Source organism: Patiria miniata, unplaced genomic scaffold, assembly GCF_015706575.1.
Source record: "Patiria miniata isolate m_02_andy unplaced genomic scaffold, ASM1570657v1 HiC_scaffold_10, whole genome shotgun sequence".
Taxonomy (NCBI): domain Eukaryota; kingdom Metazoa; phylum Echinodermata; class Asteroidea; order Valvatida; family Asterinidae; genus Patiria; species Patiria miniata.
In genome coordinates this window covers 693,307-959,085 of record NW_024037048.1, presented here as the reverse complement: position 1 = coordinate 959,085, position 265,779 = coordinate 693,307, and the positions used below count along the sequence as shown (strand labels likewise).

General features: G+C 40.6%; 1 protein-coding gene and 1 pseudogene across 1 annotated transcript; both read left to right on the top strand.

Moving 5' to 3' along the window:
- Positions 1 to 10,238: 10,238 nt before the first annotated feature.
- LOC119740000 lies at positions 10,239 to 11,120 on the top strand (annotated as a pseudogene).
- Positions 11,121 to 55,989: 44,869 nt separating this feature from the next.
- Positions 55,990 to 258,884, top strand: LOC119734777 (SMC5-SMC6 complex localization factor protein 2-like). Its single transcript, XM_038208330.1, has 18 exons — positions 55,990 to 56,075; positions 83,024 to 83,164; positions 106,411 to 106,465; positions 116,245 to 116,340; positions 140,371 to 140,598; positions 142,057 to 142,131; positions 148,223 to 148,298; positions 164,049 to 164,144; positions 171,079 to 171,222; positions 182,930 to 183,002; positions 186,054 to 186,176; positions 192,228 to 192,308; positions 208,786 to 208,864; positions 216,010 to 216,128; positions 221,625 to 221,703; positions 238,079 to 238,219; positions 238,636 to 238,788; positions 258,616 to 258,884. Exons 2-18 carry the CDS (start codon positions 83,046 to 83,048, stop codon positions 258,631 to 258,633), a joined length of 1,755 nt encoding a protein of 584 aa, XP_038064258.1. The 5' UTR covers positions 55,990 to 56,075; positions 83,024 to 83,045; the 3' UTR covers positions 258,634 to 258,884.
- The last annotated feature ends 6,895 nt before the right edge of the window (positions 258,885 to 265,779 follow it).

Genomic DNA, 265,779 nt, shown 5'->3' with positions numbered 1-265,779 from the left:
TAGTCGCGAGAGAGAGTTCTTGTCATAACGACTTGCGTCTTGATCGGCGACCTCTGAAACCGGGCGCTTGTTGTGATGGACGGTACGGGTGTAGACCAGATCAGGGGAACGATTGGGCTAGCTGACCAGTCGACGAAGTGCCATAGCAGAGGGGCGTGGCACCGGCGGGAACGGCACCAAGACACTGGCCCAAGCCAAGGAGAGCCAAGTAAGCGGTCAATCTGGCCGTGGTGGTGGTAGGGACCGTGCCCCGTGCAGACGGCAACGGGCAAGGCACGGCCAAGTCAGCGGCCTCAGCAAGCCAGACGGTCGGGCGGCATGGCATCGCCAGAGAGCGAGTCCCTTGACCACACCTCAGCAAACTGCAGTTCAGAATCTCCAGAACGGCGAAAATTCCAGAGCTTTTAAGTCTGGCAGGAAATTCCAATGTCCATTCCACTGGTAAGGAATGAGGGTTGGACTCCAGCGCGAAGTCCCAGTGCGGGAACAAAAGTTTGTTGCAACAAAAGGGGACTATGCAGGACGATCCCGGGCCATTGGCCTAATTTACATGAAGTTAATTTGCTTAAACCTTAAACAATTTACGAATTCTTAGCAACTGTGAATTATGTTTTTTCTCTTACCTTTTTCTCAAGGGCTTTTTTTCATGTGGGGAACTTCATGAGGTCAAGGTCAAAATTCCTCAGTGGACAACTAAGTTCAAGAATCGAATCCTGTGTAGATTGGACTCGTGAATGACGAATCGATTCCTGTGTGGAGCGAGTCGGCTAGAATAAACTAACCAATTCCTGTGTGGACTGTCGGTGCAGTATACACTTACCTACCTGAGCTGAGTCAAGCGAAGCAGTGACATCTGACTTACCTGCTGACGAGGTGATCTGAACCCGTAGCAGCTGGGCTGACCTGATCCAATCAACTTCCAAGTGGACGTGGGATTGGTGAGACCACAGAGCAAAGAACTGTTGGAACCAGATCTTCTGTACTTGAACAATTACACGCGGCCACAGCTAAGTAGTCAATGCATTGACACGGACCTTTTGAACACCTGGTGTGCTACTTCTGAGGTACAGGTCACAATACAACCCAAGCAGTCAACTTACCAGTATTTGAAGGTTTCACAAATCAGTCGCGTGAGCTCAAGATTAAGTGTAATTTTTTTTTTTTTTGTAAATATTTTTTATTAAGTAGATAGTTATTAAATTAATTGGGGTAATTGTTGGCTTAGAATAAATCAAATAGTAAAGGGAATATACAACATTTGCAAACATCGAAAAATAAAACTAACAAGTTTTTACGAAATACCTTACTAGGATGTTGGTAAATGACAGTCTAAAGCATCCTGTAAAATAATGGCACCTGGTGTGAAGTCATTTTCAAGAAAATGGCATTTTTGTATCTGTTTCCAGCGGTGGTCGGCCGACCACCGTTGGAAAAACCCAACTATTGTGCAACTACTGCTCAAAATTTACAATTTTTTATTCAGTTCAAATTTTGTTTGCTATTGGTTATATATTCCTGAACGGGTGCAGGCCAGCTAGACTTGTTCCCTTACCTTACCATTTTCCGGCATCTGGAAATTGATCCATTTTATCTTTAGTGGAGTCAGGGAACCAGACTACTTGAACGTTTTTTTGTTTTTCTTGGTTTTTCCAGCATTTTCGAAGAAAAAACTTCAAATATGTCAGTGTAACAAAATTTGATCTATTATACTAACCCCTCAAATTGTTCATTTCTGAAAATTACAGCAAAAGCCAATGATGTACATTCCCTTTAAGTATTATTTTGATTATACAAATTTTGCCGTCCTGCGTTTCATTTTCTGTGCTGCTGGTTTGTCAATTACATCCTCTGCTGTCCTCAATGGGAAAAACGAACTCATGGTGTGACAATTTCTATTGTTTCAGCCAGTGTGACCTTTGACCTTTCGACACATGTGAAATAGGCTTCTTGTGACTACAAAAAGCAACCACGCACCAAATTTGTAATCAAAACTGTTATATTATTTACAAACCATTAAAACACTCTTTGTATCAACATTATGATTTATAAATCATGAAAAACATAAAAGTCATTGTTTACAAATCTCAGAAACTGGCAAGGTGTGCAAATTCATGGTTTGCAAACCATGAAAACTACACACTTGCTCACTTCAATGGTTAATAAATAATGAACAGCGATCAACGATGTGCAAGTTCATTATTATTATTATTATTATTAATCATTTCTGGTAATGAAACCAAGGATTCCTCAAAAGCGCCATAGGCACTGTAGCTCGCAAGCCTGATGAAACCTGTGGAGAGAAGACAATGAGAAGAAGTTACAGTTTTAGAGGTGGGAGGAAAAGCCCAGAAGAATATTCTGGGGAAAACCCACGGAATCAGGCAGGGACTGAAAACCCAATCCACATATTGGCCCAGGCGGGATTCGAACCCGGGTCACAGCGGTGGAAGGCGAGGAAAGTACCGCTACGCCAACCTGACTCCCCATGGTTTATATACAATGAAAACTGCACACTTTTACACAGTCTATGGTTTATTAATAATGGAAACTAAACACTTGTACCCTTCCATGATTTATAAATAATGAACAACGAAAACGAAGTCCAATTTCATGGTTTATAAACAATGAAAACTACATGACTTGACACTTTTCCATGGTTTATAAATAATGGCAATGATCAACGACATGCAATTCAAATTACAAACTTGCACACTTTTCTATGGTATATAAATAATGAAAAACGATCAACGACGCGTATTTTCATGGTTTAGAACCCATGAAAACTACACTTTCCTATGGTTTACAAATAATGAAAAACGATCAACGACGGGCAATTTCGTGGTTTATAAACAATGAAAACAACAGGATTTTACACTTTTCTATGGTTTACAAATAATGAAAACGAAAATAATTATTTGACAAATGGTGCCAAATTTTAAGCATGACATTTACCTTGGTTAAGCTCAATTATATGTAAACTGTAGTATGACTTACAAATCATTACGACACAATTTTACACATTTCTATGGTTTATAAATAATGAAAAACGATCAATGACGTTATATCACAACTCGCTTATTTAAAATAGTGCCACCATGTGGCTTACTAAGAACAGTCGAGGGGAACACATTGCCCGATCACAACATAAAACACTATAGATTGCAGCGTATATAGGAAGGTCACTGCCAGATTTTGCAATTTCTGCTCGATGTTCCGACTTTTAATACCAGTTTTTTATCCTGCTCCATAACATTAACCCTAAGGCCCCCTTTACACAACCTGCGGCAACCAAAGCCGAATGGAGGCACAACGGTCGCCACAGTCATCGTTGGTATTGGTCGGCCAAAGGAGGCACAAGGGAGGCAGAAGCATTGCCCAGATTGAATTTGCATTAGGTTTTTTATGATCATACCATTAACCGTTCGGAAGGAATCTTGCTTTAAATAATACATTTTGCGGGTAACACCATGTGGAAAGAAATCTCGCCTTGTTTGAGGCTGCCATTTTGAATTCAGAGAAAGTAGACTTGTGCATGGCTGTCGCTAGACAGTTTCCTGGCAAGCATCAGACAGACCAATCACAGGGCACTTTGATTGGTCACCTGGATTGGTGACCAATCAAAGTGCCCTGTGATTTGCTATCGATCTCGGACTCTACTATCGCCCGACCATGTCCAAATGTTTAAAAAGGCGATTGCTAGAGTCCTAGTTACTCAGACTACGTGAACGTGCAAGGCGCGATGAATCGCACAGCACCAACCCTAAACCAGGTAGGCTAGTAAAATCTCATTTTAATTTGATCAAAACTAAACAGGGGCCCTACACTACACGATCGCCCCTTTTTTGACATTTGGGTAGCCCAGGTTTGACGACGTCTTCATTGCATTATGACTGACGTCCAAGGTATAAATTCTACCATCATAGCGAAAAAAATTATAACACATTTTTTTCATATGTTTACCTGACGGAGGACGATGAATTTTCGCTTACATATTTCTTGTGTCCAGAATTGTGCATGCGCTGGGTTTAGAAAAGGAAAATATTTCTGCGGGCGGCGTGTTTACCGAAAATAAACCGCAAGTTCTACGCTTTTGTTGAAAACATTTTCAGTACGAACTCACCGCGTACGTAAAGACACGCGCGTGCTGTTTGTTGCCGTGGCGACAGCGTGCTATGTGCTAGGTGTGCATGGATATGCACGCGCGTAATCTTCACACGGGGAGTTCGTTCTGAAAATGTTTTCAACGAAAGCAAGGAATTGAGGTTTATTTTTGGTAATCACGCAACCTGTACCTGTGGACATATTTGCCTTTTCTAAACCCAGCGCATGCACAATTCTGGACACAAGGAATATGTAAGCAAAAATTTCCTCCATCAAGTAAAAATATGAAAGAAATGGTTTATATTTTTTTTCGCTATGGCAGCAAACGTTCATACCCTGGACTCCGTTACGTACACAACGGAGTCCAAACTGGGCTAACATTTGGGATGTTGGTCTGTACGGGTACGACAGACCAACACGCTACCAACATTAGGCTGTGGGCCAAAGCCTGTAACGTGCAGTTTCGTCTTAAAATTTTAGTGGCAACAATAATTTCTCGGTTATTAGTAGTTTGGATCATATTAGTTGATGTTTTACAATGTGCACATCGCATCGTTTGCACAAATAAGAAATAAAGGGACTGTTTCCCCAACATAACTGTACCACATGAGGGCCATCGCGATGCATCGCTGCCATTGTGTACCAGCCTCGCCTCCATGGGCTCGTGCACGTTCCTCCATCAACCCCTGGACGTAGGGAATATGTAAACGGCTGCACTGACTGGCTAAAACAGAGCGTACTGCAAGCGTACTTCGAAGTCTGCACGCCTCATATCCATTCATGCATTAGGCCTATCTCCTACACGTCAAGTAATGGTTTTTTTTTTTTTCAAGATTGCGCGACGCCTTTTTGATTTAGATTCCGCAAGCCCAGTTTTACGCCCCCAAAAACATGTATTCTGGGTAAAGAAATGAACAAAATAGTGTGTCACTCATTTATTTGAAACTGAATGACTTTTGATTGATTTGTGTTGTAAAGGGACGACAGATGATCGTAAATTTAATATAAATCCTTCTAAAGCCATGTCGAAATCTCATCATGCTCATGTTTGAAAGGATCGATTCTACCAAAAAACCTTTAAGCACTGTGTTGCGCGTTAAATAATGACTTATATTATTCATGTCGACTTCCTATTTGTCTGTTGTGTCAAATTTGAAAACATAGAAGTTATGGCAAAAATACTATTTTTGACCAAAAATGGGCAAAATAATTAGGAAAAAATGTCGTCATAACGTTAATTTGCAATTTGGGCCAATGTGAACAGCCAGATTCAGATTCAGCATTATCGAATTAGTAAACTTGACCTTATTGCAAGCTGACACCAAAAAGTTAAGATGAACTTCAACTTCGCTTCTTTTAAGAAGAGTAATTTCGTGTAAATACTTCATATAGGTGTCCACGCTCAAAAAATCGAATTTTTTTATACTTTGTGGGATGAAAGGACTTTGGGAGCAAGTAACCAAAATATACTTTTTAATCCAATATTTTGCCCGTGTCATCCTTACCCTTACAAGAAAAAAAATAGAAACACTTCTGAAAAATCTCCTTTATATTATTTTTAGGCCCTATAATACAGCATGTTTTTACAACTAGCAAAATTGCATTTTTTACCCCATTTTTATCCCTCCAAAATGGCACTTGCCAGGGCTCTCAGAATAATTTCCCTTCGGCTATGGTTAGTTCAGACATTGGTCTTTTCATATCTGGTGAGAAAATTTTGGGTTATTGTATAGCCTTTGTGCAGTAGCGTTCCAAAAAACGGAAAAGATCTGTCGATTTAGAGAGCAACTAACTCTTATGTGTTTATATTGAAATACATGTACTTTAAAACAACGATCACTCCAGCGAAAGCTCCGAGAGAACACAGCATCAATTTGATTGCATGAATTTCACTCTGACTTGACTTGGCTATATACATGTAGTTAGGGTGTGAAGTATTTTTTTAGTGGAAGGGTCCTCCAAATTTGTATTGCCTGATCAACATGAAGTTTTGTGGCACCAAATACACTTCTGTAGTGTGCTTATTATTACCATGGCAACCGTTGTAAAGACATCGGTGCTCATAAACTAAAGTCAAAAATACTTCCATTTTCAAAGCCTATCGCGGAAGTATTATCCTATGACTGAAATTCATGGCTATATAATTAACAACAATACATGCTCAGTACGTAACGTGGCCGCCATTGGTGCGAGAAGCGCATGTAATTTTCACCTCTCAATCTGTACCATTTTGTTTGTTTTGATGTATATGTTTCTTATAGTTATTACATGAATCAATTGCAGAGCATTCAATAACATCACCACAATTGTGTGTATTTACTTTAGTTTTGCCAATTCGGGTTAAAACCCACACATTTTTGGAATAAAATCAGTAATTATAAGTCCCTATGGCAGTGACAATGGATGCATACAATTAATTGCTTGACTGGGATGAATATTTACACAGAAATACAGAAATTATGTTCAAAATGTTATCTAGACAAGAGTTTGGAAAAATATATAAAAAACACCTCTAGTGGTAACAGCAATAGAACCAAGAATGTCATATCATAGAGTAATGGTCAACCAATATTTTCCTGCCAAATCGGTTGTAGGAAAATCGGTCAAAGTACATGCAAATCAACATGGGATCACAGTGTGCTGTACCCCCCCCCCCCTTTCAGAAAAAAACCCAAATACCCGCCAGAAAGGGATAAAATCTGTAAGCACTTGTGGTTCAATGGGGAAGTTTGTTTTTTTTTAATTAACACATTAACAAAACATTCCCTGCTTGCATGCAAAAAAAAACCCTGTAATTTATAAGCACCAATACATCTAGATTGCTTGCCATGTAACAATGGATGCACCACAGAAGTGTGGCCATGTTGACTGCTGATGACAGTTTGGAAGAGACTCAAAATGTTATGCTGATTACGAAATTACGATTTTGGAGGGCATAGCAGCACCCATAACGGTACTATATTCGACTTTATATGTGCTTGATCTAACCATATTTACACATTCAATTCAATCAATCAATATAGAGGCCATTTTGAGTTTTCACTACAGTGATAGTTGTTTTAAAGTAAATGTATTTTAATATAAAAATATGAGTTATTTGCTCTCATAATCGCCATATCATTTCTCTGTGTTGAAAATAATAAAATAAATGCAATTGTGTTAAAAAAAATTCAACATTATGTACATGGACATGTACCGTGTACATGTATCCATATTACACCCCCCCCCCCCCCGCGCTTTCCAGATATTCCAAACCACTCCCACGTTGACAAAAAAATAGTGAAACCTACATAGTGTATGTAAATATGTGGAATTTCCGCAAGGCAATATGTAACCTTAACAATAATACATATTCTGTACAATTCTTTGGGAGGGGAGGGGTAGTTGCTCATAATGAGCACTGGAGTAGGAAGAGGGATGGCAGGGGGTGGGCTGTGAGACGGGTACGCCTGTTGGTGTAGATTATGAAAGCTTCACTTGCAAATTGACATCTATTTACAATATTAATTTAGGCAAATACATGCAGAAATCAAAATCTGAATTTGGTGGCAAGGGAAGGGGGGGGGGGGCCTAGCTGGGAGGGGAGGACTGGACATCATTGGAATGATGGTGCACTTCAATCAGAGAACAATTGATATGGCAATTATTCATTTCGGCTTGCAAACACATGAGTTTTGCCCATGTGACAATGATTGTACCGACAATGCCAAGTTATTGGTGGGTGGTCACACCCCACCCTCAACCCCAAGCAATGCTCCCGGGGTGGGGGAAGGGGAGGCTGTGAAAAGGAACTCTATGTTATTTATAAAGTGTTCACTTGCATATTTACATTTGTTTCGTTATGCAACATACAAGTTCAAAATTCGGTGGCACAGGGAGAGTGAGCGGGGCCTAGCCAGGTGTGTGTGTGTGTGGGGGGGGGGAGTACATGACCTAGTATTCATCCAATGGTCTAAAAATGATACACAGTCTAATTCTGTTTGTAAAAATGTGCTAGATTCATGAACAATACCAATTATACAAGTTATTGTATATTGAAAATACACTTAAACGTTTTTGTGAAATTTACCATTTTTGGAGCGCTACTGCACATAGGCTAAACCCAAAATTTTCTCACCAGATATGAAAAGACCAATGTCTGAACTAACCATAGCCTAAGGGAAATTATTCTGAGTGCCCTGGCAAGTGCCATTTTGAAGGGATAAAAATGGGGTAAAAAATGCAATTTTGCGAGTTGTAAAAACATGCTGTATTATAGGGTCTAAAAATAACATAAAGGAGATTTTTCAGAAGTGTTTCTATTTTTTTCTTGTAAGGATAAGGATGATACTTTGTCGTGATATAGTTACTTTTGTGAAATTACTTTGCAGTTTGGCTGGATGACCTTTGAAAATAACGTGAAAAATGAATTTGTGCAGCCTCAAAATTGCCCCAAAATGGCCAAAACACATAATGGCCCGTAACCATGGCAACGGGCAAAATAAAAGTTAAAAAAGTCTATTTTGGTTACTTGCTCCCTAAGTCCTTTCATCCCACTTATATGAAGTATTTACACAAAATTACTCTGAAGTTCTAGACCTGAATTTGGGCCATGGCATGCATGGCCTACATCCCAAATGTCAAACTAGAGATCTATGTCTGTTTACAACTTACCATAGGGATTTTCCACAATATGATTTTTTTGTTATCAATAACACGTCCCTGACTATGCATGTACAATGTTTCAATCGAATCGGACCTACGGTTCTTTAGATATATTTTTAAAATATGCACCTTTAAGACTACGTCACAAGACCCATGATCACCTGCCGCCAGAGTGCACTCAAATAGTGCATGACGTCAATGGTTTTAGAAAAGCCCACCCTTGCCACAGACTGACATCGTTGAACTGTTGAAAGCAAGTTCACATCTTTTTCCAATTTAAATTATAAAGCACTTCCGGTTGGGACCGGAAGGAAGGGTCACGTGATTTTGCCTGTAATATCAAAAATGAAGACGCTCCATTATTCTGTCCATTCCCGTCAAAAACTGAATCAGATCCCTCACAGTTGATTTTATATTAATTTACAAAGATAAAATCTAGAAATCTTTGATTGCTTGTAATCTGATACTTGATGACGTCATCATGACGCCATTCACAGAAAGCTTGAGAGTTATGTTAACTGTGTTATTAGAAGCAGAAATTTGGTTTATATCTTTTGCGGTTGATTTTTCTGCATTTTTTTTTATGTTTAAAGGTCTTTTTATTGTAACTTCCAATCTGGTGACGTCATCATTTTTTCTCCCCCTCAATTTTTTTCTAAGCATAAAGCTATACATCAATAACAAGTCAGGTGTGTTTACAAACACTATCGCCCCGCAACCGTGTCTGTTCCCATGACATAACACCACTCTTTTAACATCACTTTACATGTACCTTGGTCACATGGAACGTTCATTGACAGCATTAGTGTTTTCTGTAGGTTTTATATGAATTAATCCCTATGATCTCAGAATAAATACATGATTTCTATTGTTTTAACCACTGTGACCTTGACCCTTGACCCTTCGAACCCCAAAAGGTCAAGGGTCAAGGTCACAGTGGCTAAAACAAAAGAAATTTTGTCAGCGTGATAACTTGAGATATACTTTACATATGAACTTCAAATTTGGTTTGTGGATTGTCCTTGGCAATCCTAAGAAGCCTATTGCATTTGGGGCCAAAAGGTCAAGGGTCAAGGTCACAGTGACTAAAACAAAAGAAATTTTGTCAGCGTGATAACTTGAGATATACTTTCCATATGAACTTCAAATTTGGTTTGTGGATCGTTCTTGGTAATCCAAATAGGCCTATCGCATATGGGGTCGAAAGGTTAAGGGTCAAGGTCACAGTGGCTAAAACAATAGAAATCTTGTATTTATTCTGAGATCGTAGGGATTGGGGATTAATTCATATAAAACCTACAGAAGACACTGATGCTGTCAATGAAAGTTCCATGTGACCAAGGTACATGTAAGTTGATGTTAAAAGAGTGGTGTTATTTCATGGGAACAGTCACAATTGTGGGGCATTTGTGTTTGTAAACACACCTGACTTGTTTTTATATGACTCCCTTTAGTGTTTCTCTTCATTCTGCCACAGATAAACCTAACCCAAAAATGCCTCTAAACCTGACCTTGTGGCATGGGCGATTCAGATGTCAAAGATTGGATACAGTCACACAAAGCAGGAGCTCGTAGTAGGTGTAAAGAAAGTTCTCAACAAAGATGGAAGGCCCAATCCTTTCAAGAATAAAACCCCGGGCAGAGATTGGATGAAGGGGTTTATGAAGCGCCATCCCAAAATATCGATTAGAGTGCCCAAAGGTCTTGGAAGGGAACGAGCATCTGTCACCGTTGAAAAAAAATATGATGGGGTTTGATGATCTGGAGGCATACTTTCAACAAGGTGAAGTTGAAGATGGCCTTGCAGTCTTTGCAGATCCATCCCGGATTTTCAATGCCGACGAATCGGGCTTCCAATTAGCTGGAGGAAAGATATAAAGGTCTTAGCTCCTCGCGGAGCTCGTGATGTGTATTTGCAGTCTTCATCCGACAAGTGCCGCCGGAGTATTTCTCCCACCCATGCTTATCTTCCAGGGCGTCAGGTTCCATTACAACCCTACTGAAGGCGGACCTGAAGGGGCGGTTTTTGGTCTAAGTGCAAATGGGTGGATCGACTCTGAAGTCTTTTACGAGTGGATAGCCAACCATTTCCTTACGTTCCTGAGGAAACACAGCATCAAGCTCCCTGTAGTCCTGTTCGTCCATGGGCACAGCACACACATCAACTTGGAGACGGCCACATGTTGCAGAAAAAAACAAAAGGATCTTGTACTGCCTGCCCCCACATACTACACACATCCTGCAGCCTCTTGATGTGGCATGTTTTCCAATCTTTGAAGAAGAGGTGGGGGACTGATGTGCGACATTACCAGATCACAAATCCGGGAGCTCAAGTCACCAAGAGAACTTTTGCACCAGTGTTTTCTTTTGGTTGAGCTGGGAAGCGGCAACCCCCCTTAAAGGGATACTAGGTCCTGGAACAGCCCAATTGGGCTACAAAGCGAGCTCTGAACAAGATTATGTTGATCGGAAAGAACATTTAAAACAAGGATAGAAACTTCCACACAACTATCCATTTAAAACTGGGTGTTATTCCTGTACTTTGCGTGTGAAAACAAATTTCGGGGTCCACTTTTGCGACCCCATAAATTCGAGCCGTTTGGATGCTAGTTGTGATTTCATTCGTACGCGTAAAGTGTTCGCCTTTTGCGGACGTTGAAGAAACCAATTTTTTTTTGCATTGGTGATTGGTCACCGCTGTTCCCGAGACACACAACGTGTATATCATACACTGTATGAGAACAACACGAAAAACGTATTCGTACTCCGTTGTGTCCGATGTAAACAACCAGGGTTTTTTTGTCTTTTCTCGGGAACGGTAAGACATTAGGTTGGTTTCCTTTCAACCACATGTTTGAAAAAGGATAAGTAAACAATCCAAAACATGAAATTTCGGGGATTTCAGGACCTAGTGCCCCTTTAATGCAGTCAATGGGTTTCGCAAGTGTGGACTCTACCCCCTCGATCGCCATGCCATTGACAGAAACAACCTTGCCCCCAGCACAAGTGTATGCCCCGCAGGTAGAAGTGCAAGGAGGTGAGAAGGGACACCAGCAACAACAACTCCCTGCAGTCATCCCAGAGGAGCAACGCATGCCAAACAGACATCAACAACCTCAAGCTGCACATCTACAAGCACTTCTTGCACTGGAGTCATGCATCAGCCCAGACAAAAAGAAACTGTTGGAGTCAAGAAAACAAGAGGGCTATGACCTAAAAGATGATGATTTGTTTCACACCTGGGCCACACTGAAAGAAAAATCTTCAAAACCTCAGCCCACTGCCGATACTGCCAACACCCCCGGCCCATCGGGCGCAGCCAAACCCCCCCCCCCCCCCGGCCCATCGGGTGCAGCCAACACCCCCGGCCCATCGGGCGCAGCCACCCCCCCCCCCCCCCCCCCCGGCCCATCGGGTGCAGCCAACACCCCCGGCCCATCGGGTGCAGCCAACACCCCCGGCCCATCGGGCGCAGCCAACACCCCCGGCCCATCGGGTGCAGCCAACACCCCGGCCCATCTGGTGCGGCCAACATCCCAGGCCCATCGGGTGCAGCCAACACCCCCGGCCCATCTGGTGCGGCCAACATCCCAGGCCCATCGGGCGCAGCCAACACCCCCGGCCCATCTGGTGTGGCCAACATCCCAGGCCCATCTGGACAAGCACCAAAAAAGGAAAAAAATCCAACCGGACCCCTGCAAGATTATCATCAGTATTTGCCAACCATTTGCACTACCCAGTAGCAATCCGTTCCCCCAAGACCAAGGTCACCAGGCAGACTGAAAAACTCCCTAAAGCGTTCTCTGGAGATAGATTTGTGGCATACCGGTATCTTAGAGAGGAAGACAGAAAGACAAAAGAAGAAGACGAGCAACGGGAGAAGAAAAAGGAAGAACGTGAACTTAAAAAGTTTGAAGGTCGGGGGAGCCGGGAAGGAGGTAGGAAACAGAAGAAAGCTGGATCAAAGCAAGGAAGCATGCCGAAGAGATCGATGATCACGAAGACTCAGATTCTGATGAATCTGATTTTGACATGATCAACAAGGATACTTGTAAGTTGTAGCACATGTCATGAGCCATACGACAACAAGCCAGAAAACTGGATGGGCTGCAAAGAGTGCAGGCGCTGGTTTCACAGTACACAGAGGTGCACCGGAATCGTCGGCACAGAAGTTATGTCTGAGAAGGAGATAGCAGAGTTGGACTGGTGGTGTGACTTTTGTGTTTGAAATACAAACGATGCACTAATAGGTCCATTCCAAACGTACGACACAAAGTTTTCAAACCAATTCTAGATCAGCAATTGTAATCGGCACGGCTCGGGCTTAGAACACCTGTCACTAATCACCACGCTAAACAATTCAATTCAATTTGGTACAGCAGTAACACAAACGTTTCTAACAAGCCTTTCACCACCTCTTGCCAACTATATAAATTTCTTACAAACTATTGAAGTTGAATCAATCACAATTAATTTCATGATGATCACACCATAAAGAAAATAATATTCTTCATTGTTCCTTGACGAATTAAAATGATCTTGCCCACCGTATCATACCTCTTGTGAATAATGATCAATCACCCGTTTTGAAAATGGAATATCTTGCCTTGAGAATTATAATTCAAGCCCTTTAAAATGTTATTATTAGATGTGTTTTATGGAAAGTCTAAAAAAAACAGGTGTTGTCATTGTTATTGCATCGGCCTCCTTTTATTTTTAGCACGAAACAGTACATGACATTAATGGAACAACCCAACCTCTCTAAAACTGACTACCCCTATTAAATAAATGGAACAACCTTGGGCATTCATGAACATCGCAATTCACAGTTCATTCACAGTTTGTGTGGCAAAGCAATGGTTGTATTGTGTAAATTAGACACAATCAATGCAATTATTAACGTTGGTCGAAATCTCCCGACAACCCGGTCGAAAACAACCACATGCAGGTAGAATTCTCCCACACGGAAGCCACTCATTTAAGAGGTCAGAGGTCTTACTTCTTGATTATCATTACTGACCTGGTAAGTTCTGAAATAAAGGTAAGTTAGTGCTTATGTTATCTATCTGGAGTTTGAGTTTCTTCCCCCTATTTTAAAATGAAACAGACCAAATCCCCCCCCCCCCCTTACCCTATAAGGCACTTTTGGTTTCGACTGGAAGGAAGGGTCATGTGAATTGGCTCACGCAAAATTTAATGAAGATCCTGGATTATTCAATCAATTCCCGAAAAAAATCAAGTTCAGTTCTCCTACAGTTGATTTTATATTGATTTTCTAGATTAAATCTAGAAATCTTTAACGTGACGTCACGTGACCCAATGATGACGTAATCTATAACTGCTATAACTATCTTATGCTGACTTTGAATGATGTACGACAAAGATGAATGGAAAAAGTGGAGGCCGGAAAAACAAAGGCTTTTCCACAACTTTGCAGAAAAGCCTAAAAAGGACTCTACAATCATGTCTATATTCACAGGCATCGTACACGGAAAAAAAACACACCACCGTCGGATTTGTTTATATCAATTTGAAAAGGACGAGTTATAACACAAAAGACCGGACAATCTCTATTCTGAACAAGAAACGTGATAAGTACCGCGATGGCGTAGTTTACAAGCCACGTTCACGGGTCTAAGCGATCGCCAGACCATGTCCGAATCTTAAAAAGGCGAGGAGTAATTGCAAAATACCCCGCCACTCGGAAATACACCCTTAAATTCTGTGGCTACGAGGTTGGAATCACCAGAGTTGCTGACTCGAGTCATGTGACTTGGACTCGAGTCAGACTCGAGTCGCTATAATTGTGACTTGTGACTTGACTTGTAAATACCAGCTTTGACTTGTGACTTGACTTGGACTTGCAAACAATGACTTGTGACTTGACTTGGGATTGCAAAATATGACTTGTTACCAACCCAAGTCAGACGCTACTCGAGCAACCCAATACACTTTAATTAAGCTATTTTCATTCCAGAAAATAGACCTCAGTGACTGAATCCAGTAAAATGAATAGTTCCCACTAGTTTCAAAAGTTTTCAATAAGACTGTCACAACAAACTACAGTTTTCAATGACCAACAAGCCATTTGCGAGTAACCTATACAGTAGTAAGGGAGGCGGGGGTACGGGACCAAAATCGAAAAAATCTGCGGCGAGCCTGGACACGCCGCTCTCGATTTTGGAAAAATAGGGGAATCCCCCGATTTCTAAAAAAAAATAAAAAAATAAAAAAATCCTGACGCCGAGAGAGAGAGAGAGAGAAAAAAAAAATATCTCTGACGCCGGGAGAAAAAAAAAAAAAAAAAAAAAAAAAAAAATCCTGACGCTGAGAGAGAGAGAGAAAAAAAAAATATATCTCTGACGCCGGGAGAAAAAAAAAAAAAAAAAAAAAAAAAAAAATCCTGACGCCGAGAGAGAGAGAGAAAAAAAAAAATATCTCTGACGCCGGGAGAAAAAAAAAAAAAATCCTGACGCCGAGAGAGAGAGAGAAAAAAAAAAAAAATCCTGACGCCGGGAAAAAAAAAAAAAAAAAAAAAAAATATCTGACGCCGGGAGAGAGAGAGAAAAAAAAAAAAATCCTGACGCCGGGAGAGAAAAAAAAAAAAAAAAAATCCTGACGCCGGGAGAGAGAGAGAGAGAAAAAAAAAATAAAAAAAATCTGTCGTCGCTAAAATGAGGTGATGTCACCACCACGTGACCTTGAAAATATGTGAGTCACCACAACGTGACCTTGAAACGTGTTGAGGCACGATAAAAATTTGGTGTAAACAACGCGACCTTGAAAAATGTGTGAGTCACCACCATGTGACCTTGGGAATTTTACTACAGTCAAGCTCTCATGGATTATGAAATAATTGATCGCCCTCTAAAAAAAAATGAAAAAAAAAAAAAAATATTATATTTTCTATAATAAAATGGAGAGTAATATGTTTAGACCGACCGTCAAAGGATATTCTAAATGGAACAAAGCCACGCTGCGTGATTACGTACAGCGGTATAATATACCGCACAATGAAAATGTTTCTCTTACTCGTAAAGTATACATCGAGGGGATAAAACATTATGAAAGTAAATTTAAAAACTTGAGGAAAAAGAAACTTTATGAGCTCAAACAGATTGTAGACGAACAAAATCTAGAATACGTACCGACGGGTTATAAAGGACGAGTTTTGAAAAAAGATTTAATCTCGGCGATTAAAACATACAGACAGCCCGAATACTTTACAGAGTCAGCTTTTAGAGAAACGAGAAGGTTTAGAAATTACTACAGAAACTGGGAATTAAACCCCAGACTTTATAACCACGATTTGATCAAGTTTTTTGATTCGCACAAGGAACAGATAGTCAATAAAATCAAGTCTGAATTGAGAGAGCTGAGAGGTTTAAAAATGGAGCTCACAATCAAAATAAAATACGAAAAAACCAAACCGGATGGTACGAGCGATACGATCGAAGCTATTCATTATAGCAAGCCAAAAGCCGTTTTAAATCAAAGTCAAATAAAACAGGCTTTAAAAGAAGAGATCGAAGAGCTATTCAAAAAGGATGAAAGGTATACGAATCAAGGATCGGGTTGGGTTTTAAAAAAGATAATGGCGTTATACATCAACATCAACAGATATAATCCAGCGAGAGGTAGTTCTTACATAAACCTACCCGAACATCTTAAAATTAAGCAGGCGATGATAAACATCAAAAACAAAGACGACGAGTGTTTGAGATGGTGTTTGAGAGCTGCTCTTGGGTTGTATACGGATAAAGTAAAAAATCAAATAAAAAACAATCCTAAATATAAAATCAACGAAAGCAGACCGTCGATTTACACCAAAGACGACGGACTCAGTTTTAAAGGCGTTGACTTTCCGACACCGGTCGATCAGATACCCAAGATAGAAAGACAAAATAATTTATCGATAAACGTATACGGTTATGAGGGTGAGATATATCCATTATACGTGTCTAAAAACTACGGGGCAAAAGAGATCGATCTGCTTTTGATTTCTAAAGGTGACAAGCATCACTATTGTTGGATAAAATATTTTACGAGGTTGATGTACGACGTTACAAAACATAAATGTAAGAAATATTTTTGTAGAAGATGTCTATGCCATTTTACCAATCAAAACAAATTGGACAGACATATCGCCGATTGTAAGGGTATAGATGCGCATCCATCAAAGATTGTATTTCCTCTGGGTAAACCAAAATACATAGACGGACAACCGGGCGAAAGAGACGTACCGATATTAGAATTTAAAAACTATAGACACAAACAAAAAGCACCATTTGTCATTTATGCTGACTTTGAATCCATATTACAAACAACACCCACACAGACACTAACATCTAAACCTACTCACTCAGACAAAGAGACAAACACAAAAAAGATTAACGTTCACAAAGCTAGCGGTTATTCGCTAGTTGTCGTCCGATGCGACGGTAAAAATGTGTATCAAGAGACTTATAGAGGCAAAGACGCTTCAACTAGATTTATAACGACGTTGTTACAATTACAAAGCGATATTAATTGCATATTTGAAAAACCCCAAACCATGAAATTTAACGAGCGAGCTAAAGACCATCACGATAAAACAAACGCGTGTTGGATTTGTGAAAAACCAATTTATCCCAATTACTCGAGCAACTGTCAGTGCCAGAAACCCAGAGAACCCAAGACGATAAAACAAAAGAAAGAATATCAGTACAAAAATAGTAAGGGATTTATCGAGTCTAAATGTCTCGACTGCCAAAAGAGCATTAATAAATTTAGAAAGGTGAGAGATCACTGTCACGTCACTGGTAAATATAGGGGTGCTGCACACGCTTATTGTAACCTCAAACTACAAATTAAACCCGGTTGTACACCGATACCAGTCTTTTTTCACAATTTACAAAATTACGACGCGCATTTAATCATGCAGGGAATGACAGAATACGATAGCCAAACAGAAATACAAGTGATCGCTAAAAATTCAGAAAAGTATATTTCGTTTTCGATAGGAAATCTACGATTTCTAGACTCGTTAAGTTTTATGGCATCGTCGTTGGATAAATTAGTGAAAGCTTGTCCAAAAGAGTCGTTTCAGCTACTCAAAAAGCATTTTAAACATCCTGACTCGCTATTACAAAAAGGAGTTTATCCCTACGAATATATGAACTCGTTTGATAAGTTTCAAGAGACCAGCCTACCACCCATCGGCAAGTTTTACAGCAGACTAAAAGACGAACATATATCGCAACAAGACTACGACAGAGCTGAACGCGTGTGGAACGAGTTTAATATACAAAATCTAGGAGAATATCACGACTTGTACGTGACGACCGATACGTTATTACTTGCAGGCGTATTTGAAAACTTTAGAAGAACGTGTATTACAAACTACGGGCTAGATCCAGCCAATTATTTTACCGCACCCGGATTGTCGTGGGATGCTCTATTAAAACACTCGGAAGTTAAACTCGAACTATTGCAAGACGTAGACAAACATTTATTTTTTGAAAAAGCAAAACGAGGAGGTATATCGAGCGTGGGTGGAATGAGACATCACAAAGCCAATAATCAATATCTCGATGACTACGATTCAAACAAACCCTCGAGTTATATCGCTTATCTGGATGCCAACAATCTGTACGGTTGGGCTATGAGTCAATATCTACCGTACAGCGATTTTAAATGGACACCCTCGAAACCGTTTACCGAAGAAAGAATATTAACGCTTAAGAAAACGTCTTACACCGGCTACTTTTTTGAAGTAGACCTCGATTACCCGCACGATCTACACGCAAAGCACAACGATTATCCCCTAGCGCCAGAAAACATCGTCATACCCCAAGCTTGGATGTCTGATTATCAAAATGACTTATTGGATACCGAACCTAGTAGCGACGTACAAAAATTAACGTGTACGCTTAATCCAAAACAAAAATACGTGTTGCACTACGTTACGTTGCAGTCATACCTCAATCTAGGTTTGAAATTAAAAAAGGTGCATCGCGTGTTAAAATTTAAACAAGCGCCTTGGATGAAATCTTACATCGATAAAAACACGCAACTCCGAACCAAAGCAACCTCTGATTTTGAGAAAGACTTTTTTAAACTGATGAATAACAGCGTGTTTGGTAAGACGATGGAAAACGTCAGAAACAGGATTGACGGTTACCTACTGAGAGACAATAACGAGAGCGATCAAGAAAAATACAAAAAAATAATTCAAAAACCGAGCTATAAAACAACAACGCCGTTTTCAGAATGTAACCTGTCGTTTGTCGAAACGTACAAGACTAAAACCTTGTTAAACAAACCCATTTACTGCGGAGTGAGCATCTTAGATCTCTCTAAGACGCTGATGTACGATTTTTATTACAACCGATTGAAAGACAAGTACGGAGATCAAATCAGGTTGATGTATACGGATACGGACAGTCTGTTGATTGTCGTTTACACGGATGACATATACAAAGACATGCAATCTCACGGGCAACACTACGACTTTTCAAATTACAATCTGGATCACGAGTTGTACGATCCAACCAATAAGAAAGTGATCGGTAAATTTAAAGACGAGTTTGGAGGTAAGGTCATTCAAGAAGCCGTTTGCATAAGACCTAAGATGTACTCGATTTTAGCGGATGACAACAACATCACTCTTAAAAAAGCCAAGGGGGTCACAAAATCGGTCACTGACAAAAAATTAAAACACCGGCACTACTACGACTGCATCTTTAAAAATAAATCTAAAACAGAAACGATGACTCACATTCGGTCGGAAAATCACATCCTTTACACCATATCTCAAAATAAACTATCGTTGAGTCCGTTGGATACCAAGAGGTACATTTTATCGGATGGAATACACACGCTCGCTTATGGTCACCGTAATCTAGATATTAATTAGGCGGTAATTGCGTGTCCTCGGGTACGACTTGAAGCTCTTGTCTCACAAAACTCCTTTTTGGACCGTTTTGAAGGTAATAAAGAGTAGGACCCGTCGTGACTTTTTTACCGTTAATCATTTTAAATTGACTCGTTCTTTTTTCCACGTTATAAATGTCTACGCTCCAAATGGGGTCCGTGGCTCTTCTCGAGGTTCCACCCTCTTGCTCACCCGGGTAATATAAATATCTAACCAAAGCGTCTTGCGGTAATTGTTGCTCTTTTGTTTTAACGGGGTTAGCCGGCGATTGCCGGACCTGTTCTAGTTTAACCGCCTCTGACGGTGCTTTAGCTATTAATCTCGTCGTTTCGTCATTTATTGCCTTGATCACGCTGGGTAATCGCTCGACCCATTGCGTGTTTCTACTCTCGGGATTTAACATTTCTTGAGCGTACTGATGACCAAACAGTCTCTCGGCTAGCGTTCGATTAAATCTTTCTACGATACCCTGCGATCGGTGGTTTCCTGGTTCGCCTACGATAATCTCGACGTTTTTTGAGGTCATCCATTTTTTAAATGCGCCTTTAAATTCGGTACCGGCATCTACTCTCAACGTTTTAGGGTAACTCAAAGGCGATCTCGCGTAAATCTTGACGATAGCATCTTGGGTGGAATCTGCCGTTTTAGAAACCAAAGGTTCTGCTTCGTGGTATCGACTCGCTACGTCGACAACCGTCAAAGCGTATTTATAAGTCTTGCGTTTTACTTTATCCCAGGGTAGGTATAGCACATCCATTTGGTGAAAGTCGTTTGGTGTTTCAAACTCTTGCGATGTACTCGTAGGCCTGGGTACATACGCAGGACCCGGCAGATAAATTTGCCAGATCGCTTGTTTTTTAAGCCAATCTCTGATTACCTTTTTATCGAATTTTGTTTTATCGTGTAAATGGTCGACGGCGCTTTCACCTCTCCAATAACCGCTCGGGCTATAATACAGTTTTTGAAGTTTATCCATCATTTACTATAATAATAATTTTAAAAGGCTTTATACATTAAATAGATGGCGTCAGCTGTTGCTATGATGGTTGGAGGTGCGATCATAAACGCCTTAGCTTTTACAGGTTCAAACTTTTTATTTTCAAGTCTAAGGGATGATGGCAGCAAAGAGCGTAAGAGACACGATTTAGCGACAGAACAACTCTCGGCCGCCAAATATCAGTGGCAACGAGAACGAACAAAACGACTCGATTTTCTCAACGAACGTATCAGAAAACAAAATGCCTCTAAAGAAACATTTTCCAACGTAGACCAAGCGTTGCGTTACTACAACGAAATGACCGGAGAAAACGTCGAGTTACCCCGCGAACCCAAACTCGAAGATTTTTACGAGCCTAGCGACCAACAAATAGAAAAAGAACTGGCGTTTATCGCGGGAGGAACGCTATTGGTGGGCTTCTTGGCTTACAGATATCTTTAAATTTAAAACTCGTATAAATAAAATGAATGCGTATGGAAAAAAGCTCAATCCCAGCAGGCTATTAAAAATACCCAGATCTATCAAGGGTGAGAGAAAAGAGGTGGTCATTACCCACAATCCCAGTAGTATATCGGCGGGGCAAACGCTGAGAGTTAAGTTTCCTCAATTGGGCGTAGACGACGTGATCGTACCCGGCACTTGTAAATTAGCTTTTAGTTTAGAACTCGACGGTGGAAGCGACGACAATAGAACCATTTTTAGCAATTTGGCCAGAAATTTAGTCAGTGAAATCAGCGTCAGGCTTCAAGGTCACGAAATTATAAGTTATCGTAACGCCGACGTGTATCACAACTTTAAAGACAATTGGATCAACAGCTCGGCAACTCGAAACATGGCGTACTCGGGCATAGAAAAAGAAAACGTGTCTAAACTAAGAATTGGGGCTGGAGATGCTAACGCGGGCGCCAACAGCGGTAAAGATCAGGCTATCGCGGATGCCTATGGTAACAGATATTGTATTCCCCTAGACATTGACATACTGACTTCGCATCACCCTTTTTACCCCAGCGGTTTAAAACAACCTCTGACGTACGAGATAAAGTTTAACGATCACGAAAAAGTAGTCAACAGTTCAGATACGGCGGCGATGTATTCTATCTCAGACTTGTCTCTCGAATACGAAGTGGTGACCAACAGAGACCTAGCTATCACCATCAGGAATAAACACAAGGGGTTAATGCAATATCTGTTTGATAAAATCCACTCGCTAGAAGTTAGATCCGTCAACAAATCGGACACGCTTTGGAACGTCAGCGTCAATCAACCCATCAGGAGTCTCAAGGGTATTTTGTTTTTGTTTAAAGATCCCGCGGTCAAAAATCCGCAGCGATTTTACAATCCAAAACTAACCAAAACATCGGTGACCGTAGAAGGTAAACCCAATCAACTCTACAGTCAAGGCATGTTTCAGTATCAACACTGGAACGAAATTAGCAAGTTCTTTGGAGACAGCGATACCGAAAGCGGGCGCGGAGTAGCTAAAGACTTAAATTTGACGGGTTTTGACCTCGGAGACTACCTAAAAGACAAGTACGGTCTGTGGCTCGATTTTAGAAGTAACGACGACAACTCCGCTCACGGATCCGGTAGGAAACTCGGAGACGGAGGAGGCATCAACATTCAATTTAACAGAGAAGCCGAAAGTCAAGGTGACCTCACGATGTACGTATTTTTGGTCATGGATGCTCAATTGAACTTGGAAGACGGGAATTTTAAATCTCTGTTAAGTTAAAATGACACAACCGCATTGCGCTTTAATCGTCGGCAAAACAAATTCGGGTAAAACCAAATGGATTTTGGATCTGTTAGAGTCAGACTATAAAAATACATTTGAAGCGATAGTCATCATTTGCCCTACCATATTTAAAAACAAAACGTACATCGAAAGAAAGTGGATTCAAGCAGATCCCGAGGTATACCTCTGCGATCCGGATTTGTACAAGATGACGCTCAACGAAGCGATCGATTTTTACAGTAAAATATTCGAAGGTGTTGCCACGCTGTTTATCGTGGACGATTGCTCTTCGGATCAAGAGATTAAATATCGTAAAAAGACGTGCGCGCTAAGCAAGATGGCGTTTAGCGGAAGACACATAAATCACAGCTGTTGGTTACTGACCCAAAAGTACAACAGCGTTTTAAAAGATTATAGAGAAAACACGGCTTGGTTGGCGTTATTTTACTGCAAAGATAAAACATCGTTTGATCAAGCGTTAGACGAAAATGACGTCGTACCCATTGAAGAACGAGATTATATAAAACGACGTTTAAGAGATGTGAAATATAGTAAATTGGTCGTATACACCGAACCTCCAGTTAGTTACGAGCTACTTGAGTAGGTCAATAACATAGCTCATCAACAAATAGGACCTAGCTCATCAACAAATATGACCTAGCTGCTTAACTAAAATAACCTAGCTGCTTAACTAAAATAACCTAGCTGAGTAATAACCTATTTAACAAACTACACAGGTATTACAATTTGTTAATCAACAAACGTCAACAAAATACATTTTGCTGTTAGTAAATGATAGCAGTATTTGAGTATTTGCAGTTTTTGGCTATTATCGTCATATCGATTAATTTATCGTTTTACACCTACGAGTACCTTCGCTTGTGTAACAAAGTTGCAACAGCTACAACAAAATTAAATTCCTTTCTAATTAAATGGAGGACCTAAAACTGACTTTAACGAACGAACAAGATCACAACGCAGAACATAAAGATCGTTTGTGCGGTGTCGTAGCAGCCGGAAACTCTAGAAAGTACTTGGGAAAGGAATACACCGTTAAATATATCGAAGCTCTTGACAGCAAAGAACTCGACAAATTATATCATCTGTACGAAACTAAATTTGGAAATGAAATTGTTAAAACCGTTGGTAAATACACTTTGAGTTTATTTTCGAGAGTGTTAGCCGTTGTTACACCCGTACAAGTTTTAGGCTATAACGTCACTATAGATTCTGAAGAAGAACTCACCAACGACTTGAGTTCCGATCCTATTATAAGCGCGAGTATGGCTGGTATGTTGAGCGACGTTTGTTACAAGTACGGAACTTTAATATCACCCCTAGTTGCTACGATTATCACAACAAAACATTTGAAATTTAATAAACCTAATATAATAAATGGAAGATCAACAAGCAGCGACAGCACCGATCACAGCTCAACCAGCAGAGACAGAGACGCCCCAACCGATAAAAACAACGTCGTCACCGACGGTAACGAGAGTGACCAAGACTAAAAATCCTAAACGAATACAGCAGGGTAAAGCTTTAGCCGAGCACAATAGACAGATGAAATTAAAATTAGCAAAAATGAACGTAACATCGGACGAAGCTACGAGCTCACCAGACTACAACTCTTGGGTGATGTGGGGGGCTATAGCGTCTATAATAGGAGTGGGGTTGCTGTTACTAAAAAGTAAGGCAACTGCGCCGGCCGTACAGCCAGTGCCGGCAGTCACGCAACCCACTACACCCAGCGCCCCCAAAACGCTAGACATGGAATAGATCAGACCTTTTAGGTCTGTAGCTAAACCAGCAATTTAAAAACTGTTATATTAAAAACGATGAGTAACTTTGACACCAACGGAATAGCTAATACGATTTATCACGGAGCCGTCATATCGGGTCTTTCGATGGGATACGCCATGGTAGGAAATAAACTACTCAAAATGAAAGCGCCGGATTTAAGCAAACTAAGCGTAGAAGATGCGGGTAAATTGACGGGTATTATAAGTGGAGCTCTGGCCACGCAAAATTGGTTGGTGGCCCAGGGTATACTACCGGGCAGTATAATGAAAACGGCATAATTTAAATAGGTTTATTAAATAAATGGATGAGGGAGGATTTGACTTTGACCCTGTTGATGATTACGATTACGATGACGATGATGATGTAGCAGAGACCAATGTAGATGACGACTTTGATACTACTACACCACCGGTAGACACAGAAAGCGTCCTCGGCACGGGAACAATAAGCAGATTATCTATAAAAGTAATAAAAGAAGATGTTGATTCATTTTACAAACAAAATAATATAGACCCCGCGTTTATCGACCCCAACGATTTTGAAATTGGTAAAGACAGAAATCTATACGTTAAAACATATAAAGGTCGAGAACCATTATCTTATAGACGAGGTGGTCAAAGAATATATTACAAATTAAGTACCTTACAAAATAAATATGGTACCGCATTTATTCGCGACACCCTCAAAATCGCTGACTATAAACCAACACTACTTGTCAAACTAAAAGATAAACTCGAAAAGGTACAACCCGAGAGTATCCCCATGACAGAACTACCCAGAGCCACCGATGAGGTAACCGAGATTATAGACGATTTACAACGCGACACCGGCGCTCAAACAGAAGGATTAAATTACAGAGAACTCCAGGGTTTAGACAAAAGTCTTCAGACGTTGAGAGGTAACCTAGAACTTAATTTAGCGCGTCTCACAGAACTAGACCAAGAGATATTTGATGCCGAACATGAATTAGGTGATCATAGGATCAGCGAAGAAGAACGACGAGAGTTAAACGATAAATTGAGCGACTTAGACGTCGAAAGATCCGCCAGATTAGAAACCGCAAAAACCAACGAACGAGGGCTCAAAAGTCAGATCGCTAGAATCAAAGAAACGATTAATAAAATATTAGGCAACGACACGACTCTGGCAGAAAAGATTAGAACTCTGTTTAGAGAACAAGGTGTGACCGTAGTGAGTATTTTAGCCGCTTTGAGTTTAGCCATCAGCACGATAGTGAGTAGCATCGTCGCTAGCGTGAGAGGTGCTGGTGCCCCACCCGCACCATCGCCAACACCAACACCAACACCAACACCACCAAAAGGCGGTATCAAAGAGTGGATTTCAAAACAACTCGCTAATTTTGCATCTGCTCTTCAAAAACTCGGAGTGAGCGCATTGGGTGCTCTGCCGGGTATCATAGGCAGCGTACTGAGTTGGATATTTAACGCGCTGAGTAAGTCCGTATCGTGGTTGGCCGAACACGTGTGGGCTTTGTTTTTGGGTGTGGGGGCCTTGGTGTTTGCGTACCTGCAAAAACGATGGTAGTAATAGTTGTAATCAAGTTTAAACAAAAAAATAAGCCTTACCAACTTTGTGCTGGTAAGGCTTTTTTTTTGTGTTGTGAGATTAGAGTGTGACTTATCGCGTTGCCTCGTAAGCTAAAATACCCATGCCAACGATAGCTAATATTCCTACCGTCAACGATAATTTTTCGTCTTGGTGAGTTTGTAGTTTCGTGGGTTGGGTTAAAACTGTTGGTGTTGGTGTTAGTGTTGGTGCAGGTGTTGGTGCTGGTGTGAGTGTTGGTGTTGGTGTTGGTGTTAGTGTTGGTGTTGGTGCTGGTGTTAGTGTTGGTGATACAACATCGGTCATAGGCTCTAGGGGTGTTGGTGGCGCGACGTCATCGGTGTCATCAAAAGAGTCGTCCGGTTGAGGTTGTGAGTTTAAATCTGGTACCAAACCAGTGTTCATACTCTGGGTAGCGATTTGAAGATTGTTGTTATAGCCGTCGTGCGTTCCAACCCTCAAGTTCATATCCGATGGAATTAAATATAACCCCGGTTTCACGACAAAATTTAAAGGCGTTCTGGCATACTGCAAAGAGTCTTGAAATTGATCGATACTCGTTTCCATGTCGTCTACTGCATTGATGATATCTTCAACGATGACGTTAAATTGTCTCTGAGCGTCTAATCCGGTGCCCGGTGATAATACGCTCGTTTTTGTTTGAGCCTGCGCACCGAGTAAAGCATATACATAAGATCTGATCGATTCGTTGATCTTTATGATTCCCGCGGGGGTAAACGAACTCTTGGTGGGTATAAAATCTAACCAAGCCATTTTGACGATGTCGTCTTGTTCGAGATAACCCTTCCAATGCTTAAAAAAAGCATCGTGTTTTTTTGGATCGTCTAAACCCCAATTTTTATCACCCGTGGGGTTGATAAAATCGTCGAGTGTGGTCGTGTTTTTATGATAGTCTAACGGCAAGAGTAAAAACGATTTTGTTTTTTCGTTCCAAAGAAAAAGCCGACCTAAGCCATAAGTCTTTTGATCTCTCGTCTGTTTAAAAGACTTATTTTGATCGATGGCAAACGTCCGACAGATGTTGGTAAATGCTCCACGATCATAGGTGTTGCTGAGAGCGTCAAACGAGTCTTCTCCCGGTATTGCTACGGCCATGTCGTTTAATATCCTTCTCACCGTAAAGTATAGATGAAAATTAAATAAGGCTTTAACGTAACGGTTGTTCGAGTTTAAAATATCGATTCCAACACCACAGCCCGTTGTAGCGCAATAGATCGCAAAGTTTAACTGATTTTGATAAAAAGACATGGGGTCTATTTTCCAACGAAGTACAGCATCGTTGGTATTGAGGCGAGATATTTTATAGTCCGAGATTAAGTCGGGAAACGGGGTTAAAAACGTGTTAGACGCGTTGACCGTAATCTCGAGTTCGCCAGTGAGATACGGACTGTCTAGTACATGCGCTGGGGTGGTAGCTTGTCGTTTAGCTACATTTTGATTTACTTGTCTCGTTACCTGATCGGCTATCGATTGTATCTGCTTTTTTAACGACTTAAAATCACTCATTATTTTAGTTTCAGTTTTAATATAAAAAGACTTTAAAATAAATGCATTCGTTTCACTTGTTTCAAAATGAGCAGACGTTTAAATTAGAAGACGTCGTAGATAATTTAAACGGTCAAAAATCTATACGCGTAAAAAGGGTGTTGTTTAACGCCGGATATTTTAATATTTCCAGCGCCACGGAGATTGATTGGTTTACGCAAATAGATGGGAGACCCGCATTTACCACAGATAAACCTCCCCCCATACCCGCGGAGTTTCTTTCAGATGTACACATAAGAACGCCGGATAGAGATTTTATAGAGCGATTGTTACCCGATATACCATACCACTTTTTAATTAACGATGAAAATGTTTTACAAAAAACTATAAACGATCTTATAAAAGCGTACGAAGACGATAGACTAGAATCCGTTTTAGAATCAAACAAAAGAAAAAGAGCTATTATAGCTGAACGGCGAGGGTTGATTTTAGCCGCCATGTCTTCAGAAATACCAAAAACTGAATTAGAACTTAATACGCTTCAATCTTTAGTAAGATTATTATATGTTAGAGAAAGAAAAATCTTTGAAGGTGAGGAATTGGCTTCAAAGTTTATTGAAGGAGAAATGGGTGCGAGCGAGTTGAGCGAGTTGAGAGATAGTAGGGAAACAGGGGTAATTATAAGGGGAAGTCTTATCGTGACGGGTGAGGATTTAGATTTTATTCCTCCGAGTCATTTAGAGCCGTTGCCACTCGGAGTCACCGGTTCGGTCATCATAGCACCGGGGTGGTACGACGTCGATTGGTTCGATTTCATTTTAAATTCTATACCCGGGGTAAGTTTTCGAATATTTAGAGAATCTAAAAAGGTGACGTTGGTGATAACCGACGTCAATCTCAAATTGCGCTTGAACAGAGAAGTATCTCGATTACTCAATTTACCCAAAGGAAGACTGGTACCCAAAGTGGTGTATACGGGGTCTTACGACGTTAATCCGTTTAAATTTTTGTTTATTCACTGCCCGCAATTAAGTACGAGTGAAAACTTTTTTAATGGTCGTCCTTCTGACATCTTAAAAATCGTACCCGTGGCTACGCGCAAACCCGATATTGATAGAGCCGAGGGATTCAAAAATCTTAAAAACGGTATAATCGACAAACTGACATTTTCTATCAGCGGTGAAAAAGGACAGGTATTCAACAACAAGGGTGAGGGTATCATTATCGAGTTGGAGATCTTTTAATTTTAAAATCTTTTTATATTAAAAACATGAGTGTAGATGGTAAGGCGTTATACCCCGATATTTCTGGAGATGTACTCCGATTAAATAGTAACGAAGAAACAAAAGTGTACAGACTTAAAAAGATTGAAGAGATTCGATCTTTAATCTTGAAAGAGAGAGACCACCGAGAGCGCACTTATAAAAAAATAAAGAGAGTGATCGACACTATTAATTACGTAGAGATAGGATTAGAAGGATTGGGGGTTGTAGCGGGGGCTGTCAGTATTCCCGCTCTCTTGGGTGTTATATCAGCCCCCGTTGGATTGGTGCTAGAAGGAACGTTTATAGGCGCTTTTGGTGTAGATATTCTGCTTAGAATCGCGTCTAGGCGATTATCCGCCAAGCTAAAAAAGCACGACCAGATTAAGATATTAGCAGACTCCAAACTTAACACGATTGAAGAATACGTGTCTCAAGCCATCAACGACGGAGATATATCGCACGAAGAGTTCTTATTGATTACGAGAGAGCTCGCCAAATTTAACGAGCTTAAGCAGAAAATTAGAACAAAGACCAGCACAAAGCTTCAAAAGATTAAAAACGATACAGACTTTGAAAAAGAAGTTAAAAAACGGGTAGACGAACGGCTGGCAAAAGAAAAAAAATCTCTTATCGAAAAACTTACAAGTTCAAATTCTCGGTAAATAAACATTATGAAAGCGAACCACCGAGTTATACCTCTATTTCACCTCTTAGGGCTACGCCCTCGGCCCCGCCTTTATTGTAGTGGTCATCGTATATTTTTAGTGCTTTATTAAATTGATTTTGAGTCACTTTAAATAAATCTCTAACTCGTTCTTTGTCTAATCCAACGACGTGATGATAACACGCCGCTATTAATGACCGTTTGACGCAACCATTTCCCCTCAATGTTTTGTAATTAACGAGCTCGTTATATTTATTGATTGTTTCTTGGACATCTTCTGAGTCTTGCTCTGGACAAACAGACAAAATAAGTTTCTCCACAGTTTTTCTTTTGTTTCTCTTTAAAGTTGACCAATTGATACGATCTTCTTGCACATTTTCTGCCGAAAAATCAAAATAACGTGAAACTATTTCACCGCACGTTTCACAAATTAAAAAACCATTCTCGATGATTATATGATGATCGCACTTATCCCCAAGTTGTGACGTCCCAAAGTATTCCATCTATTTAATAAAAACCGATATTATTTTTTATTCATTTTTCAAATACTCGTCGGTCTAAACATATTACTCTCCATTTTTATATTAAAAAACAGCTCCTCACCTTTTACAGGGTAAGGAGCTAATTTTTTTTGTCTCGAGTTTCAAGGTCACGTTGTGGTGACTCACACACGTTTCAAGGTCACGTTGTGGTGACTCACATATTTTTCAAGGTCGCGTTGTTTACGCCAAATTTCTATCGTGCCTCAACACGTTTCAAGGTCACGTTGTGGTGACTCACATATTTTTCAAGATCACCTCATTTTAGCGACGACAGATTTTTATTTTTTATTTATTTTTTTTTTTCTCTCTCCCGGCGTCAGATTTTTTTTTTTTTTTTTTTCTCTCTCTCCCGGCGTCAGGATTTTTTTTTTTCTCTCTCTCTCTCCCGGCGTCAGGATTTTTTTTTTTTTTTTTTTTCTCCCGGCGTCAGAGATATTTTTTTTTTTCTCTCTCTCTCTCTCGGCGTTAGGATTTTTTTTTTTTTTTTTTTTTTCTCCCGGCGTCAGAGATATTTTTTTTTTTTTTTTTTGGAAATCGGGGGATTCCCCTATTTTTCCAAAATCGAGAGCGGCGTGTCCAGGCTCGCCGCAGATTTTTTCGATTTTGGTCCCGTACCCCCGCCTCCCTTACTACTTATACCCTTTGGGATTTACATTTGAAAAACGTCTGGTACAATGACTTGCTCAGAATGCTTGGCACATTTTAACTTTGAATTCTCCAGACCAAAGACACTGTTGCTAATCACAAGATTCGGGGCAAGCTCTTGCATAGTTACGTAAGAGACGCTCAGCACCAATACATCGTTCACAATGGGTGAGAATGGCACAAAGACACCAGACCATGCCGGAGCTGGGGGTTGCTAGCATAAGGCTTGCCCCGAATCACGTGATATAGTAACAGTCTCTTTGGTCGGGAGAATGCTAGGTTAAAACGTGCAAAGCATTGTATTAAGTCAGCGTTCCAGATTTTATTCAAATTTAACTCGCAAATGGCTTATTGTCTCTTGCTTAATGTATTGGTTGAACAAACTTTGAAAGGAACCTTTCATGAAAAGAAAGCAGGCCTTTGTCAATTGCATGTAAAATACCGGATAGCCTAACCCATTGGTAGGCGTTTAGTATACATGAAAATTGAACAATAAAGTGTTAGTATACTACATGTAATCGAGTGAGGAAGTCTTTTTTTTTTCACGGTCATCTCAACATTTATTTCTACAATGTAAAGTAAATTTATTAAAGTATACAAAGGTATACTTTTGTATGTGATAAACTACAAGAATAGTAATTGCAACACATTGAAAAAGGGGAATTAAGGAGGCATGTTCAAAATAACTCGTAAGTTGACGCCAGGTTCCTTTAGCTTATTACAGCTGGACAAAATAATGTGCAACTTGACGTGTTCTTGGACAAAGATACTTGTGACTTGACTTGTTTTTAGACCAAATGACTTGTGACTTGACTTGTGACTGGACCTAACGACTTGTGACTTGACTTGTGACTGGACCTAATGACTTGTGACTTGACTTAGACTTGCAAACAATGACTTGTGACTTGACTTGGACTTTACTTGCAAAAAATGACTTGCTGCCACCTCTGGGAATCACTGGAAAAGAAACAATTCAAGTCAATTGCCAGCTACGCGGATACTGAGTTGGGGTCTCCTTGAGAACGAAGCAACACAAAAAAATGGGAGTTGCTGAAAAATTTTCAAGTCCAAACCAACTACCCTGTTGCCGGCTACGTGGATACAAAGTTGGAGTGCAGTGGAGCATGACGCAGTAGGATGGGTTGCCCTATTATCGGGGTACTGATCACATTTCTCATTCGGAATAGAGATTGCCCACTAACCTTCCCGAATTATCCTGTCTTTTGTGTCGTATAACTCTTCCTTTTCAAATTGATATAAAAAAATCCGACGGTGGTGTGGACTCCCTATTATCGGGGTATGCGGGAAGTGGTTTTTATAATGATCTCAACTTTTTAATATTCATAGTTAATGTTTGACCAAAACATCCCCTGAATGAAGTCTGATATTTTCCCTGTAACAGTCAAGTTGATTAGACTATATGTCTGCAGGATGATTTCTTAAGACCCTGCCCTTCCCCTGAAAGGAGAACACAAATCACTGAGGCAAGTCTACTGATTGGCGATTGGGGGCGCCATTCACTTTACACGATGTGCCGTTTTATTTTTGTTAACACGCTGTGCTTATTTTGATCCCGTAAAAGTTTTTATGATTTCGCGGTGAAAATATCGTCCTTCGACTTCATTTTACATTTGCAGCTGAAGAATGGGAACCAGACAATGGAACTTTCATGGATAGAGCACCATTAAAGATTTATGTTAAAATATAGACGGTACCTTTTTAGCAGACACAGTGAGGGAAAATTTGCAAGTTTTGGAAAACTTTAATATTTATTAAAAATCGTTTAAAAAGTCCCAAAAGACACAACCTTTTTTAATCATCCTTTTTAAACAACTCTGCAAAAAGTACTTAATGACTAGTGAACTGGATAAAAAGAACCACTTGAAGGAGTTTTGGCAACGCAAAAAGAGAAATTTCCCATGCCGCTATCAATAGGCATGCCGCAATATAAATATGGAGTCCGACTATACATACATGTAGCACTGAGAGGGTTTATTGTGGGCAATCAACCGTGACTCCGTAGCCGGCTACGAGGTGCATAGATCGAGTGGCGGGGTATAGGGCTTGTTCAATGACGGCCATTTCTGTAGAACATGTAGGAGAAGTGCAACTGCGTATCTTAAGTAATCAAGCACGCGTTCCGCAGTGTTGAAAATGTTCCAAGCACGCGCACTTGTTGCTCGAAATGTGTTCGAAATACGACTCAGCTGATGCACGTTATGCAGGTTGACGCTGTAAATGGTATCAGGTCAACTCAGACCCAAACCAAGTCGGACCCATGCCAACTCGGACCCACGCCGACTCGGACCCTCGGAGATTATATTTATAGGTCATCTTAATGTTACAGTGCTTATATAGTGAAGATATTCTGTAATTATATTGGGCAGAATGGGGCTTTTAGTTTTGTTGTATTCTTTCAACGCTTATCATTTTGAACGTCAGGAAACTAAACGTGCTTAGCTTTTTGAAACTGTGACTTGTGAAGCTAAAACCAAGAGATATCAGTAGCGTATAGTATACGTAGGTTGGGCATATTGTATGTCATTTGAACAACTTGATAAACATGCTTTTTCAAAATCTTGATTTTCTTTTCCAAACGAAATTCAAAGGATTATAATTTTCAGTAAGAAAATAATTGCTTATTCACTCAAACGAGTAGTTTTAAGTGGCACGCACTATATTCAGAACAAAGTTAGGAGCATCATGCTAAGGTTGAAATCAATTAATAGACTACTTGTCATCATGGTCTGATTTTTTTCATGCGATGACTCAATAGAAAGCTCATAACTATAATGCTAAATATCAATTTAATTTGAAAATATTTTTTCAAGGTGCCACACCCAAAAAGCACGTATACACTAACTTTAAATCCCTTTAATGGTTCCCATTAAAGCCTGGTTCCCTCCTATAATTCTGTAAATAGGTCTATGCAGTTACTTTCATGTACAATTGAATGGGACCATTCTTTCCAACACACTCAGGAGGTACTTATATTCCTCTGCTGCTGTTTTGAATATCATTTATTTTGCAAATCTTTGCATTGTGAATAGTGTTATTATAGTGTATAATTCTGGAGTTTACATAAATTGAGCTATCTTGCTTTATTTGTATTTAAATGTCACATCGGACAATAAGGGAAATAAGCCTTTGGATTTATTGGCTATTCGGCTGTCAGGCTTTTTTCTTCAAATCATTATTTTTACATGTGCAGTTACGGTCACATGAGATTGTAATGGTGCTATTCCTCACTCACATGAAGAAATATTTATCTATGTGCAATGTTTTCCTTTTTCATCTGCATTTTGTGTGTGTTCCAAATAAAAACCAAATTAAATCACTCCCAATGAAGAATTTTGTTTCGGCAACCGGCCGTAACAGCCTTTGTTGAGTGGTCGGGCACAACCCGACCACTCTTTGGATTTGTTGCGATTAATCTTTCTTTCTTTCTTTCTTTCTTTTTTTTCCGGACAATACTTCTCCGCGGGTTTTCTCTTAAACGGTATATGGTATGAACTTGTAACTTTCAATATATATCGACCCTCATCCAAAGTGGTGCATATTACTCTGAAGTCATGATTACGTCATCGGGTGTCAAATTACAAGTGATTTTATCTGAAAAAGTGACCAATTACTTTCACCTATAACTCTTGAACTAAACAATCAATGATGTTTGTATTCTGTAATCAGATAGACCATTAATCGCTTAACAGTTTTTGTAGTGTACGTGAACTCGCTTGACCTTTACTTCCGGGTCTACCGGAAGGTCAAAGTTAGGTGAATTCAAAATGAAGACGTTAGCCTGACATCAAAACAAAGCAGCATTTCTTCCGAACGGTTCACGGTATGATCACAAAACCTTGTGTGAACTTGTACCATGTTACGAAGATGTTGTACATTTTGTTACGTCATCATGACGTAATCAGGTATCAAATTACAAGCGATTTAAGGGCAAACTTTGACAAAATAGTTTGCGTTATATCTTTTGAACTAAATAGAGTATCGTGTTCGTTTTTTCGTGAGGTTGTAGACTATGCCGTGAGAAACATTTCATGTTCCCGAACGCAAAACCGCTTGACCTTTACTTCCGGTGTTACCGGAAGTGCAATAAAAACTGAATATAACTCAAAAGCGGAAGCATTTCACTACAGACATATATATTATGAAAGTGTATAGTGAGGAATGCAAGACGCAAAAAACAGTGTGATGACGTCATCATCCGAAAGGGCGCCCCCTATCGGCACATAAAATATAGTTTCCCTTCTGTAATTGTAAAACTATCCGTCCAAATTTTACCAAATCGCCCCTTGACATTCTCTGATTAATCACAGATAAGGTGGCAAGGTTTCAAATTCATGACGTCACCAGACCGGAAGTTACTTTAAGGAGAATTCGAAAATGATCAAAGTTTAAATTTATTTCTATCATTTGATCCCTGTCATATCTTCGAAGTCCAAATAATGATATCCATTACAATGTTCACCTTTGGATCTCTAATGCTGTGACGTCATCAAACCGGAAGTTAGGTGTTATAAATACGTCGTCAAACCGGAAGTTAGGTGATATTAATACAAACAATTATATTTCCCATATTTTCATACGTTATTTAATTTTAAAATGACAAATTATCCTCTCCGAACTTTATCAGTATTCACTAACCATTTTTGACTGATGACGTCATCAAACTAGAAATAACTTTTTGTGCACATAGAATGTTTACTGAAGTTTATCACACCGTTAAAGATACCTTTTTGAAACATTGATTGTACTTGAGGGGATTTAATTTCGTGATCCTTTTTTCTACATATATTCCTAACTTAACTGGGCAGTATATAATGAGAAGGCTGTCCGCCCGACCACTCTGCGTTTGTAACTCAACAAACGCGAAACTCTAGTTGTATTTGGTTTGTTAGGTATTAGATATATATGCACACAATTTTGAAAAATGTGTGACGTCATCTAAAATGAGATTTTTTAAAATACATAAGGAAAGGTCCAATTGTCATGAAACTTGGTGGGTAGGTAGATAATGGTAGTAGTATGCAAAGTCCAAAGTGACGTCACGATGAAGTCGTCGTTCGATTTTTTTTTATGATTTTTTTTAATATTTATAATTTTATTCTGCTTCCAAAATTGCACACTTTCTTTCATCGGATTGACTTTAAACTTTGTTCAAACCAAGACCACAATGACAAAATGTGCATTGAGAAGGGTTTTCAAGATGGCGTCATTGCAGGGCATGTGACGTCATGTGATAAAATTATATTTTAGGAATTATTCTAAGCATTTTTAACAACCTTTAACTGTATCAAAAGCACTCTAAAAAGTGACTACAAAAGGACCAACATGACATAAACATGAGTAAAATGAGAAAATGCCCTATGTTCTGTTTTCAAACAGACACATACCTCTAGTTTGAACCTGATTGTCCTATGATACCGGTATGTTAGCTATATTTTGATACTCCGTTTGCTACCAAAGACTGTAAATCATCAAACACTGACAATGGTTCATGAAAAATGGTACAGCGTGAAAAGTTGCAAATCTAATCTTGGTTCACACCAAGACCACAATGACAAAATGCGCACAGAGAAGGGTTCTCAAGATGACGTCTTCACAGGGTATGTGACGTCATGTGATAAAACTATATTTTTGGAATTATTCTAAGCATTTTGAACAACCTTTAACTGCATGAAGCACTCTAAAAAGTGACTGCAAAAGGACCAACAAAACATAAACATTTGTAAACTGCAAAAAAGCCCTGTGTTCTGTTTGCAAACAGACAGTCAGCTCTAGTTTTTTTTCTTTTTCAGTCATTTTTGCCCCATAGCATTTGTACACGTGTTTTTGTTACCGGCACTTTTGTCACTAAAATTAATCCGACTGTCTTTATACCTCGCACACTCTTAGACCAGCATTTGAAGTTCTGTGCCAAACATTGACATCATCGTAACGTCATCATGAGTCACGTGACGTCATATTATATGCGACTTTTCTGTTGTGACCATTTTCTAGCAGAATTCGGCTAGATCTGATAGACTGGGCTATATGGGCTATATCTCCAGGACTATAGGTCCGATTGGGTTGAAAGTAGGTATGTACCTAAACCGGAATGTGTTATAGATGAAAATTTAAGTGACGTCACGATGACGTCATTACGCGACATGTGACGTCACAATATAGGTGCATATTTTGAAAGCCTTTATCGCCATGACTGCAGGTCCGATTGGGTTGAAACTTGGTATGTACTGAAACCGGGATGAGTTATAGATGAAAAATTTAACTGACGTCACGATGACGTCATCACGTGACATGTGAAGTCATATTAAAAATTGCATATTTTAAAGGCCAATATCTACAGAACTACAGGTCTGACTGGGTTGAAACTTGTTATGTACCTAAACCGGGGTGTGTTAAAGATGAACATTAAATTGACATCATGATGACATCATCACGTGACATGTGACGTCATATTAAAATTGCATATTTTGAAGGCCAATATCTACAGAACTATAGGTCTGATTGGGTTGAAACTTGGTATGCACCTAAACCGGGATGTGTTATAGATGAAATTTTAAGTGATGTCATGATGACGTCATCACATGACATGTGACGTCATATTTAATGTGCATATTTCCAATATGGGCTATATCTCCAGAACTATAGGTCCGATTGGGTTTAAAGTAGGTATGTACCTAAACCGGAATGTGTTATAGATGAAAATTTAAGTGACGTCACGATGACGTCATTACGCGACATGTGACATCACAATATAGGTGCATATTTCGAAGGCCATTATCGCCATGACTGCAGGTCCAATTGGGTTGAAACTTGGTATGTACTTGAACCGGAATGTGTTATAGATGAAAAATTTAACTGACGTCACGATGACGTCATCACGTGACATGTGACGTCATATCAAAAATTGCATATTTTAAAGGCCAATATCTACAGAACTACAGGTCTGATTGGGTTGAAACTTGGTATGTACCTAAACCGGGGTGTGTTAAAGATGAACATTAAATTGACATCATGATGACATCATCACGTGACATGTGACGTCATATTAAAATTGCATATTTTGAAGGCCAATATCTACAGAACTATAGGTCTGATTGGGTTGAAACTTGGTATGCACCTAAACCGGGATGTGTTATAGATGAAATTTTAAGTGATGTCATGATGACGTCATCACATGACATGTGACGTCATATTTAATGTGCATATTTCCAATATGGGCTATATCTCCAGAACTATAGGTCCGATTGGGTTTAAAGTAGGTATGTACCTAAACCGGAATGTGTTATAGATGAAAATTTAAGTGACGTCACGATGACGTCATTACGCGACATGTGACATCACAATATAGGTGCATATTTCGAAGGCCATTATCGCCATGACTGCAGGTCCAATTGGGTTGAAACTTGGTATGTACTTGAACCGGAATGTGTTATAGATGAAAAATTTAACTGACGTCACGATGACGTCATCACGTGACATGTGACGTCATATCAAAAATTGCATATTTTAAAGGCCAATATCTACAGAACTACAGGTCTGATTGGGTTGAAACTTGGTATGTACCTAAACCGGGGTGTGTGAAAGATGAACATTAAATTGACGTCATGATGACATCATCACGTGACATGTGACGTCATATTAGAAATTGCATATTTTGAAGGCCAATATCTACAGAACTATAGGTCTGATTGGGTTGAAACTTGGTATGCACCTAAACCGGGATGTGTTGTGGATTAAATTTTAAGTGATGTCATGATGACGTCATCACATGACATGTGACCGCATATTAAAAGTGCATAATTTGACGACCAATATCTACAGAACTACAGGTCTGATTATGTTGAATGTTGGTGTGTACCTAGACCATGATCAGATGATGTGTTATAGATGAAATTGATGTAATGTCATCATGACGTAATCATGTGACATGTTACGTCATAATTCAAAGCCCTATGAGAATGTAATCACCTATTATATGCCACCATTTATTATAAACAGAAGTACACGTCCTTCCTTGATGGAACTTATACTTGAAACTTTACATGTCACATGTCACAAAAAGTTACTGAAACAGCCCTATGTTTGTGAACAGCCCTATGTTTGTCCACAAACATACTTGACATAAATCTAGTGGTTTTTTTGGCTGTTTCGGCAACCGGCCGAAACAGCCTTTGTTTTCGTTAAGATTTTTTTTTTTTTTAACTTTATTTATTTTTTTTATTTTTCAGTCATTCTGCCCATAGCATTTGTGCACGTTTTTTTGTCCCCGGCACTTTGGGCACTAAAATCAATCCGATTGCCTTTATACTTGGCACACACTTGGGACAGCACCTGAAGTTGTGTGCCGAACATTGACGTCATCGTGACGTAATCATGAGTCACGTGACATCACATTATTTGCAATTTTTCTGTTGTGACCATTTTCTAGCAGAATTCGGCTAGATTTGACAGATTGGGCTACATCTCCAGAACTACAGGTCCAATTGGGTTAAAAGTTGGTATATACTAATGCAAATTAACTTGACGTCATTATGACGTCATCACGAGTCACGTGACGTAACATTGTTTAGAAAACCTGGCATAACTGCGTTTCCAAGTTGCACGTTGTAGGTATGGACCAAGCTGTCTACAAAAACCTGGCATAACTGCGTTTCCCCATTGCACCTTGTGGGTATGGACCAAGCTGTTTAGAAAAACCTAGCATAACTGCGTTTCCCCATTGCACGTTGTGGGTACGGACCAAGCTGTTTAGAAAAACCTAGCATAACTGCGTTTTCCCATTGCACGTTGTGGGTATGGACCAAGCTGTTAAGAAAAACCTAGCATAACTGCGTTTCCCCATTGCACGTTGTGGGTATGGACCAAGCTGTTAAGAAAAACCTGGCATTACTGCGTTTCCCCATTGCACGTTGTGGGTATGGACCAAGCCAACCTCGTCCCCAGGGTGTCGAGCAGTACGCGCCCACCACTACCTGCTCTCTCACCCTGGTATTGGATCATTTGCATGTGCAAGATTTTTGCACACGTATGCAAATGAGGAACAGTCTGGTGCCTGGATATTCGTTACACATTAGCGTTTGTTTTTGTATGCGGTGTCTGGGGTAAAAACAGAGTCAATTCGTAGCAGCGCGAGCACGGCGTGAGTTACGAAAACACGATTTTGAAATCAAACTGTTACGATCTTATCGAGACAACATGCAGTATCATATTTCATATTAATATGAGCAAATTAGAAAGGAAATTAGTATTTTCGAGAAGGCATGGACGAATGATCGCGAAAACACGTACTGCACGTTGTGAATAATAGCACCAAGTACACGATAAAAATCCATTACTAGCCAATTGCGGTATCCAATCAGGATACAGGAAGAAAGTTTCCTATCCAGGGTTTACTATTGGAAACCGTGTTGGAAATAAAGTAAGCACTGGGGACGAGGTTGGGACCAAGCTGTTAAGAAAAACCTGGCATTACTGCGTTTCCCCATTGCACGTTGTGGGTATGGACCAAGCTGTTTAGAAAAACCTAGCATAACTGCGTTTCCCCATTGCACGTTGTGGGTATGGACCAAGCTGTTTAGAAAAACCTAGCATAACTGCGTTTCCCCATTGCACGTTGTGGGTATGGACCAAGCTGTTAAGAAAAACCTAGCATAACTGCGTTTCCCCATTGCACGTTGTGGGTATGGACCAAGCTGTTAAGAAAAACCTGGCATTACTGCGTTTCCCCATTGCACGTTGTGGGTATGGACCAAGCTGTTTAGAAAAAAACAGGCATACATGTAACTGCGTTTCCCCATTGTACGTTATAGGTATGGACCAAGCTGTCTGGAAAAACCTGGCATAACTGCGTTTTCCCTATTAGAAATTGCATATTTTGAAGGCCAATATCTACAGAACTATAGGTCTGATTGGGTTGAAACTTGGTAAGCACCTCAACCGGGATGTGTTATAGATGAAATTTTAAAGGGAAAATACAACATTTGCAAACATCAAAAAATAAAACTACCAAATCATTTTGAAATACCTTGCTGGACTGTTAGTGAATGACAGTGTAAAGCATCCTGTAAAATCATGGCACATGGTATACTGTCATTTTCAAGAAAAGTGGTATTTTTGTATCAATTTCCAACGCTGATCGGTCGATCAGCGTTGGAAAAAAACTGGCTTTCTTTCAAATACTGGCCCCAGTTGACCATCGCACTTGTTTGCAATCGATTACACACCTATGAACGGGTACAAGCCAGCTAGACTGGTTCCCTGACCTTACAATTCCCCACTATATGTAAACTGCTCTGTTTCTTCTTAAATGGAGTCAGGGAACCAGACTACAGGAAAATGATTGTTTTTCTTGGTTTTTATAGCATTTTCGAACCCAAAACCTCAAAAAAGTCAGTGTAACTATATTTGCTATATATTTCCAAACCCCCAATTCCATCCATTTCTGAAAATTACAGCAAAAGCAAATGATGTATATTCCCTTTAAGTGATGTCATGATGACGTCATCATGTGACATGTGACGTCATATTAAATGTGCATATTTTCAAGGCCAATATCTAAAAAATAACAGCGTTGCTGTTGAAACAACTCAGCCAGAGTCAGGTTATCATCCGGGAACCATTAACATTTAACTCACCACGGTGACCTTGACCTTTGACCTTTTGACCCCAAAACCAATCCCAACTTGCCTACTCCCAAGGGCAACCCTCTACCAAAGTTAGACATAAAAATCTTATTTCTAACTCAAGTTATCATCCGGAAACCATTTACCTTGAACTCACCATGCTGACCTTGACCTTTGACCTTGTGACCCCAAAACCAATCCTAACTTGCCTACTCCCAAGAGTAACCCTCTACAAAAGTTAGACCCCAAAATCTCATTTCTAACTCAAGTTATCATCCGGAAACCGTTTATCTTTAACTCACCATGGTGACCTTGACCCTTGACCTTTTGACCCCAAAACCAATTCCAACTTGCCTAACACCAAGGGCAACCTTCTACCAAAGTTAGACACCAAAATATCATTTCTAACTCAAGTTATCATCCGGAAACCATTTACCTTTAACTCACCACGGTGACCTTGACCTTTGACCTTTTGACCTCAAACCAATCCCAACTTGCCTACTCCCAAGTGTAACCCTCTACCAAAGTTAGACACCAAAATCTCATTTCTAACTCAAGTTATCATCCGGAAACCATTTACCTTTAACTCACCATGGTGACCTTGACCTTTGACCTTTTGACCCCAAAACCAATCCCAACTTGCCTACTCCCAAGGGCAACCCTCTACTAAAGTTAGACACCAAAATATCATTTCTAACTCAAGTTATCATCCGGAAACCATTTACCTTTAACTCACCACGGTGACCTTGACCTTTGACCTTTTGACCTCAAAACCAATCCCAACTTGCCTACTCCCAAGGGTAACCCTCTACCAAAGTTAGACACCAAAATCTCATTTCTAACTCAAGTTATCATCCGGAAACCATTTACCTTTAACTCACCATGGTGACCTTGACCTTTGACCTTTTGACCCCAAAACCAATCCCAACTTGCCTACTCCCAAGGGCAACCCTCTACCAAAGTTAGACACCAAAATATCATTTCTAACTCAAGTTATCATCCGGAAACCATTTACCTTTAACTCACCATGGTGACCTTGACCTTTGACCTTTTGACCCCAAAACCAATCCCAACTTGCCTACTCCCAAGGGCAACCCCCTACCGAAGTCACAACCCCAAACGACATTTTTAACTCAAGTTATCATCCGGAAACCATTTACCTTTAACTCACCACGGTGACCTTGACCTTTGACCTTTTGACCTCAAAACCAATCCCAACTTGCCTACTCCCAATGGTAACCCTCTACCAAAGTTAGACACCAAAATCTCATTTCTAACTCAAGTTATCATCCGGAAACCATTTACCTTTAACTCACCATGGTGACCTTGACCTTTGACCTTTTGACCCCAAAACCAATCCCAACGTGCCTACTCCCAAGGGCAACCCTCTACCAAAGTTAGACACCAAAATATCACTTCTAACTCAAGTTATCATCCGGAAACCATTTACCTTTAACTCACCACGGTGACCTTGACCTTTGACCTTTTGACCTCAAAACCAATCCCAACTTGCCTACTGCCAAGGGCAACCCCCTACCGAAGTCACAACCCCAAACGACATTTTTAACTCAAGTTATCATCCGGAAACCAAGCTACCCGGACGGACGGACGGACAGACATACATACATACATACGGACGTTCCAGCCAGACGGAATATAGCATTGTGTTCCCATTATCCCTTTTTCTAAAGATTCCCTTCTGGGGTAATCTTTTTCTATTGTGAAAAAAGTGGGGTGATGTGTCCTGAAAGAAACATCACCCCACAAGGGTGGTATGGTCAGAACGGACAGACGGACGCCCTAGGCGATGACAATACCCCTCGAGCCTCTCGGCTGAGGGGTAAAAACTACAGGTCTGATAGGGTTGAAACTTGGTATGTACTTAACTCTTTTGCTATGGAATTTAATTTACCTATTTTGTCCCAACTGGATGTAATTAATTGCTGGAAATTCCGCCGAGTGTCGATGTGGGCGCCGCCATCTTTAAATGTATCTCCGTAAACAAACTGCTCACAATAAGCTGAAGCGCACTCCGGCCAGACGGAGAGCCGCTGGCAGCAGCTCAAACTAGGGTCAGAGGTTATACGATATAAATTATGTAGATATGGCCCACGTCATGGGGATACCCCGTTTATTCACAGCGACATCAACGAGCCGCTGCCAGCGGCTTGACGTACAACCTGTACAATTTGTGTGTGCCGCTGTCAACGGCTCGCCATAGCGAAAGAGTTAAACTGGAATGTGTTATAGATGAAAATTGATGTGACGTCATGATGACGTCATCATGGGTTACGTGACGTCTCGTTAAAGATTAATAGATTTAATCTTTAAAAATCAATATTAAATCAATCGTGAGAGACCTGAACATGATTTTTGCGGAAATTGATAGGATTATTGAGGGTTTTTACTTTTTATATATGTACAAAATCACGTGACCCATTCTTCCAGTTGAAACTGGAAGTGCCTTGTAATTTAAAATTGATGAAAGATGTGAACTTGCTTTCAACGATGTATGCTCTGGCTTAGTTGTTCTTTACCATAATATTATAGTTATTGGTGAAATTTTATGTGACGTCATCATGATGTCATCACGTGACATGGGAAGTCATAATTTAAAGCCTTGAGAATGTAATCACATATTATATGCCACCATTTATTATAAACAGAACTACACATTCTTCTTTGATGGAACTTGAAACTTAAAACTTTACATGTCACATGTCAAAACAAGTTACCGAAACAGCCCTGTGTTTGTCCACAAACATAAATCTAGTTTTCTTCTTTTTGAGTGGTCGGGCACAACCCGACCACTCTTTGGATCTGTTGCAATTAATCTTTCTTTCTTTGAGTGGTCGGGCACAACCCGACCACTCTTTGGATCTGTTACGATTAATCTTTGAGTGGTCAGGCACAACCCGACCACTCTTTGGATCTGTTATGATTAATCTTTCTTTCTTTCTTTCCTTCTTTCTTTTTTTTCCGGACAATACTTCTCCGCAGGTTTTCTCCTAAACCGTATATGGTATGAACTTGTAACCTTCAATATATATCGACCCTCATCCGATGTGGTGCATATTACTCTGACGGCATGATGATGTCATCTGGTGTCAAATTACAAGCGATTTTAGGTGAAAAAGGGTCAATTTACTTTCACTTATAACTCTTGAACAGCATATTCAGTGATGTTTATATTTTGTAATCTAATAGACCATGAATTGATTAACATTTCTTTTCGTGTACGTGAACTCACTTGACCCTTTTTTCCAGGTCAATCGGAAGGTTAAACTTAGGTGAATTCAAAATGAAGACTTTAGCCTAAAATCAAAACAAAGCAAAACTTCTTCCATACGGTTTACGGTATGATCATAAAACCTAGTGTAAACTTGTACCACGTTACGAAGATAATATATTTTGTTACGTCATCATTACGTCACCCTTGTGCTATTTTTTAGAACACGCGTAAAAACATGTTTTTAAAACTTGCAAAATTGTCATTTTTACCCTATTTTTGTCCCTCAAAAAGTCAACTTGCCAGGATTCTCAGAATATTTTCCTTCTGGATTTGATCAGAGCCAACACTGGTCTTTCATTATCTGGTGAGAGAAGTTTTTGGGAATCGTCCCTCGCTAGTTTTCCTCTCATACCTTAAATGCAGACAATTACTCTTTCGTGCCATTCTTTCGTTAGCTCGGAGCAGAATTTTATTAGCCTATGCAAAGACAAAGAAAAACATTAAAAATAAATGTATTTTTAGATATTAAGCGTATGTTGCATAAAACTCCAAACTCCATACTGAAGTCTACCGATACGGTTTCTATTTTTGAGCTGCCATATTTTTTTTATGTGCTGCTCCAGACATGCGCTTCAAAAACTAGACCATGTCTTCCGTGTTTTATGTAGGCCTATGTCTGCCGAGTCAGCAACAAAGTTCATATAGTCTAAGAGTAAACAGCGATCAAACTCTTTTTTTTATTGCTTTAAAAAAATTCCTTTAAGGCATTTTTCAGCAAAGATGTGTTAAAGTTTCAGTCTGTCGTCCTGTGTAGAGAATATATATATATGGGCCTGTTAGGCGCAAGGAAGCTAATTCAAACACAATAACCATCCCTGCTCTGACAGGTAGCCATTTACTCCTGGGTGGACAGAAGCAATGAGTGACAAAGTGCCTTACCCAAGGGCACACGCACCATGACCCCAGGCGGGACTCGAACCCACAACCTGCAGAATTACCCGCAGACCACGAATTCAATACTCCAAGCCACGAGGACGGCCACAGCATTCAACAGATATCAAACTAACCACCGGTTATGTGTTATTTTGCAGCGTGTTTTTATTACTATAATGTAGTTCTATTTGCCCTAAATAAATGTTCTTTTGTTCAGCCTTCGGCCGACATTGCATCTTTTGGAAAAAAAACCCAAAGAAAACAGCCCCCAAAATGGCATGCCATTCACATATTGAACTATGAAGAAATTCAGACATGACGGCTTTTGCTCGCACGATACCACGATCAGTGGTGTATGGCCCCACAAAGGAGTTGTCAATCCCCCTCCCCCCGTGTGCTTATCGCGGACAGATCAACTACAAGACAAGCTTCCATAGTGTTCTCATACTTGACCTTGTGTCTTAACTGAGCTGTCTAGGAACAATATTAAAAAAAAATTAACTGGTAAACGCTTGCTGAACTCCTAACATTCCGTTAACGACGTAAATGGAAAGTTTACAATTTGTTTTCCTGAAAATCGAATCGTAGCGAGGATTGTATAACAATTTGTGATATCAACAACATTTGTTGATCAAACAAAATATTACAAATTTTCATTCTAGTTCATTTTTTTTTCGTTTTGGGAATCGTCCCTCAATAGTTTTCCTCTCATACCTTAAATGCAGACAATGAATCTTTTGTGCCATTCTTTCGTTAGCTCAGAGCAGAATTTTATTAGCCCATGCAAAGACAAAGAAAAACATTAAAAAAATATATATATTTTTAGTTGTTAAGCGTATGTTGCATAAAACTCCAAACTCCATACTGAAGTCTACCGATACGGTTTCTATTTTTGAGCTGCCGTATTTTTTCTGTGCAGCTCCAGACATGCGCTTCAAAAACTAGACCATGTCTTCCGTGTTTTATGTAGGCCTATATATCTGCCGAGTCAGGAACACACTTCATGTAGTTTAAGAGTAAACAGCGATCACTGTCCACTTTTTCATTGCTTTTCATAACTTGGTTGACTGTCTGGCTGTTGAAACCAATAATTGATCAATGTAAATTATTATTCAAGAATACAAAGCAGGAAGACAATTCCTTTTACGCATTTTCAGCAAAGATGTATTAAAATTTCAGTCTGTTTCAGTTTATGCAGTTGTGTTCAATAGCAAGAGCCAGCGAACGGAACCATTTGTGATATGTGCTCAACAACTCATTCCTCAGACTTCCATTTTTGTTTTCGTTGGGTGATAAAATGGTTAGCAGTGGGTGATCGGGCCGATCTCGATCACCCTTTATTTCTGTAAGATATATTTTGTGTTCATGGTGCATTGGGCGATCAAGCACAACCTGATCACCGTTTTGAAATTAATGTTCGACTTTTTGGCTGATGGGGTGGATTCTCCACCGCATTTTCGTTTTGTGCTGGATCTTCTTTCTGTGTTTATGTTTCTGGACAATATTTTTCTGCAGCTTTTCTGTCAAACGGAACAACGCATAAAGTTCAAACTTGGTTTTAACATTAACCTTGATCCCAAGATGTACATACATGTGAGACGTCATGATGACATCCTCTTGTATCAAATTATAAGTGGTTTTAGTTAAAACAAAAGTGAGAGCCGATTGTTGAGTGGTCGGGCACAACCCGACCACTGTCTGGATTTGTTCTCATAAATCTTCTTTCATTCCTTTTTTTCCGGACAATACTTCTCCGCGGGTTTTCTCCTAAACGGTATATGGTATGAACTTGTAACTTTCAATATATATCGACCCTCATCCGAAGTGGTGCATATTACTCTGACGTCATGATTACGTCCTCAGGTGTCAAATTACAAGTGATTTTATCTGAAAAAGTTACCAATTACTTTCACCTATAACTCTTGAACTCAATAATCAATGATGGTGGTATTCTGTAATCAGATAGACAATTAACTGCTAAACATTTTTTGTCGTGTACGTAAACTCGCTTGACCTTTACTTCCGGGTCTACCGGAAGGTCAAAGTTAGGAGAATTCAAAATGAAGACGTTAGCCTGAAATCAAAACAAAGCACAATTTCTTCCGAACGGTTTACGGTATGATCACAAAACCTTGTGTGAACCAATGTACCATGTTTCGAAGATGTTGTAAATTTTGTTACGTCATCATGACGTCATCAGATATAAAATTACAAGCGATTTAAAGGCAAATTTGGACAAAAAGTTTGCGTTATATCTTTTGAACTAAATAGAGTATCGTGTTCGTTTTTTCGTGAGGTTGTAGACTATGCCGTGAGAAACATTTCTTGTTCCCAGACACAAAACCGCTTGACCTTTACTTCCGGTGTTACCGGTGTTACTGGAAGTGCAATGAAAATTAAATATAACGCAAAAGCGGAAGCATTTTACTAGCAGACATGTATATTATGCAAGTGTTTAGTGAGAAATGCAAGTCACAAAAAAACAGTGTGATGACGTCATAATCCAAAAGGGCGCCCCCTAGCAGCACCAAAAATTGTGTTTGTTTTCTTTAATCTGAAGAGCATCAGTTCCAATTTTACCAAATCGCCCCTTGATATTCTTTGATTAACCACAGACAACTTTAAACTTGGACCCAACTTATCGCCTTTTTAACATTCAGACATGGTCTGGCGATATGTCCGAATGTTAAAAAGGCGATAAGTTGGGTCCAAGTTACTCGGACTAGCTTGGACCCCACTATCGCCAGACCTTGCATGTTTTCCGAATGTTAAAAAGGCGATAAGTTGGGTCCAAGTTACTCGGACTAGGGTCCGAGTTGGTTTGGGACCGAGTTGGATCGAAACCCTGAAAATGTTGATGCACGTGGATGGTCTGCAGGAAATGACGTCATTTGAACGAGACCTATTTAGCCCAGGTTGGACGAAGTCTTCATTGCATTACGACTAATGTCCAGGACGAGAATTCTCTACATAAGACCACCCAAAATTTGGACCAGATTTTTGTTACGTTTTACCTCGTTACAGAAGCTTATTTCACGCCTACATTTTCTATGTGTCCTTACCTATTGGGCTGCTGGGTTCAGGAATTCCATATGTGATGCTGACCGACATTAATCAGGAAAATAAACTCTAAAGCAGCGTTAAATTTGTACGTGTTTGTAGTCTCTTTTCATAAGTTTATTCCCAGAGTCGTACGTCATGTACAATGTACGTGCGTACGAAAGCGCGCACGCACGCTAGCGCCCTCATTTGTTTAGTTTTGGTTGGAACCGTGACGTCACTCCAGCCAACCGATGTCACAAAAACGCTCAACCAATGACCAAAGCCGAAATGTGTTTCTGGTAACTGGCGCGAAAACACGCTCGGTCATTGGATTAGCGATCGCGCCTTCAAGTAAGTGTGCGTGCGTATGAGGGTGGTTACTAAGCAAATCGCGCGTGCGCACTGCATATTCATGCTGCATAGTCTGGCACCCGGACCAGACGTGATATGAGCGTCGAGACTAATTGTCCGGTCTAGGGAACCAGACTACACGCTGCACAGACGTACATCATGTATGACTAGAATAGACTCGGCGGTGAGAAACTGATGAAAAGAGTCTGTCACGCCCCAACTATCGCATTGGTCCCAACTATAGTTGGGCCTGTCCCAACTATAGTTGGGCCTGTCCCAACTGTAGTTCCACAGTTGGGCTGGCCCAACTATAGTTGGGCCTGTCCCAACTATAGTTGGGACGGTCCCAACTGTAAGTTCCATTGTTGGGCTGGCCCATCTATAGTTGGGCTACTCCGATCTTTTTATTTTGCGGTGTCCCAACTATAGTTTACATTGATGTACAACCATAACACGTTCCCTACAGCTCTGATACACGTCTGACTTTACTGGGGACCACTGAAATTAGCTATTGATGGGGCGAATCTATAGTTGGGCCACCCCAATCTTTTTATTTTGCGGTCCCAACTATAGTGTACATTGTTGTACGAATATAAAACATGCCCTTCAACTCTAATACACATCTGACTTTACTGGGGACCAATGAAATGATCTATGGGTGGAGACCATCTGTAGTTGGGCCACCGCAATATTTGGCGGTCCCAACTATAGTTTACATTGATGTACGACTATAAAACATTCTCTATACAGCTCTGCTTACATGTCCGACTTGGGACCTTTGACATTAGCTATGGGTGGGGCCCATCTATAGTTGGCCGGCCATGGCAATCTTTGAATTTTGCAAAATGTTGCTGGATAATAAAACCAAGCAGCTGGACAACTCATCCAACTAGGCAGTACCACGTGACCGGCCAGCCTTGCGGCATGCATGCACGACGAATACACGGTGCCAGCGCCGCGGAACATTTAATCCAACAAGATCTATCAAGCATGAAGCATCCGGCGCAACTCCAGTCCTAACTATAGTTGGGCCGACCCAACTGCCGCACTATAGTTGGGACAGTCCCAACTATAGTTGGGACCGATGCGATAGTTGGGGCGTGACAAGTCTACATGGTCTACAAACACGTACAAGTTTAACGTTGCTTTCGAGTTTATTTTCCAGATTAAGGTCGGTCAGCATCGGATATGGAATTTCTGAACCCAGCGGCCCAATAGATAAGGACACATAGAATACTACGACGTAAAAATTGGCTTCTCCAACAAGGTAAAAATATTGAAAATATCGGTCATAATTTTTTCGCCCGGTTTTCAGACTTCATACCCTGGACTCCCTCCGTTACGTAGGGAGGAAAGGGAGTCCACCTGGGCTAGAGACCTATTCTGCAATTGTGCCAAGTTACTTCCGTGTAGGCCTACTAGGACTAGAAATTTTCCAGTCTTTTGCTCACCAAGACCACAACCACTCGGCCGTTCTGAACTTCTGACTTCTGGCGACGCTCCTCAACCAGCACTGCAGTGGACCGTACCAATGGGATCTTTCATCTTTAAATAATGATAGTGGATATTTTGCCGTAGGTAATGACGGCAAACTAACGTTTACTAAAGTAAAGGTTTGCCGGCGGCAATCCATATCAACAGAGGGCGCTGTACTCTTTAAGATGGGGCTGAATTATAAGATGTATTAAATTCCCACCACAAGTTGTGTAGCACGTTTGGTGTAAAGGTTAAGCAAAAGTCCCGGGACATACCGTTATTTCGTTTTTACCGTTTTTCATTTCCTCAAAACAAAATCAGTAAACAAACCATTTACCGTTTTGTCGTTTTACAGTTTTGTAAAACGGTCAAACGGTGTTAAGATAAATACGGTTTCTCTGTTTTATAAGTTTAAAGGGAATGTACATCATTTGCTTTTGCTGTAATTTTCAGAAATGGATGGAATTGGGGGGTTGGAAATATAAAGCAAATATAGTTGCACTGACTTTTTGGAGGTTTTGGGTTCGAAAATGCTATAAAAACCAAGAAAAACGATCATTTTCCTGTAGCCTGGTTCCCTGACTCCATATAAGAAGAAACAGAGCAGTTTACATACATTGGCGAGTTGTAAGGTCAGGGAACCAGTCTAGCTGGCTCGTACCCGTTCATAGGTTTGTAATCGATTGCAAACAAGTGCAATGGTCAATTGGGGCCAGTATTTGAAAAAAAGCCAGTTGTTTCCAACGCTGATCGGCCGATCAGCGTTGGAAATTGATACAAAAATACCACTTTTCTTGAAAATGACAGTATACCAGGTGCCATAATTTTACAGGATGCTTCAGGCTGTCATTTACCAACATCCTATTAAGGTATTTCGCAAAAACTTGGTAGTTTTTTTTTTCGATGTTTGCAAATGTTGTATATTCCCTTTAATAAAATTCATTACAGCATAACGATCAATGATTTTTGTTTTACAGTTTTACACAAATAACTTTGAAAAACAGCAAAACGGTCAGTATCGAATACAAACTGTTTTTTTTTTTATTTCAGTGTCATAGTGAGCAGTCCGTGGTGCATTTTGTGGTGCTGGGCAAGGGGGATGGAGGGGGACCATGCTTTACATGAAAAAGTGTTACCTCGGCATAATGCGTGGTGTGATTCCTAAGCGTGACCCTGACCCCCTTCTCACGCGATTCAGTTGGTGGGGCTTAAGAGTTGCAAGCAAAAATGGCACGGGAAAACTTCAAGGGAGGACATTACTTTTTACAATGGATACAGGATGGTAATACGTTTGAAGAAGTTGCAGATATTTGAAGGAAATTGGAGTTCGGCGCGGCTCTTCACTTAGCCACTTCGAAAACTATGTCGTGAGAACGAAATGTGAGGAGGGTAATTTGTGTCCCAGGCAATGACTCGATCCCATAAGGACGCATTAACATTCCTAGGTGCATTGCTTAATTGCCGAACCTAAATCAAAAAAAAATGGTCGACAGGACTATTGACCGTTTTTCATCGTCATGTTCTTGTAAAACAACACTCTGAAATGAAGCAACTAACCGTTTATCGCTTTCAACAATCAAGAAAAACAATAAAAAGGTAATTGCTTTTTGTGACCTAATACCGTTTGACCGTTTTACAAAACTGTAAAACGAAAAAACGGTAAACCGGTGCGTTTACTGTTTTTGTTTTTGAGGAAATGCAAAACGGTAAAACGAAATAACGGTATGTCCCGGGATTGCTCTAGTATAGTGAGCGGGATGACTCGGGTTCGATCCCGATCCCCGCCACATTTTAAAGTTTTTTTTTCCCATCCCCAAATAAATAAGAATATTCTTCTTTTATTATTTTAACATGTCTCAAACTTTTTATTGCAGAGTATTATATTTTCTTTTTCAGATTTGTGGCTCTGGAGGATTTTTTTTTTAAAGGGAAGTAAAGTCCGAAATAAGATTTGAGGCTTTGCATGGTGGGGTATCGGTATCGTTTCGGTTTGCGGTAACACCATGTGGTAATAACTACTGCTTATTATCAACTTTGCTAAGTAGTTTTTTGTTCTGTTAGAACAGTCCTGCTGTAAGTTCTAAACGAACTTGTCTTTGGTCTCAACGTTTCGACTAGCCTGCTCTAGTCATTGTCAGGAGACTGAAGATAGTTGGAGATGCTACTCCTTAAAGCTATAGTCCATCATTTGCAGCCATCCGAAAAGTAACTGGCGTAATTACTGTTGAAAAACATACTTGGTCGAAAGATGGTAAGGGAACTAAACTCCCTGTGAAATTATTCTTTCTGGGAAGCTGTCATTTTGAAGTAATCAACGAAAGAAGGCATTTCCAACGGTGATTCTTAAGAAGCACCGTAGGAAAATTTAAATTAGTAGTTCGTTTTGTTATTCAGCGCAGCGCGCACAAGTATTGGAACGACGCACACGCGCGCGCGGTTGTTATAATTCGTCGGATCAGTGCGCGACGCCGCGTTTAGCTGCAATTCAAAACAATTCAAAACATGATTCAGTAACTTTTGATTTGAAATTGAGATCTTAGAATGCTGCTTTTCTCGGAATGTACAGCTGAAGCTTAGCTGTAACTTCATCAGGTTAGTTGCTCAGTATCCTTCATTAGATTTTGAACACTTTTGTTGCTTCAAAACGAACAAAATGCACTAATTACAAATGCGGATGGACTATAGCTTTAAGTAGGATTTGTTAGGATTGGGAGTGCTTGCTGGGCATGCCCTGCTCGCTCGGGTGTGTCAGTTGGTTGTGAGCCATGGGCATTGTGTTGAGGGATGCCCGCTCGACTGCGTCAGTTAATTGGCTGTGAGCCGATTTCTTGTGGGACAGTGTCATGTTTGTGGATCTCAATAGCTTCTCTGATACGACGGGTGTACCAGTGTTTCTCTGGGGCTATGATTTCCGCTTGTTCCCAATCAACAACATGATCCAGGTCAGCAGAGTGTTTGACAATTGCCGATTTGTCAAGTTCCCCTCTGCGGCCGTGAGCTATGTGTTCTTTAAGCCTGGTAGTGAGATCTCTGCCGGTCTCGCCAATGTACACGGCTTTGCCACATGAGCAAGGAATTCGGTAAACTCCTGCTTCACTTCTCGGGTTGTGCTTGTCTTTAGCAAAGTTGATAATAAGCAGGACAAGTTCTTTTCAGAACTAATATCTCCTTATTACCGGCACATGGTGTTACCGCAAACCGAAACGATAAAGTCCGAAATTATAAAATGGTCTGAATCCCATCTTGTGAATACGAGGTTACAACGATAATATTGGCATGGAGCCAGATAAAAACAGTAACTGCGCATGTTCAGTGCATATCAGGCAAACTAACGTTTACTAAAGGTTTGCCGTCTCCGGCAAAATATCCACTGCCTTAAATAATACAGTGTACTAGTACCAGGGTGACCGTAAGGTCGTGACTTAATTCTGCTAAATGCGCTTCAAAAATCTGTCAGAATTATCAAAAATCTGCCAAATTCCCCAGAACTACTCGAAATACACTAAACACTATCAACACATGCAGATTTGTAGTATTGCCTTAATTAATGTTCAAATTACATTATAAACAATCTATAGCCACATAAAGACAATATGAAATTCCGTAAATTTTAGGCAAAAACCCGGTTGCCTCTGCCTCTTGACTACAAAATCCGGTTCCCAGTGAACCTCGACACCAAGACCAGCCAACCTGTACCATTATGCAAGGATTTGTTTGAAAAAATTGCAGCTTTTGTAAACAAATGTACCATTTCTTTTTGCAAATTTGCTGTTTTTCGGTCAAATAACCATTTTTTTTTCAGAATTCTGACAGAAATCTGCCAAAAAAAATCCATTCTGTCAAATATACTGTCAATCTCGTTTTTCAACATAAAATCTGTCAAAGTTAGCCGAAAATCGGCTAAAACGGTCAGTTTGACTAGTACAGCATAGTACCACCCACCAACCGTACCGTAAGGTACGGAAGCGTATTTAGGACATGACCAAAATAAAATTTCTGGGCTACTATTTCGCCCGGGCGGATTACTATTTCGCCCGGGCGGATTACTATTTCGCCTGGGCGAAAAGTAATCCGCGTAGGCGAAAGAGTAATTAAGGGCGGATCCAGAACACTTTTTTTGGGGGGGGGGGGCAAAAAAATGTTTCGTCCCCCAAAAAGACTCTAGATGCTCTGTGGTGCGATCTGAGGCAATTTCTGACCATTTTACCAATGTTTTTAAGATGGTGGTGACATTGCCTGCCTTTATTGCGACGTCACATAAAAAAAATTGGTTTCGTGTTTTTTTTTCGGGGGGGGGGGGGGCATGGGCCCCTCTGCCCCCCCCCCCCATCCGCCCTTCATAGTATGGTGGTGTTCCCTAACGTGGCGCACTTCGACGTTTACCCGACTTTCCTCGATCGTGTATTGCCAAACCGCTTTGGTAACAAACCTCAAATTCATGCAGTGAAATACTGGTACTTTGACCTTATGAATGCTCGCTATTAAACCTCTGTGAACAATTTCGGTTTCATGAAATTAAAGCTATAGTCCATCATTTGTAATTAGTGCATTTTGTTCGTTTGAAGCAACAAAAGTGTTCAAAATCTAATGAAGGATACTGAACAACCTACTTGATGTAGTTTTAGCTCAGCTTCAGCTTCATATTCCGAGAAAAACAGCATTCTAGGATCTCAATTTAAATCAAAGGTTGCTAAATCATGTTTCGAATTGTTTTGAATTGCAGCTTTACGCGATGTCGCGCACTGATCCGACGAATTATAGCAACCACGCGCGCCTGTGCGTCGTTCCCATGCTTGTGCGCGCTGCGCCGAATAACAAAACGAACAACTAATTTAAATTTTCCTACGGTGCTTCTTAAGAAGCACCGTTGGAAATGCCTTCTTTCGTTGATTTCTTCAAAATGACAGCTTGCTAGAAAGGATAATTTCACAGGGAGTTAAGTCCCCTTACTATCTTTCAACCAAGTATGTTTTTCAACAATAATTACGCCAGTTACTTTTTTGGATAGCTGCAAATGATGGACTCGGGCTTTAAATCCGAAATTTAAAAACGGTGGCTTCCGGAAATTGGGCACAGATTGGAGGAGTGTTCCCTAACGCACGTTGCGCACTTGAATAAATCTCGGAAAATTCCAAATTGACATTTAAGAATTCCTGTCAAGTTGATAGATTCTGACAAACCATTATTATCTCTACTTACATACCCAACCAGAAGATTGTCAGATTTTTTTTCTTTCTTATTTTTCGGGGCATTTTCAAAGGGTTCACTTTGCATTTCAAAATAAAATCGGAAAATCACGCCAAAATGAATTTTTCTTCTAACTTTGTAACGCCGGGGTAGATAAACTCGCGATTTATGAACGGGAGTGTTAAGAACTTGATGCTGTTTCCCTTTCTTTTCTTGGAACCATCAAACCTTTTGTGCTCAATTGTTGATTAAACTCAACCTAGCGCTAGCTCCCGGTCTATTTCCCTTTCTGTGAAATTTCAGTGAAAACTTTTTCTCTAGCTAGGAGCTACAGGCGAAAAATCAAAGTGCGCCACGTTGGGGGCCGCGCCACGTATAATCCGCCCGGGGGTGGGCAGAATTTTTGTGTGTGTGATCATGTCCTAAATACGCTCCCGTATACTGAATCCGAGGCTGAATACGCAGCCGAAATCAGGCCGAAACCGCGGCTAGCTTGAACCCGGTATACTACATCCTTCATGTCCTTGCTGTATGCTATATCAACCATGTCAACACGGTGCACGTGCACACAATTTAGATAGTGATCCTTCTTCAATTTTGTAAGTTTTAATAAACACTGATAAACATGCCTCAACAACTGTCATGACTGTGGTCAAAGAGTACTCTTTGAACTAACTACTACTGGTCAATACAGAATTAAACTTAAAGCGTTCTCAATCGAGTCGACAGCCAACCGTGACACTGACAGACGGCCGAGCGAAGCCGAGGGCGAAGTGCGAAGACTCTTGACCGACTTGAGTCTTGTGTTGTGATCCCAGCTCCAGCCTCCAGGTGAGCAAATTCGCGGTAATCCTCACTTAGGACCCCGTTCCTATATAGGAAGGGAAATACTCACCAAAACAGTTGACTATATGACACTGAGCAATTGGTAATGACACCTTCTTGAACTTGAAGTTGAATATCAGCAGGTTTAATTTTGTGGAAAGAGGGCAGTACTTTGATTTATGAGGGAAATTCAGGGGTAAAAGACGACGATGACAACCAGAAAACAGACTCAAAAACCAAGATCATGGATGGCAAATGTGAAAGCTCGGTGCAATGAAAGCTCGTTGCTGATTGGCTGATAAAAAATAAATATCTTATTTATTTTTTTAAGCAGCCAATCAGCATCGGGCTTTCATTATGTTAGTCCGAGTAACTTGGACCCAACTTATCTCCTTTTTCATGTTTTTTAACATTTGGACATGGTCTGGCTACTATCGCCAGACCATGTCCAAATGTTAAAAAAGGAGATAAGTTGGGTCCAAGTTACTCGGACTATCATTATGTAGGGCTTTCACTGTGTTGTGAGAACTACAACATGCACGTCTGACTGTCAAAAAAGGGTAGGAAAGTCACATTTTCTTTGAAAGTGCTTTCAAAATTACAACTAACATGAGTTTATATTGTTTAGGACAAAAAAAATAAGTCTCCAGTTTCTGGTGGTGTGGCGACACGGCTTTTTTTTTTTTTTTTTACCTGATTTTTTTCGAAGTGGCTATCGTTACGGCAGTCGTTGTTTAGCGCCCTCTACGATACTTTTTTGATACGCACGCAGGTATATAATTATTTGTTTCCACACGTTCTAGCGAGCAGTGCGACGGCTCAGTCGATAGAGGGTAGGATTTTGCACAGCGAGGTTGCGGGTTCGAATCTCAGTTTTGCACTCGAATTTTTTTCTTTTTCTAACCTGAGGCTTTGGAGGATTTTTTTTTGTTTAAATGGAAATAAAGTCCGAATTTCATAACGTTCAAATTCACTTTTTTCCTTCTAATTTTATATTTTCTTGTCATGTTTTTATAAAAGTTGCAGTCTACCGTAACGATAGAAAATGGGAAATGCGTAACGGCTGCCGTAACAATAGCCACTGTGGATTTTTTTTGCCTCAAATGTCGGCTGATGACTGCAAATGGTGCCCGACTAAACTTAGTGCAAATATATGGGAGTCCAGAGAGGCCACATAAAGCTTATTCTCAATCATAACCCCACCTAAAAACGTGTTAAAATTGTGCAGCAGCAGGATTCCAGTCAAACCAGTGAGTTTGGCGGTTTGAGACATCATCTTTCATTGAGAAAAAAACGTTTTCATTTTGCCAACGCGCATGGCTACGGCGACGCGGGCGCATACCAGAAACCAGAGACTTTTTTTTTTGGCCTTAGCCTGCAAAAGTCACTTCGGTACTGGACAGACATCTGCGAAAGTCAGTTTTGAACAGAACTCGTAAAAAATAGAGGTGTCCTAAAAGTAAGGATTACCAAATTCGCAAAATTCTGGTATAAATTTCACATCGGGCCCTATATTGTTGATGTACCGGCCTAACGTGGCGCGGCCCCCAATGTGGCGCCTACCTAGAGCAAAAGTTTTAACTGAAATTTCACAGAAAGTGAAGTTCAAAACAGTCCTGTTCATAAATCGCGAGTTTATTTAGGCCTAGGCCTACCCTAGTCCGAGTAACTTGGACCCAACTTATCGCCTTTTTTAACATTTGGACATGGTCTGGCGATAGTGGGGTCCAAGCTAATCCTTAGGCTATATGCCGAGCAACACAATTCTGTCATTGACCTAAAAACCCAACATTGCCCAACAAAAACATCAGTTCACCCTCGAAACGGCCTCCAAATTACTAGATACGCCACCTGAGGTACAAGTAGACATCGATAATTAAGATGGTTGTACTGAAGTGTACTCACGATCCGGATGAAAAGTGAAATTTCCCGTTCAATTCCGAGAGCTCCAACTATGGCATCGATCCCAACCATAGTTAGGACCGTCCGGACGTGTCCCAACTGTAGTGCGACAGTTGGGTCGGCCCAACTGTAGTTAAGACGCTCGCCGTGTGGCGCTAGCATTGAACGGATGAATCAGATGTCATGGATGAATCGGCCAACATATCAACAGAGCTCAGAGCTGTTAGGAATGTTTATATATTGTTGATGTAGGCCTACCCTAACGTGGCGCACTTTGATTTTTCTCCTGTAGCACCTAGCTAGAGCAAAAGTTTTAACTAAAATTTCACAGAAAGTAAAATTTCATCAAGTTCTAAACACTCCCGTTCATAAATCGCGAGTTTATTTACTCATTACAAAGTTAAAAGAAAAAATTTATTTTGGCGTGATTTTCCAATTTTATTTTCAAGTGCAAAGTGAACCCTTTGAAAATGCCCCGAAAAATAAGAAAATAATTTTCTGACAATGGGTACATGTTATAATTATTTATCATAATTTATCAGGTTTACAGAAATTCTTAAATATTAATTTGGAATTGTCCGAGATTTATTTAAGTGCGCCACGTTAGGGAACAATCTGCCAATTTGTGCCTAATTTCCGGACGCCACCGTTTTTGAATTTCGGATTAAATTTTATGAATCTGTAATTGTTCACAGGGGTTAAATAGCAAGCATTAATAAGGTAAAATACCAGTATTTTCAGGGTTCGACCTTAGTGGTGGTCCGCTGGCCAAATGCCAGTTGAATTGCCGGCGGACCAGCTGAAACACCTTGCCAAGTGGTCCGGCTGGCCAGCTGAAAAAATCTGTGTCAAAAAAATGCTTGTTGTATTTATTTGGTTTCTTACTTACATTCGCTATTTTTTTTTCAAAAGAAACCTCCGTTATTTTTACAAATTCGCTTCGCGATATGACTACTTTGCAACTCGATGTCACGGTGACTATAATCATGTGCGTAAACCCAGCTCAATGCAGCGATGACTGGTTCCCGCCGCGCCAATTTAGAAGACATGATGAAAATGTGGTAACTAGTCTGTGCACGGCTATGCGATCGATAGCGCTAGCAGGGCTAGGCTATGCATTGTGCAGGCACGTGCTCTGTCAACTGGTCGGATTCGACATTGTAAAAATGCCAAGAAAACACCGATAGAGAAAGAACATTTTTGCAAGTTAATTCACAGAATTGATCTAGCTTGTCTGTATATGTATTTTCCGTGTTCAAGAGTTCATTTTGAGATCGCTCTACTTGTATTTGACGTGATACAATGCATCGTGTTTCCCGAAATTTTTGACCATAAAAACAAGGTCTGTTGGCTGCGCCACACATGCACAGTGCATCACACACTACGGAGTTTTGGCCAGCTTCCCGTATTGACTAGCGTTGTGCATAGGCTATGGTGCGAACAACCTGAATTTTCCATTATTCTTTACGAATTATCGAATGTAAATATATTGACAATAAGGCCAAAAAAAGAATAGTTCTGCTTCCGGCTACCCGACCGACCCTATTTTTAGGCTGCGACCCTAAAAATTGTATCGGCAATTCCCCCCCCCCCCAAAAAAATATTGAATAAATAAAAATAAAATCTTGTTGTCTTTTCTGTCTTAACAAAATACATGTGTACCTCTCAACAACCCTTTTGCATAAAAAAAAATGCTTGTATTTATTTGTTTTCTTACTTACATTCGCTTTTTTTTCAAAAGAAACATCCGTTATTTTTACAAATTCACTTCGCGATAATTATAACTACTTCGCAATTCGATGTCACGGTGATTCCTCCATGCTATAATCACGTGGCGACGACTGGTTCCTGCCGCGCGCGCCGCGCAGGGGCCAATTTAGAAGACATGATGAAAATGCGGTAACCAGTCCATAGCGCACTAGCAGTGCAAGCCACTGTCAATTGGTCGGACTCGACATCGTAAAAATGCCAAAAAAACACCGATGGAGAAAGAACATTTTTGCAAGTTAATTTACAGAATTGATCTAGCTTGTCTGTGTATGTATTTTCTGTGTTCAAGAGTTAATTTTGAGATCGCACTACTTGTATTTGGAGTGATACATGCCATGTGTTTCCCAAAATTTTTTGACCGTAAAAACGGGTCTGTCGGCCCATGGTGGGCCGCTCGCCACACACGCATGCATCACACACCTCGGAGTTTTGACCTGCTCCCCGCGTCTTGACTAGCGTTGTGCATATGGTGCGAATGACCTGAATTTTCCATTATTTTTTTAAATTATCGAATGTAAATATATTGACAATAATTAAAGGTAGGTTTTATTCAGTTTTTGTTGCCATTTTGTGTATAGCTTTCGTAGTGCAATGGAAATAGTTCAGGCTAAAACTTCGCATTATTAAAATTGAATACCCCATTCAATCTGCATAAAAAAAATTGGCAAAAAAAAAAGAATTTCCGACTGACCGACCCTATTTTTGAAAGGCATGTAATCGGAAGCAGAAGTATTTGTTTGGGCCTAATTAATGTAGGTTTTATTCACTTTTTGTGGCCATCATTTTGTGTATAGCTTTCGTAGTGCAATGAAAATAAATCAGGCTAAAACTTCGCATACTGAGGCCTAATTGAATACCCCATTCAATCTGCATAAAAAAAATTGGCCAAAAAAACCCCCCAAAATCCGACTGAGCGACCCTATTTTTAAAAGGCATGTAATCTGAGGCAGAACTATATATTTTTTTTTGCGGCCTCAGATCATGGAGGAAGAAAATAGACCTCTATTGCTCAGGTGACATGATGACATGGGTGTTGACTATGAGTCTAATTTTTTATGTGAAACTGATTAACTGGTGGGTACACGCTGTATAAGACGGACCAGTCAAAAACCTGGCGGACCAGTCAAAATTCTAGCCAACTGGTCCGGCTGGCCAGTCAAAAAAAACCCCCTGATTTTACTGCATGAATTTGAGGTTTGTCAAGAAAGAGGTTTGGCAACACTACACGAGGAAAAACGGGTAAGCTTCGAAGTGCGCCACGTTAGGGGATATGATTATAGTTGTACCACAGCAAGTGGCCCAACTAAAGATGGCCCCCTCCCATAGCTAATTTCAATGGTCCCAAGTAAAGTCAAACGTTTATTAGAGCTGTAGGGAATGTTTTATAGTCTTACAGCAGCGTAAACTATAGTTCGGACCGCAAAATAAAAAGATTGGAGTGGCCCAACTATAGATGGGCCCCATAGCTTATTTCAATCGTCCCAAGTTAAGTAAAAGTCAGACGTGTATTGAGCTGTTTGGAATGTTCTATATAGAGTTGTACGACAGCAACGTAAACTATAGTTTGGACCGCAAAATAGAAACATTTTAGTGGCCCAACTATAGATGGGCCCCGCCCATAGCTAATTTCAATGGTTGGGGCCAGCCCAACTGCAGAACTACAGTTGGGACCGTCCAAACTATAGTTGGGACGATCCCAACTATAGTTGGGTCCAGTACCATAGTTGGGGCGTAACAGCGACATTCTCAATAAATAGGTATGTCACAGAGATAAAGGGCAGGGTTTTGATTTTTTGAGGGGAATTTGGGGTAAAATGACGATGACAGCGTGGCGACAACATGTAACCCAACAAAAAAAGATGGCGAAACACCGCGTGATGTACCGTGAGCATGCACGGCGTGCTGAAACGCAAGGCACAAACCGCACAGGAAAACCGTGATATCTACACCAAGAAACTGTTCAAAATTGCAAAACGGGTGTTGAGAAAAGTCTGCTTTTGATTGTGAAGGTGATTTTTGAGCAATAAAAAACATTTTGGACTCTAATTTGATCAAAACAAAACAGGGGCCCTGCACTACACGATCGCCCACTTGTGTGGCCTCGGTATTGCTGCGCTGTACTTTCGGCCACACGTCTGGTTTTCCAACCTACTGAGGAGTTTAGTCCAAACACTGGCGCACCCTTTTTTTGGCATTTGTTTCACATACCACTGTATATGCCTGTATTCTATGATTTCGCATCTGTTGCCCTCCGGGTAGATTATGTAATCTTTTTTCAAATTTTTTGAGAAATTTAAATATCTTTCTGGAGTCCATATGCGCCAGTTTCGGACTAAACTCCTCAGTAGGTTGAGAAACCAGACGTGTGGCCTAATATACAGCGCAGAAATACGGAGGCCACACAAGTGGGGCTAGCCCTACTGAGTGGTAGTGTTACGCCCTAACTATAGCATCGGTCCCAACTATAGTTGGGGCCGTCCCAACTATAGGGCTGCAGTTGGGTTGGCCCAACTGTAGTTAGAACGCCCGCCGTAAGGTGTTCACGCACGCCGCTCAGCTAAGAGTAAGACGTGCTAAACTGTGTCGGTGGCGCCTGGCAACCGTTACCATGTATTCTTTATCATATGCCACAGGGCTGGCCACGTGGTAATATACCAGTAGCTACCATTCATACCTGCATGTACATGTACATGTCATTTGTAAAAGTCATCATGACCGTATAGTTTCCTGGTATTCTTATGTTGCCATGGATGAATCGGCCAACAACTGAACAACAGAGCTGAAAGGAATGTGTTATAGTCCTACAGCAACAACTATTCAGAATAACCCTATGAGAGGCGCTGTCCGCACCCGGCATCGATCTTGGCCAAGCGGCGTATTGAAAACATCAAACACAAACAATTGTATACACTGTGTATCAATTTGACACAAAACAGGTGCGGATCATTGAACAATGTATATATAAAACTTTTTGGAATGTGATCAACTTATCAGCTACTATAAAAGGCGTTTCTAATTCTTTATGAATTAAATAAACTAACAAACATCGTAGATTTTTTGTAAATAAAATTGGAGGGTAGACTGCGCAAAATACAAGGTCCCATTTTTGAAATTTGAGTTCCGTTTAGGCCTAAATGTTTGGGAAAATTTCTAAACGGATTTTTTTTTTTTTTTAGTTTACACATTTAAACATGTAAACATCACATCCTAAATAAACTATAGTTGGGACCACAAAATAAAAAGATTGGAGTGGCCCAACTATAGAAAAAGTACAGAAGAAAAATAGAAGCAACAATTCTCATCAGTGAATGCCGTGATCTTTTTCGCGTGAACAGATTTGCTGATTAATTAGGCAAGACCTGCTTCTTGACCTTGTACATTTTGACCAATCAGTGGGCGCTTTCTATATTGAGTCTTCGGTCATTCACTCGTTACGTGTCACATAAACAATGGATTAAGAAAAAATGTGTCACGCGCTATGTATCTTGTTTTGCGATATGGGGCCGGTTGTTGTTGTGTTACAAAGTGCTGCATTCAAATTGACCAATCAAACCATTTAGTCCTGATTTGGGGATACTGTCACTCCCGTCTGGCTAAAGCAATTTAAGTGAGTCCCGTTTGGAGACCCCAAACCACTTGTAAAAGACAAAAAGAATTCAATCACAAAAAATGATATAAATTTCAAGAAAAATATGAAAAAATGTATTAATAGAAAATAATAATTAATTCAAATATATTTACAAGTACATGTATATACAGTAAATCTAGTCAACCTGGCGAATTGTCACATTTGTAAATAAACAAGCTAGAATACTTTGTAGGCCTCTGTTGAAAGCTGATAGGCCCAACGTATTAAATATTCAAACAAATCAACCAATCAATGAAATGTACCAAGGAAAAGGAATGATCAAGAATTAACCGGAAATACAAAATATATGCGTATATCGATTAAACTCAGAATTAACCACAAAGTGTACTTCGGTAATCACTCAAATCGACCAGTAATTAATCAATTAAACCTACAACTTAATGGTATATTGTTAGCTTAATTCAAGTAAATGGATCACTAATTAACTATAAACAATAAACAAATAAATAATAACATATTCCGGAATAATATGTGCACTTTCTAACTAAATGGGCCCACCGTGTTTTTGTCGCACCAGACTATTCTGGGTTCAGTCGAGAGTCTGGCGATCCCCTTGCGTCGGCTCTCTATAGCTATCTCGATCGTCACAAAGTCGGACGATCTCTGCTCCAATGAGCATCAGCCAGCCACGTCCGGCGAACTTCCCGGCTGATGAGCGTCACTCGTCAGTCGGCCTGGACGTCTCTGCGGTGCGCTCGGCACCCGACTATGTGGACTTTATGGACCTGTCTGTCTCATATGTCGTTGGCGTCACATCAGCTCCGGCTAAAGTGCCGTCTACAAATAATTAAATGTTACACAATGCAAATAATAACAATTTATCTCCAATTATCATAAACATGTGTATCAAAAGACAAACGCTATATCAAAGCTATCACTCTCATTCGTGGAGCAAATCCTCATAAAATGAATCTAGCATCACAAAGTGCCTCAGAATAAATCACATCTTCTCCTTATCTTCATTTGAAGAATTAAGGAGCAAACATTAAATTACAATTACACTGCTAATCTCTAGCAAAACGAATATCTTATCGTGATGAGCACAAAGCAACTTAGTCACCAGACTATTCTTTTGTTCAAGCCAGGTTTCCGACAATACATTTCAAAATAAATGCAAAATTTGTCATAAAAATCCAAATACACCAAATTAATGAAATTAACCATACTTACAGTCAGATAGGGTCTTGGTCCCTTGGACTTCTGGCCCTTCACGACCGATCCCGGTCTCAAATCAGCGAAAATGTCGCTGAAAAATGCATCGCAATTGCGGATCAACCTCTCGGGTTATTTTCTTTCACAGGGATTTTTCTCTCTTTCCTCACATGACTACGGCACTTGTTTACATTACAAATACTTACTAAGACACACACGCAAAAAAAACAAAAGTTTCTACGGCTTTATTCATCAACTTGTAAATATTCATATACATGGTTCGCTGAATCTTTCAGCGTACAGGCTATATACAATTGTATGCGCACGTAGGTATTGTTCTCTACGTACGCCCTTATACACAAACACTGAAAGTGAAAACGCAAGAAAAACCAATAGCCATACTTACCTGACCTTGCGCGACAGAAAAGGAAAGGAAAGTAAAAGTAAGAAAAGGAATTACTTGAAAATAAGGGGAAAAAGATGGAATTTGGCATCAACTGTGACAGATACTACTGGTACAGCTCCACTGAATAGGCATACTTTGATGACTGGTACACGGTATGCATTTTGTGCAAACCCTCACAAGGACAAAAGCCCCCCCCCCCCCCCCCCCCCAAAAAAATAAAAATAATGAGAAAGACACCTACAGTTGATTGCCCAGTTCCGCAACTTTGAAAAGTTGATTCGAGTTTTAAGACAGACGGAATTGCCAGAGACATCAAACTTGCTACTGTTGTAAAGGTTGTTTATAAAATACTTCTTACACCATTGAGGAATGAATAGTCTTTTCCTTCCTCCATGCTTACAGTTTTATTTCCAGGACGTGCCTTTTTGTACGGAAAATAATTGCCTACTATGACCGTGCTTACTGATTGCACACTGGCGCAACTGCATGTGTGCAAAACTGTGATGTCATTGTTTGTCGGCCTGCCGTGCGATCGTCATGGGGGATGATGTCCCGGTAATATCACTTTTGTTGGAAATTATTCATTATTCCACCACACAAAATAAGGTTTGTACTCTGAGTATTTTTATCTAAGGCCACCAGAGTAACTACAGGTTTTCGACGGCCCATTACTAATTGCTCATTCATAAAAACCTAATACAGTTTACCCATTTCTATTGTCAAGAGCCTGTCATGTGGCCGGTCTTAAATGGATGATAAAGACATGGCTGGCTGGTCTTAAACACGTTTACAGTGTCACATGAAATTTGGACGCCCATAAAATCCGGTGCTTTTTAATGTTTCATCACTATGGTACACCAGCCCAGCTGCATTTTGTGTGGTGTCGTGCGTACTGCGCAGTAATTTTTTATTCAAAGAGTGAAATAGCCTACAAACTATGTGAACTCACTCAAGAATGTTTTAGTCTAGAGGGGGTAGTGTTTTGATTTAGGAGCAAAATTACGGGGTACATGTGCATGTAAAACACAGATGATAAAAGCACGTCATGATAAATTGGCTTCAGCAATGTGCAATGTGACTTTGCTGGACTGCATAGTGTGATGATGCACACGGTTAGGTTAGGACAAGAATATCAGATAAAAAGTCACATTTGTTACCAAAGTTCTGTTGAACATTATCTCTGATTATTGAGTGGTCTGGCACAACCCGACCACTCTTTGGATCTGTTACGATTAATTGGCTTTTTCGCAATTTTGCGAAAAAGCCTTTGTTTTTGTTCTCATTTTTTTTTTTTTTTTTTTGGCTTCTTCTTTTTGTCGCCTAAACCCCATAGACTTTGTGCGCCATTTTTCTCAACGCCACTTTTGGCATTAATCTTTGTCATACATCATTCAAAGTTAGCATAAGCATAGTCCCTATAGCAAAGATGTGTCCCGAAGATTGACGTCATGGTGACGTCATCGACTAATTTATTATAGATTTTTGAATATTTAATTTTTCCCATAGACTTTGTACACAGAAATTTAAAAAAAATTGTCGATTTGCAAAGGGCATTTTTGACTCTTTGCCAGTAGTTCGTTTACACCAATCTTTGTCCAAGCAAAGACCCTAATTTAAACAACATTGTGTAATGATGACGTCATGATGACGTCATCAGGTGTGTATTTATAGGCAATTAAATTGTGACACTTTTAATATTCAAAAATGCATAAGAAATCAACCGTACGCGTCCGCAGCATTCTGTTGCTGGCAAGTGGTAGAATAGGTTGAGGTCTTTATTTCATTCAGTGTGCGTGAAATCACGTGACCCTTGCTTCCGGTCGAAAAAGGCCAAAACCGGAAGTGGCTTATCATTTGAAAGTGGTAATAGATATAAACTTGCTTTTAACGGTGTTAGTCTCTTGGCCAATAGTATTCTTCAAATCATCTACCGATGACGTCATGCAATCTTCGAGCGCCCTCTAGCGACAGGTTGAAAATTAGCAAAAATGTATTTTGAATAGATGTCTGTGGCGAAGATTGTCGTAATTGCCTAAATATTGGTGTATATGATGACCTTGACCCACTTAAGACGTGTGCGAAGTTTTAGGCAAATGACGTCATCAGACCGGAAGTTACAATAAAAAGACCTTTTTTCATTTAAAAATTCCTGAAAAATCAACCATGGCAGTTTTTATATTTGTTTTTACTTTAATTGTCAATTGAAGAGTTGGTCTAAAACATTTCAAAGTTTCGAGGCAATAAGCAAACTCGAACATACCCTGCGCACGCTTAAAACTTCACGTTGACAATACCTCTGCTTCAAAACATGCACAGGACAGGACGTCCACAATGTACATGTACATGCACGTACGTTGTACATAGGCACATACATCGTATGTCAGTCAGCCTGCAGCGCACGTGTTGCTAAGGTCAAATCCTGTCCACAGTGACCGTTTTAGCCGATTTTCGGCTAACTTTGACGGATTTTATGTTCATGCATGCGCATAGACAGGGACGTATTATAGCACTCTTGGCATTAATCTTTTTCAGATATCATTGAAAGTTTGCATAAGCATAGTCCCTATAGCCAAGACGTGTCCCGAAGAGTGACGTCATGGTGACGCCATCAAGTGATTTATTATGGATTAATGAATAATTAATTTTTCTCATAGACTTTGTACACAGCTTTCTCCACAAGTCTTTCCCTATACAACACTGATATATCTTACTGAGTAGTTCTGAACTTCGGCTGAGAATTACTATGAGAAGGAAAAAGAAATCGTATTTTTTTACGCCTTTCATTTATTTTATGTTCATGCATGCGCATAGACAGGGACGTATTATAGCACTCTTGGCATTAATCTTTTTCAGATATCATTGAAAGTTTGCATAAGCATAGTACCTATAGCCAAGACGTGTCCCGAAGAGTGACGTCATGGTGACGCCATCAAGTGATTTATTATGGATTTATGAATAATTAATTTTTCTCATAGACTTTGTACACAGCTTTCTCCACAAGTCTTTCCCTATACAACACTGATATATCTTACTGAGTAGTTCTGAACTTCGGCTGAGAATTACTATGAGAAGGAAAAAGAAATCATAATTTTTTACGCCTTTCATTTGATTAAAAATATTCACAAGAGTTAGAATAGCAAGTAATATTTTATAAAAATGTTTCAGTTTAGAGGAAAATCACGCATTTAAAGGTGCAGTTTTTCTGCTGTGGGATTTTTAACCTATTGACTTCGTACACGTTTTCAAGCCACCATTTTCATATTTTGGCGATCTGGAATCGTCATCAAAGTTACAGCCAAGAAAGACCCTCATACAAAAATTATGCCAAGACTATGACATCATGATGACGTCATCATCAAGTGATTTATTATGTATTCATGAATAATTAATTTTTCTCATAGACTTTGTACACAGCTTTCTAAACAAGTCTTTTCCTATACAACACTGATATATGTTACTGAGTAGTTCTGAACTTCGGCCGAGAATTACTATGAGAAGGAAAAAGAAATCGTATTTTTTTACGTTTGCCAGTTGATTGAAAATATTCCCAAGAGTCAGAATATCAAGTAATATTTTATTAAAATGTTTCAGTTTAAAGGCAAATCACGCATTTAAAGGTGCAGTTTTTCTGCTGTGGGATTTTTAACCCATTGACTTTGTACACGTTTTCAAGACACCTTTTTTATAACTTGGCGATCTGGAATCGTCATCAAAGTTACAGCCAAAGAAGACCCTCATACAAAAATTATGCCAAGACTATGACGTCACGATGACGTCATCACCTAATTTTTTTATTGATTTTTGAAAATTTACGTACATATAGTGAAGTCTTATATCTACAGAAATGTAAGTCCGATTGGGTCGAAACTTGGTATGTGGCTATACCAGGATGTGTTATAGATTAAAAATGAGGTGACGTCATGATGACGTCATCCTGAGATTTTATATGAATATTAATTTTTTTGGACCTTTTAGCCATATCTCCCGAACGCAACATGCAACATGCAAAATTCTTTTTTGCATTTGGTCTGTTATGTAATAGCTATTCGCACAAAACTTGCAAAAAGGTGTGACGTCATCATGACGTCATTAAAATGCGATTTTTCAAAACTCATATAAGGAAAGGTCCAATTGTCGTGGAACTTGGTGGGTAGGTAGTTAATCATACTATTATGCAAAGTTCGAAGTGACGTCACGATGACGTCATCAAAAATTTAAAATTAATTGTCGATTTTCAAAGTGCGTTTTCGACTCTTTGCCAGTAATTTATTTAGATCACTCTTTGTCCAAGCAAAGACCTTGTGCACACGCACATACCACGTAATGCCGAGGCCAAATCCTGTCCAGAGTGACCGTTTTTTTGCCGATTTTCGTCTAACTTTGACAGATTTTATGTTCATGAATATTCAGGGCATATTATTGATTAAAAAAAATCATAATGCGGAAAAGCCCTATGTTCTGTTGCAAACAGACATAGACCTCTAGTTTTTATTTCTTTTTGTCGCCAAAATCCCATAGACTTTGTACACGTTTTTTCTCAGTGCCACTTTTGGCATTAATCTTTGTCATACATCATTCTAAGTTTGCATAAGCATAGTCCCTACAGCAAAGATGTGTTCCGAAGATTGACGTCATGGTGACGTCATAGACTAATTTATTATAGATTTTTGAATATTTAATTTTTCTCATAGACTTTGTACACAGAAATTTAAAAAAAAATGTCGATTTTCAAAGGGCATTTTTGACTCTTTGCCAGTAATTCATTTGCACCAATCTTTGTCCAAGCAAAGACCCTAATTCAAACAACATTGTGTAATGATGACGTCATGATGACATCATCCGGTGTGTATTTATAGGCAATTAAATTGTGACACTTTAAATATTTAAAAATGCATAAGAAATCAACCGTACGCGTCCGCAGCAGTCTGTTGCCGGCAAATGGTAGAGTAGGTTGAGGTCTATATTTCATTTAGTGTGCGTGAAATCACGTGACCCTTGCTTCCGGTCGAAAAAGGCCAAAACCGGAAGTGGCTTATTATTTGAAAATGGTAATAGATATGAACTTGCTTTCAACGGTGTTAGTCTCTTGGCTAAAAGTTTTCTTCAAATCATCTATCAATGACGTCATGCAATCTTCGAGCGCCCTCTAGCGACAGGTTGAAAATTAGCAAAAATGTATTTTGAATAGATGTCTGTGGCGAAGTTTGTCGGAATCGCCTAAATATTAGTGTATATGATGACCTTGACCCACTTAAGACGTGTGCAAAGTTTTAGGCGAATGACGTCATCAGACCGGAAGTTATAATAAAAAGAACCTTTTTCATTTGAAAATTCCTGAAAAATCAACCATGGCAGTTTTTATGTTAATTTTTACTTTCATTGTCGATTTCAGGGTAGGTCTAAAACATTTCAAAGCTTTGAGGCAATAAGCGAACTCGGACATGCCCTGCGCACGCTTAAAACTTCAGGTTGACAATATCTCTGCTCTAAAACATGCACAGAACGTCTATATGTACATACACATACGTTATGCACATACATCGTATGTCAGTCAGCCTGCAGAGCACGTGTTGCCGAGGTCAAATCCTGTCCACATCACAGTACAGTGACCGTTTTAGCCGATTTTCGGCTAACTTTGACAGATTTTATGTTCTTGCATGCGCGTAGTCAGGGACGTATAATAAAAAATCATCATGCCGAAAAGCCCTATGTTACGTATTTAAAGGTGCAGTTTTTCTGCAGTGGGATTCTCCACAAGTCTTTTCCTATACAACAATGATATCTTACTGAGTAGTTCTGAACTTCAGCCGAGAATTACTATGAGCAGGAAAGAGAAATCGTATTTTTTTCGCGCTGTCATTCGATTGAACATATTCCTTAGGGTCAGAATATCAAGTAATATTTCATAAAAATGTTTCAGTTCAAAGGCAAATTACAAATTTAAAGGTGCAATTTTTCTGCAGTGGGATTTTTTTTAGCCCGTTCACTTTGTACACGTGTTAGCCCATTGACTTTGTACACGTTTTCAAGCCACCATTTCTATAACTTCGCGATCTGGTATCGTCATCAATGTTACAGCCAAGGAAGACCCTCATACAAAAATTATGTAAAGGCTATGACGTCATGATGACGTCATCACCTAATTTTTTTATTGATTTTTGAAAATGTACGTGCATATTATGAAGTCCTATATCTACAGAACTGTCAGTCTGATTGGGTTGAAACTTGGTATGTGGCTAGACCGGGATGTGTTGTAGGTAAAAAAAAATTAGGTGACGCCATGATGACGTCATCCGGAGATTTTATATGAATATTTGAAGTTTTTGACCTTTTAGCCATATCTCATGAACGTAACATGCAAAATTCAAAATTCTTTGTGTATTTGGTCTGTTAGGTAAAAGGTATTTGCACAAAATTTTGAAAAAAATATCTGACATCATTATGACGTCATAAAAATGCGATTTTTCAAAATACATATAAGGAAAGGTCTGACTGTCATGAAACTTAGTGGGTAGGTAAATAATGGTACTAGTATACAAAGTTTCAAGTGACGTCACGATGACGTCATCGTTTGGTTTTTATAATTATTAGATATTTATCATTTTATTCTGCTTCCACAATTTGCACACTTTCTTTCATCGGATTGACATTAAACTTGGTTCAAACCAAAATCACAATGACAAAATGTGCATTGAGAAGGGTCTTAAGTATGACGTCATTGCAGGGCAAGTGACATCATTTGATAAAATTATACTTTAGGAATTATTCTAAGCGTTTTGAACAACCTTTAACTGCATGAAGCACTCTGAAAAGAGACTGCAAAAGGACAAACGAAACAAATATTTGTAATATGCGAAAAAGCCCTGTGTTCTGTTTGCAAACAGACATACAGCTCTAGTCTTTCTTTCTTTCTTTCTTTCTTTCTTTCTTTCTTTTTTTTTTCCGGACAATACTTCTCCGCGGGTTTTCTCTTAAACGGTATATGGTATGAACTTGTAACTTTCAATATATATTGACCTTCATCCGAAGTGGTGCATATTACTCTGACGTCATGATTACGTCATCAGGTGTCAAATTACAAGTGATTTTATCTGAAAAAGTGACCAATTACTTTCACCTATAACTCTCGAACTAAACATTCAATGATGTTTGTATTCTGTAATCAGGTAGACCATTATTTGCGTAACAGTTTTTGTCGTGTACGTGAACTCGCTTGACCTTTACTTCCGGGTCTACCGGAAGGTCAAAGTTAGGTGAATTCCAAATGAAGACGTTAGCCTGACCTCAAAACAAAGCAACATTTCTTCCGAACGGTTCACGGTATGATCACAAAACCTTGTGTGAACTTGTACCATGTTACGAAGATGTTATAAATTTTGTTATGTCTTCATGACGTCATCAGGTATCAAATTACAAGCGATTTAAGGGCAAATTTTGACAAAATAGTTTGCGTTATATCTTTTGAACTAAATAGAGTATCGTGTTCGTTTTTTCGTGAGGTTGTAGACTATGCCGTGAGAAACATTTCGTGTTCCCGGACGCAAAACTGCTTGACCTTTACTTCCGGTGTTACCGGAAGTGCAATAAAAACTGAATATAACTCAAAAGCGGAAGCATTTTACTACAGACATGTATATTATGAAAGTGTTTAGTGAGGAATGCAAGACGCTAAAAACAGTGTGATGACGTCAACATTCGAAAGGGCGCCCCCTATTGGCACATAAAATAGAGGTTTCCTTCTTTAATTGTAAAACCATCCGTCAAAATTTTACCAATTGGCCCCTTGATATTCTCTGATTAACCACAGATAACTTGGCAAGGTTTCAAATTGATGACGTCATTAGACCGGAAGTTACTTTAAGGAGAATTTGAAAAGGATCATAGTTTTAATTTAATTCTATCATTTGATCCCTGTCATATCTTCGAAGTCCAAATAATAATATCCATTACAATGTTCACCTTTGGATCTCTAATGCTGTGACGTCATCAAACCGTAAGTTAGGTGTTATCAAAACGTCATCAAACCGGAAGTAAGGTGTTATTCATACAAACAATTATATATCCCATATTTGTATACGTTATGTTAACTTTACAATGAAATATTATCCTCTCCGAACTTTATCAGAATTCACTAACCGTTTTTGACTAATGACGTCATCAAACCAGAAATAACTTTTTTGTGCACATAGAATGTTTACTGAAATTTATCACACCGTTAACCCTAACCCCCTAGGCCCTTGTTGCTTACAACCATCCTCAATCCTCCAAAATCCTCCAAAATTTTTCAACTCCGCCTAAATTTTTCAAAATTGTCAGACAGTCCTGCCTCAAAATGCATTCATCCTCAATCCTCCAAAATCCTCCTCATCCCAAAACTTTGCACTCGTTTTTAAATGAAGAATAACCAACGCCAAATCCTTCAAAATCATCAGACAGTCCTGCCTCAAAATGCATTCATCCTCAATCCTCCTAAATCCTCTTGTGCTTCATTCACCATTCATCCTCAATCCTCGAAAATCCTCATGTGCTTCAATCACCATTCATCCTCAATCCTCCAGAATCCTCATTTGATTCAATCACCATTCATCCTCAATCCTCTAGAATCCTCCAAAACCGCCAGGAGGATTTTGGAGGAGTGAGGTGGGTTAGGGTTAAAGATACCTTTTTGAAACATTGATTGTACTTGAAGGGATTTAATTTCGTGATCCTTTTTTCTACATAAACATTTATTCCTGGGTAGTGTATAATGAAAAGGCTGTCCGCCCGACCACTCTGCGTTTGTAACTCAACAAACGCGAAACTCTAGTTAAAACTAGGTTTGTACTAGCTTTAGTTAAAGAAGATTACTTGAGGTTGCGAAATTAGTTTTGGAGCGATTAAAACCTTTAAAGAACTTAAAGTAAAGGTGTCCTAAACTACACAAATGGCGGGACTTTAAACTTGACAAAATATGAACCTTCAGCCAGCTCTTCAGTTCATACTTAAGTTTAATGCATATTTTTTTCTTAGGATAGGAATGTTTTATTATTGGGTAGTGATGTTGAAACTGTGAAAGGCAGGCAATAGATTTGATTTTGAAGAGGACTTTGTAAAAACAATTTAGACCAAAGACAAATTTGCATTCACTCAGATTATGCAAGTCAGCGATAAATGTAGGCCCAGGCATGTTTTGAAATTTAAACCTTTTTTCCAATCAACGATAAATGTAGGCCCAGGCATGTTTTGAAATTTAAACCTTTTTTCCAATCAACGAAAAAAAACCTCCTTTAACCCATTATACTGCCACAAACGATGATTGACAGGGAAATCTTATTTTTTACTTATGATGTGAAGCAGTGGACGCGAAGATAATGGGAAAACTAGACATACATCATGACTGTACAGTGTACCTGCAAGAAGGCACTACTTCCAATACATCTCCGCAGACTGAGCAATAATTATGCAATAAATGCAGGACACAAATTATTAAACTCTGACATATTTTTTTTTTCAGGACAGACTGTCAGAAACGATTGATAGGGAATTTTATTTTTACTTTTGTGAAGTACATGTAGTGGACGTGAAGATCAGGGAAAAAGTAGACATACTTACATGTAACTCAAAAATAAAATTGATTTAATATAAAGAAAAATGGTACAAAAACAAAACAACCCCAACCTTGGTCTTTATTTGTGTCTTAATTTAAAGGGGAAAAAAACAGCTCAGTAACTTTCAAAAGCTACATTTTGTCGCCTGTTTTATGTGCTAGGTTCAGCAAAGGTTCTCACAGGAGCTTGCTTGAAGTAGTGGACGTGAAGATAAGGGAAAAAGTAGACATACTTAACTCAAAAATAAAATTGATTTAATATAAAGAAAAATGGTACAAAAACAAAACAACCCCAACCTTGGTCTTTATTTGTGTCTTAATTTAAAGGGGAAAAAAAACACCTCAGTAACTTTCAAAAGCTACATTTTGTCGCCTTTTTTATGTGCTAGGTTCAGCAAAGGTTCTCACAGGAGCTTGCTGTGTACAAGACATTGTAGAGAGACTCTTTCTTCTGTCAAAATAGACCAGTCTCAGCTGTGGATTTTGCTGCCAGGTTTGCTCTTATTCCTATTACATGGATATTTTCACAAAGGCAGAGTCTCATTCTGAGGGGGGGGGGGGGGAGGCTGCATGGGGGAGGGGGCACGGGCCTGGGACGGGTTTGCAAAACATATTTTTTAGTTGAGGTGGTGTTTTTTTAAGGTTTTGGATTTGTTTGTTTTTTGAACACAGATTCCCTAAATGCAATGGAAGGAATTCACAAAGTAGTGTGTCACCAGGCAAACCAATGTTAAAAAGCAAGAGTAACTTTCCACTATGATTTGTTTGTTCCTTTGTCTTTTTATTGCTGTCTCAAAAGTGTCAGCAAATGTTCAAGCTGCTGCAAATGTTCACATGGAAGGAGCTTGACCTATAACAAAGACTGGCACTAATATTTCATGCAGGTAGTTGTTTCTTGTATCAAAAAGTTGGTTGCAAGTAGGGAGGGTGCTGCTGTTTAGGGAAATATTCAAAAAATATAGACATAAGTTTAGCGTACCTTTTAGGTCTTTGGTTGCCAAACAGAGGTCAACATGTTCTTCATATCACATGAACTTATTTTTTTACAAGTGCATAATAGTTCTAGTTATACACATACCTGATTATGATAACTTATGCCAATAGACAACAATGGGCATTATTTCTGCAGAAAATTATAAATAAGATAAAATAGAAATAAGATGCCCAAGAAAGACTGTGTGACAAAACTTTTTAAAAATTAAAAACAGAAGAGCCTTAAAGGGAATGTACAACATTTGATCTTGCTGCAATTTTCTGTAGTAAGTTGATTTTGAGGGATTAAAATGTTACACCAAATATTGTTAAACTGACTTGTTTTACGTTTTGGGCTTGATGAAGATGCTAGAAAAACCAAGAAAAACATCATGTTCTAGTCTGGTTCCCTGACCCCGCTTAGGATGAAACAGAGCAGTTTGTCGACTTTGAGGAATTGTAAGTAGTGTGTAGTCAATTGCAAAGAAAATGCGGAAAAACTAATAATGAACAATCAAGAGCACTTTTGGAAAAAAAAAAGTTTTCCCCAACACTGGTCTGCCTACCAGCTTTGGAAAAAAATCAGTTTTCTTAAAAATGGCGGTACACCAGGAGCCACAATTAAAGGGTGCTGTAGAATGTCATCCCTAATAATCCAGTAAGATATTCCGGGATAATTTGATCATTTTGTTTTTATGTTTGCAAATGTTGTATCTTCCCTTTAAAGGGGCTATAAATATACAACATTTACTTTTGTTGTAATTTTCACAAACAGATGGATTATGGGGTTTAGTATTTTGTGTCAAATAATGTTACACTGACTTAACTTTAGGTGTAAAAACTACTGGCATGAGTATTACATGAATATAAATCCAAAGTTGTTAAAGAAACTTATTTTGGTGCAGCTGATGTTATAATAGGAACATTTACCTATGATGCTGCCCCCCCCCAAAAAAAATGCTGTTCTTGTAGTCTGGTTCCCTGACCCCTGTTCAGATGAAACAGAGCACTTTATAGACATAGGGGAATTGTAAGGTAAAGGAGCCAGTGTAGCTGTCTTGCACTTGTTCTCAGATGTGTAAATGATTGCGGACAAAATGTGGACTAACTAAATATGGTAAATTTGATATATATGGTAAATTTGATATATGATACACACCATTTTGTTTCGACCCGAACGGACAATTTGTGTAAAAGTCGTCGTTGCGGGCAGCAAACAAAACACAGTAAATTGTGACGTAATAAACAGGACTCCCGATGCAGAGTAGCATAAACGAGTCCTGTTTATTACGTCACGATTTACTGTGTTTTGTTTGCTGCCCGCAACGACGACTTTTACAAAAATTGCACGTTCGGGTCCAAACAGGACCTAAAAAATAGCTCTCAAAAGTACCCTTTGTACTCATTTCATGACAGAAACAATAGTCGTTTTTATTTCATCACACCTTAGGCTACATATACCCAAAAAATGACGGAAATATCTTCGAGCATTCCACAACCTCTTTAATCTATAGTGTACAGTACATATGTTTGTCGGTGCATCTCTCTTCATCAGTTTGGTTGATGTCAAAAGTGCAGCAGTTGGTGAAAAGGTCATAAAGGCTGTTAAATAAAGGGTGATGGTCAAAGAATCAGTTCACAAAATGATTTCCTTAATTAAAGTGTCAAAGTTAAGTACTTTTAAAGAATTCTTCCAGAAAAAAAATTGTCGCTGTTTCACTCAGTCAATCCATTGAGTCGCATAAGATTAGAAATGATCTTCATGGATCTTGAAAAAAATGCATGTGTAGTTGGTGACAAGTTGCGGCAAATCATGTTTTAAGTTCAACTATAGGCCTACACATGCGGCACTCGATCGTAATTCACTCCATAAACATGATCAACCAGACTTTGAAGATAAACAAGCATTTAGTTAAAGGGAAAATACAACATTTGCAAACATCAAAAAATAAAACTCCCGAATCATTTTGAAATACCTTGCTGGACTGTTAGTGAATGACAGTGTAAAGCATCCTGTAAAATCATGGCACCTGGTACACTGTCATTTTCAAGAAAAGTGGTATTTTTGTATCAATTTCCAACGCTGATCGGCCGACCAGCGTTGGAAAAAAACTGGCTTTTTTTCAAATACTGGCCCCAATTGACCATCACACTTGTTTGCAATCGATTACACACCTATGAACGGGTACAAGCCAGCTAGACTGGTTCCATGACCTTACAATTCCCCCAATGTATGTAAACTGCTCTGTTTCTTCTTAAATGGAGTCAGGGAACCAGACTACAGGAAAATGATGGTTTTTCTTGGTTTGTAAAGCATTTTTGAACCCAAAACCTCAAAAAAGTCAGTGTAACTATATTTGCTATATATGTCCAACCCCCCAATTCCATCCATTTCTGAAAATTACAGCAAAAGCAAATGATGTATATTCCCTTTAACTATGCTTACACTGATGTCTGACTGGAAAAGTAGCCCACTCAAGCATGCCAAATAAAAACCGAGATGGCTATGTACAGGAATTCTCCGACCCCTGTCCTGAAAATCAAACCAATAACGTAAAGCAGTGGATGCGCGCACACAGCTGATGTCGGAAAAACAAACCTTGCCATTAAGAGTGTGCTATTTGCAAAACCGGCATTTTTTTGGCGAGACTTGGCAAACTACCAACCTCTGAAAAAAGCTCGGTAGCATTTTTATTTCAAGAACTGCCCCAAACTATTAAGTCTCTGAAGAAACTGGACAAATTACGGATATTTCTGGATGAGTACTTTTCCATCAAAATAAGTTTTTGTGTTGCTGGACGCCATAAACCATTTCCGTTTGCGGAACCGGAAAATCAACTGTACCCTGTATAGATCCACATGTTCATGACATTCCATAAGACCCCTTCAATTATTCCAAACAACTGGTAATTTTGAAAACAGAACAAAATATTCAGATAAACTTACCGCTCACAATTTATGTGTCTGCCCAGTTGTACCATCCATTTCAGTGCTGATCGATGGAGCGTGTGTGTGACGTCACTATCAAAGAAAAGCAAGTCGCGCTTTACATGCTTAATCAATTACTGTTTCGTGTTCTAATGATATTAGTCTGAAAATTGTGGACTCTCAATACTGTGTATGAGAGTCCTAAAACTTAAGGTATAAAAAACACGCTATACAAGAAAATAGACTGGTACCTGACAAGGGCGGATCCAGAACACAATTTTTTTTTGGGGGGGGGGGGGCCAACAAAAATTTTGGTCCCCCCAAAAAGTGGGTCAAAAAAATTACGGTGTGGGATACGGGGTTCGCTTAAGGGCCCCGAAAATTTTTTGGATTCTAGATGCTCTGTGGTGCGATCTGAGGCAATTTCTGACCACTTTAACAATGTTTTTTTGAGGAAAAGATGGTGGTGTACTCATTGCCTGCCTTTATTGCGATGTCACATAAAAAAAAAATAAAAAAAATTGGTTTCGTTTTTGGGGGGGGGGGGGCGCCATGGCCCCCTTTGCCCCCCCCCCCCTGGATCCGCCCTTGGCACCTGAAACAACCAGTCCAACAACTCTTCATACTGCATCAATCAACTATCAGATCACTGTGCCAAAAGAAATATCTAGGATGTCGGGTACTAGGTCAATATTTCTACACATTTCTTCATAGTCAGGCACCAGACTAATGACAAAGAATGAAGAAGTCAGTCTTGTCAAACAGTTGGTCCATGGATGGACATGTAGAAGGCTAGTCTTTAGCCTCATTTTGAAATCACTTGACTTCCCTCTCTTGTGCAAGCCACTGCCAAATATTGAAGACAAATCTCCTTTAAATTTAAATTGAGTCTTCAAACTTCGTTGTTGAAATACTGAGGACCTTTTCTTTTTGCCCATTGACAATTTTGGAGAAATTTGCTGGCTCAAGAGTGAGTCAAGTTGGCCTGATCTTCTTATCCATCGTTTTGAGCAAATAAGACCCCACTAGAGCTAATTTCACTTTGTTGTTTGACATTTAAGGGGATTTCGACCCACCAATACTTGTAACTTAGTCGGAGTAACTTGGAACCCAACTTATCGCCTTTTTTAACATTTGGACATGGTCGGGCAATAGTAGAGTCCTAGGATCTAATATTACATCACATTTTACCAATAATCTTTTTTTTTTCACCATTTGCACTCGTACCCCCAATCACAATCCTCAGATTTCACCCCCAAAACAGTCCTCAAACTGCCTGATGCGCCCCTGTAGGCTTCAGTGGGAATTGAAAATACAAATTGAAGGTGGTTAGGTTCACATACCTTAGGAAAGAAAAGAGAAGTTTCACCTCCAATTCATTCGGGAAACATCCTCGTTGCACGCGCTGTCTGCAATTTTGAATATAGGAAAAATTGCCTTGTGCATGGGTCCTGGCTAGACTGTTTCCCGGGCCCCCTAAAAATATTGGAGTTAGAAGGACAATGGGAACAGGAAACCAGACTAGCTCGCAGCTAGCATCAGAAAGACCAATCACAGGGCACTTCCATTGGTCACGTGGATTGGTCACCTTAATGGGCCAAACACATGTCGTCTTCATTGAGCGTCTCCACTGCGACCAATCAAAGTGCCCTGTGATTGGTCTGTATGATGCTAGCCAGGAAACTGTGTAGCCAAAAGCCATTCACAAGTCAATTTTCCTGAATCAAAATTGCAGCCTCAGACACGGCGGGTGTGACGAGGATGTTTCCCAAATTGACGGTGAAATTTCTTTTCTTCCCAAAGGTACATGTATGTGAACCTAACCACCACCATTTGTATTTTCAATTCCCACTGGAGCCTACAGGGGCACATCAGGCCATTTTGAGGGTTGTTTCATCAGGCCATTTTGAGGGTTGTTTTGGGGGTGAAATCTGAGGATTTTGATTGGGGGTATGAGTGCAATTGGTAAACGTGATGTACTTTATGATCCTTGGACTCCACTATCGCCCGACCATGCCCAAATGTTAAAAAAAGGCAATTCGTAGAGTTCTAGTTACTCGGACTTAACATGGCCCAACAAAAACTCCAGATTCACCCATAAACGGCCTCCAAATTACTAGATACCCCACCTGAGGTTCAACTAGAGATCGATGATTAAGATCGAGGTACTTAAGTTTACTTACGATCCAGATGAAAGTGAAATTTCCCTTTCAATTCCGAGAGCTCCCCTCGCAATCGTGGACACGTTAAACTTCCGACTAGTTTGAACGATGCAATGTGGTCGTGCCCAGCGTTCATTCAATGGTCCCGAGCTCAATTCCGTTACCGAGCACAATGCATAGATTATGATAATGAGTAGTCCAAGTACCTAGGACTCTACAAATCACCTTTTTAAAAACATTTGGACATGGTCAGGCGATAGTAGAGTCCTAGGATCTAGTAATAGCACATCGCTTTTACCAACAATGTTTTTTTTTACCATTTTCACTCGTACCCCCTATCAAAATCATCAGATTTAACCCCCAAAACAGTCTTCAAACTGCCTTATGCGCGCCCCTGTAGGCTTCAGTGGGAATTTGGGCTATTCACTAAGCAGTGCGCCACCAAGAGTTTGCCAAGGAGAGTTCATCTTTCCCAGTGTATTGTGGGAGATGGTTGACAAATTTGCAGTGCAGGACATTTGAAATTTGTTCGTTTTTCCGATCAGTAGTTTCGTAAGCACATGATTCCAGGATCTGTTTACCCCTTTCTTTTATTTTTATCAATATGGTGTTTTTTTGTAAGGCAGCAGAACGCTATTCCCCAATCTATAACAAATTAGCTCAAGTTGTCTGTTTGAGCTAAATAAATAGGAGCTCTTTTGTGTTTCAAATCCTGTGTGTTGTGTGTCCCCTTTTCTTGCGTTTTGCTCGACTTGGAGGACAAGAGCTCGAGGCTCCTGCTACAGTAATATTATCACTGAAAGTATTATCACTGAACTGATTTTGGAAGTGTATATATTTGTGCAAATATTGGGTGCAAGTAGCAGACTGATTTAGCAAACACAACAGACGGACAGCAAAAGAAACTGTGTTCAATAAACACATGCTGGGGGGGGGTATATTTATATCCCCCCCCCACTTTTTTTTTTACCAGGGAGTGGTGGATTTTTAGGTAATTTCCGAACTTCCTATTACAAGCAAAATGTATTTAATAGCACTGAACAAAAGAAAACAAGTACAAAAGCTTTAAATGCGCCGTAATGATGTAAGATTGAAGGGCCCAAGTATTCATAAGTTGTACATCAGTATCAAGCCGTCAATCTGTCCAAGCGACAACCATAATCGTGTGCTTCACATGACACTGGGTACTTGTCCAGTTAACGTTAAAATCGTATTTCTATACATTTGTATGGGTCTTTAGTTTTGGCAAATTTCTTTGAAATAAAACATCCTGAATGCGCAAAAGGCACTCAATGATTTCTAAGTACTCAAAAGGTTCAAAATGACAACAGAACATGGCTTTGTTTACATGCCACGTTCACACGTCTACCCCAAAACAGTCCTGGAACTGCGTGATCCGCCGCTGTAGGCTTCAGTGGGAATTGAAAATACAAATGGTGTTGGTTAGGTTCACATACATTTGGGAAGAATTCATAATGTTTGAGTAGCACTGGTGGCACTTGCACTTTGCTCTGTGGCTGCTTGGTCTGTGATCTATTGTGATCGCGCGCTCAGCCCCTGATTGAGTTGCCTTATTATAATGAAAATTTATTAATTTTGTGGTGCATATTTTGATAACTTCGATTGTACAAATAAAAATATGCGACGCTGAAAATCTTGTTTCCAGACATCCAAACTGAACAATTTAGTTTGGTTTGGTCCAGTCCGGTTCCGTAAATGCAATGTTTGCCGAATTTTAATTTGGTTCAGTGGTTCAGCTGCAGCACTAATTTACCGTAATTTTCAGTTTTAAGCCGCAGCTTATACCTTGATTTTGCCCATGAAGATGTGTACTGCGGCTTATAGACTTTTTTGGTCGTTAAAACGTCGCCAGATCTGCAAACATGTCCCTTACGTATTGAGAAGAACTCCCCGTGCATGCCATTTTACCGGAATGAAAGAGTCCTCATTTGCGTAGCGTCACGCCATTGGATCTTGACCCAAACATGCACTGCAAATTTTAATTTGCAGATTTTGCATGCTGCGGCTTACCATCGCGTCAGTACAACAAGGTCGTAAAATGACATAAATGCAAAACGCGAGTTTTAGAATGTCAAAAGGTTTTATCTCGCTCAAGATAACTCGGATGTACATGCAAAGTCAATGGACGTTGAGATACAACCTTGTTGCACGGAGCTTATTCACGCGAGATACGACTTTGTTGCAGAATCGAGATACGACCTTGTTACACTGACGCGACGTTATACTCCGCGCGGCCTATATTCTGAAAATTATGGTAGTCTTTTCATGTTTTACTACAAAATAGCAGAGGTCAATGTGCAACTTTACTTTTGACTGACCCAAATTTAGTTTGGTGTGTCATGTGTGTGAAGACGAGACATTGTATCAAGTGTGATTGTGTTGTTTTTATGTTTTTACGTTTTCCAGAAACTTTACCCTGTACAACAACATGATGGATGGCAGTTTAGCTGCTCTAAGCGATATGGCATCTCAAGATGAAGATGACGATAGTGATGACAACTTCTTGTATGTTCAACCTGCAGCTTTAAAAGAAACATCTCTTCCAAGGTAAGAACATACAAACATGGGCGCTCTTGTATTGTATTACGCTCGAGAACAGACAACAACAGGAGCACAAAGGGGCCTTTGATCCTCGGACGACGGTGCCTATTGTTAAAATCGGTCCTCGATCGTACGGTTTTGTGCTTATTCTATGGGAAAGTGTTATATTAGAGGGACAAAGGGAAACACAATAGGTTGTCCTCAGGCGTATAGTAAAACATGTGTGTGTGTGTGTTATGATTTGGTTAGGTTTACTCTTGTCAGCACGATAACTTGAGAAATGCTTCACTAAGGAACTTGAAATTTGGTTTGTGGATTGTTCTTGATAGTTTTAAGAACCCTGTTGATTTTGGGGCCGACAGGTCAAAGGTCAAGGTCACTATATTGCTAAAACAATAGAAATCTTGTCAGCGTGGTAACTTGAGAAATACTTTACTAAGGAAATTTAAATTTGGTTTATGGGTTGTTCTTTGTAGTCTTAAGAAGCCTATTGCTTTTGGGACGGAGAGGTCAAAGGTCAAGGTCATCATTTTTAAAACTAGAAATATTTTCAGCACGAATGCTTGAGAAATGCATTACAGAGGAACTTCAAATTTGGTTTGTGGGTTGCTCTTGATAGTCTTATCAAGAAGCCTATTGATTTTGGGGCAGACAGGTCAAAGTTCAAGGTCACTATTGCTAAAACAATAGAAATCTTCCATTTGTTAGGGACACTGACTTGATAACAACAAAAAACTGCCAGCATGCCAGGGGGATTGCGCAAGTCTCACTTGCAGTATTTTATGTAACTAGTTAGCAAGGTTCATATTAAGGTTTCGTGAATCACAATTTATTTGTCAACTACATAGTAGACTGCTAGACATTTTAGTATCCTACTAAGGCCTAGTTGGCTGCTAAGTTAGTAAGGTTTCATGAATATGGCTCCAGATTGAGAATACGGTCTTTAGTACTTCTTCCTTTTCCTCTGGCAATTGGATAACAGATTACATGTATGTGTTTCTAAGTACCAAAGGAGTCTGGAGTTGACCATACAATGTACATTCCATAAGTTTGCAGAAAGTAGAGGTCAAGGCAATTGGTCTATAGGACAGGGGATTGGTGGACTCTTTCCCTGGTTTAAGAAGAGTGGGATGAAAATGGCTTCTTTCCATTGTTTGGGGCTTTGAGATGTTTGCCAGATTCTGTTAAAGATGATCAGCAAGTAATCATGGGGAGGTGTTTAATTACAGCATTATTAATGCCGTCCTTCCCAGCGGTGGTACACTTGGAGGTGTCGTTTGCATGGTTTAATTCTACCATATTAAATGGCTTGTTAATGACACTGCCTTTGTTATCATTGATGGAGAATTCTTTTTCAGTATCTTTTTTTTATGGAAATAAAAGAGGGTCAGTAATTGTTTGTACTGTTAACTTTAGTAAAGCTGTTGGCAAGAGCTTCAACCTTATCTGTGTTGTTCTGATTTAGGACGGGGATGCTATTTGTGTTCCGGGTCTTTTCAATTCTTGTTCCAGATGATTTTTGTGTTAGTTTTAGGTAGTGCTGCAGCCGAACCGCTGAACCGAATTGAAAAAAAGCCAAACTTGGCCTTCCTTATTTGTTGATGGCGCTAGGAATGCTATTTAGCTTGCAACGAAAGGGCAATATTAGCGCACGGATGATTGAATTTACTGTGTTGATAAGTCACCGCTTTCATCTTCGGGACATCGGGATTCACCAAGGTTTGATTGGACACTCGACATATTACCCCGCCCATACTTACCGTATCTGTATGCGCATATGAGGTCGTGCACTGGAAATCTAGCATAAAATAAAGAAAAACGTAAGCTTTCGCAGATGATTGGACCAAGGCGTTCGTCTGGATCCAACTGATTTGCATAGTGGCCGCATAAGGTTGCTGTTCGCACTGTATTTTTCATGCACTGCATAGTGAGAATATGCCGCCAATCATTTCCTGCGTACAGACGAATCATGAAGAACGCCTTGACCAAGGCTAGGCTACAAGAGAAAGATGACAACAGGGACTTGTGTCGGATTGGCTTTTTATTTATTTTAACAAAAAATAAAGTTCCGTTGTGTTTTTTCAAGCAGCTGTTTTAGGGCATTTTAGGGCAGGCTTCAATAGTGACTGTTTGCGAGGTCAGTGAAGTTCGCGAACTAATTTTGATCCCAAGTTACGAGTAAACATCGAGCTCTGCAGGTTCATTTGTATCGCATGACAATGCGCCTTTGTTATGCTAAAGCTATGCTAATATGCTACAGCTGCTGAGCTCGCGAAGTGCGCGAACCTATCGTACGCGGAGTTCGCGTAACCAGCTACAGGTCAGTGCTTCGGTAATATTCAGGCTTTGTTGCGTCGGCAGTATTTGTTATTAAACCAGGAGCAAGGCGCTGTGTTCTCGAATATTTTCCTGATATTTTTTTTTGATAGGTGGCAAATTTCCGACACATCGTTTGTTAAATGTTGACAAGTGGAAATCAACTTCGTAGTCTTTTCAATTTTTCCTTTGTAATGTAGAATTAGTGAAGAAATGTACATCAGGTCTAATATGTTTATCAATAATCATGATAATACAACTTCAAGCTCAGAGTTTCACCTCGAAAATAAATAGGCCTACTTCCGTCTTTTTTGAAATACATTTTTTTTAGCAATACAAAACAAATTCACTTTAGAAGGAGGTATCAATATAAATTTTATTTTAATGCACCCAAACCAAATATTGGAGCTTAACAATAATTCACTTTTATGCGTAATGACCGCAAAAGCAATTAAAACATCAACCATTACTTTAGAGGGATATCAAAAAGCGTCCAATTAGGATGGAATAAATCATTTCCCGTTTCTTCAAAACATACATCCACCATGCAGTTTAGAAACTGTATCATGAATATTTACGAAGCCGACACACGTCATTAGATATCCTTGACAATAATGTTATTATGGTTATGCCTTGCACTAGTCAACCTATATATGGGATGTTTGGGCGGGTCTTATTGCCTATCAGTTAACTCCAGTTTAGCGGGAATGTTTGTGCAGCTCATCGCATTGGTGGTGACATTTCGTCATCATGACGATCTACCTGTCTGTCTTGTGCTAGGCAAGTTCCCATGCTCTTGTTTTGGCAAGAAGCCAAACCAGCCATACCCTTTTCGCGCTAGGCATCTTTTGGAGTTGCCGGCGGCTGTTGACTGTGCAGGCTGTTGGGCTCACGAACCACATGCTCAGCTGTGCTGCCGTCGTGATCCCTGCTTCAATATGTTGCAATATGGATTCTACTTGCCATGAAATTGTGAAGTATTTGTTATTAATGTGTATTATTGTGATTCATCTTTTTTTCTTTCCTTCACTGTGTTCGGGTGATTTGATGACACTGAAATAACCAAGTGTTCTTCCGTTCGACATTTTCAAATTGTGGGGGGGGGGGGGGGGATGGATTTCGCCTGCTCATTAATTAGTTTTGTTAAAATGGCTAATTATGCATTTTGTTTATGTCGTAAATCAGCCAACTTTCATCAATGCTGCAGTCCATGTCTAGAACAGACTGAGAATGTGCAGTTGGAGAAGTTAAAATCAGAGAATGCTGGTGTTTAAAGGCACAGTGCTTCGCGAGACCCATGGAGACCCATTCAGCTCTACTCTGTTGCGTATTTCCACTCCTTTGACTATTATTCACCTAAGCATTTTATATGAAAAAAAATTCAACAGTAATAGATCGGCCTGTATTTGCCTTTGGATAGGGAAATTGTAATTTAACTAAACCTAAAAACCGGTGCTCATTTTTTTTATTCTTGTATTAATTTTTTCCGGAAATTGTTTATTTATTATTATGTCATGCTGTCTGGGTCATTTTGGAAACTACGAGACTGCTTTAAATGTTTACGGCTTGTATGCTACACTTTTTCTACAGAAGGATAATTGGGGATCTATGATTTGCATTCTGATGGACCTGATTGGCGTATTTAACACTATTAAACACCTGTCGTTAAAAAATGCAAACAATTTAATCTTGAATACACTGATTACAAAATACATGATGGTGAAATTGCCCACACAATATCACAAAACGAGGCATTTAACATTTAAACTTGGACAGTTTAGAACTGCAATGTGTAGTGCTGGGGACGGTTTTGAATATAAATTATAAATACATGCATATTACAATTTTCTTCTCATCAAATATCTCCATTAGGGTCTGTGCATTTCTAATATGCTTAATTGTTCCTGTACACTTATTAGGAAATAAAGCTTAAATTAGTGTGTATTAAGGACTCCATTTCATTATGAGAACGAGTAGACTCCTATTAATATTATGTTTGTTTTAGGACCTAAACGTTTGGCTATACATGTATATCGTCATAGTTTGCCAAGATAATTTTGAATATCAGCTGGCTTAATTTTGTGAGAATAGGGCATGTTATTTATGAAGGGAAATAAAATATAAGGGGTGTCCTAAAGTATAATTATTACAATATACACGATTGCCTTATATTGTATGATAATTGATATGATACATGAACATTGAAGCCAGCAAAAAAATAACTCATCACTCTCTGAGTCTCTCCGCAATTTCATCAAGCACAGCCTGCCCGGTTGGCCCATATTTGTTCCACCTTTTTTCAGACTGTACCTGCGCGCCGTCTGGTTGGATCAGCTTCTGGATGGAAGTTCCAGTGATCTGGACTGCATGGCTTCCCTGCACTCAATATTTTGAACCAGCGATCTCGTATTATTAGCATAATACGAGATTTTAAGTTCCAGCATAATTTATATCATCGTCAAAAACTAATCACAGTATTATATTGAACTGAAGAGAATCTTTTTTTCTACGTCGCCTTCAGCATTCGGTGTGAATGCTTAATCATTTTTTAATTCATGTTTTTACATTTAGTTTTTCCCTGCAATCGTGTTTCCTTCAACTAAATTTTCAACAGGCTAGTGCTTGCGCTATATTTCACTGAAAAATATTAGGAACTAGGAAGTTGTCCCAATATCCGTTAATGTTTTTGATTAACTTCTGCATTGAAAAAAAAACATCAATATTTCACATGCCACTTATCAAAACCTTTCGCCGCTCACGCTCGCGAACATTAATCTCTCAATATTTGGGCACGCATGTGCGCTGACTTCGCGTTATTATAATAAGATGTCCAAGTGCTGTGAATTATTTAGTACGAACATTAACATAACTAAGGCGCAGGTTTCGAGACTAAGTCATTAACTTGAACACGGATGGATGAGTATCTCCGCGAAGTTCGCGAACTGCTTTGCTCTTAGCATTGGACAGATATTCCCAAACCGCGAACAGTTCGCGAAGTCTTTATTGAAGGTATCCCTTACTTTATCTTCTTTCGAATGACAGATCCTATGCCACTGGAAGTTCTTGGATAGGCCTAAACTCTTATGTATTGTTGTAAGTACTGAACATAAGGCGAAACCTTTTTTTTCTTCAAATTAACACGGAAGCTACAACAGCGCCCTCTATTGCCGCACCTCCTCAAATTGTTGTACCAAGGAGCACCAAGGAATGGGGAAATTGCACCAAGGCAAATGATAAAGGGCACCAAGGCAAATTATGGAAGACACCAATGTATAATGAGGACACAAAAATGCAAAATAATACCCACCTTGTCTGTACAATTCACGCTTGAAAAAAAACACACACACACACACACACAAAACGCGTCGCCGCATCAATTCCATAACTTCGGTCGAACCTAGACCGATTATTATTATTTTTTTTTGGCCTTATAGTACTTGTTAAATTTCAGGACTAGTATAATTGGATGTCAAAAGTCCAGAAAATAGAAACAAACTGTGGTATAGTATTGAAAAGATCTCTCAGCTCCCCCCTAGGCCCCCCCCCCCAAATTTTTGTCTAGCCCCCCCCAAAAAGTTTCCCCCTAAAGAAATAGTCGTGAGAAGAGTGCATTTGTAGTTAATATAGTGTGCCTGAATGTAAGATTTTATTGGCGCTCCCCATTGAAAATATGGCACAAGCCCCCCCCCCCCCCCCCCCCCCCCCCCACTTATTGATTTTCGAAGGCCCAAGTGTCCTAGGCCCAAGTGTCTGGAGAAAATACCCCCCTCCCCACACTTATTGATTTTCGAAGGCCCAAGTGTCTGGAGAAAATAACCGATCTACATTTTAGCACTCCTCCCTGAAAAAAATTCTGGATCCGCCCTGCTAGCCCTCCCCCCCAAAAATATTGGCTCTAGAAACGCGCCTGGTCTCCCTCTTTTGGGGACTATTAACAATCCATACTTTTTATCTACGGGTGGCTGATTGTTCAAGGGTACATGATTGTCATGGAAACACTCAGACATTTTCATATACCAGTATACCTTTTCTTTCTTAGCAATGATCTGAGTGAATGCTGCCCTAACTATCTCCCTGGCATGAGGGACCACACCCATCCTGGCAAAATTCCAACACCAAAATATGTGAAACTGCGTTGCTGACATTGATTCTGGAGGTGTGCCAATCCAATATAAAATGCTGTCCTTTTAGGGATACTGTTCCCATCCTGACACATTCTAACAAAACATGCTGTTGGGGTTTAATGGAGTGAGTTATGTTTAATAGGGTTTAAGCGTCTATCTGATGATCATAAGTTGCGAGTGTGACAGGTGACACTTTGCTCTCATAATTCGCGGATAGAAATCCTTATAACAGAGCCATGAAATCCCATTTCTGTAGTTGTGCTGCTATATTAGCAATAAATGGCCCCTCCATAAAACCAATTTTAGCAAACCGCCGGTTCCATAGGCTGAATTAGCCTAATCTGCTCGCCATGATTCAGCTCCTGAATACAACATAGACCTTTTAACTCCATATAATCCATCCAGGCGATTGAGATCTTCTGATGCTTCTTTGCTGGTTGTCCCTCACACTCACAAATCTTGGGGTGATCGATCATTTTCTTACGCGGGTCCTCATCTTTGGAACAAACTACCCCTCGCCATTCGCAATATCTCATCGCTTTCTGAATTTAAAGTTGCTCTAAAGACCTATTTGTTTCAGACCACTCAGAATATTCTTGTTTAGTTAAATTTAATTGTTTTGTTATTTCTGATTTGATGTAATTTTTGTTTGCGCCATGAGCGTCATTTATGGCGGATAATGGCGCGGTATAAATTTCCGTTATTATTATTATTATTATATTCCCTATCTGTGTTGACATTATGCCCAAGGCATGGTTATGACAGACACGACCCGCCGCTACGTATTAATCGTGTACAAACTCAATGTGAATTGCACAAACCAACAGAGGGCGCCCTTTCATTTATGTTTATAAATACGTGACGTATTTTCAAAATTTGCATAGTGAAATTTATGAATGAATAACTCCTAGCAGAGACAGTCTTACATCCGGGAATTCCACTCAATGAATATGTACAAGTTCCCAACTATATCGTGGAAAAATGATAAAAATTTGCCTTTAAATAAAAGAGTTACAAGTTACGTAATTTGGTTATCAATAATAAAACACATAGAATACAATATTTCCTCATTTTTCACCGAAACTACCAAAATAGCTGGATACTCAACAAGCCTGCGCTGCTGCATGACCTTTTAACCCTCACCTATCGACCCATACACAGAAAAATGTTTGGCGAAGCTTTCATACTGAACATTTATTTCAACGTTGTTATGACACTACAAACATTTAATCGTAATGTTAACATTTAAGCATACAAAATATAATACGCAGTAATTTTACACAACACCATTATTAACATAATGAAAATATATACATAATCCACATAACACGGGGATAGGGTGAAGCGATCGCTTTTGTTCCCTGACCCGTTGGACACTTACAGACTGATGGACAATTAAATACGAACTAAGGACAATGACAGACAAACAGACAAACAGGAGTATCATTAAGCTATTGGTGTATGTTTACAAAGTATTAACAGACTACGAATAATATGTTAGAAGTTGTGTTTTAAATTTTTTGATAAATGTAGATAGAGTTAAAGACGTTTTAAGAGGGATACTTAGACTATTCCAAAAACTCGTGCCACGTTGAACTATTCCATTTTTGAACACTGTCGTTCTATTGAAGCCAACATGAAGATTTTTCTTCGCGATACTCCTGGTTTTATAACAATGAACATTTGAAGTTAAAGTAAAACATGAGCTGAAACACAAAGGGAGCAAATTATTCATATATTTGTACATGAATTTACCAAGATTGAGACAATAAAGATCATTGAATTGCAATAATTTAAGATTGGCAAATAATGGTGTGGTATGATCTTGATAACCAGCATTGGAAATTATTCGAACAGCTCGTTTTTGTAAGATAAGAAGTTTATCACACGCTGACGACCCACCCCAGATGATATTGGAATAGTTTAAGTATGGCAGAACAAGTGAATTATACAGAGTTATTAAGATATTTTGGGGTAAGAAAAATCTCAGACGATTCATTATGCCAATAGTTTTAGATATTTTGCTGACCATGTCATCAACATGGTTATTCCATGTTAGATTTTCATCAATAATAACACCTAGGAATTTAGTCTTGTTTACTTTTTCAAGGCTAATGCCATTTATGACTAAAGGAATCATTTGAGTGTATTTCTTCTGTCTCAGGCAAAATACAATATAATGTGATTTAAGAACATTAATACACAGTTTGTTTGCTAGCAGCCAAGTGCTTATCTTTACAAGTTCACCATTAAGAATATTAACAGCTGTATCCACACTATTATGACTGTACATTAGACTTGTGTCGTCTGCAAATAAAGAAAATGACATAATGTCAGATGTGTTACATATGTCGTTTATATAAATAAGAAATAAAAGAGGACCTAAGACAGAACCTTGTGGTGCTCCGCAAGAAACTGATTGCTCTTTAGACATTATTGAATTAAATGATACAAATTGTTTTTCTGTTAGACAGATAACTTTTAAACCAGTCTAAGGCTATTCCTCGTACACCGTAATGATCCAGCTTAGAAAGTAAAATATCATGGTTAACAGTATCAAACGCCTTTGAAAGGTCCAAGAATATTCCAATAGAAAATGATTTGTCATCTATGGCCTTTTGGAATTTATTCACAACATATGAGATTGCTAACTCAGTAGATCGGTTTTCTCTAAAGCCAAACCGTGACTCATACAGAATGTTATATTTATTAATAAATGTAATTAATCTAGCATATACTATCTTCTCAAAAACCTTTGAGAACATAGGCTATACCGAGATAGGTCTAAAATTGCCAATATCATGTTTATTACCCCCTTTGTGAATCGGTATAACCTTTCCTACTTTTAACGCATCAGGGAAAATACCAGATGATAATTCATTTTATCACTGAAAGATAAAATACATTATTCTCCACAAACGCACAGTTGAGTCCTACACTTTCTTTTATCAGCTGATGGTTGCTATGGTGTAGGAAAAGTAAACAAAAGTAAACATATCGATTGGCCTAATTGCAGTTAGCCGCCCCTTGATGGCATGAAGCCAAAAACGATGTTCTTGGCATAATGATTGATGCTTTTTCTATTAAAGTTGATACAAATGTAATAAGTTCACGTGCGCGCATTGACGCGCTAAGTGCATATGGGGCAAGAAAGGCCAATTCGGCTTAGCTTTTTGAGACCGCTACATCAAAAATAAATTTCTCCCGGAATATTTCGTTTTTCGCTTGTATTTCCATGGGTGTTTCGTTCATAATTGAACATCGTTTGGTGAACGGTCTCCGGGATGGTACAGGAGATATGTTATACAACTGGCTGCAGTGGTCTTTTGAGTTTTTTGCATCTTTTCGTCATTTCGATTTTGTTTGCTTCGCCCGGCCTACACTGAGTGGCCCCTGCACGCCAGGTGACTGTAGTCTGCTGAATCTTCATTAAATTTCGTCTGGGTTTCTCCAGCTGACTTGAACTTCATCAGTTATTTGTTCAACCTCTTGGTGAGGTTTTGAGATCGTGATTAGTCCATCAGTGAAGCTTGTGTGCTTGAGTCATGCTCTGTCATCAGTCTAGGAACACTGAAGTACGCAACGTTATGACCGGCGGAGTACTGGCGGCGAATCCCCCGACTAGATTTCAGTCCGCCTGGTACCGGTTGAGGTTCACGGCATGCTTGGCCGCGGAAACGCGTGCGTGCAGTATGAAACCTTGTCTGTCTGCAGGCCTTCAGTTCTCCCCTGAGGAACGCTGTTCTTGACATCCAGATCCCAGGATTTTTCCTGCGTTATATACAGTCTTGGACATCATGCGCAAACATGCTATCATGGATGGATTCGAGGTGAGATATTTCCAATTATAGCCCTGGTTTCGTGCCAGTTTTTGTCAGTGTTGCTGTGTAGTTGCGTGTGAATTTTTTTGGGCATACCGTAGGCGAGAATGAATCGATCGTGCTGGATTGATCTTTGAGTTGGGCCTAGATAATAGAATGTTACAATTATGATGGACCGACTATTGTTAGGAAGTTGGAAGACAACAAATAAATATCCAAAAAGGTTACATGGTCATGATGGTTGAATACAATGTCACTCATGTTGGACAAATTTGGGCAGACCTGGTATAAACAATTTAATCATTCGGGATAATGGGGGAGATACTCAGATAAATTTGGATGGAGCCTCGTATGTTTTGCCTGCAGTGACTTTGTTCCATTTTCCTATAGTTTGTAACCTATGGGAACCAAGCAAGTAATTTTCTGGGCAAATGCTGGAAAATTAATCGGAGCACTACTTATTCTTTTTTCATCCGTTTCTACAGAAATAAATAACAATAATAAGGCCTACAACTTGACAATTTTTCTCCCTTCATGGGTGCAAATCAAATAAATTTATTAATTATAAATAGGGCCTAAATAAATAAATAAACACATGTTAAAAAAAAATATGCAATGGATAGCATTTGTGCACGTGCTTTCACTTACCGTTAGTACTGACTGCCGTGCCGGTGTAGCATGAATTTAGGTTTTATGAAATACGGACTCATTGGTGGTATTGCGCATGCTCATGCATAGATAATTAGGAGAGGGGCCGGTCACGTGAGAGGGTTTAACCAATAAAAGGGAAAAAGAGTCAGATTTTCATACGAGTCCGATTTTCATATCACATTGGTCGTCGTACGCATGCCTAGCTGAGTAAGCCGACCACGATGCGCGCGCTGCATGCATGCTACAACCAGCGCTGCAGTCAGTGTGGACCACCTGGGTTGAGGTGACGGCCGGAGGGACTCACTGAAGAATACACAGCGGGGAGCTCTTGGAAGTTCGCCGACTTTGTCATCGATGTCTTTAAACTCTTTATTAATCACCTTACGTTTCTTTTATTTCATAAACTCAGGTGCTGTATATAATAGACATTGAATTTGCAATTCCTATTTTTTACTGACAAATCGACCATTTGCAAATCGGCTGCACAGAAAGCATTATAGAAGACAATGGGGTGTTTAGAAACAAAAGCACTTTAATACTTCCGGGTTGGCGTTATAAATGAAAACACTTACTTCCGGGTGTTTTTTTTTTGGAGGGGGGGGGGGGCTTTTATGGGTACCCGGGTACCCGACCTTGACCGGGAAAGGGTACCCGGTTCCATTCAAAACCGTAAACAGACAGGCCTATTGGGTCATTCCGTGTCAAATCAACATGCTTTTGGACCCGACCCTCACAGATTGAAACGATATTTGGTGTGATGATTGGCCTATATGAGAAACCCCCAGAACTGATTTTTTTTGTAAATTGACTCGTTAGTTTTTGAGATACGGGTCAACGAACTTTTGACTAATTAGCATGACCTCCGAACTTTAAATACTTGTATCTCAAAAACTATAGCGCCTACAAAGCCAAGTTGTACATCATATTAAAGTTCTTTGAATGGCCTCCATTTCATAAAATAAAACCAAAATCGTAGCATGAAGTGCAGAGAAAATGCGTAACAAAATGACCTTTGACCTCGAATTACGAAAAACAATATGCTTCAAATTTTGTAATTATTTTTCAAATGTTAGTTTATGATGTCAGCAACAATCTTAAAAAAAAATTGGGATGGGCGCTCTTAAAGTTTTTAGGTTATGATTTTTTGAAGAAAGCCTGTCCATGAAAAAGTATGCATAATATTAAATGTACATGTATGTACATGTACATGTATACTTGTACTGTGTACATGTACATGTGCACATTTTACCTGTGCATCATTGGGCAAGTTCGCGCAAGGACTATAATTAACTATTGGTCGACTAACGCTTGCCCAAACTCTGTCTAGTCGACGATGGTTAACTACGCTAGTTGACTATTTGGAACCAACCTACTGGGGTTGGTTGCTTCGCTGGTAACCATAGCCGCGCGCGTTCATAACGTACAGCAGGGAGCCAGGATCCAGACGTTTTGCAATGACATTTTAACCAGCGTTCGACTAGAGATGTTCGCACTTTGCTATTAGTGCGCAGGCGTAAGGTACGTCACAAATCAACCACTAGTCGACTAATGGTCCTTGCCCGAACTTGGCCATGTTTGCCCTTTTCAACCATATAGTCTCAACTCATATATTAAGGGCAGAACAAAATTTACTTATAAAAAATATGTTATACCGGTCTACGTTACTTTCATTTTTTGCTCAACCAAAGTCTGTGTTGCAGTGTTCATCTCCTCGGCGGAGATCTTGTATACGCGTCCTGTTTCAGTGAACGGTTCCACTGCTGTTATAGTACATCCTTGCCATGAATTACAAGTGTGTCTGGTCGATAGGGGAACTTGAAAGATGGAGATGACCCATGGGGATGAAGGAAACTCAGTTCCACTTCTTGGGATGCTGGAAGGATCTCCTGAACACATGCTAGCCACCAGTAACAGTCATACATCACTGTAACTTACCCCTTGATATCTGCAAAATCAATACATGCAGTTTGTCCATGGACTTGGAGACAAACTGGTTCCTCCCTTGAGTCTGAGGAGGAGGAAAAATCATGCACCTTAATTTTAAAAGCGAAGTCAATACTGACTGAGAAGTAGCAAATTCAAACAGCTGCCATGGGGTCATAATCTGCTGATCCAAAGGTCGCTGGAGACTAGCTCTTGCTGCAAGACTTCGCTTTTGCAACAACAGAGCAATACAAGAATGAAGCGGATATTCTCAGGCAAAGATTCCAAATTGCACGTACCATTCCAGGAACACAAAAGCTGCACTGTTTTTGTCCGATGTCTAAAGACAAAATTAAGGTGCATGATTTTTCCTCCTCCTCAGACTCAAGGGAGGAACCAGTTTGTCTCCAAGTCCATGGACAAACTGCATGTATTGATTGTGCAGATATCAAGGGGTAAGTTACAGTGATGTATGACTGTTACTGGTGGCTAGCATGTGTTCAGGAGATCCTTCCAGCATCCCAAGAAGTGGAACTGAGTTTCCTTCATCCCCATGGGCCATCTCCATCTTTCAAGTTCCCCTATCGACCAGACAAACTTGTAATTCATGGCAAGGATGTACTATAACAGCAGTGGAACCGTTCACTGAAACAGGACGCGTATACAAGATCTCCGCTGAGGAGATGAACACTGCAACACAGACTTTGGTTGAGCAAAAAATGAAAGTAACGTAGACCGGTATAACATATTTTGTATAAGTAATTTTGTTCTGCCCTTAATATATATGAGTTGAGACTATATGGTTGTAAAGGGCAAACATGATGCACAGGTAAAATGTACACATGTACATGTACACAGTACAAGTATGTGTGTACATGTACATGTACTCGGTACATTTAATATTATGCATACTTTTTCATGGACAGGCTTTCTTCGAAAAATCATAACTTAAAAACTTTAAGAGTGCCCATCCCATTTTTTTTTAAGATTGTTGCTGACATCATAAACTAACATTTGAAAAAAAATTACAAAATTTGAAGCATATTGTTTTTCGTAATTCGAGGTCAAAGGTCATTTTGTTACGCATTTTCTCTGCACTTCATGCTACGATTTTGGTTTTATTTTATGAAATGGAGGCCATTCAAAGAACTTTAATATGATGTACAACTTGGCTTTGTAGGCGCTATAGTTTTTGAGATACAAGTATTTAAAGTTCGGAGGTCATGCTAATTAGTCAAAAGTTCGTTGACCCGTATCTCAAAAACTAACGAGTCAATTTACAAAAAAATTCAGTTCTGGGGGTTTCTCATATAGGCCAATCATCACACCAAATATCGTTTCAATCTGTGAGGGTCGGGTCCAAAAGCATGTTGATTTGACACGGAATGACCCTATTGCATTCTATTGATTGTTTGGGCAAGCATGCCCAAGTTTCTGGGACGGGTGTGTAAAGGATATTTCCCATTTCAACTGATTCTTTAAAACCAATGGTCAAGAGTTTTCTCTTAATTATTGCAATAATGTTATCCATTGATTTTTTTTTATTGAATCAAATACTGGAACTTACTTAATGTTTGCAACTGTGCGACGTTGCGTCCGAAACCATCGGACTTCGTCAGGCAACTGGTGACCCGGTGGACTGGTCACGTGTGAGACGGCTTGGAATCCCTTGAATGGCCCGGTCCCATGCATGTGAAAGGTTGAAGCGTAGCCCCCCTCTTTTGTTGAGTGTTGGTTGTTCGACCCTTTCCCTCAATTTGTTATCTGTATGTTTACTTTGCCTTTTAGAATTTCCAAGCAATGAATGGTTTGGGCAAGCATGCCCAAGTTGTTGGGGCAAGCGTGCCAAGGACATTTAAAAATGTCATTCAGTCCTTTAGTACAGTGGTCGCAGTTTGAACTTGTCATTATGCAGTGATGGCGTACATTATTTCTCAATGTATTATCTGTATGTTTATTTTGCATTTTACAACGGTACATGTTACCAAGCAGTGGGTTGATTGGGCAAGAAAGCCCAAGTTTTGGGGTAAGTGTGCTTAGGATGTTTCACATTTGAACTGATTCTTTGAAACCAATGGCCAGAGGCTGCGATTCTTGCCATAATGGTGACAGTTATTCTTAGGTATCCATGTGTTCTATTGATTATTTGGGCAAGCATGCCCAAGTTTCTGTGGCAGGTGTGCCAAGGACATTTCCAATAGTCACTGATTCTTTAAAACCAATGGTCAGGGTTTGCACTTAATCATTGCAACAATGGTATCCATTGTTCTTCAAAATGTATACATGTAGCTGCATCTTTTATTTTACAACCATGTTTACAAGCAAGGGTTTGTTTGAGCAAGCATGCCAAAGTGTTTGTGGCAAGTGTGCCCAGGATATTCGCAAGTTGCACTCATTCTACAAAACAGTTTGCACTACATGTATTTGCAATAAATGGCCAGGGTTCATTTTCCTGAAAGTTTTATGTGCATGCTAATACTTTGCATGCTACAAAGGCATTTCCAAGCAATGGGTGGTCTGTTTTTACCCCTCAGCCGAGAGGCTTGAGGGGTATTGTCATCGCCTACGGCGTCCGTCCGTCCATCCGTCCGTCCGGGCAGCTTAGTTTCCGGATGATAACTTGAGTTAGAAATGTTGTTTGGGATTGTAACTTCGGTAGGGGGTTGCCCTTGGAAGTAGGCAAGTTGGAATTGGTTTTGAGGTCAAAAGGTCAAAGGTCAAGGTCACCGTGGTGAGTTAAAGGTAAATGGTTTCTGGATGATAACTTGAGTTAAAAATGAGATTTTGGTGTCTAACTTTGGTAGGGGGTTGCCCTTGGGAGTAGGCAAGTTGGGATTGGTTTTGTGGTCAAAAGGTCAAAGGTCAAGGTCACTGTGGTGAGCTAAAGGTAATTGGTTTCCGGATGATAACTTGAGTTAGAATTGAGATTTTGGTGTCTAACTTAGGTAGGGGAATGCCCTTGGGTACAGGCAAGTTGGGATTTGTTTTGGGTCAAAAGGTCAAAGGTCAAGGTCACCGTGTTGAGTTAAAGGTAAATGGTTTCCGGGTGATAACTTGAGTTAGAAATGAGATTTTGGTGTCTAACTTTGGTAGGGGGTTGCCCTTGAGAGTAGGCAAGTTGGGATTGGTTTTGGGGTCAAAAGGTCAAGGTCACTGGTGAGTTAATGGTTTCTGCATGATAATTTCAGTTAGACATGATATTTGAGTTTGGAATGTCAGTTTTCCCTTTTCGACAAACTTCGGCTGAGGGGTTTCAACAGCAACGCTGTTATTTTTTATCTTGTTGCGGTAATAATGGCAACTCATTTTCACTACAAATTCAGGTAATTGCATTCCGTTGCAATACACTCCTTCACTGTTCGTGTTTAATTCACTGTTCGTGTTTAATTCACTCGTCGGGGTAGGGCTCTATGCGTGCTGCCTCAGTCGTCCCAGTGGGGCGCGCGTTGCGCGTTTGGCAGTAAGGTCCTGGGAGCGACCCGCAGTGCCTCAATTCAAACTAAATAAACAAGTTGGGTAATTAGTTCTGAAGTAAGACTTGGAATTTGGACGTTAAACATTTAACAGGTTGTGTTTAGTCTTTGTAAAAAAGTACGCCAAGCACCCATTGGTACTGATGGGGCATGCCGACCGTATCAACGAGCGGTGGACCAAATCGGGGTGCTTTTCCAATTTATTAAGTAATTTTTGCATAATTTCAAGTCACGTGACAAAACTAAAAAACACTTTGGCTAGCATCCACTTGTTCTGGTGGGGCTAGTGAATGGTTGGCAAGCGTGCCAAGGTTTTGGGCCCAGTGATGCCAAGCATGGCAAGGAGGGGCAAGCGTGCCCCGTTTTATGGCAAGCGTGCCAAAATGTTTAGGCAAATAACTTTAAAGGGAATATACATCATTTGCTTTTGCTTTAATTTTCAGAAATGGATGGAATTGGGGGTTGGAAATATATAGCAAATATAGTTACACTGACTTTTTTGAGGTTTTGGGTTCGAAAATGCTATAAAAACCAAGAAAAACAATCATTTTTCTTTAGTCTGGTTCCCTGACTCCATTTAAGAAGAAACAGAGCAGTTTACATATATTGGGGAATTGTAAGGTCAGGGAACCAGTCTAGCTGGCTTGTACCCGTTCATAGGTGTGTAATCGATTGCAAACAAGTGCGATGGTCAACTGGGGCCAGTAGTTGAAAAAAAGATCGGCCGATCAGCGATGGAAATTGATACAAAAATACCACTTTTCTTGAAAATGACAGTATACCAGGTGCCATGATTTTACAGGATGCTTTACACTGTCATTCACTAACAGTCCAGCAAGGTATTTCAAAATGATTTGGTAGTTTTATTTTTTGATGTTTGCAAATGTTGTATTTTCCCTTTAAGTAAATCAAAAGATCATTTTAATTGTTCCGTTATAGTCTTTCAAGGTATTCACTGCCATTTAATCAAGTTAAACATTGACCAAGGAGAAATAAAATTGCGGCTCAAAAACTATGCCAAAAAGTCAAGTCATTGTTTCGATGCATGGTTTTGTATGTTGTCTGAGAATAAGGACTTATTGAAGATGTCAGCTAATGGTTTAGCAAGGGTGTACCGTGCCTGGTTAATAACAAACGGGCTTAACCCATCAATCCAGGAGCCTTGTTACAGGAGATTTTACTGAGAGAATTCACAATTTCCTCTTGTGTAACTGGAGTCATGAAAAAAAGAGTGCGAACACTTATTGGCAAGGAAAGATTCACATGTAGTATTACAAGTTGTCAGCTTACTTGCGAGTTTAGTACCAATACTAACAAAGTACTCATTGTATGCATCAGCAATTTCCTTGTTGTTATCTACTGTCACACCGTCTTCTTTGACAACAAAGGTAGGGTTGGATTTCTTCTTTGTCTTATTTATTAAAGAATTAATTATTTTCCACGTTCCTTTTGCATTGCTCTTTTCCTGGTCAAATTTCTTATAAAGATAGTTTCGCTTTGAAATTCGATTCATAGTATTCAATTTATTTTTATACACAGTATAAATAATTTTGTTTTGTGAATTAGGATGTCTGAGATATTTTTTTATATAGATAGTTTTTTCCTCCTTATTGATTTATAAATACCATCAGTTAGCCATGGAGACTTACAAGTATCATACCGTCGCTTCACCTCATGCAAGGGAAAATGCTTATCATTAAGTTTGTGAACAAGTTCAAGGAAGATATCATATATATTATGCAGATTATTCTGTAATGTTATAAAGCTCCAGTCAATTTGATCAAGATCGTAAACAAAATTTTGAATATTATTTCTACTAAAATCACGCCTACTATATTGTCGTTCATTCTGTTGGTTCTCTCTTAATTTATCAATAACTAAAAATATTGGCAAATGATTGCTTATGTCTGTAACTAAAATACCAGACTGATGATTAAGAAAATCATTCGTTAAGATATTGTCAATGACAGTCGAAGTATTAGCAGTTACCCTTGTGGGTTTATTTATAGTAGAATAAAACGATTGGGAATGTATATTATCCATAAAATCACGTACAGTATTGTCTGTGTCATACTGCATAATATCAATATTAAAGTCGCCCATAATATAACACTTTTTATTGTCATTGTTTACACATGTCAATATTTCATTGATGTGTTCCATAAAAGCATTAAATGAGGCACTTGGTGATTTGTACACAACTCCAATAACCACGTTGCTATTGTGGTCGTTAACAAGCTCAATAAAACATGATTCTATATCCAAATTGTTCACTGATATATCATTGCGAATCTTATACACTATATCGTCTCTAATGTAAAGTGCCACCCCACCACCTCTTTTGCTTGGTCTGTAGAATCCTTCTAGAGAAAAATTCTGAATTTGGACTAGTGGATGTTGGATGTCTTTTAACCATGTTTCAGATATTCCAATCACTGGAAATGTGTTTTCTAAAACATTTACACGGTTAAAAATACTAGTAATATTTTTAGGTAGGCTGCGTGCATTAATGTGTAGTAATTTCAGGTTTGAACATTTATTTTTGTTACATGCAATTTACAAATTGTTCTTGATCATAGTAATCACAATTAATAGTAGGAGCTTGAAAGTTTATATCAGGATCTATGCTAGTTGTCACAACAGTATCGTAGTTAATTTCATATGATCAGGTACATACAGCAATGCTTTACTCCTGCACACACGGACAACACACAGAGATGTAAACAATGATAACATGAACACGTAATAAAAGCGTGAGGCTATAAATTACACAGAAAGGTCATAAAATACTTCTCCCTTTAGACAGATTCGAGAAAGCCGCTGTGTCGCCTTCAGTCTTGGATTGTGTACGCTTATAGAGCGCAAGTCTTGTTACGAGTACGATCCAGGTGATTAGTAACTGGCATTCGGAAGTTGTATAAAGCTCTACATTGTATGTTGCATTTAAATGCTAATGTGAGTCGGAAACGCTTACGTGTTACTGTTAGGGAATCTCTATTCATGATGACAAAGGCATATTCTTCAAGTATAACCATGGTTACTGAACACCGGTAGTAAACAACATAGTATCAATCGGTTGAAATGAAATACAAAATACAGAACAAATTTTAAGGTGTAAAATAAAACATGAAGTATGAGTTAATGTGCATGAGTGTTTCGTCTACTTCCCCGTGTAGGTCTTGAATTCCCCGGTGTGCAGCTTGTATCTGATTAATGGCGGAATAGGGATGTAGGCGAATTGTACGCGCTCATCTCGTCGGATGGTCGGTAGATTGTCTTCCTGCAGCTTCCTACGGAAATCCTGGACCCTGGTTGAGACATCATCTGATATGTAGATTGTTGAACCCTGGTACTTGTTGCCTCTCAGGAGCTTCGCTGCATTTTTTAGGATGAACTGCCTGTCCCCGTAGCGGAGTAGCTTACAATGGATTGGTCTTGGTCTTCGAAGGCTTGTTGTGGCCGGAGTTGTGGCTTGATTGGCCGGTCTATGTGCTGGGGTTCGATGGGCCCGTTCAATCTCCACATCTTCGGCACCTTCCAACTTCATATGATTTGTGAGGAATTCAGACACAAATTCCTCACTAGTCTTGTCTCCCTCAGCCCCCTCCGGAACACCGTGGATGATGATGTTGTTACGCCGGCTCCTGTTCTGTAGATCTTCAATCTGGTTGGTAAGTTTATCAATGTTTTGGTAGTTGCCACCACATCTGTTGTTGATCAGCGCTACCAGATCCTTGTTTTCCTTGTTAGCGAATTCCACTGCCGTTTTCAGTTCGGAGATGGTCTTTTTGTGATCATCTACCTTTGACGTTATCTATTGGAACTTGAATCAAGAGTTTACAACCTAGATGCCATGATCTTGTCCAGCTTTTGGTGGACATCTTGTTGACAGTGGCAGCCATCTTGCTTGGTCTCAGGAGTGGATGTTTCATTGGGAGGGGACGTTGTTGTTGAAGCTGGCCACTTCGTGAAAAAAAGTGTCCAAAATGTTGCCTCTGCTGACATTCCCACGGTCCAGTGACGACGTCATCGATGTCCACTTCGTGTCCTACTTACCTGTTGGACCTATAAATGCATATTTCCTTAACTATGTAAATTAACCGCTAAAGTAAAGATTTGCTATAGTGTGCCACAGCGCCCTCCTGCGCCAGCGCCCACAATAGTCAGAGCCCCCGCCATTATCGTCCTCTTTTCTTTAGCGCTCGTGTCGGTAGGACGTGTTTTTCAATGCTCACAGTAGCATGCACGTTTTTACTGGATTTAATCGCTATTTGTTATTAATTTTCTCAAGATTTGCAGTACATTTGTTTCTCGGAAGCACTAGGTGTTTTTCTGGTTACATTTGTTTGTTTTTTAGACGAGTTTTATAAACGTTTTTATTTCGTTTTATGACCTCGTGTTTTTGCGTGTATACATTGTACATTAAAGGATACGTATTTTTTTATCCTTACAGTTTGAAGAAAATCCTACTATAGTTCTGAGACTGTTCTGGTTTTTGGGGTCTTTGATAAAATGCCTCCCAAAAATTTCGTGACTTGTGATAAATGTCACAAGATTTTGCCGAATAGCCTAGACGACTCCAACGAATTATGTCCTAAGTGTAGGCCATGTTCTAGAGCTCTTAGGTGTTCCATTTGCGAGCCATGGGGCTCCGAAATGTGGACGAAGATTGACACCTGGCTAGCGAAATCTACAGACTCGGCAAGAAGTGAAGCTTCGACCACTTCTGGAAAGAAAAAGAAGTCATCGAAGCGGGTAAGTACGGAGCCACCGCGGTCCGTTCGTGGTATTGGTTTTACCGATCCTACCGGACGCGCGACGGGGCTTTCGCGGACTGGAGCCGGGCCGATGGCCGAGGGTTCCAGTGCCGCAAGTCTTTCCCGGGGACAGGTTTCGGGCACGGAAGTGTCGCAGGCCAGTCCCCATAAGGGAAGGAAAAGGACCGGTGGTGGGCGCGATGCGCCGAAAACCACCGGCCCTGACTCGGTTCAAACCGGGGCCAGACGGAAGTCTGCGAGCTCCTGGGCCAATGAGTCGGCAAACCGAGAAAAACATCGGTCTACGTCGGCAATCCCGGCGACCGACAGCGGGATTTCCCCGGGAGCAGATTGCTCCGAAGGGGATTCCCCGGATTGTCCTCAGCCACCGGTTGAGGGCGCAAAACCGAAGAAACAAAAAACGATCGGCCCATTGCGTTTACGTTCGGCCCCGTCCGTTGGTCTGGGGAACCGAGCGGAACCGGGCCCTATCGGTTTGACGGCCGCCGCGTTTAACCTGGCACCCGGTCCTGAAAATCGTGCACCAGTGGCGCCCGGTCAAACCCGGAGCGTGCCGGTGGCACCCGGGGTTCTTTCGGACGTTCCTTCGGGAATTTATGATTTAATGGCTCGTCACCGTGGATCGGAACATCGATCACGGCCCAAGAATAAACGGCGCCGGGCCCATAAATCCCGCCGCCGCCGTTATTCTAGCTCTTCAACGAGCGACAGTGCCAGTACGTCGCCGACTTCTGGCCAGTCATCGGACCACCCACGTCATCGCAAACGCGGGCGGAGAGACAATACATCGGATTTATTGCTGAAAGGTTTTCAGGCTTTGTCGGCTCAGTTGGCGGCGTTGGCGCCACAACAACTCCCAATTTCCCCTCAAGCTGAGGCCGAAGATCGGGAATTTGACCAGGAATCAGGCGGCGCTATTTCTGTTCACCCGTCTGATTCATTGCAGGAGTTGGACTCGGACGTCAGCCGCGCTACGCGCAGAGACGCCAAGAGACCTTCACCTACTCATTCTACAGCTGTAGATACACACGAGGCAACACCTAAGGGTAACCTCGAGTCCCAGCCGGGTCCATCTTCGATGGATCGGCCGTCCGACGTGGATTCTACCGGGAGTCATCCTTATGAGACTACCGATAATAGATTTCGTGAAGTGATGTGGGATATGGTTCGTATATTAAAGGTTCCCATTCCTGAACAGTCAGAATCTTCACAAGGTACACGGCCTAGTTTTAAGAAACGCACAGGTGTACCAGAGCGGGATTCCCCGAAGTCAACCTTTCCGGAATTCCCGGTGGACAGGGTTTTTTCTAACCGTCTTAAAACAATAGCTGGTCAGAAAAAATGGCAACCCTTTGCCAAGGCAGCATGTCATCCCTTTCGGGTTCCAAAGCAGGATACCGAAGAATTTTTAACAGTTCCGGTTATCCCAGGCAAATTCCACCGTCATGCATCATTGCGGAATGCCACTCTGCGCCGTAATAATGATAATAGTTATCGGCATTTAAGAACGCTCTTATAAGTAAATTAAATCACAGTGCTTACAGTATTATTATAACCCCTGATCATTGGGCCAATTAAACATTCCAAATACCATCTCAGCTCCCTGGGGAGTATACAGCTCGATGTTGCCTGTTAGTCGCAAGCAAGCTAGTTCAATCACAGTAACCATCTCTGCCCTCACAGGTACCCATTTACTCCTGGGTGGGGAGAAGCAATGAGTGACAAAGCGCCTTGCTCAAGGGCACACGCACCATGACCCCGGCTGGACTTGAACCCACAACCTGCAGCTTTACCCACAGACCACGAATCCAGTGCCTTTAACCACAATCCACAGCACTCCACATGTAAACCTTAAACCGTATGTTTGAGTGATTTGAAGCATAAATAGCTTTTGGGACACAGCAACATTCAGTTGCAGAGTAAAGTTTACAATGTTCCCGTACTGTCTGTTTTTAAATTTTTTTTAAATTTATTTTACCTGAAAAATAAACTTAAATTGCTAATACAAAGCTTTCATTTTCGCATGAGGCATGGACTGAAAAGATTGGCCCATGTTTGGTTGTGGTGGTATGTTTGAACCCTGATGGAGAGCATGGGTGCTTTTGTTGTAAGACAAGACACCAGTAGCCTCTAAATTTGATTTTTCTTTTTGTATTTTTTTGCCAGCAGGTTTAAAGAAGATCCCTCTGAAATGCGAATTGCACCTAAGACTGATGATTTGGTGAGTTCATTTATCCCTTTCAACACATGCTACTTTGGGTTTATTACACCATGGGTCTGTTAAATGTTACAACTGTGAGACATTCAGACGGAATTTCCAAAAGTAAATGTTTCCCTTCTTCTTTTGCTTGTCCATATCTTCCCTCTTATATACTTGTTAGTTTGAAAACTAACTTGAGGCAATATTTAACAAGCTATCAATGGTTAATCTTTAAGATGTAATGTTTGTCACAAGGACAGACACTTTTCTTTCTCTAACCATAACTCAAAGCAAGATGACAAAATTCAGTAATATTTTGTTTCAGTACAATTAAGTACACTTAATGTTAATATTTAGAACACTTTCAAAGACACTTTATTCTTGCTTAAATTATGGGGAGGAAGATGCCATGAAAGTAACGTATGTCACTGAGACAGACAAGACGGTATCTTTTTAACAACTGAGTAAGGGCCCTGTAAACCCCAACTTAATTTTTTTCTAGACTGTTCAACCATATATATAACTTGAAATGAAGAAGTATTGATATCTTGTCTGAAATAACATTTGTTTCACGGACAGACGTTAATAATCATGTTGGTCACATGGATGAACATTTTGTTACCTAAATAATAGTAAAAACCATAATAATAATAACTAGAGTTTGAAGCAACAAACACACGGTGTTGGGCTAGAGGTTTATGTCTGGTTAATTAACAGAACAACAGCCTTGGTCAATGCTCTCGTCGTTATTCGTCCTGTACGCGGTAATCAATCAGCAGCATCCTAGGCCTCGCGCGCTTTGCAGTGCATGTAAAAATACAGTGCGAACAGCAACCTCATGCGACAACTATTTTTATGCGAATCAGTTGGGGACAATCGAAAGCCTTGGTTCAGTCATCGGCGAAAGCTTATGTTTTTCTTTAGAATATAGATAAGTGTAGGCGGGGCTAATGTGGAGTGTCCAATCACACCTTGGCAAATCCTGAAGACATCAAATTGTTTGCTGCTATTCGCCTTTTGCGGATGTGACAGAAACCACATTTTTTTTGTGCATTGGTGCCATGTGCAGAGACACACAACGTGCGTGTATGCATTATGTATGGTGCCACGTTTTACCGCTATGCAACTTTCCATGCAACGATCGACCAATAAGAAAACGACATTTAAGGTCAGTTTAGGCTATTAGCATAATGAGCACCACCCCCAAAACCTCACATGGACAACTGAACCAAGGCTCTCGATCGTCCTCAACTGATTTGCATAAATATAGTGGCCGCATGAGGTCGCTGTTCACGCTGTATTTTTTACATGCACTGCAAAGCGCTCGAGGATATGCCGCCGATTGATTACCGAGTCTGTCCACACCAACGGTTACAACTTATAACTTTGTGGGTGTGACATGGGAGGTGGATTTCAAAGCAGGTTTTTTGCTATTTTTTTTTTTAAAGCATTCCTATATTATCTGTGATTGCACTGATGAATAATTAGGCTGATTCACAGGATATGTAGGAAATTACTCGGCCATCTTTAAGATGAAATGAAGGATAATGTTCATAACATGGACGGACACTCTTGATTCATACTATATGTTTTTGTTATAGTAAATCTAGCAAATGTCCATTTATATTACATATTCAATGAGGAATTAGTATCATTCGACATGAAAGCAACCTGTGCAGTATTTATAAAATTATGATGCGACTTAGTACATGTTAATAACATGGACAGAAATTTGTGACACAATTTCTGTCCCTGTTATGAACATGAAGTCTTGAAGATGTGCCACCCTGTAGTTAAAAAAACCTAGAGGTTTAACCTGAGATTGGCCAGTTAGTGGGGCTGTTAAGGTCAAATATATGATACAATTGTGCACTTTGTGACTAAAGCATGAAACTTTGCATGTTGGTTCTTCATGCCATGGAGAACATTTTCAGATGTGGAGACATTTCATGTTTGACCTCTGGTGACCTTTGAGAGGTCAATGAACTTTACATACATTATTTGTACTAATTGTTCTTGAAAACACCACTTTCCTATGACCCCAGTCTATGTCATAGGTCTTCAGGCAATGGAAATAATGATCAGGTGTAAAAAAAAAAATCATACTTGACCTCCAGTGACCTTTCAGAGGTCAATAACCTATATATAAAGTATTTATAGTAATTTATAAGATTAATACTTTAAACCCCAACTTTTTCAAGATCCAATTCTAAAAGTGAGGTGTTCATGCTATGAAAAGCATTTTCATATGAAGGGCATTTCATATCTGACCTCTGGTGACCTTTAAGAGGTCAATGAACTTTGTATGCTCTATTTTAAGATATTTATAAGATTTACTATTCAAAACCCCACTTTTTTTATGACCCAAGTCTAAAAGTTGGCTGTTCATTACATGAACAGAATTTTCAGATGTGTGAACATTCATATTTGACCCCTGGTGACCTTTATGAGGTCGATAAACTTTGCATACCCTATTTGCCGCTATTTATCATATTTAATATTCCAAATGCCACCTTTTCATGACTTAAGTCTAAATAGTTCAAAACAAGTGTACTTTAAGTATTATTCTACAGCATGTCATGAATTCAGACCCCAAGGACAAGTTTGTATGACCTCTGATCTCCATTTCCTTTTTTTGAAAGGTACCGTAGACAGGGGCACAAGAGAATACAAGAGGTACATTGGACAAGAATCACACTCTTACAGTGACCATTGGGCTTGGTAAAAAGGTTAAAAATGTGGTGACCCAAGTCCATCTAGATACCACAGAGAGTAATAAGTACAGAAGAGTGACTGTTGTCAGACATTTGTACATATTACATAGTAAAGAAAGTCCAACAGTCTTCTATCCCAGTCGCAACATGTTGCGTCTGCCAATTAAAAAAGAGATATGGAGGTCAATTCATTACATGACTGTATAATAATAGGTGCAATACCTTTGTTTTGCAATATTGAGGCTTGGGTCACGAAAAAGGGCGTTTTGACAATTAAATATAAAAAAATAACGAAAAATAAGGTATAAAGTTCATTGACCTATTAAAGGGTACCAAAGGTCAGATTATGATGCCCCCATATCTGAAAATGCTTTTCATGTCACAAAGAGCCAACTTTTAGACTTGGGTCCTGAAATAGTTGGGTTTTGAATAATAAATCTTATAAATTTATATCTATAAATAGGGCATACAGAGTTCATTGACCTCTTAAAGGTCACCAGAGGTCAGATATGAGATGTCCTTCATATGAAAATGCTTTTCATAGCATGAACACCTAACTTTTAGAATTGGGTCTTGAAAAAGTTGGGGTTTAAAGTGCCAATCTTATAAATTACTATAAAAACTGTATATATAGGTCATTGACCTCTGAAAGGTCACCGGAGGTCAAGTATGATTTTTTTTCACATCTGACCATTATTTCCATTGCCTGAAGACCTATGACATAGACTGAGGTCATAGGAAAGTGGTGTTTTCAAGAACAATTAGTATAAATAATGTATGTAAAGTTCATTGACCTCTCAAGGGTCACCAGAGGTCAAATATTAAATGTCTCCACATCTGAAAATGTTCTTCATGGCATGAAGAACCAACATGCGAAGTTTCATGCTTTAGTCACAAAGTGCACAATTGTACATGTATATCACTCAACAGCCCCACTAAGTGGCAATCTCTCAATGGGAAGATTTACATTAGGACAAAAATCATGATAATTCATGTATTTTATTTACTGCTTCCCACCACTAAAAAATTAAATGTCTGTCCATGTTATGAACGTTAAATCTTGAAGATAATCCTAGCTGTAATTTCTCGAATCCTGAGAAATTTATCAAACTTGTTGGTGGGCAATGTTCTTACCAAGATATTGGATGAAGAAAGACGGAAAACTTAACATATTACTTTATGCATCAACTCTTGTCCATGGTTCCCTCTAAATGTCACACTTTTGTAACCGTTAGTGTGGACAGACCGCGTTACGTACAGGACGAATAATGGACGAGAGCATTGACCAAGGCTAACAGAACAATGGTTTTTCGCGTTGATGATTGTTGATTATGGATTGATGTTGATTGTGGATTGATGTTGATGTTATTGTTCATTGTTGATTTGTTGAAGTTGATTTGTTGATGTTGATTGTTGATGTTGATTATTGATGTTGATTGTTGATAATGATTATTGATGTTGATTGTTGATGATAATTGTTGATGTTGATGCTGATTGTTGATTGTTGATTGGTTAATGTTGATTGTTGATGTTGAGTATTGATTGTTGATGTTGATGTTGATTGTTGCTTGTTGGTGTTGATTTTGATGTTGATTGTTAATTGTTGATGTTGATCGGTGATGTTGATTTTGATTGTTGATTGTTGATGTCGATGTTAATGTTGATTGTAGATGTGAATGTTGAGGGTTAAAAAATAACGTGTGTAGTAATTATACAGAGGATAGTTAAAAAGGGTCAGGTGAGGATCTGCACGCATATACTGCTGTAATGTAAACTCGTCAACTACATTCGTTACACAAACCCATTAAATAGCTCATATCTCTAAAAGTAAGGGTCGCATACCATTGGAGCAATACAAAATATTGCTGGCCATACCTTCTTTACACCAATGCGCATGTTTTTAGAAAAAAAACCCACCCAATTGGGCATTTTTGCCAGCCCAGTTTTTGAGTTTCATATGACGTCAACAAAATAAAAAATGAGCTTCCGTCAACAAGTTGTCATATAAACGTGTACAAAACACTAGTAAACTCTTAAAATACATTGGTCCATCAAACAGCCATTACATGTGGCTCAATAGTTGACATAAAACAGTCGTAAAACCAGACACTCGGGGAAACCCCTTTTGTATGCAATCATCCCAATTTGCTGTACACACGCCATACGATACAATGTACGTGGCATTCAATGAACGTTTCAAGGCGTAGGCGTTGTCAACTTCAAATTTCAAGGGGGCTGCAAGACATCTCCAAGTTTACCAATTGAAAGGAAACCTGGGGAAGTTTTAGACCTATTATGAAAGTGCCATTTAAAGCACAAAACTTGATTGTATCTCTCACGGTTGATTTTTTAGCAATTTTTTAAGGTTTAAAGGTCTTTTTATTGTAACTTCCGGTCCGATGACGTAATCAAACTTTTAGGTCTTGTCTACATAAAGGTCTGCAAAATTAAATGTTGCACATTTCCTTTCAGGTCACCATATATTATATTAATTTAATAATAATAATAATAATAATAACTGGATTTATAGAGCGCCAAATTGCCAAAGGATACAAGGCGCTGAAACAAAGAAAGAAGAACTACAGAAAGAACAACAGAAAAACAACAAGGGCGTACGACCAGCTATGGTGTGGGGAAAAAATGGGTTTTGAGAGCCTTCTTGAAGGTTGGCACAGTATCAGAGTTTCTGATAGGGATGGGTAGACTATTCCACAATCGGGGAGCAGCAATAGAGAAGGCCCGATCACCTGCGAGTTTATTTGTCCTCTGGACAACAAGAGATTTCCCATGAGAAGAGCGAAGAGAGTGAGACCCGGTTCGAATTGAGAGAAGAGAAGAGAGGTAATCAGGGGCAGAGGAGTTGAGAGATTTGTAAGTGTGGACCATAGTACGGAATTGAATGCGTTGTGCAACTGGAAGCCAGTGTAACTGGTTAAGAAGGGGAGATATATGTGTGTAAATGGGCATCTGGAAAATGAGCCTAGCACATCTGTTTTGAAGCCGTTGAAGACGAGAAAGATCTTTCTTTGAGATACCGTTAAGTAAGCAGCAGCCGTAGTCTAATTTCGAGAGAAATAAGGCGCGGACTGCATTATGGCAGGCATTAAAATTTTGAAGCGATTACCGCACATTTCGCCACAGACATTAACTGAAAATGCGTTTTGAACATTTTTTAATCTGCTGCTAGAGGGCGCTTGAACACTTCATGGCGTCACTGATCATTTATTTGGAAAGGTCAACCCACCTACAGACTAACATTGTTGAAAGGCACTTCCGGTTTTGACCAGAAGGAAGGGTCACATGATTTGACGAGCACAAGACACAATGAAGATCATGTGTCATCATGTCGAGTCACGCAAAATCTAAGTTCCGGTCTCTCACGGTGGATTTTATATTGAATTTTAAAGGTTAAATTTATTATTTTTTGAAGTGACGTCACGTGACCCATGATGACATCATAATGACGTAATCACAAAAAAACACATCTTCGCAGGGTTGTGCATTCATGTATTGACAATTGAAGTTTATATCACTTTTCATGTTGACAAACAGTTCTGGAAAAGAATGTGTCTTGGAGAAAAATAATAATAGTAATTTCATAGAACTAGAGGTTGTAGGAACAACCACACGGTGTAGGGCCATTGATTACCACATACTTTGCCACACCCGTCAACTCAAAATGTATGTTTACATGTAAATCCATGTTTTTGACTTAGTCAACATGCCTTTAGAGGGCGCTCTAACATTTTATGACATCACCTGTAATATTCTTTTAAAGTGTAGCCTAGGCAGACACTCACATTGTTGAAAGCAGGTTCATATCTTTTGCCAATTTCAAATTAGAGGGCACTTCCGTTTTCGAAAGGAAGGAAGGGCCACGTGATTTTGCACTTAATACCAAAAATGAAAATCCTGCAATATTGTATCGATTGCCATAAAAAAATTAATTCAAATCTGTGTTACGGTTGATTTTATAACGATTTTCAACTTTCTTTGTTTGTAATATGATAATTAATGACGTCACTGTGATGTCATTACCAGAAAGCTCAAGAGCTAAATGTATGTTAACTATGCTATCTATAGCCAAATCTTGATAATATCTCTCACGGTTGATTTTTTAGCATTTTTTTTTTTAAAGTTTAAAGGTCTTTTCAGTGTAACTTCCGGTCTGTTGTGCACAGGTTTTGTCTGCCTTAAGGTCATTATATAGCAAATTTTGCTAAACACATCAACTGAAAATGCGTTTTGGACATTTTTTTAACCTGCCGCTAGCGGGGTCTCGAACATCTCATGACGACACCGATTTTGTTGTTGTTGAAAGGTCAACCTAGCCAAAGACTAACATTGTTGAAAGCAGGTTCATATCTATTGCCAATTTCAAATTAGAGGGCACTTCCGTTTCGAATGGGAAGGAAGGGTCACGTGATTTGCACTTAATACCAAAAATGAAAACCCTGCAATATTGTATTGACTGCCATCAAAACCAAAATCGAATCTGTAGCAGTTGATTTTATATTGATTTTCAAAGATTAAATTTAGGAATCTTTATTTGCTTTTAATATGATACTCAATGACATCATCTTGTTGTCTTTACCAAAAAGCTCAAGAGTTACGTTAACTGTGCTATATACAGCCAAATCTTGATAATATCTCTCATGGTTGATTTTTTTGGGCAATTTTTTAAGGTTTAAAGGTCTTTTCATCTTATCTTCAGTCTGATGATTTTATTAATTTTTTTTTGTCTGCAGGTCTTGTCTGCATGAAAGTCATCATGTCCATTATTTTATGAAGCAGGTACCGTGAATTTCGCCACAGACATCAACTGAAAATGCGTTTTTTAATTTTTTTAACCTGCCCCTAGAGGGCAGTTGAACACTTTTTGGCATCACCAATCATTTTTTTTTGAAAGGTCAACCTAGCCATACACCAGAACCATTGAAAGCAAGTTCATATCTTTGTGCACTTTCAAAGTATAAGGCATTTTTGGTTTCAACCGGAAGGAAGGGTCACGTGATTTGCACGCACGAGATGAAATGAAGATCAGGTAATATTATATCGATTCCCGCAAAATTCAAGTGACATTGTGTTACCCATGATGACGTCATAATGACATAATTATTAAAAAGCACATTTTCAGTTGTTTGTGCATTGATGTATTGACATCTGAAGTTCATATATGTTTTCATGTTGACAAACAGATCTGGAAAAGAATTTGTCTTGAAGAACAATAATAATAGTAAAATTCTTACAATAACAAAAGGTTATTGGGCTCATGGGTGTTGGGCTCATGGACCAACACCTAAATATTACTGAATTTGGTAATATACAAATTAACTTTGAGAGACTGGAACTTGAATTTTACGGGAATTGATTTGATAATACATGATCTTCAATTTATCTCGTGCGTGTCAAATTACATGACCCTTCCTTTCAACAATGTTAGTCTCTCCCCTGGTTGACCTTTCCAAAAATATTACCGGTGAAGTCATGAAATGTTCGAGCGCCCTCTGGCTGAAAGTTAAAAAGTGTCAAAAACGCATTTTCAGTTTATGAGTGTGGCAAAATTTGTGATAATCACTTCAAAATTAATATATATGATGACCTTAAAGGGAATGAACAACATTTGCTTCTGCTGCAATTTTCAGCAATAAACAGATTTGGAGATTAGTATGTTATAGCAATATTGTTAAACTGAGTAAACGTGTGTATAGCAAATGGGGATATAATTGCATACAAAGGGAATCCCCCACCTAGGATTTCTATGGTAAGGGCGTATGTTCGTCCGTGCTTACCATGGACCCCTTGTGGGGTACCCGTCCTTTGTTTGAGGTACCTCGCAAATAAAATCTTTAGAAAAAAGGGTACCCGCAACGAAATCTTTAGAAATAGGGACAATCTGACAACAATGGAGGTACCCCGGAAGTCCATCTGGCTGGGATGTCCGTCCGTCCGGGCAGCTTAGTTTCCTGATGATAACTTGAGTTAGAAATGTTGTTTGGGATTGTTACATGTACTTCGGTAGGGTGTTGCCTTTAGAAGTAGGCAGGTTGGGCTTGGTTTTGAGGTAAAAAGGTCAAAGGTCAAGGTCACCGTGGTGAGTTAAAGGTAAATGGTTTCCGGATGATAACTTGGGTTAGAAATGAAATATTGGAGTCGGCAAGTTGAATCCTGCAAAATCCTCCCATTGGCCTCATGGAAAAAATAGTATCCATCCTCAGTCCTGCAAATTCCTTAATTATTTCTTGAATATGGTCCATGGAGGGGTGACCGCTGCCTGAATCCTGCAAAATCCTGCAGCAGTGGCTGTCAATATGTTGAGGCTTGGCCAGTGACATCCTGGAGCAGTACAGAGGATTTCAAGCATAATCCAGGCCTATACACGTATTTATGCATTGCTGAGCAAAAACAACACAAGGTCCGGACCAAGACTTTGACAAAGTGCATCCTACTAAATCAGTAACGCACTTTTGCCATGTAACTTCAATCCTCCAAATTCCTCCACTTTGGCAAAGAGGATTTTGAAGGATTCAGGGTGTTTTAGGGTTAATGAACAGAGTAGGGATCCGGATACTGAAATGACAACCACCAAGTTGGATACAAACAGAGGAATCCCTGCATTTGATGCATGTACCCCATCGAACCTCAACAAGTGTATAGTTGTCCAATGAAACTGGGCGTGATGCATAACGTGATCTCCCAGTTTACAAGAGCAAGATTGTTGATGGAACACCACTTCCTGTCCAAGGAAGCCTGAGCTGTTGCTGGCGAATGCAAAAGGCATCTACTGAGAAGTCATTTATACCATATAAAAATAATTACTGATTTGTTTTGCTTTTAAAAGGTACATGTAAGTTAAGGTAAGGCTAAAGAACACTAGTGTGTAAGATTCAAGAACAGTTGAGGTTTAAGGAACAGTAACATACAGTAGAGAAACAATAACAAGATGGCCGCCCCATGAACAAGAGCGGGGTAAAGCAACAACAGTTGTTAAACATTTACACAGTACAATTTTAGTCAGTTTGACAAGTTAAGTCCAAGGTAATCAAATGAGTAACTGTACCATTCTAACATGTGCATGCATTATAGGAGCAAGTGGAATCCACATACAGCAATCCTTCTTTTGGTACCGTAAAACAACTGAAGTACTCATTGGATTGCATTGTGCAGACAAACAGCATTCAGGTAAGACACTTTGTCCCCCTTTTTTTAGTCTTCCCTGTTACCCCTTTAGTGATCGTGTTTTATGTTCACCGGTTATTTATTACCCACTTAAAAGTTGATTGGTAAGTTAAACCCTAGAGCAGAATGGTTTAGAGAATTTTTATCTCAGGTTAACATCTTTCAGTTCTGCTCCCACAACTTTTTTTTCGGGGGGGGGGGGGGGGGGATTAGGCCAAAAAAAAAAATAGTTCTGCTTCCGATTACATGCCTTTCAAAAATAGGGTCGGTCGGTCGGAAATTTTTTTTTTTTGGCCAATTTTTTTTATGCAGATTGAATGGGGTATTCAATTATATGCGAAGTTTTAGCCTGAACTATTTCCATTGCACTATAAAAGCTATACACAAAATGGCCACAAAAAGTGAATAAAACCTACCTTAATTATTGTCAATATATTTACGTTTGATAATTCGTAAAAAAATTGTGGGAAATTCAGGTCGTTCGCACCATAGGCACAACGCTAGTCAAGAAGGGGAGCTGGCCAAAACTCCGAAGTGTGTGATGCACTGTACATGTACATTTGTACATGTGTGGCCCGCGGCCAATGGGTCGAACATTTCAGGAAACTGCATTGTATCACTCCAAATACGAGTAGTGCGATCTCAAAATGAACTCTTGAACACGGAAAATACATACACAGACAAGCTAGATCAAATCTGTGATTTAACTTGCAAAAATGTTCTTTCTCCATCGGTGTTTTCTTGGCATTTTTACGATGCCTTTCTCAGCATTTTTACGATGTCGAGTCCAACCAGTTGACAGAGCACGTGCCTGCGCTTGCATAGCCAGGCTTGTGCTAACGATAGCATAGCCGTGCACAGACTAGTTACCGCATTTTCATAATTGGCCCCTGCGCGGCGCGGCGGGAACCAGTCGTCGCCGCATTGCGCTTATTACGCACGTGATTACAGACATCGAATTGCGAAGTAGTTGAATCGCGCAGCGAATTTGTAAAAATAACGGAGGTTTCTTTTGAAAAAATAGCGAATGTAAGTAAGAAAACAATAAATACAAGCATTTTTTTATGCAAAAGGGTTGTTGAGGGGTATTTTGTGAAGACAGACAAGACATAAGGTTTTTATTTTTATTTATTCAATCATTTGTTTTTTTTTTTTTTTGGAATTGCTGATAAAATTTTTAGGGTCGCAGCCTAAAAATAGGGTCGGTCGGGTAACCGGAAGCAGAACTATTCTTTTTTTGGCCTTAGGTGAACAAAGTAATTACCATCAGAGTTTCCCCTTTTCAATACAGGGTGAGTAAAAAAAAACGGAACCCAAACCCCCAAAAATATATTTCACATTTAAAAAAATATGTAGCATCAAACATAATAATGACAGAAAGCCAATTTCATAAGCTACTTTTAGATGAAAAAAAATTACTTAAATTGCTCAATCCGTAACAAGAATATCGCCATTTAAACGCACTGGCCCTAAAACCTCTTTCGTCCAAAAGGGTGATTTCCTCTCAGATGCCGCCTTCCCCCCCCCCCCCCCCCTCCAAAAAAAATTTGCGGGAGCAGAACTGAAAGATGCTATTCTGAGATGATAGTTTACAAAACTATTCTGCTCTAGGGTTTAAAGGGAATATACATCATTTGCTTTTGCTGTAATTTTCAGAAATGGATGGAATTGGGGGGTTGGAAATATAAAGCAAATATAGTTACACTGACTTTTTGGAGGTTTTGGGTTCGAAAATGCTATAAAAACCAAGAAAAACGATCATTTTCCTGTAGTCTGGTCCCCTGACTCCATATAAGAAGAAACAGAGCAGTTTACATACATTGGGGAATTGTAAGGTCAGGGAACCAGTCTAGCTGGCTCGTACCCGTTCATAGGTTTGTAATCGATTGCAAACAAGTGCAATGGTCAATTGGGGCCAGTATTTGAAAAAAAGCCAGTTGTTTCCAACGCTGATCGGCCGATCAGCGTTGGAAATTGATACAAAAATACCACTTTTCTTGAAAATGACAGTATACCAGGTGCCATAATTTTACAGGATGCTTTAGACTGTCATTTACCAACATCCTATTAAGGTATTTCGCAAAAACTTGGTAGTTTTATTTTTCGATGTTTGCAAATGTTGTATATTCCCTTTAACATACCAATCAAGTTTTTGAATCTAATAAAAAAAAACTCCAAACCTAAAACCTGATTATTTCTAATTGAACAAAACTGTAATGAAGAATTCTTGGCATCCTGATGAGAAATAATGAACAAAAGCTAGCAGTTGACATGAAAGACGTATCATAGCCTGCACTCTTTGCATGTGAAATGTTTCTGGCTATGTCATTAGAAGGCACTGTCATTGCTTATGTTTCTTACAAGATCAAATAAGTTCGCAAACAATGCTCTATAATTTCCATGGGTTCAATTTTTTTTCGTGTTTAACGTGGCTGTTATTATTAAGCAATTAATTAATAATCCTTCCATATAGGTGAAGTTCAGAACTAAAGGGGTTACACGGGGGACTAAAATCTGATGGATTTACCTCTATTACATGTACATCCCGGTATAGAGGGACATATAAAGTTAGAACAAAGTGTAAAGTACTATATAGTTCCTTAGATAAAGACGTGGTGCACCACCGGGGGAGGGGGGGGGGGGAGGGGGGGGAGCTTGAGCATCCCCCCCCCTTCGAGGTTGTCAATTTTTATTTTATTTTTTTTTTTTTTGCTTTTCCGCTTCAAAGCGGAAAAAGCATTGTTTTTGTTCTGAATTTTTTTTCTTATCTTTTCTTTTTTTCCCTTCTTATTTCACCCCAAATCCCATAGACTTTTTTTAACCGCTGCATTTGTACCCTAAACAAACTGGTATTCTAATGAAACCTAACATACATGTATGTGAAGACCCCATAGTGAGTTTGTGTCCCGAAGAGTGACGAATGATTACGTCAACGTGGGTCACGTGACGTTTTCTTAAATGTGTGAACTTTGAAGACCCTACATCTAAAGAACTGTAAGTCTGATTTGGTTGAAACTCGGTATGTACATGTAGGTAGACCGGGATGTGTTATAGGTAAAAATTTAAAGGACGTCATCATGACGTCGATTTTTGAAGTTTTGGACCTTTAAGCCATATCTCACAAACGCAATATGCTAAATTCAAATTTCTTTTTGTATTATGTTTGTTAGATAACAGGTATATTCACAAAATTGTGAAAATTGTGTGACGTCATTATGACGTCATTAAAATGCGATTTTTTTTTTTTTAAACATAAGGGAATGTCCAATCGTCATGAAACTTGGTGGGTGGGTAGATAATAGTACAAGTACACAAAGTCTGAAATGACGTCTCGATGACGTCGGTAGATTTTTTGAGATTTTTTTCAAATTTTTAAACGTTTAACACTTTTGTTCATCTGATTGGCTTCAAACATGCTAAATTAAAAATTCTTTTTGTGTTCGGTTTGTTATGTAAAAGGTACCAGCATAATTTTGTTTGAAAAATGTGTGACGTCACGATGACGTCATCAAAAGTGCGATTTTTGAAAACACTTATAAGGGCAAGTCCGGTTGTCTTGAAACTTAGTGGGTAGGTAGAAAGTGTTAATAGTATGCTAAATCTGAAGTGACGTCATGATGACATCATCACCTATTTTTTTAAATTAAGTTATCAACTTTTTTACATTTTGTTCTAAAACAAATATATGACAAAGTATTTTTTAAAAGTATTTCTTCACACGTATTATTTTAAGAATGCAGAAAAGCCTGTGTCCTGTTCATCGAACAGGCATAGCTCTAGTTTTTCTTTTTTTTCTTTTTTTTGTTCCCACCCCCAAATCCCATAGACTTTGTACATGTATTTTAGCTGCGGCATTTTGGACCCTAAACAAACTCGTATTCTAAACTTGTATAAGGTTCGTAAGGTCATACTTATATGTATAAACAAATTATAAGTGGATAACGTCACGATGACGTCATAAAAATGCAATTTCTTAAATCACATACAAGGCTCAGTCCGATAATCTTGAAACTTGGTGGGTAGGTAGAAATAATTATTAGTATTGAAAACCTGAAGTGTCGTCATGATGACGTGATAAGCTGATGTTGTATTAATTTAAGCACTTATTACATGTTCTTCTAATGCAAAAATAGACAAAGCACATTTTTAAAAGTAATTTTTTACACGTATCTGTTAAAAAGGCGGAAAAGCCTATGTCCTGTTCATTTTATTTTTTTTTGTCCCACGATTTTACCTTGGTGATATGTATGTGGCCTATTTTCGAGTACTATGATAGGGGTGTAAGTGGCGCCACCAATGTCAAAATAGTCCGCCCCCCAAATAAAACTCCAATTTTTTTCTGCAGCCAAAAGTTTTGGGCAACATTTTTTGACGAAAAATTTGAGCCCCCCCAAAAAAAACCACCCAAATCCTGGGTGCACCACTGAGATAAAGGCCTCAGATACACCTTTGATGTGACATCATTTTAAATCTCAGAGGTTTTCTAAAATTGAATATGTTTAAAATCTGGTCTAAAGATGTGTCAGGTGACACATTTTTGGAAATCTCTGTTAATCCCCCCCCCCCCCCCCCCCCCCCCCCCCCCCCCCCCCCCCCCCCGTTCTAATTGGTACTTGATTGCAATTGGGGAACCCATTAGTGACAAACTTCTGACATGCTGTCAATTGGAGGGGGAAAAAAAAAAAAAGATCATTTCCAAAGACATGTCTAGTGACACATTGTTTGACATTGCTGTGAATCCGCCCCCTCTCTTCTACTTCAGAAGAAATAAGGCTTTAAACAAATGCACCTTTAATAGTGACGGTACACAGGATGACGTCATCGTGACAAAAATCATCGGGGACCGTCATCTGCTGGTGGTCTAAGTGTCTGCCAAGTCTAAAGTCAGTCTTTATCCCCAGGTGTTTATATGACTTGCAGTTATTTTTCAATCACACACTTTTTAACTTCAGAGATGTGCAGTGGGAATCATCCTACATATCGATCTCATGCTGTTACAGTTTTATCCCACGGTGTTTATATACATGCAACTGGAAGCAATTTTTTTTATCACATTTTTTAAACAAGCACCTCAAGCCCTGCATGGTGGTGAGTTATCCCCCTGGCTTTCCAGCCATACAGGGGATATTGCGATCGTGTATTCCTCGGTTTGTTTATGGTGTAAATTGAGGACACAAACGTGCAAAATCATCGGTGGAATCGAGGACAGGAACCAAATCGAGGACAACCTCGAATAGAAAACATTTACAAAACCAACGAGAGCTGTTGCAAAAAAGTAAGAATACAAACAAAGGAGAAGGAAAGGAGAACAAAAGAAAATCTTTGATGTACACCATAAACAAACGTGTGTGTGTGTATGTATTTAAGTTTGAAAGACAGAGAGCTACATTTTGGTAAGATTCACTGAAAGTACCGTACGGTACAGTCATCAATCTCAACCAAACTTGATATGGTATCTTGTAGTATGGTTAGACGCAGGCAACAGGTCATGACCTCCAGGGCTACTCTGAGCCAAAGATGTCTGTACATGATAAGAATAAACTGCTGGGTGTATCCATCTTTCTAGATAATCGGCAGTATAGAAATAGGCCAGTAGTTAGTTGTACTGCACTTGTCTCCACCCTTGTGAACAGTTGCCTTTATTTTCTTCGGTGATTGATCTAAAGTATTTGCTTTTCTTGCTGCAATTTTTTTCAGTAGTAATGTTTATTTGCACGATCTCGCTGTGGCATAAGTTTTAGAATTTCCTCATCGAGCCAAGGCAACAATGCACCACAAATACATTTTGATTTCATTGGTGCATGATGGTTAATAATACTTATAAACAAAGAGTGCCTCATGGACCATGCTTCATTTACATCTTGACAAGTAAGCACATGTTCCCATGGGGCATCAAAGGGGCATTGCGTCCTGAAATCCTGAAAATTACATGTTTTGGATTGTTTACTTATCCTTTTTTTGAAAATCTGGTTGAAAGAAAACCAAGCTTATGTCTTACCATGCCCAAAAAAGGAAAAAAAAAGACCTGATTGTTTACATCGGACATGAGGGAGTGTTTCCTGTCATTTTTACAATGTACAATACATGTTGTGTGTGTCTAGTATTACACACGTACACAGCATCATGCTCACGAACAGCGGCAACCAATCACCAATGCACAAAATGTGATTTAATACACGTCCGCAAAAGGCGAACCCTTACGGCTGGAATCACAACTAGCATTACCACCCCGACTCTTTGGGGTCACAAAAGTGGACCCTGAAAGTCGTTCTCACACGAATAACACAAGAATACTACGAAAGTGCCCAGTTTTTAAAGGATACTTGTGTTGATGTTTCTATCCTACTTTTAAATGTTCTTTCCGATTAACATCATTTCGTTCAAAACGCGTTTTGTAGCCCAATCGGGCATATATTTCAGGACGCAGTTCCCTTTAACTTAAGGAGGTCGTCTTTATCTTTAAATGCCTCAAAATGACAATACAATAAAATACAGACAATACAACAACATTCATTACAACAAACTAGTGGCACATGCCTGGAGTAAAGAAAAGTTACTCCACTACCATTACTTACTCCTATACCATTAGTGTACAAGCAAAATATATAAAATAATTGTAAACTATACACAATTTTTTTTTAAATACCCATAGTACTTCAGTTTAAATTACATTTTACATTTGACACGTTGAGAAGAAAATAAAAAAAATCAATACAGATACCAAACTCCAAAAAAACTCCACCCCCTTTAAGAACAATTGGGAGAGAGAAGAAGAAAAAAAACAAAACACCCCAACATACAAACAACTACAAAAAACCCAAAAAAACAACCTACAAATACATTCAAACAATTAAACAAACAAAAAACAACAATAAAAAAACCAAAGAATCAAAAGCAAGGCCCGCCCCCCCCCCCCAAAAAATACCCTCAAGGGAAGTTCCTCCTCCCCATCCCCCAAAATATGGTTAAAAGTGGCTTTAAAAATATACATTTTGTTAACGCACACATTCTTGTTCCGTAATTGTGGTGACTTGCACTCCTCTGTGCAAGGTATTTGTGGGGACCGAAAATGCTATGGGGACAGCAGAAAGTCCCCATAACTCGGTCCTAATTTGCCTAACAATAAAAAACTTCCCATAATGCCGTGTATGCCTACCCACACGTACACACACGCACACAAAAACAATATACACAGCTCCCAGAATCCATCAATCAATGTGAATAGCAGACAAGTACACAAACTCCCAGAATCCCCCACTAAACCAGCAATCACTGTGAATAGCAGACATGACATCTCAATGAATTTGTCCACCCCCAAAACAAGAGCTAAACCACCCCAGACCTCAAGTCAATGAATCAGGCAGTTCGTCTCAGTAGCGCTCAAAGGCATGCACCGCAGAGCAGTGAAGTCTCTGCGTACGAGCTCTGAGGTGGTCAAACTTCACAGTCTCAGTATGCCGACCATTCGCAGTGATGTCCCATCTGACTTTATTACATCCCATCTGACTTTATTACATGTAAGAACCCATACAATGATTTCATTACATAACTGATTAACAAAATCTTTCTCCTTAACTTTAGGGAACCCCAATTAAGAAGTTTAAATCGGCTGTCATAATTTATTTCCATATCCGTCTCTGCCCGAGTATCATCCTAGTCGCACAGCGCTGTGGCTTTTCTATTTTGTCAATAAGGGTGGAATTGTAGAGGTGCCATACTGGTTGAGCATATTCTACAATTAGCAAACAAGAGCCTTGTAAAAGGCAAGTTTAGCATCTTGACATAGGTCTCTAGCAACACCAGTTATGTAACCCAACATTCTTTTAGCCTCAGTAACAACAAACTGCGCATGATTATTTCAAGTCACTTTGTTATTCAAAATAACTCCCAAGTATTTATACTCTGTTAAGACATCAAGGTGAACATTGTCAAGGGTGTACCGGTGCAAGGGAACACCTGGATCTCTAAACCATGTAATTCGCATAACTTTAGTTTGGTTGACATTGAGACGTATTATATTATTAAGACACCAACAATGAATTTGATCAAGATCTTGTTGTAAAACAATTTCATCCTCTAAACAATTTATCGTCCTATACAATAAAGAACCATCTGCAAACTATGAGCAAGTAGTTGAAGTACACAGAGGAAGATTATTGATGAATAAGTCAGACAGAAGCGGACCCAAAACACTTCCCTGGGGGATACCTGAAGACTCTGGGAGCCATGGTGAAAATGAATCTTTGTAAAAGACACGTTGATCTCTTCCAGAAACAAAAGATTTGATCCATTTCCAAATGTCCCCAGATAAATACTGCTTAGCCAATTTTTAGAGCAAAACATCATGAGGCATCACATCAAAAGCTTTGGCAAAATCAAGAAAAGCTGCACCAATTTTGGGTGGGCAGGGTTTGTCAAGAATTTTAAGCCAAGTGTTGGTAACATTAAGGAGTTGAGTGACACATGAACGACCTTTAATAAAACCATGTTGCTCAGGTGACAATAGTAAATAGTCACTAAGATGGGATTGAATAGTACTGGCTATGACAGTCTGCATGATTTTGCACACAATCGATGTCAAAACAATGGTTGGTAATTAGAAATTGAACTAGTGTCACCTGATATAAAAGGCCTTGGCCTTGAGGGTTCAGGGCCTTGCAATTTTGAGTCAAGGCTCTTCAAGGCCCATAGATTTTTGTATTTTCCAGATAAATCTGTTCGAAATTTTGCTGTTAGTGTTACCATTTTAATTGTATTACGATGGAGGAGGGAAACACCATATAGATTTGTGTGTTGGGCACACTTCCACTTTTATAGCATCAAATGTTGTTACCATTGTAGTAGATTTGCTGCAACAATATTCCGTACACTTGTGGGGCTAATGAATGATCACTTTAATTGCATATAACTATGGAATAGATCTGATTGGTTGTACATGTCTCCCTGATAAGTGCTAAAGATTTGCATGTATCTGTTTTAGATAATGCTGATATTTCTGACCATGTTGGGCCAGCAAATAAAAAATTCCCAAATCAGTATCTTGGATCCCCCTTTTGTTACACTTGGGAGAATTGTGTGTCAATATAGAAGTAAATCATTATTTTGTTTAGTTAAACCATATTGAAGACCTGAACTTATACTTTAATAGATACAGTGCAGTCATAAAACGGTGTAGGCCTATGCGAGCATGTTGATTGCAATTAAAGAAATGTTGTTCTTCGTAACGAGCAATTCGTGATGATAAGGGCGGATCCAGGGGGGCCAAAAAAACCCAACGAAACCATTTTTTTTTATGTGACGTCGTAATAAAGGCAGGCAATGAGTACACCACATCTTTTCCTCAAAAAACATCTGTTAAAATGGTCAGAAATTGCCTCAAATCGCACCACAGAGCATCTCGAATCCAAACATTTTTCAGGGCCCTTAAGCGGGCCCCGAAGCCCAAGCCATATTTTTTTGACCCACTTTTTTTTTGGGGGGGGGGGGGACCAAAATTTCTTTGGCTCCCCCCCCCCCCAATTGTGTTCTGGATCCGCCCTTGCGTGATGATGTGTCACTCATGTGACTATAATTAGTTCTATATCAGTGGTCATTTAATAAAACAGGGCCTTGGCCTTGGCCTTGGCCTTGAGGGTTAAGCCTTGGCCTTGGCCTCGAGGCTTGAGGGTCAAAGCCTTGGCCTTGGCCTTGAGGGTCAAAGCCTTGGCCTTGGCCTTGGCCTTGAGGGTCAAAGCCTTTGCTCCAACACTGCTCGTGACTGATCTTGCTGGTTGAACATTGCTACATCTAAGTTCAAAACATACTGCATGATGGTCACTCCCCACCGGATTGGGACAAACGGTTATTGTGCTAACCAAGTTGGGATGATCCATAAACACGAGGTCAATGATGGTTCCATTCTCCGAATCATGTGAACACTGACGTCTGACATCATCCACAAGTTCAATCAAGTCCATTGTTGACACAACACGGGTAAGGTTCTAAATGTTTGTTGTTTCAGGATTCATTATTCATTCCTGAATGGCATTTTGTATCACAACTCTCACATTGAATGCTCAGCTAATTTTTCTCATTGGTTAAGTACACACATTACAAGGGTTTTTAGCAGGACCTGGGTTAGCATGAACATCCCTGCCAAGTAGTATGCATTTATCGCTTATGTCAGCCTGCTGGGTACTGGTGGAATTAGAGTATCGGCATATTTGGCTACCATAAAAGCATTGTTTATACATGTATGACACAATATGCGTATCAGGCAATGACCACAGGCCTAGGCCTACATCATGATAATGTACGGTAGGCTAGTATCGTTAGTGACATTTATTCATCAAAACTGCAGCCTTGCCAATCGCACGTGTAGCAGTGGCAAGCAAATAGTCCAATGATCAGGGCCAGAAGATTGATGAAACCCATATTAATAATGTAGCATTGCTGCAATTAGTCTGGTCGATAAGTCCGGATGATCAACAGTACATAGATACTTACAATAAAAACGAAGTATGTTCACGAAATCAAAGATTGCCGACCATCATCAAATTTGGGATCGAACCATAAAGTAAAACGTCAAGAATAGTCCAGGCAAAATACTTCATTTTTTGAGTGAACCTCAAACAAATTGCAACAGAATTTTTTTTCACCACAGTGCATTTCTATAAGGTCCCTAAAATGACATACTAAAAGTCCAAAAAAATCCAAGTGGTGGAAATATGCCTAATTTGCATAAATCCAAAATGGCCGAAAATTTTAGGACTTTCACATTGATTTGGTCATATTTCTTATACTCAATAGCTTTTTCAGGTACTTAAAACGACAATTGTAGTCCGTTTACATTGATTTCATAATTATTCTAGTCCTACGTAACTTTCAAGATCCCCATGTTTCCCAAATTCGCCATATGCCGTATAATAATTTGCATAAATGCATTATATTAATTTGCATAAATTAAAGTTAAAATTATGGCTGTCATGTGTGGACATGTCACAATTGAATTTTCCTGATAATCCAAGTTCAGTTATTTATACATAAATATCACACCACAGTGCATTTCTATAAGGCCCCTAAAAAAAGTCCAAAAAATCCAAGTGGTGGAAATATGCCTAATTTGCATAAATTCAAAATGGCCACTCAAACCATGATTTTCATATTGATTTTGCCATAACTCTTGTCCTACATTGCTTTTTGGGGTACTTTAAATAACAATTTGTCCTTTTACATTGATTTCATCATTATGTTAGTCCTGGGTACCTTTGCCGTATAATAATCTTCCCATACAAACGGACAAACCGCCAGCACCACCATCACTACTTGAGGTCATCAGATGTGGGTGTAAGAAGCGTTCTTTCGTTTTGGACGGTTAGTCATGACGGTTCGTGACAGCTCGTCATGACGGTCGTCGTCTTCGCTAAAACGAAGGGGCGTGATCAATGGATCTTGGCCAATCAACTGGCTCCTCTGTACGGTAAACTTTGTTGTTCGGGAATAAAGACTTAAGATTATTATTCACATAATTATGGAACACACACACACACACCTACCCGCCAGGGACTGCCACGTCGAATGCCATGGGCGTCGCCAGGATTTTTTCTAGAGGGGGTAATGCACATTTCGCCCCCCCCCCAAAAAAAAAAAACCAAATACCTGTACTTTTGCCAGCATATTCTCAATTTATCTTTTTTCGAGGGTGGGCATGGGGGCATTTACCCACCACTTTTTTGATGATAAAAAGTAGTAATTAAATAGTAAAGTCTGTCAGGAGCAAGTGTGGCCCATTGGGCCATGGGCAGCGCCGGCATTTATCTCCGGTTTCAGAGAATATTTCTATTCCCCCTGGATGGGATGCTAGTCCATCGCAGGTTACTCCACAGCTTATGCCGGCACCCATTTATACTCCTGGTTGGAGAGAGGCAAGTGTGGATGAAGTCTGCCCTAGGACACAACATAATGGCCAGCAGCTGTATTCGAACCCCTGACCCTCTGATCATGAGTCACAAACCCTAACCACACTACGGCACAAAAAAGGAGTTTGATCACTGCTTGCTCAATTGGAAGTTGGTTGCTGCCTCGGCAAATAATATGGAAGACATAATCTAACTTTTGAAGCGAATTTCTGGTGCTGCACATGGCTACCCGAAAATAAAAACGTCAAACTTCAATTTGGAGATTGACGGATCCTCTAAAGTCCTTGGAGTTATTATAACACATGCCTGTCATCTAAAAATACACAAAATTATGGCTGTTTTGTCTTTGCACAGACGTAATAAAATTATATTCTGAATTATCGAAAGAACGGTTCGTGGCTAGACTGTACGAATCTTAATTTTCTGCATAAGCAATAGAATATGCTTATTTTCAAAAAAAATAAATATTTTGTGGCTTTTTGGTTTTTGCAGGGCATAATAAAAGTTTGCTCTGTTATTTTTTGGTCCCATTTTAATAGTTTATAAAATTAGGCAGCTGCTGAACGGCAGAGGGAATTGCAACCGCCCCCTCTTAATCTGATACTGTAGAAGGAGGCTTGTTGGAAATGAGAGGCTGCAATTATTGTCCATTTGTCTTTTGTTCTTCCTCGTTTCTACTCATAAATATTAATTTGTGAAGACAATTTTTTTAAAGCCAGCCATCCAGTCAAAGTAATAGAAGCAGAAAAAAAGCTGCCTAATATGGGAGACGTGATCCACTTTTTTTTGGTTCACATTATGACTACTCAAAAACATAAGCAGTGTCGGTAGACTTCAATTTGGAATTTGACAGAGCCTCTGAGTCCCTGGAGTTTATGTACCATATGCTTATCATCTAAAAATACATGTTTTTATGCCCCGCGGCGAAGCCGAAGGGGCATACTGTTTCCGCCTTGTCCTTCCGTGGGTGGGTGGGTGGGTGGGTGGGTGTGTGTGTGGGTGGGTGAGTTTGTCTTACATACGCAGTGTGGACTTCCGAACAAAAGACGTCCACATAATGTAGGTAGCACCGACGTTGTGTGGACTTACCCCACGTCCACACAGTGTTTCCCCATTTCTGGAAAACAGGTTTAGAGGCATTTTTGGGTTAGGTTTATCTGTAGCAGAATGAAGAGAAACACTAAAGGGAATCATAGAAAAAAAATTGGGTTGAAAGAGTTTTCACAGTTTGAGAAAAATGAGTTTTTTCACTGGTTTTTCTTAACTACACGAAAGCAATGGAAAGTCCACACTAGTCATGTGAAACAAGTATGGGTGGGTGTGTGGGTGGGTGTGTGGGTGTGTGTGTCCGGACAAATCTTGTCAGCGCGATCACTTGAGAAATACTTAACATATGAACTTCAAATTTGGTTTGTGGATTGTCCTTGGTAATCCTAAGAAGCCTTTTGCATTTGGGGCCGAAAGGTCAAGGGTCAAGGTCACAGTGGCTGAAACAATAGAAATTTTGTCAGCGCGATAACTTGAGAAATACTTAACATATGAACTTCAAATTTGGTTTGTGGATTGTCCTTGGTAATCCTTAGAAGCCTTTTGCATTTGGGGCCGAAAGGTCAAGGGTCAAGGTCACAGTGGCTGAAACAATAGAAATTTTGTCAGCGCGATAACTTGAGAAATACTTTACATATAAACTTCAAATTTGGTTTGTGGATTGTCCTTGGTAATTGTAAGAAGCCTTTTGCATTTGGGGCCAAAAGGTCAAGGGTCAAGGTCACAGTGACTAAAACAAAAGAAATTTTGTCAGCGCGATAACTTGAGATATACTTTACATATGAACTTCAAATTTGGTTTGTGGATTGTCCTTGGCAATCCTAAGAAGCCTTTTGCATTTGGGGCCAAAAGGTCAAGGGTCAAGGTCACAGTGGCAAAAACAAAAGAAATTTTGTCAGCGCGATAACTTGAGATATACTTTACATATGAATTTCAAATTTGGTTTGTGGATTGTCCTTGGCAATCCTAAGGAGCCTATCGCATTGGGGGTCGAAAGGTCAAGGGTCAAGGTCACAGTTGCTAAAACAATAGAAATCTTTTATTTATTCTGAGATCATAGGGATTAGGGATTAATTCATATAAAACCTACAGAAGACACTAATGCTGTCAATGAACGTTCCATTTGACCAAGGTACATGTAATTTGATGTTAGAGTGGTGTTATGTCATGGAAACAGTCACGGTTGCAGGGCATTTGTGTTTGTAAACACACCTGACTTGTTTATTGTGGCTTTCTTGTTTTTGCAGGGCATAATAAAAGTTTGCTCTGTTATTTTTTGGTCCCATTTTAATAGTTTATAAAATTAGGCAGCTGCTGAACGGCAGAGGGAATTGCAACCGCCCCCTCTTAATCTGATACTGTAGAAGGAGGCTTGTTGGAAATGAGAGGCTGCAATTATTGTCCATTTGTCTTTTGTTCTTCCTCGTTTCTACTCATAAATATTAATTTGTGAAGACAATTTTTTTAAAGCCAGCCATCCAGTCAAAGTAATAGAAGCAGAAAAAAAGCTGCCTAATATGGGAGACGTGATCCACTTTTTTTTGGTTCACATTATGACTACTCAAAAACATAAGCAGTGTCGGTAGACTTCAATTTGGAATTTGACAGAGCCTCTGAGTCCCTGGAGTTTATGTACCATATGCTTATCATCTAAAAATACATGTTTTTTATTGTGGCTTTCTTGTTTTTGCAGGGCTCTGAGCCAACGAAAGATTGGTTCGCGGCTACATTGTACGTTCTGTTGAAACTAAACTGGTGAGGTACCATTGCAATCAGTTATGGCGAAAAAAAGAGAAGTGTATGAAATAAAATAGTTCTTGTTATTTCGCCCTGGGGTTGTGGTGCGTGTGCCCTTGGGCAAAGCACTTAATTTGCCACTCATTGGGCCCACCCAGGATTTTTTTGGTAGCGGGGGCAAAGCAAATTAATTGTCCCCCAAAATCCTTGTATTCTCTCTAGCATATTCTCAAGTGTATTTTGAATAGATGTCTGTAGCGAAGTTTGTCGGAATTGCCTAAATATTGGTGTATATGATGACCTTGACTCACTTAAGACTTGTGCGAAGTTTTAGGCGAATGACGTCATCAGACCAGAAGTTATAATAAAAAGACCCTTTTTCATTTGAAAATTCCTGAAAAATCAACCATGGCAGTTTTTATGTTAGTTTTTACTTTAATTGTCGATTTAAGGGTAGGTCTAAAACATTTCAAAGCTTCGAGGCAATAAGCGAACTCGGACATGCCCTGCGCACGCTTAAAACTTCAGGTTGACAATACCTCTGCTCTAAAACATGCACAGAACGTCTATATGACATACACGTACTTATGCACATACATGTACATCGTATGTCAGTCAGCCTGCAGAGCACGTGTTGCCGAGGTCAAATCCTGTCCACATCACAGTACAGTGACCGTTTTAGCCGATTTTCGGCTAACTTTGACAGATTTTATGTTCATGCATGCGCATAGTCAGGGACGTATAATAAAAAATCATAATGCCGAAAAGCCCTATGTTACGTATTTAAAGGTGCAGTTTTTCTGCAGTGGGATTTTCCACAAGTCTTTTCCTATACAACACTGATATCTTACTGAGTAGTTCTGAACTTTAGCCGAGAATTACTATGAGAAGGAAAGAGAAATCTTATTTTTTTTGCGCTGTCATTCGATTGAACATATTCCTAAGAATCTGTGTAGCAAGTATTCCTTCTCTTTTTTGCAACAAAGTTCGTTTGTGACCATTATGCGCATCAGTCAATTGGCAACGGAATGGTTCTTGGACTTGACTATATTATGTGATGTAACTGGACTGACAAAAACTTCAAGTACTCTTTCGATATAATTGAAGAACATATTCATGTCAATTTTGTAGTGCACAGAGGACATTAACTACACTCATCCGTTTCCTGGCGAATGAAACCACAAATTTTACAACGTGGAGGGCGCACTATCACTTTACTCATCATAAACGTTCATCATGGCAAATCTGGGCTATTATTTGTTTTTAACAACTGTACTCCATGACCGTAATGCGCACCCGTCACTTCGTAATGGAATAAATGGTTCGTGGACATGACCACCCCTTAAAAAATCCTCCAGATTCATCAATCATGAATAAAAAGTCAAATGTCAACTATCACTGTATCTCCCATGATTACATAGAATTCAAGAAAGAAACTTCATTCATGACATGTTTGAGGACGTCACTTTAAACTTTGTATACTAGTACCATTATTTACATACCCACTAAGTTTCATGACAGTCAGACCTTTCCTTATATGTATTTTGAAAAATCGCATTTTTATGACGTCGTGTGGCATGTGGAGAAAATTAAACTGTTTCCAAATACGGTGGGTAATACTGCCAAAACATCCCCTTCCAGTGCATGCTTCAGACACATGTGATTGCATTGGTTTTATATACTGATCTTTGGCATTTCGCCTTTTGTTGACTTCCGCCAATGCCATCTTAGATTGCTCTCAGTTTCCTTTATTTTGTAAACACCCCTATACACTTATAATTGAGCACATTAATACGAACTAAGCCCGCATCGCCGGCTTCGAGGGGTAATGAATAAAATAAATCACTACAAGGAAACTCTTTACAATTTATAACTGGGGAGAAACCTTGAATGAAGACCTGCTACAATTGCACGAGTTTTACGTAACATTAAATGGCCATTATTCTATTATATGGTCTGTCTGCAGCACAATACTATCCAATTTGGTTGTAGCTTGGTATGAACCTAAGCCGCCATGTTGTATACATAAATCCAACTGACATCATGATGACGTCTTGACATGACATCTCACTCACATTAAAGCTGCATTTTCTACAGCCTATAAATCTACATTTGCATTTTCTTTTTACTACACCTGCATTACCTATCAGTCTGTAACATAATTCCGAAACAGCCCTATGTTTGTCCACAAACATATGTCTAGTTTTTTTCTCTTCTTTTTCAGCCATTCCCCATAGCATTTGCACACGTTTTTACAGTGGAAGGCACTTTTGGCACTAAAATCAATCCAATTGACCTTATACTCGGCACACACTTAGACCAGCATCTGAAGTTGTGCCCCGAATATTGACGTCATAATGACGTCATCACGAGTCACGTGACGTAACATTATATGCAATTTTTCTATTGTGACCATTTCCCTAGCAGAATTCGGCTAGATCTGACAGATTATGCTATATCTCCAGAACTACAGGTCCGATTGGGTTGAAAGTTGGTATGTACCTAGACCGGGATGTCTTAACTTGAAGTCATGATGACGTCATCACGTGACATACATGTATGACGTCATATACACATCCTTCCTTGATGGAACTTATACTTGAAAATTAAATGTCACACGTCACAAAAAAATGCCGAAACAGCCCTGTGTTTGTCCACAAACATAAATCTAGTTTTGTTTTGTTTTTTGTTTTTGTTCTTCTTCTACTCCGTTTTCCATAGAATAACACGTTTCCAGAGTGTCACTGATTTTTGTGACTTAAGTCGAGTCATTTGGTCAAGAAGGTTGAGTCAACTCTCAGTGTGTAGTAGAGTCGAGTCAAATATTTAGCTCAAGTCAATTCAAGTCAGGAATTTTTGAACACTATATACCAAAATATATAAAAGGAGCGCATAATTCAGCTGGCGTTTGAATTCAAGAGCTTAAACAAAAATAATGGCCCAAAGCACATGATGAAACAACAAATTGGAAAATGTGTTTAAAATCCAGTCCTGGATAGTATTTTGTGCATTCTAAAACCATGAGGTGGGAGTCTGTAACAGGTATGTGTTTTATATGACAAGTGCTGTGAACGTAAAAAAAATTCCGTCAGTCGAATCTTAGCCTTCGCTTGAGTCGAGTCAAGTCATCTAGTGAGTGACTCCAGTAGAGTTAAGTCATTTGCTTGCAGTGACTCAAGTCGAGCCGAGTCATTTACCATTAGGGACTTGTTTTTGTTCTTCAAACCTGGCACACACTTAGACCATCATCTGAAGATGCATGCAGAATCATGATGATGTCATCATGTAAAAGGGTTCAAGGGCCTATATATCTAGAGACTTAACTTAACTAAAGCCGATTTGAATAAAACTTGGCATGTACGGTAGACATAGCTGGATGTGTTACAGATAAAAGTTGAAGTGACGTCACGATGACGTCATCATGTGGATTTTTATTGATTTTTCCTTTTATCTTCAACTCATCTCCATATCTCCTGAACAAAACATGCTACATTCAAAATTCTTTTCCACATCCGACTGACTTCAAATCTGGCACACACTAAGACCACCATCTGAAAATGCATGGCGAATCATGATGACGTCATCACGTAAATCATAAAAGTGCATTTTTCAAGGGCCTATGTCTAGAGAACTAAGGCTGATTTGAATGAAACTTGGTATGTACAGTTGACATAGCAGGATGTGTTTAAGATGAAATTTGAAGTGAAGTCACGAGGACGTCATCATGTGGATTTTTATTGATTTTTCATTTTGTTTTCATCTCATCTCCATATCTCCTGAACAAACATGCTACATTCAAAATTCTTTTCGTATTAGGTTTGGTAGGCCATAGATACAATGTATATGCAAAAAAAATTGAAAAATTTGTGACGTCATCATGATGTTATCAAAAACATGATTTTTTTTCTCCAAATAAGGCAATGTCTGATCGTCATAAAAGTCATTAAAACTTGGTTGGCGGGTAGGTACTAATAATAGTATTCCAAATCCTTAGTGACATATTCTTTGATGGTTTTCCATCCTGAAAGTAGATTGAGCAAGTCTGAAAAATAAAAAAAATGAATAAATATAAAACTAAACCTAAACAAACTTATTTATTTGGTCAGATATATTGGCTTTGGGCAGCACTGCAGGTTACTGTCCCTCCTCCGTTCATCACCAAACACTTCAAAAAAGGGAGAGTGCTGTTTTTTATTTTGCAGGCTATTAAACAATTTATTGGAAATTTTTTTTGGGGGGGGGGAATTTTGCAAAAAAAGTAAACCACACTTCTTCAATAGCCTACGTGAAAAGTAGATATCCAGGCATTTCTGGATCAATTTCCCTTGTAATATGAAAGAATGTACACCACAACATGTGTAAGCACACTTCCAAACTGGAAATCGACTTACAAGACATTATGCAGATTGTCAGATTGAAAAAAAAATCAATACTTTTTCCACAGGTGATAGGGGCTAAAGATCACATACACGTAGTTTGGATTAATTCCATACACAGACATCGTTAATTGTTTTCTGCAGTGACATACACCATAGAACAAGTAACATGTCCTGATCAATAGGCTACAAAACAATAGGGCCTTAAGTCTAAATGTGAAAACAAACATGACAAAAACTTGACAAAGTTCTACATTTTCAGGTACATGTTCCAACTTCCAAGTGTGGCCTATCTTTACGGAGGTAGTCCAGTAAATACTAAATTGGCCACATTTTTGGGGCTAAGATTAGAATTACCATCAGGGCATTAAGCCTACATCACCTACCGTTACCTGGCAATGCATAGGCATGATAGTCTTTAGTCCGAAAATTTGGGACTTTCAATACTGTGTACTGATGAGAGTCCCAAAACTTTAGGTATTGAAAACATGCAAAACAAGAAAATAGACTGGCACCTAAAACAATCAGTCCAACACAGCTTCAGTACTGCATCAATCAACCATGCAAAAAGAATTTAAGAGACATGTGGCATGAAGCAGGAACTAGTCTCAATTTACTACACATTTCTCCATAGTCAAGCCACCAGACTATTGACACTGAATGAAGAGGTTAGTCTTTTCAAATAGTTGGACCATGGTTGGACTTGTATCAGTTTAGTCTTTAGCCCAATTTTGAAATCACTTGACTTCCCTCTCATGTGCAAAATATTGAAGAAAAGTCTCCTTTAAAAATTGAATTGAGTCTGCAAACTTGGTTGGTGAAATACTGACAATGACTGAGGACATTTTCTTTGCCCCAGTGGAATTTTTGGAGAAATTTGCTGGCAAAACTGTGAGTAAAGTTGGCCTCATTTAGTTTTTGCACGTTTCTGAGCACTCCAGAGCACTGTCTGGCTAGTCTTTTATTAATAAGGCCTAATAAGTAATAAAGTTAAACTACACTTGACTTGTCAGTTTATCAGGTAATTTTAAAAGGTGTGCATACTCGCCATGCTATTTTTAGTTGGCTGTTTTTAATCCAATTATTACGGCTGCTGAAGGACCACAACTCACAGTCACTGCCGGCGGGAAATCTGTGTAGCTGCCATGGTTGCACACAGGAACATTCACGATGAGATTTTGGAGAGTGCAGATCGCACACCGACGTTTTCCACTCAGACAGCTTTTTGCTGCTATTTTTACAGCCCACCACCGCACAAACTGTTCCTGAATTTCCCAAACTCATTTCCTCTTTGCCTTTAATTTGGTTTACTTGAAATCTGGAAATGAGCTTAATTATAAACGGAAATACCTCAAAAATTTACTTTCGCCAATGCATCTGTGCACAAAATTTGACAAAAATGCGTCCCAGCAATGGCGGATTTGAAGAGCGCCACCTTGTGACAAACATACAGTGCTGCCGAAAACGCGCATAATTGAATGGTCTATTGGGCCCGGTTTTGGTCTGGGGCCGAGACAGAGAGAGGAGATACATATTGGGAGAGAGATATATTGGGAGAGGAGATATATTGGGAGAGAGGAAAGATATATTGGGAGAGAGGGAGATATATTGGAAGGGTAAAGTCTGGTACCCGCCCCTCCCCCTACTAATGTACCGTGTATTGTGTATGCATGTACGTCTATCAGAGCACCATATGCATGGGGACCAGTGTATTGACTAAAAGTATACAAGTCAGTGGGTCGTGCAAATGGGTGGAAGATTCATCTTGTCTTAAATACACGCCTTGAGTGTCGGTTACCAATCGCGACAACTAAATAAACATACTTGTATTTAATACTACTTGGGCAACCTGCACGTCTAGTCTGTGTGCAATATGTGTATTTTACCTGTGGTACAATAAACTAGGCAACCACCATGCCTAGGAAAGCGCAAGTTGAAAGTTTTTTTCCCATCCAACGAATGAAATTTACTCCATGGATAATGGGAATAATTTGGCCTCTTTACGCTAAGACAATAGTGAATTTTAAAGAGTGAGCGGATACTTCTTATCACTGTTTAAAATAGACTCGTTAAATTATGTATTTCCAGGTGAATTCCCAAGGGAATGCCAGTGGGCTGTGTTGTTGTTAAGGTACCGGTATACGGACTGCATCTGAACTCTGCCGAAGTGAATTGGAAATTTGTTATGTCAGCGACCTGCATTTTTTACTCCGCAGGAGAAAACTATGACCTGAAAGTCACAACCCTGCCCACAACCGATTCCACAATTTCCCGCAGTGGATCTGGCGGTGTGGGAGCCAACACCCGGGAGCCTTTGTTGAACAAACATGTGCATGAGCATTTGTCTATGTATAGATGTGCAACAGCTTTCGTTTTTGAAAGAGCTGTCACATTTTAAAGTCAATCCAAGACCCCATTGCACAGCTGAGAATACATTTTCCAGTAGACCTTTATACCATGAGGTGCAGATTTACCACACAATTTCTTTTTAAATTTAATTCAATCAAGTAACCACTGCAAAATGAAATTCCAAAAGTTAATGGCTAAAAGGTATGATTATTTTATGACAAAATGTATGCCTGACTTAATTTGATTAAACCTCCAATAGTTCAAAGTATACGTGCACCTCTTTGGGCACACTCAAGAGCTCTGGGACACCCAGGACATCCAGAAAATTCCACTTTGCTCGCAATTGTTAGCTTCTCTATAATCATGTGCCTCAAGGATCGATGTATGTCTTTAGAATTACAAGCGTGGTTTTTGTTATAGGTGTACTTCTAAAGTTTTGCCGTGATTTTGCAGAATCAGTTTCTCTACAAACTGGTATACTATGGAGGGTACTTTTTATACTAAAATAAATGTCATTGAGAATTTGAGAGCGAGTTCTCCATCATTTCTCACAGGGGGAATCCCCGGGACCGAATCACTGTTGTGTTGGGGGGGGGGGGTCTGTTATCGCACGGAGACAGAAAGTCCGTTACCAGCGAGACTTGTTTGGTGAATTAGCAGACTTCTTGCTATGGATTGTATTTGTACGTGACTCATCATATAACTGGATGTTAAAAATACTTAAACTGTACATTGTACTGGCAATGACTACTTTTGATGACTGGAATTAGGATTCCACTATATAAAGTCTACGTCCCCGCCAGGAGGACGTAGACTTTATACATGCATATAGTATATGTGCATATAGTAGAGTCCCTCAATGTGTTGCACTTCAAAGTTTCTCTCAAATTTCCTCATGCAGTGTTGCCAAACCGCTTTGTATATGATATCTCGGAAAGACCCACATGTACATGTAGGTGCTGTTACATTTATATCCATATTCTCTGTCATAATCCTCAATTAATGCTCTGCAGATCTATGTATCCCTTTGGATTATCATGCTTGTGTTCCGCCATCATGCATTAGTACCGAACCCCACTCCATGCACTTTGGAGCCTTACAAACCTTTTTCTTAAGTAGAACTAGAATCTTTGTCCGTGACATTTTTTTATAGGATTTCATGCCCAACATTGTGCTAACCCTCATCTGTGCTGGATATATACTCGAGCATGAAAGTTCGTTTCCTGTCCCATTATTATATCAATTAAATAAAAGATACCTTTTTGAGACTTTAATCACGAAACTCGTATCAGGAGCTTGCGACACCATCACGGTGTTTTTGTCAACTGGTGTTGTTGAGGCCCTCACGTGACCCGTCATGTAACCAAGCTTGGTCGCACGACAGGAGGCGGTCGTACAAACTCATGGGACTGCAATGGGTTCCCCTGTATCCTTACTGGTTGCCAACCTTTACATGGAGGATTTTGAATGTAGAGCATTGTCTACTGCTCCTACCCCTCCAAACCGATGGAACCGCTATGTGGACGATACCTTTGTGGAGATACAGGAGTTAGCCATTCAAAATTTCACTCAACACATCAACAGCTTCGATTCCAACATCAGGTTTACTATGGAACCAGAGACAGATTCCAAACTTCCATTCCTAGACACCTGCGTTCACATCAAAAGTGATGGATCCACCAAAGTAACCATCTACAGGAAGCCGACTCACACCGATCATTATTTGAATTTTGGGTCCAATCACCATCTAGCACACAAGAGGTCCGTGGCTCGCACTCTTTGCCATCGGATTGACCAAGTCATCACAGAAGAGGAGGACCGCGAGACTGAACTTCACCACGTCAAAAAACGCTCTCACTGCCAACGGGTACCAACCATGGGCGTTCAAGATCCCTAAAAGGAAACAAACAACTGGAGCTGCCTCCAAGGCGATCACCAATGCGAAGCAACAGCCTATGGCCATTTTGCCATACATCCGAGGTTTGTCTGACAGCTGGAGTGTATGTTTCGTGAACACGGTGTCACGGTAGCACACAAACCGTTTAACACTCTTCGCTCCCAGTTGATCAGCCTGAAAGATAAGACCCCAGACCTCAAGAAATGTGGCCTCGTATACCAGATGTCGTGTGATGGTTGTGAAGACACATATACCGGGGAAACAGCTCGCACTCTGCAGACCCGATACAGAGAACACACCAGTAGGTCAGCCCACCTGACAGCAGTTGGTGAACATATATCCACCCCAGGACATGGCATCTCCGTGGACAATGTCAAGATCATCGCCAGGGAGGACGACCTCTGGAAACGCAAAATCAGCGAGGCCGTGGAAATCCGCAGACACCACCCCCATATGAATAGAGATGGAGGGTACGAGCTGGCCCACGTGTACGACCGCCTCCTGTTGTGCGACCAAGCTTGGTCACGTGATGGGTCACGTGAGGGCCTCATCAACACCAGTTGGCAAAGACACATTGATGGTGTCGCAAGCTCCTGATACGAGTTTCGTGATTAAAGTCTCAAAAAGGTATCTTTTATTTAATGGATATATACTGTTTAGTGAAGTTGCACATCAGAATGAACAAATTGTTCAACTGGAATTAAAGTGTGTTTTTTTATATTATTACTAGGACCATAAAGATACACAGCTCACTAATCTTCATGAATCACTGCGTCATGGCATTGTTGAAGGTGGAATAACCAAAATGGCAGAAGATGATGAACGAGAAGAAGAAGACAGAGACTTCAAACCAAATCAAGGACAGGGCAGAGAATTTGGTGGTGAATCAACAGCACTGGAATCAAGAAATTTAGAAAATGTTCCATTGTTACCAGAACATGAAAAGACATTGCAACAAGTAAGTAAAAACCATGTTATTATTTTCTTATTAAAATATTTATATTAAAAACATATCATTAATTTTATGAGAAAACCTTGCACAAAATTAAGATAGGACTGGTACTGAATACGGTACCTATAATTCCGCCTGAAATATTATTGTTGAAAAGAAAACATGCATTGAGGGTGCTTTAGCAGTAGTCACTGAAGTGACTCACTGAGCTTTAAGCATTAACAGGTAGTTGCTATGTAACTTACTAAGTGTGTTGGACTGCATGTATTAGCAATAGATGGTGCTTTGTGACCACCTTTGAGAGCCCCAATTAAAGGGACACACTGTGTACACACCCAGGTTTGGGTGTGTATTTTGCATGTACACAAAACTAATCTGAACTGCTTAAAGGTAGAGTAGAGGTGGATCATTTGCAGATATTCAAAAAGTAACTGATGAAATTTTGGTTGAAAAGCTTACTTGGTTTAACCCTCCTATGCAAACATACATTCTGTGCCAAGTAGTCCTTTCAGTCAAATTCAAAGTAAGTGACTGTTTTCAACAGTTAAGAATTCTCAGCCTTACATAAAGCAGGATTGACTGGATGGGACTGTTTAAAGTAAATTGATACAGCTACCGGTATACTTTGACTCTGGGTGAGTGATAAAACAGCTGTGACCACAACTTGCCTGCTTTGTCTGTTGCCCCCAATAATTACAGTGCTGTTTGACATATGATTTGACTTCTGGTGACTAGCTTTTGTTAAAAATATGGTAAAGCTGGGGAAGTGGAAGTGAATTTTGACTGTCTGTGACTGTTTAAATAGCAGGAGGGTTAAAGATAGCACTGAACTCACTGTGAAATTATTCTTTCTGGCATGCTGTCATTTCGAAGAAAACAAAAGAAGGCCATTAATTTCCAAAGATGCGTGGAGTGACAATTTTTTTTTTAAATGTCCATTGGTAGTTGGTTTGTAATGTGGCAAATCCATGAATTGGTGCATGCAAGCATTAGCACGAGGCATGCGTTTGCTATTTTCTGTCAGTTCAGTGCGTGATATCATGTACGGTAGCTGCCATCAGCTGAATGAGGACGTGTTCTGGATGCTGATTTCAGGCGCAATTCAAAATATGAATTGAAATATAGGCTAATAATGATAATATGAAATTTTAATTGAAGCAGAGATCCTAGAATGTTGTTTTCTCGGAATAAACAGCATTCACAGACCTTAAACTTCATCATCAGGTTAGTTGTGAAGCATGCATCTTTAAATTTTGACTTTTGTTGCTTCAAAAAGAAATGCACTATAAATGACAAATGATCTACCCTCCCTTTAAACCTGTAAGTGTTTGCATGAGTGTCAGGTGCTGTGTTCAATGCGTTTACGAGTCCCTAGCTCTCCTTCTGTTACCATTGAGCGGGTAGTTGCAAAGAATCCATTGGAATTTTCTTGGTTGTTTTATGAATTTATGATTGTTACCACAGTATGCATTGCAGAATGAAAGCATTGCCACTCTGCACCCAGGAGAAGACATCTTCTGCAATGCCGATATTGGCAAGGTATGATACAATAACATGTATGATTTATAAGCTGACTTGTTTAGAAACTTGCAGCCATAAGTCTCAACATAAACTATGAGTCTTAAAAATACATGATTTAAGTTACTGCTACACGATTTAAGTTGCTGGTACATGTATGCATGTGCAATACAAGGCCAGATTTTCAAGATTATTTTGGAATATGAACTGCTGTGAATTACTGATTCTACTGTGTTTACTCTTACCCTCAGAGCATTACTACCAGTACATCATCCCGTTGAGAGCGCTAGCGATTCGCTAAGATTTATTTCCAACAATCTCCTAGTGTGGTACAGGAAAAACGTTTTCCTGAGCTCATCCCTTCCGATCACTTTGACGTATTTCTCCAACCATTCCTTTGATAAATTCATGGTGTCATATTTATTTCTCCCTCAATGTGTTGTTTTCTACAATTAGGTGGATTTTGGTGAAAATTTGGTCTGTTGTCTGTATTTACAGCCCCAGCTGAGTGAGGTTACTTTAACTATTGACTTCGCTCGAGTAGCAAGTGGCTCGCGCTGAACCAAACAATGCCTGACTTCACATTGACTGCAAGTTGCTCACACCCACGCTACACCTTACCTGGCCGTTACTGCGAGTCTTCGCACAGGCTGCAAGTAGCTCACGCCGAAGTGTACAGAGAGAAATATTGCACACACTGCAAGTTACTCACTCCCTATGCTACTATTTACCTGGCCAGTTTGGTGTGTGACTTCTGCTCAGATAGCAAGTGTTATGACACCTCACTCACTGATTCTGTGTTTTGATTGGCCGAAAGCGAGTCACATGGTACTTTCTATTTATGCTATCTTTCAGTGCACGGCCAAAAGTACTACATGTATACCTCTCACAACCAAAGTTCTATACCATTAGCAACCAAAGTACTTTAACCATGGCACAATGTTTGTGTACAAATGCATGCCGGTGTGTGTGTTGAGCATTATGCGTAGCACATTTTGTTCCCAAGAGAGTGCGCCACAGAGTTGGGGTCAAACATTTTGTAAAGGGGTGGTTTGGAAGAAAGAAATACATTTTTAATCGTGTTCAGATTTAAATAGTTTAAAATATTAAATTCAAGCAGAATCTGTGGTGAAGTGTTATAAAACACTTCTTATGGCGAAGTAAAACTAGCCTCCCTCAGTGATCCATGGAGCATTCTATTTTCCTTCGGCTTCGCCACGGAAAAATAGAATGTCCTTGGATCACCTCGGGAGGCTAGTTTTACTACTCCACTTGAAGCATTCCATATTTGTATAGCAGCACATGCTGTACCAATTTAACGCGATCTACAGTGACCGACCCATCAGCATGAGACTCCACCAACAAAATAGCAAATCTCTCACCTGCACTGAATATCAGGTGACTTGGCCATAGAAATGAACTTTGGTATGTCATGGGTTTTATCACTATTTCAACGTTACATGGTGTGGTGCTTGAGGCAAATTCCCCCAGCATAAGAGTGCTACCTCGTCTGTTAGCCTATCGCTTTACCCAACTTTTTTTACTGCTGTTCCACTATTTCACCGGCTGCTCCACTATTGTTCCATCCGTCTCTCTACTGCATGGTGGCCCGATCTATTTTACCATTATCCTACTGGCCGTTCTCGCCCAGTTTTAAGTCATGTCATCCAGTTCCTTACACAGTCCTCCGGTCAATCAAAGAAGAAATCCTGGGCGACACCTAAGCCTAGGAACACCTCAAAGGTTCACCCAGGTACCACCCAGTCTGCCACACCTCCCACACCTCCACCGGCCTTGTCGGTTACATCCACAATCTCCAACTGCAGTGGCCCAGGTACCGGTATCCTGGTCCCACCTGCGCAGACGATGATTCAACTTTGTTTCCCTCAGCCCTTGGTCTCTCTTAGTGGCTCTGTTACCTCTGTTCCCGGCTGCTTCCAGGTCTCCTCCAAAATCTAATGCAGACTCTACCCCTCAGAAAAAAAAGAAGAAACGGTGGATACCCCCGGTAGGTCTGATATCTTGCACCACATGTGCTGGGGTTCCCTGAATCAGAGACCCTGATACCTACTAAAGAGCTGAGATCGTTCAAGTGCCTAGCGGCTTTGGACTCACTGGCCACCCCCTGATACCACCATAGTGGTTCCCTTTGATAGGGTTTGTTCTCAGCAGATCTTTTTAGTGTTTGATAGATCCATTGTCATCGTCCTTGTCGCCTGTGTCTCAACTTCACCTTCTTTCAGACAAGACAACCTAGTATCTCACCATGTCTACTGTCACAGATGTTGCGCATGACAAACTTGCTGCTGACTCCGGTCATCCGGTCTGGACTGCATCCCTCTCCCACATTTGTAACAAACTTGGCTTTGTGTACCTATTACTTGGACCATTTTTTGTTACATTACAATTTCAAGCTTACGACCTTTTGCCAGGCGCAAATAATGAAAAACCACCTTCCATCTTCTGTTTACTGTTACTCACGTCGGATTGATGTTACCCCTTGAGACAATATTTCCATGCTCTATCAATCTTCCCAAAAACCTGAATCTGACCTTTTTACCCATTTTTTGCCCTTACAACTTTCTTCCAGGCACCCGACAATATGCTCTTTTTTTTTTGAATTCCAAAAATACATGTAACTGGCCACTAAATGATGGTCCAATCATCTTCAGGCAATGCCACACAAGCTTTCCTTCAGCCCCAAGGAATCTCTACCGTCAGGTTCGAGCAAGGCATGGCCCATCTGGTATGTCTATATCGCCTCAGGACAGGAACTGGACGATGGGGAGAAATGGGGATACAATGAGGACGGACAAACAGTGTGCGACTGTGGGGAGGAACATACAATGGGACACCTGCTGGTCTGCCCCCACCTGCCAGAACCCTGTACTCCTGAAGATCAGGCGCGGTTTCTAGAGCCAATATTTGGGGGGGGGGGGGCCCTAGCAGGGTTAATCCAGGTTTTTTTAGGGAGGCGTGCTGAAATGTAGACCAGTTATATTCTCTGGACACTTAAGCCTCCGAAAATCAATGGGGGGGGGGGGGGGGCTCGTGCCATATTTTCTATGGGGAGCGCTGATAATATCCTACAATTAGGCACACTATATTGACTAAAAGTGTACAAATGCACCCTTCTCACGACTGTTTGGAGACTGTTCGCATGTATGTCACATTCTTACAGTCTAGTGCAATTTTTTTTTAATAGATTTTTTTTGGGGGGGGGGGTGGCTAGACAAGATTTGGGGGGTGGGGCTAAAGCCGCCCAAAGTCGCCACTGCTGGAGATGTGGAAGGGTTCAACCCCGGGCTAGATCCTGCGTCCTGCACCTGGATGGGTGTAGTGTAGTGACCCGAGAAGAATAATGTGTGACAAGGTGGCATTCGGTATGAGTTGGCACATGTATGATTTGGCAGGCATACAAGTTTGCAGGCGTACAAGTTGACCAACTTGCATTTAAGTCCATCTGGCGAGTACAGACAACACCACTGCCCATGCACTCTCCCATGGCTGGGTTTGCCCCATAGACTGGACCCTTCCAACCTCAGTCACTCTCACTGTTGGACAGTCTGCATGTCAATTTTTTAGCAAAAGAAGATCAGTACACTCCCCCCACATTGGCCAGACCTTCTTTGAAAGTCTTGGTCGGGTCTGCTTCACCCAGAGTCTTCATGTGATGTGCTGGCCATTGTCTAGCGTTCCTTCCAATATGCTGGACTTGCTCAATAGGCTGCTGCCATCGCAGCCCGTAGCTAGCGCCAATAACCCACACTGTTTAAAAAAGTGACATTTCTATAAATGGTGATCATGGCTTTCGATGGATCCCTTCACTGAAACTGTAATCGAAGTTGGCGACTTTCTTCTCCACCTCTTCTAGTCTGTTCTTATTGTTTGCATGTACTACCAAGAACTACTGCTCCATAACTATGGCCGTTCACCCTGGTTATTTTGGGGTTTGCAGTGTGTCGACCTCTTGGGCCGTCTTCAAAGGGGTGCCTCTCACAGACATCATGCAAGCGGCATGATGAAAGTCTCTCCCAACACCTTCACCTCAGGCTACTTCAGAGATGTGCTTGCAGGCCGACAGCAGAACTGGTCTTGCAGCCCTATCTACTGTTCCAGTGGAGCAACCAGATCTGGTTCCTCCTTCACTGAAGCCGTGTAGGACCGTTCAGTGACGGCCTACCTCGCTACAGTGAGTCACCAATTTTTCTGGTTTTTCTTTGGTGGGTTTGGTCTTGTTGGCTTAGAGCTCACGCTTCCTTGCATTCCACCTTCTACTCTCATGTCATTCACTGGAACCCACCTTCCTATAATAGGATACTCTGCATATGTATGCAGTAAGGCTGTGCGGGTAAGATGAGCATGGTAGAATCCACCCCCCCCCCCCCCCCCCCCCCCCCCCCGATGTGTGATTCTACTAATGAGTACTACCCATAGAGCGCCCGTCCGCATGCCCACTCTCGGGTATGTGTTGTCTTACATGCTTTTACATTCAAGAGTATGTGTAAAATGGCGGGCGGGCCACAAGGAACTATGGGAAATCAACTTTAGTGGATGGCTAGCGCCCTCAAGGGAAAAATGATATGCACTGTGGGTAAGTACTTGCTACATGTAGAAGAAGCAGGGGCGGCAATTACATTGTAGCACTGAGATAAAATTGAGATTTTCAAATATTTATAGTTTACATTCCACATGTGTTGTGGATTTTAAAAACTGGTTATTAAAAAAACCTAATTTTTTGTTAATATTGGGAAGAGAATAAACATTTGAATCTTTGAAATTATTTTATTAAATTTTTTAAAATGAAATGTATCAAAAATGATCAAAGGATTTGATGTTTTGCTCCTAACATTGAAATTAAAAAAAAATTAGTGAAAGAAAAGAGAATTTGATAAATGCTACTAAGTTTACTTTTTGACGCTGCTCAAAGGCAACATACAACGTTTACAAAACTACAAAATTATGAAATACTTTGCTTGACTGTTAGTGAATAATATAGTTTCTAGCACCCTGTAAAATCATGGCACCTGGTTTGCTGTTATTTTCAAGAAGAGTGGCATTTTGTCACAATATCCAATGATGGTCGACTGTCCATCATTAGAAAAACAACTGGTTTATTTTCAAATACTGCCCCCAATCTACCAAATTTAGTTAGTCCTTATTTTGTTTGCAATCAGCTACACACCTAGAAATGGGTACAAGCCGGCTAGACTGGTTCCCTGACCTTACAGTTCCCGATGTCTATAAATTGCTCCACTTCATCTGACGTGGGGTCAGGGAGCCAGACTACAAGAACGACATTTTTTTCTTGGTCTTTCCAGCATATATGAACACAAAATTGTAAACAGTTCAGAGTTACAATATGTGCTATAAAATAATAAAAACTAAGTCAATCCTAAGTTGATTTTATCAACTAAGTTGTTGTTTTTTTTATTAGACATTTATAATAAAAATGACTCATAAAAATAAAGACAGCAATAACTGCAAATACGGTTTTGGTATTTTTTATATTCCAGGCACAAGGTGCTTTTAGTAATCTCCAAAAGAAATAGAAATAGTGATTTATTTAATAAAATCTAATTTTTTTCATTTATTTATTTTTATTGTAGGACATTTTTACCTGCACAGTTTTTACCTACACAAGAAGAATGTCATTTACATGACTTCAGTTTGTTCAATTTCGTTTGCTCGTTTATTTTCAACTAACAAAACCAGTTATATGAGCACCTCTATACATCACAGACCGATTATACAATTATTGTCTATAACATGTCAAAAGTCTCATCAAATTGAAGGACCCTCCTTCTTTTTGCAAACTTTTTTAAGAAGAGAAAATTAATGTATATTCTCCTATTTTGAAGCTTTGAGTGGCAGCATAGCACTGCAATTATTTTGTTTCAGCTAAAACCATCTAACCGTTTTTATTATTTTCAATATTGATTTAAGAACCGATTAATGTGTTGCTGTTGCTCCGTCTATTCCGTGAAAACCACCTAAAAAAACAATGGCCCACCTGCTTCCTTTTTTTGAGGCGGTGAAATGTCATTCTGCTGGATACACGTACATGGGTAAAATCAAATTTTGATGTTTGGTATATTTTTGTATTTTTCAGCTTTTCACCTTTCCTGTAGGATTATCATTGTTTGAGGCAAATGCAATGGAGAAGCTTGTCATGACGTCAAGTCCAGGTAAACGCCTGATTGGTTTCATGTTAAACTGTTGTTTGAAATGTCAGATTTGCAAAAAGATCTGAATTTGATCCAGCCCCTAGGAGACACAGAGATTTAAACACATAATACCATTTCCCCAACTATTAGAGCTAGATTCATATATATTAATTGGCTGTTTCGGCAACCGGCCGAAACAGGCTTTGTTCTCGTGAAATTTGTAAAACAGTAGTGCCCCCAAATTCAATCATTCAGACAACTGGTCAGTTTGATGAGAATTCTGACAAATCCTATATCATTCATACACCAGAAAAAGACCACAGAGGCCTTCTTATCCCGTATACGTTATTACTTTAGGGAACAACACCCATAACTTATCACTGGAGTGTCCCATCTCCTTACGAAATGACAGTAACCAGTATATTCGATTAGAAAGGGGTCATTTTATTGGTAGAGCAGAGGAAGTGACAGATATAATGGTAGAATCGGAAACACCTACACCTACTCATGTACCCGACTGATGTTCATTGGCTGCGTATAATGAGAATGCTATTAGACAGGTCAATGCCATTCCAGAGCATGTCGAAGAATTGTGGAAATGTTCAAATACAAACCTAACCTCTGAAGAATCTGAAGTTTTAGCAAAGACACTTACGGAGTCAAGGGCGGATCCAGGGAGGGGGCCATGGCCCCCCCCCCCCCCCAAACGAAACCATTTTTTTTTTTTTTATGTGACATCGCAATAAAGGCAGGCAATGAGTACACCACCATCTTTTTTTCAAAAAACATTGGTTAAAGTGGTCAGAAATTGCCTCAGATCGCACCACAGAGCATCTAGAATCCAAAAAAATTTCGGGGCCCTTAAGCGGGCCCGAACCCCACGCCGAAATTTTGTTGACCCACTTTTTGGGGGGACCAAAATTTTTTTTTGCCCCCTCCCCAATTGTGTTCTGGATCCGCCCTTGTACGGAGTATGCAGACGTATTCTCCCAAAATGACAAAATGACATTCTCCCTAGGGAAATTCTCAGCCATAAAGCACCTGATACATACCGGTAGAACCGAAGTTGGTTTTGAAAAAGAACCCCACTTGGTTTTGAAAAAGAAGAAAGAACACATTTAGATGATTTGCTTAAAATAGTTGTTATACAACCCTCTTCATCAGCATGGGCCGTTTTAGTCAGAAAGAAAGACGGTAAAGTTCGATATTGTATCGATTATAGGGCCCTGAATAACGTGACCAAAAAAGATGCTTTCCCTTTACCAAACATAGAAGAGTGTCTAGATGTATTAGAGGGGACAATGTTTTTCAGCTTACTAGACATGAGTAGTGGCTATTACCAGATTGAACTGTCTGAGGAAGATAGGAGCAAAACGGCTTTTATTACCAAGTATGGTCTTTTCGAATATGTACGTATGCCCTTCGGGTTATGTAACGCACCAGCTACCTTCCAAAGGGCAATGACCCTAATACTCAGGGGATTAGAGTAGACTGAAGTTCTAGCATACCTAGATGACATTATTATTTTGGGAACAAGTTTTGAGAACTCAATTCAAAATTTGGTGACAGTTTTAGAGAAATTCCGCATACACAATCTCAAGTTGACATCAAAAAAGTGCCATCTACTCCAAACGTAAGTAATTTTTCTAGGAAAGCTAGTCAGTAGGGATGGTATATCGCCTAACTCAGATAGTGTATCCGCTGTACAAGATTGGCCCAGACAGGTGTCTAGCAAGGAAATAGAGAGGTTCCTTGGCTTTATGAACTACCATAGGGCCCATGTAAAAGACTTTGCCAAACTAGCTTGTCCCTTATACGAACTTACCAAGACAAATGTACAATTTGTTTGGACAGATGAACACGAGACATCTTTTCAAGCATTAAAACACAAGCTCACTACTAGCCCTCTGCTAGCATTCCCAAGAAATGATAGTAATGACGTTTTTGTGTTAGATACTGATGCCTCAGATGGTGCAATTGGAGCAGAACTGCTTCAAATGCAAGACGGTGTTGAGAAGGTGATAGGCTATGGTAGTTACGTACTTACCCCGGCGCAAAGAAAGTATTGCACAACTAGAAAAGAACTACCTGCAGTTGTACGTTTTACACGCCAATTCCGCCATTACTTGCTGGGGCGCCAATTTTACATAAGAACGGACCACAGCAGTTTGGCTTGGTTAACAAGATTTAAGCTGATTTCTGGTATGTTAGCAAGATGGGTAGAGGAACTAAGCCAGTATGACATGATAATACTTCACAGAAAAGGGGTCAAACACATTGACCCCAACTCTCTTTCACGTATCCCAAACACAACTCCATTCTGCGACTGTTATTATGCGGGTTGTAACGTAGACACCCTCCCCTGTGGTGGTTGTCAATACTGTACGCGTGTTCATAAACAGTGAAAACGATTTGAAGATGACGTCGATGATGTCATTTCTCTTGCAGTGCGAGAAATCTCAAATATCAACGCTAATGTAACTCCAGCAACTAGCCCCCAAAGACCGATCGGCCACGTCGCTAACGCTGTCACTAAAAATTCATGTGTAAATGAGAAGACTGACTCAAACTGATGTCTGTTGGTTGACGAAAACGTCTCGTTGTTTACTAAATACTCAACACAGCAATTACGCGAGCTACAGCATAAAGATCAGGACATAGGGAAATTACTAAAATGGAAAGAAAATTCAATTTGCCCACAGCAAAATGAACTTCAAAGTTGCTCACCAAGCGTGAAGTATTTTTGGTCGAATGCCTCACTTTTGTGTGTTAAAGACAGTGTTCTTTATTACAAATGGGATGAGGGACACTCTACCAAACTGCTGTTCCTGACCCCCCACACTCTGAAACGTGAAATTTTAAATTTGTGTCATGACTGTAAAATTGCTGGGCACCCAGGCATAACAAGAACCCTCCAGAAAGTAAGGCAGACATCCTTCTGGTATAACATGAAGGAAGATGTTTGTCTGTATGTAAAAGCCTGCCAAGAATGTAACACACACAAAAAACCATCACGCAAGCGTAGGGCACCTTTGACAAATTTCCATGCTGGGGCACCAGTTGAACGCACACACCTGGATATACTAGGTCCCTTTACCCCATCTAGGTCGGGCAATAAATACATATTGATGCTAATCTGCCAATTTACTAAGTGGATTGAAGCCTATCCCTTGGCTGACCAAACCGCGAAACGTGTTGCTAGGGCAACAATAGATAATTTCATATCGAGGTTCGGATGCCCCTTACAAATCCATACTGACCAAGGCACTAATTTCACAAGCTCATTGTTTACAGAAGTTTGTGAGTTATTGGAGATTGCTAAAACACGAACAACTCCATATCGTCCCTGCTCGAACGGTCAGGTGGAAAGGTACAATAGGACTCTATTACAACTTATCAGATGCCATTTAAAGGGGAAGGTAACCGAATGGGATGAGGATCTACCTATTCTCACGGGGACTATTCGTTCTCTTCCAAACCGTAGTACTGTTCTGACCCCTAATTTAATGATGCTGGGGAGGGAAATCCGGCAACCTATGGATCTAGTGTTTGATTTCAAAGGAAATGATGTCCCTAACGAGCAGCCACACCAATATGTAAGAAACCTTAACCCTAAAGGGGCCGGGGGGGGGGGCGGAATCCGCCCCCCCCCTCAACATTTTCCGCGATAGCTTCTAAAAAAAATTTTTTCGCGACCCGAGCTGTTATGACTTTTTAGCCTCGAGCTTTGCGCATCTTTTGATACCAAAAACATAAAAATCGGACCACGGGTTGGCCCGTAGCGAAAAATTTTCCGGCGCTACGCGCCGTGAAAACTGAATTTTCGCATATACGTCGTGTACACCGAGCAGAATTGCCATTCATACATATGAATAATTAATTAGCCATAATTCCAAAACCCTTTGACCTATAGTCATGAAATTTCTTGGGCATGTTTAGGAAGAGTTGCTCTATGCATGTGCTGAGTTTCAAAATTTTTCGTCACTCGATGGCCGAGATCTTAGGGGGGGGCGGAATCCGCCCCCCCCCCGGCTGAGAGATGGTCAAAATAACCCGGCCCCTTTAGGGTTAAAGAGAGAATGGTGCGGGTCCACACAATAGCACGTGACAATATTGGGGTAGCACAAAACCAACAAAAGAAGTACTATGACTATCGAGAAAATAAAACATCATTCGAGGAAGGGGATATCATTTACAAACTGAATAAAGCCCCGAAAGTTGGCCTTTCTCAAAAACTACAGGCAGTTTGGAAGTGGCCCTTGCTAGTCACACACGTATTGTCCCCTATCTTGTATAAAGTACAGGATAGGAGGGCTAAGGCACAAGTAGTTCATCATGACCTCCTCAAAAAGTGTGAGACCAGTTTTATCCCTTTATGGTTGTGAAAGGCTCGTAACAAATTACTAGGCCAACATGGTTTGGAAGATGAGGGGAAAACAATTTAAGCACAAGTGAAAAAAAGTGTTCACTATATGACGCCACGCATGGGCGTCGCCAGGCTTTTTTCTAGAGGGGGGGCAAAAAAAATGTTGCCAAAAAATGCCTGTATTTCTCAACACATTCTCGATTTATCAGTTTTAGAGGGGGCAGGGACATTTTGCCCCCCCCCCCCAACCCATTAAATTTACACCACTATGTCTTCGCGCCTTTTTTCTTTTCTTTTTTGTCTTTTTTTCCCTTCCTTTTTTGTTGTTATAGTTGACAGAGCACCAGTCTGGCAGCACTGTCTCTCCGCTATATATTGCTCTATATTCGTTTATCCAGCAGCTACGGGCCTACTTCGATTAACTAAGGGGAAATTGACGTCCAGTGCCTCTTCCTGATCATTCCGGGCTCGATTTCTAGACCTGGTTTGCAGTGATTTTGACCTGAAAATCTGCTTGGTGTGTGATGCTTATGGCTTCTATACGGTGAACTGCTTCACGCAGTGTGCCTATGCACAATCAGTGGCTTGGCTTGACTGCCCTGCTATTGTCCATCTCCATTCAATTGACTGTCGTCCACTATATCAACACAATGAACTTTTCACGGAGTGAACTCATCCAGTTGAACAGTTCTATTGTTCGGCACCCAAGACTGCCCACTGATGTGTACAACAACATACGCAAACTTGGTATCAATCGCAAGCCTCCTACTTGTCGAGGGAAACGGGCAGGGAGGATAGCCTCTACCACCTTGGTAACTGGTAAAACCATTAGTGACCCAACCAATGATGTTCCTGTGATTTGATAATTGAACATGATACTGATATCATGGTTTTAACTGAGACTTGGTTAAGACATGATGATCAGGTAGAGATGGGGAGCATGTGCCCACCTGGTTACTCGGTATTGAGTGTACCTCGTCAGACTGGTACCAGGGGTGGGGGCATAGGACTTGTCTCAAAGAGTCAAATGAATCTATCACGACCTTGTATTACGAACATGTTCTTCTCCACCAAGCTGAACCACCGAGTATCGTTGTGGCACCTCAGATCCCGTCACTGGCTTCAGCTTCATCTCGTCATCACACGCAGACCCTCACTGAACTGCGTTCTCATCATATGCAGCTACCACAGTGCTGATGTGATACAAACCACTCCCTGGCTGGCAACAGAGTACGTATGCAGCCCAAATAAACGGATCTACTGCTCAAAGCAAAAAGATGCCCACGCATTAAACATCGCCAGGACATCAATCCCAGATTTGCGCAACAACTACCGTGGAATCTCCCTCCTCGTTATCGTTAGGAAGGCCTTTGCCTAGTGCTGAACAGATTGCAGCTGCTAGCTGAACACACATACCCTGAGAGGCAGTGCGTTTTCAGAGCTGGAAGATCAACGGTCGACATTGTCTTCTCCCTTGTCTTTGACTTACTGCAGCTCCAGGAGAAGTGCCGAGAGCAGAGACGACCGATGTACTGACCGCCGTCCTAGCCGATGAAGTTCTTCGACCTTTATCAGTAGAAAATCTCTCTTCAGGCTACTGCAGAAGATTGGATGTCCCCAAGTCATCCGAAACATTCAACTCCATTACCTTATCAGCATCAGACACGATGTGCACAAAAGCTGAGCACCGCCGAGGACCAGTTGAAGCCTTCACCACACCGGATGTGATCTGTCCGGATCGTCTCTAGCGACACCTCTGCATCAAGGATAGCACAAATGCGAGTGCAAATACCTTACCAGTTCAAAAGAACGTAGTGAACATAGTGGATGCGCCAAATATTCGGAGACAAGTGGAGACACCAACCTTCCCAAACAAGACCAGACTTAAGGCATACAACGTTTCTGGAATCATCTGCCATGGTTCAATACACCTTGTGTGTATACCAGCAGGATGACTGGCAACGTGAGAAGTTCCAAGTGGTCAATGTGCCAGGACCAGCTTTTGCTGGGCTCTTTACAAGCCGCACTTACATGTACCCTACAAGCCGCACCCTACACTTGGTGACAATCCACACTGAACAAGACGGCCCGGCCCATTCAGGATGTGTCTGGATCCCAAGCAGCTAAAAAAAAATGCCTTGAAAGGTGTTTTCAAAAGATCCCCACTCTTGAGGAGCTCAAGCCAGAATGTGCACAGGCAAAGTTCTTCTCCAAGCTAGACGTCAAAAGCAGGGTACTGGTCTGCCCATCTCGAGGAGTCTTGAGAGCTGACAACATACAATTTGGTTGTAACAGCTTTCGTTGCCCACCGGCTTATCAGCGAGCCAGGATAATAGTCCAACAAAACATTGATGGCGAAATAAGCTAGGTGCATTGATGCATTGCAACAATCACTGCGACGACATTGCAGTATTCGATCTCCCTGTGGGAGCACGTCTCATCGCCCTGATGGAAACTGCCGGTTCCTTAGCATAGTCAACATTGTCTCACACTACAATCCAAATTGCGCAGACAAAGTTGCTCCCTTCAGAAATCTGCTTCGAAAAGATGTACCATTTCTCTGGCAAAAGGACCATCAAGCTTCTTTTATTACCCTTAAATACTCCATCTCAGCTCAATCCTGGCTACGATTCTCCGACCCACAGGTATAGAAACCATCCTCAAAGTAGATGCATCTGAAAAAGGATTGGGTATCATCCAGGAAGGTAAACCCATCGCATTTTCCTTAAAGAACCTATAGATCCTCTTCCCAGAGCATATTCATGAATTTTGAAAGGGAAGCTGTGGCACTGCTGCAACTTCATTCGGCTGCAACTTCATTGTCGTTACTGACCATTAAAACCATTGGTTACGATCTTTGCGCAAAATCCTAGCAAGTGCACCACCCCGTTTGTAGCGTCTTAAGCTACAAGGATACGATTTCCACGATGTCTAAAAACCTGGTGCTATAATAGTGATCGCAAATGCACTCGGCACATTGCCCAACCCCTTCAAGCTCGACAATGTACCACATGAAGAATCTGTAACTGAAATACACTCGGATGGGCACCCGACTGGGTTTAAGGTCCGCCTATCTTTGGAATAAGTTTAAACATTTAATATGCCAATAATCAAATGCAAAAACTCTTATGGCTTAGAATTAGAACCATTCTCTCCGACTTAAAGGGAACATGAAATAAAATTTTGATTGCATTTTTTTTGCTTAAATCAATAAAGGATGATGTTCTTAATAATATTTTGTGTATGGCGGTGTTTATTTTCTGGGCTAAATGAGGGAAAATAATTTGTGAACATGTATGGTCAAACTACTCCGCCCCACAAAGGGAAGCTTTATTAACATAAAACTTCGCGAGGGATATGACGCAAATCAAGGCAGAGACTTGCCGCGCTGCGGGGGGCACCGGCAGTGCGGCGTGCATCATAATACATGTACATACACATTGCGGCACTGAAAGTTTTTCTGGTGTTTCGTTCGGAATCGAGGAGAAATAACACCCGATTTTCAGCCATGCCGACAAGGTGTGTGGCTGCTGGGTGTAGCAAAACTACCAAGGATGGAGTAAGCCTTCATTTGTTTCCAGTAAATCCGAAATATCGGAGCATTTGGAGAGCCAAAGTGAAGGTACATGTAAATACCAGAGCAAAGTGGTCCGGGGCCAGTGAGTTCACAGCCCTCTGCGCTGCACTTTGAGCCGTCGTGCTTTGATGCTGGTCTGTACAGCAACTTGGGCATGCCCCTAAAAAAAACATCGAGTCAGTGTCTGAATCATTAGAACTCTGATTCGAATCGGACGAATCTGTACCATTTTCATCGGATTCGCTATTAAGGAAAGAAGAGGAAGAGTCTTCGGAACTTTCACGGTTATGACGGTCGTCGTTGTGTTCATTCGACAACGGTGGCACCGTGGCACGTCCACGTGGGTGTGCATGTACATGTAGACACATTCGTACGTACGTGTGCATATAATGCCACGTACGGGTACGCGGCGGCTGCACATACACACAGCACAGTAGCTTCGCTAATCCGTCTCGTACACAGACGTCATTTACGGGCCCTGGATTTCTCTGCCTTTGTTTACGTCATAAACAGCGCCCTCATTTGGAGTTGCCGCGAAAATCAAAAAGGGGGGGGGGGTTAAATTTTGGACGGCAAATTACCACACTAAACGTACACCAGAACCAGTTCTGCTTTTAATTCACATTAAATACACATAAATGAATGTATATATAAAATAAAATACGTTATGAAAATTTTGGACTGCATGTTTCCTTTAAAAACTCACAATACCACTCATGGTTTGCATGTTAAGGTGCCAGAATTATTACCCCCAAATCCATGATTTTAACACCAAAAAAGTTTTTTTGACCCCAAAAGTGTTGTTTTGACCAAAAACATCCTTAACTACATTCCATCCCATACTACTCAAATGAAAGATCGTGTTGTCTCCTTTCATTTGTTTTGATACCACATTTGTTGTTGTGATGCATTCACATTTTTTTCATGTAATAATTAGCTGATGACGTCATAATGACGTCATATATTGCCCTTCCCATTGTACATTTTTTTTTGCATCCTACTTTTTTTTTTAAAGGTGTACCGTGGAGATTCTTTGGTGAAAAAAAAATGATGCTTTTGTCCACCATGTAATGATCCTTGGCATTCTTGTTACTAAGGTACCTCACTATGGAGGAAAGAGTTGCACACGGCCACAGTCAGTTGTTTAAAAAGTTACTCGGAGAAACTGGACATTACAGTTGAACAACTTGATAACAAAGTCCTTGGGACTTTACAAATGACCTTGTTATAACAGGTACTTTGTACAAAAGAAAACAAAGAAAATCAAAGACTCGGGACTTAACATTTTCCCTGTTATAAGCACGATGTTGTATTAACTGTGCTGTCTTATCAGGGTTTGACTGTACATGTACATTGTACACTGTACACTGTACACCGAACACTGTGCATAAAAACTGCAGCGATTTCAGTGCAGGCAGAAACACCTACACACAGCTGAGCACAGTGCGGCGTGTCCCTTTGTCATCGAGCCACCCAACCGTGACTACTGAAGAGGGCTATAGTGCATGGCTCGCAATGCAGACAGGCCGTTTCAAAGGAGCACACCATGTTGTTGTTTTTTTAATAGGCACATAGGGCTGACAATGAAATCGGCAATGTAGCCGAGAACAATTGCAAGGCTTGCAATGAGTGGGGAAAAAAACGAGTCCTCATCCCGGCTGCGTTTGCCGCGGTGGGATCGGTGCAATAAATTGCCCGAAGTTGATCGAAGAATAAGAAGAACCAAGCGGGTCATGCACGATAGTAATCCTGTTCCCGCCTGAGAAATGGACCCCATTTGTCCGTTGACATAATGTTGTTGATGTGTTCCACACACACTTGATCCAACGGAAGTTTGGAGAACACTTCTTCATTGTTAGATGTAAAGCCCGTCCTGCACTTGAAAGATTTATAATCAGGCAGAGGGGGACTCATCGGCGGAGGGCCATGTCCCTCTACACAAAATGGAGTTACATTTCTGCAATGGACAGCCGCTGTAATCGGTCTGGTTCTTCGTCATCATCGGCTGAATCAGCCGATCACGAAGGTGATCCCCTGGCGACCTGTAAAGAGCTGACAGTGTAGCTGAGATTGACTGAAAAGCATGCAGTCACTTTTCACTTTCAATTTCTACTAGCAGAAAATCAGAAAGAGCATCTAAGACAAATAAAATTTCCCAATTTTTGCTGGCAGAAAATTGGAAATCGTATTTACGACTAAAACAAAATTTCCAATTTTCCATTAGCAGGAAATCAGAAATTGTGTTCACGACCAAAGCAAATTTCCAATAGTAACAGCCATAGTAAAAGTAAACCATAATGTTGGTACACATTATCGCAATCAATCGACTAGCCCACAGATGCACAAAGCCAAGGGCGGATCCAGAACACATTTTTGAGGGTTTTTTAGGGGGGGAGGGTAGAATTTATAGTTAAAATGAAGTTATAATTCATTCTACACCCTTCTCCCGATACAGGAGTCCGGAACACAAAAACACATCCAAATTGTTGGGTATCAAATGTTCACTCCATTTTTTCTGCTTGTATAAATACAGAAATTTGATTTAGATGTACATGCAATTACCGATTTTCTGCCAGCAGAAATTGGGAAATTTGGTTTGTACTTTTTTCCTATCGCCTGTATGGAGGACAAAAAGTGGACAACCCATTTTCTCAAAAATCTGCTAGAACAAAAACAGAATTATGGTTGAAATGAAGTCCTCTTTCAAAAGTTTCATTTTCCTATAATAAAAAAAATTTGGACTTTTTATTCTCTTGTACACTGGCGGTCCAAAAGTGGACAAACCAAATTTCTGAATTTCTACTAGCAGAAAATGGGAAATTGCGTTTACGACCAAAGCAAATTTCCGAATTTTTACTAGCAGAAAAATGAACGTTTGATACCATTAAACCAATTTTTTTTTTTTTGTGTTCCAGTAGAAAATCAAGGTTAAGCGTCCCGCCCTTTTTAGAGTCCGCCTCCTTTTTTTTCAAAAAAAGATTAATTTTAAACAGTGACATCATTCTGGCCTCTTTGTCTGTTTCATCTAGCCCATATAAAGCTGGTATGTCATTCCTGAGTCCAAGTGGCGGCCATTTACAAAAAAGCTGGCGGCTATCTTGAAAAATAGCCTGGCCAGGCGGCCATTTTGGAGGGGGAAAAAAGGCCTTTTCCTTCCTTTTTTCAAAAAGGCAGGATGCTAAACATGTTTTTTTTTTTATTTGGCCTTACAGCCCCAAACCCTACGCCCCATTTTTTTGACCAAATTTTGTCTTTGGCCCCCCCCCCCTTCCCCCCCTTCCCCCCCACCCCAAAAAAACCCAATTATGTTCTGGTTCTGCCCTTAGCGTCGGCTTCTAAAAAAGAAGTATAGCTTTTATGTCATTCCGACTTTTGTTGGCTCTTGAAACACATCTATTGCATTGAAGAAGTTCATCAATGAACGCCATAGTATCACTGAACCTTAATATACATACTCAATCAATTGATCAGCCCACAGACGCACAAAGCAGCATCACTTATACGTGAAGTTATGATCCATTCTACACCCTACTTCCGGAACACAGAAAACATGCCAATGATTCAAATTTTGTTGGGTATCAAAGGTTCATTCCATTTTTGTCTGCTGGTATATATTCGGAAATTTGGTTTAGTTGTAATCGCAATTTTCAATTTTCTGCTAGCAAAAAAATGGATCCCTTAGGCCAAAGATCGGGTTATTATGATTAAAACAACAGAAAAAGTGTTCTCAACATATACATGTATTACTCAAGAAAAACTTGCTATATCAACTTGAGACTTAGTACATGTATGCGCACAGTGGCGTAACCAGAAATTTTTCAGTGGGGGGGCGCTGGGGGGGGGGGGCATTATGCAGGGGCGTCAATCGCTTCTCAAAAGTGGGGGGGGGGCGGACATACCTTGATCAGAACTGATGCGAGCGTGAAGCGTGAAGCGCGAAGCCCTTACGGCGTGGGGTTCGGGGCCCGCTTAAGGGCCTTGAAAAAAAATTGATTCTAGATGTTCTGTGGTGTGATCTGAAGCAATTTCTTACCACTTTCCCTCCATGCTTTAACTAATATTTTCTTAGCAAAGGATAATTATTTGAACATCATTTTCGAGGTTGGAGTCATTGAATCAGCTATCGGTATTTTGAGCTATAGGCGTGGGGTTCGGGGCCCGCTTAAGGGCCCGAAAAAAAAAATGGATTCTCGATGCTCTGTGGTGTGATCTGAGGCAATTTCTTACCACTTTAACCAATAATTATCATAGCACAAAAGATAATAATTTAAACATAATTTTCAAGGTTTTGTCAGATAAAGGCACAAGAAAATTTTTTTAACTTTGTTTTCGAGGTTGGAGTCATTGAATCAGCTACCAGAATTCTGATCTTTAGGCGTGGGGTTCGGGGCCCGCTTAAGGGCCCCGAAAAATTTTGGATTCTAAATGCTCTGTGGTGCTATCTGAGGCAATTTCTGACCACTTTAACCAATATTTTCTGAGCAAAAGATACATTGTAGTACATAATAGGGCCCTGTAAATGAGACACGAGTTCAAAGATCTGGGGGGGGGGGACATTTGATATTGTGTCCCCCACCCTTCAAAAAGTGTGTGGGGGGGGACATTTCCCCTGTCCCCCCCCCCCCCCCCTAGGGTTGACGCCCATGGCGTCATGTAGATCAATGATAATTTTTTTAGAAACTCAAAATCTCAGTGGGGGGGGGGGGGGGGTGACAAGGTTTCATGGGGGGGGCGGTCGCCCCCCACGCCCCCCCGGTGGCTACGCCACTGTATGCGCAGCTACATGGGTTGTTCTTAGGATTGCCATTCCTAGACTATCCTAGGCTATCTGGGTAGTGTGGCGATAAACGAGATAGCGGCAAGACATTTGGGGGTATATCGGCCACTGGTTATTCCCTCCCTCGGCCGTCTTGCCTCGTGTGTAAAGAGAACGTTGGGTATATCAGCCAGCAGTTGTTCCCTTCCCCCTCGGCTGTTCTCAACTATCTTGGTTGTGCCATAGTACGAAATGAGATAGCAGTGAGTTCCACGCAGAGCCAACAACGTACCGGTAGTCTGTTTCAGGCATCCCGTGTTCCATGGTTTGACCGTCGTAGACATACGCCCTATGATATGTGTAACCGGGGAGAGTGGGATTTATTAGTTTTAAAATGTGGCACTCTCCTTACAACCGAGTGGTTCCACTAAAAAAATGATTTGGGTAGAGCGAAGTTTTCTGTTGTCTCAATAATATGAAATGTTTTATTTATAGTACAAATATGAGACAATATATATACAAATTAGTATTTACAAAAGAATTACAGTATATATATGAACTTTGGGTATATCAAACGACTTTGTAAGGTGTATAAAAACGACAGTCAAAAAAGGGAAATAGGCTAATGAAGTCGCTCAAAGGATAGTATCTGAAATGCATAAAAACAATAAATGACTAATGAATTATGGGAATAACTTCCAGATCCAAATACATTATTAACGATATTTAATTCAAAGAAATTTGGGAAAAACTGGTTTCCTTATTTGTAAATCAAAACACTTTTTTATACATGCATCAGTAAAGGGACAAACTGTGGCATAAAATGACTGTTGCCCAAACAGAAGAATTATTTAAATGGCAATTATGCAAGAATATGAATATTTTATATACATGTAGTGTAATTTTAAATCCGAAAATAGAAATGAATTATTCACCAAGTTATGTTATAATATGAAATAAGAATATAATACCGTGCCCTAATAACGAATACCCCAATGATCATAGCACTTTAAAGAAAACCGATAGTTTGGGGAAAATGGGAAAGTCTATTTCAAATGATAAATGTGAACATAAATATTATAGCAACACTAAAATCTAAGTTAAAGTTTGCATACTCGTGTTGCTCAGAAGTTACCAATTTGTTTTTGTTTCAAAAGGAAAAATGGAGATTCACAAAAATAAAGTACCTGATAACATTGTTTTCCGGAATTGCCGAAAAAATATTAAAATAGTAGGAAATTGTGTTTAAATAAATCGACGGTGTTTACACGAAATGTTCAAAGTATAAAATATAGTCAACAGAAAATCCTTTTCGCCATGCCACTCATGTAGGAATTAAATAGAGAATCATTAGGGAAAAAACTGATTCCCAAAAATACTTGCAAATCAGATTTATTTCAAAAGTTATTAATCAGTCGTGATCGCAAGGCAAATTTCCGGCCGTGTCCGTTTTGACGGCCTTAATTTCTGGCAATAAACAAAGCATACAAAAGACCAGAATGTTGCATAAATGATGGCATAAAAAGATTCAGGCATAAAAAGGTTTTAGGCATAAAAAGGTTTTAGGCATAAAAAGTGAAATGTCAGACAAGGGATTTACCACCACTTGGGATGGTCTACGTTCATGCCTTCTCCGTGTCCGATGTCAAAATCAAAGTTCAGCAGTGAAAATAGATGAAAATATTTTACTGCTATAGGGAGCCTCTCTCAAACTTTGTAGATATAAGTGGAGAGTGTAAGTGCTCGCAAAATGATGGTTTGAACGCAACAAGGTGTTGGATCGAAATCAAAGTTATTTCGCAGCTAGCCTTACAAGAAAATTATAACGAAACGCCCGGAATGTCAGCTATTTCTCTTAAACAAAGCGCGTGGAATGTTAAACTCGCATGCTATTGCATAGTTGAGCAAAATTCTAGGCGGCGCGCACTGTAAAAAAAAGTTTAGTTGGCCGCGAGAGGGCGCTAGGCAAAAAGCATGATCGCAATGGCTGCTCACATATAAAATGACACAAACACGAAGTTAAGAAGTTATGATATGAATGCTGGAGTAAGGAACCTGTTGGGTAAAAGTAAGTACTGAAACCCGACCTGGTTACAATATGGAACACCATGATGATGGCACTGGGAGAAACCTCCCCGAACAACTGCGGTTCCCCAGGCCATATGGGTCCCACAGTAAAAGAAGGGTGCAGCAAAGGCCACCAGTGGCCCCAAGGGTAAAACCCAAAAGGGGACCACTTGTCACTCAATCACGCCATCAGTTTCTGGACCATTGGCATCACCAAGCCACCCGGCGTTGATCTCCCGTGGTTCCAACGGAGGTTTTTCCTCTAAACCCCCCCCCCCCCTCCAGATTTACCCAAGACATAAATGTGCCCCCTCAAGCATAAACGTGCCCCCTCGAGATGAAAACAAAACTGGACCTAAAATGTCGGATAATTGTTTTAAGTAACCATTTCCCAAAAAACCGTGTAGGGAATTCTTATATGAACGAGGAATACAAAAACCAAGCCCCAAAACCCTTACAATGCGCCCTGAAAATTGGCACATTATGTGTAGTTTGCATAAAAGCCGGTTTTGAAGAGCAGCGCCCCCCCCCCCCCCTATTTTGAAAGACGGTACCAGCCCCCCACCCCTCATTATTTGATTTTATGGAGGCAAAGTGTCCGGTGACAAAAACGTGTCGAAATTTCAGCACAGATGTTCCTCTCCCCCCCCCCCCCCCCAAAAATGCTGGATACGCTGTTGCACCGACAGAAGATGCCTTTTACTAAGCAAGTGCCCCTTTTGGTGGTGCCCTCCCTCCTCCCCCCTTTGAAAACCATTTCGCCGCCACTGATACAATATTTGTTATAAAATAATAACCCCCAAATCCAGTGATTTCTGAAAATTACAGCAAAAGCAGATGTTGTATATTCCTGTTAATGTACACACTACCTACCTTTCATTTCAAAATGTATTATTACACAGGCAGGGATTTATATGTTAGTTGGTATATTCGTACATATTTAGAAAAAGTAATCAAGATAATTCTCTTAATATTTCTCAATTTTTCTTTTTCTATCCAATCCAGATGAACTAAAGGAATTGCTGATGTCTCGGCTTATATTAGACATGTACACAGGGAAGAAATGTCCAGATCCAGTCATGCTGTGGCTTTTACAACTTTGTGAGTTACTCAATTTACTTACCTTTCATGTTTAGTCATTTTAGATGCAACTTAACTCATGCTTGGTAGTATTTTTTTTAATTTCCCCTTGAGGGCAAAATCTTTTTAACTTTTGGTACATTTTGCTTCATGATAAATCAGAGTTGTTGTTTTTTTAATATGAAGTGAGATCAACAGAGGTACCAGTGCTGATGTTTCGAGCTAAGGGGTATATCATGTACATAATTATTTATTTTCTTGATGGGAATAGAGTATAACTTTCAGATAAAAATATGTTTACTGTAATTGGGAGGAATGTGTGCCGTCATTGTTTTGTCAACAAACATTAGATTTCCATTACAGAAAATACCTCACCTCTGTTTACCTACATTTGCATATCAGCGCGCATGCGCACAAACATTCGCTGAAAAGAATAGCGCCCAAGCCACACCCTCATTGTCCACTGCATGCCCCACGCCCACAAAGGACCCTGTAACGTAATAGCTCGTTCTAGTTTTTCAGCGACGTGTAGTGTAAAGACGTACAATTTTTAGCTGTTCTCGCTGTGATTACAAAATGGCGGACTCTGCCAAAACCAAGAAGAAAACTGTCTCAAGCCCTTCTACTGGAAAGTCACCCTCTACTCAATCCAAGCGTGATAATTCCTCTGCTACGACTGGGTCCAATCTCCCGGGTTCGGCAGTTTGAATTTCTCCGGGGTCAAAGAATTCTCCAATGAGAATTACGGCCACTTTCCGACAAATCTCGCATTCTTACGGCAGTCTGCAGGAGCACATGCATGCTTCGGAACAACAGGTCGACTCGCATGTGCAGGCGGGACGGCGGGGCTTGGCGTTCGAAACCCAAAGGTCCCTCGGTAATCCGACCAGCCCCGCCAGGTCACAGAGGCTTGGGGCACCACCACCACCATCATCTTCAGTCAGCCATACTACGGGTTCGTATTCTCAACCTAGTTTTACAAGCAAATCTCGGCGAGATTTTCTTCATCATTCGGAGCCTCACACGTGGTCCTTTTTCCCGAACGATCCTCGTCAGTTCGACCACAATTCTCACACTCCGTATCCACTCAGTGTTCCAGCCTACGACCCTGCGGGTTTATCCCCAGACTTTTCCGATAGGATTTTCACACCATTACACACCTTATCAGGGTAATTCTTCACATTCTCCGCGAGATCATGGCGTACCTTTCACAGGACAAAGACTCCGTTCTCCGCAACGCTTCAGTGAACACACCAGCCGGGCGGGGAGAGAACGCCGCAATTCACGGCGCCGTTCCCGGTCTCATGCGCGGTCCCGCTCGGACTCCGACGATCGACATCGGCGCCGACATCGTTCTTCTCGTCATGATCGTGATTACTCACAGTCGGATTCTGGTCATCGAAGCCGACACTCACATTCTAGATCTCCTTCAAGGTCTTCTTTTTCCTCGGGCCAGACAGTGGATGAAGATAGTCTCTCCAATGTCCAACGGGCTAATCTTACGATGACGGCAGTGGGTAAGATCCTTCAGTTTCCACCCCCTTCCCCAGTCGAATCTACTCGACCTTCATATCGCAGAGATTCTGGTACTCGTAAATATAAGCCTTCGCAGCCCACTTTTCCTATTGATAGAATGTGTGCTGACTCTATGAATGAGTCCCTTTGTCAGCTGCAAAACAAGCACTCTCTCTCTTGTGGACCGAGCAGGTTTGCAGGCATGTTCAACACCAATAAAGCGGACACTGATAGATTCTTTTCTACCCCTTCCTTGTCCTCTGAGGCCAAAGACTTGCTGAGACGTGAGAATCCGCAATCTCATAAGCAAATTTTTGATGCTAAGACGAAAACACTTGACAAAAGAATTGCCTACTTGGATAGCCATCTGCGTCAAGGGTCCAAAGTGGCCTCTTTCTCCATCCTGTTATCGGATTCCCTTGCTCGATGTTATGGAGATCCTTCCTTGTGTGAGCCATATAAGATACCTGAAATGTTCCATTTTTTGGATGATTGTCTGAGTTTTTGCCTTAAGGAATTTAGTTTGGGTTTTGCTTCAACTTCGTTGCTGCGACGCTCCCTTGTTGTAGACAAGTTGTTTCTCCCTCCACTTGGGGCGAAGGATCGCATGCTAGACCTTCCCCTGGCTGGGCGTGATCTCTTTGACAACAGGTTCGACGAGACTATGTTACACGAAGTTTAATAAATTTAATCTTTGAAATTCCATATAAAATCAACCGTGAGAGACCGCAACTTGAATTTTGCGGGATTCGACATGATAATACATGCTCTTCATTTTATCTTGTGCGCGTAAAATCACGTGACCTTTCCTTCCGGTCGAAACCGGAAGTGGTTAATAGTTTGAAAGTGGAGATATGAACTTGCTTTTAATGCTGTTGGTGTCTGCCTCAATTGATCTTTCAAACAAAATTATTGGTGACGCCATGAAGTGTTGGAGCACCCTCTAGCAGCGGGTTTAAAAAACGTCAAAAACGCATTTTCAACTTGATGTCTGTGGCGAAGTTTGCGGTAATCGCTTCAAAATTAATGAACCTTAATGCAGACATATGCGCGAAAAAAAATTGATTACATCATCAGATCGGAAGTTACAATAAAAAGACCTTTAAACCTTCAAAAATTGCTAAAAAATCAACCGTGATAGATATAATCAAGATTTGGCTTATATAGCACAGTTGAAATAGCTCTTGAACTTTCTGGCAATAACGTCACAATGACATCATCAAGTATCATATTACAAGCAATCAAAGATTTTAATCAATATAACATCAACTGCTACAGATTTGATTCTGTTTTTAATGGCAATCGATACAATATTGCAGGGTCTTCATTTTTTGGTATTAAGTGCAAAATCACTTGACCCTTCCTTCCGGTCAAAACCAGAAGTGCCTTATTATTTGAAATTGGCAGAAGATGCGAACTTGCTTTCAACGATGTGAGTGTCTGCCTAGGCAGTACTGTACCAACATTTTACAGGTGATGTCATCAAATGTTAGAGCGCCCTCTGGCGGCATGTTGAAAAAGTCAAACATGGATTTAAACATGCATATTTTGAGTTGATGTTTGTGGCATGACGTGAACACTCCTCCTAAGACCAACCCGACCAACCATTAGGCAACTCGGGTTGGGACGCACCATTTTGGGGAGCCTGCCCTAGGGGATTAAGATATTTATAAGCACTTATCCTATAATTGGTTCCTAAAAGGAGCGAAGGTCACTCTGCCTGAGAGATTTCAAGAATAATATTTGGTTGCTAAATTTAATCTGTCAGCCAACAAAAGTATTATCATAATGACGTACCTGAAATGTTAACTTGTTTTATATGTTGAAGTGTGAAAATCTGTGAATAAATGGCTGAGAACGATCTGTTACTATTATGCTAGCATAAAACCGCAATTCACCAGAAAGTATAGTTCCAGAAAGCAGTGTGGCTAACATGTGGTATTTCATTTAACCACAAGTCATTATCTCGCTGGGACAGTCAGTACGCAGTGTGGTCGATAATGAGGCACACAGCGAAGTTTTACTTGCAGCGAGTTGTACGGTCTCGGACCTTCAAGAATTCACGAGGTTTCGCGAGCGTTCGGCAGTGCCCCTGGAAGATAGACGAGAAACCCGTTTTCGCGGCAGTGTTGGGCCAACATGGAGGGGTAAGTGAAAAAATAATATTTTCGGCGTCGAATGATACCATTTTGGGGGGATTTTATTGTTGTAAAGGTGATTAATTAGACTTGCCAAATGAGTTATGAAAATCCTATTTTTTTAAAAACTACCTGCACGTTTTGAGTGATCCTGACTAGCTCGGGATATTGTTGGATAAAATTTGTCATTTCCTGGACTCTTGAAGAGTTATGCTTTCGAACCGTACTATTCCCATCTCTGCAGGTTTTGTGGGCGATTTATATTTTGATGTGAAATATACGTGAAAATTGCTTGATTTTGGTCAGCAACGTCTTGACGGATGACGTCACTCGTGTACATGTATGTAGTGTATGGATGTGTATTACCGGTACCATATGTACACGTAGATGGGTGCATCGTGACCGACGTCGACAATAGGTTCCTACCCGCTACTTTTGCATGTCGCATCAAGTACGAACAAAACAAATACATCCATGTGCATGTACATGATGTAGGCTATGCATTAGGAAAGAATGTAGTATCCAGAAGCCACTTATATGTAATTCAGCGGTTGTGTACAAGGTCTATGAGTATGAAGAGTCAAGAAAATTAATTTTCTAAGTATTTCCTAACAAAATTGGAAATGATTCTCACATTAATCTCAGTCCCAGATTCATGTCTTTTTTCAACATTTTTGCAATGACTAACCATGGACTAACCTAATATTTCTTTCCCAGTAAATATACATGTATATTGATTGATTATAATTTTTCTCTCCTTTATCTTTTCTTTAATATACCCTAGGTCAAGTACGCAGAGTGATTTACCCGTTTTCCCTGTCAAGATAGTTGGACACCATGGACACAACATCCGCACTGGAAGATGAACATGACCAATTTCAATGGAACTCTATTATTTTACTATGGATTGAACTATACCATTTTTGTGGTGCGACTCGATAATGATTTGGCATGTTTAATTCAATGACGTGTGATCAACAACTCACAAACAGACAAATCAGGCGCCGGGGAATGTTACGCCATGTCGCATGGAATATTGCATGTATTGTTCGATGATAAAAAAAAAAGAGGAATAAGCACTTCCATGGTACATGTAATATGCGCCATCTTCTTCACATGACAAAAAGAACAAGCATTGCTAGATGTGGACCTATTTTGAAATGGACACATTTGGAATGAATGCATGATGACTTGGAAGCACAAAATGTTTTGTTTGATGAGGTGTAGACTGCAACGCATGTAAATTTGCCCAGTACGCAAGATGACGCATTACAGTGAAAAAAAATAATCAGTTCAATCAAAGTTCTCTAAATATTAACTTCCAGATTTATTTCACAAATTAATCCATTTGTCAGTAGCCTTTATTCTGTGTATTGAAAACCGATAATACAATACAAACCTCTGTGAATGGCTGTACACTGCACTCGAAGTCCATATCGACGTTCAGAAAATACGCAGACTGCGTACCGGTAGCATTATGAACCACTGGCAACTTTGCTGATCGTCTGCGAGACAGTTTGCGTCTGTCTGAGTTGTCGGCAACACTTCCAGATGAAATGTTTCCATATCTGTTTTGCAGTTTTGGTCCCTTTTTTTTCCGTTTCACTTTGCATTTCTTACGTTGATATGGAAACTAGCCTGAACAGAATTGATTGCTTGTTTGTTTGTAACCATTGCATATTTGTTCTTATACACCTGCATTCTTACCCTTGTAATTATTAAGAAATATAATTATTGTTATTGCCAAGGGCTGGAGCGGTTGAATGATCTTGTTGTTGTCTTAAATGAATTGCTGACGAGTTGTGGAATTTTATAAGCTCATGGTTTATACATGTAGCAAGAGTGTAGCTACTCCATGTACTTGTACATTGTACATCAGTGTTTTCCAGAGCATTAATAACCTCACACAATAATGAAACTGTGCCTTAATTTTCATGTTCACCTTTTTTTTTCAGATCTATATTTGTAAGTCATTCCATGTTGTGAGAAACTTTCATTTGTAAAGTTTTTTTCTTGGAAACTGAAAGTGGTTCAAATATTGAAGTGTTTCAGTATACCTCAGTGTTTAATGTTTAACTAAATGCAGCTGAGAGTATGTAATTTTGATTTTATGAATAAAGTGTTTCCAGAATTGCAGTCAAGAAAAGAGACAACTTGATTCTTTATATTTGTTTTCAGGTTCATGTCCACCTTCCTACTTAAGATAAAGCCAAAAATATAGCTTAAAACATAGTGATTTATTTTGCGAATTTGTACTCGCCCAACTTTTCCAATAAATCCCCACAATGGTTAAGAAATAGTTATTGCATTGCATAAAACAGTCGTAAAACCAGACACTCAAGAGGCAAGCATGGGAAGTTCCCTTTTACGCAAGCCTTTTTTTAATAATCATTCATCATCATCCGTCATGTCATTCCATCCTAATCAAGAGCCTTAGCAATTACCCAAATCATTGGAGAATCAAGCAATCACCTGCCTACATCCTAACCCTGTAACGCCTTTTATACACTTTGAGCCTCCTATATAGTATAACTTCGCTTTGCCATACAACAGTGCATAAACTCAATTGACCAATCAGAAACATGTATTCCAAATATGCAAAGTGTGGATTACTCATGTGGTCTTTGGTATTTAAAACATACAGTTGGTGACTTTATCATTCCTATTCCTTCACAGTATGTACCTAGACTTGGATGTGTTATAGATGAAAATTACAGTAAAGCCATGATGACATCAACACATGTCTTGTGACGTCACATTAAAGCTGCACTTTTCTAAGGCCTATATCAACAGAACTATAGGTCCGATTGGTTGTAACTTCGTATGTACCTAACCAAGTCCAGCTATGGTGACGTCATATATTGTGTGATGTGTCGTTCAAGGTGCTTTTTCATATGCCTATATATTCAATTTATTTGTAACTTGGTTTTGTACCCAGACCAGGATGTGTTAAAGAGGAAAATTGAAGTGACGTTTGGCCACAAACATAAAGCTAGATGTTTTTTTTGGGGGGGGGGGGGGTTTGCATGTTTATTTTGGACATTTTTCTTGTGTCCTTCCCTAATTGATTTCTCTTACCTGCATGCTCCCATCATACACTCATTCAATTTTTCTGGATCATGTTACTGCTGTTCTTCATGCTCATTGCTCTCTTGTCATCGTCTATATTGTACATAGCCAGTATTTCTGTATTTTGTGCGCTAGGTTATTCCTTTGGAAGTTATTTGTTTCGTATTTTTAGTATTTCAATCTGTCTTGTATTTTTAGGTCAAATAAATAATAACAATGATATTGTTTTTCAGTGTCCATCTGTGATAGTGAATTGGTTGCTGGGATGATATTTGATACTATGTGGTCACTGATGAACTCATGCCAACATTTACTTCATAATGCCAAGCCGTGGTGCCCTATACTTCAAGATATTGCTGCCATCTTTGTCAACTATGGTAAGATTTTTCAGCAGTAGTTCACTGTTAATTACTGGCTATATTGCAGTTAGATTGTGCAATTTCTACTACTGTACATTGGGCATGGTTCATGCAGGTAGAATGAATGTACATGCACCGCATATGTGTTCATGTCCTTTTTGGCCCAAATACTTTCCATTATAGGCCCAGATACAAGGTCAATGTTAATTTTCGCTGGTGTTATGTAAACAGTTATGTATTTCTTTCTTGACTGCCCTGGAGATAAAGACCCAAAAAATAATTGTCTGAACAGTAACCCATTCTAGCTATATATTTTTTGTGGCCAAATGCAGACATCAAACATTCGTCGCAGAGCTGACATACCGGCGAATCCACCATTTTTGGCGATTTCAAGATTTTGTTATTTTTAGGGTTTATAAAGGTTGCTCCTTTAAGTATTTATGCCAAAATTCTTGATTCTTGTCTGAATTTTGAGATTCGGAGCCCCCCTGTCACAAAAACAAATCCATAATTTGACCTAGTGACGAATACGGAATTTCGCTGGTAACCAGCTTATGAAAGGTGTGCGTCAAAGTACCAACAAATGGTTTTTGTCAGATTGGCGCGCGCGTGCGCGCGATCAGACAAACTGACAAATTGCATACAAACAGTGTGAAGATCAACCGGCTATTGGAGATTTTGTTAATTTGAAGAATACAAACTGACGAATACGTTTACGATCAAATAAATTCATATCGCACAATACTTCTGATTAAATAAGTGACCTAAGGCCCAAAAAAAAAAGTCTCCGGTTTCTGGTATGCGCGCGCGTCGCCGTAGCCATGCGCGTCGGCAAAATGAAAAAGTTTTTTTTTCAATACAAGATGATGTCTCAAAACCGCCAAACTCACTGGTTTGACTCGAATCCTGCTGCTGCACAATTTTAACGTGTTTTTAGATGGGGTTATGATCGAGAATAAGCTTTATGTGGCCTCTCTGGACTCCCATATATTTGCACTACGTTTAGTCGGGCACCAGTTGCAGTCATCAGCCGACATTTGAAGCCAAAAAAAAAAAAAAACAGGTAAAAAAAAAAAAAAAGCCGCGTCGCCGCACCACTTTTGGGACAAGCTCCATACCAGAAACCGGAGACTTTTTTTTTTTGGCCTAATGGATACTACGTTTCCTATTCTATTTCGAATATACACTAAAAGGGTTATTATCGAAACATTAATGGTAAAATACGATGCCCACAAAAATGTCCAATTTCAAACGCGAATTACTCGAAACAGGGTTTTCGCTTATTCATCAGTATGTCAGCTCTGCGACGATTTTATTGCCACATTTGGCAAAATAATGTATTTGAAAAAAAATATATTTAAAAAAAGGGTTCAAGTGTGCTGCCATCATTTTTAGCCTTGTCGTCACTATATGCATGACATATCACACAGCCCTGGCTGTGATTCATTGCATCAAGTGTACCATCCTGCCAGTTGCTATGTTGGTCCAATGTCTAGTGCTCTAGCTGAACCGCTGATCTGCATCACTGTACATGGTGGACTGAGTGACCAGGTGCATGCACCAGCACCAATTTTGAAAAAAAAATTATAGTTCTGTGGAGCGCTGTGGTATAATGGTTACGGTGTTCGGCTCACTTGCCGCGGTACGTTGGTTCGAAACCGGACAGGGAACATGGAGCTTGTGTTCTTGGGCAAGACACTTTACTACAATTACCTCTCTCCACCCAGGAGTATAAATGGGTACCTGTGAAGGTAGAGACCATATTGGGCTGATCTTGAGCTGCTGCAGAAACTGGTCTCATGGCCTGATGAACAGGGGTAATAATTGCAAAGCGCTTTGAGACCTTTGGTATAAAGCGCTATATAAGCACTATATATTATTATTATTCTCCAATATTACGAATCTGTATTTTAAAACATAAAAAAATACATATTAACACACACAAAAAAGGAAATTTATGTTTGTGAAATTACTCACTGAAATCTCAGTTTGTCCTGGGAGTCCTCAAGTATCCATTCCTGAATTCAGATAACTTCCAGATCTCCTTTGCATGGCTGTTTCAGCTCCCCTTCTAGAAGCTGCAGTTGCTCCCAGATCATTCTCACCTATCTCCAATGATTCGGACCTGGCCCAATTTCAAAGCGCTGCTTAACAGCCGATTTTGGGCAAAAAGATCCTCCGTAAACAATGATCAAAACAAAACAACTGAATCCAGAAGAAAAAAAAATGCTTCAAATAATGATGATACAACACAAATCTCCATTAGCACATCCATGCCATAAAATAGTGTTTAAGCAGCATGATTTTCTGCTGTGGTAAGCAGAACTTTTCTGCCAATTGTTACGTAGCGCTATGCAATTGGGCTGAGGAATTTATGGAGTTGGACAACTCCATGATTAACTCTGGTAATCCCTGTAGTGAGAAGAATTTTACTTCCCTCCCCCCCCCTCCCTCATGTAAGAAACATTCTCTTATATCCTGTTGTAGGGAATCTTCCAATCCTATCCTGCACACACACACAAATCTACAGTTCTTTGTGGCCAGTTTTTGTTGAGTTATCTTGGAGGAAGTCTTTCCCAAGGTTCAGAAAAAGAAATCACCCAGAATTCATGGACATGACTCGTGTGGACATGTTTTTAAAGCCAATGCAGATAACACCAGCCACTTTTTTACCATGACTACGATTTTGTCTGAAGTTAAAGACAAACTTTGTTCGGGAAAAGTGTATCGAAAAAAATATTTCCTGATGAATGTTCGAAAGGTCTAGATAAAACTCTAGAGAAATTGGATCATCACATTCGCCATGGAGCCAAAGTATCAAGTTTTTCTGTCCTAGTTTGAGATGTGTTTGCCTGGGTCTCTGAGCAGGGGTGTCAAATCTCCGCTTACTAGAGGATTTCTGCTTTTTTTGTTGAGCGTGCCATATTTTGTTTTCCGCTCTTTATTCTACCGGTGGTCCAGATTTTCCATCACTTTTCCCCCCGCGCGTAAGCATTGAGTTTATTTTAATTTTATTTTCAGCCGCCGCTGAATGCACGCGAAAAACACAATCGTTCCGCTCTACAAATCATGGAGTGAACACAATCGCCCATAGGTATGTGTAGGCTACTGTACATATGCCGTACAATGTGCATGCATTTTTCAGCTCGAAGCCTAGCCACGCTGCCTGTGTACAATGTATTGTACACTACATGTAAACAGCATCCAGGGAACAAACAGTCATTGCGCTGTGATTGACTGCAGATAAATATGAAGATTCACACATGCGCCATGAAACGCATTGGGACTCTTTGCAGCTGTGGCTGTGCCTGTGTCTGTGTAATTAGTGACACTCCGTGATCTCAACAATAACTCACCTTAAACATCAGAAAGATCACTTTGCACACGTCTTGTTGCAAACATAAAGCCTTGAAATAAGACTAGTAAATTGTTGCCTTGCTGATAGAGGGCTTCATGATTCGGGGCAAAGTTCATGTGTGCATTGCTTCCATTACATGTTGCATCCTGCATTCCGCTGCATGTTGCTTACGTAAGAACGTAAGTGTGTTGTTTCGTACGTATTTTCCAACAACATTTGACATTACTAATTCCGCAAGATGTCAATGCAACACAAATGCATACTTGTCCAAAGCGGTTCAGAGTTTTATACCGACATTGACAAGACTGATCCTCAAGTTGCAAATCCCTGGAAATGGATTTGGATGGAATACAACGTTCATAGGCAGAAATTAGGCGACACGATCAGAAAAATGCAAAGCCTGGACATGTGATGTGCATTCTTCGCAGCAAGGAATTGACATAAGGGAGTGGTCGAATTTCCCTGTGAGGTTTACAATAGCCAGAAAACATGAAGTATGGAGCTAGATTTATAGGAAGTTTTTTTTTGTTTGGTGGGGCGGGGCTTTGGCAGACTCACACTCCAAACCTCAATTTTAACACAGTTTTCATATACAAGTTGGCCATTTAGGCAGTTTAGCCAATATGAAGGAAAAGTTAACTTAAAGACATGCATAAATTGCAAAACATTTTCGACCAATAGTTGGCCCAGGAGGCTGTAAAATAATACCACATAGCATCTACATTTCAAAATTTCCATGGGCCCCAGACCCCACGGCATAGGGGCTTCGCTCTTTGTGCTCACATGTTCGGCTATTTTCAGGTTCAACTGTTTTTCAGCTATTTTTTTAGAGCTCCACTCACACCCTGCCTGAGGATCTATCATTATTGGACCAGTATCTTCTTCCAGTCTTATTCAAATTTCGGGATGACTGCTTAGGATCATGCCTACGAGAATTTGCTGCTTGGGCAGCGATCATTTTCTCACTGCACCAAAGGGTAATACTTGACAACCTTTTCTGGCCTTCCAAGGGACCCAGTGAGCACATTGAATATGTACCCCTTATCAGGGCTGATCTATTCAACAATACACCCCAGCAACCGTTCACACTAGACACATTAGGTAACTCCCGGGAGCACTATTTCCCGAGAATATGCACAGTCATTTCACACTCGCAATCAAACCCTGGGAATTGTGCAAGAGTTTGTGGGCGGCCAGTCGGCCAATTTCGAGAAAACTTTCTCGTTTCTCGTAGATGATGAAGTTGAGAAATACAGATCTAGAATTGCTACCTATCCCGGCGCGATGCCCAGCCAGCTCGGCCCGGTCCCCGGCCAATTAACCGGCTCTTCCAGACTGGGCTGCTCCGGCGAACTACGATGAAATGTTCCTGCATGCATTGTCAGAGCATGCCATAAGAACAAACAGGCCTCTTTATACTACCAATCTTATCAAATTGTTATTTTCAGCAACGACTTTGTAGCTTAAAAAATAAACTTTTAAATTGCAATTTTCTTCGGAAAAAAATACGGCAAGTCGTCATGATATGGATGGATCATCCATTGATATCATAAGGGGTGCTTTTCCCTTTTTTTAAGTTTTACATCGTTTCTTGAATAAAATTCTTTACAAAATTATGTTGTGATGATGAACTTATTTTCTAACATGGATATGTTTTGGACTTCACAAAGAGTATTTTTTTTATAATTTTGGAACGTTGGAAATGCTGGTAAATGTTCTTTGAAAAAAAAAGAACATGGTACACCCCTAGAGTAAATGGTGTGATCCACATTGGTGACATACATGTATGCGCGCACACACACTAGTGCACTGTATATTACAGCAGCTCAACATCTGTTTTTCATCAAAGAAATTTTCATGAAAATGCCTACGTACATATGTTGTTGGATAGGAAAATAGACTGTTGTCTGTTTTGGAGGACAAAAGTTGGTGAGATTTTCCAGGTGCAACATATTCGAAGTTGGGAGTCTTTCAGTTGGAAAATTTCATGGAGAATGCCTACATGTTCGTACGAACGTTGTTGGAAAAAAGTATATGTTTTGGAAGATAAAAGTTGCATTTCCAGGCACCATGAACTGAAGTTGTGAATATTTCAGTCATGCTGGGGCCGGATTGACAAACTGAACACTATTTTCTTGTAATATAATTGTGCATCGCACACTGCGAATTATTTCCGAAGTTCGGAGCACTTGAATATTGTGTGGCAAAATGCGATGCGATACAGGGGAAACCGAACAAGTTGGGGTAAGTTCAAACCCACTTTTGTTCACACTAGATGTTTTAAACGTGAAACCCAGGGGTTTTCTCCCTCAACCCTACTCCCGAGCAGGGGGTAAATATTTTCCGGGGGGAAAGCTATTACCCGGGAATTTCTTTGGTAGTGTGAACAGACCGACCGAAATTCCCCGGGAATTTCCCCAGGGTATTCCCAGGGAATTTGTCTAGTGTGAACGGGTTTTAAGTAGGTCGAGGTTATGTATTAAAAAGAACCAAGTGCCTGAAGACACTGTAAAAAGAACTAAGTGCCTGAAGACACTGCATCCAGATCCTGACTTTCTGCCTAAATGCTATCAAGTTGTCCTTCTGATCAGCAGGCCTTTCTGAGGTTGCCAAAGCCCTGGCAACAAAGAGCAGATGGACTTCAACAGGAAAATCTTACAACAGACAACAGTCACCCTTAAGCTATCAATTACCAATTCTACCTCAATGAGCATTGGAGATTTTTCCGTCCATTTAAAAAATAAAAAGGATAGTCAAAAAACAGTGGGCCATATTTTGTTCTCCTCAAAATCCCATAGACATTGTACATGTCTTTTCCGGCCTTCATTTTTGCCATTCATCTTTGTCGTACATCATTCAAAGTCAGCACAGGCATAGTCCTTACAGCATAGATGAGTGCTAAAGAATGACGTAATGGTGAAATCATCATGGGTCACGTGACATCACGTTAGAGATTTATAGATTGAATATTTGGAAATCAATATAAAATCATCCATGAGACACCTGAACTTGACTTTTGCGGGAATTGAAAAAAATAATCCAGGATCGGCATTTAATGTAGTGTGAGCCAAATCATGCGACCCTTCCTTCTGGTCCAAATCGGAAGTACCTTATAATTTGAAATTGGAAAAGATGTGAACTTTCTTTCAAAGATGTTAGTCTCTGGCAAGTTTGTACTTCACAAAAAAAAATACTGCTGATGTCATAACATGTAAGAGTGCCCTCTAGCAGCAGGTTGATATATGTGGGCGAAGTTTGCTGAAATCACTATATAATTCATCGGGTGCCTGGAAGAAACTCATTATGGGGGGGGGGGGGAATTGGGTCAAAAGGTCAAGTTCTGGTTTTTCCGGTAATCGATAAAGCTTGGAAATATCTTTTACACATTGTCTCAAGGGGCTATGTCATTCTGACATAATAAACAGTAAACAAAGGACGGAAGGAGGTTTTTCATTATTTGTGCCTGGCAAAAGGTTGTAAACATGTAATTATAATGTAACAAATAATGTTCCCAGTGCCCTAATGCCCCCTCTTAATATTTTGAAGTAAAAAATGCATAGTATTGTTTTAATTATTAACGACTTTCATGAGCACAAATTTCAGCCAGATGTGATTTTTCATATAGAAATGGGAGCACAAAACCTTTCAAGTGCATTTTGTGTGCCTGGGCTGCTAAGGTCCTTTTCCTTGGCACACGACGGATTGATGTATATAATCAGCTTCATGCTTATAATGTTGAGGAGGAGAAAGACATATGATGTCACCAGCCTGTAAGTTTCAATAAAAAGACCTTTAAACTTAAAAAAAAAATGCTGAAAAATCAATCGCAACAGATATTATCCAGATTTTTGCTTCAAATAGCACAGTTAACATAAGTCTCAAGCTTCTGTGAATGATGTCAGGATAACATCATCAAGTATAAGATAACAATCAACCAAAGAATTCTACATCAATATTAAGTTCACAGTGAGAGATCTGAGTTGGCTTTTGGACAGGAATGGACATAACAATCCAGGGTCTTCATTTTGATTTAATGTGCAAATCACATGACCCTTCCTTCCGGTCCAAACTGGAATTGCTTTATGATTTAACATAGGAAAAAGATGTGAACTTGCTTTCAACGATGTCAGTCTCTGGCTAGGTTGTACTTCACAAAAGAAATATGGATGACGTCATGTTAGAGCACCCTCTAGTGGCAGGTTGAAAGACGTTTTAAATGACTGATCAGTTGTGTGATTGGCAAAAGTTGCTGAAATCACTTTATAATTAATGTATAATTTATAATCAGCTTTATGCCAAGAACAAGTTAAGGGAAAGAAAGATTGATGACATCACCTGACCGGAAGTTACAATGAAAAGACCTTTCAACCTTAACAAATTGTTGAAAAATCAACTACGAGAGATATAATCCACATGTTTGCTTTACTTTAGCATAGTTCACATAGCTCTTGAGCTTTCATTTATGTCACAACGATATCATCAAGGGTCAGATTACAAGCAACCAAAGATTTCCAGATTTAATCTATCTTTGAAAATCAATGTAAAATCAATTGTGAGAGACCTGATTCTGCTTTTGACTGGAATTGATAGAATGATCCAGGGTCTTCATTTTTGACAAAATGTGCAAGTACACATGACCCTTCCATGCGGTTGAAACAGGAAGTACCTTGTGGTTTCCAATCGGTAAAAGATGTGAATTTCCTTTCAACGATGTTAGTCTGCGGCGAGGGTGGGCTTTTCACAAAAGACATAATGCGGAAAAGCCCTAGGTTCTGTTCTCAATCAGACATAGATCTCTAGTTTTTGGTTGATATCATGTCAAGTTCTCATTTACATGTGAAGTTGAAGTACTCAATTCATGAACTCATCGACTAAGGGTTGACACATTGCATAGTTTGTGGTATTAAAGGCATAATGTCAAAGACAAATTGTCAGTCTGTTAATACTGGTCACGTCTATCTACTTGAAATCTTTCAGTTCACTAAACATGAACACAAGTCAACTCTGACTCACTGTTAACACATCAATAGTGACTTATTTGGCCATTCTATGTTCACTGTGACAACATTCGGCTCGCTCTCATTTTTTAAGCTTTACCCCCTATTAACTACATCTGACATATTGCTTGCACTGTTTCATCTACCTCAAGGGTATGGTTTCTACTTGACAAATTGTGTTAAAATATTAGGGTTATCAAAGTTACTTACAAACAAAACTTCAGTGAGCAATAATCATTTGTATTACTTCCCAACTTTATTTTCCAAAAATGTATTTAGTATCAATTTCTGTTGTCAGTGTTAAGGCCGGCTCATACTTGAAACTAATGCTAACATGCTGTTATCTGCGGACGTTGAACGCATCTTAATTGCAGTGTATCATGCCTGTCATGGCAGTTCACGTAATCATGGAAATCTTTTCCTGCATCTTGTGTACAAAATAAGCAGAGTTGTAACGAGTCACTGATTTTTGTGACTCAAGTCAAGTCGAGTCATTTCAATAAGTGACTTGAGTCGAGTCAAGTAAGTGACTCGAGTTGAGTCATTAGTTCAAGGAGGTCGAGTCGAGTTGAGTTAGGCCAAATAAAATAAATGTTGTGTTTATGGTTATGGCCTGGAAAAAAATCCAGGTAGTTAGGTAGGGAAATGATGTTATTTTGTCCTTTTTTTTTTCATTTCATTTCATTCATATGCGTGTTCTTTGACAGTGTTTGAAACTCAGTAACCATATACGTGTACTATGGTCTGTGGGCTGGGGGGGGGGGGGTTCCATTGCACCTGCCTCCCCCAGAACCCACCACCCTCCCCCAGAACCCACCACCACCGATATTTTTTTCAATCTTGGTCATGTCCTCAACAGTGGAAATTTAGGGATGCATTCTCTCAGGAGGCCACTTATTGGAACCGCCTTTGATTGAGATTAGATGCTTTTTCTTAACAATAGGGTTGGAAGGGGAAGAAAGAAAACCTGAGCAGACGTTGAGCGATCTTAATCACACTCCCCACAATTATTCGTCATGAATAGGTTTTAAAAAAAAACTTTGGTATGTCATGGAAACCAACTATAGTGGGCGCTACAGTCAAACGAAATATATATACATGTTAATTTTGAATATTTTCTGAAAAATTGCTCATTATTAATCATCATTTACATGACAGTTTACTTTTCACCTTGAAAGCCTTCAAATGGTTACACAGCATCTAATTTATGATTATCCAAATTCTGTTTAGCTAAGTTGAGAGTTAGGTCTTGGCAAATTGAAATTTATAAACATTTTGAATAAATTAAACACGTCCTGCTGAATCCAGGTTCTGGTATTCTTAGCCTTTTGGTTGGTAGGTGTCGGGTCAATCTTGCATATACATGCACACACGTTTACCAATCTTGGTGAAACTTGACATGGTATATACTCATACTGGGTATATTTACCTTTCTAAAAACGAATCATCATGGAATCATAATGGAAACCAACTACAGAGGGCCCTACGCCCGGACAAGTATAATAATACTTATCTTCAAGTAAACTTGAATCCTCGACATGGGCGTCGCCAGGATTTTTTCTAGAGGTGGGCAAAAAAACATTTTGCCAAAAAATGCTTGTGTTTCTCAACACATTCTCGATTTATCAGTTTTAGAAGGGGCAGGGATATTTGGCCCCCCCCCCCCACTCATTAAATTTACACCACTTTGTCTTCACGCCTCTTTTTCTTTTCTTTCTTTTTTCTTTTATTTTCTTCCTTTTTTTTTTTTTTTTTTTTGGTTGCTTTTCCAGGGGGGGGGGGGGGGACAAGTGCCCCCCTTGCCCCCCTTCGCGACGCCCATGATCCTCAATCCTGATTGGTGGATCCATGGCAACAAGCCGTGCTACATATAACCATGTAGCACGGCCTCGGTCCATACTGCACTCCGCGTATTACACTTTTCTAAGATGCAATGTGTGCGTGTTCCATCTTAAGTGTGCGTCAAGTTTGCTTGAAGATAAATTTGTTATCCCGCTCGCGCTCATGGAACAGGAAAAAAGGAATGCGTCTGTAGTGCGTCCGTGTCCCACATTAATCCGTGTTCCACTCGTGCTCGCGGGATAACTTATAATATACATTTTTCAATAAGTAGGGAATTTTATGAGTGTGCAGTCTTATGTGGAATATCAGCAATAGAAACGTGGATGTGATCCATTCTAGCCTGTTGGATCAATACTTGAAACCACAATTGGGTAAAATATTGAAATTATTTAATTTATTAAAGATTTTGACATCACAAAACTGTGCTTACTGGCCTATGTCACAAATCTATGCACATGGATGCGAATATTCTTAGCACATTGACAGACGTATGGGAGGTACATTAGCCAACATAAATGCATGCAACTATCAATACTTATTGTATGAAGTTGAGCAACTGTTTGAAAATGTTTCACTGCTTCTGAATTTACCCGAAGAGTAGAGGAGTTTTATAACAGCGTAGTTCACGGGTTTTAGATGTTGTGGTTTAAGTTTAAGGTTAAACAAAGGAGAGCTTTGTTTTTACTTTGTGAGGGTCTTAAAAGAACCAGGGTAAACTCCAGGTTTGGGACATATGACAGTATGCTCTGCTCTTTGTCAGGAGTAAGCGGGATGTCAACACCCAAAGTGCTGATGTGTAGGATGACTGGGGCAGGGGATGCTACGTGTACACACATGTAGCTGTTGCTCTATTTCAATCAAAAGTTTTTGTGGGAAACTTAAGGGGCCTTATTTTAGGTAAATGTTCCTGGGACAGACAGATTGACCAACCACCAAGTGACAAGTAGAAGCTCCTGCCAGAGCTTTAAAAATTAGCAAGTTGTTGAAATGTTATGGACATATTCCATTTGGATGTTAAGGGGTGCATCATGCTTTACAAAAATTATATGGTGATGTTGAAGAACATATTTTTAAACAAGGAAATGTTTCGGACTTTTTAAAAAGTATTATTTGTAATGTTGAAGCAGTGGGAATTCTGGTAAAATGTTCTTATGAAAGAACACCCCTAAATTACAAATGGTGTGGTCCATATAGTCGATTCAAGTTTTTTTATGGGGGAATTGAGTCAAGTCAAATTATTTGCTAACAGTGACTCAAGTCAAGTCAGGTCATTTACCCTTGGGACTCAAGTTGAGCCAAGGCACCAATAGTTGCGACTCGAGTTGAGTCATTGACTTGAGTCAGTGCATACAATGGACTTTACAAAGTAATCCTCTACAAAGTACTGCCAAGTTCTCTTCATCAGTCTATAACCAGTCCTACTCATAGGTGACTGTCAGTCTGCGAGGTACAATGTAGGTACACAAGGCTCGCCATCTGGGACTAGCAAAACTAAATGCTGTAGAATTAACCATTTATTTCTTTGTAGGTGCAAGATTGGACTCGATGTTACCTCCTTCACTATTTCAGTCAAATTTCATCTTTGAAGATATCAGTGCAAGGTAAATAAGTACTTCACTGTCCTGTTAACATTGCCTGATTTGTAATGTTTGTATGTTATTTTTCCAAAGCTCTTCTTTATTCAACACAACATTGCCAGACACATTGGCAGACTGGCAAAGAAATACAATACAATGGGGCTCACCAGACCCCCTGGGTTTACCAGACCCAGACGTGGATAGGGCACACCAGAATTTGTGGGGATAGGATAAGGTAAAATTGGGGTTAGTTGCCATTAAAGTTTAAACAGTTTTATGCACAAGTTTATGGAAATGTCTCCCAAGGGTACCTTTTTTTCATCTCATTTTTTTGTATGTTCAACAGTGAGACTTTGGAGAATATCCTTGTTTTTACAATACAATAAACATGATTTATTCTATTTTGAATGTGCACAAAGCAACAGTGGACAAGGAAGTAGTGTTCTAGCCTATCAGCATCAGCAATCAACACTCAACAACACCAATCATCATCAACAATCAACAGTCAATGTCAACAATTAACAATCAACAACAACAATCAATCATCAACAATCAACATCCATAATTATTCATTAGCATCAACTATCAATAATAAGGGAATAACAGTGTGAAGAGCCGGTCTTCACTGCGTGATAATGAACGGGTTTGGGGGTGACCGCTGTTCGTCTCAGTCCATTAACAGCGGTCACCCCCGAACCCGGTCATTATCACGCAGTGAAGACCGGCTCCTCACACTGTTATTCCCATTAATAAATAACTTTTTAACGAAATAAACAGTTAAAATGCTCCAATTTTGTGACTTTCTTTCGGCGATATTTCCAGACTTTTTTGTGTTCATGTTCATGGGCCATATTTTAACTTATGCGTGGTACCCTGTCTTTTCGATAAGCATTGTTATATACACCACAGCCGGGCCCAGGCTGTACTGGACATTGCTGGACAACGTTTTCATTGCGTACGTGTACGACGTCCAGGGTTTGGACTTCTGCTGCCGTAGCGGAACAAATTACAGCAATGTTTTCATATTTTTACCTGATGGAGGAAGCTGAATTTCGTTTAGACACTCCTTGTGTCCAGAATTACAAAGATGCTTGGTTTAGGAAAGGTAAATATGTCGTTGGGCAAATTAAGTTTTTAAAGAAAATGAATCGTAGATCTAGGCTTTCGTCGTAAACATCGTCAGTATACTGCACTTCTGTATGTACGATGTCCAGTCGTTTTAAAACTTCATTACGTGCGCGCACCCATAGCAACTGTGTTGCGTATGCGTGCGTCAGTCTCACGTGAAGGTGGTTGAACGCATGTGCAGTGCTGTATTGTTACAAGTTGCTGTATGACTGTTGTAAATTTGGCCAGTCATTGCCTTCCATGGGGCTTGATCAATGCTGGTTCAGGGGCCATTTTTGTTCTTTGAAGCCGGTCTTTATATCACCGTTAATGCACGGCCACGTGATCGAGTCTCGACCAATCAGAAACCATCAACTCTCCAAAGTATTTATAAATCAACAATCAACGTCAACAATCAACATCAAAAATCAACATCAACATCAACAATCAGCATTAAAATAAACAATCACCATCAACTAATCAAAAATCAACATCAACAATCAACAATTTACATCACCAATCATCATCACCTATCAACATCAATACCCAACATCAACAATTAACATCAACTATCAACATCAACAATCAACATCAACAATCATCATCAACAATCGACATCAACAATCATCAATCAATATCAACTAACAACATCAACAATCAATCGACAGCAACAATCAACATCAACGATCAACAATCAACTATTAAAGCAAAAAGGCACTATATTCTGTTCATTAAGCAGTCATATTTCCTGCCATCAATACAAACATATGCTAGCCCAACCCAGTGTGTTTGTACCACAAACTCTAGTTATAAATACTTCTGCCCAAAAAAATAAGAGGAAGTGGCCAGGAATCGCCTCAGATTGCACCACTGAACATCTAGTAGAATCCAAAATCTTGACCCCATGCCATTAGGGCTTTGTGCTGCGCATTCGCATTACTCCTCATTTCAAATGTCCCTATGCTATAATTTCATCCTGGCTTGAACACTGCATGGACGTCTGGCATCGTCAACAGTTCATTCAAATGTCTCTACCACTGGTGTTCTGCAACACTCCCTTTCTTAACGATGATGGGCAACAGTACTTGTGAATGAAGACCGTAACATTAAAGAGGATGTGGAATGCTCGAAGACATTTCCGTCATTTTTCGGGTATATGTAGCCTAAGGTGTGATGAAATAAAAACGACTATTGTTTCTGTCATGAAATGAGTACAAAAGGTACTTTTGAGAGCTGTTTTTCAGGTCCAGTTTCGACCTGAACGTGCAACTGTGTAAATGTCGTCGTTGCGGGCAGCAAACAAAACACAGTAAATCGTGACGTAATAAACAGGACTCCCGATGCACAGTAGCATACACGAGTCCTGTTTATTACGTCACGATTTACTGTGTTTTGTTTGCTGCCCGCAACGACGACTTTTACACAGTTGCACGTTCGGGTCGAAACTGGACCTGAAAAACAGCTCTCAAAAGTACCTTTTGTACTCATTTCATGACAGAAACAATAGTCGTTTTTATTTCATCACACCTTAGGCTACATATACCCGAAAAATGACGGAAATGTCTTCGAGCATTCCACAACCTCTTTAAGACTGTATATTAGATAGCGGATAAAAAGATGTACTGTACATGTAATTATAATGCATGTGTGCATCATGGAAATACCCGCAGTGACAGTGGCTACCTAAGCCCCCTCCCAAACACCCCCACTTTTAAATGCCTTTCTTTTTAAGCAGGAGTCAGTATTGTTTACTTATCGTATTGCCAAGGTCACAGAGAATCTACATAATAGTCACAGATTTACAAAGCCTTGTGGCTGTTTCTACCTTCATGTGAGTGCGAATGCGATGAAAAGTTGACATCATGAAGTGTTCGCTGGGAAATTCACTGTAGTTGAAAAATCAGTAGTGTTTATTGTTTGTTAAAAAGAAATGCGGCCATTTCTCAATAAAAGTTTTGATACCTTTAGGTACGGTCAGGACAAGAAGAAGTCTGAGATTCCTGGATGTGAGACCAAACCAAACTGTCTCCCAGGTTACAATTTGCAGCAAGTTATAAAGATCATTACACAGTGTCTGCTTACACATGAGAGGTGAGAATAATAGAAGGCATAAAATGGGCCATAGTATTATATCTTACAAAGAATGATTTATATCTCACTTTGATTTTGTTCTATGTTAAAGGTAATGTATACCATTTGCATTTGTTATAATTGAATGAAACACACCAATTATAGGGGTAGTATGTCCATGGTATGTCAAAGTAGACATCGTTCTACTTACCTGTTCAATGTTTTGTGTCCATTCATGCTGGTAAAATATTTGTCAATCTGTCGTGTACAGAGCGCATAGGTCACAAGGCATGCCTCAGTGCCAGCTGTGTCTATATATAAACAAAATGACAAATATGTATTGATCTGTAAATGGATGAAGTATTTAAAAAGAAGATGTTTGGCAGAGCAATGGTTCATTTCAAACCATCAATAATTTTGATACAAATTCCTTTTTTTTTTAGTTGAATAAAAGAATGTTGGGGACTCTTACCAGTTGTAAATTTATAACCATATATCTGCATGTTTTTCAAATCACTCTTATTTGCAAGTATTTGCCAAAATGCTATCAATTTGGACACAAGGGGCATTGAGCAGCAGAGATATTTCAGGTCAAAAGTCTCGGGCCAATAATGATGAAATTCACACAAGTTTAGGCAAAGTTTGGGGGAAGATATAACATTGATCATTCTTTGCTGGATTTTGATACTTGTTTTTAAGCATATTTGTCCTGAACAAGGCCAAAAGCCGCTGCAGGTACGGGGATGCAAGATAAATGAAAGAAGAGTAAGTACTCTGGAAAACTGAAGGAAGGAATTAACAGCCAACATCCGGGACTCTCTTTCCTGTTAAACCTTATAATATTATCTATTTTATACCACAGTAAATAGCCCCTCAGCACCCACACGAGTAAGCAGTGTTCGATTTTCCCTGTTTGATTTTCACATCGCATTTTGCAACGCATTATCCATAAAAGTGCTCCGCACTTTCAAAATACATGGCACATTGTGTGATGCAAAATTTATTTAGTGTTCAGTTGGTCGATCGGGCCGTTGTGTGACTGTAAGTCTCCCAAACTCACGTACGCTTCTTGAAAATCTCACCACCTTTTATCCTCCAAAACAGACAACTTTCTGCTATCAGAACGTCCATAAACATTCTTTGGTGAAAATGAAAACAAGCACCTGACGCACGTGTTGAGCTGCTGTGTATGTACAGTGTGTAGTCCAGCACAACACATGCAAGCAACGGGATAGAATGTCACCAAAGTGGATCACACCATTTATGGTCTAGGGGTGTACCATGTTCTTTTTTTTAAAAGAACACTTTACCAGCATTTCCACCATTTTAAAATTAAAAATACTACTCTTTATGAAGTCTGAAACATTTCCTTGTTCGAAACTATATTCTTCATCATCACAACATTTTTTTTTGTGGACAGAATCTATTTGATAAATGATGTAAAACTCAAAAAAGGGTACAACACCCCTCCAATAGTATCAATGGATGATCCAAAATAGTTGGAACTGTCAAATTTTTCCAAAGGAAGTCGAAATCAAATGGATTTGTGGCTATTTTATCATTGCTGAAAATGTCAAGTCTACTTCACTCTACTTACCTGTAGAGCAATACTACTTATGCATATTCCCCCTACCGGCAGGTATTTTCCGCTAAGAGTTATATACAATAGCGCCCTCTGGCGCCCTACCCATAATACCCCGCGGCATGCGTGCCTCGTGAGCGTCCTCTTTTCTCTTAGCGGCAGGTCGGGTAGGACGTGCGTGAAATAGCTCGCTGTTTGCCTCGTCATTTACTACCCTTTTTTGCGTTTAAGAGAAGTATTTAATAAAAGAGTTTCATCATCTTCTTGGTTTCATTTATTTCATAAATATGAAGCGTTTGGGGAGGGCCGATCTGTCACTAACCGGAGGGAATAGTTCTCCCACGGGACGGACCGAGTTCTCGGGGGACTCTGCCGTTAACGCTCCGACGTTACCACGGCAGCAGTCTCTCGTCCGGCACCCTCAGCCACAGTCGGCTGAGGGAGTTGGCAGTTCCGCCGATCAGTTAAGGGGACCTCGGTCACCTTCTCCGGTCAACTCGGGCGGAACACCCAAACTAAGGGCACACTCCGGCAAGGTTCCCCTAAAACATATCTCCTGTGCCGGAGCAAAGCCTAAGAAGGGCCGTCAGGGCAAGCGTGGCTCGGCAACGAGCGCCGCTTTGGCACCTAGCCCTCCCCCGATCACGGGGCAGCCCGAGGGGACTAGCCGTCACACTTCGGTGGGCTCTAGTCACCCGTGCCCTCCCGACACAGTGCCGAACACCACTGGTTGTCGGGATGGGCTATTGCACAGGCTACCGGTCCGTCCAGCGCTCGCTCAGCCCACGGGGCCTGAGGCGCTGTCGGCCGGGTGCATTATGAGCGATACGGAGCCAGTCGCCCCCGGGGATCCCGGGCCGACGGCCCCCGTGCTAGCTCGCTCAGAGGGACTACTCTCGTCATCGGATTTTTTCCGTTGTTCGGGGGTCCCGGTGCCCCAGGTGTCTTCCGATTTTTCCTCGGACACACCTCGGGGCCGTTCTTCTAAAAAGAAGAATAAGAAGAAGAAGGCTGCACGTCGATCGCACCGTTCTTCTTCGGGTTCTGACGACTCCTCTGACCGGTCCCGCTGGGGCAAACGCTCCCGGGGGGAGGACGCGGTTTCTAGAGCAGATTTCCTGCTGGCTTTTCAGTCAATTTCCGATACGCTATCGGCTATGTCAGCAGGCCGCCGGGCGGGCCCTATTGGGGGCCCCCCTGCAGCAGTGGACTACGGCCCACAGCCATCGGTCGTTGGGCCCGCATCACAGTCTTCAGTCACCGGTCACGCTTGGGTGGCCCGGGAACAGAGGGACATACTGCACACAATTAGTCGTGCTCCGGCGTCCCCGCCTGCGGTGAGGGCTTCACAGTCGTCGTGCTAGGTCAGGGTTGGGTGGCCCAAGCACAGCGGGACATACCGCACGTGGTTGACCGTACACCGGAGGCCCGGCCTGCAGCGAGCGTCTCGCATGCATCGGCCGTGGGCCACGGTTGGGTGGATCAGAGGCCACGGGACCTACCGCGTACGCTGGGATCCCCGCCTGTATTGAGCATTCATCCATCCATGCCGCTTGACTCTGAGGAAGTTGTCCAGCCACTGCCGCGTGGTTTGGTACAACTCGCCCCTCCAGACGGCTATCGTTCACCAGAGTCAACTCAGCCCTCACAATCGGCTGAGTTATCCGATGACGACGAGGAACCAGACCGATTACAGCGGCTGTCTATATCTGAAACGGAGCTCCGTTTTAATAGTACAGAGGGATATGATGAGGGTACTTAATTTACCCTTCGCTGATGAGCCCCCTCCGCCCGACCATAAATCTTTCGAGCGAAGGACGGGCTCCGCATCTAGCAGCAATAAAATATTCCCCGTACTTCCTTTAGATCAAGTATGCGTGGAATGTATCGACAGCATCATGTCAACTGATAAATGGCGGCCGTTTCTCAGTCGGGAACGGGATTATTTTCGTTTCCCGGCTGAAGATCATGTGAAGTTCTTCACTCCGCCTACCATCCCCGACGCCGCAAAAGATAAACTTGCGGCCGATGAGAGTGGTTCGTCTTCCAAGCGGCCCTTTGTGGACAAAACACGGGGTAAACTTGAAGATGTTTTGAAGAAGATCGACGCAGCTTCACGCTTCGGTTTGAAATCAGCGTCTTTCTTACTTCTTCTCACGGAATATTTGGCCGTGGGCTATGAAGAGGATTCGCCGATTCCAGCAGATATGCTGACTGCGGCCCTTCATTGCCTCGACCATGGTCTACGCTCAGTGCTTGATCAATTCGCACGCGTGTCGACCCTATCAACGTCCACCCGCCGGGGTAACGTGCTCGATGCACTTTTCCTTCCATCGCAGGGTGCTCGCAAAAGACTTGAAGATCTCCCCTTGACGGGCCCGGATCTATTTGCCGGTAAATTCGAAGATCAGATGCGAGATGAGGCCAAACGTCTGAAGGCTACGGAGAAAATCAACTTCAAGAAGCCTCAACCACCGGCGTCCAAACAACAGCGGGGTAGGGGTAAAACATTTGTCATTCCCCGCCGCAAACCTCTGAAATCTGGTTGCGGTGGTTTTCGTGGCCGCACGGACAATACTTCCGGTGCGCGCGCCACGCGGGCCCGCACGTTCTCTGGACAACAACGGCCCCAATCCGGCCGTGGTTTCCGGGCACCGGCCCAAGTGACTAAGTAGACTCGTGGCGGCCTCCCGCCGTCGGACCCGTGGGAGGCCGTCTCCGAGACTTTGCGGGGTCCTGGGGCTTAATTACGTCCGACCGGTGGGTGCTAGACACGATCGGGTGCGGGTACGCACTCGATCGTTCTCGAGCACCCCCCCCCCCCCCTCGGACATGATTGTTCGACCGACGGTAGTTCCGTCTGATCCTACCAAACGTCTCTCCCTCGAAGGAGAGATCAATTCCCTCCTCGGGAAACGGGCAATTTGCCCACTCCCTCCGGGGGAGACGCGGTCGGGCTTCATGTCGACCTTCTTCCTGGTACCCAAGAAGGAGGCTGGCATGTGGCGCCTGATTTTAAATCTAAAACCCCTCAACAAATTTATTCGGCCAAGACGTTTTCGCATGGATACGCTCAACATCATACTCCAATCGATCCATGCACCTGCGTGGGGAGCCAGTCTAGATCTGAAAGATGCATATCTACACATTCCTGTCAGACCAGACCACTGGAAGTTTCTTCGTTTTCAGTACGATAACGTCCAGTACGAGTTCACGGTATCTGGACGATTGGATCATTATTGCTCAATCTCAGGCAGCCGCGTCGGCGGCACTCAATCTGATTTGGTGTCTAGCGGCGGACCTCGGGTTTATTATCAACGCCGAGAAATCCCATCCACATCCATCCCAATCCCCAATCTTTCTGGGAGCGTCTCTCGATCTCCAGAAGGGACTGGTTCGGCCTACGGAGGAACAAATTGTAAATCTCCAACAGTGTGTGTCTCTGTTTCTCCCGACGACCATGGCCCCAGCACAAGCCTGGCTAAGGTTGCTCGGTCTCAGTTGAACAGGGGTAAATTTGGCCCACCGCTGCGGTAGGAATCCACCATTATTATCTTCTTGATGTATTCCACCGTGTGCGGAACAGTAGCAGCAGCAAAGGGAGGGAGGAAACCTCATATGTGTTAAAAAAAATCAGATTTTGGATATTTTGGTTTGAATGCTATTATCTTGTTGAGAAATGGGAAGCTGATATTAAAACTTGAAATTAAAAACTTCAAATTATAGAACATGAGAAGGAGAGATTTCTGAAATAGTCTTTGGCACTTTATGAAGACAGCTCTTAATTAAGTGAAAGACCAAAGATCCATGTTCAGCCCACAACTAATTTTCAATATTAGCTGTGAAATTGTCTTTTTGGAGTTCTCAGAATATTGCTTAATAAGAACACACCATGCAATCTGACTGAAACGAGAATTCACATGCAGTACTTCAACATTACAGCTCACATTTTTGGACATGTCTCAGTCATAAATCCCACATGCTGACCAACCATCATGCAGGACATATTCCCAATAAGCAGAGGAGGAACCATGTGCGTCATCATCATTGATGAAGATTTGGAAACTAATAGGACCGAATTTAGTACCTTAGTACCCATGCGTGCATGGTGACGCAATGTTCTTTTCTTGTGCATTTGTAAGTATCGGAGGTGACTATTTTCTTATTAGAATAGAAATCCCTGCAGATTTGGAAGAATCACCGCTACACTATAATATGCTAGGGGTGTGTATGTTAACAAGTTGATTGTTCACAAATTGATCGCCTGCGAAGCCAGCGACTTGCCTGCAGCAGTGAAGTGGCCTTTACCACTTCGTGGGAGAAGGGAAGTCTCGCTTACCTTTACCTTTAGCAAGTAAGCTATTTCACAGCAATTAGGCCATTTCATTTTTGAAGTCTGCAAATGGTATATATTACTTTTAAAAGAATGCTTGAATTTTCAAAGTTTAACAATGTATTAACATGAACAAAATATAACTTTTGATATTTAGGAATCCATCACTGCATGAAGATGATTTGATCTCTCTTGCATACATGGTTTGCAAAATCTCCTTGGATAAACAGCTTGTAAGGTCAGTATGTATAGCTGTATATATTCTACATCTCCTGTCAGACTGACTTACTGTTTAAACCTTACTTTACTATTTCTCTGGCCAAAGGTCCATCCACTGTTTAGTTGCTTTTTCAGATAATATTACTATGAAATAACTTATGAACTAAAAAAAGAATCACGTTCATACTTTGTCCTCTGATAGATCATGGCTTGATGAAGTAAATTTTTGTTGTCATGTCCGTTAAATCGCTTCAGCATTACCTCTGGAGATAGTTGGAGGTCAATGTTTGGAGGATTCAAAATACTGAAATAAGTGTTGATAGGAAACATAATTTGACCCAAATGGTTCGAGGGATGGGATGAAACCTTGTACACACATGAACCCTTGTCCAAAGATGTGCAGGGTTCAAAATTAGCAGTAGCCCGCTAGCCAAATGCTAGTCCAAAGATGTGCAGGGTTTGAAATTAGCAGTAGCCCGCTAGCCAAATGCTAGTCAAAACAGCAGCGGGCTAGTCAAACTATTCCTCAACTATTCCTCAATTGAATTGACTGCCTTGGGCAATATTTTGATTCCCAGGCATATTCCCGGTCAAATTCCCGGTCAACTGCTGGCCCATTACTTCTGGGATTATCGGAAGTGCAATGATAAATGAATATAACTTGAAAACGAAAGCATTTTACTACAATAATACTAATAATTCGTTGCAATTCAAACTGTTTCTGTTTTTGCTTAAAATATTTACAACTGAGTTACATAACTAGATGTGTGTCCATTGAAAACAGAACATGCAGCTTTTCCGCATTTTTTAAATTTATTAACATTTATTAAAATTATTAACTTTTTGTTGCGATTCAATTTTGGACGGTTGGAGATGGCATAAGTAAGAAAGTTGTGGTGACAGAAAAGATGTCTGAGGAGATTTTAAAGTAATAAAGATACACAAAGAGTATGGTAAGTTATTTTTTAAAGAAATCAGAGTTTTTCAAACTTTACACATACATCCATTACCTAACCAACCTGATACTAATAGGATCTTGAATGTAGTAATTTTGTTCCTCAGATATTGTAGAGGGCACTCAACATACAATCCATGGATGTCGTTTTGGAAATATTAATATAGGCCAGGAAATTTAAGTGCCACAATACGTTTACAACAACCAAAACTGAAATCACAGTGTGGAAAAGCAAGTGTTGGTATAAATGCAGACTATACATGTGCATCTTTGCGACTAGACTATCTTTTAGGTTTTTAGTGAATCTTATGAAAAATCATGTAGACAATTATAACATTGTGATATTATATAAGCCCAGCAAAACAAAAATGTTCATGGACTTGCCATTCATGAGATAAAGGGACTTAAAGTGTGCACGTTTAAGATGACGCCACATGTCCCATGATGACGTCATCACTGCGTCTATGTTCATGAAAAAAGACCTTTGCTATGTTCTTTTTAACTATGTTCAGTTTCAATGTCATATGACTTTATTTTGTGCCCAAAGTGCCTACGAGAAAAAAAATGTACAAAGTATATATAATTTTGGATGGTAGACATGCAGAAGAAAAAAAAACCAGGAAAAAACTAGACTTACGTTTGTGGACACACACAGGGCTGTTTCAGCATCTTTTTTTTGTGACATGTGACATGTAAAGTTTCAAGTATAATTCCATCAAGGAAGGATGTGTAGTTCTGTTTATAATAAATGGTGGCATATAAATATGTGATTACATTCTCATAGGACTTTGAATTATGATGTCACATGATGACATCATGATGACGTCACCAATTTTCATCTATAATCATGTATAACAACATGCCGCTAGAGGGTGCTTTAACATTTTATGACATTAGTGTTATTTTTTTTGTAAAGAACAACTTAGCCAGAACATACGTCGTTGAAAGCAAGTTCACATCTTTCACCAATTTTAAACTACCAGGCACTTCCGGGTTCAACCAGAAGGAGGGGTCACGTGAATTTGCACGCTCTACCAAAAATGAAGAGCGTGTCTTATTCTATCAATTCCCACAAAAGTCATGTTCAGATCTCCCATTGTTGATTGTATATTGATTTTCAAATATTAAATCTATTAATATTTATGTGACATTACGTGACCCATAATGACGTTATCGTGACGTCACTCCATTTTTCACCTATAACATTTCTCGGTCTAGGTACATACCAAATTTCACCCAAATCAGAACAGTAGTTCCGGAGATATAGACCTTCAAAATATGTACCTATGTTGTGACGTCATGAGACAACGTCATGATGGCGTCAATGTTCGACACACATCTGCAGGTGCTGGGCTAAGTGTGTGCCAAGTATAAAGGCAATCAGATTGATTTTATTGCCAAAAGTGCCGGGCACAAAAAAAAGCGTGTACAAATGCTATGGGCAAAAACGACTTAAACAAACAAAAATCTTTACAAAAACAAAGGCAAGTTTGCCGAAACAGCCAACTAGAAGTGTGTTTGTGGACAAACACTGAGCTGTTTTGACCATTTTAGCAACGATTGCTATTTTTCAACTACTGCTCCAAATTTACCAATTTTTTTTCAGTCCAAATTTTGTTTACTATTGGTTACATGTTCATGGACAGGTGCAGGCCAGTTAGACTGGTTCCATTACTTTACAAGTCTACTTCACTCTACTTACCTGTAGAGCAATACTACTTATGCATATTCCCCCTACCGGCAGGTATTTTCCGCTAAGAGTTATATACAATAGCGCCCTCTGGCGCCCTACCCATAATACCCCGCGGCATGCGTGCCTCGTGAGCGTCCTCTTTTCTCTTAGCGGCAGGTCGGGTAGGACGTGCGTGAAATAGCTCGCTGTTTGCCTCGTCATTTACTACCCTTTTTTGCGTTTAAGAGAAGTATTTAATAAAAGAGTTAGTAATCATTAGTTTGTAGAGTTTCATCATCTTCTTGGTTTCATTTATTTCATAAATATGAAACGTTTGGGGAGGGCCGATCTGTCACTAACCGGAGGGAATAATTCTCCCACGGGACAGACAGAGTTCTCGGGGGACTCTGCCGTTAACGCTCCGACGTTACCGCGGCAGCAGTCTCTCGTCCGGCACCCTCAGCCACAGTCGGCTGGGGGAGTTGGCAGTTCCGCCGATCAGTTAAGGGGACCTCGGTCACCTTCTCCGGTCAACTCGGGCGGAACACCCAAACTAAAGGCACACTCCGGCAAGGTTCCCCTAAAACATATCTCCTGTGCCGGAGCAAAGCCTAAGAAGGGCCGTCAGGGCAAGCGTGGCTCGGCAACGAGCGCCGCTTTGGTACCAAGCCCTCCCCCGATCACGGGGCAGCCCGAGGGGACTAGCCGTCACACTTCGGTGGGCTCTAGTCACCCGTGCCCTCCCGACACAGTGCCGAACACCACTGGTTGTCGGGATGGGCTATTGCACGGGCTACCGGTCCGTCCAGCGCTCGCTCAGCCCACGGGGCCTGAGGCGCTGTCGGCCGGGTGCATTATGAGCGATACGGAGCCGGTCGCCCCGGGGATCCCGGGCCGACGGCCCCCGTGCTAGCTCGCTCAGAGGGACTACTCTCGTCATCGGATTTTTTCCGTTGTTCGGGGGTCCTGGTGCCCCAGGTGTCTTCCGATTTTTCCTCGGACACACCTCGGGGCCGTTCTTCTAAAAAGAAGAATAAGAAGAAGAAGGCTGCACGTCGATCGCACCGTTCTTCTTCGGGTTCTGACGACTCCTCTGACCATTCCAACGGGGCAAACGCTCCCGGGGGGAGGACGCGGTTTCTAGAGCAAATTTCCTGCTGGCTTTTCAGTCGATTTCCGATACGCTATCGGCTATGTCGGCAGGCCGCCGGGCGGGCCCTATTGGGGGCCCCCCTGCAGCAGTGGACTACAGCCCACAACCATCGGTCGTTGGGCCCGCATCACAGTCTTCAGTCACCGGTCACGCTTGGGTGGCCCGGGAACAGAGGGACATACCGCACACAATTAGTCGTGCTCGGCGTCCCCGCCTGCGGTGAGGGCTTCACAGTCGTCGTTCGTTGGTCACGGTTGGGTGGCCCAAGCACAGCGGGACATACCGCACGTGGTTGACCGTACACCGGAGGCCCGGCCTGCAGCGAGCGTCTCGCATGCATCGGCCGTGGGCCACGGTTGGGGGGATCAGAGGCCGCGGGACCTACCGCGTACGCTGGGATCCCCGCCTGTATTGAGCATTCATCCATCTTTGCAGTTTGACTCGGAGGAAGTTGTCCAGCCACTACCGCGTGGTTCGGTACAACTCGCCCCTCCAGACGGCGTTCGTTCACCGGAGTCAACTCGGCCCTCACAATCGGCTGAGTCATCCAATGATGACGAGGAACCAGACCGTTTACAGCGGCTGTCTATCTCTGAAACGGAGCTCCGTTTAGTACAGAGGGATATGATAAGAGTACTTCATTTACCCTCCGCTGATGAGCCCCCTCCGCCCGATCATAATTCTTTCAAGCGAAGGACGGGCTCCGCATCTAGCAGCGATAAGATATTCCCCGTACTTCCTTTAGATCAAGTATGCGTGGAACGTATCGACAGCATCATGTCAACTGATAAATGGCGGCCGTTTCTCAGTCGGGAACGGGATTATTTTCGTTTCCCGGCTGAGGATCATGTGAAGTTCTTCACTCCGCCTACCATCCCCGACGCCGCAAAAGATAAACTTGCGGCCGATGAGAGTGGTTCGTCTTCCAAGCGGCCCTTTGTGGACAAAACACGGGGTAAGCTTGAAGATGTTTTGAGGAATATAGACGCAGCTTCACGCTTCGGTTTGAAATCAGCGTCTTTCTTACTTCTTCTCACGGAATATTTGGCCGTGGGCTATGAAGAGGATTCGCCGATTCCAGCAGATATGCTGACTGCGGCCCTTCATTGCCTCGACCATGGTCTACGCTCAGTGCTTGATCAATTCGCACGCGTGTCGACCCTATCAACGACCACCCGCCGGGGTAACGTGCTCGACGCACTTTTCCTCCCGTCGCAGGGTGCTCGCAAAAGACTTGAAGATCTCCCCTTGACGGGCCCGGATATTTATTTGCCGGTAAATTCGAAGATCAGATGCGAGATGAGGCCAAACGTCTGAAGGCTACGGAGAAAATCAACTTCAAGAAGCCTCCAGCACCGGCGTCCAAACAACAGCAGGGTAAGGGCAAAACATTTGTCATTCCCCGCCGCAAACCTCTGAAATCTGGTCGCGGTGGTTTTCGTGGCCGCACGGACAATACTTCCGGTGCGCGCGCCACGCAGGCCCGCACGTTCTCTGGACAACAACGGCCCCAATCCGGCCGTGGTTTCTGGGCACCGGCCCCCCGCTATCCGGGGGGCTGGCGCAAGTGACTTAGTAGACTCTTGGCGGCCTCCCGCCGTCGGACCCGTGGGAGGCCGTCTCCGAGACTTTGCGGGGTCCTGGGGTTTAATTACGTCGGACCGGTGGGTGCTCGACACGATCGGGTGCGGCTACGCACTCGAGTTCTCGAGCACCCCCCCGTCAGACATGATCGTTCGACCGACGGTAGTTCCGTCCGATCCTACCAAACGTCTCTCCCTCGAAGGGGAGATCAGTTCCCTCCTCGGGAAACGGGCAATTCGCCCGCTCCCTCCGGGGGAGACGCGGTCGGGCTTCATGTCGACCTTCTTCCTGGTACCAAAGAAGGAGGCCGGCATGTGGCGCCCGATTTTAAATCTAAAACCCCTCAACAAATTTATTCGGCCAAGACGTTTTCGCATGGATACGCTCATACTCCAATTGATTCGTACTCCTGCGTGGGGAGCCAGTCTAGATCTGAAAGATGCGTATCTACACATTCCTGTCAGACCAGACCACTGGAATTTTCTTCGTTTTCAGTACGAGAACGTCCAGTACGAGTTCATGGTTCTTCCGTTTGGTCTAGCCACCTCACCCCGGGTCTTCACGCATGTGATGAAGACAATCGGGGCCGCATTAAGAAAACAAGGTGTGATGATCTTCATGTATCTGGACGATTGGATCATTATTGCTCAATCTCAGACGGCCGCATCGGCGGCACTCAATCTGACTTGGCGTCTAGCGGCGGATCTCGGGTTTATTATCAACGCCGAGAAATCCCATCTACATCCATCCCAATTCCCAATCTTTATGGGAGCGTCGCTCGATCTCCAGAAGGGATTGGTTCGGCCTACGGAGGAACGAATTGTAAATCTCCAACAGTGTGTGTCTCTGTTTCTCCCGACGACCATGGCCCCAGCACAAGCCTGGCTAAGGTTGCTTGGTCTTATGGCCAGTATGGTAGATGTGGTGAACTTTTGCAGACTAAGGATGCGTCCCATCCAATTACATCTGCTGTCCTTCTATCGGCCCAGTCGTCACCACATACGTCATCTGGTGCCGACCACACCCTGGCTGATTCCGCACCTCCGTTGGTGGCTCGACAAGGCCAATCTCACGGAGGGGCGGGCGTTTCACAATCCCAAGCCGTCAGTGACCATCACGACAGACGCGTCACTTTTTGGCTGGGGGGCCACCCTCCACCCGCGCCAAGTTGCGGGTCGGTGGGGGCCCGAAGAGTGCTCAAAGCACATAAATGTGCTGGAGATGTTGGCAGTCATCAATGCTCTCCAACGTTTTCAAGCATCAGTGACAAACCAGGTAGTTAACATTCGATGCGAGGAGAACGTCACAGCCGACGCTCTCTCCAGGGGGTGGGTCGTTCCGACGGAATGGACACTGCGTCCGCAGGTTGTCCAGTCACTCTTCCTACTGATCGATCGACCTCATGTCGACCTGTTTGCCTCTCGAAACAACCACCAGTTACCGGTATATTGCGCAAGACACAACGACCCTTGCGCTTGGCAGACAGATGCACTGGCGATACGGTGGGACAGGCTTCTGGCATATGCTTTTCCCCTGTTCTCCCTCATACCTCGAGTACTGACCAAAGTGGAACAGGAGGACTGCAAGATCCTCCTCATAGCTCCTTTTTGGCCACGCCAACCGTGGTTCCCGAGACTCACCAAGCTCTTGGTTCACCGCCCGGTGATTCTTCCGCAGAGGGCGGACATACTGTTCCAGCCCAGCTCGGGTTTTCTTCACCCGGCCCCAGAGGATCTCCACCTGACGTGCTGGGTATTATCACGTAATCCCTCCGCACGGCGGGCCTTTCTGAACGAGCTGCGGCCATTGCAGCCTGCAGCCGACGGGAATCTACCAGGAAAGTTTACAACAGTAGATTACACCATTTTTACAAATGGTGTAGAGCCAGGTCTCTGCGTCCCTCCGATACTTCTATAGGAGAGGTTGCAGACTTCCTTGTAGGCCTCTTTGAAAGTGATCTTGCTACAGCCACAGTTAAAAATTATCGGTCGGCTATAGCGGCTTTTCATGGAGGATTCTCTGACAGTTCCTCGGTGTCAGATAATCAGAGTCTAAGCCAACTTGTCAAGGGGATGTTTGTGTCACGCCCCCCGACACGTAGGCTATTACCATCGTGGGATCTCTTTGCCGTTTTATCAACCTTATCGAGACCCCCATTTGAACCAATGGGCAGCTCAACCTTGTTGCAGCTGTCGGTTAAAGTGTCATTTCTGTTAGCAGTGGCTACGTCTAGACGACGTAGCAAACTGCATTCGCTTACGGTGGAGACAGGTCATATACGGTGGGAACCAGGGGGTGTACGCCTGGTTCCTAAAACAAGTTTTCTGACTAAAAATCAGTCGGAATCATTTTCACCTCCTGACATTTTTGTGCCGGACATAAAATCTTTTTCGTCTGTCTCTCGTGACAAGCTTTGGTGTGTGCTGAAATGTTACGTTGATAGAACATAACAATCTTTCGCGTGATACGATGGTTCATCTCGTGACAACGACAGATTTTGGGTGTCCATGCACATGAGGTCAGGGCCAGGCAGCGTGTTACCTTCACAGAGTGCTATTTGAAGGATGTCCTCCAGACGGAAGGCAGAGCCGGGAGAGTGGTGCTGAAGGCGGCGAGCCGAGCATCATCGTGTCCACAGGATCCTCTCCTACCCGGGACTTCCCTAGAATAGGTGAGTCTCCACATCCTGACTATTTGCATTCATACATTTCATTGTGTTGGATATAAATGTATAGCTAAACACTCTTGTAACAAGGTCATTGATCTTTGACAAATTACCTTTTTGTATCAGTTTCCTTGTGCATGGGATTGTTTTGAAGTGCTTTAGAACTTGCTTTAAGAAGTGTCATGTACTAACGGTACTCTTCTTTGCAGGATTCAACTGTATTATATCATAATACTTTACATTATGAGGCGTCCCCCCTTACAAGGGCTGACGTCCCGGTTAACATGTGAGGGTAATTAATATCCTTTACATGTAGATTTATTGGTTCTTTCCCCTGTCCGCCTTTGGACGGAACAGTGGGAGCCATCTGGGGTTACATTTCCATGTTTCGTGCCCCTGTGAGTAAGCAATAGCATCTCGCATGACCCACCTCCTTGACGGTGCTAGTCTATGCATAAGTAGTATTGCTCTACAGGTAAGTAGAGTGAAGTAGACTCCCCCCCCCCCCCCCCCACAGAAGTGTGGTTGGGGTCTACGAACGAATACTTACCTGTAGAGCATCCCTCCCCCTTACCCCACTCTTCTCGATGCCTTGGGTACTTTGTTGTATTCCGACTTAGCGCTCGAGAAAAGAGGACGCTCACGAGGCACGCATGCCGCGGGGTATTATGGGTAGGGCGCCAGAGGGCGCTATTGTATATAACTCTTAGCGGAAAATACCTGCCAGTAGGGGGAATATGCATAAGTAGTATTGCTCTACAGGTAAGTATTCGTTCGTAGACCCCAACCACACTTCTGTGGGGGGGGGAGGGGGATTTTCCGGCATGATAATTATAATAATTGGCATTTTAGTAAACTAAATTACAGCGCTTACAGTGTTATTAATACCCCTGATCATTAGGCCAATTAAACATTCCAATTACCATCTCAGCTCCCTTAGGAGTATACAGCTCGATGCTGCCTGTTAGGCGCAAGCAAGCTTATCCAATCACAATAACCATCTCTGCCCTCACAGGTACCCATTTACTCCTGGGTGGAGAGAAGCAATGAGTGACTAAGTGCCTTGCTCAAGGGTACACACACCATGACCCCGGCTGGACTCGAACCCACAACCCGCAGCTTTACCAACATATCTCAAATCCAGTGCACTCCACATCTATAAATTGATCCATTTAATATTTAGTGGAGTCAGGGAACCAGACTACTTGAACATTTTTGGTTTTTCTTGGTTTTTCCAGCATTTTCGAACACAAAACTTCAAACATGCCAGTTTAACAATATTTGATCTGTTAAACTCAAACCCCCCCCCCTCCAAAAAATAGTTCATTTCTGAAAATTACAGCAAAAGCCAATGATGTACTAGCCTGACTGCATCCGGCCGTTCCGTGCTATCGCAAGCTCTGTAGTACGCCCACTGCTCGCCTTAACGCTGAACTCTGTGTAGCGATTTAGCTACCGCTTTCGATCGAGATTATCTTCTCATCCAGGGCAGAAATTTCCAAAGTTGAGGTTCCTAGTCGTAAAGGAACTCATACCTTTTGGAAAATCGGTAACAAAATCGCTACATCAGAGTTCAGCATTTAGGGGAGCATTGGGTGTCTGGCCGTACTACAGAGCTTGCGATAGTACGGCCAGATGCAGTTGGGCTAGTGATGTACATTCCCTGTAACAAAATTTTCTGTATCTTTCTACGACCTAACAAACTTTTTGCAAAAAGAATTTTGAATTTACCATGTTCTGTTGATGAGATGTGAGTAAAAGGTCCAAAAATTTAATAATTCATACAAAATCACATGATGACGTCATCGTGACGTCACTGCAGTTTTTGTCTATAACACTCCCGGAATACCTGCATGCCGAGTTTGAACCCAGTCGGATCTCAGTTTCTGTAGATATAGGGACTTAAACTATGCAATTTTAGAATGACGTCACATGACATGTGATGACGTCCTGATGACGTCATGATTCAATCTTCAGATGGTGGTGTAAGTGTGTGCCAGGTTTGAAGTTGTTCAGACTGTATTTTATGTAATGTTTGCTAAGTATAAGAATATATTAAAATTTTAGAAATTAATAAAAAACAGATGATGATGTAAATTCAGATTTTGAATGCTTTTATCAATACCTACCTACCCACCAAGTTTCATAACGATCGGACAAACCCTTATATGTGGATAAAAAAATCACGCTTTTAATGACGTCGTGATGATGTCACACATTTTACAAAATTGTGTGCAATTATATTTCACCTAACAAATTACAAAAAGAATTTTGAGTTGACCACCTTCCGTTGATGAGATATGAGTAAAAGGTCCAAAAAGGAAATAATTTGTATAAAATCACATGATGACGTCATCGTGATGTCACTGTAAATTTTGTCTATAACACATCGCAGACTACCTGCATATCGAGTTTGAACCTGATCAGACTTTCGGATCTGTAGATATGGGGCCTTAAAGTGCACTTTTCGGATGACATCACACGACACATGATGACGTCATGATTCGTCCTGAATCTTCAGATGGTGGTCTAAGTGTGTGCCAGTCAGTGTTGTAGCCGTCGAGACTGGTCTTGGTCTCGAGACCAGTCTTGAAACCAGTTTCAACGTGTTCTCTGTCTTGACCACGCATTATGACGGTCTCGGAAAAAAATGCTGGTCTTGGTCTTGGTCTCGCACCATCTGTTCTCGGTATTTTGGGCCGAGACCAGCATGAGACCAATTATGAAAATGCAGTGGCAGTTGTTGCCAAACGAAACCCAAATCCCACCAGAATAATACCGCCGTTAATGTTCCATCGTTTTTGCAACCGGCATACGGCTGCACTGACATACATATTCTGACTACTACGTTTGACTTGGCTACGGCTAGCTTTGGCAGATTCAGCATGCGTTTCCGCATGATCTAATATACGCATAATGGTGACTAGCCGTAGCAACATAATTATTGCCACTGGTTACCGTCAGTAAAATGACGTGTATTGAATACATGGTTTGCAGGGCAACTGGTACCCGTACTCCGTGGTCACATATTGCGTGGTCCGGTAGACGCGTGTAGTATGCACTGTTGATCTATCTAGAACTTGACTTGAAAGGCACCATTCTAGAATAGTGTACGTACGGTGGATGCTAGGTGGGAAGCATTTATGCCTGATTCGGTTGCGAGAAAGTTTGCTCTTTTTTACTTTTTTTTTTTGCTCTTTAGTTGGAGTCAATTTAAGTCATGTCTGCCAATTCAGCAATCATACTGTATGCGTACATGGACCACAAAGAGTATGCTGATGCCAAAACTGGAGGCAAAAAACGTGTCGTAGTTTGTGTTTTTTGCCCTAAAAGAACCAGCATCAGTGCCCCTGTCGAACGCATGCTTCAGATACTGATGTTTCTAAAGTGCAGTGAGGCTGTTGTGCCTGCCGTACCAGACAAAAATTGACTGTGAATCATCAGCATCTGAAGCATGTAAAGCATGTGTGACAACAAATTTGCTCCAGAGTAAAGGGGCAAATCCCACGGAGTGAATAGTTCTTAGGAACTTATTCTGTGCTACGCAACTCTAATCCTCTTAAGTGTTTTTTTTTTTTAGTTTTACTGAAAAGTGCACAACTTTAAACATTTAAAATTGTCCATGCTTTTCCAGACAACTGAGGGGGCTGTTGCCTTGATGTCCTTTTCTTGAGACTGAGGGCCAGGGGGCACCTCTGACCTCTGTAAATAACGTAATGCTGTTCCTGAGAAATAAAGTACAAACTTGTACAATTTGAAGAAAATACTATTTTTCTTGCAGCTTTACATTAGGTACTTACACCAATGTCTGAAAAGTGCTGAAGTCACTGCATGCTGAACTGCGAACATTCTAAAAATCCAACATTAGGGCTTATGCTAAACCACATTCCTATCAAACTAACATAGCTCTACATGGTCATACCAGCCATACCAGCCATACCCTAGCTTAACCCTATACAATTTTACATCAACAGACGTAACTTATACAAAGATGATTCACATGTGTTTATTTATAAATCCGATCTTGGTCTTGCTCTTGGTCTTGGTCTTGCTCTTGCTCTTGGTCTTGCTCTTGCTCTTGGTCTCGGACTGTCGGTCTTGGTCTTGGTCGTCGTCTCGAACTGCTTTTTTCAGCCTGGCTTTGGTCTTGGTCTCGGACTGTCGGTCTCGGTCTTGGTCTTGGTCTCGGACTGCTTTTTTTGGCCTGGTCTTGGTCTTGGTCTCGGACTGTCGGTCTCGGTCTTGGTCTTGGTCTCGGACTGCTTTTGTCGGCCTGGTCTTGGTCTTGCTCTTGGTCTCGGACTGTCGGTCTCGGTCTTGGTCTTGGTCTCGAACTAGTTTTGTCGGCCTGGTCTTGGTCTTGGTCTTGCTCTCGGACTGTCGGTCTCATCTTGGACTTGGTCTCGGACTGCCTGGTCTTGACTACAACACTGGTGCAAGTTTTGAAGTTGATTGGATATGAATAAATCCCAAAGTCTTGTGTAGAAAGAAAACATGTGTTATCCTAGGGGGAAAAAGTGCAAGAACAAAAAACAAGAAAAAAAATAGAGGTCTATGTCTGTTAACAACAAAACATACGGCTTTTCTGCATTTTGATTTTTTTTAATTTATTTTATTTTATTTATTTATTTATCTGATAACCAACTGTGGAGACCCGCCATTTACAGGTATCATAAAAATGTAAAAATATTAATATATATATGAATTTAAAATTACAGTTAGAATTAAACAAATACACGTGTCTCATTCTTAATCAACAGGAAAATTAACCATTACTGATTCAAAACAAACGAGCAATAAGATGACCCAACAAACAAATATATAAAAAACAAAAAATTAAATTAAAAATAAACAAATATACATAAAAATAACTTAAAAACTTAAATACTGAACAATAACGAACAAGCAAACATCTTAACAGCTATACAACCGACAACAGACAAATGGACATAAACAGACAGCCAAACAGACAGACAGACCGACAACAGACAGACCGAGAAACAAACACACAGTACCCAGACAAATAAACAAGCAACCCAACAACCCAACAAACAAAACATTAAATTAAATTTAAAAAAAGATAATAAATAAATTAAAACTTATTTATTTAATTAAAGAAAGACGAACAAACAAGCAAACAAACAAACACCCAACAAACCAGCAACAAACAGACAGAGACACCCAGACAAATGCACAGACAGACCGACAACGGGCAGACTGGCAAACAAACACACACCCTGACAAACAAATTATAGTTACATGTATAATTAAAATGAAAGTTCATTAAAATTATCAATTAGCATAAAATTAAAAACATTAAAATCTACATTAATGTTTTTAATGACATTATGTTTTAAATTTTATAAATTTACGTGTAAATTATGTCAATGTAATGTTAACTTATCAAATTTGCTTCGTTGATAATCCAGCTTGAGAACAATACAAAATGTTTAGCCTTGAAATGAGACTAATCATCCGGGAACCTATTTGAATAAATATGATTGTGTGACTGAGTATCAATAACATTTGCAGTTATAATATTAATACTAGAGATTCACGTTTGTTGAGTTACAAATGCAGAGTGGTCGGGCGGACAGCCTTTTCATTATACACTGCCCAGATAAGTTGGGAATATATTGTGGCGGTCGTGCTGACAGCAACCGCGAGTCGTCCTCGGCCGACGACAGCGAGTGGTCAATTCTGAGAAGGCCAAGGGACTGGGCCCGTTTTAGGGCAGTTTACCGCCAGGAGCAGCAGGGGAACAACTTTATTCGCGGGCGGGTCTTACGCCAGCAGCACTCGCACCAGCACACACAGGAACAGGGCAGGGGAAGGAAAACAGGGCACCTCTAAACAAGCACAGGACTCTTCTCTTTAGGTGAACATTCCTTTATTATAATCTACTCAGGCAGACTGCAAATCATCTCTAGGCCTTGACAGGTGTTGGTCACCTTCCCAGGTGCCTCCCCTAAGGTTTCCTAAACAGGTGCGAGTTCCGTGTACAGGTTATAAATCTTCCACACTAAGTTAACATCCACACACCACTACGGCCTCGCTACTTATTCCCGTGGACAGAGTTCCTCCCCTCTTTAACTGACTTGACTAGCCCCGCTAAACTTATCCCAGTAAGAGCTTCACTTATGGACACTGCTGCCTACTACCACTAATCTGCACTGGCCTAATAAGGTGCATAATATTTGTCAGCAACACTTTTAAACTTGAAAAGATATAAAACTTGAACACTTTAGAAATAGAAAACCTTATAAACTTTACAAAACTTTGTAAACTTTGCAAAACTTTAAACCTTACAACAATTTTAGAAACTTTACAAAACTTAAGAAACGTTATAAAACTTTAACTGAAACCTCTCAGGCACAAACACTTCAATAACTTACATTTACAGTTAAACCAGTAAGGGTTTCTTAATGGTTCCTTAGAAGGTGTTATAAGCTCATGGCCACTTCGGCAATGAAGACGAGGTCATACATGCGTGTGGTCTTGTCCTTCATGATTTTCTGGTCATCCTGGTACACTCCTCTCGATGAGGTCTCAGTGACTCTTGTGACCTTCCCTGCCATGGCTTGTTCCAGGCCTTCTTCACTGTCTGAAGGTCGTAGTTGCTCCTCCCCCGTATCAGTGGATTGGACGATCCTGCAGATCCTGAACTCAGGCGCTGGCAGAGCAGGCTTGGTTGGCACTTTTGTCTTCTTGCACTTGCTTTCAGGTGCTCTCTCGCCCGCTCATGGGCCAACCGCATTGCTCCCCTCAGGCGAAGAGCGTAGTCTTCAGTTTTATTCACTTCGCTGTCCTCAGTACCCACTCGAATTGTGAGGTCTAGTGGCAGGAACACTTCTCTGCCCAACATAAGCATATTAAGCAACTCTCCGGTCGATTCTTGTGGTGTTGCTCTACAGGCGAACGTTGGTGTCTCACCACCGTCCTAAGAAACAAATTAGACCGCCTACTCGGGTTAAAGATTACCACATGTAAATTGTGAAGTTCTGTTCATTCCATGTGCCAGTTAAAGGGAATATACAACATTTGCAAACATCAACAAATAAAACTACCACGTTTTTACGAAAAACATTACTAGGATGTTGGTTAACGACAGTCTAAAGCATCCAGTAAAATTATGGCACCTGGTGTGAAGTCATTTTCAAGAAAATGGTATTTCTGTATAAATTTCCAACGATCGATGGTCGGCCGACCACCGTTGGAAAAACCCAACTATTTTTCAACTATTGCTCCAAATTTACCTTTTTTTTTTTCAGTCAAAATTTTGTTTGCTATTGGTTACATGTTCATGAACGGGTGCAGACCAGCTAGACTGGTTCCCTTACCTTACAATTTTCCGGCATCTAAAAATTGATCCATTTCATCTTTAGTGGAGTCAGGGAACCAGACTACTTGAACATTTTTGTTTTTCTTGGCTTTTCCAGCATTTCCGAACACAAAACTTCAAACATGTCAGTGTAACAATATTTGATCTATTATACTAACCCCTGAAATAGTTCATTTCTGAAAATTACAGCGAAAGCCAATGATGTACATTCCCTTTAAAACACACAAGTGTATGTGTTTTAATTGAACTGTGATTTTCCTAATTTGAATTGTTGAACATTCCAAATATTCCAATGTCTCTGATTCCTCATTTTTATATTTTGATTCTTTGCAAACTGATCCAAGTATTCTTTCGAGATGTAAGCTACGTGCTCCTGTAATTATTCACACAGTTTCCTCATTTTTTGAGAGGGAAAATGTTGTGTTCACAGTCTATTTGCACAGCACTCTGGGCAGTCGAAAAGTGTGGACTTCGCCATGTTGGAATTGTAGGAATAAAGTGTTATCTCAAATCTGAATTGCTCTCTCTCTCTCAGTACTGGATCTATAACCCATTTTATACATCTTGGACATAACAGTATCCTACCCCATTTGCACAGCGTACTGATTTTACGCATGCTTATAGTCTATACTACACTAGTCTCCGTGCAAACACACTACACTAGTGCTCCAATGGATGTATACATAGTACATGCATAATGTACCTGTACAGTATGGTACGGGCAAAAAAGAATGAATCAGAACGCAGAGAGTTGAATTTGCAAGTCATAAGAGCTTTTATTTCCAATTTTCTATCTTTTCAATTGAAAAAAGGGAGTTTTGATTATCAATAATTAAAAAAAATATATAATTTGACCCACCCAAATGTAAAAACATCTAAATTTTGTAAATTTTGTAATGACCCCTTACATGTATGCAACTCATCTTTCATTTTATATTTTGTATTACATAGAAATGTGTACAATTTTGTGAAATGTACTGTATTAAAGTCCTGCAGCCCATTTTTACAATCCTGGCCTGATATGTATGACTGGCCCTTGCGCAGGATGCATGCATCAGTACAGCACTAAATAATGATGCATGGCAAAAAATTTTAACCTTGTCAATTGTGTTCATTTGATTGCAGGTGCCCTGTACAGGTTGATATTCAACACTGCATAGCTGCTATTCTCAATTGTTTTCAAGATCATACATGGAATACCCAGGTCTGTTTCCTACATACATTTTTGTATTTTTAATATTATCACTGGTACACTTCAAAGTGGCATTGCTATGCTTCAAAGTCAAAAACTACAATCCCGAACAAGTCAAAAACTAAAATCCTGGCCAAAATGGTTGGGACACTTGGAAATAACCTTTTCCTTCCACGGTCACCCACTCCCCTGCTCCCCCGGTCAATGTTGTTCTCTCTAGAAGATGGAGCACACACCGCGCAATGAGAGACAACATTGACAGGGGGCTGGGGGGGGGGGTGTCAGGGTCCCAGCGAGATTTGGCCAGGATTGTAGACATGGCTAACCTTTTTGCTCAATGCTTTTACTTCATGTTGTATCAAACACCCCTTTGACTATAATGTGGAATGTACCTCTACAATTCCTTACCTTGTAAGGAGATTGGCACGCGGGTCGCGCGTACTGCATGATGTCGCGCAGAATGCACCTGGGGAGTTGCGTTGTGAATTTACGACTATAAAATACTGACTTACTGGTCATTACGTCCACATCCCACTAGAAGCTTTCCAAGTTAGAAGGGTCCCACTCGGAAAAAGCACTCCCTTTTGGGGGATTAGTTTTGTTTGCTTTCTTTATCTTGTGTCAATAAACTTTAGATAAGAGCAGTTTAATCCTTTGTTGATATATATTCTTATCTAAGTGAGTTAGTTTTAACTCTCAAACATCTGCAAGAATTCTTCGTTTTTACTAAAGAAAAATACCTGTGTTTGGGTTTTATATCCTGTGTAATTACTTCGCAAACTTTTAATCATGAAAAAATTCCACTGGACAGCTGAGAACGTATACAGGTGTACAAATCTGATGCGGTGTTCGTGCTATACCAGCACGTGTGTGTGATATCAGCATATATGTACATGTACACTGTACTATGTACTAGCTTGTGAATACGCGGATGGATATTAATTCAGCTGATGTTTTCCTTGCTCCAGAGCCCCAAATCTTTTTTTAAGTCGTCTTTCTGCTAATGGAAGTGTTGCTACCATGGCTCTGGTATCATGAAAAACGTTACTATATATGCATTAGCAGCAGAGTGGGATTACTTGCCCTATTTTCCGCGAACGTATACATTCCAATTCATGCGTGCAGCTTGTGTACGTGTACGTACGTGTAGGCATCACTTTCCGCACGGAGCTTTCAAGCTCCGACACATGTTGCATGGGGTACCGCCGAACAATAGTCGGTTCGAAAACGGGGTATAACTGTTATGTTTACAAAGCAGACTAGTTGCAAATTCTGAAATATGGTGTGGAGATGCTTGACGCAACGGGCCATCGATCATTATGTGAATAATTCTTATGTTCCAGCAAGCGCCTCGATCGACATTATAATGTCGATTGAGGCGCTTGCTGGAACATACCGTGGCCATTGGCCACATGCCCTGTCGAGGTGGCCGCAATATGCTCCTTCAAAACAATTCTGGGTTCTCAGCCAACTTGGCCACCTTGTCCTTTTTATTCACGTCACATGTACATTGTACGTACCAATAATTATTCAACATTTAACAGAACCCCAAAATCACGGTGAAGATATTTGCAATCGCTAAATTCGGAAGGCAGTCGACAGGTTTTCCCGGATCGCACTTGGCGGCTTCAGCCAGTGGACGTCGGGGAACATGGTGCATGCGATCAGTATAGACTGGTTCCTGTCGCGTGCTATAACGAAATGCTAGTGATGATTGGTGTACCGGGAACAGTCTATGGCCGACATAATACAGTAAATCACGGTGGATGAATTTGACAATGTAAAAATCGTAAGCAAACATGTATACCAAAGAAAAGATTTCTGCGAGTTTCTTCTTGGAACTTGATCTCTCTTTTCTGTAAATGTAGTTTCCGTTTTTATGTTTATATTTTTGAGACTGTACTGCTCTTACTTGAATCGCTACAACGTAGTGTGTTTCCTCAATATGTTCCACCGTAGCACGTGGTCTGTCGTCTGCCGCGCACAGTTCAGTTGCGCACTGATCCTGTGCGGTGTATGGACGGTGTTGGCAAATTTGCGCAGCGTGCGCCCCTTGACTGCATTTTCACTGTGCTGTGTTTTTAAGAATCATCCATGCGCCTTGAACATTTTCTGCATTAGTTAAGGCAATTAAGTTTTCATCACTTTTGGGGGTAGAATTTGTTAGCTTTCATCATGATGTAAATATTAACGAATCAGGCCGAAAATGCGCATATGATCGGGATACTCAGACCCATGCTCAGATCTTCAGACAAACAAAATTGGCAAAAGAACTCTCTGGCCTACCGACCCTATTCTTGGTCTAATGCCGTGCATACACATGGTGTGAACAACTTCATCATGTTCATACTCCGTATCTGTTAGAAACAGAAACATCAACGACCTTCAAAATTTATTCTTTAATTATGGCAAGACTTAAGGGCCTATTTTGATAGCTGTCATTGCATAAATGAAAATAATTTGGGCCGGAAATGGTGTGCATACTCCACTAAATCAGCGAACCAAAATTACAAAATAAAAAAAGGGAAGGAATGAAGTATCCAGGCGCCATTCAGCGAAGGTGTACAAAGTCTATGAAGAGTTACGAACATTTTCTAAGCATTTTTCTAACAACATCGAAAATGTTTCTCACGCAGTCCCATATTCATGTCTTTTCAACATTTTGGAATGACTGACCTTTATTGAGATGACATAAGAAGAAAAACATGGCGTCAGGTTGTAACATAAAAAATCCAGACATATCAACGTTATTTTTGTAAATCATATTGTGCGTTTTGGCTTTTCATTTATATCAACACAGTGATTCTGCATGAACAGTGCTGCTCGTTCCGGAAGTTTGTCAACCAAAACAGTCGTTTTTTTCGGTTTTGTTGTTGCAATGTTCATCTTCCATCTCATAATGTTCATCTTCTATATTTTAAGTTCATAGATAATCTGTAGATATCCTGTCTGGAAATATTAACTCAAATTCCGCCCCACTGCACATGGGGCTTACTACAGTAATATATATGTCCCATTACCTTGCAGGTATAAATTGCACTATGCAAAAAACTTTGGATTAAATTCTCGAAAGTTAGCCTCAGTGCCCTTTGAAATTTCCAATTCAAAGTGACCTGCCCTTTTTCTTAATATAAAAATAATATAGTAGCACAAGTAAAACAAATGAAGTCCTGCAGAAAATTCATTGTTTTTTCCTAGAGTAGAACTGACAAAATCTTTCTCCCAAAGTATTGCATTTAACAAACTCCAAAAACGTTGATATAATGAATCAAAAAAAACTTTAATTGAGCGTATGTGATCCCCGAGCACGTTAGAATGTACACTCTTTGCATTCCTAGTACTTTTAAAAACACCCCTGTTATTTTTTGAGAACAGCTCATGTGATTGTTAACAATCTGCTTTGCTGTCTAAAAATAATTCTAAAATAATTGAAGCCTCAAAGAATCCAGACTCAGTTATACAAGAAGTTATGTCTGAATCTTATTATGAAAACTTAACTTTACTGCACAGGCATGCACATGTACACAGTACATACATGTACATAAATATGGGTGCAGTACATGTACAGGCTTCCAATGTATGCAACAGCATATGACATTTCATGCTTGAGTGAATCGAAAGTAGTGCCGGCAACTTCCAGTTTATTGGAAGGGATTGCAAAGAAAAAAGCTGGGTAAAGGTCAACAGCGAAAAGTCAACAGCGAAAAGGGAGTGGGATTACAGGGAATCTGTCTAGTGGGCCGTTTCCGTAATGTAGTATTACGCATGCCTACGTGAGTGTTATGAACGTTCAACCAATAAAACGGTAAAGAGGCACTCAGGTTTTAGAAGTCCAAATTTCATGCGACACTGGCTAGCCATGTCTTTATCATCTGTTTACGACCGGCCACGTGATGGGCTCTCTACCTGTAGGAATGGGTGAACTGTCTTAGGTATTTATTAATCATGGTTTAACACACAAAAATTACAAAGTTTTAGAATATCTGGTCTGGCTGCCACGGTAGTAATGGGCATCCAACAAAATCATTAAGAAAGACAGCCGAAGCTCTTACCGATCAGCCGAAGCGTTCAGGAGTAATGATAGTAAGTTTATTTTTTGTTTGGCGTAGGGGGGACGTGGCCTCACACCCTGCTACCCATAGGGTTAACGTTAAAAGGGGTTTGGCCATTCAAGGGGTGATAACCAATAATATTAGGCTAGTGAATGGAAAAGTCCAGATTTTACCTTGCAATAATATTCCTCCCATTTCACTTCTGAGCCACTCAATATTTGTATAATATTCAGCTACCAGGAAAACTATGCCGTCGATTGGTCAATCTAGCAATATTAATATCACGTGGTCTACTAAACTCAACTTACCTGTAGAGCAATCTACTTATGTATATTCCCTCGACCGGCAGGTATTTCTGCTAAGACTTTTATACAATAGCACCCTCTGGTGTCCTACCCATAATGCCCCTTGGCATGTGTGCCTCACGAGCGTCCTGTTTTCTCTGAGCAACAGGTCTGGTAGGACATGTTTAAAACACAGTGTATTTCCCGTCTTTTTTTTTTTTGCTAACTTGTTTCGCTTAAGAGTAGTTTATTGAAAATAAAGAGTAAAACAACAACTTGTAGAGTTTTCCATCTTCTTGTTTGTTTATTGAACGAGTCCATTTGATAAGAAATGGATTGTTTTTGGGGAGAACCGGCGTGTCACTTACCGGGGGAATTCCTCTCCCACGAGACTGACCGGGTTCCTAGTTCTGTAGTCCCTCGTCCAGCACCCCCAGCTACTGCTGGCTGTGGGCATTGCTGATTTTTCTGGCCAGTAAAGGGGACCTTGCTCGCCTTCTCTGGTCAACTCAAGCTAGGCAGCCCGAGGAGACTGTGACTTCCCGGCACAGTGCCAAGCACTTTTGGGTGCCAGAACAGGCTATTGTACGGGCTGCTTGACAGACCAGGGTTTGCTCAGCCCATGGGGCTTGAGAAGCTGGTGGTCGGGTATACTATGAGCGACGCGGAGCCGGGTGCCCGGGGGACCTATTGTTTTTCTTAAAAACACTTTCATTCCACAATTCTCGTACTACTTTAAAATGTGTAATAAGATTTATCAAAAAGTACAAATAGCAATAAGTGTGAATATCAAAAAAATGACCACAATTTTGTTTGTTTGTTTGTTTGTTTTTTTTTTTCATTTTCTTCACTATTGCCTGTGCCCCGATCCATTTGATTTTGCCAAAGCACCTTACATTAAATAAAAACATGAAAAAAAAAATAATAAAGCAACAACAGAAAAAAAGATACATTGCTGTGTAAGTACGCAGAATGATTGGAAATGGGTCTACAAGTACAACAGAATTTTTCTGTTGCTTGGGGGTCCCGGTGCCTTGCGTGTCATCTGACATTTCCTCGAACCCACGCTGGGGCCGTTCTTCATAGATGAAGAACAAGGAGAAGACGATTGGTCACCAATTAGGCCATTTTTCTTCAGACTCTGACAGCTCCTCTGACCGATCCAACTTGGACAAATTCTCCCGAAGTTAGATCTAGAACTCGACCTATGGGGCTTGAGATGCTGTTGGCCGGGCATGATGGAAGGTTTGACAGGGTAAACATGGCTCTGAAATGAGCTTCACTGCACACTTGAATACACGTTGCAGTAGAGTAAAAGTGGACTCGGCAATAGGCATTCAGCCTCCCTCTTTATCCTCTTGAAGTACATTATGTGTAATCTTATAAGGGTAACTCTTATAAGTTGACTGCTATTTTCACAATCAATTGCACGGTCTGCACTTGGTACTCTATTGGTTTACACGAGTGCAGACCCTAATGGCCTTGGCCCGCAGGGGTAACGTGCTTGATGCTTTGTTTCTCCTGGTTGAAGAGTGCCCGCCATAGATTCAAGTCCCACCATGTCTCAAGATATATTCAGACCGGAGACCTCGCCAGAATTGGTTTCTCCTAAATCTAATTCTTTATTGAACCTCTGTACATATAATAGTGTCTATATGTACTGTGTCAAAATGCTTTGCCTTTCATGATTAGTTTTTGTGCCCCACCAAACTCTTATGTCTATGTCCTGGTGGGTTGTTATTCAATATGGGCGATTCCCCATATTGGAGACTGCATCTCTGTCAGCATGTTAAGGCTGCCATATAGATAATGTCCTTAAAATGCAGACTTTCTGGGCTGCTTTGTCCACCGACATGTGGAGCAATGGGGCCAATCTGGGGGTTTACATGTCATGTTATGTGCCCCTTTGAGAAAACCATAGCACATCGCATGACCCACCACCTGGATGGTGCTAGTCTATGTATAAGTAGAATGCTCTGCAGGTAAGTTGAGTGAAGAGACTCCCCCCTCCCCACAGAAGTCTGGTTAGGTTCTACAAACGAATTCTCACCTGTAGAGCATCCCCCTCCTAGCCCACTCTTCTTAATGCCATGAGTATTCCAACTTGGCCCTCAAGAACATAGGATGTTCACGAGGCATGCATGCCAAGGGGCATTAAAGGTAGGACACAGAGGTCGCTATTGTATAAAACTCTTGGCAGAACACCTGCAGCTCTAAGGAATATGCAAAAGTAGATTGCTCTACAGGTAAATATTCATTTGTAGACTCCCAACACACTTCTGGGGGGATTTTCCCCATGTGACTGGCACAATGTGCGGGCATGCAAAAGTTTCAGACTACGTGTAGCGAACTGGTCAAACTATGAATGAAGTGAAGGCTCTTATAGCACATGGTTTGGGCTGGGATGGAAAGTTCTACGTGACCTCAGAAACCGAGATAAACTTTTCCAAGTTAAACATGCTGGACTTAAAACAGTGTATGAATGCTTGGGTGTTTTAATTTTATGACCGGCCAGTTAGTAACCCTTTTAACTTTAACTGTTTCAGCAAAAGTTGTCTGCACATAGCCATAAATGTGATGTTTAAAATTGGTAAGGGACCTCATTCCTGATTCATTATTGGAATCAGGCCCCTATAACCTGTTTTATAAACCTGTTCCATCACACAATTATCCTCTTTCAGTAAAAAACAAAGAAGAAGTGAGGTGTGCTTAATTTGCAGTTTAAAACAACCCAGCTGACAGGCTTTTGACTAATAGAAGTAGGTTAATTGTTCTGGGTATTTATGAATATTACATCACTTTTTATTGAAATCTCTGACAGGCAAGGACATTGTGCAGGAAGCTTGCTCTCTGTAGTGATCATCACCACAACCTAGTCCATTTGGTAAGACTAATGCGGACCGGCACCCAGAGAGGAAAAACTCTGTGCCCTATGCTCAGGTAATACTGCTAAAGGATTTAAGGATGATTTTACAAAATCGTCCTATTACTTAAATGTTTAGTACTTGAACAGTTATAGCTAAAGAAACAATATAAAATCTAGAAATGATTCTGAAACAACTATGAATGCATAGAAATAGAGAATTAGCAGGTTTCTATTTCAGAAGTATTATGAGACATGGAACAAACAAAGTCTCTCCAACCCCAAAACACCCTTTTTTGAATGTGATGTTGTTTTAGCAAAATAGCACATTGCTTTAATACTCATCTGTTATCTGTTTACAAGGCATTGTTTTTGTGTCTGCCTAGGCATGTAAACTGTAAGTTTGCTGTTGACACCGCATTCATTAAGAGGGCACATTTGTTTTGTTATATCTAAGTCTGAAATGATTATGACTTGAGGGTTTGCATGGCAGATGAGATACATTATCAAGTTTGCGGGTAACACCATGTGGAAAGAAATCTCTTCTTGGAAGAAGTGTGGTTCTGAAAAGAACCGGTTGGTTGAGTGTACTCAACTACACTCAATCACCGGTTCTTTTCAGAACCACACTTCTGCCAAAAAGAGATTCCTTTCCACATGGTGTTACCCACAAACTTGATCATTTATCTGAAATAATTACGGAAACACACAAACCCTCTAAAATATTTAAGTGCATCTATGTTTAGATATGAAACTGAACAATCTACACTGCAGTTATACGTGTATGCTATGTACAATAAACTTTGTGCCCAATGCAATGTAATTTAAGATCCAAACAAATTTTATAGTGTGAAAAATATTAAGTGTTTCCATAATAGTCCAGCGGATATGTGACAAAATGTCGATGCGTGAAACTTGGCACAGATGTTCATATTCATTCGAGAAAATGTTTTAGATGTGAAGCCATTGCAAATTCACCCTTTTAGGGGCGTGGCAATATTCATAAAAGGGGGGCGGGACTCATGCCTGCAGTGGAAACGGTTGTTCCCACTTGTCACAAAAGCAGGAAACTTCACAAAGACAAAATTATATAGACTATAAGTGTTTTCCAGATTCGGAACCACCACAAAAGTACCTTTTAGGGGGCGTGGCAGCCATTTAAAAAAGGGGGGTAAATATTATGCCTATCTTGGGAAAAAATTGTGCTCATCAGGCGCGGTTCTAGAACCAATATTTTGGGGGGGCTAGCACGGTGGATCCAGAATTTTTTTCAGGGAGGCGTGCTGAAATGTAGACCGGTTATTTTTTCCAGACACTTTGGCCTCCGAAAATCAATGGGGGGGGGGGGGGGGGGGGGCTCATGCCATATTTTCAATGGGGAGCGCCAATAAAATCCTAAAATCATTCACACTATATTAACTAATGCACCCTTGTCACGGCTATTTCTTCTTTAGGGGAGACCGTTCGCATGTACATCACAATCATTCTTTTTGCTAATGCAATTTTTTTTTTTACGGAATTTATTTTGGGGGGGGGGAGTCATGATGCCCTTATAAAAAAAGGTGTGCCTCCCTTTTATAAACGGATTAAACTGCACACAGACAATATATTCATGAAAATCTTTCTTTTTTTGAATGTGAAGCCATCACAAACTTACCCTTTTAGAGGCGTGGCATCCATTTAAAAAAAATTGGGGGTGGGTGCTACTAATCATTTTCCCACCATCGAAACTTGTTCCTACTTTTCATAAATGAGTAAACTTCACACAAACTTGGTGAAAGAAAATAAATTCAGATGTGGAGCCACCGCAAACTCATCTTTTTAGAGGCGTGAGGGGCCTACTCACTGTGCCCACAATTTGTATATTTTGTGGTTGATTTGGTTTCGGTTTGCGGTAACACCATGTGGTAATAACTACTGCTTAGAAGATATTAGTTCTGAGAAGAACTTGTCCTGCTTATTATCAACTTGCTAAGTAGTTTTTGTTCTGTTTAGAACAGTACTGCTGTAAGTTCTGAAAGAACTTGTCTTAGGTCTCAACGTTTCGACTAGCCTGCTCTAGTCATCGTCAGGAGACTGAAGATAGTTGGAGATGCTACTCCTTAAGTAGGATTTGTTAGGATTAGGAGTGCTTGCTGGGCATGCCCTGCTCGCTCGGGTGTGTCAGTTGGTTGTGAGCCATGGGCATTGTGTTGAGGGATGCCCGCTGAGCGTCCTGCTCGCTCGACTGTGTCAGTTGGCTGTGAGCCTTGGGCATTGTGTTGAGGGATGCTCGCTGAGCGTCCTGCTCGCTCAGGTGTGTCAGTTGGCTGTGAGCCACGAGTGTTGCAACTTGGAATAACTGAATGCCATATGTGGCTTATGAAGTAGCCGATATCTTGTGGGACAGTGTCATGTTTGTGGATCTCAAACATGATCTTCTGTGGATCTCAGAACTAATATCTTCTAAGCAGTAGTTATTACCACATGGTGTTACCGCAAACCGAAATGATACCGATACCCCACCATGCAAAGCCTCAAATCTTATATTGTGGTTGATTTCTTAAAATATTGATTGGCCCATAACCTATATGACATTGTGACTTACACCAAGGAGCATGGGTAAGTACCGGTAGGCTAACCAGTTGAAGGGTTCAACGTGTGTACATGCACCAATATTATCATGCACATCTTAATTCTAGAGTGATTACATAATCACAATACACAGCACGCAATGGCAGCCCCAACCTCTATCATTGAACATTTAAGGGCTAAGGAAATCCTTTTTACAGGGGGGGGGGGGGGGTGGGGGGCACGCTTGGGGCGCTGCTTAAAACAATTTATTATCACAATTTAACATCAACTATCAACAATTAACATCAACAATCATGACAATCGACATCAATAACCAACATCAGAAATCAACATCAGAAATCTACATCAACAATCAACATCAACAATCAACATCAACAATCAACAACAAAAAGCAGCATCAACATCAACAATCAACATTTGCAATCATCAACAATCAACTCAATAATCCTTAATCAACAACAACAATCAACTATCAACAATCGACAATCGACATCAACATGAACAACCACCGTCAAATTCAATCAACAATCAACAATCACCAATCCACATAAACATTAACAACCAACAATCAACAATCAACAATGCAAAAAAGACAAACCTCTAGCCCAGCACCGTGTGTTTGCCCCCTCAAACTCTAGTTTACACTTGTTATTATTTGGATATCACTGTTTCTGTGACACAAATTAAACACAGACTTCACTCCATCTCAGACCAGGTGACGTTAAGCAATGAAAATTAAGAACAGTTATACACACAGTATTCAAGTTCACCCAATATTAAATAATGCATGGTTCTGGGTGATAAACTGAACCGTCAAGTGTCTACTCAGTCTTCGTCTGGATCGCGGGATAGGACCAGTGGCCAGGACTTGACACAAGCTAGTAGTAGCATGGTAGTATGTGACTGCCTAAGTGCAACTTAAGAATGTTATACTTCAGATGAAGAAGAACTTCCTCAGCTGGCTGAAATCTCCAGTTGTACTTTCTGAAAAATTAAAATTGAAAAAACCGATCCCCAATAAAAATGATCCCAACTCTCTACCATAAATAATGTACGCAGCTCATACATGTTTAAGCAATCACTATATTTTGTAGGCAAAATAATCCTTTGAACAAATAAATGTATTTCGAGAAATTAAATCACTTTAGAAAATAAATTAATCTAACTCACGGTTTTGCAGCGAAGTTCTCCCGTGTCTGGTTTCAAAGCCCACCAGTAGACAGTTGAACAAAAAGCCCCAGCTAAATACAGCTACAACGGCAATACTGCAGTACACAGCTAGGCTCTGCTATAATTATTTGCTCTGCATCAGAGTCTGAATACTCTGCTCGGCAAAAGATGTGGCAGCAGGCAGTATGCAGCAGGATATTTGTCTTGGCGTCTAGTGAGCTCTCTTATGAGATTGAGTGGTCTGCAGTCGCACTGACCAAACACTTATATTGTATATCTCCACACATAAACACAGCCAGCTAATCAAACACGTAAGAACTACAACAAACTGAAGAATGTTTAAGAATGCACATAATATTGAATATTCACACAGGAAAAGAAGAGACATTAGCATAGGAACTTTTTACTGTAAGGTGGTAAGGAAAGGACACATCAAATAAAAGACATGTTAATAAACTAGAGGGTCGCGTTTGTTGTTACAAACGCAGAGTGGTCGGGTAGACAACCATTTTATTAGAGATTGTCCAATTAAGTTATGAATATGTTTATGTCAGAAGGACCAAGAACTTCAACATTTCCAGTACCAATTATTTTGTACAAAAAGAATGCATCTTATAAGGTATGATAAATTTCAGTAAACAGTTAGGTACACGTACAAGTTATTTCCGGTTTGATGGCGTCATCAGTCAAAAAAGGGAAGGGAGGACACTTGTTTATTATTTAGTAAAAATAACGCATGGAAATATGGAAATTTAGTGTATGTAATAATAACAGATAACTTCAGTTTGATGACGTCACAGTATTTGGAAGCAAAAGGTCAATATTAAGTGTAACAGATGTCTTTTTTTTTCGGGGGGGGGGGGCAAAAAAACAAAGTCATGAGACAGGGATCAAATGATGGATTTAAATTCAAAATAAAATTATCTTTGTTGACTTATCCCTACAGTAACTTCCGGTCTGATGATGTCATGATTATGAAACCTTGCAAATTCATTTGTGGTTGCATAAGGGGATATATAGGGGCAATATATCATAAAAATTTTGATTTAGGGCTGTAACATTTTAAAAGATTAAACGGTTTTCGATGTGCCGTTAGAGGGCGCCTTTTAGTGGGATGACGTCAAAATTATGTTTTTGTGATTGGCATTCCTCACTTAACACTTCCATAATATATTTGTCTGTAGTAAAATGCTTCCGTTTTAGAGTAAGATTAAGTTTCTATTGCACTTCCGGTAACACCGGAAGTAAAGGTCAAGCAATTTTGTGCCCGGGAATAAGAAATGTTGCTCTAGGCACCGTCTACAACCTCACAAAAAAAACGAACACGATACTCTATTTAGTTCAAGAGATATAGGTCAAATTATTTTGTCAAATCGTGCAATCAAATCGCTTGTAATTTGATACCCGATGACGTCATGATGACGTAACAACATTTATAACAACTTCGTAACATGGTACAAGTTCACACTAGGTTTTATGATCATACCGTAAACCGTTCGGAAGAAATTGTGCTTTGTTTCAATTTCAGGCTAAAGTCTTCATTTTGAATTCACTTAACTTTGACCTTCCGGTAGACCCGGAAGTAAAGGTCAAGCGAGTTAACGTACACGACAAAAAAGTTTATCAATTTATGGTTTATCTGATTACAAGGTTGGAGCATAATTGATCATTTTGTTGAAGAGTTATATAACTGAAACGAACTGTTATATAGTCTACGCCAGTTTTCAAGACATTGCAGGTTTCATGGGAGGAAAGTATGAGAACATAAAAAGGTAATTGTTTTCATAACTTTTTTGCACACTCATTTTTTTGTATTTTTTTTTTTGTAGCTGCACTGTCCTGAAAAAGCTGACCAGGACAAGCTTAGTTTTGGAGCTCCAGTGCACCAGAAATATTCAAGCATTTAAGGTAACGTAACCATCCAGCATCGATTTCACGGAGCGCTGCGATGCGTTGCAACTCGAGTTACGACATGTAACACATCGCAATTCGCGACGCGTTGTATCATCCATTTCACGAAATTTGCGATGTGTTGAACGCGTCGTAAGTTCCTTGACAATGGCTTAAAACACGTCGCAAGTTACGACGTGTCTAATGGTCATCGCAAAATAAAAAGAGTCCCTTTCTAAGCCAGTTATAATACCGAGGCAATGTGTGTAAAGTTGTAAATAAAAAAATCATTGAATAATTACGAATTAGACTGGAATATTGCAGTTGAAATTTCAAAGTAGCTATACAGTCCACTGAGAGCTTGTTTTCCTTCAAAATTGCATCGCACAGCCACCATTTTGTTTTACGTTAACAAATTTCGAGTTGAGATCCGACGACTCTTTGTCGAATATCAGACGACTATTTACTGTATGCTGACTATATACATAAAACAGTCATCGAGTTGTGCTATCAATACGCCTATGACGCATCGCACTTACGACGTGTTTCGTGAAATGGATCGCAGGACGCTTCGCATCGTAGAGATATGACGCGTTGCATCACTGCGATGCATCTGAAGTTGAAATTTGATGAAATCGGGTGCAGTTCTAATAATTCTATGTAACATTTGTAGATTGTGTTGTGTGGCCTACACACATGAACAACGGAAGGGAAAATAAAGTGTGCATGCAGTGCTGGCATCATTGTGCATAATGCCTGCAGAAAATGTGCAATTGCAATTAAGCAAAATGTAATTTGTTTGTGTAATTTGAATTCCCTGAAGGCTTTGGCACATAGGAAAAATGACACTAAAAGTTGCATTTGATAAGGGAATAAATGTGTGCTTGGCCGGTTGTAAACGAGTATGTTTAAAACTCTATGAAAACTTACTTTTAATGTGGCGTCAAATGGCATGTGATGACGTCATCATGACATCACTTCAATTTTCCTCTTAAACACATCCCTGTCCAGTTACATACAATATTAATGCAACCAAATTGGACAGTCCACTTCAGGGACTCCCTTACCTGTTAAACCTACAATTTGCATATTTCTCTAAGCCTTAGGCTTCCACGCTAGATTTTAATACCACACAAGAGCGCCCTCCATCACCCGCCCCCGCTCCCGCCTACGGCCAACTCGTCCTCTTTTCTCTAGCGTTCATGGAAGACGGACATGTTTTCGAATCTCCTACGGACGTATCCTCTGCTAGAATGTTTTTTTTTTTACATTTTGAAAGAAATTTGTGAGTTATTTCTTTCGTGAGTTATACTACAAGATTCGGTGCTTCTGGTACAGTGCCAGGTTTTATTTTTGTTACGTTTACAGGTTAGTGTACGGAGTACATTTGCTGTTGATTTGTTAATAAAGAAGTCAAACACGAGGTGTGTCGTTTTCTTCTTGTTTTATATACTGCAAGGTGTGCTTGCGTTGTTTTGTATAATACGTTCAGAATAAAATAATACGTACAGAGTACGCTAGTTATCTGTTTATTAATAAAGAAATACACTGGTTGTGTCAGGTTTTCTTTGGGGTTGTTTTGTGAATCTACAGTTTATTTTCACATTAGTAATGGCGGACACACGTCAAAGTAAGCGTGGTGTGACGCCAAAGAATTTTGTTGCATGTTCTTCTTGTCGGCGTATTAAGCCCCGCCCCAAACAAGATTTGCATGATTTCTGCCCCCGTTGCAGACCGTGTAACCGGCGAGTGCCGTGCTCGGTTTGTAAGGAGTGGGGGTCAGCAGAGTGGGAGGCCGTAGCAGCATGGGTGCGTTCCCGGTCTCCCTCGGGTGATTCGGCAGCCAGTGTGTCTTCCGGGGCACCGAGCAAGGCGACATCGGCGGAACAATCGCCGCTTTCTGGGGTCATGTCTAAAGGGTCTTTGGCCACCAGTAAAGCATCGGGCCATACTACTAAATCCGTGCCGGTGAGGCCTCCGGAATTTAGTTTAGTCACTTGCACCGAGAGTCCGAGCCTTAGCACTTAATCGGGGGACATGCCCCAGGCAGGTTTGAGTGAGGGATCTGATACGGCGCCCCCAGCCGAGCAGCCTGTGCTCGCTTCCAAACGTAAGCCGGGGAAGAAAAAGGAGAATTCTCGGGCCAAAGCTATGCCGACGGGGCATATAGCGACCGGCCGCGTTATCCCCGGTGTGACCGGAACAGTCCCCGAAACCGGTGTGGTTCCCGGTGGGTCCGGGGCAGGGGTCGGTGCAACCGACACCGGAGCCCGCCCAAAGACATTGGGTGGCAGGAAACACGGGATGCAGGCTGCGGACACAGCCACTACGGAACTGGGCTCGATTGCCGATCCCTCGGCTGAGGTTTCGGTGGGCCCGGCTCTGGCTCCAAATCGCGGACGCAACCGGAGCCAGGACAGGTCCAATGGAGAGACACGTCACCGGCGTAAGAGATATACTAGTTCAAGCTCTTCATCGTCATCCGCTAGCAGATCGTCACGAGGCCGTCGACGGCATCACAGCAGGCGGGAAGATCCCACGTCGGCCCTGTTATTTCAGGGGTTCCATGAATTGACGGCCAGTATTACATCACTGATACCAAAACCGACAGCGCTGGCTCAACCGGTGACTCCACCGGAGCCCGGGCAGGTTTTGCCGGAACCGGGGGCCGAGGATGAGATGTCAATCCTCGTCTCGGATCATTTTTCCGACCCGGGGAATGTGTCAGATAGGGACCCTTGCCGGGTTTCGGCAGCGGTAGCGGTCCCCAGTACCGAACAACCCTCAGGGAATAAGGAAACTTTTCCCTCGAGACAAAAACGTGATCGCCGGGAACAGCCCCAAGGGGGGAGGGTGATTCCTCGGTAGATTCGGATGAATCATCCTACCAATCCACGACCGACCAGCGATTGCGCGTGGTCATGAAGGATATGGTACGGGTGCTACATATACCGTCGAAGGACGAAGAAGAACCGGTAGAGGGCGCTAGACAATCCTTTAAGCGACGGACGGCGCCGGTCGAACCGAAGGAATTTCCGGTTCTTCCGATTGATCGGCTGTGCGCTGATCGCATGAGCGCACTTTCGGAGGTTAAAAAAATAAGTCCGTTCGTGTGCCGTGAAACCCTTCCGTTCAGAGTACCTCAGGCGGACTTCGATAAATTTTTATCAGTGCCGCCCATGCCCGCTGTGGTAGGTGATAAAATCGCGGCGGATTCGGGTGGCCGAAGTTCGGTGAAATCACCTTTTCCATCAAAAGAAAAGAATGTTTTTGAAGAGTCATTACTGAAGATTGACACAGCTTCACGTGCAGGAGTTCGAGTGGCATGTTTTCTACAACTCCTGTCAGAATACTTGGTTTTTTCTTGTGAGGCAGACTCGCCGGTGTCACCAGAGGCAACTGAGACAGCGTTTCGTTGCCTTGACGACGGGCTACGGCTGTGTATGGACCAGTTTATGCGGGTGTCCTTGATGACAATCAACGCCCGCCGACCTAACGTGTTGGATACAATCTTTGTTCCCTCTGATGGTTTGAGGTCCAGCCTGGAATCCCTTCCCCGACTGAGTTCCGACTTGTTTGGAGGGAAATTCCAAGAGATCATGCAAGCTGAAGCGAAGCGGATAAAAGCTACGAACAAGATCAATCTCAATAGACAGCCTAGTCCGAAGGGCAGCTCTCGTCCGGCCAGAGGTGGCAGTGCAATGAGTAAGGGCAAGACATTCCCCCGTAAACCGTTGAAGCCGTTTGCCTTCAACCCATCGGGCTCGTCTTACAAGGCCACTACACAGTGAGACAGAGTCAGGGCCTTTGGGTCGCGTACCTGGGGTAGAGTTGGCTTCACCCCCCGCTCCAAAGCTTTGCGCGGAGGTTACCGGGGCGACGGTTGGCGCCGGTGATGGCACCCTTCCCACGGCCCCGTAGGGGGTCGACTCATACGTTTCGTAAGGACTTGGGCCCTTTTGTGCAATGACGGGTGGGTACTCAAAACAGTAACTTCCGTCTACGAAATAGAGTTCACGAGTACTCCCCCGTCTGCATACCTACCGAGAGTAACACCGATTCCATCCGACAAGACCAAGCGTCACGCTCTGGAGTCAGAGATATCCGCCCTCTTAAAGAAAGGGGCAATACGCAGAGTGCCAACAGAGGATGCGGCTCAAGGGTTTTTCTCGACATTCTTTCTAGCGCCAAAGAAAAAACGGGAGAATGGCGACCGATTTTGAACCTTCAGCCGTTAAACAAATATGTCCTACCCAAACGGTTCCGGATGGAGTCACTGAAGACAGTTTTGGATTCATTACCCATTCCAACTTGGGCGGTGTCGATCGATCTCAAAGACGCCTATCTACATGTACCACTGTGGAACGGACATTGGGCATTCCTTCGTTTTCGTTACAATCAGCGGACTTACGAGTTCCTCACGCTACCCATCGGCCTTTCCACTCCCCCTATTCACACGACTGGTGAAGGTCGTAGCTGGAATCCTCCGACAACGCCAGATGCAAATCTTTGTTTACCTGGACGATTGGCTCATTGTGGGGGAGACAAAGGAGGAAACGAGTTGGGCACTCGAACTCACTTGCAACATCATTTCATAGTTGGGGTTCCTGGTCTACGTCGAAAAATCCCAACCAACCCCACGATGCACCCAGTTTTCTAGTTGGACCTCCAGCGAGGGCTGGCTTTCCTGACCAAGGAGCGAGTCCAAAATCTTGTGGACCGCATCGCCCTGTTCCAGACTGCCAGCGTGGCCCCGGCAATAGCCTGGCTTCGGCTATTGGGCCTAATGGCAAGCATGGTGGATGTGCTTCCATGGTGCAGGATGCGGATGCGCCCACTACAATTACATCTAATTGCCCACTACCAACCGTGCATTCACCAAATCCAACGGCCAGTGCCAATCCCAAACATGATTTGCCCCCATCTGGATTGGTGGTCTCAGCGAACAAACGTTAAGGCGGGACTGATTTTTCCACAACCACAACCTTCTGTGACCCTGGTGACGGATGCCTCCAACACAGGTTGGGGGGCACATATTGGAATAGAATCAGCAGCAGGGTCTTGGTCCCAAGTGGACAGACAGTGCCACATCAATATCCTGGAACTGCTTGCGGTCTTTCGGGCTCTGAAGCACTTTGTCGGACGGGTGACAGGGGAAGTAGTCCTCATAAAATCAGAACACTCAACCGTCGTGTCTTACATAAACCGCCAGGGCGGGACACGGTCCCCGCAGTTGTGCATGCACACGTGGGAGCTCCTGCTGTGGTGTCAAGCGAGACAGGTTACGCCTACAGCGGTCCACCTGGCGGGGAAACTGAATATCATGGCGGACGCTCTGTCCAGGGGGAAGGTCCTTCCAACGGAGTGGACTCTTCACCCGACAGTAGTTCAGTCGATCTTCCAAGTATGGGATCGTCCTCACATCGATCTTTTTGCATCGGCACTGAACCATCAGTTACTGGTGTATTGCGTACGCAACCAGGACCCAAAGGCATGGGCTGCAGACGCGTTTTCCATCAGTTGGAAGGGCATGCTGGCATACGCTTTTCCACCAATCTCGCTCCTGCCAAGAGTATTGACAAAGGTCGAGACAGAGGAGTGCAGAGTCATTCTCATCGCTCCCTTTTGGCCGCGCCAGCCTTGGTTTCAGAAAATCGTTCGACTGTTGTGCAACCCACCGATAATTCTTCCGGGGCGACCAGACCTACTGTGTCAGCCGCGGTCTCTGATCCCGCACCCAGGGATAGAGTCGCTTCACTTAACATCGTGGATGCTGTCGAGCAGTCACTGCGATCAGCAGGCCCTTTCAGCAGACGCTGCCTCATTGGCAGCCCGAGGCCGCAGACTGTCTACCCGTCGAACTTACAACAGCCGATTACGACACTATCATAGGTGGTGTGAAGAACAAACTCATGATCCATGCACAACACCTTTAGCAGTGGTAGGAGACTTCCTCATGCACCTGTTCCATGAGGATCTGACGGTATCCACTATTCAGGGCTACAGATCAGCCATAGCGGCTGTCCATAAGGGATTCCTGGATGAATCTACGGTGTCGGATAATGCTAGCCTGACTCAGCTCATGCGGGGGATGTTCGTTGAGAGGCCTCCATCTAAGAAGCTGGTTCCGTCTTGGGATCTGGCACAGGTCCTTCAGGTCTTGGCGGGACCACCATATGAACCTATGGCCAACACCTCTTTGTTCGACCTATCCGTCAAAACGGTCTTCCCGTTAGCCACGGCCACGGCTAGCGAAGAAGCGAGATTCATGCCCTTTCGGTGGAACCGGGGCATATCTGATGGGAACCCAACGGGGTACGACTGGTGCCTCGTCATGGGTTTTTAACGAAGAATCAATCTCCATTCTTCTTCCATCCACCAATATTTGTTCCGGATCTTAAAGGGTTTTCCTTCGTCCCACAAGATAAATTATTGTGTCCAGTTCGAGCACTGAAATGGTACTTGGCTAGAACAAAAACCTTGAGAGGAGACACCACCCAACTATTCATTTCAACAAATAAACCGCACGGGGCGGTGTCAGCAGACTCTATTTTCCGGTGGATTGTTACGGCTATCCATGCATTGGTCAAAGACTGGCTGAATTCACCAACCAATCCAGTCAAGGCACATGACACGAGAGCCATGACAACGTCATGGGCTTACTTCAAGGGGGTCCCTATTCCGGACATTTTACAGGCAGCCGCCTGGAAAACACCGTCAACTTTCACGGCCTGCTACCTGCGGGATGTTCTCCAAGCAGAAGGACGGACAGGCCGTACAGCCATCTCAGTAGGTGCATCCAGGGGAGGTTCTACCCGGGAGTGATGGGATGTTCCCTCAGGGTCAGGAGAGAACACCAGTTACTGGTGAGCTCTTTAAGTTGCCATGTACAACACTGGTTAGGGAGAACGTGAAGGGACAAGGTTTAGGTTTCCCGAAGCGTTGTTTTTGGATAGGCTCGCTCTGAAGCCCACCATCCGTTTTTCGGTGCTAGTCTATGCAAATTGTAGGTTTAACAGGTAAAGGAGTCCCTGAAGTGGACTCCCCCAAATCAAAGGTGATTTGGGAGTCCGCGAAGGGATGATACTTACCTGTTAAACCTGTGATTAGCTGTGATACATACATGTACGATTTACTCATAATCTTTGCTATTGAAGTTCCATTGTAGAATTCCACTACCTTTATTTTGGAATATAAGCCGCGCGGAGTATAAGCCGCAGCACGCAAAAATCTGCAAATTAAGATTTGAAGTCGGCGTATAAGCCGCACCAGCGTGTAAGCTGCACCGACCGCAGCAGTTTCAATTTTGTGTGGCCTCCAAATTCTTGTCAAAATGCTCCCTTTTGTCCCTCCCTTTCGTTGAATGAGCTATAGTAAAGAGAGAAAAGCAATAAAGGAAATTGAATAATATGCACATGGTCATACAATAGTCTTCACAGCCTCCTAACCCAAATTATGAAGCACCCTCACTTATGGTGAAAGGGCATAATAACTAAATAAACTGATGAGCCCACGCAGTAAACACTGAGTCATCAGCATCCTCATAATATGTATACAGCGGTGTACATTACATTTACATAAACCGGGTGGTAATCCCCTTTCAAAGGTCCCAATATTCCCCCTAAATCCATCTACACCCCCAAAGTCACATCCCCCGGTGCAATAATGGTAAGAATGAATGATCACTTCTCCTAAAATTGTGTGAAAATGAACCTTTTTTGCACCCTGGAAATTATTAAGCCTTCTGACAAGTATCTAGCAGGAAAAACGCACACCCTCTTGCGCTTGCATAAAAAAAACAGAGCGTGCCCTCTCACGACAGAGCGTGCGCAGCTGCAACAGTACTCCAAGATATTTATGTTCCGTAGAAGCTAATATCTTCTTGCCAAGTATATTGTAATTGTGAGTGAATACATTTTGACTTCGCCTAGAGTACTGTGGCCTCGTGGTTAAGGGCACTGATTCGTGGTCTGCGGGTAAAGCTGCAGGTTGTGGGTTCGAGTCCTGGCGGGGTCATGGTGCGTGTGCCATTGGGCAAGGCACTTTGTCACTCATTGCTTCTCTCCACCCAGGAGTAAATGGGTACCTGTGAGGGCAGAGATGGTTATTGTGATTGAATTAGCTTCCTTGCGCCTAACAGGCTGCATCGAGCTGTATACTCCCCAGGGAGCTGAGATGGTATTTGGAATGTTTCATGTGCCCAATGAGCAGGGGTAATAATGATGTAGCGCCTTGAACACCAGTCCTGGTGGATACGTGCGCTTTATAAATATCCACTATTATAGAAATGGGTAACAAAGCAAATTTTGATGGGTTAAGAGACACCCTTTTTTTTTACTCCATGATACTATCCAGTGTTGTTTGTAGCACATATGCATCAACATGGTTAGTGACGGGCCTAAATATGACAGTATCATCAGCATATAAGTACATGTACCAGGAGAAACACAGTGCTGGAGGTCTCTAGTGAAAAGAATAAACAAAAGTGGTCCTAAAATGGATCACTGTAGAACTCCAGATGTGACTCTTACTGGGGCAGATACTTCACCACTGTATATGTGGCAGTGCCAAGTTTTACTTGTGTGTTTTTATAGTGTATTAAATAGGAATAGCTCCCCTTAGAAAAGAAAATCATTTTATTTGTACTTAAGATTCCCCCCTTTTTCCTGGTAGTGCATCCTCCGTTTGTTTAATTTAGCCCACCAGTCCCCCCTATAAAAGCTGCCACATGGTCATGCCACATTGAGTTTTAGTTCAGCTGACCAGCAGAGAGGCAAGTTAACATTATAGTCTTATACGTTCCTCCTACCTGGAGAGTGTCTTCCTAGCTGTTTCTTTTGTCTGCTAGTTCAGTCATTGGTTTTTAGTTATTTCTGTACTTTAAAAGTCATTTTCCACTAGTGCTGTGTGGGTTCCATTTCATTTATATATTTTCATTTTGATTTCAGTTTTTTTTTTTTTTCCTTTTGGTTTTAACTCTTTTTGGCGAGCTGCGAAGCAGATGCGAGCCTATGTAATACCAATTTCCGTCCGGACGTCCGCCCGTACTGACCAGGGACCACTTGTGGGGTACCTGTCCTTTGTTCGAGGTACCCCGCAAGTGAAATCTTTAGAAAATAGGGTACCCCGCAAGTGAAATCTTTAGAAATAGGGACAATGGGACAACAATGGAGGTACCCCGGAAGTCCATTTGGGAGGTATGTCCGTCCGTCCGTCCGTCCGCGTTCAGATAAAAATGTTGAAGTTTTTGGTTCTAGTTAACTTGGGGAAAAAAATTAAATGCAGTTGTCATGTATCATCTCTATAACTTCAGTTAGGTTCATATCATTGCAGTAAATGTTATTAATTTAATTCAAGGAAATGTTAAAGTTTTTAATTGTTATTTGTACATGTATACTGGTATAAAATGTACGTGTGTATACCGGTATAACATGTACATGTACACTTTGCATTTTGGGAATGTGCATGAGCTTCTGGTTTGATCTTTTAGTTTATGGGGTTGGAGTAAGGATGGGGTAGGGGAGGGTGGGGTGGGGTGGGTTGGGGGATAGGGTTGGAGTTAGGGTTTGTGTGAGTAGGATGAGTAGGGGAGCTAGGATGGGTGGGGCGGGGTGGGTTGGGGTGGGGTGGGGTGGGGAGAGGGGTTGGAATACTGGGTTTGGGTGGGGTGGGGATTTGTAGGGGTGGGGTGGGAACAGGTAGGGAGAGACAGGTAGGGAGAGGATGGGCATGGATGTAGGGGTTGGGTTAGGAGGGGGTTGGGCAGGGGGCGGGATATACATGTAGGATCGGAGTAGGGGTTGGGTTGGGGATGTGTAGGGATGGGTTGTTGTAGGGGTTGGATAAGGGGAGGGGGCAGCATATAGGGATCAGAGTAGGGGTTGCATGGGGTCAGGTGGGGATGTATGGGTGGGGGAATGGGGTGGGCGGGATATTTGAATTCAAGTAAGGGTTAGGGTGGGGATGTGTAGGGTGGGTAAGGACAGATAGTAGAAGATAGGGTAGGTAGGTGTAGGGGGTTGGGGTAGGGGAGGGTACGGGTCCGGGGAGGGGGAAGGAGATAGGGATTGGAGTTTGGGTGGGGTTGGGATGTGTAGGTGATAGGGTGGGGATGGTTAGGGGAGGATGGGATGGGTGTGGGTAGGGGGTTGGGTGGGGGGGGGGGAGGGGGCGGGTTGGGGATGGGGTAAGGTTTTGGGATGGAGTAATTAAGGTTTTGGGGAGGTGGTGATGGTGCTGTGTCTTCATGTACATGTATACCCATTCTTGTTCTGCATTTGTGGCGACTACACAAGAGTTTTCCCATGGTAATACAAGTATGGGGAGCAGAAGACACTGTTAGCGCTGCAAAAATCCACAACTGGGTCCTAATTACCCTAACAATGGAAAACTCCCCCATAATACAGTGACGGCTAACCTATATACACATGTATTTATTAGGTAATCTGTTGACTTTTTATGTTGACATTTAAAAACTGACCCCTACACCTAGGCACATCAACAAGAATCCTGATCCCCTTCCATCATGCCCATCCCCAACCCTACCTTCAGCCTCCCTTCCTGCCTTGGACAGCGAGCCATGGCGGCTTCGCCGTTCTAGTTTTGTTCTTGGATTTAGACCCAGATTGAGTATTTTTAAGTATTGGAGCATTTTTTTTTCTTATTTAATGATAGAAATTGTGTTTTTTTGTTTGTTTGAAGATGTGATTTGTGAGACTAAATTAAATTTTTGGAGAAGTCTATTTTTGTTTCCTTGATTCTTTCTTTTTTTGGCGAGCTGCGAAGCAGATGCGAGCTTATATAATACCAATTTCCGTCCGTCTGTCTGGGGGGCTGTCGGTCCGTCCATCCGGCCGGCCGCCCGCGTTCCGATAAAAATGTTGACGTTTTTGGTTCTAGCTAACTTGGGCAAAAAAATTAAATGCAGTTTACATGCATCATCTATATAACTTCAATTAAGTTCATATCATTGCAGTAAATTTTATGATTTTATTGAAGAATTTTAATTCAAGGAAATGTTAAAGTTTTTAGTTGTTACATATACATGTATACCACTATAACATGTATATGTATGTATACCGGTATAACATGTACACTATGCATTTTGGGGAGTGCATGAGCTTCTGGTTTGATCTTTTAGTTTGTGGGGGTCGGTTGGGGATGTATGGTTAGGGGGAATGGGGTGGGCGGGATTTAGGGATTCGAGTAGGGGTTAGGGTGGGGATGTGTAGGGGTGGGTAAGGACGGATGGGGGAAGATAGGGTAGGTGGGTGTAGGGGGTTGGGGTAGGGGAGGGTACGGATCAGGGGAGGGGAAGGAGATAGGGATTGGAGTTTGGGTGGGGTTGGGATGTGTAGGTGATGGGGTGGGGATGGGTAGGGGAGGATGGGATGGTGTGAGTAGGGGGTTGGCGTGGGGGGGGGGGGAGGGGGCGCGTCGGGGATGGGGTAAGGTTTGAGGCAGATGGTGCTGTGTTTACATGTACATGTATACCCATTCTTACTCCGCATTTGTGGCGACTAAACAAGAGTTTTTCCCATGGTAATACAAGTATGGGGACCAGAAGACGCTGTGGAAGCTGCAAAAAGGCTCCACAACTACAATCCCGGCCAAAATGGTTTGGTGTTCTCTTCAGCGGATGGAGCACACACCGCGCAATGAGAGACAACATTGAACGGGGGCTGGGGGGTTGGGGGCCCAGCGAGATTTGGCCATGATTGTCTGAATTTTGTCATTGTTCAAAATATGCATGACATGCCGTTTTGGGAGCTATTTTCTTGAGTTTTGTTTTCAAAATATGAAATGGAGGCCGAAGGTTGAATGAAAGAACAAGTATTTAGGCCAGATAATAATGATTGATAGTAATACAAAAATGGAAATTAAAAATACAAATGTTCCAATTCTTTAAAATCACAACTTTATTGTTGCCTGCATCGTAACGGTTCACCATGACGGTTCACCATGCCATTTTGGCCAACAACTGTGCAAAATGCAGTTGTGTTTAACTTGAAAGGCTCATTAGGATACACAAACAACATACAATCCTTGTCAATTTGTTTGTATTCACTCATTCCGTTTATTTGCCAAAAAATTCATCGGTGATCCATCCAAACCAAAATATAAAGGAATTGAGTGACTCTGCTTCTTATATAATTTACAGCGGTGAACTGTGGTTACACTATGGTTTGGATGAATTTTTCGTCCAAATGAGGGTTAAAAAACTAATTGAAGAAGATGACACGTTGTTTGTGTATCCTAATTACGGCTTTCACGTCGAACACAATCTGTATTTTGTACAAAATATTGGCCAAAATGACATGGTGCACCGTACCGTCATGGTGAAACGTGTGCATTGACCACGTTACCAGCGCGCGCATGTGTATATTATCATTTGAGCGCGTACTACGCGCAATATTTTAATCCAATATCAAGGCTATTGTACATTCAGACAATTCCGGCCAAAATGGTTGGGACACTTGGAAATACCCTTAGCTTGCAACGGTCACCAACTCCCCCGCTCTTTTATGTTGACATTTAAAAACTGACCCCTACACCCTGGCACATCAACGAGAATCCTGATCCCCATCATGCCCATCACAACCCTACCTTCAGCCTCCCTTCCTGCCTTCGACAGCGAGCCATGGTGGCTTCGTCGTTCTCGTTTTGTCCCAGCTTAATAACTAAATCACGACTAATCATTTGAACCAGGATTTTCTCTTAGTCATTTTTCTACGCTACATTTACAACACTCTGGGACCTATTATTCAAAAAGTCCTGAATCCAACCACCAATATGTTGCGTTAATACTCAGACTACAGAGTTTTGTAACCAACAAGTTATGCGGAACTTTGTCAAATGCTCGTGTCCAGTCTAAAAAAATGCAATGGACATCAGGGGGATTTCATTGATTTAAGATACTGGCCCATTCATGATAGATTTGGACAAAAGGCTATTACAACAAAAGCCAGGCCGGAATCCAAATTGGTGTGGAGACAACAGCGGGTTGGTGATACAGTGAGAGTAAATACGATCATGAATAATTCTTTCAAGTACCTTACATACTACTGAGGTTAGGGATACTGGCCTATAGGAGTCAAAAGATTTACGATCCCCTTTACCCTTGAACACTGGAACAGCATTGGCATCTTTCCAAGCTGACGGAACCCTTTGCACTTCAAGAGTATAGTTAAACAAATCTGCAAGAGAATAACTTAAAGCAGAGGCAACTGACTTTAACATTTTAGCTGAAATATTGTCAGGTCCAGGTGCACTGTTAGATTTCAGACTGCATATGGTTTTACACACAACATCAGGGGTGACAAGGAGGTAGTCAATTTCAGTTTGAGAATGCTGGCATTTAAAGCTAATGGTACAACAATCCAAAGGATTAAAATACTTCTGAAAGCAAGAGTTAAACTTATTGGCTATAATTTCATTGGAGGTGTAATTGCCGTGAGAATCAGTGAAAATAGTTAGATTACCAAGGCATCATTTCTGACGAACAATGAACCATAGATTCTTGCACTGGTTGCTGTTTTGATCAGCTAAAGATGATATATAATTGACATATTTCTTTCTGACTGTACAACGAATGAGATTACTGAATTTCTTATAATTTGCCCAGTGCTGAGGTTTACCAGATTTCAAAGCCTTCTTTCTCAAACTACATGGATTTTTTTTTTTGGACAAATTGACAATATCAGGAGTGATCCATGGTTTCTGAGTATTGCCACTGATATGCTTGGAGGGGATGGCACTGTCAAGACAAGAGAAAAATGTTTTTGATCCATTTCCCCCATAACAGAGCCAACATCAGATCCAGGCTCACTAAATCCAACAAGACCTCACTCTGGTTGTTAAGACCTATATGGCAAATTCTCATTCCATTCCCAAGATACTGAAAGATTGAAATTACCAACTACCATAACCAGATCAAATTTGGAGTAAAAGCCCTCAATAATTGTCCACAGAAGATGTGGTTCCCTCAGTTTGTATGTTCCTTGCTCTGTGGTTCCACCAATCCCCTGTCCACTTGGAAGTTGATGGGATCAGGCCAGCCCAGCCCCATAAATGTGGCCTATTAACTGGACTATTAACTATCTCCATAAATAAAGGTCTCTCTATAAAATGTATTCACACCAGCAGAACTTATTACAGAATTCATTTTCACATTCAGACTGAATGCATAGTTGATTTATGCTTTAAAAAAAAAAACTCGCCTTGTTAATAACAAATGCAAAGTGTTGCATAATTAACTTTCCAGCTTTTGTGTAATTTTCAGCTGATTTTTTAGGCTTCTTGACATCCGTTTGCGTGTAATTTAATTGCAACCATGTTCCAGCTAAATAATGCTCTCGCACAATATACCTGATGGGATACATGGATAGTTCAACTGTCAGTTACATGGCGCACTGCATGCCCAGTGGCTGTTGCCTGACTTAAATCCTTCATGTATAGTTCACCCTCATGTCGGCCTGGTATCCGTACCATCTATGTTCATACGTATGCACACTACATACCCTAGGCGGGCGAACAGGATCGTGTGCATACGTACCTACATTGTACAGCTAGCTGGTCAACAGTACCCACATAAGGGTGCGCTATACATGAAGGATTCACTGAAGTCAGGCAACAGCCACCAGGCATGCAGCATTTTTTTTTCTAAGGACAAATCTGCACCAGTTTATTAAGATCCAAACCCAATGGACAGCTTCTGCTAGACATTTTCTACCAAAGATCTACATAATAGTCAACGAGGAGTGAGACTTTGGTATGATCTCTAGTTGGGATTTGGGTCTGGAATAATTTGTATGCCAACAACATCAACACCACATCGCAACATACAACACTATTTCAGATTATATATACATATATCTATTTTTTTTGTTTAAGCAGGACATAATTTGAGTTCTATCAAGGGCCTAAGGGAATTGCTTGAAGCCGATGTTGAAACCAAGAATTGGGAGATCATGTATAAGTCTGGTTCCAGGATTGTAGTTGTGCGCTACATTATAGAACCACAAAGTGGGAGTCCTTAGGCAGATATATGTATGGGGAAAGCGGCCACAGATTGATGGTAACGGGAAGTTCTTGAACGTAAGATCTTTGTGGTGTAAAACACCGCATATATTAATATTTGTGGCACATTTTTGCGACTCGGATATTGTTAGCCTTTGTTTTGAATCGAGTCAAGTCTTCTGATGAGGGACTAGCTCGAGTTGAGTCGAGTCATTTGCTCGAAGTGTCTCAAGTAAAGTCCAGTCACTCACCCACTGGAGTCGAGTCATGGACTTGTGTCATCACAACTCTGGCTGCAGCTGTGTATCAATAGCATGGAAGGTTTCTATCCTTTACATCTGCTGGATGATTGGCTTATTGTTGGTCCCTGTCCATTCTAAACACTGTTCAGCTTACACTTGAATTGTGCTTCATCATTACTGAGCAATTTTCATTGGTCCCTTCTCAAAGTCCGACGTTTTATGAACCTCCCTCAACATGATAGGATGTTGTGTGACCTTGGAAGAAAATTTTCACTTGCGCCCAACTTCACCTAATTTTAACATTTATCATCCCAGAAGTTATGCCATTTCCAAACCTGTTAGAGTAAATCCATGGTAATCATGTGATATGCCTTTCCTCCAGTCTCTGTGCTACCTCAATTCCTAGAATAGATTGATCAGGAGAGATGTAAGAGAATTCTCTGTAAGTCTGATTGCCCCATTTTGGCCAAGACAGGCATGGTTTCCTGGAATCTTGTATCCCCTAGTCCAGCCAAACGTCAGGACCCTCTTACATAACCCATCTCAGAGATACTTCACTCAGTCTCCATCTTTATGTGTCATCTGTCTGCATGTTTAAAAGATACTTGTTTTTTTACTCCTCATACTCTACAACTCTGAATTGCAAGAATTCAGGGCTAATTATTGGCCATTGGTGGTATTCATAATGACTTTCATGATGGCCACAACCCATCACCAATGCCCTGCCCTGATCTCCCACCTGATTAAGGGAATGTGATTGGAAAACCACCCATAAAGCAACTGACTCCAACTTACAGACCTTTGCACTGTTCTTCACAAGTTGGCAAAAGCCCCATTGAACATAACAGGTCTTCATCTCTTCATCATTTGGCAAGTCAACAACTGTCCTATCTGTGGTCCTTACAGATCGTCGCATGCCTAACGTGCAGCACTGGATTGCCCACATGTGCAAGGATCCGCACGTGTACACCCAGGGCATGTGCCTTTAATCCATGGTCCCTAAATATAAGCCTTAGAAAAATTCATCTTTAATTACATCAGTGACACATGATGACGTCATCATGACATTAATGTTCAGCACACCTAATATTAATTCTCCCCCCTCCTTTTTTATACAATTTCATGTTGTACAGGTGAGTGACCTGATACCTCTATTGGCTGCATGTAAGCCAAGGAGCAAAATTGATACTGATTATTATCAACTTCATAGTCTCATCACCCTGGTGGAGCTAGCTGTGGGATATGATAGAGAGATGTACCAGGCAACAGACAAAGTGAGTAGTATTTGCATATGGTGCAAGGTAATCAAATATGTGATCAAATGGTCTGTCTCCGCGTGCCCATATTGGCATTTTATGAATATCCATATGCTGACATACCAATGAGCTATTGTTATCTTTCATGGAACATTAATGTATCACAGTATGATTTGCTACTGCTTATGTCTTATGTTGTTCATCTATAGATTTTGTTTATCCAAATTTTTGGAAGACAAATATGTGACCCTCTGGCACAACACCAGTTACATATATCCATTTTTTTAAAGACTGTCCTTGTGGGCTCTTTGGAAGCAGCACCCAAATTGTTATTATTTAAATTAATTCAAATCCTTTTTTGTAATGAATGGTATAATGCCTCATCATAAGAAATTTGATCAAGCATAATTCTATATAAATTCTTATTATTCTAGGAGGCCTTGGCAAGGGTGGTGATTTTGTTGCGAGACATGGCAGGCGATATTCGAGAGAGCCACAGACATCTCTGTCGCACTCAGGTCAAGGATCTCATGATTCGCATTGCAAGTGAACTCACATACCTGGAACAAACTCTGACAAGGAAACAGGTGAGAATATTGACATTGTGACAGTTGTGGAGTATTTATGCTAACATAAATTCACTGTTTAGATTAAAAAGACTTGGATGATTTGGATTCCATGAATGATAAGTAGATGCCACTTTGTTACCGCTGGTAAGAGCTCAGAGTGTGGAATACACACCATGCTCTTCCCCATCAGGTTCATGCACGCACAATGTAAAGTACATAAGACTAATTTTAGTCTGAGTAAACATAGCCTGTAAGGGTGGCAGTATATGCAAGAATCCGACCTGTTGTTACCATTGAGGGAGTATTTCTGCATGGAGTCCATATAAAGTATATGTGGTTGCAGACCAGTAAATAAACTTCCACAGACCCCAATGGTAAATGCTCACACTTCAGAAATTCGGGGAAAATACTCACAACTCTCCAAAGTGTTCGAGACACACACCAAATTAAAGCTTATTTCGTCATGTCTCATTTTCTTTTCAATTTTCGGGGGGGGGGGGGGGTTAACTGACGACTTTTAGGAGAAATTTCCATTCAAAGATGATCACCCCTGAAAACAATCCTGAAGCCCATCGCCATGTTGAAAAACGATCCCTGTACACTCCATTGCAAAATAGAGCACTTTAAGGGCCCCAATCTCATCCAAATTGAACGGAACTACAAGCTTACAGTCCTGTGCATGGCTTCCATCCACATTTTTTACAAACCCTCCAGTTCATGGCCCACAGCATGCTCAAATACTGAAGATGTTGAGGGCATGCTATTTGTGATTGGCCGGCGCAGGCAATTTCGGATCGATTTACTGGTCTGCAACCATGTGATGATTAGGGGTCATCAAAATCAGACATCTTGTGTGTATCACTACTGTATTATGAAGGGCCAAAGGTGTGCATATATTGTGGACTTTGGAACAAAAGATATCATACTGGTAGCAGGGACATTCTGCGGATTTGCCCACGTCCACACAAGGTCCTCTCTGGAAAACAGGTTTATAGGCATTTTTTTGGTTAGGTTTATTTGTTTCGAAATGAAGAGAAACGCTGAACGGAATCAAAAAAAGTTTGGTATGTAACGTAAACATGTGTGTGTTCACGAGTTGATCGTTCACATGATATTCCCTCAAAATGTGTGATAGGCGGCTGAAGCAGTTGTCAGGTAGGGCACTTCCCTCTGCATAGTAAGCAAGGTGAGGCCTTGTACACTGTATAAGGCAACTCAGTTGGGGGCAGCTTCCATGCTAAGGCCATTTTTTTTTTCTGGGTGGCCTCGTATACCTTTATTTGCTGCATTGTCATTAGAGCAAATGATTTGAAACTAGAGCTTTGGTATTTTCTTTAAAAGTTTCAGTTATTAACCCATGAGCAACTGGCACTTCATTGTTTTATATAAGTGTACAGGGTGTCGGTCACATCTCAGTGTTTGGCCACCCCATGAAATGGACCCTTGGTTATAGACACAACTCAATGAACAGTACTGACACTCTGAGAAAACTAGGCCTTCACACTTCTCTCTACAATATTCATATGTTATTTACAATACTTATCATACACAAGATTTATATTGCTTATTAAATTCAGATTCAGGGGCAACTTCCAGTATTTATATACAATCATAAATCTTAACTTAGTTACATGTGTCCAAGTGTCTCTTGTTGTCTTTTGTACAGCAAATGCCCGTAGCTCTCCCACTTAGCCAGTGGGGTACACACGGTCCTCTGGTCCCGCCGTTGTGGCCCAGCCTCACTCCTCTGGTCACGGGGACGCAATCCAAAACCAAGATTAAAAACCCTGAAAACATACTGGACGGGTGTTTCTTTTATATAGTTTGCCAATATGTTAATTTTTAACAATAAATAAGCAAGCAATAACTAATTTCTTCTCCAAAATATCAACATTTGTGCGTAACAAAATTTGTTTGGCCAAATTCCCTCAAGCGCTACTGGAAACTTGTTGGTAGGCCAACACTTGTCCCTTTGTATGCAATTAAGCCTTAATTTATTTTATACCATAATTAATGCCATGCTCTAGCCCATACATTACATGCTTAATCTTTCAATAAAATCTCATAAAATTAGTCTCCAGTTATTAAAGTGATATGTGCCCCACAGACTAAATCAATTAGGAAAAGTTTAATACAACAATAATTACATTTACAGTTAAACCTACAGGAATTGGAAGACTCCTGGCTTAGGCCAAAAAAAAAGTCTCCGGTTTCTGGTATGCGCGTGCGTTGCCGTAGCCATGTGCGTTGGCAAAATGAAAAAGTTTTTTTTTCAATGAAAGATGATGTCTCAAGACCGCCAAACTCACTGGTTTGACTGGAATCCTGCTGCTGCACAATTTTAACGTGTTTTTAGATGGGGTTATGATCGAGAATAAGCTTTATGTGGCCTCTCTGGACTCCCATATATTTGCACTAAGTCTAGTCGGGCACCATTTGCAGTCATCAGCCTACATTTTTAGGCAAAAAATCAGGTAAAAAAAAAAGTCTTTTTTGGGGCCTTATACACTGTTGTTAGCTTCACAAGTTTGGTTGTATCCAGCAAAATATATCGGAACTCTAACAGCTCTAACTGAATTTTCTGGTGCATGAACTCTCATTAGTTCAAACTCAATAATAGGTAAATGAGCGCTCATTATATAGCTCTGCCGCAGGCTGGCTGTGCCAATCTCCTTTGGCTTCTATAATAACAACCACTATATGTATCTTTGAGTCTGGCCACTCCCCTCTACTTGGAATTTCTCTCAGCAAGTGCTTGCTCTCACATTTGCCCTCGCTGGTTTACCCAACATAATTTTTGTTCCTATGCATAAACATAATCATAATCAGTTTAGTCTGTCCACTCAGGCTCCCATGCCTATTCAAAATTCACATTTAGTATTACGTAAGCCCCATTGGCCAATGACAAATTAGGTATGGCTTAACTATTTAAATATCTGAGGCTCATCAAAACACAGTTTGGCTAGCTCAGCTATCCCAGGAATGTTGGGTATGAGAGCCTCAATAAAAATAAATTGTGTTACTCTCTACATAATACACTTTCCAACTTTCAATGTACTAGATTAAGGCCACATTTGAATAAATCTTGTTTCTACAACCAATAAAGAGTAAATTAGTTTTATTCAAATAAAGTCACTCTGTGACAGTCTCCTACCCCCCCAAAAAAAACAAACCCTCAAAGCCTCCTCTTGTTCACAGCTTTTACAAGGATACTAATAGATATTTAGATAGCATACGTCATGAGCTTTTAAAAAATGAAAGATCTTCCCAATCGGGTAAACATTTGTTGAGTTGTGGCCAATTGAAAACAAGCACTGCTTTTTCATTTTGCCAATGGCGATCTATTTTGACTGCCACTATAAGCAGGGGTGGCGGAACCGGGGGGGCTGGGGCCCCCCCCCCCCCAGATTTTCCCAGTGTCCCTTTTGCGGCCATAAATGTGCCCCCTCGCCTCGAGCATAAAAGTGCCCCTTCGAGATAGAAAAATGCCCTTAAAGTCTCTTTCTATTTCTTCGAAGTAACCATTTCCCAATAATGGTATAGATAGTTTTGCTATAAATGAGGAATATGAAAACAAAGCCCCCAAAACCCATACAATACGCCCTGAAAAGGGGCACAGGGGCACAAAATGCATAGTTAGCATATAATCATCAGTTCTGAAGAGCGCCCCCTATGTTGGAAGATGGTACCAGGCCCCCCCCCCCCCCCCCCCCCCCCCCCCCCACCCCCACTATTTGATTTTACGGAGGCCAAGTGCTCGGTGAAAAACATGTGTCAACCTTTCAGCACGGATGTGCCAAAAAAAAAAATGCTGAGCAAGTGCCCCTTTTTGGGGATGCCCCCCCAGTTTCAAACCCGTTCCGCCGCCGCTGACTATAAGTTCAAAAGCCAAAATTTGCATCTGAGACAGAGGCTACCAAGTAGAGGGGAAACACAGAGCAGCACAGTGAACATCTAAGAAGTTAACCAAACAGTCCTTTTTGGGAGTACTGTACCATTTCTTTGTAACACACACCCAACCATTTTTTTGGTTAATCAAAGAATATCAAGAAACGATTTGGTAAAATTTGAATGGATGGTTTTCAAATTAGAAAGAGCAAACACTGTGTTGTGTGCCGCTAGGGGGCGCCCTTTTGAAAGATGACATCATCACACTTTTTTTTTGTCTGTCATTCCTCACTAAACACTATCATAATTTATATGTGTGTAGTAAAATGCTTCCGCTTGTGAATTACATTCGGTTTTCATTGCACTTCCGGTAATACCGGAAGTGAAGGTCAAGCGGTTTTGTGTCCGGGAACAAGAAATGTTTCTCAGGGCATAGTCTACAAGCTCTCGAAAAAACGAACACGATACTATATTTAGTTCAAAAGATATAGCGCAAACTATTTTGTCAAAAGTTGCCCTGAAATCGCTTGTAGTTTAATCCCTGATGATGTCATGATGACGTAACAAAATTTATAACATCTTCATAGCATGGTACAGGTTCACATTAGGTTTCTGGGACATACCGTAAACTGTTTGGAAGAAATTTTGCTTTGTTTTGATTTCAGGCTAAAGTCTTTATTTTAAATTCACCTAACTTTGACCTTCCGGTAGACCCGGAAGTAAAGGTCAAGCGAGTTCACGTACACGACAAAAAATGTTTATCAATTCATGGTCTATCCGATTACGGAATACAAACATCATTGATTATTTTGTTCAAGGGTTATAAGTGAAAGTAATTGATCACTTTTTCAGCTGAAATCACTTGTAATTTGACACCCGATGATGTCGTCATGACGTCAGAGTAATATGCACCACTAAGGATGAGGGTCGATATATGTTGAAAGTTACAAGTTCATATCATGAATTGTTTAGGAGAAAAGCTGCGGAGAAGTATTGTCCGGAAAAAAAAAAAAAGATTTATCAGAACAAAAACCACTCAATGAAATATTATAAAATTAAAGAAAGCAAAATTACCCTTACTCCAAATCCATCACGCTACTAATAAATCGCAATTTAAACCGTAAACAGAATGAAAAATCTGCCTTTTAAAAAAAAAATTGGCCATACTTCAATAAATATTTACCTCATTAGAAAAATTGTTGTTAAAAAGCTATTGAACTGTACGCTCCAAATGTGTATCTATATTTGGCTGAGCCTTTCTTTTCGTTAAGATTTTTTTTGGCTTTTCCGCAAAAAAGCCTTTCTTTTTGTTCTCATTTTTTTTTTCTTCTTCTTCTTCTTCTTCTTCTTTTTGTCGCCTAAATCCCATAGACTTTGTACACGTTTTTTCTCAGTGCCACTTTTGACATTTATCTTTGTCATACGTCATTCAAAGTTAGCATAGTCATAGTCCTTATAGCAGAGATGTGCCCCGAAGAGTGACCTCATGGTGACGTCATCGACTTATTTATTACGGATTTTTGAATATTAAATTTTTCCCATAGACTTTGTACACAGAAATTTTTAAAAAAATTGTCGCTTTTCAAAGGGCATTTTCGACTCTTTGCCAGTTATTCATTTACACCACTCTTTGTCCGAGCAAAGACCCTAATTCAAACAACATTGTGGAATGATGACGTCATGATGACGTCATCCTGTGTTTATTTATAGGCAATTAAATTGTGACACTTTTAATATTTAAAAATGCATAAGAAATCAACCGTACGTGTCCGCAGCATTCTGTTGCCGGCAAGTGGTAGAGTAGGTTGAGGTCTTCATTTCATTCAGTGTGCGTGCAATCACGTGACCCTTGCTTCCGGTCGAAAAAGGCCCAAACCGGAAGTGGCTTATTATTTGAAAGTGGTAATAGAAATGAACTTGCTTTCAACGGTGTTAGTCTCTTGGCCGATAGTATTCTTCAAATCATCTACCGATGACGTCATGCAATCTTCGAGCGCCCTCTAGCGACAGGTTGAAAATTAGCAAAAATGTATTATGAATAGATGTCTGTGGCGAAGTTTGTCGGAATCGCCTAAATATTGGTGTATATGATGACCTTGACCCACTTAAGACATGTGCGAGGTTTTAGGCGAATGACGTCATCAGACCGGAAGTTATAATAAAAAGACCCTTGTTCATTTGAAAATTCCTGAAAAATCAACCATGGCAGTTTTTATATTTGTTTTTACTTTTTCGATTGAAGGGTAGGTCTAAAACATTGCAAAGTTTCGAGGCGATAAGCGAACTCGAACATACCCTGCGCAGGGAAAATCACGCATTTGAAAGTGCAGTTTTTCTGCTGTGAGATTTTTAACCTATTGACTTTGTACAGGTTTTCAAGCCACCATTTTCATAACTTGGCGATCTGGAATCGTCATCAAAGTTACAGCCAAGGAAGACCCTCATACAAAAATTATGCCAAAACTATGACATCATGATGACGTCATTATCAAGTGATTTATTATGGATTCATGAATAATTAATTTTTCTCATAGACTTTGTACACAGCTTTCTCCACAAGTCTTTTCCTATACAACACTGATATATCTTACTGAGTAGTTCTGAACTTCGGCCGAGAATTACTATGAGAAGGAAAAAGAAATCGTATTTTTTTACGTTTGCCATTTGATTGAAAATATTCCCAAGAGTCAGAATATCAAGTAATATTTTATAAAAATGTTTCAGTTTGAAGGCAAATCACGTATTTAAAGGTGCAGTTTTTCTGCTGTGGGATTTTTAACCCATTGACTTTGTACACGTTTTCAAGCCACCATTTTTATAACTTGGCGATCTGGAATCGTCATCAAAGTTACAGCCAAGGTAGACCCTCATACAAAAATAATGCCAAGACTATGACGTCACGATGACGTCATCACCTAATTTTTTTATTGATTTTTGAAAATTTACGTACATATTGTGAAGTCTTATATCTACAGAAATGTAAGTCCGATTGGGTTGAAACTTGGAATGTGGCTATACCAGGATGTGTTATAGATTAAAAATGAGGTGACGTCATGATGACGTCATCCTGAGATTTTATATGAATATTAATTTTTTGGACCTTTTAGCCATATCTCCCGAACGCAACATGCAAAATGCAAAATTCTTTTTTGCATTTGGTCTGTTATGTAATAGCTATTCGCACAAAACTTGAAAAATGTGTGACGTCATCATGACGTCATCAAAATGCGATTTTTCAAAACTCATATAAGGAAAGGTCCAATTGTCATGAAACTTGGTGGGTAGGTAGTTAATCATACTAGTATGCAAAGTTCGAAGTGACGTCAGGATGAAGTCATCAAAAAATTTAAAAATATTTGTCGATTTTCAAAGTGCGTTTTCGACTCTTTGCCAGTAATTTATTTAGATCACTCTTTGTCCAAGCAAAGACCTTGTACACACGCACATACATCGTATTGCCGAGGTCAAATCCTGTCCACAGTGACCGTTTTAGCCGATTTTCGGCTAACTTTGACAGATTTTATGTTCACGCATATTCAGGGCATATTATTGATTAAAAAAAAATCATAATGCAGAAAAGCCCTATGTTCTGTTGCAAACAGACATAGACCTCTAGTTTTTTATTATTATTTTTTTTTGGGCCCATAGCGTTTGTACACATTTTTTTTGTTACCGGCACTTTGGGCACTAAAATTAATCCAATTGCCTTTATACCTGGCACACACTTAGACCACCACCCACAGATGGTCATCGAACATTGACGTCATCATGAGTCACGTGACGTCACAATATAGATGCATATTTTGGAGGCCCATATCTCTATAACGAAAGGTCCGATTGGGTTGAAACTTGGTACGTACGTAAACCAGGATGTACTGTTATAGATGAAAATTTAAGTGACGTCATGATGACATCATCATGTGACAAGTGATTTCATAGTAAAAGTGCATACTTTGAAGGCCTATATCTACAGAACAACAGGTCTGATTGGATTGAAAGTTGGTATGTCCCTAGACCAGGATGTGTTATAGATAAAAAATGAAGTGACGTCATGATGCATCATCATGGGTCACGTGACCTCACGTTAAAGATTAATAGATTTGATCTTTGAAAATCAATATCAAATCAACTGTGAGAGACCTGAACATAACTTCTGCAGGAATTGATAGAATAATTCCAGGGTCTTCATTTTTGATATTACGTGCAAAATCATGTGACCCTTCCTTCCGGTTGAAACAGGAAGTGCCTTGTAATTTAAAATTTGTGGAAGATGTGAACTTGCTTTCAATGATGCATGCTTTAAGTTGTTATGTAAAAAAAAAAAAAGTTAAAGATGAAAATCGATGTGATACCATTATGACGTCATCATGTCACATGTGACGTCACAATTCAAAGCCCTATAAAAAGGAAATCACATATTGTATGCCACCATTTATTATAAACAGAACTACACATTCTTCCTGGATGGAACTTATACTTGAAACTTTACATATCACGTCACAAAATGTTACCGAAACAGCCCTGTGTTTGTCCACAAACATAAGTCTAGTTACCATGTAATTTTGTAAAGTTGTGAACAAGAGGGGGCTTCGATGCGCACAAACCTTCACTGAAAAGAATAGCACCAAAGACTTGCCCTCCTCGCCCACTACATGTCCCTTAAATAGCCCTGTAACACAAAGACTCCTATTTTTTTTCAGTGACGCTTTAGTATTATAACATACAAACACAAACTGTAACCACTGTGCTCGTAACAATAGCAAATGTCGCCAAGACTCAAGTCATTCTTCCAGGAAATCACCCTCCAACCAACGCTCCAAATGTGATATTTCCGCCACTACGACCAGATCTTATCCCCGGTCATTCGAGGGTAGGAAATACCCCGGGAGCAGGCACTTCTCCAGCAAGAGTCACTCCAGATTCCTTACAAATCTTGCACACTGGACAGCACATGCAAGCAGCAAAATCAGAGATTGTCACTCATGTGCTTGCGGGTAGGCAAGGCTTGGCGTTCGATACCCATAGGTCCCTCGGTAATTCGACCAGCCCACCCGGTCATAGGGGCGGGGCACCACCTGACCACTGCCATCACCATCCTCTAGCCACGCAAGTACACACCTGGACCTGTGAACATGGCTTGTAAAGAAACCATGCTCTGTTACCATTTCGAACCTAAATCGTCCCTTCATGACACAAACTGAACATTACCATGTGATAAGTACTCACATATGAAGTTTTCTTGAAATCTACTTTTATGGCAAATCTTGTTTTTGACGTAAAACCTGGCCCAAGAATTGGCTAGATCTCGAAGTCCTGCAACCTCCTCCTTATTCGTATGATTTACTGGACTCACACCAACCTTGTCCCCAGTGGTAACATTATTTTGAACCTCGCTTTTATTTTTTTTATTTTTTTTATTTTTTTTATCCTGGGGGATAACGGGTCATTCCGTGTCAAATCACCCAATGGGTTAAACCCCACCCCCTTCAAATTTGCTCATATTTAATATGTGGGGTAATTTAGGCTGAAAAAGCTGAAATTTTAAGTTTTAGCACCATCAGACAAACGGTTTTTGTGCTACCGCCCCCCATTGTTTAGGAATTTTGGTCAAAATGGGCGGGGCCACCAATTTTCAAAAGACCACATCTCCAAAATCTGTAGGCCAAATTTGTTAATCTTGGTTTCTTTGGAAAGATAACATCATAAGGATCCAAATTTACCATTAGTTTTCATGTCGGAGTAATTTCAAGTATGATGACTTTTTGACCTTTACTTTGAACTTGAATTTGACCTTGTGGATCACGTGACCTTGAGACGAATTTTGATGAAAATTATACCCTAACATGTTTTCTACAAAATATCCAAAAATTTGGGGTATAATATTTGTTGTTAGGTTTCTAGCTCATGTCAAAGTTGGCCTAAGTGTTCCAAAATGTGATATCCCTATACATGAAGACATTTCAGGGACAAAAAAAACATGATTTAAATCCACTAGTACACTGCAGGGACATAAAAATCCCTACTTTAAATCCACTAGTACACTGCATAGGGATATCACATTTTGCAACACGTATGCCAACTTTGACATGAGCCAGAAACCAAACAAAAAATATTATACCCCCAATTTTTGGATATTTTGTAGAAAACATGGTGGGGTTTAATTTTCATCCAAGTTCGTCTCAAAGTCGGGTGATCAACAAGGTCAAAGTAAAGTTCAAAGTAAAGGTCAAAAGGTCATTATACTTCAATTAACCCTGACATGAAAAGTAATGGTAAATTTGGATTCCTTATGATGTTATCTTTCAAAAGAAACCAAGATTAACAAATTTGGTCCACAGGTTATGGAAATATGATCATTTGAAAATTGGCAGCCATGCCGGTTTTTACCACGCCGGTAAAAAAGTTTGTCCGACGGCTCTAAAACTTAACATTTTAGCTTTTTCAGCCTAATTTACCAAATAAACTAAATATGAACCAATTTGAAGGGGGTGGGGTTTAAATTAAAATTTTGTTTGGGTGATTTGACACAGAATGACCCTAACTCTTTATTTTCAACTATAACAAATCATATTTTTTTATATATTTTTTTTATTTTTTATTATTCCGCTTTACATTACAACAAAATACACACCTGTATTATTCTATATTAAATACGAACTAATAGCTTTAAGAAAGGGGCACTTACATTCCATTACAACACAATGATTTTAACAAAACAATGTATATGTATATATTTATAAATATAACTTTGAGTTCATTTGAAAACAGTTTACATTCTTTGCGATAATCAAACCTGTATTATTCTATAATAAATATGACCTTTAAATAAACCTTCATATAACGACACGTACACTCCGTTCCAAAAGTGGCTTTAAAATGTATCCAACAGGAAAACGCAATTAACATAACTTTTAACAAAATAATACATATGTAGTTAGATATTTTATGCTTTGGTTGCACTCCGTGGTCGATGTCCAGGTTGTTGGGAAGCCTGACCAGGGTACAATGTGATTTAAGTGTTTGACGGAGTGTTGAATTTTACAAGAAACAATTCCAAAACTTCTTATTTGTCTTTTGTATTTTAGCTCTAAAAACGAGTTCGCGTAAAAAAATATAAAAAGTGCTATTCCACGTATTGTTTTGGTATGCTTTCAGTCTAACTTTTAATATAGAATACATCGCTATTGTAGTAATCAAATTTGTTTCAAGGTCAAAGTCCGGGTTTAGTATTAAATCTGACATTGATGGAAAGTTATAACAATGCTTTGTTACTGATTGATAATACTTAATAAATTAATTCCAAAATTTAACTGTGTGTGCACAAGAAATAAATACGTGATCATAATCATCTACGGTATTACACAGGCTGCATAGTGGGCTATCTTTGATTTTCTATTTATACAGTAAGTATTTGGTTGGCACAATGCGGTGAATTAACTTGAAGTTAAAATTCCTTCATTTGGCTTCTTTTACATTCATAACTTTTTGTTTCCACACTGAATTCCAATTGAGTCCTTCAGTCTGCAGTATTTCGTTCCAACGCTCTTGTGCGACAGGTGTTTTACTTTTATACTCGAGTAAAATCTTATATACATTTTTTCTGTGTTTATATTTTCCAACTTACCAACTTTTTCACTGATATGAACATGCCTTTCAGTTGGAATGTTATCATTATTTAAGAGTTTTGTTAACCATTCTTTGGGTAGGGCCTTCTTAAGTATATACATTTCAACTAGCCAGTTCTGTTTGATAATTAGTTTACCACTCACATACCTGATGGAGAGTTCACCCTTTTCATTCAAAATATCATTTACATAAATGATATTGGATTTGATCCAATTTCTGAAGAACAAAGGTTTGTTGTTATACTTTATGTGTTGATTACCCCAAAGTATTTGTGTCTTTATCTCAGTTCGGGATAAATCTGCTTGCGTTTTCTTTTGTTTGTTCAGTTTCTGCCAGCAGAGTATTATCTCTTTGTAAAATTGCGGTAATTTACCTGGAAGATTTGAAAAACATTTTGCATTTATAAGGTTCATATTTAGGACAGCTAAATCAGGGCAACATAGATTTAGGAAGTAGTCACAGAAGCTTGTCCATTTACCAGCTTTTTTGTTAATCAGTTAAATGATCCAGTTGCATTTTAGCGCTGCATTGTGTGATTCAAAGTCAATTAGATTTAGACCTCCTTCATCTAAACCACGAATCAAAAGTTTTTCTTGAAATCTTATCTATTTTCCCTTGCCAGATGAAAGGAAAAATCAGATTTTCTATTTTTGTATTTTTTTTTTTTTTGTGGGGTTGGAATAACTGATGCTAGAAAGGTAAATATTGGTATTGCCAAGTTGTTTACAATGGTTACTTTACCTGGTAGTGTCAGGTTGCGTCTTTTCCACTGGTTGATTAAATTTGCACAATTAGTTATTTTTTCTTCCCAGATTAATTCATGGCATTCATACATGTTCTTTCCAAAGTAAACGCCTAGTGTTTTGATTGGTCTTTGCTGCCAATTTATAGTTTCTTGGAGATTCTGGTCCAGATTAATATCGCCAATAACAAGTCCTGTTGTTTTTTGAAGGTTCAGTTTTGGACTTGCTATTCTTCCAAATTCTTTAACAACGTCAAGAGCGTTGTTGATTGATTTAGAGTCTGACATAAAAAGAGTGGTATCATCTACGTACATAGAGATACAAAGGTTTGTTTTGTTTGGTAATTGTACCCCGTGTATTTCATGGTTTGTTCTTATTCTGTTCATGAGAACTTCTGCTACGATTAGGAACAATAAGGCTTAGAGAGGGCAACCTTGTCTAAGCCCACGTTTCAATGTGAAAAATTCAGACATATAGTTATTATTAATAATTGTACTTTGAATGTTTTTATACATTGTTCTTATCCAACTGATAAAGCTACCTCCAAAATTAAACTTTTGTAGTGTTTTTATCAGGAAGCTCCATTCTACAGTGTCAACAGCCTTTTCGTAATCTAAAAAGAGAATTGCGGTATTTTTATTACTTTCTTGGCTAAAATGAATAACGTCATCAATTAACCTAATACTATTTCCGATAAATCTTCCTTTGATGTAGCCTGACTGGTCATCTTGAATGATATCTCCAATTACGCCTGACAGTCGATTTGCTAATGCTTTGGCAGCTATTTTGTAGTCAATGTTTAGAAGGCTGATTGGTCTCCAATTTTTTAAATTGTTTCGCTCACCTTTTTTATACAGTAATGATATTATAGCACGGCGTTGGGATATCGGAAGTTCCCCTTCTTGGTAACTTCTATTCATTGAATTCACAAAGAGGTTTTTAAGTTGCTTCCAGAATGCAAGGTAAAATTCAACTGTTAAACCGTCTGTTCCGGGACTTTTGTTCTTTTTCAAACTTTGTAGTGCTTTCTCATATTCTGCTTCGGTAACAACCCCTTCACATTCCTCTTTCTGTTCTTTGTTTAACACAAAATCAACTGAGTATCATCTAAGTATTGATTTACTTCATTTATTTCTACGCTGTTTGAAGAGTACAGACTTTGGTAGAATTTTTTTTGTTCATTGAGTATGCCAATTTCATCTCTGATTATTTTATTATTTTCATTCTTTAATTCTGTAATAGTTTTTCTCCATGCGTTACGCTTTTCAAGTCCCAAAGAGTATTTACTGTTTCGTTCACCCTCTTCGTACCACTGTTCTCGAGACCGAACCATTTGTCCTGCTATTTCTTTCTCGTACATTATCTCTAAAGTTTTTTGAAGTTTGTTTTGCTCTTCTGATTCTAATTCTTCACAGTCATTCGTGTTTTTCAGCCTTGTTATTAATAATTCTTTTACTGTATTTTTCACCCTTTTCTTCTTTTTTGAATAATATATGGCATTCTCTTTAAGTTTTAATTTACATATTTCCCAGCAGAATCTTTGATCTTCAAATTCCGTTACTAAGTGTTTCATTAACTCATGCAAATATGACTTCATTTTATCTACAAAGGTTTTATCGTTAAGAAGGGAACTGTAGAATTTCCAATAGCCTGGTCCTCGTTGAGCTTTGCTGCTAGCTAATTTGACTGAAATCACTTGGTGATCGGTTTTAATACTTGGTCTTATGTCGCTCGAAGTAACTGCATGAACAAGAGAGGTTGAAATAAGAAAGTAATCAATCCGTGTTTTTATACTGGGATTCTTTTTTCTAAAAGTGTACTGGTAAGTATCTGGATGTTGATTTCTCCATATACCTGTTAAATGTTTCTTTTTACACAAATCTATCAGTGAAATTGTATCCTGTTTTCGTAATTTAATCCCTCCCTCTTTATCACATATGTGGTTAAGTATGCAATTAAAATCACCTCCTAAAATTAACTCATTGGTATTGGGGATGTATTCAAAGATCCACTTCTCCAATTTTTTAAAGAATTGAACTCTTTCTTTGCAAGTGTTAGGGGCATAAATATTCATAAATGAGATGCATTTATCTTCATGGATTGCATTAATTAAACATATTCTTCCAAACGAATCACAATGTGAATCTTTTACCTCAATGTTAGCTGAATCTCTAATTAAAATACTGGTACCTCGACTATAAGAGTCGCCATATGAGTGATAACTTTTCCCATTTTGCCAGTCATATATATCATGAGTATTTGCTGTATCTTCTGTGAAGTGTGTTTCTTGTTGTAAATAGGATGTCGGTTTTTTGATCCTGGAACCATTTATTTGTTGTCAGGCGTTTTCCTCTATCCCTCAAACCTCGAACATTCAAACTAATTATTTGGAGAGAAGCTGTGCCAAACAATTAGGAGCTTTGATTAGATTTTCATTATTTCATCGATTAATCATTATTGGTTTATTTATTTACTTCATTACTTGTTTATTTTATATTTTTGGTTGTTGAGAGGATTCAGCTCGTTTTGTACCTGATGAACTCCTCTTCGTCGGTGTCATATGTTGCTGTAGCTTGTTTCTTTTGGATGTCTTGGTGTGTCGATGTTTGCTGCTTGCTGTGACGCTTCCTGCATTTCCTGCGTCTTGTTTGTCTTGTTCTGTCGTCTGTTTTCTCGATCAGGGTTGTGGGGCTTGGTCGAGGTCGTTTGGGAGTGTTGGTGGTCTCGGCTGGATGAGCTGTAAGTGGTTGTCGCTCTATGTGACTTTGAAACGTTGATTCAATGACCCGGATTGCATCAGCTGTGTTCGGTGATGTGTCAACCATGTTTGGTATGTTGACTTCATTGTCGTCAGCTGTCTGTGACAAGTGTTCCTTTGAATGGGATTTACTCGGCAGAATAGCTGACGGAGTCCCAGGTGCTGAACCTTGTTCCAGGATGGAGGGTCTGAATACAGGGTAACCTTTTGAAAATGCCGGACAACAGGGGTCCCCCAGTCTATGCCCGGATTGGTGGCAATGGAGGCATTTCGGGGGATTCGTGCACATCCCATCATGGTGGCCAAGTTCGAAACAGTTGAGGCAGATGTGATTCTTGAGACGATCCTTCTGTTCTTTAATCTTTTGGTATATGGATGCCAGGAAGCTTGATATTTTAAGTTTGTTAGGAAGTGGTTTGGCAGGGATAGCCGTGTACACAAAACGCCTACCAGTCTTGAAACGGGTATAAGTCTTCCGTTAAATTCTCTTGCACATTCCGTTTTTACGGAGCACAGAAGCTTGGCTCCGTTCCGTTCCAATTTGGGTGCAATATCTTCATTGGAGACTGATAGGGGTAGATCGGATATGATGACGTTGGTAGACTGATTATCTTCTGACAGGTAGGGGTTGTTGTCTAGGAGTCGTATGTGTTGCTGTCGAAGGGAGATACCGTTTGCTAGTAGTAGTAGGGTAATTCTGGCCTCCTTATTGGTGGGGTAGATGCGCCATAATCCCCTAATGAGCTGTGCTCCTTCCAGGGTGCTGTAGCCTGATACTTTTTCGGCGGCCATACAGATTTCGTAGGTGTCTAATTTACTGGACCCTTCCGCCTGCATCACTGATATAAACAAATCATATTTAAACATAAGCACATTTAAATAGGAGTTCATAAAAACCCAAAACATGGCAATTCAAACAATTACTCTTGGAAAAGTGCAGAAAAGGAATCCCATTTACAGTAAAATTTCCCAACATTATCATTACAAATATACATATATTTTTCTACGGAGTAGTAGTTCTTAAAATCCTTTTTTAGAACTAGGAAAGAGGGCACTTTCTCAATCATTTTCATTTTATAAATATGGAAAATTAATAAAATTAAGTTGATAACTTTGTACTCAAAGTCAGCTTTGCCAAACAAACACATTTCATTATCTAGAGTAATGGTAAATTTGGTTTTGTCCTTGATCCACAAAACCACTGAACCCCAAAATGAGACTGTGTGAACACATGAGCAAAAAAGATGGGTAAGAAAACCTTGTTTTAATAGTAAGCAGGTAGTGGCACAAGGTACGCTGTGCCCTTTACGTGTAAATTGGAAGTAACTATTCGGCTACCAGTTTTCCCCAACTGACGCATGCGCATTGTTCTATACCGTCTGGTTTTGTATGATTTGATGGCTGTTTTCTGTCGCAGCTAAAATAGACATCATTTTAGACAAGTTTCCAGTCCTATCACAGCACCACACACGCGGGCGCACTACTCACTGAGACCCGAAAATATTTTGGGAGACCGAAAGAGGAAATCTTATTTTTATTTTTATGAACTAATAACAATTTATACCTACTTTATAAATACAAGGAATTCCTAAGCAAAAACTGCAAAGCAAAGTTACACCTTACTTTTGAACATTTAGTTCTTGTGCTTAATTTTTTTTTTTTTTCAAAAAAAATAAATAAATAACAACAAAAATAAGTCAAATTTAACTCATCATAAAAGAATATTCTTTTCATATTGTTTATGATTTAGTTTAAAAAATTGCAGTCATTAGTCATTACACTTTCGACCTCTTGTGCCATTACATTGACAAAATTTAACATTTGCTCTTCATGCTCTACCTTACACCTGCTACTAAAATCAGAAGAAAAAAAGTAAGTAAAAAGGCCAGGCGTGAAAAAGATCCTTGGTGATCTTGTTGGTGAACTTGGAATGTCAATTAAGTTCATCACAAAGACAATCCATAGGTCTTTTTATGGACAAAAAGGATGTAGAAGCCGTCCTCCCCACAGGATCTAGGATGTGACATGAAACAGCCGTCAATCTGTCCAAGCGACAACCATGATGTTTCATGAAGCAGACGGGTAGCTCGGAGTGCTCCAATAATTTGGCATGCAAATGACCCTGGGTACTTGTCCAGTTAACGTTAAAATCTATTTTCTACACGTTGTAGGGGTCTTCATTTTTGGCAAATTTCTTCCAAATGACACATCCTGAATGCACTGATAGGTGCACCAATATTTCTAGGTGAGTACTCAAGCTGCATACGAAATGATGTACCGTGGATCGATTTCATAAGGTTCGAAATGTTACTGGAGCGTGGCATTGTATACAACGCCACGTTCACGGGTCTAGTACACACCATGATCAAGCTTTTTGAGCGAGCCCCCAGATTTTCTCCATTGCCTTCAACACCATAGTGGACGTTTGCATATATATTTGTTATTATATTCTGACTTACAAAATAATAAGGTTTGATTACTTGTACATTTATTTATTTGTGAACACTGTGGAAATAAATGAACTGAACTGAATTTGGAAATTTGGAAACTTAACAAGGATGGTACTGCCACACGATGCATTATTCATCTACATAGGCAGATTACCCCGCTAAACTGTTTACTATACAAAACACCAGCTAAGTACAAAAACGTCCATCCCAACCAAGCTTTTTCCCACAGAACCGCTGCACAGTTTGCCCCTAAACTCCATACAATACCTCATGACATACTTACGTTATGTGCACCAAACAAACATCGGTGGATTCTGTCGGTTTTTTCGGCAAAAATGATGAAAAATATGCCCTTTCCGCACTGAGCCAACCTGACACTTGAAACGTGCACGCGCGCAGAATGATTGCAGTCATTTTCAGTTCGATCACTCAGAGCGCGCCGTGGAGGGTACGTACTTGCACTTGTACGCATGCGCATATTATCGTTCCGCTCCTACCATGCCCCCCGCAGCGCGCTCATCCGAGCGATCGAACCGAAAATGACTGCGATCATTATGCGCGCGTGCACGTTTCAAGTGTCAGGTTGGCTCAGTGCGGAAAGGGCATATTTTTCATCATTTTTGCCGAAAAACCGACAGAATCCACCGATGTCTGGTGCACATAACGTGAGTATGTCGTGAGGTATTGTACGGAGTTTAGGGGCAAACTGTGCAGCGGTTCTGTGGGAAAAAGCTTGGTTGGGATGGACGTTTTTGTACTTAGTTGGTGTTTTGTATAGCAAACAGTTTAGCGGGGTAATCTGCCTATGAGGCTCCACTACGTGGAGCCTCATAGTTCTAGGAGTACATGTGGTCAGCGTGGCCACACATCAAAAATGGAAATTTCACAAGAATTTTCTCCCGGGCCTGTTTGCGGTTCCGACTCTCGATTCCACTTGGACTCGGACGGAGGTTTAACTTCGGGGGCGATTGTTTCGTGATGACCTCCTTACTCGTGGTCAGAATCCCAACATTTGGAGTCATCTCCCTTGTTTGAGATTGCCTCCTGGGTTCTTTTCTTCTAATTCTGTTTATTCAGTGAATTTATGATGACAGCCTTTCCATTAGCAGCACTCGGCCGGCTAAGGGTAAGCGTTTCAGTTTCAGTCTTCCATCCTATCTGGCTTCAACCCTCTTGGTCTACTGCCATTCAATTACAGGCTCTCATGAATCTACGCTCAAGCTGCCTTTGGATAGAATGTTGCAACCTGATGCCACTTTTCGTCTTATATCGTTTACAATGTTGTTAAGAAAAAAATTCTTGACTCTCTATAGACTTGTACTCAAACGTTTACTGGCATCTGGATGCTGCATTCTTTCCTTGCCTTCTTCCCAATAGATCGATTGTGTGGGAAATGTCGTGAATAAGGAGTCTTTCTGCAGATTCCTTGATAATCAATCACTTGAATAACTTGCTCAGCTGGCCTGCTTATATTTGTCAGCTTTTTGGAAAGTTTTGTTGATTATGACAATACACTGAGGATTACTGCCTTAGTCTTCCATCTGTGCCCCAGGGCCTTCACAGATTCATTCTTCCTTTTGTCTGGTGCCCTGGTGCCCATGTTACCATGATATAACCCTTAACTGATGTAGCTTTTATTGGCGATATTATCATTCTGCTTTGTTGTCCAGATTGTTGGAATTTCGTTAGGACTTGTTGCAACTTCCCGGCTACATGGCACACTTGTCTTGGATGGATGTTTCTTTGAATAGTTGGTTGCATAATTCAGGTTAACTGGCAAGACTATGGTGCAGAATTCTCATTTACTTCTTCTTTTCATTCATATGAAGGTTATCTGTTTGTGAAAAAAAAATAGAACTTCCTTTTTTAGAAACAGTCCATTTCAACGTGGTGTCATATACTGGAATGAACTCGACATGGTTTAAAAGAGTGTACTACCGTGGTTTCATTTGCAAAACAAAATGAAAAATTCGATCATCAATACTTATACTTATACTTAACTTAAAAAAAATTGTCTCTGCTTTGCTTAGTCGTTATTTTATATATTGTACCGGGCCTCACTCTTAAACCTATTGTCCTGTCTTAGTCTGTGTGTAGTTGATTAAGTTTTGTCCTGTCCCAGGGAAAGGTACAAAAGCAGTGCTTCACGTTTTTCTTTTATGTTGACATCATTTAATATTTACACTTAATTACATACTGTCTGTGAAGAATGTTTTGTTTATACATATATATACTGTTTTGTCTGAATTGTTATCGAGGATGTCAATGTGAAAATAAATGTCGAATTGATTGATTGATTGAGGATTCCATACTCTGAGATAAGTTAATCCTCATCTGTGCTCAGCCTACAAGTACTTCTTCTTTGTCTGTCTCCAACCAGCATGCATCAACTGACTGAGATTAATTTCTTCAGCCAAGGAGTTATGTAGACCGGTCTTCTTAATCCTCAGCATACAGCAGAATTTTGACATCTTCCCACTGCTTCGAGTCTTACAGGTATTTGTCCTACAGAGTCCAGTCAGAGGTGGGTTTATGTAACTTCATACATAAGGGGTTCTTTAGACAGTTTCTTTGAGGTAGTGTCTGGAAGTTTTATCCATCACGGTTGTCCATGACCACGAACTTCTGTTACAACATACATTCGTTTGCTGCCTTAGAGAGGGATATCTTTCCTTAAGGGAATGAACTATGTCATGATACCTCCAACTGGATCCAGTCTCGGCCATACTTCAGCCTTTTACTCAGTTGGTAGAAGTGTGATATTGTGGCGGCCCATTATCAACCTATTACATGAAGCAAAGCACTCCAGTCTCTGAAGACAGGTTGGTTTGCTAGTTCCATCAATCAATGGGATACTAATTTCCTTGTGCCCATATACGGGGATCATCAGAGGTTAGAGTTCTGCATACTTGGTTCTTGGTTCTTGGTTGGTTCTTCTCCTAAATACTCCGCGTGGGAGCTTATACAGGAGACCAGAAACACCAGGGCAAACCCCTTCTCTTAGCGATAAGTGTTTATTGGGTTCTTTTACGTGCATTTATACAACACACGGGACCTACGGCTTAACGTCCCATCCGAAGGACGAAGCAATAATGGTTAAGTGCCTTGCTTAAGAGCACAAGTGTCCGCCGGCGGGCTCGAACCCACGTCACTGTTGCCTCTGAAACACCAGAACATGAGTCCAGTGTTCTTAACCGCTAGGCCATGACACTCCACACTGTAGCTAAACACCTAGCTCTTGTATCTAGATGATAGGCTATAACAGACCCTATCTCCAGTGTAGCCTTTTACAGTTTGCCTAACTCGCACTTGATGTTGTTTTTCATCTTCAGTATCGAGCTCCTTCAACGACAGCTGACTTTCCTTGAAACATTTTTTAACTTTTCCACATTACTGGGGAACGTCAGACACAATGTGATGGCATCAGAACCTTCTGGCATCTTGACAACAGACCTAGTTCCCTGGTGCATGCCACACAGGTGCTCTATGCAGCCTTTCCTGTGCCATTTCCCATCTATGCCAAGAGCCATTTCCAAAGGGATTCCAGTTACCCATCTAAGCTAAGACCTACTGCATTGATGGCCTTTTCAGGACAATGTAACTGCATCTTCTACCATCACAATGGATGCCTTGGAAAGGGTTGGCGAGTCCATCTGGATGGTCATTCAGTACCTAGCACTTGGCCAGAGAGAGCCGGTTACCGTAATTTTCGGAATATAAGCCGCGGCTTATATGTTGATTTTGCGCATGAAAATGTTTACTGCGGCTTATACACATGGCGACTTATATGCTGAGCCTTGAAGAATGTGTATTTCATGTACTATAGGAAAAAATCGGTTGCTGAAATGAATTACCAATAGTTACCGGACTTGAGGTACCACAAAGTCATAAAGGGGTGTACTTTAAACTGGGAACAATAAATACCAATATTTCTGCTGTTTCAACAAAATAAAAGAAAACTAATACTTTTTGTGGAGTCCGGAACATTTCTTTATTCAAACAATCAGTTGTTCAACGTCACAATATAATTTTTTTCTGAAAATGTATTCAAGGAACAATGTAAAACGCAAAACAGGGGCTAACATTTAACCCCTTACAAAATTAATGGATTCACCATAAAAATGCATGTCTCATGTTGACAGTTTTCAAAGAAAGTACGATCAAGAACTTGATTTTTTGACGTTACTACTCGTTAGTAATCACAACAATTTGATAAGTTTTGTTGTAAAAAAAAGACCTATTTATTCTTAGGACAAAACAAATCAGCATCTGTTGTCACAAAGCAAGATTTGTAGCACTCCAGTCAGACAACACACGGTGGGTTGCATACTCCGAGTGCTGTGGGAAAATGTTGTCATTGGCCGGCACACGCACTGCCGGGCCATGCGCTTACTTTTAGGCCGGGGACCAGCTGGGCCAGCCGCCAGCAATTTTTGTTTGTTATCATCAATTACCATAGTTTTTTTTAAAACAAGTATCAACTGTAAATGTTTTGATATAACTTGTGTGGCCCTTTTTTTTTTAGCTTTCATAGCGTACATGGAGCCTTTTCACTTCACAGAATTTGGAGGCCTTACAAAATTGAAACCGCTGCGGTTGGTGTGGCTAATACGCCGGTGTGGCTAATACGCCGACCTGTTTAATGTTGATCCTTCTATACAGAAATGGTTTCGTTTTTTTTTAAAGTGGAGCGACAGCTTCGGTGTTAGAAAATGGATTCTTATCGGAATCTTTTAAAATAGGGCGTGGCTGTCGACAAGGTGATGGTTTGAGCCCGTATTTGTTTCTTTTGGGCATGATGGTTCGTTGTGATAGGATTTGAAGGGGAATTCAGGTAGATGGCAGAGAATATAGACTTTCTCAGTATGCTGATGATACAGTATTATTTTTAGACGGTTCAGAGCGTTCTTTTGATAGAGCCTTCAAGATTTTGGGCGATTTTGCTAGCATTTCTGGTCTTAAAGTAAATATTGAAAAAACCAATGCGGTGTGGATTGGTGGTAATAAGGGTCGACAGAAAGGTCTATGTGATCATATTAATGTGAAGTGGGTTGGTCCTCAAGATTGTTGTAGGGCACTTGGTATTGATTTTACCACCAACCTTGATAATATGACGACTGTGAATTATAACAGAGTTTTTGATTCTACTTGTACTTTAATTGAACAGTTGTCTAGAATAGTCTGGTTCCCAGACCAAAAGATTCTGACTATTCCTGATGAAACTTAGGTCCGGTAGCCTCCGGTAATACATTGTATTACAATTTACGTCACGTGACTAAAACGGGAGGAATTCCTCCTTTTTCCGAAAATTTCCGAAGTTTGCCGAAGTCATTCGTTGACAATAGGATAGCGCCTGAGTATTTCCGAGTATATAATATAGGTTTAATTTACTGCTAATTGCTTGTTAATTTTCTATTAAATGAGTTGATAATTAAAATTCATTGCTTTCATCTAGAAAACTTGAAATTCAACGACGATTTTGTGCATCAAATATACTCGGATCGTATGGGCGAATTTTTTGCTGCATCATGTACAATTTTGAATTTGACGAATGTTACCGAGATTTTCCAAAACTCGGTCTTCATTCGGCTCCGCCTGCTAACAGTGCTATTTGGGTGCCTAACTTTGAAGATTCGAGATCAACGTAAGTCAATGTTATCTTACAGAAACATTAAACTGTATTATCATAACTGCATGATATTACGAAGCAAGTGATTTATTTAAAAATTTGTTCAGAATATTAAAAGCTACAAGCGATAAAGCGAAATCGGAAACAAAGCCGAGCTTTGAAAAAGGGCCATCAATGTCGTCATGTTTATTTTTAGAACTGGGAACAGACTATGGTCTAGAAGAAATTTAACCGTTCTTTGCCGTGTCACCATAGTGAAGTCGCTTATTTTATCCAAATTTACTTTTCTATTTTGTCACTCCCTGACCCACCTTTGTTTTAAATTCAGAATTTAAATGGTATGTTGTATAAATTTATCTGGAAAGGTGGCGATAGAGTTGCTAGGAATCAGATGATTCAAAATTACAGTCATGGGGGAGTTAAGATGATTGATTTGCGATCCTACATCAGTGCTCTTAAGTGTACTTGGATCCGTAGATTATTGAACACTAAGGCCTCAGGTTGGCCCAATTTGTTTTATAAGATTACTGAAATTGAGAATGTGCTTTTTGTGGAAGGCGGTCATTCTAAGTATTGTACATTCACTTAAGAGGGAAGCTTGAATTGCCTTCCGCGATACCGCGTTACCATGATATTTTATCACAAAAATCCGGAATTCAAAGGTAAATCCTTCCTCGATACCGCGTTACTGTGATAATTTATCACAGAAATCCAGAATTCAAAGATACGTATTCCTCGATACCGCGTTACCATGATAATTTATCACAAAATCCTGAATTCAAAGATACGTATTCCTCGATACCGCGTTTCCGTGATAATTTATCACAGAAATCCTTTATTCAGAGATAATTCCTTCTTTGATACCGCGTTACTGCGATAATTTATCACAGAAATCCAGAATTCAAAGATAGTTCCTTCCTCGTTACCGATTTGTCTTTGAATTCCGGATTTCTGGGATAAATTATCACGGTAACGCGGTATCGAGGAATACGTATCTTTGAATTCTGGATTTCTGTGATAGATTATCACAGTAACGCGGTATCGAGGAAGGATTTATCTTTGAATTCCGGATTTCTGTGATAAAATATCACGGTAACGTGGTATCGAGGAAGGATTTATCTTTGAATTCCGGATTTCTGCGATAAATTATCACAGTAACGCAGTATCGAGAAAGGATTTATCTTTGGATTTCGGATTTCTGTGATAAATTATCACGGTATCGCGGAAGGCAATTCAAGCTTCCGTAGAGGACAGCTCACCCAAACCAGTTTTGGATTGACGTTCTCAATGCTTGGAGTTCTTTTGTGCAATGCCATGTGCCAGTTAATCACAAAATTACGATTGGGAACAAGTGCATTTTTTACAAACACTGGGCAAACAAAGGGGCTAACTTTGTGTTTGACCTACTTGACCGATAAGGTGCTTTTTTGAGCTTGGAACGCTTTATGTTAAAATTCAGTATTAGGACTAACTTTTTAGAGTATGGAGAGGAGTTGTCAAGGGCCGTCAAAAATTCTTTTCGTGATTTACTTAAAGGGGTTCAGTCAAATATTTGCTTTCCTTTTATCCCATTTAATTTTGAGATACTTTTGTCAGATAAAAAAGGTTCTACCCGTATTTATCATATTTTTACTTCAGTGAAAAAGGTTGTGAGTAAGTTCATTGACAAATTGGAAACAAAATTGGGTATCAATTTCCCTGCCACTAAGTGGTTGGTTTTCTGCAGTATGCCCTTTACGATTACTTGTGATACAAAATTACGATGGTTTCAATACAGATTGGTTAATAGAATCCTGGGCGTCAATTCTTATTTGGTAAAGATTGGTAAAGGGGAGAACGACCTGTGTTCCTTCTTGTCACATGTAGAAAAGGAAACTCTGATTCACTTATTTTGCACTTGCGAGATTTCTTTATCGTTCTGGACTCAAATTAGTGATTGGATTAAGGAGACTTTGAATATTAATGTGTTCGTAGATTACGAGATGATTTTATTTGGCATACTTAACAAAAACTGGAGCGCCCTTAATTTAAGTCTTCTCCTTATGCCGTTACCACATTTACAAAATGAAGATGAATGGCAGTAAACCGTCTCTTTTAGTATTTAAGAATGAGCTAAAACGATACTATGTATTGGAAAAATTTATATTTACTACAAATGGTGATCTTGCTAAATTTAATGCGAAATGGGATCCATTCTCTCTTTTATGTAATGATTAATATATTATTTGTTTATACTTATTGTAAAACGCAAGAGAAACGTTTCTTCTGAATAAGTAAGTTTCCCCTGAGGAGAAAAAAATAAATAAAAATACAACATACGCCGACTTCAAATCTTATTTTGCAGATTTTTGCATGCTGTGACTTATACTCCGCGCAGCCGATATTCTGAAAATCACGGTACATGCCCTTCAACTAGAGCTTTTGTCAGTGCTCAAAGCCTTAATTGCATTTGCTCTTATCCAGAGTTCCAATCAAGCTTGTCCACAGTTCAAATGTAGTGTACTACATGTATCGTCTGGGGGAACTCACTCTTTCTCCCTATCTGGCCACGTCAGAGCCACCCAGTTGGTTATTTTCATACTTCATCTTCCTTCTAACATTGCACCTTGCCAGAAAGAAGGTATTGAACAACACTCCATCCAGGTGTGAAGGAAATCACTTCAACAGAATGATTTCTTCTCCCATCAGTATTCAGATAGATCAAGGTCCTCAACATCCTCAGAATTCTACTTGCATGTATTTGAATCTCTTCCGAGCTACCAGCTTTGAATTCCAGCCTTTTGCCAAATTCATACTCATCCTATGGTCCTCAGGTCTAGAAGAATCCCTCAGCTTCAATGCGACAGGAATTCCTGCATTTGATACACAGAGTTGTGATATAATTGTAGCACTCAGAGCACTAAGAAAACATCGCCTCTGTTTACCATCCCTCCAAATTTTGAAAAACAAACAAACAAAACAAATGTGTTAAAGCGCTATTTAATAACCCTAACTCCCTAGGCAAAATCATATGAAAATTGGAGGATTAAGGACTGTTAGGGATAGCTATGGGACATGTAGTGGGAGCGGAGAGTAAGACTTGGGAGCAATATTCTTTCAGTGAAGGTTTGTGTGCATGTGCGCTGATATGCAAATATAGGTAAACATAGGTGAGTATTTTCTTACTAGAATGGAAAATCTCTTGTTAACATTAGCTTCTGATGCTACAGGGAGTAACAAAGAAGGGCAGTTTTGAACGCTTTAGTGACATATAAGTTAAAATTGTGCTGAAGACAGAGAGTACGACTGTGCCCATAGTGATAGGTGTTTACAGCTATTGGCTGTGTCTGTTGTCAAGGTGTTCCTATATTTGTCATTTAAGGCATTTGGATGTACCTTCCACAATCCGAAGTGATATTGGAGCAAATACCAAAATGCAGAACCCAAATTAAAAATTAAAATATCCTAAACACACTACTAAATGAAATATTGCATTTGTGAAATTGTGTACCGGTGCATGCCTTCAGACCTTGACCTATGTGTTATAACCACCATCTGGCGGTGCTTGCATAGTATACAGCAGCAGAAGCAGAAGACATAAGAGCTTTTAAGAGTAATTCTTTTAAGAGTAATACTTTTAAGAGTATTTACAGGTTAGAGTAGCATATTTTAAATTGATAACCTTTTAATCAACAATGGTGTATATATATTATAAATACAATGTACCATGCGTATGAGATGTTTCCTTGATATAGTTTATTCCATAAAAACTGATTTACACGAAAAATAATTATACTACACTGGCTATTAACAACAACAACAACTACAAAAGAAATGGGTATCAATCAGCAAAAAAAAATTAACAATTCATAAACAAGTTTTAAGAAATGTTCTATTTACTTTTATCTTACCAGTACGGAAGCGTATGTGACCATG

Coding starts and splice junctions, on each gene's coding strand:
- LOC119734777 (XM_038208330.1), top strand. CDS start 83,046: ATGATGGATGGCAGTTTAGCTGCTCTAAGCGATATGGCATCTCAAGAT. Junction 142,132..148,222: donor GCAATGCCGATATTGGCAAG/GTATGATACAAT, acceptor TGTATTTTTCAG/CTTTTCACCTTTCCTGTAGG. Junction 208,865..216,009: donor ATCATACATGGAATACCCAG/GTCTGTTTCCTA, acceptor AATCTCTGACAG/GCAAGGACATTGTGCAGGAA.